This window comes from Emydura macquarii, unplaced genomic scaffold, assembly GCF_026122565.2.
Source record: "Emydura macquarii macquarii isolate MOO-44397 ecotype Brisbane River unplaced genomic scaffold, CSIRO-AGI_Emac_v2 contig_2205, whole genome shotgun sequence".
NCBI classification, from domain to species: Eukaryota; Metazoa; Chordata; order Testudines; family Chelidae; genus Emydura; species Emydura macquarii.
In genome coordinates this window covers 10707668-10996025 of record NW_027132342.1, presented here as the reverse complement: position 1 = coordinate 10996025, position 288358 = coordinate 10707668, and the positions used below count along the sequence as shown (strand labels likewise).

General features: G+C 43.1%; 2 protein-coding genes across 4 annotated transcripts; one reads left to right on the top strand and one right to left on the bottom strand.

Annotated features, from left to right (window-relative positions):
* The first annotated feature begins 22816 nt into the window (after positions 1-22816).
* LOC137160379 (uncharacterized protein T26G10.4-like) lies at positions 22817-23911 on the top strand. The gene has a single exon (XM_067558943.1). The coding sequence runs from the start codon at positions 22817-22819 to the stop codon at positions 23909-23911; it is 1095 nt and encodes a 364-aa protein (XP_067415044.1).
* Positions 23912-49154: 25243 nt separating this feature from the next.
* Positions 49155-204855, bottom strand: PRR5 (proline rich 5). Of its 3 annotated transcripts, XM_067559349.1 has the most exons (10): positions 204704-204855; positions 157338-157474; positions 126567-126680; positions 102830-102910; positions 94410-94458; positions 93385-93442; positions 90425-90516; positions 83793-83933; positions 54352-54490; positions 49155-50551 (listed from the first exon to the last, which is right to left on the bottom strand). In XM_067559349.1, the coding sequence occupies exons 3-10, from the start codon at positions 126668-126670 to the stop codon at positions 50016-50018; spliced, it is 1200 nt and encodes a 399-aa protein (XP_067415450.1). In that variant the 5' UTR covers positions 126671-126680; positions 157338-157474; positions 204704-204855; the 3' UTR covers positions 49155-50015. The 3 variants fall into 3 exon arrangements, with proteins under 3 accessions (XP_067415450.1, XP_067415451.1, XP_067415449.1); XM_067559350.1 differs by lacking the exon at positions 126567-126680; XM_067559348.1 differs by lacking the exons at positions 126567-126680; positions 157338-157474; positions 204704-204855 and adding an exon at positions 123049-123110.
* Between the last annotated feature and the right edge of the window lie 83503 nt (positions 204856-288358).

Here is a 288358-nt window from a genome sequence, read left to right as displayed (position 1 = left end):
TTAACGGGACTTCTTTTTCCTCCTCTCTTTTTCTTTCTTTTTTTCTCTCTCCCATCCAATGATAGCCTTCTGAACAAAGATAAAACAGAACTCATGTTTCATTTCCCTAAATGAGTTTATAAAACCCCCAGCACCCAAGCAGATGCTGATGTTTGAAGACTCCCACTTGGTTTTTTATTTTTCATTTTTTTCCATGAGCAGCTGTTGAACTATAGGGAAAATGGAAACTTTTTGAGAAAGGGCTTAATCCACCATCTGAAATTCAAAGAGGCATTAAGTTATTCAAATGAAAATCTGCTTTTACCCATTAACATATTTTCATCAACAAAAAGCAAGATGCTGATATGAGAAGAGATCTGTGCATTCCTATTTATATGAAATTGAATGGTCAGGGAGTTTGCCTGTTATTTTCCTAGGACATGGTATGTGTCAACTAAAACTATGTTTCAGCTACTGCTCTAATGGAACCTGGCATCATTAAGAAATCAATTATTCTGTGTAAGTCGTTATGGGGTGGGGGCAGCATCTAAAGTCAACCAATTTATGCAACCTACGTTGTTACATGATTGTCAGCTTTTGCTTTTCTTCAGACAAAGCAAAATTAATAATTCTTCTCAGTAACAAGTGACAAGGGAATTATTTCTGTCTATCAAAAGCATTGTTAATAGGAATAAGAATATTGCTCCTATATATCTGCATATTTCGAGAGTTCTTAGTAAAATGTGGGATGTTCTAATTCAGTGACTCATATTCTTTACCGTTGTCAATCAGGCTTCCTTTCAAGAGTGAAAATATTTTTAAAGGCCAGTGTACAACTGCAGTTCCCTTTTGTCTAAGTTTTTCCATAAGTCACTGTGCAGAAAAACTCAGCCTTCGTGTACAAAGGCAGAATTCCACTGAAGTGAATTGTGTTAGCTTAAGGCTGAATTTGATCCAAAAAGTCCAGCAGGCTGCACTGCAAATGCATCATTAGTAGAGATAATTGTGAGTGTTGAAGAAGCACACTGAGTACATATACCGCACTGATGTGGATGGCATTTGTTTAACATTCTAAATCCAGTCACTCAAGTTGAAGTTATTGCTTAATATGCAAGCCAAGGGATTCATTCATCACAGTTTTATGCGCACACATCTTCCTATTTATGCAAATTCTCCTGGGATTCTTCTCTCGATGCCCACCCATAATTTTCCTCTGTGGGGTCACTGCCAGATGGGTGCACTGTTTACATAGTTGAGAGGGCAGAGAAAACATATATTAATGTGGAGGGGAGTCTGGTAAAAGAAAGGTACAGTGCTTAATTATAATACTGGGCCTTACCTCGTTTTACAAATATTTCCTAGAGGAGAATATAGGACTTATACTCCTGGGAGTTTTGTCAGAGCAAAATCTGCAGGCTTAGGCCCCTACAAACAACCATCACGACATGATGGCACATGGTGGTATAAACTTTCATTGGCATGTGTTTGGGAAACTGCATTACTCAGAAGTGAAGTCAAGAGTAAGTTGTACAGGTCAGCTCAAACAATTACCCAGAAACCCTTTACACCACACCATACCATGCCTCACATTTCACAGAAAAGATAGGTTAGAAAAGTTTTTAAGTGAAATGGTACTGCAATATTTTACATAGCTATTTATCTGTAAAGTCAAGTTACGCTTTAGTATCAGTTACTGATCTTGGGTCATTACCTGCTGTGACCTGATGCAAGCTCATGCTATATTTAAGGGGAAAGGAAAACAGTTCAGTGGCAGCTTTTCATTTAAAATAGCTGAGAGATTTAAAACCACAAGAAGTGGTCATTGGTCCAGATTAATAAGTAGGCAGAGTCTAAGTGAGGTGGTCACAAGCGCAAAGAATATGGCATGTGTTTCATGGTTCTTCCTCAGCAAAGGAATTTATTCTGTACTTATGACTACACAGAATCGGAGAAACGTAGGCCTGGAAGGGACATTGAGAAGTCATGAAGTCCAGCCCCCTGCTCTGAGGCAGGACCAAGCATAGACAGTGGGTATAATAGGCTGGGGGAGGCTAAGCCTCCACAAGCAGACGCTGCCGGATGCTCCTGCCCCACCGCTCCACTCTGCCCATGCTCCACCCTAGACTTCAGCCCGGACCCCATCCGCGGCTCTGATCTCTTCCTAGCAGGAGCCAGCTTCTGTCCCACCTTGAGTGAAAATGGAGAGCAATTGATTGCAGCCCTGAACATATTTGAAGACTGTTATCAGGTCTCCCTTACATCATCTTTCAAAACTAAACATGCCTATTTTTTTTTAACCTTTACCCACTTATTGTCATCACAACCTTCCAAGAAATTCTGATGATACCCCGTGACAACAAGTACCCTTTAATGTTGATTAACAAAGTGTTCTATGGAAATCTTGGCACATTGGAGGTAGGATTTACAAAGGCACTTGAAGTCAATGGGAGTTTTATCATTCACTGTGCAGAAACCATAAACCAGATCATATAAGTTTCCCCAGTACGTGTGACTATGAAGACGGACTGTGTAACACACACTATTTCACTTTGTCATTAAAGCATCCCAGAGCTATATACTCTACAAGAGTCCTCTATACCTTTAATTTATTTCAGGGAGCATGCACTTATGTTTCCAATCAATATTATTCACAGATTCATAGACTTTAAGACCAGAAGGGACCATTGTGATCATCTAGTCTGACCTCCTGCAGATCAGAGGCCAGAGAACCTCCCCCCACCTCACCTTCCCCTCTCCACTCCTGTAATGCACCCATAACCTCTGGCTGAGTTACTGAAGTCCTCAGATAATGATTTTAAGACTTCAAGAATCCACCGTTTACTCTAGTTTAAACCTGCAAGTGACTCGTACCCTATGCTACAGCAGAAGGCAACCCCCCCACATACACAACGTCTCTGCCAATCTGACCTAGGAAAAAAATTCCTTCCCAGCTCCAAATATAGCAATTAGTTAGACACTAAGCATGCCAGCAAGACCCACCAGCCAGATGCCTCAGAAAGAATTTGCTGTAGTAACTCAGAGCCCTCCCTATCGAGGGTATGTCTATACTGTAATTAGACATGTGCATCTGGCCCATGCCAGCTGACTCAGGCTAAGGGATTGTTTAACTGCAGTGTGGATGTTTGGGCTCAGGATGCAGCCTGAGCTCAGGGACCCTCCCACCTTGCAGAGTCCTAATGTCTGGGCTGCAGCCCAGGCCCAATGACTACACTGGAATTAAACAGCCCCTTAGCCACAGCCCCACAAGCCAGAGTCAGCTGGCACAGGCCAGCTGTGGGTGTCTAATTGCAGTGTAGACACTTGCGTCCCCCTTGCGTCCATCTGCAGCCATGGGGGATGTTTGCTACCAGCAGTTGCAGATGGCACATCTGCCGTAGTAGGCAGTCTCATCATACCATCCCTTCCATGAACACGTCAAGCTTAGTCTTGAAACCAGTTGGGTTTTTTTCCGCCTCTTTCATAATATGATCCAATATTTAATCATGCCTTAGTTTAACTTTGATTCATAACTGGCTCCATTGCATGATCACCAAAGGTAGTTTCTTAAGTCATAGTGTGTCTTTAGTAAATTACTCTGTAAATCCATCAACCAGTGTCTAAACAGTCTGTTTCATAATTGTGGTGCTGGCACTCAGCAATATAGAATCAGAGACACCATAGAAATATAGGGCGGGAAGGGACCTGGAGAAGTCATCCAGGCCAGCCCCCTGCACAGAGGCAGGATCAAGTAAACCTAGACCATCCCTGACAGATATTTGTCCAGCCTGTTCCTAAAAAGCTCCAGTGATAGAGATTCCATAACTTCCCTGGGAAGCCTATTCCAGAATGTAGGTACCATTTTAGTTAGAAAGTTTTTCCTAATGTGCAACTTAAATCTCCCTTGCTGTAGATTAAGCCCATTATTTTGTGTCCTACAGTTCGTGGACATGGAGGAAAATTGGTCACCATCCTCTGTATAACAGCTGAAGACTTATCAACTCTTCATCCCTCTGTCGCTTAGTAGTCTCCAGACTAAACATACCTGTGGATTTTTTTTTAAAAACTTATTTATGAGGAGAGATTTTCTGAACCTTTTATCATTTTTGTTGCTCCTCTTTGGGCTCTCTCCAATTTGTCTACATATTTCCTAAAGTGTGGTGCTCAGAATTGGATCCAGTACTCCAGCTGAGGACTCATCATGGCCAAGCAGAGCGGGACAGTTACCTCCCATGTTTCAAATAGAAGACTTCTGTTAATATACCAGAATATTAGCCTCTTTCATAGTTGCATCACGTTGGTGAGTCCTATTCAATTTGTGATCCACTTAGAACTCCCCAATCTTTTTCAGCAGTACTGCCAGTTACCCAGAAATTCCCTGTTTTGTAGTTGTGCATTTGATTTTTCCTTCCTAAGGATAGTATTTTGCTCTTGTCTGTATTGAATTTCATCTTGTTGAATTCTGACCAATTCTCCAGTTTGTCAAGGTCATTTTGAACTCTAATCCTGGCCTCCAAAGTGCTTGCAACCCCAGCCAGCTTGATGTCACCTGCAAATTTTATAAGCATACTGTTCACTCCATTATCCAAGTCATTAATGAAATAATTGAATAGCACCTGACCCAGGACTGATTCCTGCAGGATCCCAGTTGATACACCCTCCCAGTTTGACAGTGGACCATTGATAACTAGTCTTCGAGTATGGTCTTTCAACCAGTTTTGCACCCACCTTATAGTAATTTCACTTAGACCACATTTCACTAGTTTGCTTATGAGAATAATTTAATATGATTAAAGACCCTGAAACCATCTGTACAGACACTGCAGTAGCTCACTTAACCCAATTCCTTATATTACCATTTTTGTTGCCAAAGAGTCATTATACTATAGGTCACCTGAGACAAAGATAACAGTAACTGGTAACTTGCCAAATTAAAGAGTCTGGTCAAAATCAATGAAGTTGCTTCCTTTACGGTGATTGCTACTATCCATGGCTGAAAATTATGATTGAAAAAAGCAGTGAAAGAACAGACCAAAAGCCTATTTAAGAAGCTCATCATCATCTATATTTAGACAAAAAGCACTCTCAGAATTCGTTCATCTTTCAAGCAATTTAGGCAACAGAGCAGAAAGGGGTCTGTAATTATTTAAAGCAGAAATGCACATTTCTTCATACTATACTTAGACTAGTGAAATTTTGGTTTTGTCGTGTTCACGTATGTTAAAACTTTATCAGTCGCTAAGACTTTGAAAGGACAAGACTCCATGTCTGTCTCTCAGTTTGTCTCTGTGTTTAGGAGGAAATGTGATTGTTGACAATACAGTTTGTAAGGAAGGACAGACAACTCAAGCTAAAATGAGCATTTGGCAATAGCAGAGTGCACTCCCATTGTCATTTAGTTTTATTATTTTCTAGCAACATACACAACTAGTTGAATGACCTGTCTAAGTATGTAAAACATTAATCTCTGTTCACACATTGGCATTCCAGGGATAATTGTGTTACAGACTCTATAAAGATAGTAGAATGAGCAGGATAGCAACATTACTCCAGAGCCACTTTATAAAACGGAGATTTCTTTGATCAGCTGAAAAAGTGAAAGTTACACTAGAATTCCTAGCATGACTGAATGATAGAAGGTTTTCAGTGAAGTATCAAATGTGTCTGGGAACTATTTGATAGGCTGTGCCTATATTTTGTATCAATTATAACAAAAAGTGTTTTTTAAATATTACGGGCCAGTTTCTATGCTGGTGTAAAGCCATGTAGCTTCACTGCAGTTAGTAGTCATGCTGATTTATACCATCTGAGAATATGACTCTAATACTCACCATTGCATTGTCTGAAAATGTTGCATGATTCAGTATATTTGCATTTTATTTGGTTTTCAGATTACTGTTTCAATCCTGCAAGATGCTGAGTACCCCTCAATTGCCATTGACTTCCCTGGCAGTTGATGATGCTCAGTACTTGTTAGGATCAAGTTCTATGCTGTTTGCTGTAAGCATAGATAGAATAAGGCAGGATTCTTGGAATCTGAGGTCTTGGGCTGGGGGATGTCTGAATACAGGTCATGATGCAACTGACAGCTTTTTTCTAGTGGCCAATCAGCTGCTGGAACAGGCTAGGCTAGTTTTGGAGGAGCCAAGACCGAGGATTTAGAAGTAGGAAAAAGACAAGTGGCAATCCAGGGAAGTTCAGAGGAAGAATTTAGGTGGAGGAGAAACTGAAGGGAGATCTCTGGAGTTGTGGTATAGAAAAGGCTTTGTTTAGTTATTCGGGAAGAACAAGTGGGAAAGTATTTGAAATCATGGTGTATTTATAATAAAATAAATAATAATAATAATAATTAATAATATTACAGAGCCACTCCATCTGTGAAAAACAGGCTATGAAGCTAGCATGGTTAATGACGAATTCAAGATCCTTTTTTTGCTGGCGAAAATAATTTTATGGATGCTTAGGGAGGAGGGGCACAACATGAAAGGAAAGCAAGGGTTTATTTCTTAACAAAGTGGAAAAAAGTGCATATCTGTACATATGTACAAAAATATATATAACAAATTTAAGTAACTTTGTGGCCTTATTGTAATTCTCATCCTGTTGTCCCTACTTTCTCCCAGTTGTTTGTCATTAATTTCACTTGTGTGCTCCACACCTACACAGATCCATAGATTGATTTCAGTGGGTCTGTGTAGGTGATCTGCCCATATAGAGCTCAATACAGATTTGGGTTGAAGGCCTGTTTGCACAAAAAAGCTGCTCCAGTTCAACAAGGGTGTGATTTTTAAACTGATTTAAAATTAATCTGATTTAACTAAAGGTGTGAATTTAAAGTGGTTCAGTTAAATTGCATTAAATCCCTGTGTGGACACTATCATCCAGAATTAAAGTAGTTTAAGTAAATTAAGATAAACCAAATTAATGCCACTTTAATTCTGAATGAATTAATGCCCACACAGAGGTTTAATGCAGTTTACCTAAGCCATTTATAATTCACACCTTTAGTTTACTCAGATTAATTTTCCTGAGTGTCCCTGTGTAGACAAACCCAAAATTAAACTGGTAAAAAATTCTATGAGGACACTCCATTTAAACTATCCTTATTTCAGTTTAACTGAAGTCAATTAGGAATCTGTTTGAGCTAAATCAAAATAAGCCACTCAAAATGAAATATGAATGTCCATAAAGGGATTTAATTAAATCAGTTTAAAAACGGATGTAAATTAAATTGGTGCAACTTTCTCCTCTATACAAGGCCTTAGACTGTAAGATCATTGGGGAAGGAGCTGTGTATGTTTTATTTGTCCATCTAAAAGCCAGATCTACGAAAGGTAGTAGTTACCTAAAGCCCAGATTTAGCAGTAGAAGTAGTTCCTTTCTGGATCTGTCTCAAAGTACCTAGCACACTATACACCTCATAAATATCAACAATAATTACTAAATACTATGCTGGGAAAGACCAGCTGGTGGCAGATTCATTGTTCTTCTCTGTCTGTCTCCTGAAAGTAAAATAACCTAAATGATTAACATTGATGGGTTACTGTTGTTGCATTATTTGCAAAGCTGAAGTCACTTTGAAATGCCTTTGAAACACCATACTTCATGGTGGTTTTGAGGAATTTCCCCACTGTGGACGTGCCCCTGGAATCGGGGAGCAGCGTCCGGGTCTGGCTCCCTCTCTGCGTCCTCCTCAGAGGGGGACCAGCCCTCCCGGCTACCTCCCACTGGGAGCCGTCTTGCGCCTTTCTCAAGGCAAGCAGTCTATAGCCAGGCCCTCAGGCAGGGCTGGCGAGGCAAACAGTCTATAGCCAGGCCCTCAGGCAGGGCTGGCGAGGCAAACAGTCTATAGCCAGGCCCTCAGGCAGGGCTGGCGAGGCAAACAGTCTATAGCCAGGCCCTCAGGCAGGGCTGGCGAGGCAAACAGTCTATAGCCAGGCCCTCAGGCAGGGCTGGCGAGGCAGCAGTTTATAGCCAGGCCCTCAAGCAGGGCTGGCTGGTGCAAGCCGCTCTCTGGAGCGGCACGGCGGGGAAGGCTTCTTCACGGAGGGTAGGGAAGGGGGGAGGGGGACGCAGGCCCACCCGTCTCCACTGCGTCCCAGCCCAGGGCCCTGATAGCGGCAACAGCGTTTGCCGCTGGGTTGGTGGGGCTCCAGCCGCAACACACCGCCCAGGTTGCCCCTGACTCAGCCACTATCGTGCGGCTATCCCTGGGCTTCTTCCTCCCCGAAACCCCCGGTACCTGTCTCCTCTGGGTCGCTGAGGTAGGGTAGACCGGCTAGGCCCTCATTGTCCACAGGCGGCAGATCGGGTAGCTCCATGGGCTCGTCTTCGGGGGTAGCTCCTCCAGGTCCTGTGGCCCCCAGGCCTCGGGCAGAGCCGGTAGATCCTCGGGGTCCCAGGCTCGGCACTGCTCTGGCAGGTCTGGTTCTGTCTCCCAAGCCCCAGGTGTCTCCGGGGGGTTCTCCTCCGGCTCGTAGTCCGCTGGGAGCCCCGACGGGCCTTCTTCCGGCTCCCAGGCCGAGGGGGTCTCTGGCGGTCCCTCCAACTCCCAGGCCGTAGGGTACCTGGGAGAAGCCTCAGTCGATCCCCAGGCTGGGTTTAAGGCCGGCCACTCCCTCTCAGCCCGGCTCCCCGGCCCGGCCTTGGCTAGGAGCTCCGGAGGAGATGCGTCCTTCCCCTTCGGCCGCCTCCTCCCAACTGAGCTCGCCGGCCGGGCTCTTAAAGGCTTAGCTCCGCCCCCCTGCTTCCGGTCAGGTGGGGCCACTGGGGCCTTTAAAGGCCTAGACCCGCCCCCTTGCTTCCGGTCAGGTGTTTCCCTGGGGCAGGCTTCTGTCAGCCAGGGTGGGTCTGTGTCCCTCTCTGGGTCCTCCTCAGAGGGGGACCAGCCCTCCCGGCTACACCCACCATTTTCATTTACCACCAGCAAAATATTATACACCATGTAGAAAAATTTCTCATACTATTTATACAATAATGCAAATACAGGAACAACATCTATTATTTTACTGAAATGTATCATTTTTGGCCACCAGAGTTGAATAGTGACATGTGATTTGAAAATGATTTCAAAAGAGTATTTCTGTGGAAAACAGGCTATGTCTACACTGATGGCGGCAAAGTCGCCGCCGTCAAATCGACTTATCTGGATCGACTGAGCGGTCAGTGAAGACCCGCTCAGTCAATCCAGAAGTCGACGCTATTAATCCACCCCCTCAAGTGGCGTAGCACTGCGTCAACGGGAATGCAGTTCCCGTGAGCACAGTGCAGTGAAGACGGTGCGCAGAAGAGAAGCACAGCAGTCGACAGGAGTTACGCAAGTTTTCTGCGTAGTTTGCGTAAGTCCCATCAACTGCCGCCGAATCGCTGGGGTAAGTGTAGACCAAGCCAGAGACTCTGGCAACTTCTGTTACAACAAGAAATAACTCTGTATTTCGCAGTACTATATGCTGAAGTGTCTTGGATAGAGAAGGCTCTTTAAAATAATTATGAAAAATTGCTAGTTAATTTGATTTCGCCCAATTTTAAAGCAATCTCTAAAGACACAAAAAACCCTTTACTACTTCGAGGTTCTTTCCTTCTTGTTTAATATCTAATATTCTCTACAGCATATGGGCCAACATCACATCCAAAATGTGTATTCAGCATTACTTTTTTCATACACTGAGTGCAGTTATTTTACCACATACTGTATAAAAGCATATGCCTTTACCAATTTCCTGTTTTTTGAGAGGAACAGTGAAAAAAACCAGACATTACTGAGGAGAGAGAGAACTGGAGTACAAGGTTTTGAACAGCATTGGTGCTATGATAAAAAAAATCCTAAAAGAAGTGCGATAAGTACGTCTAGAGATGCAAGATGAAAGCATACTTCTCTGCTTTGAAGATGAAAGGCAGACATATTTTAAGATGTTTTCTGGAGAGGAGAAGGTATATTAGAAAGGCTAAATATTTCTTTAAAAAAAAAAACCCACCAAAATGTTACTGTATTTAGAAGTAGAGATCAAAACCAGGACTGCTATTTAAAAATAACAGGAGGTCCAAACATGCAAGAGAAATGGAAACTTCATTTTTATGGAAATTTGTAGTATGTTCACATTAGCATCTGACGAATGATATGCAATTGCAAAGTGTGGTCTTTAGGCACTACTGTCATACAAACAAACAACAATAATTCCTCCAAAGTGTATGTGTCCTGAGCTTTGGTTTGAGTCCACTTCAGTTGCACAACTCAGCTTAATTTCTGTCCTTAAAGGTGGTATCCCAATGTTAGTGGTACTCCATTCATCACAAGTATTGTTGCTGAACAACACTAAAATAAACAAACAAACAGAACCTCATCCCCTGGAGAAACAGAGTTGACTGAATCTCCTCTTCTCTTCCTGGAAAGAGGGAGAATAGGTGGTAAATGAAGGAGAGAAATCAGGACGAAGAAGACATACCGTTTGGATTCCACATATAGGGCTATAGAATCACATATAAATCACTGATCAGACAAATTGTTTCATAAATAAAGCATCCCATTCTCCCATGGCAGGATACAATGTTAATGGGAGTTATTTCTATCCTAAGAAAAGGGAGGGGTCTGGCTCCTGTCTCTAAGATATATATGCATATGTGTTTGCATGCATGGGAACTGTATGTATGTATGTACAAACTGATCTATTAAAACAAATAGAGTTCAGAGGCAAATCCCACTAATAAATTAGTTTATTACAGACAAACCAGTCTGATAGCCATTCAGAAGGGTATAGTGAAAGTCGACCAGAAAGTAAGCACACAGTTGCCTTTTAGCCCATTTGACATGTCACATTTAGCAGCCTGTCAAGGGAACCTATAACATTCCCCCTCTGCTCCCTCCAGTGTGAGGATGCAGGATACAGAAACTTCCACCTCTTGTTTGTTACTGACTCAAATCTGGAAAATGGGACTGGTGCAGAGGCAAATGGTGTCAGTAGAAAGACTCCTATTTGCTTGAATGGTCTTTGGATCAGGCCCTGTGTCAGTAAGTAGTGTCTTGTTCCCATCTGACAATAGAGTTTATATGAAGTAGGTTTAATGGTCTCAGTCTAGTTCTAGTGGTTGGGTGCCTGCATCACAAAAATCATCACTACATTTAGTTTTAACATGCAGCTTAATTAGCAGTCTTGGCCCAGAGGTCTTGAACCAGCCTTGAGCCCGTACTCCCTGTCCACGTTAATGCTGAGGTACATTGGCAGGCACGTCCATTGTGCCCTGTGCTGCACTTGTTCTGTGTAGAGCGGATTTCAGTCTCCAAGGCTGTCCATTTTTTGCATCTCTATAGCACTAGAAATTTACTTTAAAAGATGAGAACGGAAATATATATATATTTCAGATAATAAATTGTCAGCATGTTCCTTGGGTCTGTTATTTCACTAATAATAAAACACTTAGTGAAAATCGTTCTCTTTCAGATCATTGTCAAAAGTCAATCCATCACTCAGCCATTTTTGTACCATCTTCCACCATTTGACAAAGGTCTGTGCACCAGGGACATAATCTTACAATGAGATGATCACAGTCTATGTTAATTTGCTGACAGAGTGATGAAGGGGGAAGAAAAGGTTATGCAGCACACTGCATGAGGAATAGCCATAAAGGAATCATGCTTAGATAATACCCCCCAAATCTGTTTCCATCATTGTCTCTTCTTGACAGTGTTATTTTATCTTCATACCACATTTCCCATTTTGTGGAGATGAATGCCAGAGACACACATTGGCGAGTCCAGTCATAAGGCACTAGTAATCATCATTTAACAGCTAGAGAGTTGCTTGCTTTGAACTGCAAAGTAATCATAATTTGATGCCCTGGCACTGTGTTGTGATTATGGTATCAAGAAACTGTGGTCATACTGCGTGATATTATGATTCCACATCAACACTTATTGATACAATGTAAATAGCTAGTCATCAGAGAAAGTCATATGCCAGAGAATGTAATATGTACCAATAATTAATACAAATAACAATAAGTGGTCAAACAAGGGAAAGCTCTCATCCAACTCAATGGCATTTCTCTGCCTGTCTGCAATGTGATAACTTTCGAATACCACATCTTATCTATTCCAGAATTTCAGGGCATGTTTTTAGGCACCAGTGGGCAGAACCCTACTGATTTTCATCAAAATCAGAAAACTGGAAGAGGGAAATGGGGGGCACATGGACCCCCTGCATCTTGTAAGGGAAGGGGTGGAAGTGGGGCTTCAGGGAGTCCCTGAAATAGAGGGGGAAGGGAGGGTTGTACACAGGGAGCTTGTGGAGGGAAAGAAGGGATTCAAGAAGTCCCTGATTTGTGCAATGAGCTCTGCCTTTGAAAGCAAAGTGTGCAACCCTCTAGTTATTATTGATACTTCAGTTATACCCAGAAACATGGCCCCACTATGCAAGATGCAGTACAACCCCCATTACTCTTCCCCTTCCCCCATACATGCATGCAGGGAAGACACTCAGTCCCTGCTCCCAAGGAATTTACAGTCTGCTTGGAAACAAGATGCTAAAATGGAGTGTAACAAAATGGGAGCATGTGGGGTGAGGACAAAGGTAACAGACAGACGATCCTATGGGCAGAAGATCCTAGGTTAGTCGCTGTGCAACATGGTAGTCCTATATCACTTCAAAGTGATTTCTGGTTTTGTTTGGGCCTTGTAGGAAGGTGCAGTGGCCTTCCTCTGAGCCGGGGCCCGAAGAAGGGCCACAACCGCAGGGCCAGACTGTAAAAAGGCCAGCTGCCCAGTATGCCCGGCAACCGGGAGGCCGGCTAGTGATAGGTCCTGCCGGCCGACCAGTCCGGCAACAGAGGAGCGGAACCTCAGCCAGGGCTCAGAGTATAAAAAGCAGGCCCCACAGCTCAGAGGGAGACAAGCTGCTGCCGGAGACAGATGTGCCATCCCGCCGGCTGCAGCAAAGGCCTAAACCGGGCTGGGCTGCTGCCCCAAGCGAGCGTCTCCCGGAGCAAAGACCGTGGGAGCGGCCCAAGCGACCACTTACTAAGGGTTGGATAGGGCCCCCGGGCCACTTAGACTGACCTCAGCCTACAGGCCCCCAGAACTGGGCCAGGCCCCTAGGTCCCAGTGACTGGAGCAAGTCCCCAAAGCCTGAGGGCTGGGAGATCCCCCCCAAGGCCAAACCCGACCTGGAAGAGCTGCCTGACGCCAAGCCCCCAGAGATGGGACAGGACCTGGAGGAGCTGCCGGAGGCCGAGCCATCCCCTGAGCCCTGTGACCTGGAGGAGTTGCCCCTCGCAGAGGAGCTCCCCGCCTTGCCGCCTGTGGATGAGGAGGGACTGGCGGGTCTACCCCGGGCTGTGTACCCCAGTGACCCTGAGGACCCAGTGGACACAGGTACCTGGGGATACGGGAGGAAGTGGCCCAGGGACAGCCATAGCTGTGGCTGAGATGGGGCACGCCCCATTGACATGTTGCAGCGGGAGCCCCGCCGACTCAGTGGTAACGCCTTTGCCGCTGCTAGGGCCCTGGGCTGGGATGCAGTGGAGTTGGGTGGGCCTGCGTCCCCCTCCCTGTCCCCCTTGTCCTCGACACCCAGGGAGTGATTACAGTCCCCTGCTCTACGGACCAGAGGACATGGCTTGCTTGCCCACCCTGCCTGAGGGCCGGGGCACCAGACTCATTACAGATGCTTACATTCCCCTTGTAGGAAGGTGCAGTGGCCTTCCTCCGAGACGGGGCCCGAAGAAGGGCCACAACCGCGGGGTTGGACCGGACCCCGTGCTACAGGCCTGCATTTTAAAAAACAAATAAAATCAGCTATGCATGGTTACAGATCAAGCGAGCCATGACTGTCTGGCTGATTTCTTCTAGACACTGTAGCAGAAGTGTGTCTTGAAGGAAGATTTGAAGGAGAAGAGGGTAGTGACTTTATGGATAAGTTCCAGGTGAGTGGACTAATTAAACCGTTTTCCATGAAGTCTCATCATTGTTTAAGGGTACCACAAAGAAGTGGTTGCAAGGGGACCCAAAGTATCAGGGATATTCAGAGAGTCACTGTGGCATAGCTATGGCATAGTCCTTGAAATGTAAGTGCTGGGCATTTAGGTACCACAGCAATACTTGCTCTAGAAATACACACTGAAGGTCAATATTTGTACCCTTTTCTGTAGGGATAGTATACACTGTTCTCAATATCCTGTGTCTACATTAGAGTTTTTAACTTAAGTAAATGGATTTCCAATTAGCTTGGGACAGCTAAGACATTTGGGCATGCTAGTCTGGACACTCCACAAATGTTTGTGGAGCATCCAGCCTTGTGTATAAAAATGTGTTAGCTAACTCAAATTAACTGGCAATCAATTTACTAAGGCAAAAACATCTATGTAGACCAACTCATTGCTAGTGCCACTTTGCTAAGGGATATGGAAGAGGTTGATCAAAGCATGGCCCCACCTATTCCGACCCCGTCTACTTAGGGTTTGTCTATACTGGTGCTTATGCTGGCAAAACTTTTGTCACTCGGGTGTGGAAAAAAAGCACTCGCTGACATAATAAAACCACCTAAAAGAGGGGCGGTAGCTATGTCAGCAGAAGAGCTCTTTCCAACCAACATAGCACTGTCTACACTTGCGCTTATGCTGACAAAACTTATGTCGCTCAGCGGGTGTTTTTTTCACACCACTGAGCAACAAAAATGTTTTGCCAGTATAAGTGCCAGTGTAGACAAGTCCCCAGGAACATCTAGCGCTTCTAGTTGTACTACGGCTCAGAAAGTGTTCACAATGGAATTCTGGCTGTTTTGGGTGCAAGTGCACAAAAAAAAAAAAAAAGAGAAAGGGCTCTTTGCAATTCTCCCTCCCCACAATTATTTAAGGCCTAATTCAAAACCCATTTAAGTCAATGGAAACACACCACCTGATTTCTATGGGTATTGGATTGGGCCCTCACACATGAGTAATCAGAATCTGGCTTCAAGTTTGTCACTCGATCCCCTATTACATTTTTTTTTTTGCTCAATTTTACTTTATTTTAAATGCATAGCAGAAATTAAACACTTGATGCCCACTAATCTTCTCTTTTTTAAAACCCTCCCATGGCTTCATTCAAATTATCACAGTGGTTTCATCTTTTATGGCATTTAAGATGTATTTAATGCAAGATTTCTAATTAAGGTGGGATTAGTGCTAGGCAGCAGAATCAGTGCCATTCCAATGTAATCCAGACAGCTCAACCAATTAATTTTAAAGAGTAAATGATCAGAGCACAATGGCTGCGTGAGATAAAGCATTAGGACTGCAAAGGTGAGACAACCTCTCGAGGACAAACAGATCAGGGAACACCACTAACACAAATGGACCAGTAGATTTTCATTCTCAGCTATCCAAGTCAGGATCTGCTGGTTTATCTGTGTGGAACCACTGGAGAAAGATTCTGGGTCTGTATCTTTTACATTAAGCAATAAACATTTTTATTTCTGTTTGAGATAAAACTTTAAATTGTATCATGATTTTCAAGAAACGTATTAAACTACATGAGCCACTAATCAAGCTATATTTCCTTTTTGATAGTGGTTGTTTAGGGAGAAGAACATGTAGATATTTTGATTTCAAGTTTTAATGGGCTACATCATCCCTGGTGTATCCCCAATGACATCATTGCATGTTAACTACAATGGCTTACACAAAAGATGAATTTGGCCTCACATGCTACATAAACTTATATTTTATTACATATTTTGTTTCCTGCTCTCTCTCTATGGATTTCTCTTATATTCCCTCTTGTGAACTGGTGGTAACCAATGGAGTTTGCTTATTTTATGGACAGAATTTAGGGATTTTCAAAGGCACTCAGAGTTTGGATACACACTGTGGCCTTGTCTTCATTAGGAAAAGAGCCATGTTCTTATGTTAGCTAACATATGATAACAGACATGAGGTAAATCCCAGTGAAGACAAAATGTTTTTGTAGTTTAAACATGTTAACAGATCCATCCTAACCGTAGGTTCCTCCATAGTCTTTTGACCTACTAACAAAGTGAAAGCTACAAACTGCCTTGTCTTCACTAGGATCTTACCTCGTGTTATCTAAGATGAGGTAAGAATGCCTTTTTTTTCCTAATAAAGAAAAGGTTACAGTGTGAGACTAACTTACAGGTAATTAAAAATCAGTGGAGGATATATATATATTAAACAAATGGGACACTGAAAGTAATGAATGAAAGTCAGAAGCTAAGAATTATAGAAAATTAATAGGAGAAGCGAAGGGACACAAGGAGAAACCTTTGGTCTGCAGAGTTAAGGGCAATAAGGAGTTTTTAAAAGTATATTAGGAACAAAAAGAATCCTAACATTGGTGCTGAATGATCAATAATAATGCAGAAAAGACAGAAGTGTTAAAATTATTTCTGTTCTGTACTGGGGGGGAAAGTCAAATGATGTAGTCATATCATATGATAATGACAGCAGTCCTCCCATCCCACTAGTGTCTCAGGAGCAACTAATGAAGTTAGACATTTTTAAATCAGCAGGTCCAGAGAACTTGCATCCAAGAGTTTTACAAGAGCTGGCTGAGGAGTTTGCTGTACCCTTAATGTTGATTTTCAGTAAGTCTTGGAACGTTGGGGAAGTTCCAGAAGACTGGAAGAAAGCTAATGTTGTGACAATATTTAAAAAAGGATGAATGGTACAACCTGGCTAATTATAGGTCTGTCAGTCGGACATTGATCCCAGACAACATAATGGAGCAGCTGAAGTGGGACTCTATTAATAGAAAATGAAAGAAGGGTAATATAATTAATGCCAATCAACATGGGTTTATGGAAAATAGATCCTGTCAAACTAACTTGATATCTTTTTAGGATTAGATTACAAATTTGGTTAATAAAGGTAATACTGTTGATATAATAGACTTCTATAAGACGTTTGATTTCACATTTTGATTAAACAACTAGAATGATAGAAAATTAACACAGCACATATTAAATGGATTAAAATCTGGCTAACTGATAGGTTTCAATAAGTAATTGTCAATGGAGAATCATCAACAAACTGTTTTTAGAGTAATCCTGCAGGAATCAGTTCTTGGCCCTATACTATTTAACATTTTCATCAATGATCTGGAAGTAAACATTAAAATCATCGCTGATAGTTTGCAGAGGACACAAAAATTGGGAGAATGGTAAATAACGAAGAGGACAGATCACTGATACAGAGCAATCTGGGTCGCTTGGTAAGCTTGGCGCAAGCCAACAATACTCATTTTAATACAGCTAAATGTAAATATCTAGGAACATATAGGCCATTCTTACAGGATGGGGGACTCTATCCTGGGAGGCAGTGACTGAAAATGATTTGGGGATCTTGGTGGATAATCAGCTGAATATGAGTTTTTAGTACAACACTATGGCCAAAGGTTAATGTGATCCTTGGGTGCATAAAAAGGGAAATCTTGAGTAGAAGTAGAGAGGTTATTTTACCTTTCTACTTGACATTGGTGGGATCACTGCTGGAATATCATGTCCAGTTCTGGTGCCCACAATTCTAGAAAGATATTGATAAATTGGAGAAGGTTCAGAGAAGAGCCACTAGAATGATGAAAGAATTAGAAAATGTGCTTTATAGTGATAGACGCAGTGAACTCAATCTGTTTAGCTTAACAAAGAGAAGGTTATGTGATGACTTGATTACAATCATTAAGTACCTACATAGGGAACAAATATTTGATAATGGCCTCTTCAATCTAGCAGTCAGAGACAATCCAATGGCTGGATGTTGAAGCTAGACAAATTCGGATGGGAAATAATGCATACATTTTCAACAGAGAGTGTACAAGAAAGACAAGAGAGATGACCCCAGCAACTGGAGACCCATCTCTCTGCTCCACCATCTACAAACTGTATGTCAGCTGCCTAGTGGCCAGGATCAGATTGGTCCGTGAACAGAGGAGCCATCAGTTCTGTTCAGAAGAGCTTCATGTCATGTGAAGGCTGCTATGAACACAACTTCATCCTCCAAACCATCATCCAAACAGCTAGGAGGGCATGGAGGCATTGCGCTGTGGCATAGAATCATAGAATATTAGAGTTGGAAGGGACCTCAGAGGTCATCTAGTCCAACCCCCTGCTCAAAGCAGGACTAACCTCAGCTATATCATCCCAGCCAGGGCTTTGTCAAGCCTCAGCTTAAAAACCTCTAAAGATGGAGATTCCACCACCTCCCTAGGTAACCCATTCCAGTGCTTCACCACCCTCCTAGTGAAAAACTTTTTCCTAATGTCCAACCTAGACCTCCCCAACTACAACTTGAGACCGTTGCTCCTTGTCCTGTCATCTGCCACCACCGAGAACAACCTAGCCCCATCCTACCTGGAACCCCTTTTCAGGTAGTTAAAGGCTGCTATCAAATCCCCCCTCATTCTTCTCTTTTGCAGACTAAACAAGCCCAGTTCCCTTAGCCTCTCCTCATAAGTCCTGTGCTCCATCCCCCTAACCATTTTTGTTGCCCTCCGCTGGACTCTCTCCAACTTGTCTACATCCTTTTTGTAGTGGGGGGCCCAAAACTGGACACAATACTCTGAATGCGGCCTCACCAATGCCAAATAGAGGGGAATAATCACTTCCCGTGACCTGCTGGCAATGCTCCTCCTAATGCAGCCCAACCAGGGCACACTGCTGACTCAGATCCAGCTTTTTATCCACTGTTACCCCCAGGTCCTTTTCTGCAGAGCTGCTGCCTAGCTCGTCGGTCCCCAGTCTATAGCTGTGCATGGGATTCTTCCTTTCTAAGTGGAGGACTCTGCACTTGTCCTTGTTGAACCTCATCAGATTTATTTTGGCCCAATCCTCCAGTTTGTTTAGGTCTTCCTGTATCCTATCCCTACCTTCCAGGGTATCTACCACTCTCCCCAGCTTAGTGTCATCCGCAAACTTGCTGAGGGTGCAATCTACCCCATCTTCCAGATCATTAATGAAGATGTTGAACAAAACCGGCCCCAGGACTGATCCCTGGGGCACTCCGCTTGTGACCGGTTGCCAGCTAGACATGGAGCCATTGATCACTACTCGTTGAGCCCTATACTCTAGCCAGTTCTCTATCAATTTTATAGTCCATTCATCCAACCCATACTTCTTTAACTTGCTGATAAGAATACTGTGAGAGACAGTATCAAAAGCTTTGCTAAAGTTAAGATATATCACATCTACCGCCTTCCCTACATCCACAGAGCCAGTCACCTCATCATAGAAAGCAATCAGGTTGATCAGGCATGACTTTCCCTTGGTGAATCCGTGTTGACTGTTCCTGATCACCCTCCACTCTTCCAAGTGCCTTAAAATGGATTCCTTAAGGACCTGCTCCATGATTTTTCCAGGGATTGAAGTGAGGCTGACTGGTCTGTAGTTCCCTGGATCCTCTTTCCTCCCTTTTTTGAAGAAGGGCACTATATTTGCTTTTTTCCAGTCCTCAGGGACCTCCCCCTGTTGCCACGAGCTTTCAAAGATAATAGGCAATGGCTCTGAAATCACCTCAGCCAATTCCCACAGCACCCTTGGGTGCATTGCATCCGGCCCCATGGACTTGTGTATGTCCAATCCTTCTAAATAGTCTTGGACCTGTTCCTTCAGCACTGTGGTATGTTCGCCTCCTTCCCGTTCTGTGCCACCCAGTACAGTAGTCTGGGAGCTGATCTTGTCTGTGAAGACCAGGCAAAAAAGGCATTGAGTACCTCAGCTTTCTCCACATCCTCCGTCACTAGGTCGCCTCCCTCATTCTCTAAGGGGCCCACACTTTCCCTAATCTTCTTCTTGCTGGCAACATACCTGTAGAAACCCTTCTTGTTCTCCTTCACATCCCTTGCTAGCTGCAACTCCAATTGTACTTTGGCCTTCCTGGTCTTAAGTTGCAGTTGGGGAGCAATGGTCTCAAGTTGCAGTTGGGGAGGTCTAGGTTGGACATTAGGAAAAAGTTTTTCACTAGTAGGGTGGTGAAGCACTGGAATGGGTTACTTAGGGAGGTGGTGGAAACTCCATCTTTAGAGGTTTTTAAGCTGAGGCTTGACAAAGCCCTGGCTGGGATTATTTAGCTGAGGTTAGTCCTGCTTTGAGCAGGGGGTTGGACTAGATGACCTCTGAGGTCCTTCCAACTCTAATATTCTATGATCCTATGGTTTCATTCCTGCATATTCGAGCAGTGTTTTTATAATTCTCCCTAGTCATCTGACCAAGCTTCCACTTCTTGTAAGCTTCTTTTTTGTGTTTAAGTTCGCCAAAGACTTCTTTGTTAAGCGAAGCTGGGCGCCTTCCATATTTGCTATTCTTTCTGCACATCGGGATGGTTTGCTCCTGTGCCCTCAATAAGGTTTCTTTAAAATACAGCCAGCTCTCTTGGATTCCTTTCCCCCTCATATTAGCCTCCCAGGGAATCCTGCCCATCAGTTCCCTGAGGGAGTCAAAGTCCGCTTTTCTGAAGTTCATGGTCCGTATCCTGCTGTTCTCCTTTCTTCCTTTTGTCAGGATCCTGAACTCGACCATCTCATGGTCACTGCTGCGTAGGTTGCCACCCACTTCTACTTCCCCTACCAAATCTTCCCTGTTTGTGAGCAGCAGGTCAAGAGAAGCACGGCCCCTAGTTGGTTGCTCCAGCACTTGCACCAGGAAATTGTCTGCGACACTCTCCAAAAACTTCCTGGATTGCTTGTGCTCTGCTGTATTGCTCTTCCAGCAGATGTCAGGGTGATTGAAGTCTCCCATGAGAATCAGGTCCTGTGAACTGCAAACTTTCCCTAGTTGAGTAAAGAAAGCCCCATCGTCCTGGTCTGGTGGTCTGTAACAGACACCCACCATGACATCACCCTTATTTTTCTTGCTTCTAAGCTTAACCCAGAGACACTCAACTGGCTTATCTCCAGTTTCATACTGGAGCTCAGAGCAATCATAGTGCTCTCTTACATACAGTGCAACTCCTCCACCCTTTCACCCCTGCCTGTCCTTCCTGAACAGTTTATACCCATCCATGACAGTGCTCCAGTCGTGTGAGTTACTCCACCAAGTCTCAGTTATTCCAATCATGTCGTAGTTTCTTGACTGTGCCAGGACTTCCAGTTCCTCCTGCTTGTTTCCCAGACTTCTTGCATTTGTGTACAGGCACTTGAGATAAGTAGCCGATTGGCCTACTTTCACAGTATGAATTGGGAGACCTCCCCTGCTGCACCCTCCTCCTTCTGCTTCCTTGTGGTGTCCCTCTTCCCCACTTACCTTCGGGCTTAGGTCTCTGTCCCCTGTCGAACCTAGTTTAAAGCCCTCCTCACTAAGTTAGCCAGCCTGTCTGCGAAGATACTCTTCCCTGTCTTTGTTAGATGAATCCCGTCTCTTCCTAGTAATCCTTCTTCCTGGAACAACATTCCATGATTGAAGAATCCAAATCCCTGTGTAACCACGCATTTACTTCCGCAATGCGACGGTCCCTATCTGGGCCTTTTCCCTGAACAGGGAGGATGGATGAGAACACCACTTGCGCTTCAAACTCCTTTATCTCTTTTCCCAGAGCCACATAGTCTGCAGTGATCCGCTCAAGATCATTCTTGGCAGTGTCATTGGTGCCCACGTGGAGAAGTAGGAAGGGGTAATGGTCTGAGGACTTGATAAGTTTTGGCATTCTCTCCGTCACATCCCTAATCCTAGCTCCAGGCAAGCAGCACACTTCTCTAGTTTCCCGGTCCGGATGGCAGATGGATGACTCTGTCCCCTTTAGGAGGGAGTCCCCGACCTCCATCACCCTTCTCTTCCTCTTGGGAATGGTGGTCGTGGAACCCCCGTCCCTAGGACAATGCATCCCTTGCCTTCTGATCAAACGGGTCTCCTTCTGGTCCATTCCCTCTGATGGGTCTTCCAAATCGTTCTCCGCCGTAGTACTTGTGCAGAGAAGATTAAAACGATTCCTTACTTCTATGTGCATGGTGGGCATATAGGTTCTCTTTCTTCGGGAGGTCACATGCTGCCAATTTTCTTCCCCCTTTCACCTGCTCGGCCTTCTCTGAATCTTCCTTACACCGTGCCGGTGCCCAATTGAGAAAGAATTTGTTTTCTTTAATGCAACGCAGGGTTGATATTTGGGCCTCTAGTTCTTTAACCTTCTCTTCCAATAAGGAAACCAGCCTGCACTTGGTACAGATGAAGTCATCTCTATCCTGTGGGAGGAAGACAAACATAGCACATCCAGTGCAGGTGACAACAACAGATCACCCACTCTCCATATCTTTCCTCTGAGAGCCTCTTCAGATGCTGTATTTCCTGCTCAGCACCATCAAAGCCAAAAACCCGCTGTGGGCTCTCTCCTCAGGTGAACTCCCAGGCAAACTCCCTCCTTCTGTTAGCCGCCCGTCTGTTTGCCGCTTAGCTGGTTCACAACTGTCTGCTTTTTATAAGGCTGGGGCAGTTGCCCCGCCCCTGCAATTAACCCCTCAAAGTCCCGCCTCTGCAATTAACCCCTCAAAGCCTACCTGGATCAAAGCACTCCCAATCAATCAATCAGACACACCCTCAACTGCCAAACGGTCCTGGCTAACGTCTTCGGGTCCGTGTCCCACCAACACATCTTCTCCATGCTCAAGGAATTTGGGATGCCCAGAGACTTCCTCCAGCTGCTCCAGGAGCTGTACAACGGGAGCACCACCATCATCTGCTCAACTGAGGGGGAGACCGCGGAGATCCCGATCTGGAGCGGGGTGAAGCAGAGCTGTCCCCTCAGTCCCATCATCTTCAACCTGACAATGGAGCCGCTCATCTGATCCATCTCCAATGGCCCAAGAGGGTTCGAGCTCCCCAGGGAGAGAGTAAACATTCTGGCCTACGCAGATGACCCTGAGAGCCTCTGAGGAATGCTCGACGCCACCAGCCAGGCTGCCAATTGGATGGGGCTGTGTTTCAATGCCAACAAATGTGCATACCTCCACAACAATGGCAGTAGGAGGGACTCGGTCCAGGCGACCTCGTTCCATATCCAGGGCGAGCCCATGATCTCCCTCGAGGAAGGTGAGGCGTACCAGCAGCTGGGCAAGCCGACAGGTTTCTGCATCTGGCAGACTCTTGAGGACACCATCAAGGAGATCCTACAGGACGCAACCAAGATTGAAACCTCTCTGTTGGTGCCCTGGCGAAAGATCAACGCCCTAAACACCTTCCTGATTCCCCGCATCTCGTTCGTCCTGCGGGGTTCAGCTGTGGCAAAGGTGCCCTTCAACAAGGTCAACAGCATCATCAGGCAGCTGGTGAAGAGGTGGCTGTTCCTCCCTCAGAGAGCCAGCAATGAGCTGACTTACATCGGGCACAGACAGGGAGGTGCCAACGTCCCCCGCATGGGCGACCTCTGCGACTTTGCGGTCATCACTCAGGCCTTCTGCCTGCTGACCTGCGCAGATGCCACCATGAAGAACATTGCGGCGAACGCCTTGGGAGAGGTCATCAAAAAGCGGATCAGCAGAATCCGCTCCAGGCAAGACATCGCCACCTGCTTCAGCAGCTCCCTGGATGGCGAATTTGAATGGGACGGGGGAGACATCGCCTCGCTCTGGACCCACGCTTGCAACATCACACGGCACCTGCGAAAACACATCGGCTGCCGCTGGACGTGGTGCGAGGAGCGCCAGGAGCTGTCAGTCCTGGTGCCCCGGATCAGAGCTACCGACCATACCATCATCACCCCTAGAGCCCAGGGCATACTGGAGAAGTCCCTGAAGGCTGCCATCAATGCACTGTACGTGGAAAACCTGAAGAAGAAACCTGACCAGGGAAAGGCCTTTGAATTCACCAGCAAGTGGGATGCCAGAAACCACTTTCTGCCATGGGGCAGTTTCACCCGATTTGCGGACTGGCGGTTCATCCACCAGGCCCAACTCAACTGCCTCCCGCTGAACAGGGCCATCTGCCACGGGAATCGGGACAAAGGCTGCAGGAAGTGCGGGTACAACAATTAAATCTTGCCCCACATCCTCTGCAGCTGCAAGCCCCACTCCAGAGCCTGGCAGCTGTGGCACAACGCGATCCAGAGCCGGCTCATGAAAGCCATCCTGCCTCACTTGGGAAAGGTCACCGTGAACTCTACCATTCCCGGATCCAACAGCCCACTGAGGCCGGACATCATTACCAACGAGGACCGGAAGAAGATTGTTATGGTAGATGTCATGGTCCCATTCGAAAACAGGACCCCAGCCTTTCACACAGCCTGATCTCATAAGGAGGAGAAGTATGTCCTCCTGGCTGACATCCTGAGCGCAAAGGGCTACGAGGTTCAGACCCATGCCCTGATTGTCAGAGCCCTGGGTGCTTGGGATCACTGCAACGAGTGTGTACTGCAGGCCTGCGGTGTCAGTCGGCGCTACGCCCGGCTGATGCGGCGCCTCGTGGTGTCTGTCACCATCCGGTGCTCGAGAGATATTTACATCAAACACATCACCAGGCACAGACAGTACCGGGACGAGTAAACTGGTGCGCCACCGTGAATCGGCGTCAAGAAGACTCAGAGACCTTCCTCTCCACCGACAGGAATTTATAGATTAAAGGACTATCTACACCACATCATTGACTCAATGAGGGACAATCCACTACTATGGACATATCTACTCCCCATTAACCGCATCCTCTGTAACCCCTGCAATAAGCGATGTTCCCGAATTATCAATCGCTTCTTATTTTTTTTCAAATCAAAACCCTTGACCCCTGTATTTGGGTTATTGCAGATGATGTATTCCTTGCACCTGTTAACTTCTAACCAAACTCTGCACTCGTCAATAATCTGTACACTGTACCCGCATGTCCAGCAACTTTGTGTAAAGTCTCTGAATTGTTTGTACTTTTAAACATTACCTTTAATAAAATTTATTAAATCCCCATACTGCAATGCACAGTTAGATCACTAAGTTAGCATTAAGCTAGCAGTATTTAAAAATATTCATATTTCTCACCCAAGGAAACCTGTCCCTTTTAGTAGTGTATTGGGTAGCAACTTTCATTGAACTTGAAGAGACGAGCACAGGCTGGAGGAGGGAAGAGGACAGAGGAGACACCAGAAATCAGTCTGTGTGCACATGGCTGGAATGCTAGCTGCAGTTTCAGCACTGCTGTAATTATTTCTCATATTAAAGATACAGTGTAGTTTTACAAGCCTGGAGCCATTTTATGTACCCCATGCTAGGTAATAACATGAAACACATTAAGGCTACAACAGAACAAAATACCTGTTAACAAAGAGAACATATTACTTTCTTCTTTGGCCATAGAAACAAATTAAGAGAATATTGAAGAGCTGTATCACATTGCTGCTTTAATTAATATGTGATTTCTAGAGATGGGCCCAGATCAGAAACCCAGATCCAAACACACTGAACTTGGGTGGGCTCAGATGTAAAAAAAAAAAAAAAAAAAAAATCAGAATCCAAGTTTTGCAGCTAGCTTCCAGCCCTTTCGTACGCTGTACAAAAACCCCATACCCAAACACCACCAGAGTTTGTGGGGCTGGAAAACCAGATCTGGAACAGAAGGTTGCTCCTCAAAGGCATCTCTAACAGATTCCTCACCACTGGAACACCAATAGCAATGAACACACAAAGAAGTTTATTCTCCTCTCCGTACCTGTACATAACTCCTCCCATTGACATTCCTGGGAGTAATGTGAGCATATAAAAAATGAGAATAAATCCCTAAGGATTTAGGTAGCGATTCTCTAAGGTACCCAACTGTAAGTCCCTGCAGGACTAGAAGCTTGCCTGTTTCAGCTTTAGCCCCTGCTTACAGAAGACCCTAGATTCTGGCTGCTGATGCTGGTTTGTCCTTGACTTTGCTATTTGCTTTCTGTCTATTACCTGGCACCTAATTACCTGGCACTTCCTGATATCCTGACCCAGCTCCGCCCCACCTCTTATTTGCCTGCAACTTTGTGCCTGACCCTAACTTCCTGGCATTACTGACCTGGCTCACCCCCAACTCTGCTACTTGTCTCCTGACCACAACTTAGCAGCTGACTGGTGTACAAAGGCTGCCTATGGTCTGGATCTCACACCAACTTCCGTTCAGTTCCAGAGGGATTTAGGCACCTTATTTCCTTTGGCTTCTTTGAAAATCCTAGCCTCAAGTGTGATCTTAGGCACACATCTTTTGGCTCACACCATGCATCTCTTCCATGGCCTTTGAGATGCTTACTTCTCACTGATACACCGTTCTTTTATAGTTCTGATGCACAGCTGCACAGAGGCATGTCAAAGGGTTGCAATTTCATACTGCTGACATGCTTATTATACATGGTCACAGAGGAAACACTACTCTTTTTCCTTGTTTGTTACAAATTCCTTACTGCCATTCACATTACCAAGGCAAAAAATTTAAAAAAAACCCAACAACCCTCTGTAGTGCAATTGACATTGCTAATTAGCCTGATGTTTATGGTCACCTAAAATCAGGTGAAAGAGGAGGCACAGCTACAAATACTCTCTAGAAACACAAATCTCTTAGGGTAAATTCCCCCAGAACTTTGCAGGCGCAGTGGTTTGCCCAGGATCACACAATGAGTCATTAGCGATCCAAGGAACGGATCTGTGTTCTGATCATGCTTCCTCTTCAATGACACATTTGGGGAAAACAGTTTTCCTCTTCCCCCCGCTCCCAAAAGGTTTTATTTTTGCTAATATTTATTCCATAATCAGATCCTTTCTTCCCCCATTTCTGTGGCTTACCATATCTTTTAATGTCTTGCCGCAGGATTTGTATTATTATCCTTGAACAAAATAAATCCCCAAATTAGTTTAAAATACAAATAATAGTGCGTAACTATATATGCTGGATGATTCCAATGCTGTCCTTGATTCATGTGCCATAATTTCTCTAAATAGCACTCACAGACAAAACAGCTGCAAAAGCAGTGTAGTCTAGTGCTCTGTGCATAGCACAGTGTCAAGAATGCTGGAGTCTGAATCCTGGCTGTGGCACAGATTCTTTTCATGGCAAGTCACTTAACCTCTCTCACTTTTGCTATCTGTAAAATGGGAATAACACATCTCACAGGGACATTTGGAGGATTAGTACTTTACAAACATTTAATTAAGTATTAATGTGTGAAGACTTCAAAATATGGTGTGAGTTGCCACCCTGGCTGATGTAAAAAGGGCAGGAGACCTTTGGTTTTCCCATCCCTCCTGGCCTCTCCCTCTCAAAGATTTCAGAAACAGAGAACATAGCTGACTCAGGTTCTATATAAAAATAAGACTCAGAACAGTGTCAGCATACTAAGTATTATATTTACTTTTAAAATGTGTGCAAAACAAAGCAGCTCCTATCTATATTAAAATATTGTAGCTCTGCTTAATGACATAAATAAAAGCCTCAAAACCCATTAGCCAACATGCAAAGATATATGCACTGAACACAATCATTCATCAGACATAAATGCTGTACACCATTATATCAGAGCCAGGAAGATCAGCATAGGCCTTTTGTCAACATAGGACTGTCACACGTCTTTGCAAGCATAATTGACAATAATCTGCTTTGTAAGCAGTGAGTGCGAGCCTAGAAAATAATTCTAATAGAGACCCAAAGAATGACTGAGCAGTCATAACAAATGGGCTGAATGAATCACGTATATTTGGCAAGTTGCAAGACTAAGTTATTTCCTCTCTATGACTAGCCTTTATTTCGTTTAGGATACATTTTAAAAATACAGATTTATTTTCTTAAATCAGTATATCATAATACGAACATCTTAGATAACAGCAGAAGTATGGTTGTGAAGCATAACTTTCGTATTTGCATAATATATTTATTTTGTAATGATATAAACTTTGCACCCCAATTTCTTCAGAAAAGAGCATCTGTTTGTTCTCTATACTGGGCTTAGTCCTGCATCCCTTGTGCATGCAGGCATCCCATTGACTTGCAAGGGAGCAAATTTCCTTTGATACAATATAGTAGTATATAATTGCTTTCTCAATATTTAGTTACCCTTCTTTTAAACTTGGGGGGAAGGGGTAAGTAAAGAACACAAAGTCCAGTAATCAGACCCATCAATATTAAGCTTTTACTTGGCTCTACAACATGTCTTTTATGCAATCCAGTCACAAAACACTTCATTCTGAAACTATATTATGTATAGTAACTCTGTAATGAAGGACTAGCAGTGGGAAGGAATAGGCAAGGGAGAAGGGCGACATTTTCAGCTGAATTATGAAATAAGGAACGTGGGTGAGGCAGAAAGAAACAGGAATGCAGTCCCAAATAGCAAGGCCTGCAAAGGAGAAGGCTCTTGTGCAAACAATGACCAAAAAACCCCAAAAGCCCCCAAACAAAAAACAGGAGGGAAGACCAGGTATCCCCCTGTGATTTATCTTCCTTCCTCAGGAGGGTCCTTCAAGATCCTCATTAACCCAAGGATTCCCCTAACTTTCCTCTTCTTCTTATCCACTCCCTCTCAGTTCCTTCTTGCTGGAACTCCGACAGAAGGGAAGGAGGGTGGGTCATAGAACGGACATGAGCAACACATCTCGAAGAACAAACAGTTACGGAAGGTTAGTAACCCTCTTTTCTTCTTTGAAGTGCTTGCTGATGGCCATTCCATGTCAGGTGATTCACAAGAAGTGCCTCTGGAAGTGGGCCAGGAGTTCACAGACGTGCCAATTGCAATACTGCCCTGCCACAGCCCATGTCATCCCGGGCCTGTTGCATGATGGCATGGGGATGTAAAGGTGTGAACTGAAGACCAAGTCATGGCCCTGCAAATGTCCTGTGTTGGAGCCTGGGCTAAGAAAGCCATTGACAAAGCCTGTGCTCTTGTCGAATGGGCTGTCAGAGTGGTAGGAGGTGTGACCTTTGCCTGCTCGTAACAAGTATGGATGCAGGCGGTGATCCAAGAGGAAATCCTCTGTGAGGAGACTGGCAGACCCTTCATTCACTCGGCAACCACGATGAAGAGCTGTGTGGATTTTTGGAAGGGCTTAGTTCTTTCAATGTAAAAAGCCAGCACTCACCTGACATACAAGGTGTGCAGGCATTCTCCTTGCTAGAGCTGTGTGGCTTTGGAAAAAGGACTGGCAGGAAAATGTCCTGGTTGACATGAAATTGTGATACCACCTTTGATAGAAATGCAGGGTGCGGGCGAGCTGAACCTTACCATTGTAAAACACAGTATAGAGAGGTTCCAATGTTAAAGCCTTGACTCCGCAGACTTGCCTAACTGAGGTAATTGCCACCAGAAAGGCAACTTTCCATGACAAGTGAAGAAAGGAACAGAATGACATGGGCTCAAAAGGAAACCCAGTGAGTCTGGAAAAAACTAGGTTGAGGTCCCATAGGGGAATCGGGTCTCTGACCTGCGAGAAGAGCCTTTCCAAGCCTTCCAGGAATATGGCCATCATCTCATGGGAGAAGATTGATCTACCCTGGATATGCGGATGAAAGGCTGAGATGACTGCCAGGTGTACCCTGATTGACAATAGCACCAGGCCTTGATGTTTCAAGTGGAGTAAGTATTCCAGAATGGAGTATAATGGTACCTGGGTTTTGTTCCATCACCCAGCAAGAGAAGAAGTGTTTCCACTTTGCCAGGTAAGTTGCTTTTGTAGAGTGTTTTCTACTTTTCAGCAGGACTATCTGAACCTGGGTGGAGCAAGCTTGCTCCTCAGGGCTTAACCATGCAGCATCCACACCTTCAGATGTAAGGAGGTGAGGTCCACATGTGACACCAACCATGAAATCAAGTTTCCCACTGGGAAATCAAGTCTGGAAGATCCAGGCATGTCCAAGGGGTTGCCACCACCAGGTCCAACAACATGATGAACTGCTGTTGGAGGGACCATGCCAAAGTGATCGTTATGACCCACACCTTGACTCTCTTGATCTTTATAAGGACCTTGTGGATGAGAGGGATTGGTGGAAAGGTGTACATCAGGCCTCTCGACCACTGCAGGAGGAAAGCAGCGGGAAGCGAGCTGTTGTCAGGTCCTTGTATGGAACAGAAATGGTGACATTTCCTGTACTGTTTGGTTGAGAACAGATCCACTTGGGGAATTCCCTACATCTGGAAGATAACCTTGACTACCTCTGGGTACAGGGACCACTCATGGTGAGAAGAGTTGGACCTGCTAAGGTGATCTGCCAAAGTGTTCTTGACCCCCAGGAGGTGTGAGACTTCAAGGTGGATCACATGATCCATGCAGAATCCCACAGATGGAGTGCCTCTAGGCACAGAGCTGAGGATCTCGCTCCCCCTTGCTTGTTGACATAATACATTGATGCTGTATTGTCTGTCAAACCGTTGCTATGTTGAGGGGGTTAGCTGTGACCTGGGTGATCAGGTTTGACATGTCTTGAAGTGTGGCTTGAGGTAGACATGCTCTGTCCAAGATAGAGTCGAGGACTGCCCCAATAAACTCTATCCTTTGCATGGGTACTAATGTAGACATCTGCTCGTTTACCAACAGGCCCAGTTCTTGGCAGGAGGAAAAGGATACTGTAGTTCTGTGATACTGTGCTGGATTGGAGCTTCCAAGTGACCCTTGGTGAGCCAGTTGTTGAGTTAATGGTAAATTTGTATTCCCAGACATCTGAGGTAGGCTGCAACTACCGCCATATGTTTTGTGAACACTCTTGGTCCGGTTGATAGGCCAAATGGGAGGACTGTGAATTGGTAGTGATTATCTCTCACTATGAACTGTAAGAAACACCTGTGGCCATGGAAAAATGGAAGTATGCATTCTTCAGGTCAAGGGTGGCATACCAGTCTCCTGGATGCAGGGAAGGGATGATGGAGGCCAGGGAGACCATATGGAACCTCAGCTTCTTGAGATATTTGTTGAGGTGATGTAGGTCCAATATGGACCGCAGGTCTCCCATGGCCTTCGGGATTAGAAAGTAATGGGAGTAAACCCCTTTTCCTTTCAGATGTAGGGGAACTTCCTGTATGGCCCCTACCAGTAGGAAGGCTTGCACCTCCTGGATGAGAAGTTGCTCATAAGAAGGGTTCCTGAAGAGGGATGGGAATGGGAAGGAGGAATCAAAATAAATTGAAGGGTGTACCCCACTGAAATGGTGCTGAGCATCCACTTATCTGACGTTATATCCCCTACCTTCCTGTGTGGGAGGAAATGGCAGTTTAAAGAGAAAGGGAGGGCTGGATTTTGGGTCAAGTGGCTCTCCACATAGAGACTGCCACTGTTCAGACTGCTGAGCCAGCTGCGTCAGAGACTGCCTGGAGGGAAGCTCGGGCCACTGATTTGCCCCCCTCCAGAATAGCCACAAACTCCTGCTTAGACTCCTGGGTAAGTCTCCCCAGTAGGGCTTGCTGGTTTGATATGTGAAGCTGGAGACTAGCAGTTGAATAAATCTTTCTACCAGAGAGATCCAGCTTCTTCACCTCTTTGTTTTGGTGGTTGAACTTGACTGCCTATCTCTCCCTTTTGTTGGCAGCTGACACCACCAGTGACCCCGGGGAGGGGTGAGAGTACAGATACTCAAACCCCTTGGCAGGCACCTAATATTTTTTCTTGGTCCTTTCAGATGTAGGGGGCAGAGAAGAGGCCAAGCTTGAAAACTCCCTTATGGATGGAAAGGGCCAGTCTAGAAAGGGCTGCTGCTGCTAGATTGTCAAAGAGTGCATCAGCAGGCTTCTTCAGCTCCTCTGCCTCCAGGCCCAAATTTGCGGTTACCCTACGGAGTAACTCGTGGTGTGTCTTAAAGTTGTCTTGCCGGACCATGGCAGAAAGACCCACTATCGCTTCATCAGGCAATGATGATGATGAAGCAGGTAAGGGAGCAGTCGGCGACCATTCCACCGTAGCCAGGGAACCATTAATGCCCCCACATCTTAGTCCGGTTCTTTGTCCAAGTCTGGGCGTGACCCTGTCATTGAGTGTCTCTCAGATGTTCCCGAGATTGAGTGCTGCAGCTGTGACCTTGGGACAGGGGAGAATCTCTATGGGTTCCGGAAATGCCATGGTCTGGACCATTGCATCAGTGGGCATAAACCCAGTGGTAGGTCAGGAGGGAAACTTGCAGCCATGACGGGGTTCACTTGACCCCTGGACAAAGTGATCTCCTCTCCCTCTGAATCCGAGGGGGTCCTCCTCTGGGGACCATGATGATTCCAAACTCATCTTCAGCCCTTTAGTGCACCAGTAGATGTGGAGTTCCGGTGCCGGGGCTCTGCCGATTGGTGCCGAGCATCTATAGGTTGATGATGGTACACCGGTGGTAGTGGTCCGGGGACCAATACCCTGGCTCTGGGGAGGTGTCCTACGTTGAGGCTCTGGGGATCAGTACCGAGAGTCTGGGGAGTAGCATTGGGAATCTGGCTGCTGGTGGCGGTGCTCTGGGGACTGGTGATAGGGTCCTGGCGACCGCTGTCAGGGCGTCAGTGAACGACAAGGGGGTCAGAGAGCAGTGTCAAGGCGTTGGGGACCTGCACAGGGCCCCTATCATGGGCTTGTCCCTGGACCCACTCTTGGCTGAGTGCCCCAGCATGGAGTCTCAGCATGGGGATCTATCTTCTTGAGGAGTAGGCGGCACCAGGAGGAAGAGCAAGTCTTTGGCCACTTGAAAGGCCTCAGGCGTGGATGGTACTGCAAGGTGCTTGGTCCATCCACTGCTGCCAGGAGTTGGAGGTGGGTCCTGGGGCGGACTGGAAGCTCTGATTGGTGAGGCCGTAGCTGACCCAAGTTCCAGAGAAGACGATTGGCCCAGTGTGAGGTCTGAGCTTGCCCGCTGCTCCCTGTTTGTCCTTTTTAGGGGCCGAGGTGTGCCCTCTCCTGGCGTGCAGCTTCTTGTGCCACTTTTTTGGCACTGGGGATGGTGACCAGTGCTGGGATGAACTCAGTGTTGGAGGGGGCACGTCGAGTAGATGCCGATGCAGTGGGAGCAGAATCCGAGCGCCTGGCTCGGGGTCCGGTCTGAGAGCAAACTCCATCAGGAGTGCTCTTAACCTGATGTCCCAGTCATTTTTAGTGCAGGGTTTAAAGTTCCTGCAGCTCCTACACTTGTCCCGAACGTGGGTCTCACACAGGCACTTTAAGCAGCTTTGGTGAGGATCATTCACAGGCATGGTCTTACAGGAAGCACATAGTTTGAAGCCTGGGGACCAGGGCATGCCCCATCCCTGGGGCTATGTCCCCGCAGACTAACTACTAATTCTAACTAATTAAACTTAACTAACAAACTATGTACACTAAATCTACAGATCATAGAATCATGGAAGATTAGGGTTGGAAGGGACCTCAGAAGATTGCTTACTTGGAAGAAGCAAATAGAACAGGCATCACATGTTCTCCTTCCCCCATTAAAGTATGTCAAAGAGAAGCAACATAATTAAGAGCCCTGCAGTTTTTGCTGAAAGGCCATTGGCTTGCAGTTGCTCACCATTCACTTCACGGGACCAGCGAGGTTATGGCACAGCCTGTGTCTAGGTCAGAAAAAGCTGCAGGAATGGGGTATTTGCAGGAAACCTGGCCCCAGCAATGCTGTTCCCCAGCCAGCTGTGCGGTGGGATCCCTCTCTAGCAATGGCAGCGCAGCCAACTTGCAGCCAAAGTGCCACTGGCTCTTGGCCAATGCCTGTATTGTGTAACCCTTGTGATGGGGCTCAGTGTAAGAGGAAAAAGTTTATGCTGCTGCAAGCCTCCGTTTTTAATGAGGCTAATGAAAAATTTAGGGATAGTGGCAGGGAGGCTAATGGGATTGAGAATATGGAGAAATTACCACATCCAAGGTAGAAGCCAAACTCGAACTGCTTAATGGGACTAAATCAGGTGGGCCTGGATAATCTCCATCCAATGATATTAAAGGAACTGGCACATGAAATTACAAACCCATTAGCAAGGATTTTTAATGAATCTGTAAACTCAGGGGCTGTACCATATGACTGGAGAATTGCTAACATAGTTCCTATTTTTAAGAAAGGGAAAAAAAGTGATCCCGATAACTACAGACCTGTTAGTTTGACCTCAGTAGTATGCAAGATGTTGGAAAAATTTTTGAAGGAGAAAGTAGTTAAGGAAATCAAGGTTAAAGATAATTGGAACAAAAATACAACATGGTTTTACAAAAGGTAGATTGTGCCAAACCAACCTGATCTCCTTTATTGAGAAGATAACAGATTTTTTAGACAAAGGGAATGCAGTGGATCTAATTTACCTAGATTTCAGTAAGGCATTTGATATGGTTCCACATGGGGAATTATTAGTGAAATTGGAAAAGATGAGGATTAATATGAAAACTGGAAGGTGGATAAGGAACTGATTAACGGGAAGACCACAAGGAGTAATAATGAAAGGTGAACTGTCAAGCTGGAGTGAGGTTACTAATAGAGTTCCTCAGGTATCGGTTTTGGGATGGATCTTATTTAACCTTTTTATTACTGACCTTGGCACAAAAAGTGGGAGTGTGCTAATAAAGTTTGCAGATGACACAGAGTTGGGAGGTCTAATACAGAGAAGGACCGGGATATCATACAACAAGATCTGGATGACCTTGTAAACTGGAACAAGAGAAATAGGATGAAATTTAATAGTGGAAAATGCAAGATCATGCAATTTGGGACTAGTAAAAAGAACATTTGCTATAAGCTGGGGATGCATCAGTTGGAAATGACAGAGGAAGAGAAGGCTGGGCATGTTGGTTGATCACAGGATGACAATGAGCTGACAATGTGACGTGCCCATGAAAAAAGCTAATGTGGTCCTAGGATGCATCCGGCGAGGTATAGGAGAGTAGAGATAGGGAGGTGTTAGTACCATTATACAAGGTGTTAGTCAGACCTCATCTGGAATACTGTGTGCAGTTCTGGTCTCCTATGTTTAAGAAAGATGAATTCAAACTGGAACAGATGCAGAGAAGGGCTATGATCCGAGGAATGGAAAACCTGCCTTATGAGAGGAGACTCAAAGAGTTTGGCTTGTTTAACCTAACCAAAAGAAAGCTGAGGGGAGATATGATTGCTCTCTATAAATAAATCAGAGGGATAAATAGCAGGGAGGGAGAGGAATTATTTAAGTTCAGCACCAATGTGGACACAAGAACAAATGGATATAAACTGGCCAACAGGAAGTTTAGACTTGAAATTAGATGAATGTTTCTAACCATCAGGGAGTGAAGTTCAGGAAAGCTTTCCAAAGGGAGCAGTAGGGGCAAGAAACCTAGCTGGCTTCAAGACTGAGCTTGATAGGTTTGTGGAGGGGATGTTATGATGGGACAGCCTAATTTGGCAATTGACTGATCTTTGACTACTAGCTGTAAATATGCCCAATGGCCTGTGAAGGGATGTTAGATGGGGTGGGTTCTGAGTTACTACAGAGAATTTTTTCTGGGTGTCTGGCTGGTGAGTCTTGCCCACATGCTCAGGGTTTAACTGATCACCATATTTGGAGTCAGGAAGGAATTTTCCACCACGGCAGATTGGCAAAGGCTCTGGGATTTTTCACCTTCCTCTGCAGCATGGGGCACGGCTCACTTGCTGGTGGAGTCTCTGTATCTTGAAGTCTTTAAATCATTATTTGAGGACTTCAATAACTCAGTCTTAGGTTAAGGGTCTATTACAGGAGTGGGTGGGTTAAGTTCTGGGGCCTGCGTTGTGCAGGAGGTCAGACTAGATGAGCATAATGTTCTCTTCTGACCTTATAGTCTATGAGACTCCACAGCAGTATGAAGGCCAAGGGGCCCCTGGAAATTAATTCCCAAGTTTGACAGGATAAGTCAATAGAACTTTTTTTGTCATAGTAAGATGGCAAGATTGCTAGGCAAGAAAGCAGCGCCAGCTGATCTCAGATTCTGGTTGGATTGTTGATAAAAAAGTTATAGCAGAAGGGGGTAATTGCACAGATACCATGAGTTACTGCTAGCTAATCCATTTAATAAATTCCCTGTTTCTAGTTCTTTCTCAGCTCTCAGGTATATATCTTGGAAATTAATAGTCAATGAAAAAGAGTTCTAGGCTGATTTCATGTACTAGGCAGCAACAAAAATGCTGTATGGAAGAAGGAAGGATGCAAAAACACCGCTATAATTTTCAGTTACTTAGTGTCACCAGGTTGCCCTCGCTGGCCTGGTTGCTGGGGTCCTCCCTTGGGCTGTCTCCGGGGGAGGCCACAGCGCCTTCCTACACAAGGGGAAACGGTTCACTTTCGGCGAGCAAGTAGTCAATTGCTCTAACCCTTAGGCAGGGTGGGCAAGCAGTTTAGCGCTCTGGCCCTCAGGCAGGGCGAGTGGGCAAGTAGTTGAGTGCTCTAATCCGTAGGCAGGGTGAGCAAGCAAGTCAGCAGTGGGTTCACTCTCTGGAGCAGAAGGGAGCAGGAGGCTCTCTTTGGGTTGGCTAGGAAAGTGGGGGGAGTGGAGGGGGACGCAGGCCCACCTGTCTCCACTGCATCCCAGCCCAGGACCCTAGCAGTGGCAAAAGCGGTTGCCACTGTGTTGGCGGGATTCCCGCCACAACACACCGACTAGGCCTCAGATTCAGCTACCAGCTATGGCTGCCCCTGGGCTACTTCCTCCCCATTGGCCCCAGTACCTGTCTCCTCGGTATTGTGGGGGTATTCCGTCTGGGGTTGGCCCGTTAGTCCCTCCTCATCCACGGGCGGCAATGCAGGGAGCTCCTCTTCGAGGGGCAGCTCCTCTAGGTCGTTTGGCGTGAGGAGGGGCTCGGCTTCCGGCAGCTCCTCCTGGTCCTGTCCAAACTCAGGGGGCTCAGTGGCTGGCAGCTCCTCCAGGTCCTGTCCGGCCTCGGGGGGGTACCCTCCACCCAGGTTGCTCTGGGGCCTCTGCCCAGTCCCGGGGCTCCAGTGACTCGGTCCAGTCCCGGGGTCCGGGTACCTCGGCCCAGTCTCTCTGGCCAGGTTGCCTGGTCCAGCTACGGGAAGGCCCTAGCCAGTCTCCAGGCCCGGATGGGGTCGGGGTTGGTTGGCAGCTCTACTCCAGCCTAGGCCTCTGCCGGCGGGGCAGCACGTCTGTCTCCAGCAGCAGTCTTTTTCTGACTGAGCTCTGGGGCCGTGCTTTTATACCGCCCCTTCCTGTGGGGGCTCTGCCCCGCTGCCGCTGATTGGGCTGGCTGGGTGATCCTATCGTGGTCCGGTTCCCTGGTTGCCAGGCAGACTTAGTGGCTGGGCCTGGTTTGGTCCACTCAGGCTGCTCGCGCCCTCCCTCGGGTTCTGTCTCCGGGGGAGGCCACAGAGCCTTCCTACACTTAGAAAAAATAAGGAAGATAAACCCTGTTGCTGCCAAATTTGGAAGCAGAAAGAGACTCTGGTTCTGAACATGCTGTGAGTTTGGATGTGCGGATCCAAACTTTACGGCTTGGACCCTTTATTAAAAAAAAAGTTGGAGGAAAAACTTTTTAAAGTTTCAAGAGCAAATCAGCATTGGAAAGCTGAAAAAATTTGACACATTAAAGCTACATTAAAGAACATGACACAATCCATCTAGCAGTAAATGAGATGTGCAGAGCTTTCCAAGTATTCCTATGCCTTGAACCAAGATTTGATACAGCTGGTATGTGTATTTGTTCTCATATGATTAAAATATTATTCCGTTTTTAACCATTGTAATTGGTTGATATAGGAAATCAACATGTAGAGACGTCCTCCCTTGTGCTAGTGAAACATGTTTAAGTAGGTTCTCCAGGTAGATGAATCATTAAGTGATTCTTGTTGACAGAAAGTTGGATTAACTGAATTGAGTCTGGTTAGTGACCAAGTACTTTTGGCTTCCATATTCCTCCCCACACTGACATGTAAAGTGTGAGGTTTCTGTGCCTGCAATATCCTCCTGGGGTTTTGTTCTGTTTACTCATCGTTTGTTAATGCCATACTAATAGGGACCAGATCCAGAGTGGCACCGAGTGCCTGTAGCTCCCATTGATTCCAAGAGGCAGTCAAATACTACTGAGATGAGCTCAGTTGAAATGCCTAGATACATCAGATCATTAGTGCCTTTCAGGACTTGGCCCAGGGTGAATCACTCCATAAGATATTAGAGCTGTTTATCACTAGTCTGCTATTATTTACTTACAGAAAGAAAAAAAATGTACGTATCTGAATGCTCGCATCCATATCTGGCTTTCAGATTTTGAAGCCAAATTCTCTTTGAATACCGTCATGGATCTCGGTACCTTAACACAAATCTGTGCATGCAGCCTAGGGCAGACCATATTCCTAGGCATTTATGAGCTGATTAATTTGGGGGAAGGGAGGGAATTTGGCAAATAACTATAAAGCTAGAAAGCCCAGTTTTCCAGGCACTATTTTTTGCACCACATATTCCAGGACACAATATTGTACCTCTCCCCCTCTTTACTCTGTGCAACACCAACCTGGAGTGTGAGAAGATTACATGCAGAAGAAAAATGTTTCCCTTCTTCTGTAATAATCGATCTTGCTTTTCATTCAGAACAGTCTTCCTGTTAACCACTTCAGTTTACCAGAGACATGGAGAAAAATGCACCTCCAGCACTGCCCTGTGTCTCAGTTATGTCACCTTTGTAGAAGAGCACAGAAGTGAAATGGTTAAATCCCAGTTTGCCAGACATGGTGAAATGAAATGCTTAAGCAGTAGTAAAATAGAGTATGATTTAAACCTAAACGACGTCTTAGCATAGCTGGCAATACAGAGATAGACGGGGTGAGGGTTGAAGCCTTCTTCTCCCCCAACTCCCAACTAGTATAAAATCCTTCAGTCAGACCACTTTCAATAGGTTTTGCTTTGGGTCATCTTCCTTCACCCCAAATGAGAAGTGTCCTGCTGCCAATGCCTATATAAATGCTCTCTTTAAGATAAGGATTTAAGCTTCTCTTTAGCATCCTTTACTATGAAAATCTCTGATTCACTGTGGTGCTTTAGAGCAGAGGACATTTTACCTCATATCTATTCTCATCTTTAAGTCCTTTCTTTCAGGAAGAAAAGTCATTATTGCCAACACTTGGGCCTGGTCTACACTGACCAGGAAATTTGGCGGCAGTCCACGGAAGTTACACAAACTACGTAGGGTAGCTTGCGTATCTCCCGTTGACTTCCTAATTTCTACTTACCGCGGCATTTTCACTTTGCTGCGCCAACGGGAAATGCTTTCCCATAGGCGCAGTGTTATTTTTTTCTGGAGGTGGTTTTATTAAATCAACTTCTAGATTGATTGAGAAGGACTTCACTTCCGCTCAAATCGAGCCTGAGAAATTGATCTGACGCCGGTGAATTTGTCGCCATCAGTGAAGACCTACCCTTAGTTGAAGTCCCATCTTAAGCCTTCCTGGTGCCCCCTACCCCAAGGCATCTGTGTATTTGTGAGGTCCTCATCCCACTAATATCTGAATCCCATATAATCAGTGATGGACTTTATCCTCACAAGCCCCCAGGAGGGTAGAGAAGTATTATCCCACTGTTACAGATGGGAAGCTGAGGTACAGAGAGACACAAAGTACGTCTACACTGCAAGCAGGATCCTATGGCAACGAGTCCCAGAGCTCAGGTCTACAGATTCAGGCTTACACTACAATGCTGAAAATAGCTGTGTAAACATTCAGACTTGGGCCGCAGCTCACATTCTGAAGCTGAGGCAGGAGGGTTGACTTCAGCACCTGAGTGTCTACACAGCTAGTTTTTAGCACCATAGTGTGAGCCTTACAACCCCAAGTCTGTAGACCCAGGCGCTGAGACTTGCTGTCATGTGATCCTGCTGGCTGTGTAGACGTTCCTTGAGGGACTTATCCAAAGTCACACAGGAAGTATCTGATATCCAACCCAGGTCTCTGAATCACAGGTGACTGACCTTTCTATTAGGCCATCTTTGCTCCTTAGATTAGTCTTTTGATAGATAGCCTAAAACAGACCTTTAAAATGACCCCTTTAGATGTTTAAAGGTACAATATGTGGATTTAGGGTTGGAATTTTCTATACATGCCACTTGAATGCTGATGAGGATCCTTTAATTACTGTCCTAGACATAAAAAGGAAAAACAAAACAGAACATGTTCCTGTTACCCATTCAGCCAGTGGATTTGGGCTGTATTATGTTTTCATTCACACTCTGATGGAATTAGTGCTCTCAGTTGACTCCAGTGGATTTATTCCAGATTTACACTGGTGTGACTGAGAGCAGAATTTGTTCCTTAGTGTATTCAGTAGGCACAAAATGTGAAATGAGGAGCTCTGAAGATACTTTACAAAACATAGTTTAAGATCAACTCTTCCATATCTTCCGCTATTATTATTTATATTGTGGTAGCAACAAGGGCCTCCAACTGAAACTGGGCCCCCTTCCTCGGGCCAGTTGCAGCCAACCAGAGACAGCCCCTATGCCAAAAAGTTTCCAGTGTAAGCAGAGCAAACAGACATTAGATGGGAGGAGAAACAGTGGCACAGAGAGGTCAAATTACTCACCGAAGGTTGATCAGTGGCAGAACTGGGAATAGAGACCTGGGGTAAGATCTTAGCACCATTGACTTCAGTGAGGCCAAGACTTCAACCAGGATCCCATCCGTGTCTCATCTACTGTCTGTCTCCAAAACCCATTCGAGATTGTCTTCTTTTCTTTGGATACAGAGCTTTGATTCTGAGTTTTCTTCCTCCATTTTACAACCTAAAAAAAAGTCCCTTCGAAGCTGTATCTATACAACAGTAATTTCTCCACACAAATTTAGTGTATTTCTTTCCCTGAGGCTATACAGTCAAGAATTCTGAAGGAGTTTAGGTATGAAGTGGTTGAGCTGCTTAGAAGAAAAATGCAGTTTTTATTAAAAACTATTATTGTTCTAGAAGACTGGAGAGCATAAATATTGGATCTATATTTTAAAAAGGCTCTGGGGGTGACCCAGGGAATTATAGTCAAGGAAGCCTTACATCTGTAGCTGTAAAAATAGTTGAAATTATTATTAAAAACAGAACAACAAAACATCTGGAAGATCATAGAATCATAGAAATGTAGGGCTGGAAGAGATCACAAGAGGTCATCAAGTCCATCCACCACTCTGAGGCAGGACCAAGCATACACAGATCACACCTAACAGGTGTTTGTCCTACCTGTTCTTAAAAACCTCCTAGGATGGGCATTCCACAACCTCCTTTGAAAGCCTATTCCAGAGCTTAATTAGCCTTATAGTTAGAAAGCTTTTCCTAATATCTAATCTAAATAATATGATAGGGTCTAATCCGCATGGTTTCTATAAAAGAACATGGTACCTTACAAACTTCGTAAAATTCTTTACATTTGTCAATAAAATATTGGATAAAGGAGAACCAGTTGAAAATTAATTGAGACTTCCCAAAGGCCCTTGACAAGGTCCCACATAAGAGGCTACTCAAGAGCTGAGTGGTCATTAGGAGAAAGGCAAAGTGTTGTCATAGATCAAAAACTGATAGGAGACAGAGAACAAAGAGTAGGATTAAATGTTCAGTTTTCATCATGGAAAATGTTAAGAGTGTAGTGTCTAAAGGTTCCATACTAGGTCCCATGTTGTTTAATATATTTATTAATCATCTGGAGAGGGAGCGAGTAGTGTGGTAGTCAAATTTGTAGATGACACAAAGTTATTTAGGTTAGTGAGGATCAGACATGTATGTGAGGAACTTCAGAAAGATCTAAACAAGCTGGTGGAATGGGCAACATGAAGGCAAATGAACTGGGTGTCAATAAATTCAAAGTAATGCACAATGGAAGAAAAAATTGTTAATACATCCTACAGGGGTCTAAATTAACTGTATCAACTGAGGAAAGGGACGTGGGTGTCACTGAAGCTATCTCAATGAAGCCTTCTATTCAATGTGGACCTAGATGCAAAAAAGCAAACATGGTGTTAGGGTGTATAAGAAATAGTATGGTGAGTAAGTCAGAAAATATTATCTGCCTATATATAAATATAAATCAAAGGCGTGGCCTCATCTGGAATTCTGTGGGCAGTTTTGGTCACCCCATTTGAAAAAAGGATACTACAGAATTTGAGAGAATCCAGATAAGACCAGTGAAAATGATTTAATGGCGTAAAAAGCGGCTTCTATGAAGAAAGATTGGATTAGATAAAGATTAGAAAGGGGATTGCTAAGGAAGAACAACTATATGGCTTTACATAGAAAAAAACCCATTAAAATAATGTTGCAAAGTCAAACACTCAAAAGTTATGGAATGCTTATGCATTATTCTTATATGTATGCATTAGAATACACCCTTTAATTACATGATCACACAGTATTTGTTTCGCTAAGTATTAGAAATTGGGATGAGATCTTGTGTGTGTATGTGTGTGTGTGGAGAGGCAAGGGGGACACATTATTGCAAATCTACCTACTGCAGCTTCTGAAGCATCTGGTGATGACCACTGTTGGAGACAGGATACTGGACTAGAGGGACCTCAGGTCTGAGCTAGTCTGGCAATTCCTAGGTTCCAAATAAGCATTGCTTCTCTGAGGTAGCCTAATGATCTTGGCTTTTCTGTATTAGTTGTCTTAGTTAGAGACTGTCAATCTGAAGCTCAATCTGCTTTTAAAAATAAGGCTTTAGATAATTTTGTATAATTAATTCTGCCTCATAACAAATATGATTCTTGGACAGTTTCATCTGTCACAAAACTGTAAACTCTTTAGGGCAACAACTTTTTCTTTCTACAAGACTAAATAGCCTAAAGTAGTACATTGTGGGCGCTATAGAAATTATTATCTGTATTATGATAGTACTGTAGCTAGAGGATACAAGTGAAATCAGGGCCCGATTTTGCTAGAACCTGTATAAATGTAGAGTAATAGACAGTCCATAACACAAAGAGCTCACAAATTAAATAGACAAGAAGGACAAAGAGTAGAAGAAATTGAAGTGTTATTATCTCTATTTCATAGTGGGGGACCTGAGGCACAGAAAGGTTAAGTTACTTTCCCAAGTCACATAGCAATAGGGCTGGTCGGAAAACAAGAATTCTATTTTGAGAAATATTGAGTGTTTGAAATGTATTTTCATTCCACATGGAACAAAACAGAGAGATTTTGAAATTTTTCATGAGTATTAGGAGAAAGCACCTGTACTACCTACCCTAGAATAGCCAATATCCCAGTGGTCAGGGCATGCACCTGGGTTGTGGGAGCATCAGAATCAAGTCCCTACTCTGCCTGATTCTGATGCTCTGGGCTATTTTCTTGCTTTCACTTTGACTAAAATTTCCATCCTGGACCTGAGAAGTCTTACTGAACGTTTCATTGAAACCAAGACACTTCCACTGAGTTTTGGTTTTGATGAACTGTCATCTTCTGACCAAAAAAGGAAAAAGTCATCAAAAAATTCCCAACCAGCTCTTCATAGGGAACTGTGGCAGGGCTATGAATTAAACCCAGCCCGCCTGCATCCCAGCTCAGTGACATTGACCACAACACCAATCTCCTAATAAAGACAGTAGTCATATTCTAAACATCCCCCTCTACTGATTTTCCCACTCAAAACTATTTTGAGTACTTAGGCACATAAAATATTTTTTAAAAGGGAAAGCATTCTGGACTCTAGTTAAAGAGTAAAGTATTTCCAGCTGGAGAGCAAACATTATAACACTGGGTTCCATTCCAGAATAAAATTTCTGGCAGAGTTAGAAATCCCTGGCATGGAAATGCTGACACAACTCTAACTATAATGATGTAAATATAGGCTCAAATACCTCACTTAGCAAAATTAAATAGCATAAACCTCTGGGAGTTTTGTTAGCCCTCTAAATACAGCAATTCCTCATTTGACTTATACATCTAGTCTTTATTTTTCTTTCCTCGGGCGCTGGCCAGCGCTACCTGAAAGAATCAATTTCAGGTAGGCCACTAGCTCTCATCCAATAATGCAAAACAGGACCTGAAGGGTGAACATTTATGAAAGACTAGGCTGTTTTCATTATTTAATTATTTGTCACATTACCTGTCTGAGGAATATTAAAATGCCCAAGTTACTGTGACAGTGAAATAGGTCAAATCTAAATCTTTATTGCAAATCTAGAGATATTATCTTTGAATAGCATGGGTTGGTATAACCTTCAACCTTAGTAACCAAAGGGTGGGATTTTTCAAGCGTGCTCAGCATTGGCCTGCTTCTGCTTTCATTGTAATAAATGGGAGTTTTACCATTAACTTTGGTGGGAGCAGAGTTAGGCCAGCACTGAATGCCCCTAAGGGCCCATGTCTCATTGTTCATCAGTCCTAAATTTCATTCAAAAGCCTCAAACTGGACACAAGATTTGAGACCCTCCAAAACTCTGCCACCCACTTCTTTTCTCCATAGCTCAGATTTCAGGAATTGAGTCATCTGATGCAGCCATAACACCCTGTTTGTTCCTAGTGATATCTATAAAGCCCTCCCTGGCACCAAATAGTGGCGCACAGTCCGTGTGTCATTACACTCCCCGTGCATGACTCAGGTGATGCAAAGGGACAGCAAACCACCTGCAAGGTCTTTGCTGGGGATTTCTCTGCTGTAGCGCAATCCCAGTGAGCAAAGAGTTGGCGTAACTGGCCTCCTTCCCCACAGCTCCCAATGCAGGGGGTGGGCTGGAGGAAAAGAGGTAGGAGCACACTGTTCTCCAGCTACACCCAGTTGATAAATGGACTTCTGAGGACCACAGACAGCTGGGGCAAATGAAGGCAAGCTGCTCTAACTCAGATGGGAGCTTTGACTCAGGCAACCATAACCACCTCCTTGACGTCCTCTCACCTTGTTCCCGGGCTCTAGCCCGACCTACTATGCAAGTATGTTAGCATCAGTGCTTTTCTCATTTCATTGGAGACTTACTTTTCCTGAAATTAGGCTGAAATAGGCAACTATAATTCTGCAGAGAGGAATAATACATCAGCCACACTGCCTTGCCTAGGGAAGCAGCATAGTCTAAAGGCTGGGGCTAGAACTGGGACTCGGAGACCTGGCTTCTAATCCCACCTCAGCCACTGACCTGCTTTTCACATCCCCGCTCTGCACTGCTCTCCTTTCTCCCACCCATTGTCTGTTTAGATTTAGAACATAACTCTGCAGGCCAGAGACCATCTCTACTAGGTGCTTCCACATGGCCCTGCACAATGGCATTCAGCCGGTTGCTACTCTAATACAAATAATAGCAGTACTTCCACTAATTGATTGCTTATTTGCTTTGGATGATTGCCTGCAGTTTCTTTTTTTCTCAGCCCAAGGTCTTTGGTAGATAAGAAAATATTTGGGGGAGTAGGAAGGCTAGGGTAAAATCAGGGTGAAAAGCTGGTAAATATGAAGCAAATGTATCCTAAAGGCTTAGAAATCAGAAAGCACATAAAGAGATCCCTACAGTTGTTAGTGTTTAAAAATCTCATTCATTTTAGGTCAATCTCCTGGTTCATGATTTTTGAATGTTTGGGGCTGGCAATACCATATTTACAAATTAGGTTTGCAGTAAGATGGGAAGCCACAACGGGCCCTGGGCATCCTCCTTGTAGCGTAGAGCGTTCTTTAAAGGAAGCACACAAGTTAGGACTTCTTATCCCCTGGGAGGGTAATTTGAACTTTCACCTTAAGCCTATGGCATTTTGGGAATTGTAGTGAGTAGCAGAGCGGCCATTTTGTGCAAGGCATGGTTCTTTATCTGTGAAGTTAGTAAGGAAATGTTTGTATATGTGACTTGTGATGAGTTATGGGATATGTTTGCAGCATAGGGGGCTTAATAGAGGGAGTTTCAAACATGGGAAATTTTCAACTTTTTTGGACTGGGGAGAAGCTGCTGTTAAATAAGCTTAGTTAAAAAACCAAGAGACGTCATGTCTAGCAGAGTTTAACCACCATTAGAGGTAACATGATCAGGCAGAAGCTTGAACCCAGTAGTAACCTGATGACAGGATTTTGAATACTCATTTGTGCTGTAAAGTAACAGGTAACTCCTTAAACTGAGTGATAGCTTTTCATTTTATTTTAGTGATTGGCCCTCTTTTTCTTTATTGCAAATAAGAAAATGACCTTTCCTGGTTCTTCAGGAATATTGTCCCAAGTTGAAAGGGCAATGCATGGAAGTTTGGAGTCAGCACTTTAGCAGGAAAACAGAGTTGTCCATCAGTTGTGCCTGGAGTAACTAGCTAAGGGCCTGTGTAAAGGTGTACTGCTGATGCATCACCAACTTATTTTTAGGCCTCTCCAGTGAATGCTCTTGTGTTAGTGACAGTGCTTATCCTAAAACTTCAACAGCTGCTGGCAGCTGGTTAAATAATGAAAATGGTTCTCAAGTTATTTGGTTTAAAAAAAAAACAAAAACAAAAAACCTACCTTATTTTAGATTGAACATTATTCAACCAGTTCTGATTGCACTAGAGGGCACTACCTAACATTACCACCTAGCCTAGCTTTGGTTCTCACGCTAGTTCTCACCAGTTCTTTTTGCTTGCGTGGGGTTTCACATCCTAACATTCTTCTACAGGTCAGCTAACATCACTGGGACTTTTAAATGGGTATCAGTGGCTTCAAATATCCCTTCCTGGACTGTTTTATATCTTGGGTATATGGTACCATTCGTCCTCTGAGACTTTTGTGCTTCCTTTGGGAGGGAGAGAGGGAGGTGATGCATAGAGAAGAGGGTGTATGAAATGCAAAGCTCAGAACAGAGAAAGCAGAGGGGGAAAGCATATTTTGCTGGTGAGTTGAAAGCATGTGTCAGAAGAATATTTTTGACCTAAGAGTGTGCAGTGCTACCGACCCTGTGCTATTGTAGCATTTACAAAGTTAGAAGCCATTTCATATCCTTTAGCAAGGTGGCACTTAGTTAGCTTCTGCCACTTTCTCCATCACCCACCTTCACTCTTTTCAAGATTCAGCTCAGCTTTTCTTTTTAATGAGTCTCTGATTTCCCTCCTTCCACCTCTACTAAGATAGCAGGGGCGGCGTGCGCTTTCTCTTTGAAATGGGTCTCTCAGTGGGAAGGAAGGAAAAGGTCATACTTAAGCTACCATCATCTCAAACTCAGTCAATTTACAAAGCATTTGGACTGGCCGCACATTAGAACATGGGTTCTTGATCACTCTGTGGGGCTCCAAGTGAAGGTTGGCTCAGTACTGATCCTGAAAGCCAGCATTCCCCTTCCCCTCACACATTTAGAGTGCAGTGGTCATCCTCATGTGACGCAGAGACACATGTGAATGTGCAAGTCCAAACTCCATACCACTCTACATGATTCAGCAAAAAGCACTCATTGCAGAGCTGCACCATTACCTCACCTTGGCCCTGCTGAGCTCAAGCACGTCATCCTAATGATCAAGCCCGCCAACAGGAATTCCAGGCCTCAGGGCAGAACAGTACCGCTTTGCCCACACAGACTATTTTCTGCGGCATCTCTCTCCTCCCCAAGGATGGATCCCCCTTCTCTCTTCTATACTCCCCTTTCCCTCAGAGGTCAAGCAACAGCTGAGGGGGCTGAATGGGGAAGGGAGGAGGAGGAACACGGTGAGCAGCAATGGGAGGGCGAGCGGGGGAGAAAAGGAGGGACACATGAGGTAAGCGATGGCTGGGGGGGCTGAGTAGGGCGGGAGGGAGGCCAAGTGGGGAAAGTGGGGTGTGGAAGAGAGGAGAGGGTCCAAACAGGGAGGAGGGCTGGTGGGGAGGGACACAGTGGTGAGCAGGACAGGGCCTAAAGTGGACCAGGGGGTGGACTGTGGGTGAGGGCCACAGGTGGAAGAGGCGGGATGGGGAGCTAGCCTCCCCTAGGGGAAGCTTTCACCCCACCACCACCCATGGCCCAGGCCCTTTTTAAAATCACCAGGCCACTGGGCAATTGCCCCCTTTGCCTCTCCCACCCATCGGCAGGCCTGTTTATGATACACTTAAGCCCCACTTCCTGGGTAGTGAAATTCCAGGAGAACCTTACCTTTAGAGAGTGATACAGCGCCCACTTCTCATATGTGACTAGCTTGGTCACTTTGATGCCCCAATTCCACATTTGAGCACCTGAGTGCCAATTTGCACTTCCTAATTTTGGAAATATCTGTGTATTTTGACCAGCACTGAACAAATTTAAACCATGATTCTATGCTGAGAAGTGTTTCTACTAAAACGGTACCACAGGGTTCCATGTTTACGGTATGTCAGCATTTTCCATAGCAAATGTACTCAGCTTGTAAGTAAACATAAATATGTTTTTAACTGCCAGCCCTGATAACAATGGGAGTTTAGTGTTAAGCTGGATTCTTTCATTATCATGCATCACCCACACTAATTAGTGAGTGTGCCCAGACCAAGTTTTGCTACTGTACATCAGTGGGACTAACTCATCAGCAAGTGCATCAAATCACACTCCCAAAAGCAGCAGGATTTCAGTCTCTCCAGAGTTGAGTCTTATTTCTCCATATCAAAACCAATTCAACATAAAGCAAACAAACCAGCTTTCTTCCTCTGAGCCAGCATTTCCTGCAAGAGCCTACGTACTCCCTGCATGTCTCACTCTCAAATCAGTGGCCTGCCAGCCTTTCATCTAGTCCTTTCAACTATCACTTGGTCTTAGGCCCATCACCTGGGAGGCAGCTAATTGGTCACAGGTGGGGCTAAACCTGACTACCTTAAAGAGGCATCCCATTCTGTGACAGCTAGTAACAGTTTTGTCTAGAAAAAAAATCCCCCTCTCCCCCTTTAAATAAATTTCATGCGATGGAAAAATTCTTTTTACTCACAGCACAATCTGGGTGGGCACTGCGAGGTTCTGGAGCACCTCCATTCACACATGCCTTACTCTTGCCAGACCATCCATAGCAGTAAGAGACTAAGCAAGCAGGCAGGTCTCTCCAAGGCCCCTCCTGAGCAGAACTAAAGCATGATGAAGAAGTCGTGTGATGGAAGCTTCCACACTTGTTGTCTGGACTACAGCTCATGTTCTGTGGCTAATTACAGAACTTCACTCCTTCAGGACAGATAACTGTTATGTGGTTACTTTAATGAGCTCTACATTTACTTTAACCTTAAGGTCAAAGAGCTAGGTGGCACTGGGACTTAACTGCACAGTTCACATTAATGTTATTGGATGTCATGTGGCTAAATTCCTTTGTACCATTCTGGGGGCTTGATCCTGAGATCATTTATACACATCTCATAACAGATTAAACTCCACTTACTCCAATGGGACTACAGATATGAGAAGGGATTATGCATACTCAGAAGGGCTGTAGGTTCATACTCTAAGTCTTTAAAGATCAATGCCTAATTACAATACCTGCAGCATAGTATTCCTTTAAGAACATCGATAAATAATGAAGATTTCCATTGAAAGCCAATAACTTTATTTACACAGGAAACAAGTAACTTGTGTTCTGCTGAAACCTCACCATAGAATGAAGAGTTGTCCAAGAGTTACCAGTGCACAAAATTCTTGGAAGTGTCACATTAGAAGCAAATTAACACAGTCCTAAAAGCCAGTTTTAGGACATCTCTCTCACCTAGACACTATATTGGCTGTGAAACAAAACACTGGATGCTGGGGACTGCATCACCTTTTTGTTGTTGTAGCACACTGTTGTTTATCTTACTTTTTTCTTAATAATCTTAACTCACTGTCATCAGAGGAGTGCATCCAAGACATATCAAGAAAAGAAAAAGGAGTCACTATAAATCATTGTATCCTGCTACATTTATGATCACATTTTTTGTTCTTTTTAAAAAAAATACTTTTTTTTTCTCCAGCCAAGATCGTATTGTTCAAAGAGCAACGTGCACTTTTACAGGAATCTTTCAAGACATCTAAAAATAAAGGTGAACGCAGCCATACAATGGACTATGCTAATAAATGCACAGACTCAGTTGCACTAAGAGCATTCGGTCTATTAGACTCTTTTCCATTCAGAAAACAAATAAACAAACATAGGCAATCCACAATCTTACAAAGACAGTAAGAAATCTTACTGCAGAATGGTGGGAAGAAAATAAGTTGGTGGCTCAAAAAGAAAATTAGGGGCCAGATCATGAGGTGGTGTAAGTCATAGTAGTTCCACTGATTTTTAATAGTGCTCAGATAATTTACACCAGCTGAGGAATTTGCCCTGGATGTATATCTATTCCCTGTTGTGTTGCTGAACATACCAGTTACTTGTATATAACAATAAAACCAAAGATTTTGTCTCCTGTCCATCACACGATGCTCTGTCTGCTCACGTCCACGTTGTATGCTGATGAATTTGAACAACCTCGGCCAAAATCTATGAAAATTCCTTCAGAATCAGAGTCAATTGACTCCAAAATCTGGTCCACTATATTCTCGGGGCTGGAAGAAGGGACTGGAATCAAGGCAGGGTCCCTGACCAGCCTATTTTGATCATCCATGGTGTGAAAGAGTCCTTGCTGTTGCTCAACTGCATTGAGTTTGCCGGAACATTGCACTGCACTGGGCCTTTCCTGTTCTCCTGAGAGTGAGTTCTTGGTAGTTGTCACAGAGCTTTTGGAACCATTGTCCATGATGGTTGTGAGGTTGGAGTATCCTTGTAGCTCCATGCATGAGGTCATTTCAGAAACGGAGTGCCTTCGGATGCCAGTGCCATTGGCTGCAATACCTTCTGTTTCATACTCAGCTACGGGGGTCAGCAATGGGTTATTGTAGCTTTTTGATCTCACCACAGGGTTCTTGGCCAGGATGTCACTTGATTTTGAACGTCTGAAGAACCGCTTCTCTGTAAACAGACACAAATCTCAATTAAAATCTCTGAAGTCTGAAGTTTGAACCCAAGCATTCAAAAATAATCAGTCTGGGTCTTAAAAATCATGAGATTGGCTTAAAATCCTGAGCTTTTGAAAAGAATAAATGTTGGGTTCTTTTTATTTACCTTCTGGTTTTTGAGCCATTAGGGATCATATCTTCTTTTTTCTGCACAACCAAGAGGACTAGAAACTTACTTAAAAAAATAAATCTGAGATTCTCTAATATTCACATAACTCCAAGCACTAAGGGTTTAAGAAAAATGCCAAATATTGTATTATATTTGTGATATAATATTATATTGCGATATAATTGCAAGAGTGAGTGACAGTTATGCATCAATCACCTGTCCTCTGCAAATCAGGCCAGTTTTAAGACACCCCAAATCCATAATCATTTTGGAATTCCTTGGTTTAAAAACTTAATTTGAGATTACATGTACTACCCTTGTGCTGTGTGGCCCAAAGTAATATCAGAACCTATCTCATTGGGTGAAGAAATCTGAACTCGATTTCACAGTATTCTACATTTTTATTGTACAGTTGCTAGAATTCAGTTAATTCACAGCTCCATTTTCAAAGAATGACCACTAGGTGGCAGCAATTTTGTATTTCTGATACAAAACAGTTCCTTTTGGAACTGATGCCAGTTTCATAAAACATTCATACAAGATTGAAATGATTATTAAACAACCTTTCAGAGGTTCCACTGTTCTCTTAGTTACAGTGTCAGATCCTGGCTACCACTCAGGATGTTTTGAGCAGGAACAATCATACAGCTAGTGGATATGGTCCTCAAAGGATTCCCCTGCTGCTCCTGTCACTTCACCATCCCAGTCCATGGGGATATGGCTGGGGAAAAGAGTGAAACTATGCTCTAGTGATTTCCCACCTACCAGAATAGCCCCAGGGGCTTTTGGCAGCTATGCATAAAGCTGAAGGCTGCTCTAATTTAGTACAGAGCCCTTAAACAAAGAGATCTGAGCCATAAAATGTTTGTCTATTAATCTGCTCAAATAGAGAAATCACATACTGCAAACAAACACGTTTCTACACCTAGGTTTACATTTTGAATTCCTCTCTGCTTAGACAATGAAAATCGATGGAGTCAGTTTCAATTTTGTTTGTAGTCAGTTTCACTTTCACATTCTTACATCTTATTCTACACTAGGGATTTTCCTCTGCCTGCCAGATGCTGGGACTCCAAGACAGGGATGGTTCATTTGATAATTGCCCTACTCTGTTCATTCCCTTTAAAGCACCTGGCATTGGCCACTGTTGGAAGACAGGATACTGAGCTAGATGGACCTTTGGTCTGACCTCGTATGGACATTCTTATCCATCAGTGGCCAGCCATTGGTATAGCAGCATTGGTGCAAAGCCCTATCTGTATGGTATAACATACCCCAATGTTTACACTTAGCCCTGGTCTACACTTACCTGGAGATTCGGCAGCAGTCGACGGGAGTTACGCAAACTACGCAGAGTAGCTTGCGTAACTCACGTTGACTGCTCTGCTTCCCTTCTGCATGCCGTCTACATTGCGCTGTGCCTGTTCCCATCGACACAGCGCTATGCTACTTGAGGGGGTGGTTTACCAGCATCGACTTCCTGATTGATTGAGTGGGTCTACACTGACCACTCAATTGACCCAGAAAGATCAATCTGGCAGCAGAGAATTTGCCGCCGTCAGTATAGACATGGCCTTGGTGTTGCACAGGTGCAGCTAGGGTGGCCAGATGTCCCAATTTTAAAGGGACAGTTCTGATATTTGGGGCTTTGTCTTATATAGGCATATATGACCCCTCTCCCCTGTCCCTATTCTTCATACTTGCTATTTGGTCACTCAAGGTGCAGCTGTAACCTATGGCCCAATTATGGCCAGCAGTGTAAGGGACCAGGTCCAGGTCTATTAGCTGGAAGGCAAGAGAGACTCATGCTTTTAAATCCATTGGACCTGGGTTCAGTTCTTGCTGAGCACCATCAGCTGAGGATGTAGAGGAGCATCACTACACTGCAACACTGCTGGCAAATCCCCAGTGTAAGGCCTTAATGCATGAGTGTTTGAGTGTCAAATAGAGCACAGAGTATTTATTTATTTTAAAACCTGTTTCATTGGAATGTTATTAATTTGTTGTGGGACTATTTCTATTGGCCTTGCATTTTGTCAAAGCTAGTTTTCAAAAAATGTCACATTTGGGCCACAGTGATGAATCTGCTAAGCGGGAGACTACAACTCCCATCAGCCCCTTACCCACTGCACATCCCCTTCCTCCAAGCCAGATAAGGGGAAAGGTCCTGAACCAGGAAGTAGTCCAGCTCTGATGGTAAGTGGCAGTGCATTGCTAGTGAGGAGCTCCAGGGAAGATGAAACAGCAGCAGCTGGGGAGGGAGCCTGTGCAGAGGGGCCCTCCGAGAGGCTAATGGAGCCTGGGCTGGAAACCTGCAAGTGCCTCTTTGCTTGAATAGAGCCAGAACTGGAAAGGATGCCCCAGACCCCCAGGCACTACAGTGGAAGAACCCTGACTCTCGGTTGGGCTGTCCTCAAGGCCCCAAATATTTACCGCTGTTGCTTACTCTGAACTGATTAAACCTCTGTATCTTGATATCTGCAACCTCTCCCTTTCCTGCCAGCCTTAGTAAAATACTCTTGCCCTTAGCCATGTGTCTGAGTGGTTATTGGGACCCACCAGACCAGGCTTAGCTGCTGAAGTGCCTATGTTGCTTCACTCCAAGTTACATTCATGGGACATGCTCCTTGGCACCCTAGGGCTTGGTGTCCTAAGCAGCCCTAATAATGACACTGTTTCATGTCCCTGTAATAGCAGCACTGAATACAAAACAGTTCTTTTTAAGCATTGTTTTCTGAAGATAATCAGCCTAGATTTACTCACATCACACTCATTTGTTTCTTTCAATGCCTGTTGCAATACAATCCACTTTCAATTCAGTTTCATATGAAAACCATGAGCTGACAACTCATATGAGAAAATGGATTAAATTGATTGCCCAGAAAATGCACAATTTAAAATATATCCAAGATGGGCAGCAAATTACTCATTTTTAAAACTATTGGTACAATTACTACTTTCCCATTCTGATTTGCAGTACCTGTGTATTTCTCTAGAGTTTCAACAGTATCAAGTATTCAAGTGGAATAACATTTGGTATTGGCCTAACTCCACCTCCATTGACATCAGCTGGAATCTTCTATGGAAGACATTGAGTGCTTCTGATCATCCTTCACCTTCACTTCCTGTCCTAAACAGTCAGATAAGATTGCTGGGTCCTGATAAAAGGGCATAATGCTCCACTCCAGAAATGGCTACATTTATGCAAAGTGATAGCTGCACGCCCTTTTTGTGTCTGCACATCCTCTCTCTTTCTACCACACATTGTCCATAAAGCATCCTGAGTTCAATTCTTCTCACTGAAAGTTGGTATAGCGATGTAAACTGATTTATCAATTTTAAGGTCAGAAGGGCCATTCTGATCATTTAGTCTGACTTCCTGCATAACCCAGGCCATAAAACGTCTAGCTTCTTTCATTACAAATTGTATTTCAGCATTTCAAAAGCTGGACGAGGCTTGGTCAGGCTTAGCTGTGATTTTGTGTGCCCACAGCACACCATAAAGGAAACGGAGTGTCTCTGTTCTACGGGCATCGACAATCACCTGTTTTATTGGCATCAGCCTGATGTATTTACAAAGGTTTTGCCTAGCCATCTGCACTGTGTCAAATCAATGACATTTTAAAGGCCCCTCTTATTCTTACCCAAAATACAAGAAGAGTGTGTGAAGGGTCCATCACTGGAATACAGACCATATGTGCCCAAGTAAGGGGAAACCACTTTCTGTATCAGGGACTCCAGTTTCAAATAGTCTTCAGTCACTCCTTTAGATTCGTGAACCCCCTGAAAGAAAGAGCAAACCTGAAGATTAATATTTTCTCCCAACATCTCAAGCTCAAGTTGCTCAGCAGAGCAGAGCGCCACACAGGCATTCTCATCACATTATATTCCAAAAGCACATCTACTGCGTTGCACTGGTTGATTATGGTTATTAATTATTTGTATTGCAGTAGTGTACGGGGAGCCCAATCATGAACCAAAGCCCCTTTGTGCTGGGCACTGTACAAATACATAACAAAACGACAGTCCTTGCCTCCAGAGCTTACAGTCTAAAGTATGTATGTCTACACTGCAGTTGGGAGGTGTGATTGCAGAACTTGAAGCAGCAGGAGTGGCTGCACAGACTAGCCCCACCCACCCAGGACGCTGGGTACATACTCGAGTGGCACCGTCTGTGCTGTCTAAGACCCTGTCTACACGTGCAGTGGCGTGTAGGGTATGTGTAGCTACATACTGCAACTGAAAGGCAGGCTGCATCCACACTTACTTCAGTGTGTAGCTATACCTGGCAGTGAAAGGCCTCCCCCTGCTGGAGCCTTCCCTGATGACAGAGATGGTCTCTGCAATGGGGAAAGGCTCTGGCAGCAAGAAGGCGGCGGGATGCTACATTGTTAAAAATAGCAGTGTAAATGAAGGAGACATGGCTTGGGAGTGTAGAGAGCCATGTAGGGTATATACCCTGGGGATCAGCAGTTCAGGGCACTCTACTCTGTTCACCTAAGCAGTGCCTCACTGCCATTTGTTCCTATGCCAGTTGGGTGTGCAATGTCTGTACTGTATACAGTAATGTAAGTGTAGACCCTATCTTAAGTGAACAAAGGTTTAGAGATTTTAAACTAGGGCCCAAGCCGACATGGTGCAGAGCATCTCATGAAAGGTGTCTGACGCTCTCAAAAATTCCTAACACTCACTGATAGCGTCACACACTGAAAATATTACACCAACATCGATACCTCAGGGTTTTGACAAACTACTAGCTGATGTATTTGTTACCTGGGCATTCTGACTCTACAGCCACTGACTTCAATGGGAGCTGCTCACATACTGCAGTTTGAGAATCAGTCCTGCAGTCTCTCAGCAACCAAAGCAGAAGAACATACACTGTAGCTCATGATTAAAACTGTCGCTGCATTTTTTTATTGTGACCCACGAACGCCATCTGGCTGAATGCTTAGTAAAGCTGTGGAGATGCTGCGTGAGTGGCCAGTTCCACAAGGTGTCACTGCCATCTAAAGCAATACAAACAGGACTGTGACATTTAAGAGAACAAAATAAAACATGGAACCTCTTAAAATACATAGACAAAGATATTTATGATTTTCATCAAAAATACCTGTAAGAAAGTGTTTTTTTCTAGTCCTCTGCCCCACCTACGTCCCGCTGGGAATCTTGTCACTGTTCAGCCAAGACTCCCATTTAAGTCAGTCAGTCAGGGTGAAATTCATTCCTGTGGCAGAGGATCTCTGCAGAAGGGTGAATTTCACCCTTAGTTCTTGACCTTGCAACTACATCTGTATGGTTGACTCTGACACCTGCCTAGTGGTCCCCTCCCTGACTTCACTGGTTTTCCACATGGGCATAGGATTGTGCCTACACAGACCTCATTGAAGGATCAAGACCTTATGGCATAAACTTTGAAGCCAATTGCCTGAGTCAAGACTTCAGTATTCAATCCAGCATTACACTGTGTATCTGTGGTGCAACTCCTAAATAAACATAAAAAGACCAATAAACAGTGTTCTCAAAAGAAAAGAAAGAAACAGAAACATTCAGATTACATTATTAACTCTGAGTAAATTACATAATGGATTTAGCCCTTTTTTCTGTTCATGAAATGATCCCCATTTTTGCAGATGTATTTGTTATCCATCAGTATTCACTAGCTTCTGAGAACAAATGTCAGCCTGTAAAATGTCTGCGAATGGTTCAATTCAATTCCTTGCTATTTGTACTGTGTGGTTAATAATCAAAGTCACATGGTATTACTTCTGCTCCCTAATTGGATGACAGAAAGTTTTAAAATGGAAAATAATAAATGATGACTAACAAAGAGCAAACAGGGCTTCATTCTTATTCAGTGGGTTTTTAAGAAAGCCCATAAAGAATAACAAACTTCTGAGATGAATTTCATGATGAATATTCACTTGGGCTTAAATTTTGTGAAGTTATCAGGATTCACAATCATTTTAATGACTACTACGGAGTCCACCAGCAATCTGAAAACTCATGTGACCTCATGAATAACATCAAAATAAACTCACCATGTATATTTGCAAATCTCTTTTTTACGCTATTCAACCAATTATAATGTGGATATCTGAGCAGACAGAAAATAATAGGAAAAACACTAAAAAGCTATAATGAGAGAGAGAGAGAAATTGATAGAGAGGAATAACAAAAACATTAGGTTAGACATTAGGAAAAACCTTCTAACCATAAGGACAGTTAAGCACTGGAACAGGAGGTGGTGGAATCCCCATCACTGGAGGTTTAAAGAACAGGTTGGACAAACATTGTCAGGGATGGTGTAGGTATACTTGGTTCTGCTTCAGCAGGGTGAGGGAACGGGATTAGATGGCCTCTTGAGGTCTCTTCTGGCCCTACATTTCTATGATTCTACAATAAAAGTAAACCCTCAGTAGAGTATGTTCCACAAATGATTCCAGATCAATTATAGGATGCATCTGAGAGTATTTCAAACACCAGGACAATGGTTCTCAACATCTTCCATACTGGGATCTTCTCCTGGGATTCCTCTCCCATCTAACTGAAATCTAATCAAGTCCCCCTCCAATATGGGAAGGGAAACATGGCTGCAACCCTCTGATTCCCCCAGTTGTGACCCCCTATGCTGAGAACCATGCATTAGTTCATAGGCTTCAGGTACCCATCCACATTATCAATTTAACCAGCTTCCCAAACTTCATCAATGGTCATTCTGGTGAAGGCAGATGACATTGCTAATTGCTTATGTCCAGACATTGTGTTTTTTTTTTTTTACTGTTTACAATTTTTTATAACACAGGTGAAAAAAGGTGGATAAATGAGACATGATTAATTAGTGCCAGGCTTCCAACAAAATTATTCCTCTCTCTAGCAGAACTGCAGCAGTAGGAGTGATAAATCTGGTCTTCTATTATGTCACCATAACACCACCAGCACCTATCTTGACCTCAAGCAACCATTACATGGTTGAAAGGGTTTTTACTTTCACATTTGATTTTGAACTTCTGGTCCCCCCTGCAATTCACTATTCCTTGATGACTGTTACCTTAGCCCTTCCTCAAAACCCACAGGAACATTCCAGAAAGGGCCACTACTCTCCCCGGGGATTGGAGGAGGGCTCTGCCTGCTGGTGTAAAAGGCACATGAAGAATATGATCAGTTCACTAGCACTATGAGATCTTCTCTGCTCCCAGAAGTTCTTTCACAACAGCAGATGCCAATTCAATTTCACCTCCAGTTCAGTCACAAAGTTCCTTCTTCCATGTCCAAGAACTATAATGACAGACACTAATCTCCATACCTCATTTTGACTTTGGCTTATTTGCATCCCCACGTTTCAAGCATGGAGACCTCAAAGGGCCATTTTATTTGAATGGGTTTAAATGTCCAGTTGTTAAAGAGGCAGCAATTAGTCTTAGCCTCAGCTCTGTATTCAGTCATCAGACATTTTTCAACATGTTTGGAAAAGCCATAGAGCACCTGGCTCTCTACGTAACTGTGATGACCTCTCTTTTATTTTGTCTCTTGGCACAAATAAATTGTAACCACCTGCTAGATCCTTCCTGCCCAAGCTATTGTTACAGATCTTCCTGAATTCACTGGGAGGGGATTGTGCTTTTAGAGATTCAACAGCACAATACATATACACTTTCAGTGATGCAATTTGTATGTAGCCTCTCTTAATACCAGAAGTGTGATAGCTTTCAGGCTAGATGATGAATTTGTAAAATTGTATTTATTTTTGGTGTGTGAATAAGTGCCAAATCAAATGGTCCAGAGCCCTGTATTTATCCAAAGAACAGGCACAGCACCTTGTATAAGCATGTGCCCTGCCACCCAATATATCTCTTCTATGGGAGAGGGAGTGATGTGGTATCTATGTGTGAGGTGACGAGTCAGCCCTGAACTAGAATTTGAGTAAGCCACATGTGGTGATGAGTCATTCTTGAGCTAGGCTCCAGCCAATCCACAAGCCAGAAACTGGTCTGGTGACTGTCAGGGCAGTTATATAAATCTCATAGGAGAAACAGCAATTCAGTCTGCCCAATATCACTTCATGACTTGGCACTCTCCCCTGCCTGACTGTGTGGATGGACTCCACAAGTTTTAGCCTGCTCTAGCCTAGCTCTCCACCCTACTCTTGCTTTCCTTCTCCTGCCTATAGCTCCAGTTCCTGGCCTAGCTGCCACTGCTCCAACCCTTAGGCCTGACCCTCTTTGTCTTGCTTTCTGTTACAGTGGTCCTTTCAGTCTGAGGCCTCTCTGAGTCTGCCAGTAAGGCTTGCAATTAGTGTCAGGTGGGTGAGGTAATATATTTTACTGTTGCATACAGCTGGTCAGATGACATTTGTCCACTGAAAACTGGATGGAGATGACTCAACTCATTTCATAAGGGTCACCTAAACAGCAGATGCTCAATCTTTCTCTGGCATGTGAGGAGGCCAGTGGCTCTGAGCCACGCCTGTGCTGATCCTTGTGGCTGCTGGGGGACAAACCTTCTGGAAAAACTGCAAAGGCCAACTCTTTCCTCTGTCTTTTGTGTTGGGCTAAAGGCTGGAAGGGTTTGGTTTATATTTAGTTGCATGTGGAGCAGTCCATATTGTATATTTTAATGGATGGATAGGTGCCCGCAGCATAGCTGTATAGTCACTGTGCTCTCAATTGATACATTGCCTGTTTCAGTGTATCCATTTGACTATGCCTGTTCTAATCATGGACTTTGAGCCATGTCTCAGGACCTTTATTTGCAGAGATGACAGTTATACTTTTCCTACAATTATATGTGGGGAAAAAGAAAATCCAGACACCTCACTAGTAGAATATTCAAGAGACAGAACCCAACAAAATGTGGAAGCCACCAGCTTAGGGCTCTGCAAAAACCTGCCTAAGAAGTGCCATTGCTGGTGACAGTGACTGTGAGGGAGGAGAGATGGTCTTGTAGTTGAAGCACCCAAACTAGGGCTCAGTTTCAATCCCTGGCTCTGCTACAGACTTCCTGTGTGACCTTGAGCAAATCATTGGATCTCTTGCTGCCTCGCTTGCTCATCTGTAAAATGGAATAATAATACTAACTTTCTCCCACCCTTTGTCTGTGTTGTTTATCTAGATTGCAAGTTCTTCACAACAGAGACTCTCTCACACTGTGTGTGTGTACTGTGCTTAGCACAACAGAACCAATTGTGGTTGGGATCTCTAAGCACTAATTAAATAAAAAGAATGAACAATATTAAATATCTAGTACAGCCTGATATCTCCAGCCTTCCAAGTGAAAACGTAGGAGATGAGGGCAGGGAGCTGGCAAAAAGGCACCTCACTAAAGTCATTTCTTTGAGATGAATGGAAATGTGTGAAGAACATTATCTTCTTTTAAATGAAGTGTGTACAGTACGGTTTATTTATGTTGTTTTATGCTGTTAATTCCAAGCTAAATAAAAACAGTCTTAACAGTATTGTCCAGCCCAAGCACTGAAAAATCACGAGTCTGACTCTCCCTACCCCCAATACCAAGAAATGAAAAAACTATGATTTTTAAGCCAAATAATATGTTTTGGATTCTTTTTCTTCATCTTATGGGTTTTTAGCTTTTAGCATACATTTGGGTCATATTTTCAGAAGGGCTAGAACCTTACTTTTTATATATATATGAAACCTGAGATTTTCATGTAATGACTTGACTCCAGGAGTTCAAGGTTCAAGAAACACACCAAACGTTACAGCACTCATGATAAAATCATGAGCTGGTAACCTGGTGATAATCTCCTATGTTTATATAGAGACATTTTCAGACAGCAAGATCTCAGAGTGCTCAAAGATTGCTAGATACTGGAATGGCTTCAGCCAGCACTGAAATGCAGCTGCCTCTGGGATGGAGAGCAGCAGCTGTGTAACAGCACAAAGCAACAATGGAGAACAGTTTAAGACAGAAAGTGAAGAAGAAGGAGACAGATCCTCTGCTGATATAAACTGCCATAGCTACAATTTACACCGATGGAGGATCAGCTCACAGGTATTTAATTGTAAATGGAGGGGGAATCTAGCTAGGCAAGATACAATGATCCAAATTGGGCTTTGGTTAGTACACTGCAGATTCACAATCTTTCTTTTGCAAAGGGTCTGTTTCTGTTGCAAACCACAATGGTCAGAAAAGCAGTTTTACATCTCACCTGACAGCCCAACTCTTATTTAAGTACTACCTAAACCTGCTTAGCTTGCGAGAGCTGACGAGATCACAGCCCAGCAGTGGTATAGCTGCAGGCATGTACTACAGCATGCAGTAGGCTAGTTTAAGACATAAGAAAAACTGGGGTGAGAGATCTTCCATAATCCCATTAACTCAGAAGTTGTCTCTGAACTCTGTTGTATTACTGAAATCTCAAGCAACTGCTGTGTTCCACTGTAAATGTCAGTGCACAATGATCTCTCAGCTTGGTTTACTATTCAACAAAATACCAAGGTATGTTATACTTTTCTGGTTCTTAAGAGTATGTACCTGATGGCATCTTTCAATTCTTCCAGCTACCATGTTATGCCATGCTGTGTATCACATCAATGCAGAAGAGTAAAACAAATGACAGATCCTGATGCTAAAAACTGGCCTGCTTTATTCAGTGGGCGGTAATATCACAGGCTACTTCTACTGTGCAAGAAGCCATGCATTCGGTCAGAAAATTTCTGACCAGTTCTAAACAGGACACACAAGCAGAGTTAACACAGTGATGGTTTCTGACTCCCATATTAGTGCCACAATACTTATTCTCATTTTGTTTTGGTGTTTTTCAGTCTTTTTGTTGGGGTTTTGTTGGGAAGGAATTAACTAAACAGAGAGAGAAAGCAGGGGAGAAGAGACACTGAAGGGGAAGAGGGAAAGCAAAAGAGTGTGGGAAGAAGGGGAGGATGGGTGGAGTCAGGGGAAGAGAAAATACTATGTGGGAGGGAGACAGAAGCGGGTTGGAGCAAACAGCCAGTTAGCACAGGGGAGAAAATGTCGAGAATAAGAATTGCAAAAAATGTCAGGCGCTGATGATATTGTCTACATGTCCCTGCACTTGAACACTCATATTATGAGATACAATTAACATTTTGATGCTGTGAGAAGAAAAAATTCAGATAGACAATGCATGCCACATGGTTAACTACACCGAAGGGAAATTGACATGCCTTGTGACAATAAAAACATGCAGAAGGAGAGAAACAAGTGTTATACTATAAGCATCTGAGGAAGTGGGTTTCTGCCCACGAAAACTTATGCCCAAATAAATTTGTTATTCCTTAAAGTGCCACAGGACCCTCACTGTTTTGCTAAAACTGACTAACACAGCTACCCCTCTGGAACTCATCAAATACTATACTGATATCCAATCTTCAGGGAGGATGGATTGAAGGCTGTATGTCCTCTACAGAAGAAAAGACGATTCATTGTGTCGAAGCATAGTATTAGCTGCTCTTGGTATGCGTGTCACAGTGGGTTTGATAGAGCCTTATGAAAATCTACAAGAATGCACTGATTCTGGAAGCCTTGCTGAGAACTGGGAATTGCTGCTGTAGCAGAGCACAAATGAGGTTGGAGGGCAAAACTTCATGTGTCTAGTAGAATAGTGATTTTCAATCTTTTTTCATTTGCAGACCCTTAAAAAGTTTTGAATGAAGGCATGGACCTCTTTGGAAATCTTAGACATAGTCTGTGGACTCTCAGGGTCCGAGGACCACAGATTGAAAACCACTGGTCTAGAACACAATTAAGCATGGCTAGTGTGGATGTGCTGAGCTATTTGTGAGTCAACTAGTATAAATCTAGTGGATTAACTACCAATCATTGAGTTTAAAAGAGTATATGAGGCCTTCATTTGCAAAACACAAAGAGGAAAGTAAATGCAAAGTCTTTCTTTGGTATGCACAACTCTGATCAAAATCACCAGGAACGATTCACAGGCAGAAGGGAGAAACTGATCTATTTTAAGGAATTGAAAAATTGACAAATGGATTTACCACCAGGACTGCATGATTAAGTAAAGCTGGAGAATATAATGCACAGATGTACTCAGAAGAGTGACTTAGGCTTTAAGGATTTATTATCCTTGATTTTAGATCTGTATGATGTTGCAACACAGTACCTGATATGTCCACCTCTCGCCCCCACCTAACCACCTGGTGCATCAGCAAAACCTCGACCTGACCTTATTAGGCCATTTCCTCGCCCCTCCTGAAACTGACCTTATTAGGCCATTTCCTCGCCCCTCCTGAAACTGACCAGGTGACCGAGAGCAGTTGCCTCATCACCCAGCCAAAGGTTTGTCCTGGTTCAAATATCTCCCCTCCAATCCGGAGCAACCTTGGCTACCTGAAGCCCCTAGTATAAAACTGGGGCACGCCCCAGGCTCCGGTTGAGAGAGCTCACTGTCCGCCAGACTGATCATCTGGCCTGTCCCTATCTCTCCCGCTCCCGACTGACTCCGAGTGCGTATCGAATCGTACAAGCCGTCTTTCTGTGTTTCTGCTGTTCAGCAAGCTTCTGGGTGTCATGTTGCAGCTCTTTCTGATACTGGTAAGACATTAACCCTTTCTCTCCTCTCTCCCTTTTAGCTTTCGTTTAAAACTTGCTCTAAAAGTAATAGCCATACCGCCCCCCCATCTAGTTTTTATATTACTGTTGTTTTAATAAACGCTTAATTTCCAACCGATTCATTATTGTCTCTTGGGGATCATTAACCTGTTGGATCGTATGACAGCTAAGTTCTGAAATGGTCACAATTACAGCTCCGATTCAGGAAGGCATGGAAGCATGTGCCTAAATTTGAATGTGAAGAAATGCTTACATACCTTCCTGAATTGGAGCCTAAGATTCTTCTGTGAATTTAGATTTTTTTGTGTCTAATACGATGAAGTGTGGGCTCTTTCAATGGTTTCAAACTACTATATGAATAGTATTAAGTAATTTAAAAAAATTAAACTATGCAGTATTCTTTTATGCTAATTTGTTTCATGCCTAGTTTGTAAAGGCCAGATTCTGATGCCTGGAATGACAACGGGTAGCACCTTACTCCTTGAGCAGTCCCATTGAAATCTGTGGCATTATGCATGGAGTAAGGTGATACTTAGCCTGAGTAAGGATGGCAGAATCTGACTGTGTAACTGTATTGTAATTTTTGTTTACCTCTCTATTCTCCATCCCATCCCTTCTCATTTCTTACTGAAAAAAACAAACTATTTCAATTAAGAAACAAAGAAATTTAAAAGGTGACCCAATAGCATTCCAGCTGCCAAAAGTGATGTGTTAGAAAAAAATGCGTGACAAGTTCTGAGCTCTGCACTAATTTCACTATTTCTAGACAAGACCAATGCGATAAATGACCAATAAACAGTGGGGTCCTGATCCACAGTTTGAGAACTGCTGGCCTAAGTATTTTCCCTGTGAGGAGAAGGCACTGGTATTGTAACCCTTCCCAGAGAGTTTAATAATAGAATGCAGCTCTAAGAGAACTGAGTGTTCCTGAGAAGTGGAGTTTGCTGTACCAGCCCCCATATGGTTGCTTTTTGTGAATTATTGCCTCAGGGAGCCATGGTGTTCCAAGCACCAGAATCCACAGTGTGGATCACCTCATTGCACAGTCCCCGTTTCACTCCCATTGGTCACTGTGCAATATTCCTCCCCAAAACACATCCCCGGACACCACATCTCCACCGAGCACAAAATCAAACCCTAGGCTCCATTCTCTCCTCACTACACATCTCCGCCCTGTGCCGCCATCATCAATCCCTGCTAAATTTGGGAATAATAATTTTTAACCAGGGTGCCTCAGTATGATTAATATGCTTTGCTGCTTTCTTTTGAATGACCCCATAATAACACACATCCTAAATGGGAAGCCACTCCCGATTGCTCTTCACGCCACATACATAACTCAGTTACATCGATCTAGGACAAAACAAGGGAGTATAAACAAGTGTCCCATCCCCTTAACACTTCCCACACAACTTATGTGGTGCTTTTTTTGGCCCAAACAATGGAGTGCAAAAGGTCCAAGCTTCCCTCAAATACTCCTCATAGGCATGGTATTGCCTGGGCAGATATATTGAAAGGAACGGTAAAGATCCTGATTTGCCTCGGTGGGTGCCTTCAGTGTTAACAGGATACACTGATCAGAAACTGATGGACCCTAAAAATTATGTGGCAGCCACCATCTTGGCTAAGAGCAGGGTCTGAACTGGGGACAGTCACAACTGAATGCACAGGTTGAACTAAACAGCCAGGCTCTCAAACTGAGAGCTGTAATATATCCATATCCTTTATAGCACTCCTGCGTGAGATGGATGACACAGACTGACCAGAGGGTTATATATGAAAATAATTTCTGCCTGCTCCTTTCCCTTGCTTCATCACACTGGTGCTCAGCTCTTATCCCCCACTCCTATCCCCCCATTTCTTGGGTCTCACCTTCCTGACCCCTGCCTGCTACTTCCTTGGTACCATCCCCAGACCCCTTGCTCGTCCCGGCTTCCTCACACCACGTCTTAGTTCCTGGCCTCCACTGACTTCCTGGCTTCTTCCCCAGGACTCAGGCTGCCTACGCAGCTGCTCTCTGGATCCTCCCCCCAATCGCCTCACCATGCTTATTAATGAAAATAGTAGTAAATCGCTTTTAAATTTCAAACTGTCATAGCTGCCAAATGATCAATAAGAGCTAACTTTTTGTCTTATATTTATAAAGAGGCATCATTTCCGAAAAGTTTCCTGTAATCTTGTATTCACATCCAGAAGCAGTTGCTCTCTCCCTGGCCTTTTAAACAAAAAGTATTAAATGACCATTTTAATCAGCTATTGTGCCAAGGGCCAGTAGCACTGGACTAAAGTTCTGCTATAACAGTATCCTCCAATCACTGGGCATAAATAGCCTGCAACTTTAGATGCACTGAAGTGTACATTGGTTAAGCATCTGTAGCACTCTTACTTTAACGTGTATGTTTTAGCTGACTACAGTGCTTTTACAAGAATACACCGGCAAAAGGAGATGGTCTCATATTTCAACATTGACAAACTGCCAGATAAATTTTTAATAAACCGTAAGAACATTTTTAGAACCTGCCTTTTAGCAGATCCAATTGGGTAAAGCAAGCAGGAATTCCAAAGGCAGGCTCTGAGTCTTGTCGCAGGAGGATGTGAAAGGAGGCTAAGAGATGCAGTGTATTTCCCAATGCTTTAAAGAATCCATCATCACAGGTGAAATGAAGCTGAAGCAGAGGAGAATCATATTCCAGGTGCCTGGCTACTGTGAACTAAACACAGAGAAACAACGGGAACAGAAGCCAGGTTTTCCATTATTAATTTACGTCCATATAGCAGTCATGGCTACTGGTGGACTTACAGCCCTGGAGAATGAAGTCCTCTGTCATAGAACAGGCAGTAGTAGTGCTTGGTTCACCTTCACAGTCCTATCAATATGACTCATCCTTGATCTGGAGGGGTTCCACGTCTAGTCATGAAAAGGTTACTCATCTTTTAGTCCCTGGCCTCCGTTCTGAACCTGCCACTGAGGGGTTCACTCCTACAAACTGTTGGAATTAATGGGACTATGTGCTAAAATACACTAATTAGTATCACTGGCTTTAACAGCTTCCAGTTTACAACCAACCTGCACTTGATTTCAGCCGTTGCCCAAATGTGACTAGTAACAGGATGCAGAAGTTATCTCCTGAGGTAGCAAGTCCCCTACCATGCCTTTTCTTAAACACCTATGAAAGGAGGTAAGGAAGATAACTCCTTCCTGTCTTACATAGGTTTTAAAGGCAGCAGATCCCGAGAGGGGGGAGAATTTAATGACTGCAAATTCTTAACAAAGCAGGCCAGTATGACTGACAGAAACTACAGAGATAACACACACACACATACTGAATGATTACCTGACAGACAGACACAGAATATTAATAACTGCTATTCAGTTATAAGAAAGATTGAAACTGAAAACGAGATAGAAGACAAACTGCAAGGCAGACCCAAAATAACATCTACAGTAAACATTTCTGTTATTCAGGCATGTTATTAACTTAGCACTGCTATGGTGATGCAAGCTGCCGTGTTCATTCTGGTGGCCACATAAATAACAAGATTGGCTGCTTATTTCAATAAAAGTGATAGGGATGGATTTGATTGTAAGAAAAGAGGAAGGCACTATAGTTAAAATGACATGCAGTATGACGTTCTAAAATTACACGGCTTGATTCACTGCTGCATTATCTCAATTTTGAGCATGTAACTTCACTGATTTCAACAGTTACACCAACATACAACTGGAATAACATAGCGGTGAATCAGACCCATAGAACTGTCCTTTTACAAATACTTTTTCCATTAGATAATTTTTAGATTGCCAATGAATATTATCTTTGAATACACTGTTGATGTTAGTGGGAATCATGAGGTTAAATCCCCAGGCAGGTCTCTGCATAGCTATGCAGTTTGTCATTGTATTTTCACTGTCCACTTGCTTTTGCACAAAGAATTTATTCTTATCTGAGTGAATTGATATCTACCTTCTCAATATAAATCTCTAATATAAAATCAAAAGCAAAGGAAATGTATCCCAGAATGATTAAAGGCCTGCTCCTGCAACCTTACTCACAAGAGTACTGCTATTAAGGCCATACTCTCATGGGTAAGGATTACTTGTGTGATTAAAGGTTGTAGGACTAGGTCCCAAATTTGAAGAGTAAGAACATTACCTATGCCGCAGAGTATATTACCAAATCTTTTGTGCCTCAACATACTCTGTATTCATACAGTGCTGAAATGTAAAAGACACAGAGGGCCTGACACAGTGCCCACTTCAATCAATTGAAAGGGTCTTATCCACATCAATGGGATTGGATCAGACCCTAAAAACTTATTAAATACATGCAATATTCCCTCTTCTAACCACTCATCCATTAAAGTTTAATGATAACAAACCTACAAAAATGAAACTTGTGATGATTGTGAAAATACAGACTTTTCAGGTGCTATTTGCGAGTGGTTTCACTACAACATGATATATTAAACAGATTCTTCTCTGCCTGTGTGATCTTTGAAACCAAGGACAACACCTGGCATATCCAATGCCTCAGTGACATACCTCTAGTGTTAACAGTTTCTCCTAGTAAATTAGTGTAATTATTTACCCATGCTGAATCTCTATTGGCGGGAGATCAACAACAGATGATAGGATGACTGGTTTCAGTGATAGGAAGGAGCTCAAGAACTGAACCCTCTTGATGGATGAGAGAATTAAGCTGTTAACTGCTTTCATATATGTAGCTGCCTGACAAATATACATGTACTGAGTAGGTGCAATACCAGATTCTCCAGTCATCCTAGAGATAAGGGGCCAAATCCTCAGCTGGTGTAAGTCAGCATAGCTCTGTTGAAGTCAGTGGAGCTATACCAATTTACATCAGCTGATGATCTGACCCAATGAGATCCAGGGGTGGAAACCTGGGGAGAACAAATCTTAAAGGGAATAATAATAGTTGGGTAAAATCCTGGCCCTATAGAAGTCAGTGGGTGTTTTGCCATTGACTTCAGTAGCATTCAGATTTCAACCAATGCCTTCCATCAAGGATCACAAGGTGTTAAAAAAACATAATGAATTAAACCTCATAACACATTTTAGGAGGAACTGTAAGAATAATTTGTACAGAAGGGAAAACTGAAATACAGAGGTAAAGGGATTTGCCTGTCATGTTGATCAGTAGCAGAGATGGATCTAGAAACTAGGAGTTCTGACTCCCAGTTCTCTCCTCTAACCATTCATTCATGTTCCCCAGCCTGGAGAGAAACCCTCAGTTACCTTCTTATGTTTTCTCTGCTGACTCATTTCCCTTTCATCCAAAGCAGATGACTCTGACATTTTTTATCTTTTAGGAACTAGAGCAACAAGAACAAAATAGCTCCAAGCAGAAAACTAAACTTTTGCTTCATCTCTGTAAGTGAGCTGAAGCTGATCCACTTAAATTGTGTGTTTTTCATCCGTGGGGGGTCTTTTGCAATGATCCAAAGGCAGAAAAAAATGGGCTTGACCTGGACAAAGCAGAGGAATACCTTTCCAGATAGGAACATGAAGGAAGAAAATAGTTTTCCCCTCTCTGCCAAAGACCTTAATCCATTGGAGGCTGATCATTCATTATAGGACAAATTACCAACAGGCCTCTAAGATTATGCCAATACATATTTGGGAGCACATATATTGGTACACAACCCCTCTTGCATGTGCAAAACAGGAATTACAGGACAGATTCTGAGCTGGTGTAAATCAATGTAGGTCCAAGTTAAGTCAAGGGGGCTACAATGATTTACACCATCTGAGGATCTGGCCCTACAAGTCTAACTACTTATTTGAAGGCACAAGTACCTTTTTTGCACATATAGACAGATGCATCCACAAATTCATTGGTCACATTTTTAGAAGCCCGCTAAAAATTTGACCCTACTCTTTCTCCTAAGTAACTAGCATCCTAGAAAAGGCTAGTATTTGAAGGGCTTAACCGTGTCTGTTTTAATCTCTGCCTCCCTCGTAGTGACAATGTATGAAGGGTTGACAGGTAGAGATGCTGGACATAGTGATATTGTCAGAAGTAAGTGCTTGAGATTCCTGCAACTGCCTCAGAAATAAAGATATTGTTGTCACTTTCACTTTACTTTCAGTGCAGTGCAGAGTTATGTCTATTTCAGTGTGTGCAGTGTTGTTGTAGCCGTGTTGGTCCCGGATATTAAAGTGACAAGGTGGGTAAGGCAAGATCTTTTATTGGACCAACTTCCGTTGGTGAGAGTGACAAGCTTGTGAGCTTATGCAGAGATCTTCTTCAGGTCTGGGAAAGGTACTCAGAGTGTCACAGCTAGAGTCGAATTGTAACAGATAGTTGGACAGATAGTTCAGCTATTGATTAATGGGCTACTTTACCTTGAATGGTCTCTTGAAATATGTGTTAACTGCTTATGCTAAACAATCTGTTCCACCTTGTAGTTAGCTATGACACTTTGAATACACTTCCCAGACCTGAAGAAGAGCTCTGAGTAATCATGAAAGCTTGTCTCTCTCACCAGCAGAAGCTGGTCCAATAAAATATATTACCTCACCCACCTTATCTCTTTAATATCCTGGGCTTGACATGGCTACAACTACACTGCATACAATATCTTGAAACGAAGTCATTGAACTTTGGAAGATATTAACAAAGACAGAAACTATCTTTGGCAACCATCACTAGACACACACGAGGGAACAGAGCTCTTATAAGCTGAGAAAGATGGGTCCTTCAACCAAGGGGGGATGTTGAAGTCTCTGGGAACTGAATATAGGTGAGAGACCTGCTTAGGCAAAGATCTTTCACCTAGGAAGATGAGGGATGCCTGCATCATGTACTTCTGTGGAAGGTCCTGACGGAGGAAAGTCAGCCACAGCTTACAAAAAGAATGACTGGTGACAGAAACCATGTTGAACAAAGCCTGTACGTTGCTAGTTTAAGATTTAGAATTTTAGATGCATGTTTTCACTTTTATTTGCTTGTAACCATTTCTAACTTTATTCCTTTTACTTAGCATCACTTAACCTATGTCCTATTAGTTAATAAATTTGTTTTATGTTTATTACAAACCAGCTCAGTGCTGTGTTTGAAAGGAAGGGTGTATTTACCCCAGTTAATAAGCTGTAATGTGCTTTTGTCTCTTTAAAGGAGCAACAGACCTTATTATTTCTTTGTACTGTTCAGGAGAGGGCTGGACGATGCAGAGCACATGGTTCCGGGGAAATTCGGGACTGGGAATGTATAGGGTCACCGTGCTGGTTGTAACAAAGGTTGGTGGAAGCCAGAATGGGGCTGTAGGGCTGTTGAAAGGCTGTTGGAGTCAGAGCTGCCACACCAGGTCTGTCTAGCACACAGACACACAGAGTATGACCTGCATACTGATAGGCTGTCTGTGAGTGTCCCAGGCTGGTTGCTACAGCAGCAGAGCACTGTGGGGCACCCAGGGTTGCAGGATAAGAGGTAACACATCCCCTTACTGGCCTGGATTGCGCCCCCAGACCGTGACAGAGGGTAAAGTTCATCATCTCTTTATAGGCTCCTCCCGAGGCTCTGGCTGATCCATACACATTATGCCTGTCTGCCCTTACTAGTGAATTGAAGCATTTTGAGTCTGCGCTCTGAAGTTTTTCACTCACTTTGGCTCAAAGGTCATTCTCCTTCAACACTAATTAAAGAAAACATATCTTGCATTTATTTTTGAGAAGGAGTCCAAAGAGGAGGGATGATTGCAGAGTTCTGACGGAAGAGTCCTCCCTCGGTGTATTTAGACCCTTTTGAAGAGATACCCAAAGCTGGGCTTTGGAAGAGCTGCAAATGCGACTGCTGTTAAGCACTTGTGAAAATTTCAGACTCATGCCTTCCACTCCTGTGCTTCTCTTTTAGAACATTGAGTATTTTATATTGATGGATTTCAGCCGTCAAAAGCAACCATCCTCCAAAAATAACTACATTTATCCCATTGATTTTCTTGCCCCTGGAAGTGTGGCTAAAAAGACTGTTCGGAGATCTGTATTTGGCCATCTAGATTTAATATTTTTGCCCATTTTGATAATTTCACAACTGAAATCATGATTCCCTCCAATAACCCACCCATGAGCAACGAAGGGGCATCCTCCAAATTACATACAAACCCTGACCCGAGTGGCTTATTAACACACCGTAATGTCATCCTGTTGCACACCTCTTCCACTCCTTATGCTCGCTTCCAGTGAGATACGGGTAAAACTTTTCAGAAGTATCTGATGATTTAGGGTTGGTCTACACTAGAGAGTTTTGTCAACCAAAGTCAGCTTTTTTTTTGGCAAAACAGTGCTGGTGTACACACTGCAATCACCCCACTCCCCTCCGGCCAACAAAACTGCCCTGTATTTTCGACAAAATAAAGCCACCTTGACGAGAGGCATAGAGCTTTTTTCGGCAAAGCGTTAAGTTTAGGCACTATCCTTGGTTATATAGCTGTAAATGGCCTCTGGATGTATCCCATAATGCCCCTCATGACTGCTCTGGTAAGCGGTTTGAACTCAGCTACTCTGCAGCCATCCGCCCCTCCCTTTTCAAAGCTCCAGGAAGTTTTCAAATAACTTACTGTGGAGAACTCACTCCAAAGTGGCAGCAAATGCAGTCCTGCCTACCCTAAATTACAGGGAGGGGTGTAACTCCTGATGTGCTGTGCAGAGCCAGGGAGGGAGGCACAGATTGTGTCCCCGCCCCCTTGCGGTGTACCAATCTCTACTAAACTGGGGTTGGCGGACACCAGCTGTCTATGCAGCAGCTTCTGCCTCAGGATTGTTTCCAGCCGCTGCTGTCTGAACTTAAAGAGACAGTGCACGGACATATTCACTGTCTCCCAACATACACACACACACTCTCTCTCTCTCTCACTCACACACACACTCTCCCTCCCCGCCCCACTTCTGTGGGCTTCTTGTGTTTATGTTCAGCAATGTCAGTTTGGCTAACGAGGCGGTTTAAAAGTGGCTGTCAAACTAGTAGGATGCCCATGGAACGATGGGATTCAGAAACCTTCATCATGTGACGCTGTGCCTGTCCCGTGAGGCATTGCAAACCCACCCCACAGCACCCTACATGCAAGTTGCACAGTGGGATAGCTACCCCCCGTGCACTGCTCCCTGTGTCGACAAAAGAGCTGATATAAATGCACTCCACTGACACAAGAAGACAGCGAAGACATGCAACAGAGGTTTAATTACAGCGGTGGCTGTATGCCGGCAAAACTTGTATCGACAAAACTTTCTAGTGTAGACTTAGAAAACTAAGTCTCAGTTTCAAAAGTGACGTAGGCAATTGGGCCCAGATACAAAAAGGTACTGAAGTGCAAAGATCTAACTGAAATCAAAGAGAGTTTGGTGCCTAAATACCTTTGTGAATCTGGGCCTTGGGAGTCTAAGTCCCAATGAGTCTCAGGGAGGCCTAGGTTCCTATGTACTTTTGAAAGTAACCTAAGTCACTTTTGAAAATGGATCATAGACACCTTTGAAAATTTTACCCTAGGCCAAAATAAGATAGGGAGAGAAACTGGGAAACAGAAGTGAAGCACTGAGGGAGGGAGAAGGAGTAATGAGGCTCCCCGTTCTCAGAGGGAATGTACCCCTACCAAATGGCCCTATCAACTGGGACAGTTACTTTTATAGAAAAATATTTATTAATTTTCTCCACTAAATCCCCGCCTCCCAAACTCTGTCCTACTCCAATATATTTCAGTAGCATTTGAGTAGAAGGTGTCGACTAGATCTGGCTGGAAAACAGTCTTTCCTGCCCACCAAAAAAAAAAAAAAGGCAAAAACTTTCATGAAAAATCTATTTTGGGAAAACTGAAATGGAATTTTTTGGTTTGGTCCCAGGCTGCACAGTCCCGTAGGGGAATCAAGCAGCCCATGGAGCTGGATGCCTGGTCAATTTGTGCAGCCCAGATACCAGTTGCCCAGTGAACCAGGGAGTCAGGTAGCCAAGAGAGCTGCTTGCCCAGGAAACTGGGAATCCCGAAGAGCCAGGTACCTGGAGAATCATGGAGCCAGCTGTCCGACTCTCAATAGTCCTTCTGGGGTGCCTAACTCCCAGAGAAGCCCCAGCTCCTAAGCTTCTTGTCAGGTGGGCTGCTACAGAGCCCAGGAGCCTAGAAGCTCTGGGATCCCTAGCCCTGTGGTAGCCCACCTGGTTTCCATCAATAATTTAATTGAAATTGACACATTTCCTCAGAACATTTTGATTTCGATGGATTGGCATTTTCCAACAGCAAAATGTTGCATCTGAAAATTTCTGACCAGCTCTAGTGTGGACACTTTTTCCTGAATGTCCCTTTCAAACGTAAGCCTGTGTGGGGAAAAAGGGAAGAGGAAGCAGTTTTCTATCATTATCTATGAATCCTAGATCCCATCTGCCTTAGAAAGAAAAGAAAACCAAGTTAATTTACAACCAAACTACATATTGCCCCCAAAATGTAAATACTATATGTAATAAGGGTGCATATGAATGTGTGGTGATAAGAGATTGATCCTTATTTCCTGGCTGCAGTCACCTGACAGGGATGAAGGTTACAAAAGGTCATATAGCAAGGATCAGTAGCTACTGCTACACTGCACATATTGGGTCAGATCCTGTAAGGTTACCATAAATATAGCTCATTCTATTATTTTTGAGACAAAACTATTGGTCCAGATTCTCTCCTGGTGGGAACTGGTGACTTCAGTAGAACTGCACCAGTTCAGACGAGTGCGGTCTGGCCCCTTTGTGATTCAGAAATGTTGAAAAACACTGGAAATTCCCCACTACTTAATAGAGTTTCTTGCTCTCTTGAGCTACATAATGAGAAGCCACATCTAGGGCAGATGAGTGTATACAGGAGTCTATCTTGAGCTATCTAAGGTGACATGTCTATTTTTTTCTTTTAGGAACCCATCAAGGACCCCACGGTACCAAGATGGTCATGTGTCACTAGAATTGTCACTGCATTATTTATTTGTCACAAAATCAATTCTGTTGTTTTTGTTGCCTTGTTTCCTTGTACTCCCTCGTCAGTCTCTCTGTATCCACAAGTTGTCTCTTGTGTTATACTTAGACTGCAAGCTCTTTGGGGGAGGGACTGTCTTTTTGTTATATATATACAGTGCCTAGCACAATGGGGTCTTGGACCATGACAGCAGGAAGGCAAGCCTCAAGAGAAAAGGAGGTTCTTGAAAGATCACTCAGAACTCCAAAGTCTTGAGATGATCCTGACTTTAAGCAAAAATAAATGCTTTCCTGCCACTATGCCCCACCCCCACCCCCTATTAGCCTAGGTAAAATCCAGGAAATTTGACAGTCCTTAAGTGAAACATACCTGGAGACTAACTACTGTAGTCTGCTGAGCGTTAAGCTAATAGAGAGGATGATTTCATTGGGTTTGCTTTTTTCCAGACTTGTATCTGGATTAGGAACTAGATCTAGTTTTAAAGGTTACTGCTAAGCCCTATAGTTAAGAGCTCTCAGTTCCACTACAACTCATTACATTATGAGAAAGGTAATTCAAATTCTTTTTCTTTTGCTAAGTCACTCCCTTCTTGGTTTCTTTGTTACCACTCCCATCCTGTTATTGAAGAGATCGTCATTCTCAGGTTGATTCTCTACCATAAAAACCTCTGTGGTGGCATGCCAGTTAGCCAGCTGCAATCAATTTTAAAGGTGGTTAAAAACCACTACAGGATGTTTTGCTGAAACTGCATGCTAACTAAACTGGAAACAATGGAAAAGCAAGCAGTCTCACTTCTGGTAATGATTTAATTCAAAGAACACCCACATAAGCACTGTTCAGTCACATGGTTAACTGTTTATCTTTTAATTGCCTGTAATGATCAGGTAGTGGCAAGGTAATGAATTACACAGTAAGTTTCACATATCACAGAGTGGCATGTGCTTGTTACTTTTGCACCTATGGAGCGAAGGGCAAGAATATGCAATTACTACTGAGTTAAGGGTTAACCCTACACACCCACTGTGTAAGAAAAGATTACTTACACAGAATGATATATATAATATATCACTTCTAGGCCCTTTACTGATCACCATATAAGTGCAGTGGAGCCTTCTCTAGAAAAATAAAATGATAATTCACAGTATTGCTTCTTTCTGGACATAACTGTCATGCCCACAGCCAGCTCTAGTTGGTTGGGCTGGATGCTGGGCAGATACACAGGGGGCAAACAGGGGAACATAAGAATGGCCATACTCAGTGAGACCAATGGTCCATCTAGACCAGTATCCTGTCTTCCAACAGTGGCCAGTACTAGATGCTTCAAAGGGAATGAATAGAACACAACAATCATCAAATGGTCATCTCCAGTTGTCCAGTCCCAGCACCTGGCAGTCAGAGATCTAGGGACACCCACAGCATGGGGTTGCATCCCTGACCATCATGGCTAATAGCCATTGATAGACCTCTCCTCCATGAGTTATCTAATTCTTTTTTGAATCCAGTTATAGTTTTGGCTTTCACAACATCCCTTGGCAATGGGTTCCACAGGTTGACTGGGCACTGTGTGAAGAAGTACATCCCTTTTTTTTGTTTTAAACCTGCTGCCTCTTAATTTCATTGAGTGATCCCTGTGCTATGTGTTCTTATGCTATGTGAAGGGTAAATAACACTTCCTTATTCACTTTCTTCACACCAGTCATGATTTTATAGAACTCTCCCTCCAGACTTGTAGAACCATTCAACAGAGGCTACTTCTACCAGACTACTGGCTGAAATAGCCCTCCATCCACACTCCTTATGCGCTCTCATTATGGGGCAGGGGACAGGAGAATCCAAACTGTGGTGGAACCTTTGTCCTCAAGCCTTTCCAGTTCCATGTCAGTGGCCTGTGGGCTCCCTGCCTGATAACATGGGGGGGGGGGGGGGGGAAGGAGACCTGGGACAAACAATAGATAGGGTTATGAAGGGAGTGCACATCCTATCTACTTTTCTTCCTCAAATCCTGTTCCTATGGATAGTCAAGGAGAATTGCCCTGTAGAATTTTTGAACCATGCAATAGAACTGAATAATTTTATCCCTACTATAAAATTATATAAGGTGGTTCAAGAAACATAGAGAGAAGATTTCATTCTTGATATAATTTTAGAGACATTTGCAGAGACCCTAACAGATTTCTCTAGGAGCCTATTGATTTCATTCCTCTGAAATTGTACAGGATTTTGCCCTAAGATTGCCACTCTCAGAGCAGTGCAGGCAAACCACACATGAACTGCAGCTGGGGGACAACCCCTTCCCTGGCCAGGGAGGCTGGAATTGCCCCTCTAAGCAGAGTCATCTAACTAGAACTGCACCTGACCCTCTGCCATGCGTTAAAACAATCTGGGACTCTCATTTTTATACACTGTAAAGGGGTTTTTATTATATCCAAGCTCACTATCTATAATCGGGTTCCACTGTAATTTGCTTATGTCACTCCTGACTCTGTGAGGCTTCAGCAGTTACAGGTATTATTGAAAAAGTCTTTTCAACCACAGCAGCCCGATGGAACTAACTGCAGCCTGTGTACTCAGCTCCCATTCCATGCAAGCGGGAGCTGTGCAGAGAACCTCTACCGGGCCCTGACCCAGTTTACAGACATGTTTAAAGAAAAAGAGAGAGAAAAAATAGACAGGGATCAGAGAAAGAGCAGCCTGCAGAGAAGCACTGCTTTCAACCATCCTGCATTTGACACGCCATCATGCTTTCGGCTGCTTTCCGGTCTGCATCTGCCCTTACTGCCTATGGGGTATGTGGGAGGAAGGGGGAGGGAGAAAGAGAAGAGGAAAAGAACAACATAGAAGAGAATTTAAGGGAAAGGATCAGAGAAGGGAGAAGGTACATGGAGGAGAAGGAAGGGACAATGGCAGGAGGTGGGTGGAGGTGGAAGGATGGCCAACATTGGATCCCAGAGCTCAAAGCTAGTGCAGTAGCATCACTCATTTTTGAATCTGTAATGTTTCATAGATTCACAGACAGACAAGATCCCTGTGATCATCTAGTCTGACCTCCTGAATAACACAGGCCATAAAACTTCCCTGATTTAACTCCTATTTGAACTATAACATCTCTTTTAGAAAAACATCAACCTGGATTTAAAAACATAATGTTACTCATTCTACACAGTAGCAATGGGAGATTGAGAGGTATTAGGAGAAAAAAAAAATGATGAGCTGAGATGAGCTGCCCCCAGAAAAATCTTGTTGGTCAAAGTTATCTTGTTTTATGCTGAACTGAAAAGTATTAAGCAGTGCACTGCCTTGTTGCCCCTACAGTGTGAGGTCAGTGTCTGCTCAAGGAGATGTAAAGGACTGTTTCTGCATACAGCTGGGGTTGAAAGCAGGTCTCACTGCAACTCTATGGGATTCCTTTCAGAAATTCTAGGAGAATTTGAATTATATAGTGTGAAAATTTAAAAAAACCCACAAAGAGCATGAGCCTGCATTTCTATTGCTGCAAACATGGGTTTTGCTATTACTATTCTTCATGTCAGGTGAATGGTACCACGTGATTGGAGTTGCCCTAGAATGGGATGTATCTGAGTGCAATGAACAGTAAATAGTGAACTCAGCCAGTATTTTCAATTAATTTGGCTATTACCTCAAAATAATTCAGCTGTCCCGATTCCCTTCTGGGTCAGAGCATTACTATCCCCACCCCCAACACCTCAAAAGAGTCTCACTCTTTTCTGGCATCTGTTTTATTCTTCAAACCATAACCTGTCCATGTGATATGATCTTGGTTAAATTAGGGTTTTTCAGTGGCCCAAGCCTCTATACTATTTCTGATGCCACTCTTGGTACACAGAAGGCGACTACACAACACAAGAAATTTCTACATGGCACATTTGTACCAAATGACTCAACTGGTCAAAAAACAATTTAGTTAAACTTGAGCAGTGCCCTTGGGCAGACACTCTTGTTTTAGTTTCAGAGTGGTTTTTATTGATTTAGCGTAAACTGATTTTTTTTTACCTACTTTGCACTTGTCTACACACACATTTACACTGGTTTAATTAAATCAGTTTAGTTAAACTGGTGCAAACTCCTGTTTTGGTTTAAGTGTGGCATGTTTTGGTTCAGGTTAAACAAGTTCCTAATTGACTTTAGCTAATTCACAATAAGCCACTCTTTCTCCGCTCTTACTAAGAGCCTTTTGCACTGGTTTAACTAAATCAGTTTATGTTCATACCTTTAGTTAAACCAGTGCAACTGTCTGTGCAGGTAACCACATACGCTAAACTGATTTAAGATATTCTTCAAGAGAAATAAGAAGGGCCGCACAAGAGACACTTACACTGATTTAAATTAGTTTCTAAACCAACTTAATTAAATTGAAGCTACTTTCTCATGTAAACAAGGCCCAAGTTCAATTCTCTTGAACTAGTCACTAGGCCACACTGCTCTTCTTTCACTAATAGAACAGGGAAGATGCAGAGTTAAAATATGATGGCACAACATATTTGAGGCACATGTGACTCAGCTGCCTGCAAAACAAAGAGCAGAGGACAATCTGTATTCTTTTCCTCTTTCCGTTCTGATTAAGGCAAAGAATAAAGATAACCGACTGTGTTGTCGTATGTGCTGCTTGCTAATTTTCAATGAAGGCCCAATTTAAAAAAGAAAATAAACCTACCCATGTTGTGAGTGAATTTCATTGACCCGGGTTTAAGCAGAGTCCACATGAATAGAACAGGCTTGGTTCTCTTCGTGTTTGTCACAGGAATTTTCGCTCAGGTTGAATTATCACTGAGAAATTATTTGGGTTTTTTCATTGAAGCTTGTAGAATGGTTAACAGTAACCACAGTTTTTCCCCTACCCCAGTGCCTAGGGGCATAGCATTGACTCAGCTGTGATAATTCCTGAAATAAGAAATTCTTCTTCTCAAAGCCTTGTGAAAACAGAGCTAAATATATACCAAGGAAAAAATGCTTCTGATGTGGTTACCCTCCTTAAATATAAAACTACAGCTTGCAAGCAGAAAATTGCTAGCCACCCACTGTCATTAAGTCAGATCTTCAACAGTTCGAGGGCCTGATCCTGATCTCATATACACCAATGTCATTCCATTAACTTCATTGGAATTACTCCGAATGTAACTGAAAGCAGAACTTGGCTCGAGGGACCAATTGCTTAGAACCAGCACTTCATTGTCTGGCACAGCTCAGGAGAGAGGGAGGATTGCCTACTAGATAGGGCAGTAGACTGGGACTCTGGAGACCTGCTCTATCCCCAGGTCTGCCACTGGCCTGCTTGGTGACCTTGGGCAAGTCACTTTACCTCTCTGTGCTTCAGTTTCCACATCTGTAAAATGGGGATAATGGTACTGAACTCCTTTTGTAAAGTGCTTTGAGATCTACTGCTGTATATGAGCTAGGTATTATTATTTAAGTCACATTTATGCTTCCCTGAGGTTGGGGCCCCTGGGTGACAATTCAGCCCTGAAGCACAACTTGGAGCAGCCTCTGTGTTACTCCAAGTTGTACTCTCAGTACTGTCAGATCAATATTTTTTGCACTCTCTGTCCAAGTCACAGCTTTTTCTTTTGCATTTATACATGAAGCACTCCTGGCTTGAACTGTGAAGGATCAAGTTCATATATAATAAGCTGTAAATGAAACAATGCCAGTATCACAAGGTCACTTCTAATTCCGAGTGAAAAAAATTCTCAGCAATGGAAATCTAGCAAATTAATTAAAAAAATATAGCCTTAAAGATGAAAAAACAAAGGCAAGGAGAAATAATACATTCTGCAGGGAGAAAAAAAATTACATTTCTCTTTGAAAAAATTCTCTCTCTGCAAAGACCCAAACAGTCCCATGGCAACATATGATCCATCTCAGGGCATGAAACAATGCCATACCTACCGTGACACATCTGTCTTCACTAACAGAGACAATAAAACATTACACTGGACACAGTTCACTAGTGCACGTGGTTTTAACGTACAAACACTTCCAAAGTGGAAATTTGTGGGCCATAGTTTCAGCTCATGTAAATCAACTGAAGTCAGTGGAGTTGGAACCAATGGAGGCAACTGGAAGTGATGCCACTTTAAACCAGCTATGGATCTGGCTGTGATAGTTCTTACATGGGTAGCAATCACTGCCATATTTATCTTTGGGACTGATGGGCAAAAGCCCAGGGCAACAGACAGAGATTTCCTTTGTGGGGAGGGAGGAGAGGATCATATTTCCAAGAGGGCAGGGAAAAGGTACTCTTTAAGAAATGCTAATTTTTTTAGGCCCTGTGGTGTAATTGTATGTACCAATTTTTCATAGCCTTAAAATACCAGAGGTTCTCTATTTCAAAAACAGCCAAAGAAAAGTTAAAAACATCTTGGTAGACCAAACCACCTGCCACCCTGACCTGCCCATAACCTGCCTGTCTCCTGTGCTCCAGTCTAAGACTCAGCAAGGCTACCCTGGACAAAAGACTGCCAAACTATAAACTTCCAGGCCATAATAAACTAGCCCTAAAGGATACCTCCTTCAGTGTTAGATAGAAAATCTTGAGTTCCAAAGAACAGTCCCTGCCATGCTCAGAGAGTGCAGGTCATTTTGTTCTCTAACTGCTACATTGCCATTGGTTTGCTTTGCTGCTGCCCAGATGGAAAAAAGGCACTCTTTGTATTTGATTTCAGCTTTTGAAATGACCTTTGCACCCATCTGAAATGAGATGGGAAACAGAGAACATTTAGACATGTTACAGAGACAATAAATAGGTCCCACTGGGCAGATGTATTTATTTATTTTGTCTGCTTTTACAGGAAGATGACAGCCCCAAGAGTTCAAATGAAGCTCAGAGAAGCCACACATGACACCACAGGGTTTTATTTTTCCATTTGGACCTGCTGTGTAAAGAGACCTCTTCCCCCAATGCAAGAGATATGTACTTCATATTCTATATCTTTTTAAATAGCTTGGGCTGCCCGGAGAGGTTTGTTTGTTTTTTTAAAAAACCCTTTGTATAGATTCCATATTATCCTTATGTCAAATGAAAGATGTTCAGCTAAATATTCTCTTGTCCTTGTATGCAGACTTTCTCAGGCCTGAACAAGGACACTTAGCGATAAGATGTTCCAGGCACAGTGGCAAACAAAGTACCTCCGTATCACATTTTTCAAAATAAGTCAGATTGTTTAGTCCTCTGTACAAATGCCTTCTGGGAATCACACAGGGAGAGTTCTGTTCCATTTTGTCTCCATTGTTTTGTGGGCTGTTCTCTGTGCTTTTCACCCCCATTTTCCTGCTTCCTTTCTCACTCATTCTCCTGCTTTCTAATTCCACACAAGGGGACCGAGAGTGCAGGTTAAGAGTGCCCAGGTCGGCTGACTCTGGCTCGCAGGATCCAGGGCTGAGAAACTGAAAAAGACATTCGGAGCCCAAGCTCTGTGACCCTCCCACCCCGCAGGGTCCTAGAGCCTAGGCTTCAGCCCGAACCCAGACATCTACATAGCAATGAAACAGCCCTGCAGCCTGAGCCCCGTGACCCCAAGTCAGCAGGCATGGGCCAGCTGCAGGTTTTTCTTTGCTGTGCAGATCTACCCTTAGAGGCCCAGATCTAGAAACAGTGACTAGATGCTGCCCAGTCCCAGCTGGCTTGGAAACATGAAGGTTGAGTCCAATTACGACAGACTTGTGACCCTCCATGAGGGTGATTCAGACAGGTCTGTAACTCTCTCTATTGTTCTGGGAAATCAGAGCATAACACGTCACCACATGCTTTGTAATCTAGCAGACAACCAGACAGTTGCATTGCTATCCCTGCCCCGCCTCTACCTACAACAGGATTTAATCTTACTCGACAAGCTTAAAACATTGCACTGTTACCCTCTAAATGTGCAAAAATTAGCTTTTGTTTACTCTGATGTTTGGGTTTGAGAAAGATTCTTCCTTCTGAACTGACTATGAGCTCTTAAAAATGTAAACAGAGAAACTGACCCATTCCCTGATCCTCTTTGCCACTTTGGTTTGGTTTGCTTTGGTTTGGTTTCACCTAGATTTTAAACCACAAGCCAGGCAAATATTGGCAAAGGACAATTTTTGTCACTAGCTTCCTCCTGTACGAGTGCAAGTGAGAGATTTATATGAATAAACATTCTGGGATTAATACATCCCCATGTAATTATTGCTTTCAATCAGTGGAGTTGCACAGGGAATGAATTCAGCTTTTTTACTGTAAATAAATAAATAAAAAAGCTTAATATCCTGTTAATGTTGCTGGCTGGTGGACAAGACAGGTGTGCAATAAACTGTTCCCTGAATCACTGTTCATGGCAGATTACTCCATCACCTCCTTCTCTGACCTTTCTAATATATGATGTTATCCAGCTCCTATTGAAGTCAATTACTTCAATGGGAGCAGGATCCTGGAAGCGGATAATATCTGATTCTTAAAGAGGAAGGTGAAAAAACTGAAAACCGGTGTTTAAAATAGTCTAAAAAAAACCTGAAGGGTGTATCATAATCTGGCAGTGCCAATTTTGGTACAGCTTAAAACGTCCCTCTCAATGACCCATCTTAATTTTTGTTTTTTGCCAATCTGCGACTTCCGCCACTTTAAGTCCTGCTGATAAGGTACCGAGACAACTGTCCAATATGGTACTGAAGCTAAATACCAGTTCTTGATCCAGCAGTGATCATGAAGCATGGGATTTGGTTACAGTTATCTCAGTATGTATAATAGAGTAATATATGTAGTATCATTGGATGTCAAATTATGTAGCCCTTTAACTACAAAATCAGCTACAGTATTTGACTCAATGACCTCAAACAGCAGTGAAAAAGTATTTCTTTTGATTGGTTTTAAATTCATCTATATTTAAAAATGTACTAACCACAATATCTCAATTGCCCTAGATTTTAAGAAATGCCCCCTTTCTCTCACACACACACCCCAGTGGGATTTTTTCTTCAATTACTTTGAACTTACACATTCCTTGAATTTTTTTCAAACTAGATGCCACTTTTCTTTCTGGATCTCTTATTCTTCTTTTGACTGTTTCCCTAGTTTAATTTATATGTATCTATGTAGTTTTCTTCTTCTCCCTAATTTGTGGACCAAGGACTTGATAAATATTTAAAGAAAACACCAATGCCTAGAATCTTAAATCTGTGAATATAAAGGAATCTTGACAGAATTTGTTGACATGATCAAATCCATACTAAGCATTATGATGAAACCACCAATCTCCAGAAATGCCAGGGCATTTGACAATAACACCCCTTGTACGCTGTGTTACTGCCACAAGTATGAACCTGTTACCAACACTTCGTGCTTTTAGGCTCAATTTTCAAAAGTGGCCTCTTTGAGGTCCCTTAATTTTTGGTTTGAATAATTTGGAGTCTCCTTGAATCCCACTTTCAATGATGTTGAGAACTACAGCTCCATGAACTTTGCCTGGATTGGTGGATGCTCAGTGCCTTTAAAATCCAGTGTCAAGATGTCTCAAGCTGGACACCCAAAAACCAGTTGCCACTTTTGAAAATGCTGCCAATCCAGCATAGAAAGATAGATCTTTACCTGGAGTATTAGCAGCATCTGAATAATTGAAGGCGGAACCCGGGCTCTGGAACGTGACAGGGCATCTTCTAATTTAATGTTGAGGGTTATAATATTTCTAAAGTGCAGGAGAGCCAGCTGACGAACCGAGGGCTCCTTCCCCTAGGAACAGAATCATCATAATAAGGATGGTGAGCCATTTAAAAACAACTGTCAAAATCCCAAGTATAAATGCTTTTCTTAAATCTTAAGGAGCAGCAAGAATGGTAAATTCAATACAAATTCAAAGGAAATATTTGGGATGGTCAGAAAACGAACCAATCTGTAGATCCATAATCTGTACGTGGGCTCGCATGATACTTTGGTATGACCTGTCTATCATTGCCATGGACTGGATCATTTAGTCTGCAATCCGCAAATGCGTACAAGACCTGGTGTCACAGGGAGACACTGGCCCTTTAGCAGGGAGCAGGGCCAGTGTGCCTGTGCCTTATCAGCATACTCCAGTTTGGACAATTAATTGGGTTTACAAGAGAGCAATTATTGGGCCGAGGGGAGGAGAGACTTGATGAGTCAGGGCCTGGGTCAGTCAGGGGAGGGGTTGGAGGTTCTCTCAGAGCCAGGCGACTTTATGTGGTTCCTGGGAGAAGGCTGAAGGGAAGAGAGCAGCAAGATGGCTTTGCTAGCTAGTGTCCCCAAGACAGAGTGTCAGGGCTGGATGGTTGGAGAGGGGATGAAGCTCAAGGAGCAGCAGAGGCTGTTGCCTGCTGGCTCTAAGCCAAACAGCCAGAGCTGAGGGCTGGAGAAGGCTGAAGGCCGGGGAGCTGCAGAAGAGCTTACCTGCTGACTTCTCCAAGGCCAGAGAGCTGGACCCAGAGGAGCAGTGAGAGGGCCAGGAGAGTGAGGGACGCTCCCAGGAGAGAGGCTGTGGAGGTTCTCTCAGGGAAGAGCTGGGTTGCATTCCAGCTGGAAGGGCTGGGGTGGCTGTCCAGGGCCAGAGGGACAGAAAAGGACTGTCAGAGTCCAGGCGATGGACAATGGGGGAAACTGAGGCAAAAGTTGCTGCAGCACCATAGCCAACCAGGAAGGAGTGTGTTAGGGTGGCAACTTTGCCACATCTGGATACACATACAATTAGGAATCTTTCCTGAATTTACACCCTGTAAGAATATTTTGGAACCCTAAATGCAGTATAAAATTTTAAGAGTATTTTAACAAAGGCAATGTTTGAATTTCTGTTTATTTCTCCCTATTTGGGTGCAGGATGGGATTTCACATTTTGTCTAGATGGCTCCCTCTCTCTTTAAAATGCAGGGAACCCTCAGCACAGTGGCAGAGCTAATAAGGGGGTGACCAGCTCCCCCCCGGTGGCCTTTAGGGGAGTGTGTGGCACCTTTTCAAGTCAATAGGTATAACTGCAGGTGGGTATCACCAAAGGCCCTTTGCCAACCCTGGCTCTGCCACTGCTCAAAACTTGGCTGTTCTACTGCCTCAGCATATAAGGCGGAAGCAGAGCTGATGCTTCACATCATGATTCCAGGCAGCTACTTTTTCTTCAGGGAAAACCTCATCTCACTAAAGATATGTTCTTTGGGCAGGAGCTAATTCTAGATGTTTAGCAACAGTAGCAACCTCTAGCTTTGTCTGAACTAGGGATTAGCACCCATTTCCTTGTCTACACTATGGTTTGCACTAGAGTAGTTACTCCAGTTGTTGACATCAGGGATCATCCCGAGGACATACAAATCCTCAGATGCACATTCAGGTTCCTTTGATAATCTCAGTCACAAGTCCCACAGAAAGAGAATGAGACTTGTGTTCCTAACTCACTTAGGGGCAGATTTTCAAAGAAAGGCCTTGTCTACACTAGAAAATTTTGTCGACGCAAGTTACAGCGATGATCAAAAAGCGTTGTAATTACAACGCTTGTGCCTGTTCACACAGCACTCACTGTGTCACCGAAGCTCATCCACAATTGGAGCTCTAGCATTGATGATGACAGCAGTGCACTGTGGGCAGCTATCCCACTGTGCAACTCGCCACCTTGTGCTATTAGGAGTTGTGGGAAGGCAGACTGGATCACAGCGCATCATGGGTGCGGGCTCAACGTTCCATGATGCAGTGATTTCTGTCCCATCATTCCACTGCATTTTGCGGCATTTTTCTATGGTCCCAGTTCCTGTGCACCAGCCCTCTCTATCTGAAAGGATGGATCCTGCACGGCTCTCCACTGTTGCTGTCAGGGTTCTGAACATATCACAGCTGGTCACGCAGTATATCATGAGCTCCCAATTGGAACTGGAGTGCGAGGCATCTGACCTGCTGTGTGCCATGCACACAGACAACGCCGGATTACTTGTTTGCATTCACGGAGTATCTGCACATGGTGAACCGCTGCTTTTGGGCACGTGAGACAAGCACTGAGTGGTGGGATCACATTGTTATGCAGATCTGGGATGATGAGCAGTGGCTGCAGAACTTTTGAATGTGCAAAGCCACCTACATGGAACTCTTGCAGAGTTGGCACCTGCCCTGCAGCGCAAGGACACCAGAATGAGAGCTGCCCTCTCATTGGAGAAGCGTGTGGTGATCACCATGTGGAAGCCGGCAACTCCAGATTGCTACCGGTCGGTCGCTAATCAGTTTGGAGTCTGGAAATCCACCCATGGAGATGTGTTACTGCAAGTGTGTATGGCCATTAATCGCATTCTGCTATGAAGGACTGAGAGTCTTGGAAATGTGCATGAAATAGCGGATGGCTTTTCAGCAATAGGAATCCCTAATTGTGGTGAAGCAATACATGACACACATATCCCAGTTTTGGCCTTGGATCATCTTGCAATGGAGTACATCAATAGAAAGGGGTACTTCTCTATGGTAATGCAGGTGCATGTGGATCACCATGGGTATTTCACTGACATCAATGCGGATTGGTCAGGGAAGGTGCATGACGCATGCATCTTCAGGAACACTGGCTGCAAGCAGAGACTTTCTTTCCAGACCAAAAGATTCCAGTGGGGGATTTTGAAATACTCATAGTGATCAGCCTACCTCTTAATGCTATGGCTTATGAAGCCTTATACGGTCAACTTGGATAGCAGCAAGGAGCATGTTGATAACAGGCTGAACAGGTGCCGAATGACCGTTGAACGTGCGTTTGGCAGATTAAAAGCTTGCTGGAGATGCCTTTAAGGTAGGTTAGACCTAAATGAGGAAAATATTTCCATGGTTCTAGGCACCAGCTGCGTTCCATATTTGTGAAGCTAAGGGTAAAAAGTTTCCCCCTTGGTAGAGTGCAGAGGCATATTGCCTTGTGACTGAATATGAACAATGAGATGTCAGAGCTATAAGAGGGGCCATTCAAATCAGGAAGGCCTTGAGGAACTATTTTGACAATGGGCACCAACAAGGTGTCTTTGTAAATAGCACTGTGGCATGCTATGATTCCTATCCAGCTGGCACTGTGTATCAATGTGAGGTACAACAATCATGTGCAAGAAACAAATAAAGATTGCTTATTCTGCACAGAGTATGTCTTTATTAAATAGCAATTATTCACAACACACACGAAAAGCTGGGCTGGAGGGGAGAAAGCAGTGCGGGGCAGCTGGGTGTAAGTCCAGGTATCATTCTGGAAGCTGTCTGAAGAGGTGCAATGAATGAGATACTGAGATGGGCTGGGAGTTTGGTAGGAATGTGTGGGTGAGGTTTGGGGAGGGCATGGAAAGCAGTTCTGTATTGGCTGCAAGGGGAGGGTCAAGCATGCATGAATTCAGACTGGAGCATTATGAGTGACTTTAGCAGCTCCATTTGGTCCTCCATGACTTTTATCGTGCGCTCGTGACCAGCTATCACTCGCTCCTAGTTTTCCCTTCTCTCCTGCCTAAACATTTTCTGATTTTCAGACACAGTGCATCTCCATGCCCTTTTTTCTTCTTTTTCAGCCTCAGAGGACTAGAAGAGTTCTTGGAACATCTCCTCTTTGCTTCTCTGTGGTCGTTTTCTTATCAGCCACAGGCACTTGGCAGATGTGGAGGGGTTTCCCCTCAAGGGCACATCTACAGATGCACAATAAATAATGAATTATTGTGAATGCAATAACACCACTGATGCATTACTGATGCATCCCCTGGGAAATGCACAGCTTGACGATCAACTAGGGCATGGTTAGTTGTGCCCAGGAAGTGGAGGCTCTCAAGCTGGGGAAAAGGTTCTGGGTGGTTGTTTGGGATATTGATTCAGGGACAAAATTTCAAATTGTGCCACCATTTTCCATAGGTGGGGGCCATAGAAACTGATATCTCACTCCTGAGAGTAAGGAGGGATGCTAGGGTGCATCTCCTCCATGCAAGCAGCTTCAAAACCTGGGTCCCTATGCTGTTTGCCTGTATGTTGCTTTGGTCCCTGCACAAGTGATTGCTGACTGGCACTGGAAATTTCCCTACAACAGGGGAAGAAACAGTGCAGCTCTGCCAAGGAATCTCCAGCAGAGGATTAGCGAGTACCTCCAGGAAAGTTTCCGAGAGATCTCTCTGGAAGATTCCCATGAAATCTCAGTGTGCATTAACACACTTTTCCACAGCACTGCCTAGCTGCACAAGGGAATGGGAAGCATATGGAAACATAGCTATCTTGTGCATTTCTATCCCTTCAATCAGCTCTATAATGCTACAAAGCAAAGGACAGCTGTACCTCATGTAACCGAGCAGCATCAGCTCAAAAAAAAAAATCACTTACCTGAGCTCCCCTATCCTGCACGCCAGAGCTGTAGGGCTGGGACTGGCTCAAACCCTCATGGGTAGAGAAGAGGTCCTGGCTCCCCATATCAGCAAATGACCCAGTCCCCTGCTTCGCATAATTCCCCAACTCAACCTCCTCTTCCACAACTTCTTTGTCGGGGTTGAGTCTGGTGTCCACTGCCACCAGGCCCGTGGAGGTATCCACGGGTCTCTTGGCAGTGCACGGAGGGTCGCCACTGATAATTTCCAACTCCTTATCGAAGCAGCAGGTCTTTTGCTCTGCACCAGAGTGATGTTTTGACTCCCTAGCCTTCTGACCATAGATATCATAGTTCCTTCGGCTGGAGCGGAGCTGGGACTACACAGCCTCCTCTCCCCAAATACCAATCAGATCCAGAAGCTCTGATGTGTTCCAATAGGAAGAGCGTTTGGTGCATGGAACTGCCATGGTCAGCTGGGAAGATGCAATGTGAGATCTCCACGCCGACCAGGCAGGAAGTGGAATTTCAAAAATTCCTAGGACTTAAAAGGGGAGGGGCGGATGGCTGCAGGGCAGCGGAGTTCAAACTGATGGCCACAGTGGTCAGAATGACCATTGTAGGACACTTCCTGGAGTCCATTTACCGCTACATAACCAAGTGCTGTGTCTACACTGATGCTTTGTTGCTAAAAGTATGGTGCAAATAGCTCTACGCCTCTCGTCGAGGAAGGTTTTATTTTGTTGCAAAATCAGGGGAGTTGGGTCAGTGGAAGAATGATTGCAGTGTGTACACCACCATTTTGGCACAAAAAGATGACTTTGGGCGACAAAAGTCTCCAGTGTAGACCAGGCCAAAATTAGGCACCTAAAGATATAAGTAGGTACCTAGTGGGATTCTTAGAAGCACCTAAGTGAGTTCAGTGACTAACTCCTATTGATTTGAAAGGGACATAGGCAACTCACTCACCTGGGAGCTTTTGAAGATCCCACTAGGTGCCTATCTGCACCTTTAGGAGCCTAAATACTTTTGAAAATCCCACCCAATATTCTGATTTGTTGATGATTTACACCCACATTGTACTGGTTTAAATGGCTACATGTGGCCCAAGTCACTGGACCGTGTGCTTTACATATTTCAAGACATTTTTCAGATGTTTCCTTTACTCACAGAAAAAATATATTTATAAAGTTTTAACTTTTCCATAGAATTAGGATTTTGTGCCTGCCTGTGCAAATGATAATACTGATAGTATTTAGATACTTAATTAATTGATTTATCAATTCATTGTAGGTGTAAAATTAACTCTGCAAAATAGGAGGATGTTTCTGAAAACCAGACCTTTATTCCCTACATGGAGGTCAAGTTCCTTAAGCATGTTTAAAATGATTTTGGGGTAAAATGCTCTGCTGGTGTGAATTGGTGCAACTCTACTCACTTCAATGCATCTGTGTCAATTTCCACCAGCAAAGAATTTGACCTATGGTTTCAAAATAACAAAATTGGAAGTGTTTGAAAATGACTTACAGAGTATATAATTTTCCATTACATTTTTAACAGTGTACCAAGTGCAGACACTTCAGCTATAAACATGCGCGTGGCATACCTGGACATGCACATGCTGAAGTCAACACAGCTATACTTGCTTCATTGATTGCCTGTCTTCATTTTACTATTCGTATCCTTTTGCTCTAGTGTGAGCTGACATAAAAACTAAATATCTTGCATGCATTTCCTCTTTTCAAAGTTCCCCCTTCATGTTTTTCACATGAGTGCTTCACCATTCATGCAAATGACTTGATTCTACAGAACAGCTGCACCAACAGACTGGCCCCTTGGGGATAATTTGACAGTTGTGCCAATTTGTTGATCAACTCCTAAAGCGGTCTTTTCTGGTTTTTTTTCTGGATTCTAAAGTAACAAAGTAATTTTTCACCTGCACAGGATAGAAGATAGCCTGAAGCATGGGCAGGACGTCACTGAAAAAGAAATCCCAGGTTTCAGCTAACGTATCCAGCAGCTTCTGTCCTGTAAAAACATAAACATTTCACTAGCTTGTTTTATGTTGTGAATAGTCAGTCAATGGCACTAACTGAGCAATACAGGAAATGATGTAATATACTAGTTCCTGCAGAATGAAGGTGAATCACTGACAATTATTTTTAACACTTGAATGCTGCGGAAGTATCGCCCCTGCCTGTGTATAGGATCAGTCAGTATTTATGACTTTTGGATCACACAATTAAACACTCTTTTTGAACTTAGGAATTTCTAGCATGAAGCTTAGTCAAAGAGATCCTGTTCAGAATATAACAGAGCCAGACTCATCCTGCAATAAAACCCACTGGAGGGAACCTAGGGGATTAAATCTCTGAAGATCCCCGCATGGAGATTCCACAACATTGTTCCACCCCTGCCCCAGCAAGGAATAAGTCACAGTGGTGAGAGATGGTCTGAAAATTCCAGGATCTGCAGGAGGCACTGCAATGCTGTTCATATGGACTTGCTGTGCATCCACAGCAGCTCTGTGTCCCTGCTGCTCCCAATAGTGCTGCACTTCCAGTGTCTCGCCATGGTAACTGCTGCCCTGTGCACCCTCCTTTAAAGAGCAATCCCCAAAATGGCTGGGGCCCTGTGGAGCTCCAGGCTGTACTGTTTCCTTGTCATTTCCACTGACTGCACAGGGGGCAATCTACGTTCTCCTCTGCCTGACACCAGCCCTACCCTATCTTTAACCCTTCCCCTCCTCAGTGGTGTGTGAATCTCCAGAGGGAAGGGGTAGACCCTCACACAGGGGTGCAGGACACGATCGCCTCGCCATTATTAATAACCACAAAAACCTTACATTTATTTTACACCTTTTGTTCACTAGGGCCCCAAAACATTTTGCAAGCCTGGGCCAAATGCTTCAGTTTGATTTTGTTACCAAGACACACATAATATCTCTCTCAGAACACTTTTAAAAACTAGAGGTGGTTGGCATGAATGAGAGGTGGGGAGTGAGAGGAAGGATGTCTTAGAGGCTGGTTTCAAGTCTCTGCTCCATTTTCAGAAGAACTCAACATATTAGTTGGCCATAAGTGTCACAATGGGTGCTGATGGGAGCTGAGCTCTGTTGAAAATCTGGTCCCAAATATGAGTGCTAAGCAGTTGAATACCTGGCCCTAAGCTCTTTTAAAAATTTGATCCTAAAAATCTATGAACTGAAGCTATCCTGTTGGGATAACTATGTCTTCACTTTAGCTAATCTCCCGTATTTTGTGGGCAGTTGGCTCAGCACTGTCTACTTTGTAAAGCAATGAATTTCAATGCATCAACAACAGTGACTCAGAACAGCTGCTCCTCTATCTGCACAGCAAACTGCATTTTCCCAGACAGGCCTTTTGCTGTGGAATGTGGAAGAATGCTTAGAATCAATTGGTGATTAGCATATTTCACACAAAAGAATTTGACTTTCATGTCCTCTGAGAATGTGTTTGTGGTACTGTCAAACAAAGGTCTTTGAATTTCCTACAGTATTTGCAGGGATAAAGGAAACTCAGCTCATGTAAACAGAGGCCTGAGGTGGTCATTCTTGTATGAAACACACAGATAATATTTTCCATGGTCCCACTTATATTTTTACACCACACACATTTTAATGATTTGTTTTGAGTAAACTATATATGGCAATAAATCAAATTAGCAATTGAGCCTAAGAGTTTGCTGACATTTTACATGTGCAGCTTTTATCTCTGGTAACTGAAATGAAACTCAGAAACCTTGCATTTCAATGTTTGTTTCTCAATTTTGCATCTTAAATATAATTTATATCAATCTAATTTAACTTTTTTTAAATTTACCTGTACAATGTAATTAAAAAATGGACTGGTTTCTTGTTTCGATTTACCAATTTGGGATTGAAAAATCTGATTTATAATTTGCAAGCAAGATGCAAAAACCTTGAAATCCAGTTGTCTTGTGTTTTGTAGGTGTTATGTTAAATAATTCAAGCACTTTATGTTCAGCTCTAGAGGAGTTTGAGGAATTCAGTGTGAAATTTGTTTTCTGTTTGCTCTGGTCAGGGGAATTGTCTTTTCATTAACAGATTTGGGCTCAATAACAGTCTTAATCCAATCAAACAAGCAGACAGCAATGAAAGGTCACATTTAAGATTCAGAGATAGCTGGAAGTAATGGAAATGGCTTTCTCCAGGAAACTGATCAAATGGTGTACTTAGGCTAAGAGGCTTTTTGACATTGTGGGGCAGATGAAAGAAAGCTGGTGTACATAAGAGGAGAATCTGGCCAATATTCTGAATTTTTGTTCCTTCCCTCTGCATTTATTTATACTTTAATACTTGGATTGATTCTTTCAAATATAAAAGAAATCTCATAATAGTTGCCTCTGTTAGGTGACCTTTATAACCACTTTAACTGCAGGCAGGCAGACAGACAAATGGAGCCATGACAACACAACGGACCAGCTTCTGAGCTCATTTATACCAGTGTAAACCCAGAGTAACTCTACTAAAGGCAACCGAATTACTCAGGATTTACACAGGTGTAAATGAGATCAGAGTGTGTTGCTATGACTTTTCAGTTAATTGGGATTGCAGGGTTTACACTGTCATTTAATAAAATATAGCATTCTGTTTTTCACAGTTATTTAATCTTAAACAGGTTATATAACTGGATGAAAAGGTAAATTCCCAACAGGAGGTTTGATTAGCTGATGTGCTAGACAAACATTTCTGCTTGGTGGAAGCCAATGGGAACATGAAACTAAAAGTGACTTTGGAACAATTTGCTGTTATGGGATTTTATCCAAAGTCCATTGAAGTGAATGAAAGGAATCTCATTGATTTCAGTGTGCTTTGATTAAGCCCATTGAACAGATTGCTGAAGTCTCAGTTACCTTCATAAAACCGGATCTTGTCCCTCAGTATTACCATGCCTTTTGTAAGCAGTTGATTCTGTAAATAAAATGCACACACCTTTTATTTCTACAACTCCATATTTCTTTGAAGCCAGGGCAGAATTTTTTTTTTTTTTAAATAAGAAAGCTGTTTTAATGGCCGCTGCTCTTTATTGGAGTTTTACTTCTATGTAGGAGGACACTTGTAAAATTATTTTAATAATCATATTCTTAACCCTTCCAGCATATTGCACCTTCCATCTGAGGATATCCAAGTTCTCTACAAACATTAGCATAAGACATACAACATTTAATCAGCAAGGGAGGTGGAAAATTGTATTTTAAAAGTAAGATAATGTATACTTATTAATAAATAGCTTCCTGCTTAATTATACCACAAGAAATTTGATGAATCCCACAAAATTTTCACCTAAATTAAATATTTGGACCCTATCGAAAGGGGTCAGTTTAATAAAAGTAGGAAGTATGCTGAGATTTATTATATCAGATTTGGGCTTTCGCTACAAATGAAATATTAAAACTAAATCTCATCAGTCAATAAATGCTCATAACAGGGCCTGATCCAAAGCCCAACGAAGTCAATTAGAGTCTTTCCACAGACTTCAGAGAGCTTTGGAACAGGATCATAGATCCTGTCAGAATACTGGATCAAACAATATTTATAGGAATCCCACTGTCTCAGCTAGGGGCAAATCTTGTCCATTCTGCAGCCATGATCATGAACCCTTCCTTAATAAGTGACCCCAATAAAGTTCCTTAATATTGTCCTCAAAGGACACACGGTACAAAGACATCTGCTCAAGTATTTCAATATTGGACCTGGTATGAAATTTCAAGCAATGTGATATGAAAATTGATAGAAAGGGAACAAATCCTATTTTCCCCCCTTAAATTTAAGGTAATAGGAAGACAACCAGTTTGCCTAATGCTTGTTCAGCCAAACAATTTTACTCAGCAGCACTGACAAATGTAAGAAACTAAATGAAAATGAAAACCACACAAACCTGTAGATATTCAGTAAAAAAGGATCCCAGCTCAGTTTTCAATAGTTGCCTATAGTAGAGAATAAAGAGAATAAAAAAAGAATGTATACAACCAACAAATCATACCAGCTGTGCATTATGTGTAAGAGAGGACGAGTTCTGATCTTACGAAGTGTTTAAAGTTGCATATTTTTTTTCCAAAAATGTTTAAACAGAAGCATAACAAACGGAGAACATACTATAATAAACCTTTACACCAACATCTCTAAATGCTCACAAATAGTCACTGTAGGAGGTATAGATCTGTTAATGAATATAGCTATGGTACAAATACATGTATGTTTAGAGTGATTTTCTTAACTAAAAGGAGAGAGGCTGAATTCTGCTTTCAGGTGCACTGGTGTAAATTTGGTGTCACACCACTGAAGTCACTGGAGTTACTCAGTTATACCAATGTAACTGAGATTGGAATTTCACTTCACTTGCACTCAGGGGTGAGCACAGGAATAAAAATTGGGCCACTCTTGGAGGAGCACTTTCTGTGCCCCTCCCGGCTGGAGGAGCTGGCCCTTCCCCCACTCCACTCCACTCCACTCCACACTCTCCCCCCCCCCCCCCCCGCCGGCTGCAGCCCCATGGCTGGCTCTCAACCCCTCCTCCCTGGGACCGGTCCCCGTGGCCATGGTCCGGAAAAGCTGTCATCTCCAGCCCCAGCCCTGGGCAGGAGGAGCTCGCTCTCCTCACCTTAGCCCTGGCACAGTTCTGTACTCCCACCAATGGGGGGGCCTAGGCCCCTGCTTGCTCCCCTTTACACACGCCCATGCTTGCACTTCAAAAGTAGAAGAATATGAAAACTCTTAGCATTTTCTGATGGTATGTGGCTCTGAGCAATCTGGCTGATTTAGAAATGATGTAACTTCAAAGGAATGAGAGTTTGTCTTGCCTTAATGCTGTGTGTGGTCTGAGTTCTTAGAGTTCTGTACTGCAGGTTTGAGCCCTAAATGACTTTAATAACAGAGTTCTGCAAAGTGTTCATAGAGAAACCTGAAAGTGGGTGAAGCTCTCTGGGCTTTGTGACAAGCTTGAAACTCAGCCAAGTATCATGAACCGCAAAGGTGAATCTGGGCTAGTCAAATTAAAACTCCGAGTTTCACACGGCTTCAGTGCAAAATCATGTTAAAATGCAGCATGTCACTTTGAATTCGGGGACTTCTTTGAATGAAAATCTCTAAGCAAAACTGCGGGAGTGCCAACCTGCATGAAATAAAATTCCCATAAGCCACCATCAAATGAAACAACTGAATTCCACTAGCAGTAATGGTAGAATCAATGTATTCTATGTGAAATTCGTCCCTGTGTAGAGAACCAGCACAAGGCTATGCATCAGTTATGTCCCACTTTATGCATGTTGGGTGCTGAGCTCTTTAGAAAATCTAGTCCTAGCTGTGATTGCTGTACACTTGAAAATCTGGCCTCATGTGACTACTTTAAAGAATACTGAAGGAGCTCAGTGCAACTGTATGTGAAATTTGGTTAAAGAACCAACTCAGTTAAAGATTTTGGCCCCTGCTATGATTACACAAGACAAGTTTCACTGTATTTGAATGCAGACAACTTTGTTGTATGTGGTCACCTTTCCTTTCCCTTTGTTTCCTTCTTCTGGCCATGAAAAATAATTATTACATGATTTTAAAGAATACATGCCCTATTTCATTCGTCTCCATAACCCCCCACCAAAAAAACCCAAAACACCCCACAGGAGGTGAAAACTTACTTGAGGAAGACCACAACATTCAGTACATTCTCCCCTGAAGTGTGCAGGGATGACTACCATTGCAAGGAGCACGTCAACATCTAGCATGGGGCTGTGTGTATTATTTCTTTCTTTATATTTATAAGAATATGCCCATCCTGACCCTGATGCACGCTGTGCAGACATTTTAGGAACATATGAAATTAAAAAATAAAAACAAGGAGTAGGACTTTCAAGAGAGCCCAAGTGGCTTAATATCACAAGGCCCTCTGAAAAGCCAAGGGGACTCATGCAAAAATGACTTTGAAAATCCCACCCAACCAGACAAAACTAAGCATGACATGAACTCTCCCCTAAAAACTCAACCCATTCAAACATACTCCTTTCAGTAAACGTCTAGCGTTGAAATGTTCAAAGCTCATTAAGGGATTTAGTTGTGCAATTCACATTGCAATTAATGTGAATTGCACATACAAATATGGGAATGTTCAAATCCCCTAGCTAGCTTTCAAAAGCTCAACATAGGTGAGTAAATAAACCTTGAATAGTGCTCTGAAGGTCAACAGACCCAGGCTTTGTTGGATGAACAAGGGAAGTGAATCCTGGAGCTGAGAACCCTCTACTGAACACATTCTCCCTACAGCACCTTGACACTCAAATCTAGAGGTTGTTCACAAAAATCCCAGTTGATCTCAACTGCTGAAATGGTGCATGATGCCAGATTCTGCCATGCTTATTCCTGGCAATAGCAACTTTCTTCTCAAGCCATCCCATTGATTTCAGTGGGGCATGTCATGGAACAAGGCACTACTCAGTATGAATAAGGTTGGATGAATCTAGTCTATAATGAAGGGGCAGTACATTTCCACAGAGATATGAAAGCGATACCTCCACTCCAGACCTCTCTCTGCAATATAACCTTGGTATCAAAGCTCAGAAAAAGAATATTGGGGGACATTTCCATATAACAATCTCTTTCTTTATTTCCACCTTCCCTTCAAGTTATTGGTTCTTCAAAATCCAGTCTCAGCTTCCTTGTTGGCTCTACTAGGTGGTTTGTAAATAGCTACTACATAGGTGGCATCATACCTTAGTTAGATATGATGGCTAATTACTGAAGTTCCAAATGTTGATTATAAAATGGTGTTCTCTTGATTAGAAAACTAACCCTCTGATGAACCAAAATACTGGCACTTAGCAGTAGTTCAAATGAGAAAGAAATAAAGCTAAAAAGTACACAGCTTACATGAGCAGTGAAATGCAGCATGCAATGCAGCATTATGGATGCATTAGCATTCTCTGCTTACAGGGCAGAGGCAGAACTGACTGCACTGAGTGCTTCCTTCTCTTTTAATCCCTAATAATATAAGTATTTTATTGCTGACTTCAATTAAATATCACTGAAATGATGAAATCCTTGGGCTGCATCACAACATTAATGTTTGATGTCCTCAGTACCTAGAATTACTAGGAAGTGATCCAAAGCAGAACCGGACCCAACAAAATAGTTTGCAAAATTTTCTTTTTCTTTCTTTCTTTCAACAAAATATATTGTATCAATCCATCAGCCCATGGGCAATGGTCACTACTGAATAGCTATGTCTGATTACACATACTTCTGTCATGGAGTCCAGGTAAAAATACTGGTTAAATTAAAATGAGATTTCTGATCAGATATGAGACCTAATATTTAAACAGCTTTCATTTTACCGAGAGCCATTTTGCACTCATGTGAGGCTTGTATCTTTTTGGCTCTAAATCTACATTGCCTGTTTAAAGACTTCACAAATTAAGATGCTAATATAAACTCACATAAAATGCATTTTTATATCTTCCTGTTGCTTCTTTGGTTGATTTTAAAATTAACTCCTAAATGCTACTCAGAATGAAAAAACCTCTAGTACTTTATTATAGCTGACCTTTATTTTATTAGCTATTAAATTATGAAAGAAGTGAAGAAAGTGTTTCTTTTATCAGGTACAAAATCTTTCAGCAACTGAGAAAATGCTGCTGAAATTTGCATTTTTTGTATCCAGTTAGCATCCTGAAGTTCAGAGGAGAGGCAGCTAACTATAAATATACATCTTTAGTACTGGATATCCTGTTTCCTCACCGTTTCCTCTTTCTTCCAGTTCTTCCTTACTTTTTGAGCAGCGTAAATAATGACATCCAACAAAAGGCATAATAAAAGAGAACTCCCACAGATCTCCACTATATGGAGATATCCATAACTCCATTATATCACACAGTCACAAACAGAGAAGAGTTAAGCAGAGAGAATCTACATATTGTTTTTTTTAATGATTCTTTATTTTGACTTTTTTTTTTAATTGGCTGAAAATTAAGGTGAAGACAACCCTTATGAGACATTACCTTAAGCCTTTTCTCAGCCAAATCCCATTCAACCAACCAATAGGGACTGAATAAAAGCTGTGTTAAGGAGTACAGGATGTAAGTCAATTATACTTTGGGGCTACTTCTTCCTCCACTGGCTTTAGTACAGTTACTCCTGATTTACAGCAGTGCAAGTCAGAATAAAATCAGTCCCTTTGGGCCTGGTTCTCACAAACAACAAGGTCCTAAATGTAATTTACTCCCTCTTTGAGGCATCTTTTTACACGTCCACAGTGGTGTATAGGAGCTTTGGTGTAAATGAGGCCAAGCCTTCTATGTCTGTTCTTTAATAGCAATATTCAGAGTACTGAGAGTATTCAAAGTACAGAAAACTAGTGGGTTTGATTATTATTTTCTTGGAATGTATTTGCACTTATAGCTACAACTACTTAACTTGGGGACCCATCCTTCCTCCCGTTGCTTCTCTGCTTTGTGCAGCTGGGCTCAAAACAAAACCTCCCAGATCAGAAGGGGGGAAGTTTGGAGCTGGGGGAGGGGGAGAGGAGAGGAGAGGAAGAACAGCCATCGGATCTACCCAGTTCTTCCCATATTGCTGAATAGGATGGGGAGTCCCAGAGTGGACCTAGCACAGAAAAGGGGGTCAGAATGTGCAAAAGGTTGAGAAACAAGGGTTACAATGTATGACCTGGGATTAGGAGACCTGGATTCCAGTTCTGGTTCTGCTAGTGACTCGCTGCATGGTCTGCCAAGATTGCCAACCCAGAGACCAATAAGTGTGAAATGTAGTGGTGACTTTGGTGAGGGAAAATCTGCAAATCACGGAGAACAGAAATTTTACATACCAAACTAAAAGGAAAATACTTCCATGTTGGTATGCAAGATCTAAAGCTGCACAGATATATCTTACTCAAATTGTATTAATGACAAGCCCTAATGCTGCAGAGAAGACCTGTATCTTATTACAACTGTATGTCGTATTTATTAAAAAATCAATTTGATACATTGTGTAGTTTAGTTCTGTTTTCTGCATCTTTCCTGAGGAAGGAGGAGAAAGAAAAGGGCAGGTGGGAAAGAAAGAAGAAGAAGAAGAAGGAAGAACAGTTTATCCAATGACACTTGGGTCAAATTTTCAAACATGAAGTGGCACCCATACATTTTATGAGCCAGATCCTCATCTGGTGTAAATTAGTGTAGCTCCCCTAAAGGAAATGGTCCTACACTGAACACGGGATTTGGAGTCAAGGAGAAGATGCACAAATGTTGCAGGTGTAACTTATTTACCCATTTGTTAATATTTGTCCTATGAGGTGACTCCATTTTTTTCACAATTTGATTGCAATAATTGCCAATAGAACTGCACTAATTAAAGCTGGAAAATAACTTCTCTTACTAGTCTTTAACTATGAAGAAAAAACAGCATTTGAGATGAAATTTTCCAGGCTCGGTCTTTGCCAAAAGGTAACATTTTTTGTGTTTGTCTGTGGGGAAAAAAATGCAGCCATGTCTCAGTTATGAGACAGCGATTACATTTGTCCCACTTCAGAATAATATCAACGTCAATTTTTTGGACACAGCTACAGCAATAATGTCTGAAGTATGAACTTTGAACCGAGGCATGCCAATAATCCTCAATGAGCTTAACTAAATTTGAAAAAACAAAAAGTTCTGATTTTAAAAAGTTATGAGGATTCAAAAACTGCATATTCACCGTGTGCAGTAGAAGAATGTAGTTCACTTGGAAAGTGTGCAGTTCAGGAGAGAGAGCTGCTGCTGCTATGTGCACAAAAGTGTTCTAAGCTGCTTAAGAGACTGTCTAGCTAGCAGTTGGCATTTGCAAAACGCCTCCTCTTGATATAGATCTTCATGATCCCTGAACAACCCTCCATGCCACTTATACACCCAACACAGCAGGGCTACTGGGGATACAAGGAGCTTGGTAAAAAACAATTCCCTGGTAGTCACTGAAAAGGAGGATTGCTGTTAGAGGATGGTCAACCTAATTTGGAGCCTAAGAGGAAGAAAAGCTCTAAATAAGACTGGGAAGACTAGTTGGGTTTAACCCAGCCATGGCTTTTTAATCTGTTTATGTAAAAAGGTGGGTTAGAAAACAGCTTCCCTTCACGTTTTCTGACAAGCAAAGCCTGTAGGAAAGCTCTCGCACTGCAAGACTAAATTGGACTAGGCCTGGTGACTCTGCAGTTCCATGTAGCAGAGTGTGCATGTACACTGGATGGATGTGCAGTGAGTCTCCCATTCTCTTCCTTCCCCACCCTCTCCTGCAATGGCCGGGCTCAACCTTGCACTTACTCATACTCATGGATTATGCAAGGATAATCCCGCTAGTCACTTTAAGGGATGCATGCAGAGGGTGGCACTACGCCTGACCCTCTTGTACCAGCCAGTATACACTATATCCTCTTAAGGGGTGGCACAATGGCCAGCTTGCTCTGTGTAATTCCTGGAGCTCCCACTGGTCTCCACAAACCCCCAACACAAGTTAGTGCCTTAAAGACACAATACAGCCTCATAAAGGAAAGGTTGACACATTTCCTGAAACTGATGATAATTTTGGATTGTGCTTCGCTGCAGCCATGGGAACAATTTCCAAATGGTCAGAAGCCTACCATGACTGGAATTTCCAACCTCTAAGCAACAGTATGCAAAAGTTTTGCACTGCTGATCTGTTGTTTATGACAGAAGCTTTTGGTCTAGATTTCGTAATGTGCCCTCAATCAGCTCAGATATGAATCATCAGCAATTGTTCTCCCCTAACACAGCAAAAGTGAATGATCAATTGAGCTAAGTAGGAAGCAGATTTATCATTAAACTAATTAAAAGAAATAGCCAGACTCATCATGCAAGAGTTAAACAATCTGAAGAAAAAAACCTTTATTAATAGCCAATCTGCTGAAAAGCCAGGTAAAAGAAAACCGAGAACCCAATTCTGTTCTCACGTAAATAGGAGTATATCAAGAATAAGTCCACTAAGGTCAACACTGTTGCTCTGGATTTATGCCCTAGTTTTCTAAATGACATCTATACTGCTACAAACTGGGTTGAGAGAGGACTGTATTTGTTTCCAGGACACAGGCAGGTCATTACATTTAGATTTTCCTCTGCTCTACAGCCAAGAGTCCTGCAGTGAATACAGCTGACCAAGAAGTTTTAACCTTGGACTACAATTCTCTGACACTGAGGCCTGGTCTACACTTAGCAGTAAATTCGGCGGCAGTCAACAGGAGACAGGCAAACTACTCTACATAGCTTGCAAATCTTCGGTCAACTTCCTAAAGTCTTTCTGCACGCTGTCTCCACTATGCTACGCCGATGGGAAATGTGTTTTTCCATGGGTGGATTTATGAAGTTGATTTATGGATCAATTGAGCAGGTCTCCACTTCCACTCAATCAATCCTGATAAATCAATCTGACGCCGTCAGTGCAGACATAGCCTGAGATAAAGCTGGAACATCTTCACTGGCTTGCAATAGTACATTGTTCCACTAATCAACTATTGCACTGATTACTAACTCAAAACAACTGATGGCGTCTGCCAATTGACAGCTTCTACTGAAAGGCTATGTTCTTGTACCTGACATTTCCCCACAATTGGAGAATAAATCTGTTGTAACACAAAGCAGATAATGGTCTAAATCCCATTTGCCTTGGCATCAATAGAAATATCTGAGTGAGTAAGGGAAGCAGGACTGGGCCCAACAGACAGAGTGTTATAGAGCTGTGCTGCAGACTTTGATACTATGCTTGGTGCCAGAGTGACATGAGGATGTAAAGCAGACCTATGTACAGTATTAGCTTGTCTTGTGCAGGATTGTTTCCTACAGTTCTTTCCTGAAAGGGTTGTTTGGACCAGTTTCTAAATGACTCAAGCAATGGAGCTTCCATCATGTCTCTTGGGGAACCATTCCGCAGACTTGTAGACCTCACTGTACAGAGTTTTTTGTTTCTGATATTCAGTCTGTTGCCAGACCCTGAGCAGTGGCTGAAGAGCATTAAGTACGGCTCGGCAGGGGATGGGTGCAAACGTGGCTTTTTAAGCTACCTTGCTGGCCTGGTCTAAGTTACGACAACTGCCACTGGCCTCAAGGGGCCATTCTATCAACTGGCGAGCAGCTGGGCATACGGGAGCCCCAACCAGGTGTACCTTCCCCAGCCATGCCCCCTGCATTGGGGGCTGCGAGGTGTAGGTCCAGCAACAAGGGCTCTGTAACACCCAGGGATTCCTGTACTCTCAGTGTTAGGTAAATCTGCTGGCCAACAACATCAGTTTCCTAAAAACTGTGTCACACTGCATGTATCTCTGATTGTGTTACTCACCTAACGCCTTCGTTGAGGTTGTAAAGTTCATGGTCTGGGAGCCCTTTACGTTGGAACACTGCTATTACTCCATTATGGATACTGCAAGCAGAAATTAGGAAAGGAGTCATTACTCTCGGATGTTGGAATGTAGCCACTTGCATGATAAGCTGCACGTCAGTTTCCAGAGACCTCATGGCCTACGTGGTCAAAACTGACCAGTGATGTTTGGTACCCAACTTGAGACACTTTAAAGGGGCTTGATTTCCAGAGGTGGATGGCCTTTCTGAAAATCAGGGCTCTTTAAGATGTCTCAGTTTGACCACCCAAAAACTGAGGCACCCAAAATCACTAGATCTATACATTTTAATCAGAAGAATAAAGGCCCCATCAAAGAGGAAAATTAATAACTCTACCATAAGTTCAGTGACAATATTCTGTGCATTAATGATATATGTATTTTTTAAACTATGGTAATTTGATACCTTTACCAATAATCAGCATTTCAAGATTAAACACTAAATGAAGTTGAGACCATAAATAAATGCTATTTCACTCAAATATATTTACACAAGTCACAAAAATGCTTAGAGCTTTCAAAGACTTTCAAAGAAAAAAATATGGACACACCTCTCTTCTATGCTGAGTCTTTGACTAATTTTACTAGACATCTCTCATTTCATTTTCGTAAGAAAAATAACAGTACCACGACAGAAAAGCATCAGTAACATAGACTAATTCATTTCTACTTCCCGCCCCTCCAAGATTTATGCCCCTGCCTTAGGTTGAGGAAAAGCAAGACTTAGCTGAAAAAATTAGGTGATATTTAATGTTTATGAAAATCAACCCTCAATAGAGGTAGTGACGAACCAGGGATAGGTATAATGGAGATCAATTCCAACCATAAGTTCTGCTAATGTACCGTCCTTCTCAACACCCACTTTGAATTCCACTTCTCTTGTATGCAAAGGCTGTTTAGAGACCGTTAATTTTGCCTATGTGTTTCTGCTGTGATCAACATTGACTGCGCAAAAAGCAGAAGCCCCTAAATTCACTAAGCTCTGTCTAGAAGTTTAAGTCAGGTACTTAACATTAACTCACACTGCTTAAAGCTGCCACCCATCATCATTTTCATGACTGGCCAAATTTTGAAGGGCTGTTCTGAAAATCTGCAGAACACTCTGGGCCTTATCTTGCAGCCCTTACTCCCACTAGTGATGCTTAGCACTCCCACTGACTTTAAGAGGACTCCACACATAAGGGTTACTCAGGACAGATCTACACTACAGAATTACTTCAGTATAACTACGTAGCTCAGGGATGTGAAAAATCCACACCGAGCAATGGAATTAAACTGAACTAAGCACTGGTGTAGACAGTGTTATGTTGATGGGAGAGCTTCTCCCGCCGACATAACTACAGCCTCCCATGGAGATAGATTAATTGTGCCGACGGGAGAGCGCTCTCCCGTCAGTGTAGATAGAGCGTTTTCATTAAAGCGCTACTGCAGTGCAGCTCTGTGCTGATGCAGTGTTTAGGAGTAGACCTGCCCTCAGATGAATACGGGTTGCAGGATCAGACTCCAATGCAGTCCTGAAATACATAAACACATGCAATGAGGCATGCATCATGACTTTCAAAGAATTTGTTTCTGAGGACAAAACTAAAAAGTTAACTCAAATGGTATGTGTCTACCCTTCGAGCTGGAGCTGTAACTTCCAACTTGGGTAGACATACCTGTGCTAATTCTGACTGAGCTAGCGCAGTAAAAATAGAGCATAACCGTGGCAGCTCAAGCAACAGGAGGGGATAGCCACCTGAGAACGTACCTAATGTCTCAGACAGGATCGTAGGTGGGGCTAGCCCCTCCTGTCGCTCATGCCACTGCAGCTACACTTCTAATTCTAGCACGCAGCTAGATCAGAGCTAGCACAGGGATGCCCACTCGAGCTGGGCACTACACCTCCAGCTCAAAATGTAGATGTTCTTTATGTCTATCATCTATCCCTCCAGTTGTTTTGCCACATGATTCCACGACAGTTTTACACCATTTTCCCCTAATAGATTCATTCTTACTATGGTGTCCATTTGAGCTGTCCAAAGAAGACTCTCCTTATCAGTTTAAAATGGAGAGGAGAACAGCTCTTCACTCATGAAAATATTCTAATAAATGTATGTTGGTCCTGCCTGTGGCATTTACATCTCTGTGCGAAGCGGCATTACCCCAAGAGGAATACTGGAGAGACTGTACCTCAGTCAGACAGTCCCTTATGGGGAATCTCTGCACAGTGGGGGTGTGTGTGTGTACCATATGCTCCATCCTAGAGAGAAGATTGCTTGCCCACCCCCAGCACCCAAGTCTTGCTTTATGCATTAGTTCGGGTGAAGGGGAGTCATGAGAGGGGCAGATTGGGAGACTGACTCGTCTCCAGCATTCCCTGTTCTTTTTTTTGAATTTTGCAACCCAAACATGGCAGCACTGTACTAGAGCAAGAGAGCCACAAACTGGAAGTGACTAGAAACTAAAGGTTGAATTAAAAATGAAAGTGACTAAGTTAGTTTAATGCTCCAGATGCATACAAATGCACAATATAAACAATTACGATTAATGGCAAAATGTTAAAGAGATTTTTACAATTTAATAATCAAAGTAACACAAGTAAAGAAATATAAAATTCAAAATTGATGTAAAGTGGCATAGCTCCATGATCAGACCCATGGTTTTAAATTCAACTGCATCTCTTTCAGCTTATCTTTAAAAATGAAAAATATACCAAGAGTGATCACTTCCAACACAGACAGAGAAATATGCATATCCATTAGTGTTACCCTGACAGAAACAAACATGTCTGAAGAGCTTAGTTCCCTTTGTGGGGAGGAAAAAGGAAAAGTTTTAGTAGTACACCATCCTATTCTCCTTTCAGAAGTATTCTGATCCAGAGGATAGGACATTTAACTGAGAATCACAAGATCTGGATTCTATTTCTGGCTTTACTACTGTGTGGCTTTGGCCAGCATCGGTGCTTCGGTTTCCCCATATTTAAAGTGGGGGTAATGATACTTGCTCACCTCCATAAAGTGCTTTAAGATCAGTGGATGTAAAATGCAATGTAAGAACAGAGTATTAGTATTATTAGTATGTGATTATTGTGGTTATGGAACAGGAGAAGAACAGACAGGCCTGTAACCAGAGCTGATCCAGAGAACAGAAAGGTGTTCTGTCTGCCCGGTGCTAAGACATGGGATGTGGACCTGAGGCAGAAAAGAATTCTAACGGGTGCAGGAAAGAATCCACTGATTGTCCTTCATGTGGGTACAACAAATGATACAGCTAGATTCTCACTGGAACGTATCAAAGGAGACTAGACCAGGCTGGGGAAAACTCTTAAGGAAATCGAGGCTCAGGTGATCTTCAGTGGGATTCTGCTTGTTCCGAGAGGAGGACAACAAAGGCGTTACAAGATTATGATGATCAACAGATGGCTTAGGCAGTGGTGCTATAAGGAGAGCTTTCATGGACAGAGGACTGTTCTCTTGGGATGAAATTCACCTAAGTAGGGAGGGAAATGCATTTCTAGGATGGAGGCTGGCACAACTGATTAAGAGAGCTTTAAACTAGGAAGTTGGGGGAGATGGTTGGGAGATGCCCAGGTAATCTCCATGTGTGATTTTAACACTGAGAGTGAGGAAAATGAAGTAAGAAAGAACACAGCAGTGAGTATGAGAATGGACAGTAAGAGGAAGCGTAATGTAGATACCAGTTAAATAGGCGATACTGGCGGTAGAATGACTGTGCCACATCAGGTAAGGAACGTGAAGAAAGCCAAACAGCAAAAATTAAGATGTTTGTATACCAATGCGAGGAGCCTGGGTAACAAAATGGAGGAACTAGAGCTACTGGTGGAGGAACTGAACCCAGATATTATAAAGATAACAGAAACATGGTGGAATAGTAGTCACGACTGGAGTACAGGTACTGATGGGTATGTGCTGTTTAGGAAAGACAGAAAAAAAGGCAGAGGTGGTGGAGTAGCATTGTATATCAATGATGAGATAGACTGTAAAGAAATTGGAAGTGATGGAATAGATAAGACAGAGTCTGTCTGGGCAAAAAATCACATTGGGGAAGAAAACTACTAGAATTTCCCCTGAGATAGTGCTTGGGGTGTGCTACAGACCACCAGAATCTGATTTGGACACGGATAGAGACCTCTTTAATGTTTTTAATTAAGTAAATACTGCTGGGAATTTTGTGATTATGAGAGACTTTAACTTTGCAGATATAGACTAGTTGCAATAATAGGGCCTAGCTTTTCCTGGATGTAATAGCTGACGGATTCCTTCACCAAATAGTTACTAAACTAACAAGAGGGGATGCCATTTTAGATTTGGTATTGGTGAGAAGTGAGGCCCTCACAGAACAACTGGTTGTAGGGGATAACCTTGGATCGAGCAACCATGAGATAATTCAGTTCAAACTAAATGCAAGGCCAAACAAAAATAGATCTGTGACAAGGGTCTTTGACTTCAAAAGGGCTAACTTTAAAAAATTAAGGGAATTAGTTGGGGAAGTGGACTGGACTGAAGAACTCATGGATCTAAAGGCAGAGAAGGCTTGGAATTACTTCAAGTCAAAGTTGCAGGAATTATCTGAAGCCTGCATCCCAAGGAAGGGGAAAAAATTCATAGGCAAGAGTTGTAGACGAAGCTGGGTGAGCAAGCATCTCAGACAGGTGATTAAGAGAAAACAGAAAGCTTACAAGGAGTGGAAGATGGAAGTGATCAGCAAGGTAAGCTACCTCTTGGAGGTCAGAACATGTAGGGATAAAGTGAGAAAGGCCAAAAGCCAAGAGAGTTTGGACCTTGCAAAGGGAATTAAAACCAATAGTAAAAGGTTCTATAGCCATATAAATAGGAAGAAAACAAAGGAAGAAGAAGTGGAACCGCTAAGCACTGAGGATGGAGTGGAAGTTAAGGATAATCTAGGCATGGCCAAATATCTAAACAAATACTTTGCCTCCATTTTAATGAGGCTAATGAACAGCTTGGGGATAGTGGCAGGGTGGCTAATGGGAATGAGGATATGAAGGTAGAAATTACCACATCTGAGCTAGGAGCCAAATTTGAACAGCTTAATGGGACTAACTTGGGGGGCCCGAATAATCTCCATCCAGAATATTAAAGCAACTGGCACATGAAATTGCAAGCCCATTAGCAAGTATTTTTACTGAATCTGTGAACTCAGGGGTTATACCATACAACTGGAGAATGGCTAACATAGTTCCTTTTTTTAAGAAAGGGGAAAAAAGTGATCCAGTTAATTACAGGCCTGTTAGTTAGACCTCAGTAGTATGTTAGGGCTTGGAAAAAATTTTGAAAGAGAAAGTAGTTAAGGACATCGAGGATGGGTGAGGTTCTGTGGCCTGCATTGTGCAGGAGGTCTGACTAGATGATCATATTGATCCCTTTTGACCTTAAAGTCTCGGAGTCTATGAGACTCTTCCAAATTATCACTGCGTCACTTTTCTTCTCTCCTAACCCTCTTACCTGTCTTCCAAACACAAAAGGAATTACTAACTACAAAGTGCAGCTTTTCCTCTTTGATCTTGCACCTGGAAAAAAGCCTCACAGTTTGTTTGAAAATGCAGGGCTGAATCTCCTCTCTAACCTGCAGAGTGGATCTCTGTCTACATGCCAAACTCCCACTGACTTTCTATTTGCAAAGTAGGGTGGGTGGGCGGGCGTGAGCCCGCTCCCACTGACTTTCTGCAGAAACAATGTACAGAACAGCAATAGAAATCCACAGAGGTGCTAACAGAGCAACACTGTGGGTCACAGAGTTGAATTTCACCCTAAGACTACCTGATGGAAAAGAGCTTTAGGAAATTGAAAACAACGCCACACACACACCTCCACCTGTGTTCCTGGTTTTACCACCGACTTAGCAAGGACTCTTTTTCAGAGCTCTGCAGTGGGATCACACTATAGTGTAATCTGCTGTAACGGAAAAATGACAAGTTTCTAGAATGTAAAGTTGGGACCAAATCTGCCTATCCTAAGTATGCTAGTTTGTGTTTGACAATCTAGTAAAGAAGGAAGATCATTGCCTTGTGAAGCAGAGAGGGATGTGGGCTACACTCAAAGTTCCTATGAGAGAAATACAGACGTCAAAAACCTGGTCCAAGCCAGCAGTAAACCTTATCTGGACTTTCGGATGGGTTCAATAATATTTTTTCCAGAGTTAGAACCATATTTGAAGCCATCTCCCTAGAAAGGCGTAATTACTATCCAGTCCTTTCATAACTTAGTTTCAATTTTATACTACATGGAAAAAAAAACCTGGTTACCAGAAAAATGAGTCCTGTTTGATAAGAGGCATCAAACTCAGGTTTGGGGATATCTTCTCTCCTCCCAAATTGGTGTTGAAAATGGTTGCTCCACTGGTGTGGACACAGCCAACAGAGTTCAATACCTGTTGTAGCAAGAGAAAGATATACCTACTACTGGAAAAAGTCTAGATAATATCTAAGATGTTTTGCTCTAATGGGTGTTAAGCATGGTTGACCCTATGCAGAGTCAGGTCCACAGCAAGACAAACACGTGGAGCTGAGGTGAAGCCCTGGAAGGAAAGAGATTTGGCATCCGTTCACAAATTCTGGTTCATTTTCATAGCAGAGAGACAGCCACAATGTTTAACAGTGAAGGAACCTACAGCTAACTTGCTCTGGCCTCATACGCATGAGGAAAGGAAAATAAAAGTGATGTGTTAGGGATAGTGAGCATAGGATCCAGCCAGGCAGAAATGCATACACAAACAAACAGCAAACATCACCCTCTCTCTCCATCTCTTGTTCATTTGATGACATTTTCAAGGTATTAAGTGCCCTTTTCTTGTTTGAATCCGCCTCGCACATACGCATTAATAATCCAATACGGTTGATTTTGGCTGGGTTGAACAGACACACTCAATTTACAACCATTTGAAAATTGGCAGCTAAACGTCCCTGGTACAGAGTGGAAGCCACTTGGCCATGTTTAATATTATGAGTAATATGTGAGATGCAATTAATGTAGTGAATAAAACAAGTACTCTTTACACATTCTTCTAGTTCGGAAATGACATCCTCTTGTAAAGCAAAATGACTGAGTATCTGTTACAGCTACAGCTCTCTCTCTCCTCCTTTGGAGATCCTTTGTGAAGGAGGGGGAGGGTTTTCTACCCAGAATTTCAACATGTCTGTTACTCCACAGAGGAGGCTCTCTCAAATGGAGCAAGATTCTCAACAAATGTTCACAGGGATTGATTGTGGCTTTTAAGCTGGTGCCCTGGATAGGAGGCTTTGCAGAGCAGCGCCACCCCAGCCAAAGCACCAGAGACAGTCTGCCAGGGCTCTTCCTTGAACTGAAGGGAGTACAACCTGCTCCATCCATTAGAGGGAGCAGACTGAGCCCCCTGGGCTACTGGACGTGCTCTGTGAGTTTGGTAGGGGGCTTGCCTCCTTTTTTATAGTCCTGTTCCCTAAGCAACCGTCCCAGAAAGCAGGGAGCCCAGGGACTTCTACTGTGAGTGGCCCCTGTACAGTTGCTCAAGGGACAAGGGAGAAGATTTTTGTTTGCCTTTGAGTGGCAAGGAAGACAATATGGATCACAGCTGTTGTGAACTGCACAGGATGTGCCACATTTGTCTTACTCTCAGAGGATAGAAGGGACTTCTCCTGTATGAAGTGCAAGCTGGTCTCCATATTGGAAAAGAAGGTTAAAGGACTGGAGACCCAAATATCAACCCTGCATTGCATCTGAGAAAATGAAGACTTTCTGGATAGAAGTCAGGATTTGGTACTGCAGGCACAGCATGCTAAAGAATCAGAGAGGGCAGTGCAGGGGGGGACAGAAGAATGGGGAAGAAAATTGTCAGCATGTGACCTCCAGAAGAAGAAATAGGAGAACCCATATATCCCCAATGCAGATAGAGGTAAGCAACCGTTTTCAGGCTCTCTGCACAGGTACTACTGTGGAGAATGGTTTGGAAGAGTCATCTGAGGGAAGGGATCAAAAAGAGACCCCACTGATCGGAAGGCATGGGATGCATTGTCTTAGGGATGGGGGTTCCAAGACCACCACTCCAAGAGGAGGAGACAGGTGGTAATGATGACTGGGGACTCCCTCCTAAAGGGGATGGAGTCATCCATCTGCCATACAGACCTGGAAACTTGAGAAGTGTGCTGCTTGCCTGGAGCTAGAATTCAGGATGTGACGGAGAGTCTGCTGAGACTCATGAAGCCCTCAGACCACTATCCCTTCCTACTTCTCCACGTAGGCACCAAAGACACTGCCAAGAATGACCTTAAGCAGATCACTGCAGACTATGTGGCTCTGGGAAGAAGGAGAAGAGAGGTTGAGGCGCAAGGGGTTTTCTTGTCCATCCTCCCTGTTGAAGGAAAAGGCCCAGGTAGGGACCATTGAATTGTTAAAGTAAATGTGTGATCATGCAGGTGGTGTCAGAGAGAGGGCTTTGGTTTCTTTGACCATAGGATGTTGTTCCAAGAAGGATTGCTAGGAAGTATCGGGATCCACCTAACGAAGAGAGGGAAGAGCATCTTCACAGACAGACTTTCTAACCTAGTGAGGAGGGCTTTAAACTAGGTTTGCTGGTGGGTGGAGACCTGAATCCAGAGATAAGTGGGAAAGTGGGATACCAGGAGGAAGCACAAGGAGTAGAGTGCAGCAGGGGAGCCTCCTGATTTGTACTGAGAAAGTAGGGTAATCGGCTAGTTTCCTTAGGTGCCTGTACATGAACACAAGAAGCCTGGGAAACATGCAGGAAGAATTGGAAGTCATGGCATGGTCAAAGAACTGTGATGTGACTGGAATAACAGAAACTTGGTGGGGTAACTCACATGACTAGAGCATTCTCATGGATGGGTATAAACTGGTTCAGGAACGACAGGCAGGACAGACAAGGTGGAGAAGTTGTACTGTATGTTAGAGAGCATTATGATTGCTCAGAGCTCCAGTATGAAACTTGAGAAAAGCCTGTTGAGAGTCTCTGTGTTAACTTTAGAGGCGAGAGCAACAAGGGTGATGTTGTGGTGGCCATTTGCTATAGACCACTGGACTAGGAGAATGAGGTAGACCAGTATTTCTCAACCTTTTAAGTAGCAAGTACCCCCTAACTTCTGAAAATTTTAATAAGTACCCCAACACTTAATTTTCCATTCTAGGAGCTGGGACCAGGCGGGAAGCAGGCAGCTGCCGCCTGCCTCCCTTCACTGGATTTTTCACCGCGTATCCCCTGCCTGTGTCTTGCGTTTCCCCAGGGGTACGTGTACCACAGGTTGAGAAACTATGAGGTAAACAAGGCTTTCTTCAGACAACTAATGGAAGTTTCCAGATCACAGGCCTTGGTTCTCAAGGGGGGCTTCAATCACTCTGACATCTGCTGGGAGAGCAGTACAGCACTGCACAGACAATCCAGGTAGTTTTTGGAGAGTGTTGGGAACAACTTCCTGGTGCAAGTGCTGGAGGAACCAACTAAGGGCCAAGCTCTTCTTGACCTGCTGCTCACAAACAGAGTAGAATTGGTAGGGGAAGTAGAAGTGTGTGGCAACCTGGGCAGCAGTGACCATGAGATGGGTGAGTTCAGGATCCTGACAAAAGGAGGAAAGGAGAGCACCAGAATATGGACCCTGGACTTCAGAAAAGCAGACTTTGACTCCCTCAGGGAACTGATGGGCAGGATCCCCTGGGAGGCTAATATGAGGGGGGAAAGGAATCGAGGAGGGCTGGCTGTATTTCAAAGAAAACTCATTGAGGGCACAGGAACAAACTGTCCTTATGTGCAGAAAGAATAGCAAATATGGCAGGCGACCAACTTGGCTTAACAGAAAAATATTTGGTGAGCTTAAATATAAAAAGGAAGCTTACGAGAAGTGGAAGCTTGAACAGATAACTAGGGAGGAGTAGAAAAATACTGCTCGAGCATGCAGGGGTGAAATCAGGAAGGCCAAAGCTAGCAAGAGAATTGCAGCTAGCAAGAGATGTGAAGTGTTACAAGAAAGGTTTCTACAGATATGTTAGCAACAAGAAGAAGGTCATGGAAAGTGTGGGCCTCTTACTGAATGGGGGAGGCAACCTAGTGAGAGATGATGTGGAAAAAGCTGAAGTACTCAAATGTTTTTTTTTGCTTCTGTCTTCACAGACAAGGTCAGCTCCCAGACTACTGCATTGGGCAGTAGAGTATGGGGAGGAGATGAGCAGCCCTCAGTGGTGAAAGAACAGGTTCAGGACTATTTAGAAAAGCTGGACATGCACAAGTCTATGGGGTGGGATGCAATGCATCTGAGGGTGCTGAGGGAGTTGGCTGATGTGACTGCAGAGCCATTGGCCATTATCTTTGAAAACTTGTGATCGGGGATCCCGGATGATTGGAAAAAGGCAAATACAGTGTCCATTTTTTAAAAATGGAAAAAGGAGGAGCCAGGGAACTACAGAGCAGCCAGCCTCACCTCAGTTCCCGAAAAAATCATGGAGCATGTCCTCAAGGAATCCATTTTGAAGCACTTGGAGGAGAGGAAGGTGATCAGGAACAGTCAGCATGGATTCACCCAGGGCAAGTCATGCCTGATGAACCTGATTGCCTTCTATGATGAGATGACTGGCTCCGTGGATGTGGGGAAAATGGTGGACATGTTATACCTTGACTTTAGCAAAGCTTTTGATATTGTCTCCCACAGTATTCTTGCCAGCGAGTTAAGGAAGTATGGGTTGGTTGGATTAATGGACTATAAGGTGGACAGAAAGCTGGCTGGATCATTGGGCTCACCAGCTCGATGTCTAGCTGGCAGCCTGTAATAAGCGGAGTGCCCCAGCGGTTGGTCCTGGGACCAGTTTTGTTCAACATCTTCATTAACGATCTGGATGATGGGGTGGATTGCACTCTCAGCAAGTTCGTGGATGACACTAGACTGGGGGGAGTGGTAGATACACTGGAGGCTAGGGATAGGACACAGAGTGACCTAGACAAATTGAAGGACTGGGCCAAAAGAAATCTGATGAGGTTCAACAAGGACAAGTGCAGAGTCCTGTATTTAGGATGGAAGAATCCCATGCACTGCTACAGACTGGGGACCGACTGACTAAGCTGCAGTTCTGCAGAAAATGACCTGGGAGTTACAGTGAAGAAGAAGCTGGATATGAGTCAATAGTGTGCCCTTGTTGCCAAGAAGGCTAACGGCATATTGGGCTACATTAGTAGGAACATTGCTAGCAGATCAAGTGAAGTGATTATTCCCCTCTATTCGACACTGGTGAGGCCATATCTGAAGTATTGTATCCACTTTTGGCCCGCCACTACAGGAAGGATGTGGACAAACTGGAGATAGTTCAGCGGAGGGCAACAAAAATGATTAGGGGGTTAAGGACATGATTTATGAGGAGAGGCTGAGGTAACTGAGCTTATTTAGTCTGCAGAAGAGAAGAGTGAGGGGGGATTTGATAGCAGCCTTCAGCTACCTGAAGGGTGGTTCCAGGGAGGATGGAGATAGGCTGTTCTCTGTGGTGGCAGATGACAGAACAGGGAACAATGGTCTCAAGTTGCAGTGGCAGAGATCTAGGTTGGATATTAGGAAAAACTTTTTCTTTAGGAGGGTGGTGAAGCACTGGAATGGGTTACCTAGGGAGGTAGTGGAACCTCCATCCTTAGAGGTTTTTAAGGCCCGGCTTGACAAAGCCCTGCTGGGATGATTTAGTTGGGGTTGGTCCTGCTTTGAGCAGGGGGTTGGACTAGATGACTTCCAGGGGTCCCTTCCAACCCTAATATTCTATGTTTCTATGCGCTCTGAGTATGAAAGCAACTATATGAAGCAGGCACAACAAAACCTCAATGTTCCTATTATTTGTACATGCTACTACTGGCTATTTTTCCCCAAGAGGATTAGCCTGATGGAAGCAGCCTGAACTATCTGGAATTGGATTCCCTTTATTTCATTTTGGGCACTCAGTAACTACAATGAGATTTAGGGCTTGTCTACACTGGGAGATTGATCATCATAGTTATAGCAGAATAACTAAAACAGGAATAATTACTCTGGAACACTTTTATTTAGAATGCCGTGTCCAAACAGGGGAGTTATACCGGCATAGCTAGAACGCAGCTTTAGAATATTTAGGAATATGGAATTTATTCCGCTTAAGATATGCCGGTCAATTTCTAGCTCTTGCCAGACAAGCCCTTAGGCTCCTAAATGACTAAATCACCTTTTAAAATAAGACTTAGGCACTTTTGAAAGCCTTACCCCTAGTCAGTACGTAAACTTGGGTGGGGAGGATATTCAATGTATTTTTGTCATCATTTTCTCCTGTTATTATATTAATCTTTTTAACCTCTTCATTTCTCTTCTACAAGTTATGGAAGCTCTAATTAATAACACTGAACATATTACTTAGGCCTTGTCTACATGAGAAAGTCACACCAGTTTAACTAAAGGTGTGATTTTAAACCAATTTATTTAAATAGGTGAAAAAGGCTGTGGGGGCATTCATGTCAGTTTAAGAGCAGCTCACTTGTGTTTGTGGCAATTTGTGTTCCTAACTGACTTAAACTAACCTGAAATAAACCTGGTTTAAATCAAAATATGAAAGTCTAAACAGGGGGTTGCACTGGTTTTCTAAATTAGTTTAAATCACACTTAGTTAAACTGGCTCAACCTTTTCCTGTAGAGAAAAGATACTGTTTCTACTCGGAGAGACCCTGATCTTACAAGCTGTTCCACTTGGGTGGACCCTGGTGCCCAGGCAGATGCTGCATGGGGTTTTATTTTGTAATCTATATAATTCAGTTCATATGAAATGTCGCTATACTGGGGCAACCTGAGCTCACGTTTTAATAATTCAACTTAAACTGGAAATGCTTTATAAAAAAGTATCCCATAATCCCTTTTATAACATACCCATTTATATGCATATATTCACTGATATTGCACTGAGCATCTTGCACATACATCACAAAATTTAAATTTAAGAAAAATAAATCAACATTCCCTGCCCCAGGTTCCTGCAGTGACTGTGGTAAAGGTAAAGCACCATTACAATAGGAGGAGTCTGGTGAAGAGAAGACAGAGAGGACATGATAATAGTTTTCAAATACATAAAAGGTTGTTACAAGGAGGAGGGAGAAAAATTGTTCTTGTTAACCTCTGAAGATAGGACAAGAGGCAATGGGCTTAAATTGCAGCAAGGGCGGTTTAGGTTGGACATTTGGAAAAACTTCCTCAGAGTAGTTAAGCCCTGGAATAAATTGCCTAGCAAGGCTGTGGAATCTCCATCTTTGGAGATTTTTAAGAGAAGGTTGAACATCTGTCCTGTCAAGGATGGTCTAGATAATGCTTGGTCCTGCCTTGAGTGCAAGGGACTAGACTAAGTCTAGGTCTCTTCCAGTCTTACAATTCTATGATAGCGCAATCACTGTAAAGCGGAAAATGCTGAGTTTTTAACATTGCCCATCCTCTGCTAACTGTCAGTACTTATTGTTATTACAGGGTAAAGTTCAGCCCGCGTAAAAGAGAAGCACAAGGACTGTGCACCTCCTGGGCTATATTTTGCTAGCTTAGGTGGAACTTCAGTAGTGCATAGCCCTCTGCACAGGGGAGAATCTGTAGGGTTCTATTGTTGAAGCTGATCGTGGTGTCCAGGAAGTTGAAGTTAGGTGGAAGTGTTCCAGAGAGAGTTTAGTGCTGGGTGGTAGTTGTTGAAGTTGTGCTGGAAATCTAAAAGGGAGTTTAAGCTCCCTGTCAAGATGATGAAAATACTGTCGACATATCTTGGGTATCTCCGTGGTTTCATGGCACGTTTATCCTCATCCCCAAAGGAAACCTGCACAAATCTTTCAAAAGACACGCCTTGGAGCTTAAGTTCATTATTTTGCTACACTCTAAAAATCATGGACTGAACACTGGATTTATGGCTTATTGCAAGTCTCTAACCCACTAACCCCCATTTTTGTCCTATAACTGCAGAGGTGTTAAAACAGGCACTCTATCTGGAATGGTCCCTTAGAATATGTGCTAACAACTTATGCTAAACAATCTGTTCATTCTTGTATTTAGCAGTGACGCCCAGACCTGAAGAAGGGCTCTGTGTGGCTTGAAAGCTTCTCTCTCTCACCAACAGAAGTTGGTCCCATAAAAGACATTACCTCACCCCCACCTTCTCTCTCTAATATCCTCAGACTGACATGGCTACAACTACACTGCATATACAGGTGATTGAAAGTTATGCTAATTGAATGGTATTATGCTTTTTCCACAATTCTGTTCACTTATATCAAGAGATATGTATCTCACAATCCCTTGCAAAGCTGAAGTCAGCTTTGGCACTGGAAAATACAAAGCCCATCAAAGACAAGGTATGTGAATATTCTGCACTGGTACAAGCTTGGGAGGTACTGTCACAGGCTAATAATACCAGGAAAAAAACAAGAGATAAGCAAAGGTACTGGACTAGTACAAATTGGTGTGTTAGAACTCAGTAATGTACACAGAAAGCCCTCTAACTTGTAAACAAGTCTGATATGAAAAGAGAGGTTTTTGAATGCATATTTCAAAGCACATCTTCTGTGCAAGCTGAACTGCGTGGTGTGAAAAACAAGCTTCCCAGACGGACTGGTATGGTATTAACTCATTCCTTTCTGTATAGCTCTGCTTTGACTTTACACAATACATTTGGCTATGCTTGGTTGTTTGGTCTTTTACATATTTCTAATACCGAATGCAAGTGTTGTTAAGCAATTGGCTATACTGTTAGCAATAATATGAAATTCATTAAAAATACAAAACACAGGCAAACCGCACAGATCAGGGGTTTGGTAATGGGATACATACAAAGCCAGACAGGCCCAGGAGCCATTGGCGCAAGGGCACATAAGATCCTCTTTGGTTCTAGCAAATGACCTTCATGGTCGTCTGCTATCTCATTTTTGAAACATGACTGCCATCTTCACAAGTTAATGCTGAATGTTATTATCCATAGGACAGTACACAATGCTGCACTCAATTTCCATTTTTGGTACTCTTTTTAAGCAATTACCATGTCTTTTCATGCACTAAAATGGTATATATGATATACATATTATAGATATAATATTTTGAGACAGTAAATAAATATTTATAAGAGCTAAGCAGAGTAAGAAATCAAATCACAGTCTCAAAAGAGGACTGTTTCTTGAATCATCTGTGCACTTGTTGTGTACAGATAAGCTCCCCAATACTGAATAATGCTGCAAGCTTCAGGCAAGGTAAGAACCCACTTGTTTCTACTACTGTATGAACAAGGACAACACTGTTTTAGTCTGCTGATCTAACATACACATTAAATGTGGAGATAAAAAGATATATATGTCTTTTTCTCTCTCAGACATCACAACCTCTCAGGGTCTGATTCTTCTCCTTCAGAATCTGAACAATTCCCACTGACTTCCATGTGGCTTCATTGGTCATGCAGTGGGAGAATGGGGTGCAAGGAAGGTGCGTTGTGTGTGTTTGTGCGCATGTACAGACACAGACACATGTGAGTGTATCTGAGCAGCACACAAATGAAATAAAAAAATCCAACCAGTTTCAGACTGCAGGAGGTTGCACATATTTGGAAAGACTGCATGTACAGTAGAACCTCAGAGTTATGAACACCAGAGTTATGCACTGTGTTAAACGTAAACTACTAAAAAAATAACGGGAAACTTTAAAAAAAGATTTGGCAAGTGAAGGAAACTCTTTCTGTGTTTGTTTCATTTAAATTAAGATGGTTAAAAGCAGCATTTTTCTTCTGCATAGTAAAGTTTCAAAGCTGTAGTAAGTCAATGTTCAGTTGTAAACTTTTGAAAGAACAACCATAATGTTTTGTTCAGAGTTACGAACATTTCAGAGTTATGAACAATCTCCATCCCTGAGGTGTTCATAATTCTGAAATTCTACTGTATGTATGAATTGATGGGACAGTTCCCCAGGCTGGTAATGACTAAGTCTTTATAATCTGATAGCTGTTTGGTGACCTATGTGATATAAGTTGATGGCTTCAGTTCAGTTCGTAATGGACAAAAATACACACAACATCACAAAAGAGCAGGAGTTGGGAAGTCTAAACTGGCTCCTCGTCCTCCCCCATGCAAGGTGGGTGAGCCCTGGCTAGTTTAAGCAGATCAGCACTCTCCCTGCATAGCCATTTGATCTCTCTCATGCTTCTAAAAAGACAGCCGATTCATTGGGTGACCTTCTCATCATCCAGTCCCCCACCTGACACTCCTATGCCATGACAGCTGGGATGGAAGGCCAGGTTCCCACCCTCTGAGGAGTACTGGTTGTGGGCAGAGGGCACAGAATACAGGAACAGTGATGTGTCCAGAACTGTGTGAGTGGTTGTGGGGGGAGTTAGAGTATTGGTGGACTGAGGTATCCGGTAATCTAAGAGAAGAGTAGAAATTTTAATGTGCCCAAGTGAAACTACTGCTGCAATAGAGGAGGAGACATCTTGAGTCCCTAAAACGCTGAAGCTATTTTCACAAGAGGGCTGAATTGGCAGCAAGCAGCTAGTTTTTCACAAGACGCAGCACTGCAGCAAGAACTGAAAATATCCCAGTATTACATGTGGGGCTCAGTAAATTAGTGCGGTAGCACTGTCTAATCTGGGTCGGACAGGAGGACTGCATTCTCTTTGTCTTCAACTGCTAACAGGCTTCTGTGAAGTACCAGACTAATCAGCCTAAATCACTGTTTCCTCAAACTGTGAGTCATAAGCCACCATGGTTTGAAGAGCCTGTCCTATATCTGCAGAATCACACAGTTTGAGAATCCAGAGAGAGAGGACTGAGAAAAATAGTAAGTCATTAAGCAGGGCTCTTTTTTAGGACAAGACTATACTTAAAAATTAGCTGGCTTGGACACAGCTTTGGAACTCAGGATTTGAAAAATTCACACTCCTAGCCACCACAGCTATGCTGACCGGGCCCCTGGTGGAGACATGGCTAGGTTGATAATGTTTCCGTCAACCTAACCGCTGTCACTTGGAGAGGCGGATTACCTACAGCAACGGAAAAACCCTTCCTATGGTGCTACAGAGGCTTAGCTACGGAGCCGTAGCTGTGTTACTATAGCACCTATAGTGTAGACACAGTCACACAAAATTAATGAAAAAGCTGGAAAACACCTACTCGAGGTCACTCATTGGGTTTAATAGGTGGATATGCAATGCAGGTAAGGATGCAAGTAACAAGATAGAAAATTATCTGTTAGTGGTTTCCCTGTAGTTTTGAAATTACATTCTATGTTGAAAACACAAATATTTTCCCTAATTCCATGGCCTTTGTTAGTGTATAAAAAACACAATCTGAAGCTGACATACACACAAGTATGTATATGTGTAAAAGAATACTGTAGTATAAGAAATGCAACATGAACAAAGATGGCAGTAAAGATCATGTAATATGGTTAACATGGTTCTCCAGAGTAGTCCATCTGTCACTTTTTTCAAGATAAGCTCTTGTGACAATTTAAAATTATTTGTATCCAAAACAAAAATCTAATCAAGCATTTCCTGAGGATTAACACAGTCAAATACACCATGGCAGTGAAGGCATATCACAAAAGGCAAAGAAACAGCATAGCTGTGAGCTGCTGAAGATAGGAATGTTTCTGACAGGAAGCCCATGCTGGCCTGTTTGGGACACTTGCCAAAGGCTACACTAATCTCTCATATTTATACATCCCACAGTTACCACAGACTGCAGTAGGATGTCAAAGGAACACACTAACTGAAAGGGAGTATGAACTCACAAGGATGAAAAATAGAAGAGCGGTGAAATCAGCTGAGCCTGAGTGGACATTCCACCTCACACCTGGAGAGCACATACATTCTAGTGTTTGCCCAATCTTTTTCCTCAGAAAGGCAAAGATATGGCACTCGGTATTCTATAACTAGGGATGTACTAATCTCTTTATTAAACAAGAACAGGGATGGCTCCTGCAACAATATGCTTTAAAGTGAAGGGACCCCAAAGAGGTTAAGAGTATCATTCAGTCTTTATAGGCTATTCAGTGTTTGATTCTTTCTGCCGACACTCCCAACCAGCATTATAATTAGTGCCAAGGCAGAAAGAATGTTTTTTTAATAAGATATGGACTCCTGGCCACTGTGTAACTAGCCTGAGGTTGCCAAACAAACTCACTTCACATGGGCTGCTGAATAGCTATCAGACAGTAAAGGATTCATTTCAGAGTTGTTGAGTACCCTCAGCTGCCCATTAATTCAATGGATGTTATGGGTGGTCAGCAAATCTGAAAATATCATCCTAAAATTATCATTTGCATTTTTTGAAAAATGGATGTAGTTAAAATTAAATACCTCTCTTTCCAATGGGCAAAAGTTGTATGTCAAGTTGGGGAAGTGGGCTCAAAAACAGAGCTAGTCTGGAATTTTTCTACAAATTATGTTTTTGTTGAAAAATGCTAATTTGTCACAAGTGAAACTGCAAAGCGGGACTGGGTTTACTGAGTTTTCTGACCCCAAAAAGGTCGAGAAAAAAATTTCAAACTTGTCAAAACTCATTTTCAAAATGAAAATGTCTGGCTTAACAAACTTTTTGTTTCAAAATTTTAACTTATTAGTCTGAAAAAAGGTGAAACAAAGAAAAAAGGTCAAACTCAAAATGAAATATTTAGAAATTATCAAAACAAAATGTTTTGATTCACCCAAAATAAAAATAAAAATAAAACTGGGTTTTCAGGTTGTGAATATTTTCAAGATTTTGAGTTTTCATCCTGATTTGCTATAGGAAAAAATGTCAAACTCTTAAAAATAGTCACGGCTGGGAAAACTGTTTCCCATCCAGCTCTGTTGATGAACGTTAGTCTGAATTTTGACCACCTGTTAATTTCGACCATCAAACTTTTTACTTGATATTGCCAAACGAAGTTGAGTTTTTGTGCAAATTTTTAGGTAATTGTTAGTCTGTAAATAAATACCCATATTCACATGCAAAAAAGGGTATGTGAGAGTACACCCGAGTATTCCTTAATAGCTATTTGTAATTCTCCTGTTCAAAAAGTTCCAGTCAAACATTGAACAGAAACAATACCATGTGATTCTCACTATAAGTCAAGGGAACTTAAGCTTCTAAAGTGCCTAAATCACTTTTGAGCTTTTATGTCACTTTGGTACTTCTGAAAATTTTGCCCAAAGTAAACAATTTGCAAACATCCGTAGACTGAAATTAAGCTGTTTCTCAAACATTTAATGAAAATAAATGAATTTATTAAACACAAAGTCTTCAAAGTGCTTTACAACCATTCATTCATTAACTGCATCAACTGTAAACACACTTGTGAGGGAGATGAAAATTATTATCCCTATATTGCAGACGGGGAAATTGAGGCACCGACATTAAGTGGTTTCCCTGAAGTGTCACAAAAAAGTTAGCGTCGGAGTCAGGAATAGAACTAAGGAGTTTTTGGCTCCCATATGTTCCTGTGTTCAAACCAAACTCTCTCTTAAAAGGAGATCCCATTGAGAATATCTGGGAAGAAAGAGCCAAGTCAATACAAATACCGTATCTTCGAATAATTAACCAGTGTGGGAAGGGAAAAAATGTCCTAACAAAAGTGAAAGCTCAGTACTTTCAGTTTGATACATTTGAAAGTTTCTTCCATTAGGAAAACCTTGCTGTAATCTGAAAAGACATGGATTTTTAATTAAAGATGAAACACTGTGCTTGCCCTCCACTGAGCACTACTTAATGGCAAGTTATTGTGCATGCCATATTCTTGCAAAAACTAATTCAGATTGTTCCGCATCATGTTTCTCAGCTTAGATTCACTGTCCATTTCATTATTGTAAGAAATATCTCCTCCTCCTTATATTTTGGCTTATTTTATTCACTACCTCCTACTCCTTCAACTTGTCACCATTTTACCTTTTTTTCCCCCTTCTAATGCCAAGGAGAATGTACAAACGTTTCACATGCTTTTCCACAACAGAACTCAGCCAGTATTAACCGCGGATTAGGCAGTCTGTGCCAGCTCGGTCATAAAGAAAACCTCTCTCTGAGTTTTCTTTGCCCTCAGAGGGCACCCCCCGCCCCCCAGCTATCAGGCTAAAGATTATAACCTTGGGTTTCTCAGTCAATTGGTTAGTCGGTGACTCAGCATTCAGCCCTCAGTTTACTCCTGCAGCAGAAAACAAGCAGTTGAAAACAATACCTGCAAAAGAATCTAAATTATTTTAATCCAGTGCAGATTTTGTGAGCTCTAATGAAGCTGCTGCTAGTTGTTAGTTAACATGCGTTGGCTGGTGAGTTGGTACACACTGCTTTTGGGGTTCATGGGAAAGCAGGCACAGAAGAAGCTGTGCAACGAAGTCTAATTTGCATAGTAGTAGGCAGAAGCTCAGCAGTGACTTACTTCACTTTGATTTGACAATTTCATGCTGTGTTACTGTTCCTTAGCTGTGGAGATGAAGGAAAATCCCTGCAGAGGAAGAAGCCTTGCTAGGAATGCAATGTGCAAGCGGTGAACTGGGCAGTGATAGAAATGGAACCTTGTCTCCTGTAATTTGCCCTCACCTAGCTACCAAGGGCAGAATTCATCCTGTTATTAACACAATCGCAAGGGCTTAAGCTGGTATCCACGAAGAAGACTTAGTGAAGGAAACTTCACCAGGCAGCTACATTTTGGCACATGAAGTAGCCACAACTCTACTGCTGGAGTGGGCAGCAGCGCCTCAAAAGTGGATGACACAGCCAAAAAAATGTGTGTAGTGAGGGTGACTAGAGAAAGCACTGACTTGAGTTGTTCTTTTCTGAAGCTCCTATTGGCAAAACCTATTGGGAACCCAGGGAAAAATTAACTGTGGCCCCTCCACAGTACGTTGACATGGGGCCGAAACAGGTTCATTGCCTGTCCTCCCAAAAGGTGAGTCTCCTCTCATGAGCAGTGGGCTTGACTGGGGCAGAGGCATTCTGCATTCTGTATTTCACATCTCCCTGCATCAGCTTTACTGAATCAGGATCAAAGCCTCTCTCAAATATCCTGCCCCCTCCCACACACATCCCCTCCCATGCCCAGCTGCTAAAATTAAGGGGAAAAAATGGCAACTAATGTTATAGTACGTTCTGGTTTGATGAGAATGGAAAGCCCTTCTGGTGCTTCTTATCACTCCTCTAATTAGCAAGAATGTTTAATATTTCACTGCTTGAAATAGCAGCAGTCCTTCTCTTATCGGGAAGGAATTACATTTCCGTAAGCCAAAGGATAACATCTGAGGATAGTACTTAGAAATGTTTGTTAAACAAGCCACTTTTGTTTTACAGAAAACAACCAAACCAGTCCCAACCAACCAAACAAAACCAATTAAAAAAAAAAAAACCACGCCTGGAAAATGTTTGCAAAAGTGACCAGTGATTTTGGATGACTCAGTGTGGGTGCTCAACTGGAGACACCTCAGAAAAGTTCCTGAGTCCTGCATTTCAGAGAGTGCTGTACGCTCACTCTCTGAAAATCAGGCCCCTTTTTAAAGTGTCTCAGGTTGGGTATCTAAACTTTGAGTCACCCCAAATCACTGGACACTTTTGAAAACATTGCATGTGCCCCCCTTTCTTCCTCCCCCCCTCCCCCCCGTTCACTTCTGAAAATCTTGACCAGTTTTTAGATCATTCTGTCAAAGTATGACTAAGTATACCATGATTTAAGCCTCAATCATCTTGAGATGAAAAGATGAAGGTGAATTTTACAGAGTGTCGAGTATCTGCTAAGATACCAAGATCCTTAAAGCCAAGATGGGATATGAGCTGCATTATGTTGCAAGAAAGAGCTATATTGATCTCCTTGTTTTGCTGCAGAGAAGGCCTTCTATTATTTAATATGAAATGCAGGGCCTGCATTTCTACTGCAGTCTCTAAAATCAGTTATGTTTTGTAATATTTATCACAACTTCAGAGCACCCTGGCACACCTACACTAATGCTCACTCTGTCTTCAAAATTAAGTAGTGTGGGGGTCTCGTATAATAAGGTAGCAGCTCCGCTGGCTTCTCCAGAGGGATTTCAGAGATGTGCATGCTGTGGAACTGTAGGGTGCCAGTGTATTCACAGCGAAGGGTAAGATGACATCATGGCAAACGGGAAAGGTTGGTCTCCAAGTTCACAAACCAGTAAAGAGATTACTCACATATGCCTGGTTTAAACAATATGTGATGCGTGATGGATTAAATGCACAGGAAATCTAACAAGACTCCCATACACAGATGGCAAATACCCATTGGTCAAAACTACCCATCTTTTTCAATTTCAAAAATAAGTAAATAAATAAAACCCACTTATCTTGGACTGTGTTTTGCACCAACAGCAGAGACGGCTAATGTGAACAGATTTAACTTTTTGCTCATGCAGCACCACAAGGCCCTTTCCACACCATCCCCTAAACTCTCCCTATCTCACTATGCCAGGCATCCACCCTCTCTCCATTTAAATCCATCCTGACAACTCACTTCTCCCACAAGGCCCATAAATGCTAATCCCGGCCCATGAAAGCTGTCAGCACACCATCATGAAAAAGCTCCAAGGACCATATTCTGTTACCCTTACTCACACCGCGTAGTATTTTACTCTGAGAGCAGTCTTACTGATTCCTGTGGGACAATTGGCCATGTGACATGCTACTGAATTAGATCTTTAATTAACACCATCATCTGCATCTCCCTGTGCATCCTTCTGTTATTTAAGCTGCAAACTTCTCAGGTCTGGGGCATTGTCTCCTTTGTGTCTTATATTATTACAATGCCTAACAAGCTGTTAGTACTTACAAAGAATTGATAATAAACCCATGAATAAATAACTAATAGTGTGGTTATAGTGACAGAAGATGTGATTTTTTAAAATCTTTTTTGCACGACACAATTCTATTAAGAAATTTGTTCTCCTTGTTGCTCCAGTGATTTCGATCTTGCTGTAAATATATCTCAATGCTTTTTAAAAATACCTACCAGAATAATTTTCCAAAGCACCTAAGTCCCACTTTTAAAAAAAATTGACTTAAGGCCAGCTTTTTAAAAGGTGTTTTGGCACCTGGATTTTAATGGGAGTTAGGCACCTAAACACCTTTAAAAATCTGAGCCTTAGGCACTTCAATTAACATCAGTGGGACTTAGGGTCTTAAATGCCTAAGTTATTCACTTTGAAAAATGTTCCTCTGTCTTTTTTCACAAATAGTAATAGAAGAAGAATTCATACACAGAAAAAAGTAAGCTTGGTGGATTATTTTTTCCCCTTCCAAAACATACAGAAAGGACAGCAAAGAAGAAAATATATATACACACACTTTTTTAAAAAAAAAACTACATCAATCCTGAACTAAAATGTCTGGCAAGGACATATTTTGTATGTTGGTGCTCTGAGAAAAGCTCCTGCCTATCAGAATGAAGCATAGGCCGAACCATCTTCAGGAGGGCAAATCTATTTTTTCTGTTAGCATTCAGAAAAAGGTTAACAGCAGTCTCAAAGAGTTGCTCCTGTCTGCTATTAAATGTGTCTCCTGGTTACACGTAACACATTAAGGCAGAAGCCAATGTGTTGTTACATTCCTGGAACAATGTATTGTTAAGAACAAACTATCCCAAACTGCTAAACAGAGAGACACAGACAATAATTGTGGAATGAATCATGCTGGCTGCTGTGGGAATCCTTAGAGGCTCCAGGTGAGGAAGTGCATCGAACAAGACCTTACCTGTTCCAAGTAGCGTTGGAGCAGGCCCGTCGCTGCTGAGTCCCCCGCTCATCCAAGGCTGCCTGCTCTCTCTTGCCCAGATCACTGAGGCTGGGCGAACTCATGAACTTCAACCTGCGAAGAGTCCTCATGGTCAAATGTGTGTTTGCGCGTGGCAGCTACAGATACACCATCCTTTTACACACACACACACGCAGCTGGAGCAGCAGCAGCAGCAATGCGAGCAGTTCTCTCCGTTTGCTGTTCAAAAAAGAAACTTAAAAAAAAAAGAAGAGAGAACCAGTCTCTACAGAGCACACCTCTGCCAGCAAGAAAACAAACCTTTAATCAGATCAAGTGTGATGTCATAAACTGTGGTTAATAATTTCTCCAGTCCTTTTAAAATATAAAAGCCAAACTTCTTTCTGCTGCTTTAACAGTTCTCTGGGGCCCCTTTTAACTAGCAGCTGACCAAAGTGGAAAGATTTCCCCTTCCTCCTGCCCCTGTGCACCAAAAATGAAGAGTATCATTCAACATGCTGCATGTTCCACCAGTCCTGGGAATAGCTCCTTTCTTCAGCCAACTGGTTTTTTGAGTTTTTTTCCCCACCCCTCTCTCCTCACTCATAACTGGAAATGAAATCAGAAGACAACGGAAGAAAAAAAACCCAACCAATACTGACGCACTGAGACTTTATTGGAAAGTTTCATAACTGCCTATGCCCTGTCACATTATGATACATACATACATTCGCACTCGCGCACACACTGGCACAAATCTCCTGTTTGCCTCAGAGGCTGTTTAAACTGAAAGCGTCTGATAAGCCACAAGAGTGAGAGTATTTAAAAAAAAAAAAAAAAAGAAAAATGAATACAGACCAAAAAGTGGAAGCTGGTGCTTTCATTTTGAGACACTTCAGAGGTTAAATAGAATGAACAAGAGGGTTAACTATTTGAGTTTTTTTTTTAATTGAAATAACAGCTTCACAATCTGGGGCATGTATACTCTCAACAAAAGCCCCAACTCAGTTATCTTCAAAGGGAAGAGCATCCTGCTCTCCTGAGACTGCAATATTCGTGAAAATGATCTGCTGGTGGAAGATTCTACCCAATTTGACTTCTTGTTGTGCCAAGTTTTTGTTTCAAATCAAAAGTATTTTCCTTATCAGATAAGTACTGACCTACCTTTGTAACAAGTTTTCTAAAACCAGAATGGCTTGTAATATAGCATCAGGTTGGACATGCATCAGGTGAGCATGAGACAACACTTTGGGCCAGATTCATGTTAGTAATAGATTACTCTGCAAACAGCCCAACTGAAACCAAAAAGACTACTCGCAGAGTAAGATACTATTCAGCATAAGAGTATCAGAATTTGGACCTCCTTTTGGGATAAAATTTCACAGAACATTTATAATTTTTTGTTTCATTTGTTTTCCTTGTATATGAATGTCAGCTGCCTAGATCTGTGAATCCATTTTGAGTATATGTAGGCTTGGAAGGATTCTATTTTTATTAGTAAATGTCAGTAAACATCAATTTCACTGTACACAGGCAAATTGATGAAAAAATATTTCCATTAATACTAATCAAAATGTATGGAGTCAGAAAAATGCTACTTGAGAACTTTAAAATTAGAGTTTGATTTAAGGATATTTACTTTATATATTTTGACATGTGATGTTGACAATCTGTGTTTTAATGGTTACATGAAAACTGATTTTGAAATGCACAGATGCCTTATCTGAATCGGTAATTTGTAAGCATTGTCAAAATCTGATTTATTTATTCCCTCACTTCCCAAAATTGAGCTCAGCTCTTTGCATATTGTCTGGGGGGGTTGGTCAGATCACACAGGGAAAAAAACATTTTATCTTGGGTTAATACTAATGGTCAAGCCAAGACAGTTTACTTTTCTGTCAGCTGCCTCCTCCCACCCAAATATCTTGGCGTATGGGAGATGTATGAAATAGAAAAAATCATTTTTAAGATTACCGTTCTAAATCTAACCTACCTTTGTACAAAGTCTTGGTTATTTCTACTCTGTTCCAGATGGTTAAACCCCTCAAACAAACAAACAATCCACTATATACAAGGCATCAAAAGGAAAACAAACACAACAGAGTATCACTGTATTCTAAGCAATGAGATGGCTTCTACAGCATACAAATCAGTGACTTAAAACAGATATAGTAGAACCCTGTTTGTTCAAATAGGATGAAGGACACTGAATTTATCTGGATGAACAAAGGAGGAAATTGGAGAACATAACAATTTGTAGTAGAGTTTTCTGGTGAGGTGGTTCAGCTAAGCAAGGATCTACTCTGTTTAATGAAATGACTATCTGATAAACTGGTTAATTTGTGATAATGAAATTCTGCCTTGTTTTGGTTTCTATTCTCCTTTGGAGGCAAACATTTACTGCTTCTCACCTGCTGTGAGTCTTATAGGTTTTACAAAATGTGTATTAAATATTTCTTGGAATTTTAGTTCCTTCTCCTTTCTTGACAGCACAGGAAAGCTTCCAAGCTGCACATTAGTTATGCCTGCATATTAGATATTAGCAATTCTCTTAATGCAATGATAATTTATAAACTCCTCTCTTAATTGCTCATCTTCTCTTTCTTCCTTTGAATGCTCCACTTGCTCACTTGAGTAATCTCAGTGCTTGTGATATGTTTTCAACTGCCTATAGGAAATGAGACTGCAAAAAGCAATACTAGCCTTCACCTCACAGCAAGTTTCCACAGTTTAGTATCTAACAGAAGGAAAACAAACTCTCTCATTCTATAACTTCAAATTCCACATCAATAGCTGAACTGCATTAACTTCTATCCATCAGTCTCAATAACTGGCCTCTGCTTTTGAATACTAGATTCAAAGCAATGATGTATTTGGGGGGGGGGGCGGCGGACCAGGCCCCTGGGTGCTGGGGGAGTGGTCGCTGGACCAGCCCTTCATGATGTGCAGCGGTATGGGGGCGCAGGAGGCTCTGAGCTGCCCAAGAGCCTCCTGCACCTTCCACCCCCTGCAGATGGTGAAGGCTGGCCTGGGCCCCCCAGGCTGGGGGTGAGGCCGCCCTGTCCAAGCCAGCGCCGGGCTGCAGGGCTGCAGCGGGAGAGGAGGGTGCTGCGTGGCGGGTAAGTGCGGGGGGGCGGCGGAACCAAATCTGCATTTGTGCCCCCCCCCCAGGCTTGATGTCTCCCCACAGATACAAACAACCCCACCTTCCCCCGGGACAGCTGGGGGGGCGACACCTGGACCCCCCTGCCCTGTGCAAGTCGTGAGGCTTGGGAAGGGGGTGGCAAATGCAGGCTTGGCCCCCGAGTGCTGGAGACCCATGGTATGCCACACAAACCACAGGGGATGAGAATCATTTCCACTTCAGTTTTCTCTGTTCAGTAGAAGTGGGCAGCCTTTGTTTACACTCCTTCTCCCTCCCACTAATGTGGAACCTATGCTTCCACCTGATCAAATATTGATTTACACATAAGCTACTTTGCCTACATTCATAATAACAGAATCACAGCTCAATCACTTTATAAGCATTAACTTGTCTACCTGGTGAAAAAGCCCAAAGTCACTAGTATGCTTTAAATTAGCCTTCTAGTTTACTTCTCTCTATCAGACCCATGTAGAAAGACAAGTTCTAATTCAGCCTGAAAGCCACTGGGAATTAGGTAAAAATTTATTATTCTCATTTATCGTTTCAAATGAAGCACAGTGAGCCAGGGCAGAGTTGTAAACAGGAGCCAAGAGTTCTAACTCCCAGGCCCAGACTCTAACCACTGGATGCTAGGCCTTCGTTCTGCATGCTAGGAAGAGCACAATGCTGCCTGGTGTAAGGGTATGGTGACCACATAGCAAGTGTGAAAAATCGGGATAGAAAGTGGGGAGGTAATAGGTGCATCTAGCCCTGAATATCAGGACTGTGATAAAATCGGGAATTCTGGTCACCCTAAGTAAGGGACAGAGAGAAAGGGAGGGATGGTTAGGGAACAGGGGAGGAGCAACAGTGCTCCCTGACTGACTTTGGCTGAGTCTACAACACTTACGGTGGTGTGTAGACTACAGGGACTACACATGTAGCTTGCAAGGATCTGGCAGCGGGGAAAGGGTCCGGCAGTGGGGAAACGCTTTGGCAGTGGGGAAAGGTTCCAGCAGTGGGGAGGCAGCGGGGAAAGTCTCAGGGAGCTGCTGCCAGAGCCCTTCCCTGCCACTGGAGCCTTTCCCCACTGCCCCCTCCCTGCCAGTGCCTTTCCTCATTGCTGGATCCTTTCTCTGTGGTGCGGAAAGGTTCTCGCAGCAGGATGCTACACTGCTAAAAATAGCAGTATAGACATGGGAGGCACTGCCTGATGTGTAGAGAGCCACGTTGGAGCTCTGGACATTCAGGTGTGTAGGACACGTTACTTGCCTAAGCTGTGCCTCACCATTTACACTATTTACGCACATGCTAGCTGGGTTTGCAGTGTCTGCACACTACACACTGTCACAAGTGTAGACGTAGCCTTTGAGCTATAAAAGGGTTGGGATGCTGCCATTGCTCTGCAACCTCTTACTAAAAGAGCAGCCCCTATACACCATTTACTTCGGAATAAAGGGGGGACTTTCTGAAGGTTTAAGCATTGCACAAGAGGAGGGATGAGAGCATCCCAAACAAGTAGTCACACAGGAAAGAGAGGAGAGTTGCCATTTGTTGGCTTCATAACGAATAATCATTGCATCTTAAAAACAAATAATACCTGGTATTTATATAGAGCCAAGCCTCCAAAGTCCTTTACAGACATTAATTCAATCCTAGCACAAAACCATGAAGCAGATAAACATTATTGTACTTTTAACTCATCTGGGACCTGTAGCCCAACGGTTAAGTGACTTGACCAATGCCACACAGCAAGATGGTGGCAGAGTGGGAACAAAACATTGGAGTCCAATGTCCCAGTTCTCTGTCCTAACCACTAAACACAACACTGCCGCCACTCCGCCATCCTTCTTGGTCTGATATTCAGAAACCTATTCTTCCCTCCATGAGGACCCAATACTACATGGAATTGTGTATGGGCGGACCCTACAGCCTGCACAAAACCCTAATGAAGTCAGTGGGACTTGGCATGGCTGCAGGGGTCTGTTCACGATGAATCACTTGCAGGACCAGGGTGTAAAAAAACCCACAACTTTGATAAAGAATAACAAGAGTTATGTGAGTTATATTGATGGGAGACTAGTCTCCCAGTCCAGCTGGACAGTCCTAGATGACATGCACTGTTGCTGCAGCCCAACGCCAGTGCCGTGTGTAGAAAACACAGTTTAAAAAAAATCAATAAAGTGCAACCTAAAGTGTATCTATTCTTAGTAGAAGATGTTTCTTTGCAATTGAATGCTGCATTTTAATGATTATAGTATTGCCAATGACAAAGATTCAAAAATCTTGAGTCAGGCTTCCACATCCCAAATAATGAGATTCGTTTAAAAATAATAAATATTGGGTTCTTTTTATTTGCCTTCTGGCTTTTGAGCTTTTCTGTAGAGTTTTCAAGCTTTTCTGAATAACTAAGAGGGCCAGAAACTTACTTGAAAAGAAAAGAAAAGAAAAACAAGGTTACTTACCAGTAACTGTTGTTCTTCGAGATGTGTTGCTCATATCCATTCCAATGTAGGTGTGTGCGCGCCCCGTGCACAGATTCCCGGAACTTTTTCCCTAGCAAGCCCCGCATGGCCAGCTCAGGCGCCCCCTGGAGTGCCGCGCTCATATCGCGGTATAAAGGGCGCTGCTGGCACCGCGGGTCCCAGTCCCTTCTTTCTGCCAACTCCGACAGTGGGGACGGGGGGTGGGTTTGGAATGGATATGAGCAACACATCTCGAAGAACAACAGTTACTGGTAAGTAACCTTGTTTTCTATCTTCGAGTGATTGCTCATATGCATTCCAATGTAGGTGATTGAGTAGCCATACCTTGGAGGAGGGTAGGAGTTATCGGTGACCTGCTCTAGACAGCACGGCCCTGCTGAACCCTGCGTCTTCCCTCGCTTGTTCCACGATGGCGTAATGCGATGTGAACGTATGGACTGACGACCAGGTCGCTGCCCTGCAGATGTCCTGCAGGGGAACCCTTTCTAGAAAGGCTGCGGAAGAGGCCTGGGCCCTAGTGGAGTGTGCTCTCACCGGCCCTGGGAGGGGTACTCTTGCCTGCTCATAGCATGCTTTAATGCAGGCAGTAATCCATTTGGAGATGCGCTGGGTGGAGACAGGCAAGTCCTTCATCCTATCCGCCACAGCTACGAAGAGCTGTGTCGACTTCCGGAAAGACTTGGTCCTCTCGAGATAGAAGGCCAAGGCTCGCCTGACGTCCAGCGAATGCCCCCTCCTTTCCTCCTCCGACCCGTGGGGTTATGGAAAGAACACAGGAAGGAAAATGTCCTGGTTACAGTGGAACTGAGACACCACCTTAGGCATAAAAGCCGGGTGAGGCCTCAGCTGGACCTTATCCTTATAAAAAACCGTGTAGGGGGGCTCCGAGGTTAACGCCCTCAGTTCGGAGACCCTTCTGGCCGAGGTGATAGCCACTAGGAAGGCCACCTTCCATGACAAAAGTAGAAGGGAGCATGTAGCCAAGGGCTCGAATGGACCATCAGCCCGTTAAGGACCAAGTTGAGGTCCCAGGGTGGCACCGGGTCCCGCACCTGAGGGAAAGTCCTCTTCACCCCTTTAAGGAACCTCACCGACATAGGGTGAGAAAACAGGGAGCGGCCCTCCATGGGTTGGTGGAAGGCCGAGATGGCTGCTAGGTGGACCTTGAGGGAGGCCAAAGCCAGGCCCTGCAGTTTAAGCTGCAGTAAGTACTCCAAGATGGCCTGTATAGGTGAGATGCTAGGGTGTAACCCTCTCGCTTCTGCCCACCCCGAAAACCTCCGCCACTTAGCTTTATATGTTACTTGCGTGGACGGCTTCCTGCTGCCCAGGAGGACCTGTTGAACCTGCATGGAACAGGCTCTCTCTCCCTCCGTCAGCCACAAAGTCTCCAGGCGGTGAGGTGGAGGGAGTCCAGGTCGGGGTGCAACAAGCTCCCATGGTCCTGGGAGATCAGGTCGCACCGTCTGGGTAGCGGAATCGGTTCGGTGATGGAGAGGTCGAGCAGCATGCTGTACCAATGCTGTCTCGGCCACGCTGGGGCAATCAGGATAATGTCCGCCCTGTCCCTCTTGATTTTGAGGAGGACTTGGGGCAGGAGCGGGACGGGGAAAAGCATACATTAAATCCCCTGTCCAGGGAATCAAAAAGGCATCGGACAGAGAGCCCGGCTCGCGACCCCTGAGCGAGCAAAACCTCGGGCATTTCCTGTTCTCCGCTGTAGCGAACAGGTCCAGATGGGGAGTACCCCACCGTTGGAAGAGGCAAGCCACTATGTCCTGGTGTAAGGACCATTCGTGGCGGGGAGAAAAAAATCTGCTGAGGCGGTCTGCCTCGCTGTTCCGTACCCCCGGGAGGTGAGAGGCAGATAAATGAAACCCGTGCCTCACCGCGAAGTCCCAGAGGTGAATGGCTTCCTGGCAGAGTGCCGAGGAACGTGCCCCCCTTGCCTGTTCATGTAGAACATGGCTGCCGTATTGTCCGTAAGGACTCGGACCACTCTGCCCCTGAGGAAGTGGAGGAAGGCCTTGCAGGCCAATCGGACCGCTCTGAGCTCGCGCACGTTGATGTGCAGAGCTCTCTCCTCCAGTGACCACAGCCCTTGGGTGCCCTGATCGTGAGAAATGTGGGCTCCCCATCCCCGATCGGATGCGTCTGTGATGAGCGTCACAGATGGGATGAGCTCTCTGAAGGGGACGCCCAACATCACTTCCCTCGGGTCCCTCCACCAATCGAGGGATGACAGCACCTGTGGGGGAACCAGGACCATTCTAGTTAGAGAATGCCGGTGTGGTACATACACCGAAGCCAGCCACGCCTGGAGAGGTCTAAGCCTCAATCGTGCCAGTCTCACCACATATGTAGAAGCCGCCATATGTCCCAACAGCTGCAAGCAGTGCCTGGCTGTCGTCATGGGGGACAAGTGGAGATCAGATATGATGGCTGCCATCGCCTCAAATCTTGCTTGAGGGAGGAAGGCTCTGGCTTGTACCGCATCTAGCCTGGCTCCAATAAACTCAATACATTGTACCGGAGTGAGTGTGGACTTTTGCTCATTGATAAGCAGCCCCAGTCTAGTGCACAATTCGCGTGTGAGGAACAGACTATGTCTCACATGGGAACTCGACCTCCCCGATTAACCAGTCATCCAGGTAGGGGAAGATTTGAACACCTTTACGGCGCAGGTGGGCTACCACCACAGCCATACACTTAGTAAAGACCCTAGGTGCTGAGGAGAGCCCAAAGGGTAGGGACCGAAACTGATAATGGCGTCCCGCTACCACAAACCTCAAAAACCGCCTATGGGCCGGTAATATCGAGATGTGAAAGTATGCATCCTTTAGGTCAAGGGCGGCATACCAATCCCCTGGGTCAAGGACCGGAATGATTGTGGCGAGGGAGACCATACGAAACTTAACCCGCCTAATATACCTATTTAGGCCACGGAGGTCCAGAATGGGCCTAAGGCCTCCCTTCGCCTTGGGGATTAAGAAATACTTAGAATAAAAGCCCCTGCCCTCTTCGGCCAGTGGGACTTCCTCCACTGCCCCCAACGTGAGGAGCGACCCAATCTCCTGCACAAGGAGTTGAACCGAGGCCAGATCCCCAATGGGGGACAGCCGCGGAGGGGTGTTGGGGGGAAAAGCTGTGAGCTGGAGGGAGTACCCCTTAGCAATCACCTCCAGGACCCACCGGTCCGTAGTAATGGCTTCCCAATCCGCAAGGAAAGGGCGAAGCCTATCTGCGAACGGCCGGCCAAGATCCCAGAGAGAAGGAAGAGTACCACCCTCCGGTTCTGGGTCAAAAACGTTTATTCGGATTACCCCCTTTCGAAGGCCCCTGCTGGCCCCCTGCAGAGGACCCTTGGCGGCCTCCTCTGCTGGGACCGCGGTAGCGCTCACGACCCCTCCTCTGCTGGGCGGGGCGAGGAGCCGGCCTGGGCGGGGGTGGTGGTTGCCTCTGGGCTTGAGGCCTGGACTGCTGTTTGGAGGCCTGAGGGGTATACAACCCAAGTGACTTCAGGGTGGCCCGAGAGTCCTTGAGTGCGTGGAGTTTGTCGTCTGTCTTCTCCGAGAACAGACCCAGGCCATCAAACGGTAAGTCCTGAATGGCCTGCTGTACCTCCTGGGTGAGGCCAGAAGCCTGAAGCCATGAACAGCGGCGCATCACTATCGCCGAGGCCATAGCCCTGCTGGCTGTGTCCGCCGCGTCACTAGCCGACTGCAGCGCAGCGGTGGCCACAGCAGCCCCTTCCTGGAGGATAGTGGAAAAGTCTGCCTCCTGGTCCGGGGGCAGCTGGGAGGCAAACCTCTGCATAGAGGCCCACAAGTTTTTATTATATTTCCCAAACAGGGCCTGATGGTTCGCTACTCTAAACTGCAGCGCCGCAGTAGAGTAAACCTTCCTCCCAAATAAGTCCATCTTGCGACCCTCCTTGTCCTTGGGCATGTTACCCCTGGTTCCCCTGGCGGTCCCTCTGGTTGGCCGCATCGACCACCAGGGAGCAAGGTGCCGGGTGGTTGTAGAGGAACTCAAATGGTTCCTTGGGGACATAATACTTGCGTTCCACCCCCTTGGACGTAGAGGGCAGAGAGGACGGGGTCTTCCAGAGTTTCCTGGCTATCTTCATGACATTGTCATGTACTGGCAAGGTGGCCCGTGAGGGTCCCAGAGAGCTCGAGGGCCCAAAAAGGGGGTCCTCCTCCTCGGACATGAGCTTAAACTCCATGCCTAAGTTTTCAGCCGCTCTCTTTAGGAGGTCTTGATGAGCCCTAAAGTCAAACAGGGGCCCCTTACGATCCCTGGCTGCTGCCTCATCAGGCGATGAGGAGGAAGAGAAGGGTAGGGGCGCAGTGGAGGGTCCCTCCCCTGGGTCCGAATCCTCCGACCCTTGCTCCTGAACCTTAGGTGCGGGAGGTACGGGGGGAGCCACCGCCGACTGCAGCGACACTGAGCCCTGGGGCATAGTGGCATTCCAGGGCCCCCAGTACGGCCACTGCCAAGGCCCTTGGGTCCACCCTGGGGCCTGCAGGGAAGGCTGCTGCAGCTGCACAGCCTTCCTGTCCCCAGAGCCCGCCGTGCGTCGTCTATGTCGCCGACGCGTGGAGCGGTCGGGCGAGGACAACGCGGACCGGTGCCGACGTCGGCGGTGCCGGCGATACGAGGAAGTCGAGGATGATGACGACGACGTAGCCGACCGGCCTCTGCGGTGAGAGGACTTGCGGTACCGCTTCCCTCCCCGGGACCAAGAGCGGTACCGATGACAGCGACGTAGAGGAGAGTCCCGTCGCCCCGATGTCGGCGTCGGGCCAACCGGTGCCGGGCCCATCATCGGTGCGGCCCCCATCGGTGCCGGGCCTAACGGTGCCTGGACCATCGGTGCCGGAGCCATCGGTGCCGGAGCCATCGGTGCCGGAGCCATCGGTGTCTCTGGGCCTTTCGAGACCGACGGTGACCGGGAGCGGTGCCGAGACGGGCTCCGTGCCGAAGAGTGCGAGCCCGAGTTTCGGTCCCTGCTGGCATTGGAGCTGGACACACGGCTCCAGCGACGGACTCGGGACCGCCCACGGTGCCGCGGTGCCGAGTCGCTCGACGACCTAGAGTCGGAGCTCGGAGGGGAGCCGACGCTCTCCACCCTCCGTGACCGTCTGGAAGGAGACTTGGATTGGGAACGTCTCCAACCACCGAGACCACCCAGCGCGGGTTTGCCTCGAGACGCAAGTCCCTTGTCCCTCGGCCGAGGGGGGGACGGAGGCATAGGCATGGCCATAAGGGCCCGTGCCGCGGTAAATGCCTCCGGCGTCGACGGCCCTTGCGGGTGCACTCCCCCACCCCCAGGAGTCGGGGGAGGCAACCCGCGCGGAGACCCCGGGGCCGGAGTAACCTCTACGGCCCGTGACTGGGGCGTCTCCGTGCTCCCGCCGCCCTGCAAGGGCCGGGGGGAGATCTCCGGTGCGGCCGAGGGCCGTGCCGACTTCTTGGGACCCTTGGAGGCCTTCTGCGGTGCTGAAAGCGGTGCCGGTGGGGGGGCGCTCCGCACCGACGACACACTCGGTGCTGACGGAGACCGGGACGGTTCAGAGGCTGGACGGAGCGCCGACTCCATAAGTATTGCCTTTAGCCTCGCGTTCCTCTCCTTTTGGGTGCGAGGCTTAAAGGACTTGCAGATTCTGCACTTGTCTCGACTGTGTTCTTCCCCAAGGCACCGGAGACAACGGTCATGCGGGTCACTGATCGGAAAGGCTTTGGTGCACAAGACACAGTTCTTAAAGCCAGTGGAGCCCGGCATGATTCCAGAAGGAGGAACCCCGTCCGGGGTTCAGACTTAACACTAAACTATAAACTAACTAACTCTATAAACACTATAAACAACAACTTTGAAAAACAGTCAAACAACTAGGGAATGAGCTACTTGCACGCAGCAAGAGGCGATAGTTCCAGCAACCGTCACAGGCGGAAAGAAGGAACTGGGGACCCGCGGTGCCAGCAGCGCCCTTTATACCGCGATATGAGCGCGGCACTCCAGGGGGCGCCTGAGCTGGCCATGCGGGGCTTGCTAGGGAAAAAGTTCCGGGAATCTGTGCACGGGGCGCGCACACACCTACATTGGAATGCATATGAGCAATCACTCGAAGATAGAAGTTGAGATTTTCACGTTATTCACATGACCTCAGGAGCTGGGGCTTTCATAATCACTCCAAATATCAGGAGACTCACAATGAAATAATGCAGGCTGGTGACTGTGATTATTATGGGCCAAATTCTCCCCACAGTTCCACGCATGCCACCACACTGACAACATAACACAGCAGTGATATTGATGCATATGGGAACGTAACACAGAATTTGCCCAGTCGGTTTTGTTCATTAGAGATTTGCAGGGTCTTTTTAATTAAATATTGGCTCTGGACAAAGATATATTCTTAATTCATAAAAAACAAAAACAAAAAACTAATTCCTTTAATTTTCCCCACATTTGGGGGGTCTGAAGGGGAATTGCCCTGGAAATGCTGATTATTCTTTTGTGTACAACTAACAACCAGAAAATTGAACTCCAGCTCTTCACAGAACATAGTTAAAAACCCCATTAGATGAGTGTGCTTTTAGATTGTATAAACCACACAGCCAAACTGAGGACAGGCCTCAACATATGCCAAAGCTGAGGAATTAGGTTTGTGGAAAACCACACTTCTTAAAGTCACAGAGCATCTTGTTCCACCAGCAGCAAGCAGATGAAAGGGGAAAGAAAGCTCTGCTTGGCAGGCAGAAGGGGGACTGGAAGGGAGAGGCAGGAGGGAAAGTACTATAACTCTGAACTCATCAATTCTTTTGTGATAATCTCCCCTTAATGCTCCCTTTTCAGCAGGAAACCAAGAATGGTTGAGAGTAAAGAAAGTATAAAACCAAACTTGCCACTAGTCAATGATAAAGAACCTGGAAATAAAGGCAGCTCACGAGGGCAGTTCCTGCTGTCATTTACTACGGTTAGTCCTAGGACAGCAAAAGGTTCTACTGGCGAGTGTGGCCAGTCCTGATTCATCACTTGCTAACCCTTTCTCTATTCCCAAAACTCCATGGAGCTCTTTGCAGAACCCCACAAGAAGGGCTTTTGCCGAGTTATGGTGCCTGTGAGGGTGGGGAGGGAGGGAGAGACTTTGCTGCACAGATGGTGGCATCCCCATTCCAGCCACGTAGGAGGAAATGAACCTGTGAAAGATCCCTTCCACTGATGTCAATAAACAGGACAATCTGGGCCATGCTGCCATTTTGCAGTAAAGTCTCTAACTGCAGCCCCTCTTTACAAATATTAGACGTGTTCTCCAGCTCCATTGATTTCCACGGGGCTAGATCAGTTTAGCCCACATCAGGATCTGGCTCAATGTACCTGGTTTTGTTAGTGTCTGTGAGAAAATGTATTGGGGCACTACCAAGTATTGTACACACATATATGAATACGTTCGGTGAGCGGTAAAGCAGAGAGATGTGGGCTAGCACAATAATTGGAGCATAGAATTTAAAAGCCAGGGATTCTCAGATTCAGCTCTGGACTCTCTCTAGGGCTTTGGGTTCTCACTTAATCTTTCTGCCTCAGTTTCTCCATCAGTAAAATGAGATGATAATACATGTCAGCTGAAAGGATTGAGGCCCTGATCCTGCATTGCCAACTGCACAGTTGCTAGATGGAGCAGCCTTTGACCTGGGGCTCTGCATGGCCGCAGGGTTCCACCCTCTTAATTCTTACTGCTACATTGGAGCCCCCTGATCTGGTTTGTGCTATCACCCTCAATTCCCAGATGGGGAAACTGAGGCAGAATGTTTAAGTTAATGTTTGTAATGTGGTTTGAAAATGAGACGGTCTCCATAATATTATTATTAGCAGTAATAACAAAAAGAACAACCCAAAATATTATTTGTCTTACTTTAATATTTCAAACATCCTGAAATTAAAGGTGTTATAAAAAGGAAAAAGTATGTTATAATTTCACTGTTTCAAAATATGTAAGACAGAGTCTGGAAAGAGCCTGCTATAAATGCATGATTTTTCTTTTTAAAGCACTGAATTGTTGAATCCCTTAGAAATCAAGTCTTTGTCAAACAACAGTAGCCATGGGCTTGATCCTACACTTGTTGAAGTCAACAGCAATGCTCCAATTGACTTTGGTGCAAGATGAGGGTCTATGAGAGATATATTTCATTAATAAGGTCAAATTTAACATTCTATATCAATAGGAGAAAATTCACAATTTGTAATATAAAGAGCAAGTTAGTTGCAACTATTGATTGCTGTTAGGTGTTGTCTTTAAGATACTAACAGAGACTAACAGCCAGCGGGAACACAGACAAACTGATGCTCACAGTGATGATGTCATTAGGATCTGACTGCTTTTTGTTTTAGCTTTGGTCATTCTCTCCCGTGTGCTGAGGGACTGATTGCTCCAGCCTGCCCTATCATCCTTCCCTCCCTCCATTTTCCTTTCCCCTATTCCCTTACTCACTTCCCTTCCATGTGTCCTCTCTGCTCCTCTGTCTCTCCCTTTAGCTTATCCCTCCGCCCTCCCCACCTCACCAAAAATGGTGGCACTCACTAACATGACATTTGTAAACCATCACTCAGCTCACTCTGACTGTATGTTGTATCCTCTCCTCCTCCTCCTTCTCCCCTCCCCCTTGTCTGTTTACAGTATAAACACTTCAGGGCAGAGACTCCCTCTCACTCTATTTGTACAATGCTAGCACAATGAGGTCTTGATCTCAGATGAGGTCCCTACACACAACCATAATATAATACCAATAAAATAAATAAATAAGTAATGTCTGTAAAACATCCATATCTAAAATTTCCATAAAATCCCTTTAAATTCCCCCAAATTGCAGTTTTGGACTGATATTTAAAGTATGCAACACATACTATCCAGTACTCGTTTACTGTATATTACTAATTCTCTTCTGCCACCCATTCATCCCCAGGAAATATTTTGACTGAATAAGAACCAGGCCAAGTTCCTGAAGCTATTGCCTGTTATGATGCAATCAAAACTGCCAAGTGTTTCCATCAAACGGCAATGCCAGCAGCCTTTCTATTTGCTCATTATCTCCTTATAGGGTTTGGGAATTAAAGTGAGAGTTGTAATTAGAAGGAACATGGTGGAATGTTACATGAGGAAGAGGAAGTGAAGATCAGTGCCTTAGTCTGCATCACCTATATCGTTTGTCATTCTTCTTATCACCCTTCACTTTAATAACCTACAGGGGCTTTTCTTTATCAGTACTGTAAGGCTTGAGACTGTTTTCAGCTAACAAGTTGGTCATTAAAACTCATGTAAATGTCTAATCCTCAAGGACAATGGCTCGTGCAAACATCCGATGACCCAGGTAGCCAGATGTCCTCTTAGTGATTTTAATTTCGATAAGAACAACTCATTTGCTTTTAGAATTTCTGTCTGTCTGCCACCTATCTGTAAAGATCTCCCCCCTTCTCCCTCCACCCTACCCCCCCACCGAGTGTAACCCTAGCATCCTTGATGTAAGTAAAGTGATTAAAAGTATCTCTGCGTGTATATAACGACCATTATCACTGTTGTCTCTCCGGATGGGACAATGTCTGTATTTGTAGGTGAATAGATAAAGAATTTAAACGTACTATGTAATCGATAAGAAAGGGAATATAACTGACCACTGTAACATCATGAAGCTGAAGCTGATTTCTCAGACTTCCCGGTATTGTGAATAAACATCTCCAGTATTGTCTATGCTGCCTGATTCTTGGAGAAAGAATCCTTCATGCTTTACAGTACTAAGAGTGCTGCGCTGCAGCAATTCAAGGTCTCGGTGCTACCCACTCACCCAAGCCATTGGAATATAACCCATTCTAAACAACGTTAATGGTATAAATGCCAAACCAACCACATCTTTGTTACTAAATTGAATATAAACTGATACATAATAAATTGATGTTTCAAAATTCTGTTCAACAAGTAACTCCATTATTTAAAATGCTTTTTATCTGTTTTTACAGAAACATGGTATAGTAGAAAAATCACTTAAAAAGCAATTAAACTAATAATGTTTCTGACTTTTTCCAAATGCTGTGTGAATTCTTTCATAAATTGCTTACCAGGCATGCTATTAATAGGATCTCTGAATGTTATGACCTTGATGTAGCAGTTTGTGTACCATTCTTCTATCTTCCTCAGTTATATATGGTACAGTGCCTTCCAAATCTATGAATCCTGGGAGATCAGAGCTGTGAGCTATGCTGCACGGCCCTTTTTACATCCAAACAGTTCTTATTCAAGATCTTCCAAGAAGGCTCTGATTGTCTTGGAAGATAAAGAGCCCACTTTGGTAAACAGCTGAGTTTCAAATATGTTGCAGTGGTAACCAGTTGTTAATAGCACAGGACAGCCTAGCTCTACTGTTAATGTGTACATGTGAGAGGTCCTGGAAACATGAGCCCTGCCTTAGAATTACTGCCAATCCCCAGGAGAAAGTCATATAGGTCAGCACAGTATTGACAAATGCGAGTCGGACCTCTTCATATTGTTTGTATCAAAGTATAAAGGATAATTTGAGCTTCTTTCTCTGAGTCCCGTAGTGCTTTTCCTTAAATGTACTTTAGCTTTCGAACACAGCACAGAGTCCTGCAAGAGCTACAAAAGCATGGCCATCAATTTGGATTAGCTCTTTAGAAGCTACATCATTTCCCTTTAGCCTTGGAAAGATTAATTTTTCAAAAGCAAAGCTAAATTTGAGCATAGCCCATGTGAAGGTTGGCCTCTGAGGAAAGCACAGCTTCTACTGAATTCTCTCTTACAAATGAAACCAAACATTTTAAAACTTGCCAAAGAAGTCTTGCCTCTTGAAGAGAGCAACTCCAAAATGGCAGCCACAAGCAATGTGGTGAGATTTTGCAGCTCCTGAGATGCAGGATGTGGTACGCCACATTTTAAACTGATGACCTTGTACTGTTGTACAAATGATGCTTGACACCCACATGATTTTACCCTAACTTACAACACTTCTACATATGTTAAACAATAACTATAGAATAAAATACTGGTGCTTGAAATAGCTAGAGAAGGAAAGGTAGTCACCACATAACAGATTTTAAACTCATATATTTTAATCTTTCACGTTCCCTGATGTCACAAGATCAGCAGGTCTCATTTTCTCTGGCATCCCAGCATGAACTGTGCTGATAATGTCACGACCACCCTGGAAGCCAATAAAAGCCCACATCTCATTTAGAGAAGGTCGGATAAGCGCTGGAATTTTAGAAAACACTCTGGCAAGGTTTATCAGAATTCTTAACACTTCTGGATGCATTTGTCAATTTACACAACTATCTGATCCCTCCTTCTCACCCCATATGCCCAGGCTCAAGCTCCAATCATGTGTCGCAGTGCTGACGGTGTAATGCATACATGGTCAGTATCATGCATACTGGGTTGTCATTCAGAGCGGAAGCCAGTGTCAACATCAGGGCACATGAAGAAGGAGAAAAAAAGCCGGGAAGAAAAACTGCATCTCCATATGTCACAGTACTGCACTTTTATCAAGGGAGCAGAGCTGCCCCTCCCATGAAGAAACCCAAGGGAGGAGGTTGGGGGAGGTGAAGCTTTCTCTCCCAGAGATCGACCTAGATTGTTCAGTCAGGCAGAGTGTTTTCCTCCCAGTAAAAAGACAACTGGCCTAGGTCCTTCTGCCCTCTATAAAATGAACATAAAAATCATGCGGTCAGACTCTTAAGGGATGTGACAAAGGCACAAAGCCATCTATGCTGAAGTCCTGCGCACCTGCACCAGGTTGGGACCTCCTTTCTACCACTCCCATAGAGCTGTGTTTCTAGGGCTCTTTGTCCACAGGATAAAAGTGAGGTTTTTTGCCGTGCACAGGCCTCAGGCTACAATAACTTTCTGGTGCATTTACTGGTGGTTGTGAGGGACAGGAGGAGATTCATAGCCTCCAGAACCAGATAATCCCTTCTTTCAGGCCTGAGACCAGGAAGAGGCAGTAACCCCACATCTTTCTGTGCAGGACAGGGGATAGCAAAGCATGGACATGTCCATGGTTCTTGGGAAGGGGAAATTTCTCCCCAAAAGGTTATTTTTCCTCTCCCACTCATAAGTTACTGGTAAGGGCCAGATTCTGATACCCTTATTCATGTTGCATAGCATCTTCTTCCCTGAAGAGTCCATTGAAATCAGTGGGTATATTTATGGAGGAAAATACTACTCACCATGAGTAAGGGGATCAGAATCTAGCCCTTAATTTGGTAAACACACTTGGGTGTTCCGTCTTTACAGACGTTGTCAAGTATTTTGGTAACAAACTTAACTGACCTTTACATTTTCAAATGGAGATATTTAAGTCACTATGGGTGGGAAGCATTCTTCAACCCTGAGAAATTTGTGGTTTTTGCCAATCTCTAAAGCAAAACCAGACAAACCAATTTGAATTAGTTTACATGTTTAAAAATGCAGCTGGGCTGAGTGCCAAGTTTCAGTCTGATATTTGAAGTGGCTAAGATATTAAATGACAAACAAAGCGCCAGATAGGAGGGTTTAGGAGAAGAAGGCTAGCAGATCCTAACCTACAGCAATGTTACTGGGCACCACTATACTATTTCATACACCATATGACAGGATGTGCAGTAAGTAATAAAAAAACCACACAAGACACAGGATTGTAGCACCTGAAAATTAGAGCAGGAGGTTTTAAAGACCTCAGACCCTGCCATTAGCTCTTCTTCTTATAAAACAATAATTTAGAGAGACACCTCCAAGTATCTTTTTTTTCAAATGCGTTTTAACTTTTTATTTGCCTCCCTACTGTTTATCGAATCTACTGAGAAGTTTTAAAATAGTATTTTTTCCTGGCCTATTTTGTCCTCTTTCTTCTGGAAGAGATTTTTCTTGCCCACTTTTTTTCTTCTTTATAGACTGTGAACTAACAGATTATCAATCACATGGCGTCTTTGTTGACCAGTGCTCCGTCTGCTGGCTGGATGACTCTGCAGGCCACGTGCACTCAGGGCTTGTCTACACAATGGGATAATGTGCACTACGGGGCTGTGATTTCTAAAGTACACTAATGTGTTGCACATTAATTGGTCCGTGTAAACCCCATTGGTGTGCACTAAAGGTTCCCTAGCAGCATTTTCTAACGTAGCAATTTAGAAACCACATACTCTGCAGTGCGTGTTACTCCACTGTGTAGATGAACCCTTAGAGTGGTTAATGGTTTTGCTTTTTAATTTCTTGGTACCAATGTAGTATATTTAAGAAAATGACAGTTAGGGTGGGATTTTCAAAAGTGCTCCCACTGACATCAATGTAAAACTTGCTTTGGCTTCAGTGGAGTATAGCGAGGCCAATGCAGAGCACTTTTGAAAATCTTGCACCTCAGTCCATAGGACATGAAAGAAAGGCTAATCTTGTAGTTCACACACTGGGATGGGACTCAGGGGACTTTATTTGTGAGCTTGGGCTTTGAGATCTCCCTATGCATCAGTTCAACATCTGTAAAATGGAAAGATAATGCTTACCAGTCAGGTGAGATGCACAGAAGTCACAGTGGACAATTACACAAAAAACAAATTCATCACCAAATAATTTCAAGACAGACCTAAATTTGACACCTAACGTCCACAAAAGCCCATGGAGCCCCACAGGTGATGATTTCAGCCTGAGCTGTTCTAGTAAATGAAACACTGAATATATTACATCAGACCAATGATTTAGTTCTGTTGCAGATATTTATATGTTTTGGAAACAACTGGTCTTTTATTTGCTTTTTAATAATTGCCGTTATCATTTTATTTTTTTAAATGCATTGACATTTAAGGACCAACCTAAAAGCCTATGATGGATCCTAAAAAACCAGCTCCCTCAGTCAAAGTGACCTAATGGCGTGGGGAAGAGAAGGCTCAAGAGTCAAAGCACAGCTTTTCCTTCTAGAGGAGCAAGTGGCTCACGTTTCAAACTCTCCAGCCATTTGGGTGTCAAAGGAGTGCTGTGCTCGGAAAGTCCTCTGTATGCTCTGCTCAGACTGTGATTCTGGATGCAGTGAAGAGAGTCATGGCTATGTGCTTGAGGTTCAGCACAAAATACGTGGCGAGTGCATGGGACACAAGCTCAGCCCCACTTCCCTCCTGCTCAGCCAGAATAGCTGGCCAGATGAATAGGGAGAAATAAGCTACTCCAAAAAGTGGGGTGGAGGGATTTCCCATCCGATCAGAGCCAGAAGGGAGTGGAGGAGGAATAGAGCAGGTCTGAGTCAACATTCATTCTCTGCTATGCTCCTGAGGTGATGCAACAGCAGGTTAGCCTCTACCCAGAGCAGATTAAAACGTTTTATTAGGAAATGTTTAAGCACAAAACAATAAAGCGATAGTCAAGGTTCAAAAAGCATAGCAATACAGCATCCGGGGATGACACGCAGTGGGGGGGAATGGGAGGTGTTCGAGGATGAGTTGTGGCCCGTGGGAGGGGCTGGAGGTGTGGGGCTTGAGGGTTGCAGGAGGATATGGGGGGGGGGGGGAACGCTATCCAGCGTGGAGGGAGCGTCTCTGGGAGGCATTGCCAGGGAAGGCGAGTGAGTCCATGCGTAGGGGTGGAGGTCTGGGGAGTACAGTGGCGTACGGGGGATATGTGGGTTGGGGGATGCTATCCATGGTGGAGGGGATCCCTGGGAGGTTGAGGAGGGAGGGTCCCTGGGGGGCATTTGCTAGGGAAGGCAAGTGAGTCCGTGTGTGGGGGTGGAGGTCTGGGGGTACAGTGGCGTGCCACCACGAGGGGGGGTCCCTGGGAGGCGTTTGCTAGGGAGGACAAGTGAGTCCCTGTGTGGGGTTGAGAGTGGAGGTCAGGGGAGAGGCGATAGGAGATACATATGTGGGCATGAGGGCACATTTCAATGCAATGCATAGTAAAGTCATTGCACTCTAACCCCGTACAAGCACCTGATGATTCCCAGCCAACATTCACCACCTTTTAGGAAGTGCTTTAAACATCACTTAGCAGGACATTCCTGTGCCTCACTGAAAAGCAAGCATGTTTGTCAAACCTCCTTTCATGTCATTTCATTTTATTGCTGCATCCATTGGGGGAGAGGGGAGGGGCAATAAAAGCATTATTCTTAAATTCTGGTTTTCTTATTTAAGCTTCTTCAGCCACTTCAAACGGTTGGGTAGATGAGTCAGCGCAGCTAGATGAATTTTAACCAATTTCCTAAAGCTGCAACAGGCTTCAGACTAGAGAAGCCAAACATCAAAAGGTTCAGAGAGCCTCGTCAAATAAGCCTCGAGAAATTCCCAAAGCTTATCTGAAAATTATCTCAGGCCCGTGATCTTTACTTAGCCCTGGTCTACACTTACCTGGAGATTCGGGGGCAGTCACGCAAACTACGCAGAGTTTGCTTCCCTTGTGCTTCCCTTCTGCGCGCCGACAGAAACTGTGTTCCTGTCGACACAGTGCTACGCTACTTGAGGGGGTGGTTTTACTCAGTCAACTTCCTGATCGATTGGGCGGGTCTACACTGACCACTCAATTGATCCAGAAAGATCAATCTGGCAGTGGCAACTTTGCCGCTGTCAGTATAGACATACCCTTAGTCAAAACTCCCACTGAAATCAACGAGAGTTTTGCTTGAGTAAGGACTGTCGGAATAGATCTTTGATACTGGAATTCACATGAAGTCAGAATTCTGGCAAGATTTTCAGTTCTTCCTGATTTTGTCCAGGGCAGACATACCGAAACAGCAGTCCTTCTTGTGACATTTTGGTTTCTCTGTTTCTAGGCCAGGAAAAGAGGAAACAGCACCAATAAAAAGAAGAAAAGTAAAAGGGAAAAGAAAAAGGGAGGCAACCACATTTTTCCAAACCTAAAGAGGTCATGTTTCGGTTTGATTTTAGTTCAGTGCAGTGGTTTGGCTTAGTTTGTGTTTATCCCAAGTGAGCTCAGTCAATTTCTGCTTTAGACTAAAAAAGTCTTGCAGCCATAAAATTCTTACTGTTCTGCTGGGGATATTACTTGCAAGATACATTCTACTGAATTATGCTGAGTTCCTGTTCCATTCCTCCCAGATAGGTGGGACTATAATTAGAACTGTAATTATAGCTGAATGTAAACATATTAAGGGTGGTTAAGACTCTGGAGGAGACTATAGCTTGCAGCAGCCTTTAGGAAACCTCTTTAGTCAGACTGACCAGTATAGCTGGTAAAAATAAAATGTTGCCATTCCTGTAAAAGAATCACTTCTCCCATTCTGCATCTTTTGTATCTAGTCAACACAATGAGCCAGCACAGCCTGAAGAGAAGATGAAGAGATGACTTAGAAAGTGAAATAAATCTAAAGGCAACATGCAACACCCCCTCAAATAATCCTCCAAATGTTGAAGTCTTTAGAGATCATGTTTATCTGATTAGTCACATATTTTAGAGATTGGCTCAAACAGAAACACTCCAAGTTTGCTCTGAATTTATGGCTTAGTCTGTTATAAAACCTAAGGGGCCATTTGCAGAATTCAATTATATGATTTCAAGTGTAGATTTCAGTTGCTCACTTACTCAAAACTCAGATTCAGGCTTTTGATTCATGCTCCTCTGTTTGATTTTCTTTGTTTTTAGTACAAGAATTTATCATGCCATTTAAATGTGAAATACAAGTCCCAAATCAAACCAGCAAACTTATTCTATGTGAATAAAGTTGAAAACTGAAACATTTGATTTACCATAACAACACCTCTTCTGACCACACGCTTTTAACAGAAACACTCCCATTTCAAACTTTTTAGCATTTTAAAACATTTCAGAACTAGCTGACTCAATTTTTGTGTGACCATCTTTAAAGACCTTAAAGTGTCCTTAATTTTTTAAAGATGGGTGCTCAATACTTTACAGATATTCAGCCCACTTGAAGTTACCAGGTGGTAGGCACCTAAAAACTCAGACATCCAAAATCACTAGTATCTTTTGGAAATCTTAGTCAAGAGATTTTTCACACTATGAACTGACTCCCTCAAATGTCATGTTTGTTTATCTATTTATTTTAAGTTTTAAAAAATTGTTCACTTTCAGAAAGTACTGTCCTATGACAATGAGCCATGATTCCTGGGTGACGGTCCCAATTGTATCACTGATTCAGTCTCCCCAGCTTTTATGCTTTCATCCTGAGTCTCATGATATTTGGCATTACACTCAAAGTTCCAGCTCCCGGAGTCCTCTGATTACTTGAGAATCTTATCATCCAAAAAAAGAAAGAAAGAAAGAAAGAAAGAAAGTTTCTAGCCTTCCTGCTTACGGAGAAAAGCTTGGAAAGTGTTCCTTAAAGGATGAAAAACCAGAAGGCAAATTAAAAGAACTCAATTTTTTCATCTTTTTTTTTTGGTAAGGTGTTGTGATTATCAAACCAATCTCATGACTTTTTGAGCCCCTTTATGATTTTGAAGGTTGGTGTTAGCATTACTGATGACTCATTCTTTTTACTTCAGGCAAATTATTTAACCCTTCTGTGCCTAAATCCCTAGCTCTATAAAAGTTTCTTCAACAGACCCCGTTTGAATCTGGAGAAAAAACTGGAAATCATACAATTTTTCTTCCCTTGCTTGTAGTTAGTATATGAGAGAAAATTAATGAGGTAAATTGAGAAAAATTGGAATGATGTTGAAGAACGCTCTTTATCTCCCCATTCCTGCTGGATACACAGCACCTCAGGGTACCTCTACTCTGCGGCCAGGTATGTAATTTCTGGCTTGGGCAGACATACCCATTCTAGCTTTGATCACGCTAGTGTGCTAATAGCTAATAGCAATGTTGCCATCACTAAATGGGCAGCAGCACAGACTAGCCACCTGAGTACAGGGGGCTGGGTGGGATTATACTTGGGCAGCTAACCTGTGCTGTTGCCCATGTAGCCATAACTACACTTTTAACTATGCTATTTTTAGTGCACTAGCTCAATCAAAGCTAGCGCAGGTAGCCAGAAACAGCGTAGACCAGTGTTTCTCAATTGGTGTTCCGCAGGAACACTGTTAGGGTTCCGAGAGCAGCTGTTCTCTGCGCTGCCGAGAGCAGCTGTACTCTGCGCCGCTGAAAAAGGGAAGATGTCTCGGATTTTCCAGCGGAGAGTATCCAGTATAAGTGTAATTTAAGTAAGAAATGCTGACCTTTGCTTATTTCGACATTTGAAGACCGTTAAGAGTTTGGGGGGTTCTGCAATTATTTATGGAGTTCAAAAGGGTTCCATGGCCAAATTTAATTGAGAAACACTGGCGTAGACATACCAAAAGAGTTCTAAGGAGACAAGAGTTTGTCTGGGAGGCTGCAGAATGGAATAGCAATTCAGTACAATGACATTAGATGCCAATTTTGAAAGAAATTCTTGTATTCTCATATCTTTACCTGATGTGGCATGCACACAGTTAATGATACGCATCATTTTCTGATGCAATTGTTCCAACCTTAGCTGAACACTGTTTTTGTCTTTGGAGCATTTTTTGCTTAACAAGTTGAACTGGTATTTCAAGTAGGTAGATATTTTAGTAGCTATTTCAAGAGATTGAGCAGCAGTGATTTGCCAGCAGCACAAAGGGATCAAGAGAGAGGGACTAGCTGAATTTCCCTGGCCCTCATCCACATTGTGGATTCAGGGCACTGGGAGCACATGGCTCTACAGCCGCCAGCAAGGAGCATTGTGTGGGTTGAACCCCTCAATGGAATTTCCTGGGGGAGAGGTGATTGGGTGTAATCTATGTAGAAGACAGGGAAACACATAACAAAATAAAAAATAAGCAGTAAGCCAAGAGTCACTTTTTCTGGTGAGGGGAGAGGAGCAATGTTAAGTGAGCACAAGGGGTTATGATTTGATAAGGAATTTTAAAGATATTAATTAATAAGAGATTAAATGATGTCATCATCCAACTGTGTACTGTGTTAGCATATATAAATCAACCGTATGATTTATTATTGTTACACACATCCTTCTTCCCACCTGTCCTCCCTTTATGAATGGGACAAACATGTTGCAGTCCTCTTTCTAATTAGTCCTGTGCTGTGAAGACCTGTGCACGTGCCTGACCTTAAGCATGTGACAGTCCCACTGAGGAAAATGGGATGGCTCACTTGCTTAAAGCTGAGTACTACGCATAAGCCTTTGTAATGGTCAGGGCCTTAGAATAGAAGTTAATGGGAACAGAGACCAGGTTCTCATTAGGATAGCCACTCATGCATTGGATATTCTGGTACTTCTGGGAATGGCATGGGTCCGCACCCGACTACATGACTCTACTGGTTTTGCTGGTGGATTCTCTGTACCTTGAAGTCTTTAAATCATTATTTGAAAACTTCAATAACTCAGTCTTAGGTTAGAGGTCTATTATAGGAGTGGGTGGGTGAAGTTCTGTGGCATGCGTTGTGCAAGAGGTCAGACTAGATAATCATAATGATCCCTTATGACCTCATAGTCTATGAGTCTACTGGCATGACTTTGCACATATGCTAGCAGGGGTGCGGCAGCACGCTCTTCAAAATGGTGTCCCCCCATCTGATACCATTCAAAACCACATACAGTTTTGTTTCACTACTGGATGGAGGACAAACCTTAGAAAGCAGGACTGTCGGGCTTAAAACTGGATGAATGGCCTGCCTGGTTCAGATATGTGTTTTGTATAATGCCTAGCACAATGGGACCCTATTCATGATTGCGACTTTGAAGCCCTACCATGCTGCAATATAAATTAATAATAATAAAGATAACTATGAAAATATGTACAGGGATAGGAAATAAGACCTTACTATAATGCTGCACAGAATACCACAAATATTGGAGCACTGTCATGGATGGGTATAAACTGTTCATGAAGGACAGGCAGGGGCGAAAGGGTGGAGGAGTTGCACTGTATGTAAGAGAGCACTATGATTGCTCTGAGCTCCAGTATGAAACTGGAGATAAGTCAGTTGAGTGTCTCTAGGTTAAGCTTAGAAGCAAGAACAATAAGGGTGATGTCGTGCTGGGTGTCTGTTATAGACCACCAGACCAGGAGGATGAGGTAGATGAGGCTTTTACTCAACTAGGAAAAGTTTCCAGTTCACAGGACCTGATTCTCATGAGGGACTTCAATCACCCTGACATCTGCTGGAAGAGCAATACAGCAGAGCACAAACAATCCAGGAAGTTTTTGGAGAGTGTCGCAGACAATTTCCTGGTGCAAGTGCTGGAGCAACCAACTAGGGGCCATGCTTCTCTTGATCTGCTGTTCACAAACAGGGAAGATTTGGTAGGGGAAGTAGAAGTGGGTGGCAACCTAGGCAGCAGTGACCATGAGATGGTCGAGTTCAGGATCCTGACAAAAGGGAGAAAGGAGAACAGCAGGATACGGACCATGGACTTCAGAAAAGCGGACTTTGACTCCCTCAGGAAACTGATGGGCAGGATTCCCTGGGAGGCTAATATGAGGGGAAAGGAATCCAAGAGAGCTGGCTGTATTTTAAAGAACCCTTATTGAGGGCACAGGAGTAAACCATCCTGATGTGCAGAAAGAATAGCAAATATGGTAGGCGCCCAGCTTCGCTTAACAAAGAAGTCTTTGGCGAACTTAAACACAAAAAAGAAGCTTACAAGAAGTGGAAGCTTGGTCAGACGACTACGGAGGATTATAAAAATACTGCTCGAACATGCAGGAATGAAATCAGGAAGGCCAAAGCACAATTGGAGTTGCAGCTAGCAAGGGTTTCTACAGGTACGTTACCAACAAGAGGAAGATTAGGGAGAGTGTGGGCCCCTTACAGAATGAGGGAGGCGACCTAGTGACAGAGGATGTGGAGAAAGCTGAGGTACTCAATGCCTTTTTTGCCTCTGTCTTCACAGACAAGATCAGCTCCCAGACTACTGTATTGGGTGGCACAGAATGGGAAGGACGCGAACATCCCGCAGTGCTGAAGGAACAGGTCCAAGACTATTTAGAAGGATTGGACATACACAAGTCCATGGGGCCGGATGCAATGCACTCGAGGGTGCTGAGGGAATTGGCTGAGGTGATTTCAGAGCCATTGGCTATTATCTTTGAAAGCTCGTGGCAACAGGGGGAGGTCCCTGAGGACTGGAAAAAAGCAAATGTAGTGCCTGTCTTCAAAAAAGGGAGGAAAGAGGATCCAGGGAACTACAGACCGGTCAGTCTTACTTCAATCCCTGGAAAAATCATGGAGCAGGTTATTAAGAAATCTATTTTAAGGCACTTGGAAGAGAGGAAGGTGATCAGGAACAGTCAACATGGATTCACCAAGGGAAAGTCATGCCTGACCAACCTGATTGCTTTCTATGATGAGGTGACTGGCTCTGTGGATGTAGGGAAGGCAGTGGATGTGATATACCTTGACTTTAGCAAAGTTTTTGATACTGTCTCTCACAGTATTCTTATCAGCAAGTTAAAGAAGTATGGGTTGGATGAATAGACTATAAAATGGATAGAGAACTGGCTAGAGCATTGAGTAGTGATCAATGGCTCCATGTCTAGCTGGCAACCGGTCACAAGCGGAGTGCCCCAGGGGTCGGTCCTGGGGCCGGTTTTGTTCAACATCTTCATTAATGATCTGGAGGATGGGGTAGATTGCACCCTCAGCAAGTTTGCGGATGACACTAAGCTGGGGGGAGTGGTAGATACCCTGCAAGGTAGGGATAGGATACAGAAGTACCTAAACAAACTGGAGGATTGGGCCAAAATAAATCTGATGAGATTCAACAAGGACAAGTGCAGAGTCCTCCACTTAGGAAGGAAGAATCCCATGCACAGCTATAGACTGGGGACCGACGAGCTAGGCAGCAGCTCTTCAGAAAATGACCTGGGGGTAACAGTGGATAAAAAGCTGGATATGAGTCAGCAGTGTGCCCTGGTTGTCAAGAAGGCTAATAGCATATTGGGCTGCATTAGGAGGGGCATTGCCAGCAGGTGGCGGGAAGTGATTATTCCCCTCTATTCGGCATTGGTGAGGCCGCATTTAGAATATTGTGTCCAGTTTTGGGCCCCCCACTACAAAAAGGATGTGGACAAGTTGGAGAGAGTACAGCGGAGGGCAACAAAAATGATTAGGGGGCTGGAGCACAGGACTTATGAGGAGAGGCTAAGGGAACTGGGCTTGTTTAGTCTGCAAAAGAGAAGAATGAGGGGGGATTTGATAGCCTGAAAGGGGTTTCCAGGGAGGATGGGGCTAGGCTGTTCTCGGTGGTGGCAGATGACAGAACAAGGAGCAACGGTCTCAAGTTGCAGTGGGGGAGGTCTAGGTTGGACATTAGGAAAAAGTTTTTCACTAGGAGGGTGGTGAAGCACTGGAATGGGTTACCTAGGGAGGTGGTGGAATCTCCATCTTTAGAGGTTTTTAAGCTGCGGCTTGACAAAACCCTCGCTGGGATTATTTAGCTGAGATTAGTTCTGCTCTGAGCAGGGGGTTGGACTAGATGACCTCCTGAGGTCCCTTCCAACTCTAATATTCTATGATTTTATGATTCTATGAAATATCGCTTAATGTCTGAGCCTATTATTATATTGCTAGCAAGTGAGAAATTAAAGTCTTTGGGATGAAGAAAACAACTGATTGTAAACTCCTGGATTCACAGGAGGCAGTCCGTATTTTCATCAATTCTTGGTACATCTACTAGACAAACACATTGGCAGCGTGCTCATAATTTACTTAACACACACTGTTAAACACTGTCCCGCTTTAACAGGGCTTCCTTTTGATAGTCCATCACTGTAATGTTTTTGTGAACCATGCTAAACTAACTAGTTTCATGCATGCTATGGTAGAGACAGATGGCATTTATATACCAGTTTGTTTACTGTGAGATTCACAGTTAATCATGAAAGAACAATTTTAAATGCCACAAGTTTCAAAACAAAACAATGAAAAGACAGTCTGTTCATAGTAAAACCATTCAAAAGGAGATCGCTGCTAGACAGTGGGTAAGTACAAGACTAGGTCAATATTTAGTCCACCCCGTAATGACTGAGTTCTTGTAACTGCAATATCTGCTTTTACTTAAACTTTACAGTGAATATTAGCTTTGGAGAACGTTGCAAGACTAGCAGACATGGAAATGATAGTTCTCTCTAGTTTCCCCCAGAACAGGATCAGCATTGACAGCACAAGTACAACTTTCCCCATAATGGCTTGTCAGTACAGTCCCACAACTGTTATTAGGAGGAATCACCTCTAAGAGTGAGAGATTTTATGCCCATTCTTTCCTTGACCTGAGTCTACCAATAAACACCAGCTCTGATATGAACCTCTGGCTGCTGATTGGTCTGCTACTCACAGTGTAAATTCATTTCACATGGGGCCATCTGCTGGCAGTAGCCTTGAAATCCTCACATGAAAAGTGCAACACGAGTGCAAAGTATTACAATTACTCCGAGAAATCTGAGTTAGATAGTCAGGCCCTAGGGGCTAAATTCTGGCCTTAAGCCACATCCCTGTATTGGGCATGGGGGAAATCTGCAGGGCCTCAATGGGGTCTCCAGAAGGCACTGCGATTCAGTAAAGCATGGCTGCTGTGCCACTCCTTAAGGAGCTGCAAAGCACGTTCTCCTCCTCATTTAGCAAGCTGGGTCTGCTGTCATTTGAGAGTGGGGGCATCACTCTGCCTTTACCCGCGAAGCCAGAACTGCTGTTGACACTAACAAGAAGTAATCCTTTAGTCAGGCACACACAAGGACTATAGCACAGGGTGCACAAGAAGGGAAGGCTCTCTGAGTGCTCCCACCGCACAGGGGCCAGACACAATGAGGACCTTCGACATTTTCTTCTGAGTGCAGGGACTGTGATTGTGCTTAGTACTCAGGGGAAATGCACAAGAGATTGAGGAGGCTCCTACTTGGAACAGCTGCAGTCACAAGCTGCCCTAAATTATTTAATTGAACATAACAACGTAAGTCTCAATTTGCCATCCTGATGTTGAGTAGCACTTACACCCGTAAACAGCCCCCACTGAGACGTGGTCAGATTTATATTTGGAAATCCAACCCTCACCATTGGACTTAATTAACATGGTGAGCGAATACAATCTGGGTGAGAAATATCACCAGCAATGCCCCAGCATTTATTGTCTGGTATAAATTCAGAATAAAGCATCACACATGGGGTTGTGTATTACAAGAAAATGTTTGAATATTTTTACAGTGAGAACTTTCAGAGAAGTCACCCACATTATTTTTTTAAAATGAACCCACGGCAAAATTTAGATCTTATGATTTATTGATGAAGTTCAATAAAATCAGTGAGATAAACTTTCTTTAAGGTCTGCTTAGGGATGAGAAAATCTCTTACTTAGATGATCTGAGAAGAAAAATCATTTGAAAGTGGTTAGTGGAAAGCTTTTGCCTGAGCAATATTTAATTGCCTAGAAAAATCAGGATTACTGAATGTGGTAACATTGTTAAAAGAAATAACAGGACGAAAAGGATAGGTAGGGCACCACAGCATATTTCTCTCCATCACACACACACACACTCTCTCTCTCTCTCTCTCTATCTCCCTTTCCCCTACCCACCAGCCCAGCGATTGGTGTTTTCTGGAAATTATTTCAAGAAATCCATAAAATACCCTACTTCCTGAAAACCCTAATCCCACATGTCAATCCCTTAGACTCAATTTTAGCAATGCACATGATGAACTGTGTATTGGTGAACAGTGTCTGAAATCTTTAATCCAAATCAAGATTGGCTTTATGGTCTACAGGGCCTCTGGTAATAACTGATCCTTTGTACCTCCCTCTCCAGCTCAATGTTATAGCTGAATGAGCTGAATTTATGCAGAGGTCCCCCTAAAGTGCATGGCCTCAACCAATCACTTATGTTGCTTTTTCAAAGTTAGCTCTAATCCAGCTGCAAATGGATTCATAATTGGAAGGTTACTGGTGCAATTTTTAATTACTAGAAGGCTAGAAAGATATAGATTGACATGCGTTGACTTCTAACATCACAAGTTTGCCAAGTCATGCACTAATTCTTCAGTGACAGATAACACAATGGGAGTGGCTGTGGGACATCGTGCAATACAGAAGTTAACTAGAGTCTGCTCTTCACTTCATGAAAGTCGAGCCCTCTGCAGGGATGTTTGAGGAGTGGAAACTTTTTAACAGTGAGTAACTGGTGTTGCAATGACAGTAGCTTACCTGATAAAGAGTGCAGAACACAGGACTGAATAGCAGATGTCAAACACCTCTGCAATATATTCCCAAGTGTCACAGGAAAATTCCAAGAGGTGATAAAATTTGGTTGGAAAGATTAGCAACTTGCAACAAAGGCAGCTCTGCAAAAGACAATGAAAAGAATCTATTACACATTTTCTAAGCTGTGATTTATATCTCAACAATATGAATAAAGGCTGATATCCAATGTGCAGAGGACTGAAGTAAGTGAAGGATAGCTGGAAGTTGAAGACAGACAAATTCAGACTAGAAATAAAGCATGCATTTTTAATAGTGAGAGTAATTAACTGCAAGGCTTGAGGTTGTTTTCAGCTAACAAGTTGTAGGTCGAAACTCATTAAATAGTTAACGAAAATACCTGAGCCTGAAGGACAATGGCTAGTGTAAGCATCCGATGGCTCAGGAAGCCAGATGTCCTTTTAGTGATTCTAATTCCAATGAGAACAGCACATTTGCTTTTAGAATTTCTCTCATCTGCCACCTATCTGTAAGGATCCCCCCTTCTTCCTCCACTCTACCTCCATCCCGAGTGTAGCCCTAGCATCTTTGATGTAAGTAGAGTGATTAAAGTGTCTCTGCATGTATGTAATGACCATTATCACTGTTGTTCTCTCTGAATGGGACAATGTCTGTATTTGTAAGTGAATAGATAAAGAATTTAAAACGTACTATGTATTCGATAAGAAAGCATATATAATTGACCACTGTAACACCATGAAGTTGAAGCTGATTTCTCAGACTTCCCGGTATCGTGAATAAACCTCTTCAGTATTGTCTGTGCTGCCTGATTCCTGGAGAAAAAATCATTTGTGTTTTACATAACCATTAGAACAATTTACCAAGGGTCACAGTGGATTCTCCATCACTGACAATTTTTAAATCAAGATTGGATGTTTTTCTAAAAAATATGCTCTAGGAATTATTTTGGGGAAGTGCTATGGTCTCTATTATACAGGAGGTCAGATGAGATGATCACAGTGGTCCCCTTCTGACCCTGGAATCTGTGAGTAAGTCACTCAATGCTCTAACACTTCATCACTAAGCTTGGAAGTTTTAGTGTTATTGGTAAATGTCAGTCAACATCTATTTCAGCAGACACACACAAACTGACAAAAATATATTTTCGTCAATAATATTCAAAATTGACAGACAGAAAGTAAGAAAAATGTTTTTTGAGAACTTAGAGTCAAAATCCAGTTATTTAAAATGTTAGCCTTATTACAAGTGGACTGACAAATAAATAGTATTAAAAGGTATGATGTGTTGATATAAGGACATTACTTTGTATATTTTGACATGTGATGTTGACAGTTTGTTTTTAAAGCTCTAACTTTTTGAATCTCAATATTTACCATCATTAAACTATTGTCTAATCCCCCACCCAATTTCCAGCCACTGTAGATATTTAAATCAATAAAAAAATTAACAAAAAATGTTTAAAACCCAAGAATTTGTGCTACTTTGAAAATTTAAATTGATAAAAATCCGAAAAATGATTGAAAATAAACAATTATATTATCCATCAAAATATAAAATAATATCAAATTCTTCCAACCGTATTTAACACTGATACAAATGCTTTCTCCATATGCTTTTTCATTTCTTGTTTTGTCTTCTTTAATGGAGGTTGGTTCATTAACACCAATGCTGATAGCTACACTCACAGGTAGAGAGAAGAGTCCAGAGTTTCCATTAGCACACACATTAGAAATAATATATGTTCCAAAAATAAAGAGGTGGCAGAAGCACGGTTTAAAACAGACTAGATTGTATGGGATCACAGGCCCAGATCAAAAATCCAAAGTAGACCTTTGGGGTGGGTCTGATTGTTGAGAAGGCATCATAAATGTGTTTTTAAAAGCATTTTGAAATTCTATCAGCAATGTCTGACACAGCATTCTGAGCTCTGCCTCTCTTGGGTAGGTTTTACAGTCTCCTTTGAGATTGCTATTAACAAAATCCACGGTCCCAGTCTGGATTTCCCTTCCTCTATTTTATCTATAAAAACGGAAGCCCGTCACCTTTTGAGACTCCAGCATGAAAGATTTTTGTTTTTTTAATGACCTCTCTTACGCCTGTCATTGGCAGCTGCTTATTAATATACATATATATATATATATATATATATATTTTTTTTTTAAATTTCTGAGCCTGATTTCTCCATTGCCTTGACCTTTGCTTAGTCATTTACATTGGTGCAAAGTGGGTGTCAAATGCTACTAAGGGTATGTCTACACTGCAGGCTGAAGTCTATTTACTTTAAATCGACTTTCACCTGCCGAATTTTAGAAGTCGCAGGAGCATGATCACACCACGCTCCTTGCGCTGGGCTCTTGCGTCCCCACTCGCCACGCTTGGGTCGACATTCAAAGCAGTGCACCATGGGTAGCTATCCCACAGTGCAACTAGCCACAGAGGCTTTTGGGAAGCTTGTCATCCTCCCATGATGCAATGTGCTCCCTCCCCCTCCCTTCTTGTCCCAAACAAACTGCAAACGCTTTTTCGCGCCGTTTTTCTCTGCCGCATGTTGCAGACAGGTAAAGGGATTCCCTGATTACCAAGCACCACGCTGAGAAAACAGTTTCTGAAGTATTTACAAGTTTATTTGGGGCAAAGGGGATGTGGGGTTTTACAAGGGGAAAAAGGAACAATACATATAACAGAACTATCTACTTTCCTTAACAGGGGGATTTAAGCAGATTAGAAGGAGAACAAGACACAGAGTACACTAGATAACGATTATATGTGTTTCAAAGGTATAATCAAATTAATGTTACTAATACCCGAAAACTATGACGAGAATACTATTTAAAATCTTACCACCACGAGGAACAGGGTCATGACGCCTGACCAATGGGGGACACGAGAAAAGCTCGGGTTCAAAACTCGGACCGGTTACACTCGACTTGACTCTCGCCCAGCAGAGGACTCGGGGGCGGGAAGAGGTAGCAGCTCCAGGGGATCAGTCTGGCGGGCCGACAGCTCTTCTGCCAGGCCCGCCGAAATGCAGCAGTTATTATGCACTCGGGCTATGCTTGGTACATGAGTGGTGTGCAATATTCGTAACAGCCGATGGCTGCCCCTGTTCGTGAGAGGTGTGCAGTATTCATAACAGCCGATGGCTGCCCCTGGGCTTTTTGCAACGTCCCATTGTTTGCCATTTCAGACGTGCTATCTTAGGTGTGTCAGTAAAGGTCCCGATAAGGTCAGGTCTCAGGTCTCCTGTAATTGCCGAGTGGGAGGGGGTGAGCGGGGGCGAGTGCCGGTCACTAGATATTATACTGTCGCCACACCACACACACACCGTTGCCGGAGAGGGATGGAGCCCACTCACCTCTGTACTAACATTGTGAGCATCACAAATACCTCATGGCTTATCCTGCAGTATTTTCAAAGGCAAGAGACAAGACGCAGCACGGAAAATAGTGATGTTACTGAGGCTGCCCTGCTACAAGCCATAGAGCAGAACAATTCCTGTTTGCTGCAGGCTGTCACGCATCATCTTCAGTCCTTGGAGCGCGGGTTCTCATCCCGGGAAACAAGCACTGATTGGTGGGATCGCATCATTATGAAGTTGTGGGATGATGAGCAGTGGTTGCAGAACTTGCGTATGCGAAAGGCCACTTTCTTTGAACTTTGCACAGAGTTCTCCCCAGCCTTGAAGCATGTGAATACTCACCTGAGACCAGCTCTGACAGTGGAGAAGCGAGTGGCCATTGATCTGTGCAAGCTGGCAACCCCAGACTGCTATCGGTCAGTTGGGAATCAATTCAGAGTCAGTAAATCCACCATAGGAGCTTCTGCAATGCAAGTGTGCAGGGCCATCAATAGGCTTCTGCTAAGAAAGATAGTGACTTTGGGAAACGTGCAGGACATAGTGGACAGATTTGCTGCAATGGAGTTCCTAAACTGTGTGGGGGGGAGACAATAGATGGCATGCATATCCCTATCCTAGCACCTGACTACCTTGCCACAGACTACATAACTGGAAGGGATACTTCTTAATCAGGTTGCAGGCCCTTGTGGATCACAGGGGACGTTTCACCAACATCAGTGTGGGGTGGTCTGGAAAGTACATGATGCATGCATCTTTAGGAACTCGGGTCTGTTCAATAAGATGCAGGTGGGCACTTTCCTCCCTGACAAAAAATTAACATTGGGGATGTGGAAATGCCAATAGTGATCCTGGGGGATCCTGCCTACCACATGCTCCCTTGGCTAATGAAGCCCTACACCAGGCAGAAGGAGTGTTTCAATAACAGGCTGAGCAAGTGCAGAATGGTGGTGGAATGTGCATTTGACCGTTTAAAAACCAGATGGAGATGTCTGCTTACTAGGTTTGACATCAGTGGAAAGAACATCCCATCAGTTATATCTGCATGCTATGTGCTCCATAATTTGTGTGAAACAAAGGGGGAAAGCTCACCCAGGGTTGGGCCGTGGAGGCTGATAGGCTGGCTGCAAATTTTGAGCAGCCAGATTCCAGCGCTATGCGTGGAGCCAACTGTGGAGCGCTTCGACTTCGAGAAGCAATGAAAAACCGGTTTTGCAATGAACTGCAGTAATGTATGTCTGTGCTGTGCCTTTATTTCCCATCCCCCACCCACGCTCCAGCGGCCCCCCCTTCCTCTCTCTCCCCACCCAAGCTATGAATGAATAAAGGCAGATGTTTTTTAATGATAGAAAGTTTTATTTTAAAGGGGGGAAAGGAGAATAACTTAAGGTTGTGAAGTATCACTGTGCAAGCAACTATGGTTGTGTGCAGTTCTCAAAGGGGCCGTCGTGTCCTTCTGCTCTCCTCCACCAGTGTGGAATGCAGCACGTACTAAACCCTGCTCAGTTTCCTCTAGACCACTTGGGGGTGTGGGCTAATAACAAAACAGTAGGCAGCGGAGTGTTTTGGAGGGGCTGCAGAGGGAGTCTGTCCTGCCGCTGCTCTTTCTGGAGCCTTACTAGACGCCTCAGCATGTTGGACTGATCCCTCATAATACACAACATCTCCTGCTGCATATCACACTCCTGCTCCTGTGCAGATCTTCTGTGTTCCGTGTCCATGTTTTGTTTTTCAGACAAGGACATCCTCCAGGCTCTGAGCTCTGTGTCAGCAGCTGCGGAGGCATTCATTAGTTCGCTGAACATGTCATCCCGTGTTTTTTTTTCCGCTTTCTAATCTGGGAAAGCCTTTCAGCTGGAGCTCGGCAAGGGGGGGCCGAAGGCCGAGGTGTCTACTGTAGGATAAGCAAAGCACAAAGTTGCCATTGTTAGCTGATCCAAAATAGTAAAGGAAATGTTACAATGTAAAAAGTACTCCCCTTCATGTTCACAAGGCTTAGCCAGACCCGCATTCCATTCTGTACATCTCGGAAGGGTCGAACTGGTGTTACAGACATGGTAAGCAAGGGGCCCTTGCATCTGTTATAGAGAGGCTTCATTACCATTAAAATCCACAATCCACAGTTGAGCAAGGAGAAGGATCACCAGGCTCCTCTGTAACATGCCAAGGACCGGTTTGGGAGGAGGTGGTCAGAACAGATTAGAGGACACTGCAGGTGAATTGTAGTGGCAGAAAACATAGGACAACCAGCGTCCCTTGCAACGGTACTAGGAATAGTCTTGGGGAGGTGCCTAGGGACCTCGTACACAGCAGAGGAATAAAATGGAGTGATTGTATTGGTCAGGTACTTTAAACTTGCGCCATCATCCCTAGGTTACCATGTGTGATATCAGTCTCCTGAGGGTAATGCAGGCGGAAAGGGAAGATTTGCTGCAAGCATCGAGGTACAGTCCTGACCCTTATGCTGCTATGCTGTGTTCCCCGATGATGCCTGCTCATTTAATAGCAGAAAGATGGGGAAAAATATCCTACCAGGGCAGAAGAAATAAGGCTGCCTCCCCAGAAACCTTCTGCAAAGGTTAACAGATTACCTACATGAAAGTTTCCTTGAGATATCCAGAGGTTTCTCGGAGCATACTTCTGCACATAAATAGTCTGTTCCGGGAGTAACCCTCCACTGAAGTTTGCCATCACCCAGTAAGACCCTCCCCTCAAAAACACAAACTCCTTTTAAGAAGCTGGACTGGGGACATAACCGCAAAAACAGTCACCAGATGTACCTTCCCCTGCATCTCGATCAGCCCTGCTGTCTTGTTTGTGGCTGGACTGCTCTGGGATAATGAACAGGTCCTGGCTCTCAGGGAGAATGGATACCCCACTCTCCTGCATCCTGCTCTCCTCATCCTCATCCTCCTCGTCCACAGAGTCCTCCTCATTCATCCTGGACTGGGATTCTTTGGAGGTATCGATGCTGTGTGGTGTCACACTGGTGTGGTCACCACCGAGAATTGCACGCAGCTCCTTGTAAAAGTGGCATGTTTTGGGTGAGGAGCCAGAATGACTGTTAGCTTCCCTAGTTTTCTGATAAGCCTGCCTCAGCTCTTTGATCTTAATGCGGCACTGCTGAGAGTCAGTGTTGTGCACCTTCTTCAACATGTCATGAGATATCTTCTCGTATATTTGTAAATTTCTTTTGCCTGTTTGGAGCTGAGCCAGAACAGACTTTTCGCCCCACAGACCAATGAGATCCAAGACCTCTGGTCGACTCCAACCTGGAGTGTGTTTGGGCCATGCAGTTGCCATGAGCAGTTCAGCTACAAAGCTCTCTCCACGCTGTCTAAATCAGAAATGGACATTCAAAATTTCCCGGGGCTTGAGGGGAGAAGCCATTTCCTGTTTATGTGGCCATGTTACAGCAGAGTGTGAATATTCAGAGCGGTCACAATAGGGCATTATGGGATACCTCCCGGAGGCCAATGGCGTTGATTTACTTTGCGCTCTGCCTACACTGACACAAATTCGATCCATGGAATTCGAATTCAGCACTAAGCCATTTGCAGAGATGGTTTTATTAGGTTGACTTTTACTGCACTTTAAATCGATGGAATTTACTTGCCAGTGGACACGCATACTTCAGGGGGTCGACGTAAGCAGCGTTACCTCGACCTCCATTGCCAGTGTAGACCTGGCCTAAGTCAGAATGATAGTATTTTACACCCAGGATAAAGTGAATGCAAAAGTAGTTGCAAAACACCGTCAGCTGGCATTTAGTAGCCTTTGACACCCCCTATGCACTATGTCTATGACTACACAAGATGCAAGCAGGCCCATAACATTTATATATTTAATAACAAGTATATTTATTCTGCAGACCTAGTTCTTTCTTAAGCAACCACTGAAGGATGTGGTTGCATTTTTGTTTTATATTAAAACGGAATTTAGACACATTTGATTTTCTTCAATCATGAAACACATTTTTTCAAAAGACATAGCTTCTTTAAAAAATAATTTGCACTTCCCAAGTTATGAGATGAAAATTTGCCTCCCAAAGTTCTTCCCTCCTCTGTAATATCAATTAAACAGACACAATGCTGTCTTGGGCATTTTAGAGAGGTCTGTTAAGGATGATCCCAGTGAGACTGTTTTTGAATTTGCTGCGATAGAAGAAATAGGATGTTCACAACAGGTTTGGGAAACTGTATTTGCTATTTTTATAACACTTTTTAAATGTAATATATTTTTAAGGGGCACTTATTTCATTACTTATTTTTCATGTGCAATGGAGCTAAAGGGGTGTAATTTCATGTCTCTGTTAAGTTGTGTGCTGGTTTCCTGACAGTGAGACAGCTCTCTTTTGTTTACTATTAAAGAAACCCCTCAGATATGAGTCCATTTTAGGCCCCTATACAGGAAAAGACAAACATCTGCTTCAGATTAAGCATGTGAGTAGTCCCAGTGAAGTCAATGGGACTAATCAGGTGCTTAAAGTCAGGTCCATGCTTACGTACCTTCCTGCTTTGCTTAAGCAGGAAAAGCAAAGAGAAGTCATGACAACTGCTATTATTTTAAAAGAGGTTATGGACAGAAAAGTATGCAAGAATGGCTGTTTCACAAAAGATTGGCTTCTTGTGTGTTAAACACCACAGCTTGGCTTACAGAGCTTAGCTTCAGTGCTGGCATTTAGAAAAAACCTCCGTTTTACATATTTCTGAGAAAATTTGAAATGGTGTCAAAGCAAGATAATAAACATATAAAGGCACAGTGTCAATTTAGTCACTTTTCAGAATAGAACAGAACATCACTTTTGTTTTTAATTTAAATTAAGCAAACAACTTTCATTATCAAAGCTCAACAATTCCTTCAACATATTTATGAATTATCAGAATTTTCTTCACTTGTGAGTTAAATGTGCCATTGCAGTTCTTTTCATCTTCTATCCTGTACATCTCCAAGGTGTGTATGTGTGAAGGGAGAAAGAGAGAGAGAAAGAATGAACGAATATGATGCTGTGGTATAAGTGTTATAGGGACATAAACTGGAATTAAGCACATTTGAAAAAGTTGCAAGGCAATTAGTGTATTACTCAGGTCATATCAAAAAAGAATCCATAAAGCCTTTTTCAGCCCATCATATATATTCTTTTGTTCCTTATAGTTTAGAGAAATTTTGTAGAAATATTGTAAAACATTTTAAAATTGTGCTGATACTATTTATGTATCCTTCTACCTTAAAACCAAACTTCTTAAGTACCAGGAGGAGTCCAATGGTATAAAGGAGTGCAAAATGAGAACTAATGCGTTTTTACAAACTGCTCAAAATCATCTAAAATACCTTTTTCAGGCATAGCCAGGTTGTGGATTTAAGGCCTAATATCTCATGACCAACTAAGGAAAGAAACAAGTACTCCAGATCAGATGTAGTGAATCCCCAGCTCTTCAACAATATAAAGAACACATTTCCAGCCCTGGTGGTTCAAAAGCTACTGGACCTTAGAACGGTCAGAGGTCCACGACTGAACACAGGCCATCCTCCAGCCAGAGGGTAATTCTAGGGTAATTGCACCATTTGGGACAAAGAACAAAATATCTAATGACAGGTGATTTTTCTTTAAATTGCATTTATTTGAAAGTTGCTTAAATTCAGAATGCAAGAAGTAGTTCCAGCAGAGAGAGATTAGTGGGCAGAGTAGAGATGAGGCATTCAAAATTACAATATATGATATATGAACATGGTTCAGTATCTTATAACATATGTTTATACATATACACACACACACACACACGTATGCAATAATACATACATATAAAATCAGTATGTCTATGTTTGAAAATCAACTAGAATGCATAATATTTTTTGGACTGTGGTTGAACCACGCTTACTCTTTCAGTATGAACCAATTCAGTCTTGGCTGATTATCAATCCCTGCCCAGGACTAGAACAAGCAAGAAATGTTTTAAATCAGGATTGGGCTGAATTGACAGTGCTTCCCACACTATGCCTATTGCCTATGTCTATACTAGTATGTTTGTCAATAAAACTTTTGTCGATCAGGGGTGTAAAAAAAACCAAACAAATCCTACGCGACATAAATTTTCCTGACAGAAGTGCCAGTGTGGACAGCGCTATGTTGGCAGCAGACACTCTCCTGTTGACATAGCTACTGCCACTTGTTGGGGGTGGCTTAATTAGCTCTCCCGTTGGCATACAGCAGCTACACAGGAGCACAGATGTGCTGCTGTAAGGTCTCTAGTGTACACAGAGCCCAAGTCAGAGCAATGTCATCTGGTGGTAGTCATCTGTGATGTTCAATCTGTCATCTGGTGGTAGTGCATATGTGATGTTCAATCCAACAAGGAGTGAACACTGCACAAGCTCTTCCATTTCAGTGGCTGTGATATAAAAGAATCCAAGCAGAGAATTAACGTGCCAAACAGACATGGTAACTGAAATTAAATTACAATAAACCTAACAGTCTGGAGTGGCCAACGTCTGCTGCATAGACTCATAGACTCTCAGGTCAGAAGGGATCAATATAATCATCTAGTCTGACCTCCTGCACAACGCAGGCCACAGAACCTCAGCCACCCACTCCTGTAATAAACCTCTAACCTATGACTGAGTTATTAAAGTCCTCAACTCATTGTTTAAAGACTTTAAGGTACAGAGAATCCATCAACAAGTGAGCTGTGCCCCGTGCTATGTGTGCAGCAGCAACACCACACACCTGTTTCTAGTGGAGATTTTACTGCCTTTCAGTGCATCCCCCAATTAACATTGAGATTAAGTGCTATTATGAGTTAAATTTAGATTTGGTCTACTCTAGAAGGTTTCACCTTTATATCTATATTGGTTAGCAGTATGAAAAAAATCACAGTTATGCCAGCAAAAGCCCTAGTGTAGATGTAGCTATACCAGCAATCAAGTCCTTTTGCTGACATAGCTTATTGTGTTTGGGAACTGGTGCAAGCGATATGGCAAAAGAACTCTTTTGCTAGTATATGCTGTGTCTCCACCAATAGGGTTTTTCTGGTACATCCCTACCAGCAAATGTGTTCTAGTATAGACAAGGCCATAAATTATTAATGTGCGGGGAAAGGGTGGAATGCAAGCACAGAGCATACTAGCTGTGCTCTCCACTTTGGTCCGTTGAGTCCAGACCAGGGATCCACAAACTAAATCCCCGCGGGCCACACATTTTGACTGGCCCGGTGAGTCCAGTGGCATTACAATAACATAACGCAGGGGTCGGCAACCGTTCACAAATGGTGTGCCAACTCTTCATTCCCCCCTCCCGGCCCTTCCGCTTCCCCTCTCCTACATGATGTGGGCCCAGTGCCCTGGCCAGGAGGAGCTGTTCCGGCACACTATAAGAGCAAGACTGAGTGATGTGGCCCTGGCAACTAAAAGTATGGGGACCATATGAACACAGATTCTACTTCGTAGAAGGCATCTGAATATTCCCACTTGTGGGGTGTGCCTCTTGTTGCTGCTGACCTTCAGAAGCCTTCTAAAAAGCTAGTGCACATTGCACCCAGATGAGCACCTTGTTGTGGCATCAGAGCCAACGTTATAAAAAGTCAAGTGTGGCCCTCAATCTTTCCAGTTCAGTCCTTTCCTAGACTCCCATTGACATTATTGAAATTATTGAAATTGAAATTATTGAAATGTCCCATTCAATGTCCCATTGAAATTATTGATGACAACCAAGACCATCTCTCTCTGAGCTCCTTTTCTGCTGTTGTAGTGAATATAAATGGCTTCTGGAGCTTGAATGTTGTAAACAGCATTAATCTAGTCCATTGTTAGGGCAGAGGCAAAGGATCCTCCCAGGCACCTTGGTTTACCTCTTTCTCTGAATGCCAAGCTCAATTAATTCCTCTCCTCAGCTAAGGTCTCCTCTTATCCCACTCCCCACAGTCTCTTTCTTAGACCGGAAGGAATAATCAACACAGAACAGACAAATACAGACTCACTAAGGATAGATCTTCACTGAAGAGTTAGCCTGAACTCTTACTTGGGTGTTGTTTGTAACTAGAGCCCTGCAAATCTGTGGATATCCGCATCCACGGACCACGTTTGCAGTTTGCAGATACAAATTTTTTATCTGCATAGGGCTCTACCTGCGACTCCCTCCAAATGTCCACACACAAAACTCTCTGACCCAAGTTTATTCATCTGGAGCTGTAGGCTAAAGCCCAGATGCTGCTATGCTCAGGCTAGTAACCCACTCACTTTGCACTGAGGGCACAGGCTAAGTAACTCAAATGCTGGTAGTCCTACAATGCCTTCCCACAATTCCTTCCGTATATCCAGAAGGACAGACAATTTCTCCCACAATTCATTGGGAAAGAATCATAAAGCAACTCAGCTTACTGCAACACAAAGAACCAATGGACATGCCCCCTGAAGTCCTAGTGACACACAAGTGAGTACAACAGCAGTGAGGACACTAGTTCAAGTGTGGCTTTGCAATGTGATTGCTCGCACCCGGGTTAGGCTACCCACCTACTCAGATGTGGCTGCCGTCTGACTCTGCAGTGAAGACATACCCTTAGAGAGATGTGTCAAACTTCTGGCCACTGGGCTGAGCAACTCATCTCAATGTGTTTTTTTGGTTCATAGGGGACATAGTTGGATGAGAATCTGAATTTCTATTTAAAACAAAATCTTTCTTCTCTTCTGCCCACAGCAGAACACAGGTGTGTCAGGATCACCACTGGGACATGGGTGGTCTTGCCTAATGGTCGGAGCCAGGGGAGTGGCAGGTCTGGAGAATAGAGTGGAGCCGAGCTGGAATCAAGAATCAGGAGCCCGGGATACCTGGTTCTAGAGTCTGTTTTGAAACGTCGGCCTCCACTTTAGACAACAGTAAAATAACCTATTGACTTCAATGGGCTCAGAGGTAGGCCAACACTCAGCAGTTTTCAAAATCCGCTGATAATGGGCATATTCTAATTTAGCTCAAAACATATTTGCTATTGTAGGGCCTGGTTTTGCAGTCAGCCTGTGCATGGAATTCACAATAAAGTCAACGGCCCAAAGTGGCTTCAATGAGAGAATCAAACTTCAAACCACTCATGGAGAGGCGAGAGTACAGGACCCTAAAAGGGATTATAATGAAACACTAAAGGTTTCCTTTGAATATTCTGTCAGCTATTTAGAGAAGAGGCAAAAAAGGCCTCTGCTCTGCATCCATCTGAGGAACTAAAACTGATGAATTTCAGTCAGAGCATGTTAACAATTTTGCCGGCAAATGAGGCAGCTCACAGCTGACAGTAAACGAAAGGAAAGTCTGCATCTTGGAAAAAAATTGTTGGAATACCTGCTGAGCCTCTTCTGCCGCCTCAAGGTGCAATGACAGTATTATTGACAAAGATTGTCAGCTGAGTTACCCCTGCAGCTGAGAGCTCCGGCTATTTAGAATTTTTTCCACAACAGTCCAACAACACACATACAAAGAAAACGACATATATGGTTATTCAGAGGCTGAACATAAATTGCACTGGGGTGGATTTGCTAAAAAGAGAACGGTGAGAGACTTTCCATTTTGAATGTCTTTCCTTTTTAGTGAATTACAGGCATTCCTATTCCTTATTAACCTCCTTTCTAGTTTCCATGATTAGTTTTGAGAAGGAAGGATATAATGGAACTGTTTGATACCTCAGATAGGTCTTCTTAACCTATTGTGCCTTCTCAACCTAGCAGTGACCTGCCCACTACTGTCATCACCATAGCACAGTGGTTCCCAACCTGTGGCCCGCAGGGCCTTTCAAAGTGGCCCGCTGCTCCCCTCCCTCTGGTTGCAGAAGGGAGCAGCCGCCTAAGGACCCAGGCGGAGCAGGTTTTCGCGGGGCTACAAGACCGGTGCAGGCTCCTTGCTGCAGCCTAAGGGATGGGAGATCAGTGCTCCTCTCCCCTGACTGTAGCAAGGAGCATGGCAAAGTGCTCTGCCTGGGTCCCTAGGTGCTGGGGTCCCTGATGGAGTCAGAAGGAGGGGAGCACTGATTTTCTCACTAAAATCCTTCTCTCTGTCCGCAGTGGGGCAGGAGGCTGCTGACAAAGACTGGTGGTCCTTCAGGGTTGTAAAAATTATATCTGTGGCCCTCGAGCCAAAAAATTTGGGAACCACTGCCAGAGCAGTTCTCTAAAAGATCCGTGGAACCCAGTGCCCAGCTTTTGTTCACAGAGGTGTCAGACCACATTCCAGGGAGATTCTTTCAAAGCTTGACATACGCCACTAACAGGAGCTTTCTGTCAAGAACATAAGCAACCCTTAATGCTAACTTTATGGAGAAATTAAAGGTTCAGTGGATTAGAAATAATTGAAAAACTCAGTTGCAATTAAAGAACCAAATTGCCCCATCCTCATCCAATCTGCCATTCCCTGGACTGCTGGGAATTAGCAAACACTAGAGAAAATAAGAGACGGAGAGAAAGATAGTATCTTATGGAAACAAGGGGCCAAAACTGGTGCTCTAAAACAGAGAGAATATCACTTTTGCAATGCTGAGTAAATGTGAGAATTGACCACCAGTGATTTGATCCTACAAATCTCCTTGAAACAGCTCCACTTCCTCTCTTCCTGGGAAGCAAGGGATCTAGTTGAAGGTACTCTAAAGGCCTGATTCAAAGCCCACTGACATCAATGAGTGTCTTTCTAGAGATGTCAGTGAGTTTCTGGATCAGGTCCTCACTGATCTAGGGGTTGTGTGCGCTAACTTGTAGGCTTGTGCAATAACAAAAAGCACGCACATTTCACTGCCGGCTGTGGATGCTTTAAACCTTTTTCACAACTTCCATTCGATCTGAGGAACGGTTTGGTTCTGTCCAGGTAATACTTTATAGCCATTAAATATTAATTATTTATTATTATTTATTATTAAATCACCCAGAATATACTAAGCACTTCAGGGCAGGAATTATAGCTTTGAATGTTTTATGAAGAGTCTACACTGTAAAACACAACAAGCTAAGGTAACAAACAGACACAAGACACGATCGACAAAACCATGATACTAAGAGCACTCAGATATATAGTGAGGCAAGTATATATCTTGCTGGTTCTGTTCCTGTTTTGTTTTGATTTTTTTAATTGCCTTTTTGTGGTTTGTTTGTTTGTTTTTTGTTTTGGTTTCCTCCTCTACTTCTTGTTTGGCAAGATGGTAGAGACATGAGTTTTTAGGAGGGATATGAGGCAAAGGAGGTGGCTTAGTAAAGTAAGTAAGGGGCATTAGTAAAGGGCATTAGAAAAGGGCATGTCCAGCATAACAGGTTGCATTGGAGAAAGCACCAATGCATGAATGAATGAAATTAAAGGGGCAGCAAGGCTGGCGTCACTGGTAGAGTAGAAAGGAGCAAGGGGTGCAAAAAAGACACCAGGTTAGAGATGCATGCAAGCACTGCATGTTGCAGGGTTGTACAAGTAAAGATGCCCTTATAACAATCAGACAATCAAGGCAAACTTCAATAGGACAGCGTGGATTAGGGAAAATGGGAAAGGAAGCATCCTGTGAAAGGCTGAGTTCACCCACTAATAAATACTCCAGGCCTATTCTAAATTTTGTTCAGGAAGACTGTGTAGGAAAGGCCCCTTATTGGATATAGGACTCCATATGCACATATTTGTGAGCAGAGGTAATGGCCAGCTGCTTTTAATGGCAAGAAAAAAACAAAACAAAACAATGAGCAGCTTCTCATCTGCTTAAATAGATGTAGGACAAAAAGTTTCCAGATTAAGTTTCTAACTATGTATGGGATAGCAGTAGGCTGGTTTGAGCCTCTTGATTGCATGAAGAAATCCAGAAATACCAGGATAACCAGCCAGGACTTGCTCCCCCTTAGAGATTTTTAAAGCATCTAATGTTGCCACCTGAATCCTTAAGTAGCTGAAATTCAACCCTTTTGAAACCAGATAAAAGAAAATAAAGAAAATCCTGGTATCCTCCTTTGGTAGCTTACAAAATTTTGGTCAGGAGAATACTCAATGGAGTACACCTGCCTACAAATGTAGAACAAACAGAGTGTAAAATCTTGATTACAGAACATCACCTAGGATTCACATTCTCTACCAGATGTCTCGAGTAGCCAAAGTGAAGGCTAAAATGAACAAGGTGCTTAGGTTTGTTTGCCTGACTTAGGTCAGGAGATCCTGGACTCCATGAATTTTTTAGAATTGCCTCCATGAGGTCAGCCATGGGAAGGACTTTGCAGCAATTCCAGGACTGGATACAGTAATAGAGGAAGAATTACGATTTATTTGGAAAATAAAGAGGAACTATTAATACAACACCGACAGTTAGGTAGATCTAGCAGCAACGCCCTACGTCCAACCCAATCCTGTCCTCATTTTCCCTCTGCCACCAAGGGATAAAAGCAACACAGAGCTAACATTAAAGGTTTGTAGTGCTTTGTGTCACATTCAGTTATCACCAAAAGGGCACTTATGGGCCCTAAACAGCATTAAACTAAGCAACCACAACTGAGGGGCAACACATTTCCTGGGGATTAATGACTGCCTAGGAGGAGTAGATGGCCTTTGGAGCAGCAGGGGGCCATTTACTCCATGTCAATCATCAATCCCTGACAAATGCTCTGCGCTAAACTCGTTTTACAAAGTAAAAATCAAAATTAGCAAAGGTATCTGGATTTTTTAAATGGGTAGATGGGAGATTTTCCATTGGCTTCAATGGGTGCTAGATCAGGCCTTAAGCCAATAGAAAAATGAGACCTCTCAGAGGATGCCGGGGCCCCTCCCAATGGACAGGCAGGGAAAGAAGGATTGCATAGATCTTTTCACGCGGTCCCTGGTGTATACCCCTCCATTTTCCATATCTCAACCCTGCAAACCCCAATCGTTCACAAGTAGGGTGACCAGATAACAAGTGTGAAAAATCAGTACGTGGGTGGGAGGTAATAGGTGCCTATATAGAAAAAGCTCCAATTATCGGACTGTCCCTATAAAATCTGGACATCTGGTCACCCAATTCAGAAGTGATGAGTCAGGTCCCAAAAATCATGAGATTGGGTTAAATATAATACATAAGTCATTTTATTTTCTCTATGGTATTTGAGATTTTATGGTTCACATTTTTTAGCTATTCTCCGCAACCATAAGGGCGAAAAACTTACTCTTTTTAAAAATGAAAGCTAAGATTCTCTCACATTCACAGGATTCCAGGAGCTGGAGCTATCAGAAAAACCACAGAATATTAGATGATTCGTGATAAAATTGTGAGAGTTGGCAATTCTGGCTAGTAGATTTAGGCCCTGATCCTGCACAGCACTAAATCAGGTGCTTAACTTTAAGCATGCAAGCAGTCCCACTGTGTGTCCTGTGCAGCTCATAGCTCTTTGACTAGTTGGTGTCAGTTTAATTTTTCAAAACCAAGCACTGTAGATGTAAAGGTATAGGACTTGATCCCGGAAGCTTATGTGCGCTGAAACCTTATTTGGCTTCCAGGCTTAAGGAAAACAAATCACAGAGAAAACTTTCAAGGTTTTAGAGCACTTAGTAGGTTCTGTCCCAAATTCTACTTTATTTTGACAGGACTGTTTGCTAATATTAATCTGCACTGGTTTATGGTCACCATCCTGTTCATTTGACTGCCTCAGCTGGTCTGAGAAACATCAGCCTGTCACTAACAGAGCAGCTGCATAGTTTTATGTGGCCAGATGGTGAAGTTCAGCTAGACATTTTCTTTCTTTCCTTTGTGTGTTTATTTATTTATTTATTTGCCACCACTTAGGCCTTGACATGCACAGAGAGCAAATTAAATTCTCCTTATAATTACCTCCTGAATTTGTGTATTAGCAATCTTTCCTCAGCCAGACAGATGGCCACTGCTGCTGCACAGCTGTTCTGGTGGTGGCAAGCATGACAGATGAGCGACAGGCAGGTGCAAGGGTGCTTTGGATTGCCAACTAAAACTGAAAAACAAAAAACCAAAAAAACCCGCAAGCCAACCAACCAGCTGAGGGTAGTAGTATCAGGAAGTTGTTACCATCTGATGGCTGTTGAGTGGCCTATGAAAAACAAGTTTGGTGGTCTCAGTCTACTTCCTAGTTGACAAGCATCCATTTCAGCAGACACCAGTATTATCCCAGTAAAGATGCTAACAAATCAACGGGTTTGGAATCTCAACTAACCTCTTACCCCTAGAGATGATTATCTCAAACCCAGGGATGAGTGAGGCAGGGGATAGCTATGAGGAAGCCTGCAACATCACTGCCTATGCTGTATTTATTCTGTGGCTAAATAGAGGACTTTAAGCTGCCTGCTGTGGAGCTCACAACCTTCATAAGCACGAAAATTCATTTTAGAGGGTGGGGTGAGGCAGGGGGGAGGGAGGACAGGGACATGAATAAATAAGCAGCACCAAGGAAAGGCAACACTGAAAGAAGGAAGTTCATTCCAAGAACTCTAATTATATGGTGTCTCTTTTACAGTGAACTGTTTTCCCACAGGTTCCTCTCCATGATCACAACTGTAGGCATGACCACCTTCAATCCAACTAAGAACAACCAGATGGGGCTATTTTCAAAGCTAGTCTTCGCTCAGCCACTCTGCTCAAATCCCCTCTTGCTCCCAGGGTCTAAATAGGCTGGCTAACCAGCAGTCATACCACCTGACAGTCTGGGGAACAGAGACCTGATGGAAATGAATTCATGTCTCTCACTGGCAAGAGTAAACTCCAGACTGGTTACATTTCATTTACTTAGATTGTAAAGCTCATTGGGGCATAGACGATCATTTTGTTCTGTGTTTGTATAGTGCCCAGCATAATGGAGCCTTGATTCAAGACAGGGATACCTAGGCACTACAAACGGACAGCCAAACAGACAAGACAGACAGATTAGATAGATTGCTTTTTAACTCTTGAAATGCCATGCCCTTTAAAGACAACCATGACTGCATTATTTTGCTCCAACCCATTATTGTGAGGGTAGCAGCAGCAGCATCAGATGGAGGCAGAGGTCAGCACAGGGGAGCCCCAGAATCCAGGGGCAGCAAGATGTATAAAAGCCTCTCTCAGTTGGATTGGAAGATCTGGTCCATCAAGAAATACTTGAATAATTAAAAAAAAAAAAAGCAATTAATTAATGCGGACTTAGCAGCTTGATTCCCTGGATGGCCCAAGTTTTACACCAACTTTTTAGATCAAGATTTTGTCATACAAGATATTTTTCACATTGTTTTTTAAGAATTGCAGGTGGATAACCTTCCTTCCCCCCACCCTAACTTGCCACAGAGATGGATTCTGTGATTTTCATGTCTTTTTCCCTTCCTTCCTGTCTATCAAAATTTCCAGTGACTTCTGATATTTTTGCATGTGAGTGAATTGCTGAGTAAAGCAGCAAGTGAACAGTTAGGGCTTGATCCTGCCAATGACAGTATATAGGCAAGCATCTGCTTCCACACAAAGCTGTGCTGACTTCAGGAGGTGAAGAACTGAGGCCTTAAACTCGGTTGAGAGTCTAAAGAGAGCATGTGATAGGACTGCACAGGACTGTATAACACAACATGGGATCAACAACACTGCAGACACAAAAACTAAGCAGACTAAACTCACAAAGGAAGTCCCAAGTGCTAGACCTCCAGACAGTTCGGTAAGGAAAAGAGGTGGTGGGGAGGCAACATGTAGAAGTTTAAAGGTGTCCTGAAGGCAAAATAAACAAATTTAATTCCTTTCAGCAGTATGTGCTAAATAACCCCACTACTCGAGCCATTAGGAATATTCAAGGTTTGCCTACACAAGGAAGTTGTAGCAGTATAACTTAAGGTGTGATTTTAAACTGATTTAGATAAACCAATGCAAACCCCTTTGGGGGGCTATTTTGGTTTATCTTAAGTTTGGGAACAGTTTAAGCTAAACCAAAATCAACCACCCTTAACTAAAATTAAGAATATCTACACAGCAGGTTTGTATCTACATATCTAAATTGGTTTAACAACTGCTTTATATTAAAATGGTCCAAGTTCTGATTTTGGGGGGACCTGACTAATGATTTTACAATTTTAGAATGGGAAATTTCAAAAAGAAATTTCAAAAATGTTGTTTAATTTTGAATTGCATTTTTTTGGTTTCATTTCAGTTTTTAAAAACTGACAAAACCAGATTTTTTATTTGAACTGAATCAAAATGAAGATTATTGACTGAATTGAAATGAAAACATTTGCTTTAACATTTCTAGGAAAAGAAAATCAGAAAACTGAACAAAAATCTTTGACTGAAACTTTTCATTCAAAATCTTCACAGGAAAAAATAAAAGAGTTTATCAAACAGCTCTAATAACAGGTGAAGAAAGAAACATACAAACACTTTGTATGAGATTCAAAACAGAGCCCAAAACTGGGATGGAAGGGGAATATGGTAAAAAAATTAGATTATAATAAAAGTTGGACCTACTGATCAGATGCTCTTTGAAACCCTTGAGAAATTCTTCTGGGAAAAACAAAATATAGTATACAGTGACAGAACACAACCTTGGGGATTTGATTTGAATTTTTAAATACTGTGACACATCGCACCCCATGTACACCCTTATGGTGTCATTGCGTATCATGAGTGTTCACCCTAATAGTGTAACTGTGTATTGTTTAAATGCATAGTATGTCATGTAAAGTGTTTTTGGAATGCTCATGACATACTGAACATTACTGTTATGGTAGGATAAACAACGAGAGTTCTGTGGCACTTTAAAGACTAACAAATTTAATTTTTGTAGGCATAAGTTTTTGTGAGACTCAGCTCACTTCGTCAGATGCAGAGGTAGAATGATACAGTAAATAAGAAACATAGATATACACATGCATAGAGAACAATGGGGGAGGTGGATGAAAGACAGGTACTTGAGGGCTAAAGACAATCATTGAATAGGAAGGAGGTGAGAATGGGTGAGCAAAGCAATTTACCTCTTGAAATATCATATGTATGATTATGGAGCTCCGCTATGTAATATTCCCAAATATGCGTCTCACGTTTTGAAGCAGATCCAGCAAACACTAAAAGCAGGGAGGTAGTTCATGCTTCCCTAAGGCATGCATAAAACAGCCCAGCTCTTCCAGGGACAATGGACTGGCCAAAGCATCTGATAAGGGGATGCTCATTGACTCAGGACATGGAGAAAACCAGGCACGGATACTTTTGTTAACTGACCCTGAAAGGGGAGGGGTGAGGCCCCAGAGGGGGGTGTAGGGACATGTTAAAAGAAGAGACATTTTTTTCTCTCTCTCTCTCCCTTGCAACGCAGGAATAACATCAAGCAACTTGTTCCAGAGGGATAGCCATGTTAGTCTGTATACAGCAAAAACAACCAGAGTCCTGTAGCACCTTAAAGACTAACAAATTTCTGCGGGCATAAGCTTTCGTGGGCTGCAATCCACTTCGTCAGATGCAGGAAGTGGAAATCACATATATATATACCTCCTATCTGTGATTTCCACTTCCTGCATAAAAGCTTATGCCCGCAGAAATTTGTTAGTCTTTAAGGTGCTACAGGACTCTTGTTGATCAAGCACCTGAAGCATTGACCACAGGGAAAGCCTAGTTGCAGGTAGTTACACAGAAGGCTGAGCATCTCCCTGCATTGTCTAGTTGGAGGCTGAACAACCAGCCTGTGCTGAGAACCATCTAAGACTATAAGGCTACTGAAAATGTTAAGTTTAGTTTAGAATGCAATTTATTTCATCCTGATCAAATCTGATTTATATTACTGTCTTATAATGACTTAAAATCTTTCTGTACTTAATAAACATATTCGTTTGTTTCATCTAAAGCAGTGCCTGTGGTTTGGGGGGGTGTAAAGACTTCATTTAGAGTGACAGCTGGTGCATATCAATTTCTTTGATAAACTGACAGACTAACTAATATGAGCTTGCAGGGTGCAGTGGGTAGCACTGAACATTGCAAAACGGAAGTTCCTAGGGTTGCACCTGGGACTGGGGGTCAATTCTATTGCATAATCCCATGAGTGGCTGGCCAAAAGCACTCACTCACTGAGCTAAGGGCCCACTAGCTTACAGGAGGCTGTGCATGGGCTGACCCAGGAGTGGGGGTATACAGAGCAGGGCAAGTGCAAGACGAGCTCCAAGAGTGAGGGATTGGGGTGACACAGCAATACATCAGTCCAGATTGCAGAGGGGAACATCGCAAATACATATGAAATTGAACTTCTGGGAATAAACTAGAAGCTCTGAATTAATATATTAGTGGGTGTGCAATATTGATAGAGAAAGGGAATTTAATGTAAAGGCCGCTGATGGAGCAGGTCAAATTTATCTTGGTGGATAATATCAGTTAGCATTTGCTTGTATATCCAATGAGCAGTTTGCCTGTAGTGGTATTGCTTGTCTGTTATGTGTAATATAGATATAAAACCATGTAGTATTTGCTTATAAAAATAGGGACCACGTTTTACCAATGCCTCAATTATCTGCACTGGAGCATAAATTATTCCACTTGGGTAAGGAAATGGAATTTGGTGAAACAGAAGTGAGAACATGAACCATGGCCAGATTTGGCATCGCTTATCATCAGTGAGTAAAAATCAAGAAAGGAAAAGAATGAAAACCACACACATGCGACAGCATGGCTGAGTGTGATCTTATCTTCAAACAGTATTGTTAACCTTTACAAATTTTATCACTACATCGATGCTGAATTAGCACCGACATAGAGAACACTACTAACACCTTGCAGTACACTTTCATAGTACTTAAAAAAAACAAAGCTGGAAAGTGGCCAAGTGTTAACATGCAAAGTCAATTAGAAAAAAAACTAAAATCTGTTAATAGACTGCATAATTATTTATCCTGAGTAAGGATCAACTCTTGAGTCTTTACTCAGGCAAATCTCTATATTGAAGTCAATGGCAGTTTTGCCTTAATAAGAACCTAGTAAAACTGAGCAAAGAACCTTAGGACTTGGCCCACAGCCTTACCAAGTGGTGTTAAGCATCAAGGGAGGACCAGAAATTGCTTTTACATATGTAGTTAGATTTCTATTACATTATTATTTCTTATTTTTATTATTGTAGTGCCTAGGAGCACCAGTCAAGGACCCCATCATGCAACGCACTGCGCAAACACACTAAAACAAAAGCATTTCTTCATGTGCTGCAGGCACTCCTGATGTAACTTAAAAATACAACAAAATTAACACCCAAACATAACTAAAGTGTAGCAGTAAAGTTGTTGCAAACCAGACAACCCAAAATCTCAAATCAACCTTTTTCCACCCTTCCAATTTCCCTCCTTTTTCAAAAGTCTGTTGGGGAAATGGCTTAATAGCATGCCCTCATCATGTCATCAGATTAGGGTTATTTCAGAACAAGGGGGAAGAAAATTCTGAAGCCTTGAGGCCCTCACAAAAACCATCTAGCCAGCAGCTCTTTCCTAGATATAGCAGTAGGGGTTTCCAGAGAGGATAGACCAGTAGTTAGGGCTCTAAGTCTAGGACTCAGGAGACTTACGTTCAAGTCCCTGATCTGCCACAAGCTTCCTGGGTGACCTTGGGCAAGTCACTTAGCTCCTCTCTACCTCAGTTCCCTATCTGTCAAATGGGGAATAAAGCTTCCCTACTTCATCAGGGGTATTGTGATAATAAATACATTAAAGTTTGTGAGGCCATCAGATACTATAGTAAGAGGAGCCATATCAGATATAGCTTGTGTCTGATTTGGTATGCATGAGGAAAGAAGCAGCCCTTGTCTACACTAGAAAGTTTTGTCAACGTGCATTAGAGTGGTGAGTGCTTGCACCCATCCACACAGCACTCATGTCACCAAAGCACATCCACACTTGGTGCTCTAGCATTGAGAGTGAGAGCAGTACGCTGTGAGCAGCTATCCCACTGTGCACCTTGCCACTTTGTGCCGCTAGGAGGTGGAGAGGATCACAGCGCATCATGGGTGCAGGCTCAACGTTCCATGTTTGCATTAAGTTCTGTCCCGTCATTCGTTGCATTCCTGACTGCATTTTCGTGGCATTTTTCAATAGCCCCATTTCCTCAGCACCCCTATCTCTACCTGCAAGGATGGATCCTGAACTGCTCTCCACTGTTGCTGTCAGTGTTCTGAACACATCACAACTGGTCATGCAGTATATCATAAGCTCCCAAGCCGACCTGGAATCCAAGGCGCCTGACCAGCTGTGTGCCATGCAAACAAACAGCAGCAGATTACTGTTTGCATTCATGGAGCATCTGTGCACAATGCACCACTGCTTTTGGGCATGTGAGATGAGCACTGAGTGGTGGGATCACATTGTTATGGAGATCTGGGATGATGAGCAATGGCTGCAGAACTTTCAAATGTGCAAAGCCACCTTCATGGAGCTCTGTATGGAGCTTGCCCCTGCCCTATGACGCAAGGACACACAAATGAGAGCTGCCCTCTCAGTGGAGAAGCACGTGGCAATCACCATGTGGAAGGTGGCAACTCCAGACTGCTACCGGTCGTCACTAATCAGTTTGAAGTTGAGAAGTCCACTGTTGGAGCTGTGTTATCGCAAGTGGGCAGGGCCATTAATTGCATTCTGCTATGAAGGACTGAGAGTTTTGGAAATGTGTGTGAAATAGTGAATGGCTTTGCAGCAATTCCCTAACTGTGGTGGAGCAATAGATAGATAGATGGCACGCATACCCCAGTTTTGACTCCAGACCATCTTCCAACGGAATACATCAATAGAAAGGGGTGCTTCTCTATGGCACTGCAGGTGCTTGTGGATCACCATGGGTGTTTCACTGACATCAACGTGGATTGGTCAGGGAAGGTGCATGACCCACACCTCTTCCAGAACACTGGCCTGTACAGACAGCTGCAAGCAGGGACTTTCTTTCCAGATCAAAAGATTCCAATGGGGGATGTTGAGATGCCGATAGGGATCCTGGGAGACCCAGCCTATCCCTTACTGCCATAGCTCATAAAGCCTTATACGGACAACCTGGATAGCAGCCAGGAGAGCTTCAATAACAGGCTGAGCAAGTGCTGAATGACAAGTGAACGGTTGTTTGACAGATTAAAGGCTCACTGGAGATGTCTTTATGGCAGGTTAGACCTAAATAAGGACAATATTCCCATGGTTATCACCGGCTCCATAATTTATGTGAAGCTAAGGGGAAAACAGTGCCTCGGGGTGGATCACAGAGGCAGAGCACCTGGAATCTGAATATGAACAGCCAGATGCTAGGAGTATTAGAGGAGCACAAAAGGGGGCCATTCAGATTAGGGAGGCATTTAGGGCCCATTTTGAGAATGAGAACCAAATAAGGTGTTTTTGTGAACAGCGCTGTGCCATGCTATGACTGCTATCCAGCTTGAGCTGTGTATCAATGACAGGTGAAAGTACCATTTGCAACACAGAAATAAAGAGTGCTTATTGTTCTCACAGTTTGTCTTTATTAAACGAAAACATTGACAACACAAACAAAACACCAGGCTGGAGGGGAAAAAGCAGGGAGAGGTAGTGAGAGCTATGACAGTTGGATGAAGGGGTGGAGCGAAAGGGGTAGTAAGATGGGCCAAGGGTTTGGTAGGAATGTTGGGGGAGAAGTTTGGGCAGTGCATGGAAAGCAGCTCTGTAGTGGCTGCAAGTTAGGGGCGAGCACTCATGAATTCTGCAGTGTCATGATTGTCTTTAGCAGCTCTGTCTGCTCCTCCATGGCCTTATCATGTGTTCATGACTTGCTAGCACTCAGTCATGATTTTCCCTCCTTTCCTGTCTATCAATTTTCTGACAGATTGTCTCCATGCCCTTTCTTCTCTTTTTGCTGCCTCAGAGAACAGGAGTTCTTGGAACATCTCCTCTTCGCTTCTCTAAGGTTGCTTCCTTATCAGCTGGCGGCGCGTGCTGTGAACGCCACATCTATAGAAGCACAAGAAACAATGAACGGAAGCATTATTGTGGGTGCCCTAACACTATAGATGCAGTACTGTTAAAAAAAACACCTCTTTCTCACTCTCCCCTGGGAAGAGCACAGCTCTGTGATCAACCTAGGCATGGTGAGTTTTGCCAATGGGTTGGGGGGTGGAGGGGTCATTATACTGGGGAAGAGATTCTGGGTGAGTGGTTGTTTGGGGCATAAATGCAGGTACATGGGGACAAAATTTCAAATTGTGCAACCATTTTCCACAGGCAGGGGTCATAGAAGCTGATATCTCACTCCTGCGAATAAACAAGATGCTAGGGTGCATCTCCTCCATGCAAGCAGCTTCAAACCAGGTCCCTATGCTGCTTGCCTGTGTGCCGCTTCCATCCCTGCACAAGTGATCGCTGAATGGCACGGGAAAGTGTCCTACAACTGTGGAAGAAACAAAGCTGCTCTGCTGAGGAATCTGAGGCAGAGGATTGGCCAGCATCTCCAGGAAAGTTTCCAAAGATCTCACCAGAAGATACCCATGAAATCTCAGTGTGCATTAACATGCTTCTCAGCCGCGCTGCTTAGCTGCACAAGGGAATGGGAAGCACATGGAAACGCAGCTACTCTTGTACATTTCTATCCCTTCAACTGCCTCTGTCATTTAGCAAAACAAAGGACCCCTCTGGCTCCTGTAAACAAGTGGCATCAGCTCCGGAAAACACTTACCTGAGCTCCGCTCTCCTGCATCCTGCACGCCAGAGCTGCAGGGTTGGGAGTGGCTGAAACCCTTCAGGTTGCAAAGAGATCCTGACTCCCCATGTCACCAAATGACTCAGTCCCCAGCTCTGCTTCCTCATCCAACTCCACCTCCTCGTCAACGACTTCTTCCTCAGGGTTGAGTCTGATGTCCGCTGCCCCAGGGCATGCAGAGGTATCCACGGGTGTGTTGGGATGGAGCTGGGGTCGCTGCTGAGGATGGCTTCCAACTCCTTATAGAAGCACCAGGTGTTTGGCTCTGCATCAGAGCAACTGTTTGCCTCCCTGGCCTTTTGGTAACCCTGCTGTAGCTCCTTGATTTTCACTTGGCACTCCAACGTACCCAGTTCATAGCTCTTCTCCATCAAGGCATGAGAAATCTGGCCATAGGTATCAAAGTTCCTATGGCTAGTGCGGAGCTGGGACTGCGCAGCCTCCTCTCCCCAAATGCCGATGAAATCCAGAAGCTCTGGTGTGCTCCAACCAGGACAGCATTTGATGCATGGAGCTTCCATGGTCAGCTGGGAAGAATAAATGCAAGCTATCCACGCTATCTACCCCAACCAAGCCAGAAGTGGAATTTCAAAAATTCCTGGGACTTTAAAGGGGGAGCAGCGGGTGGCTGCAGAGCAGTGGAGTTCAAACTGATGGCCAGAACCGTTAGGAGGAGCATTGTGGTACTTCTGGAGGCCGTTTACCGTGACATAACCAACCGCAGCGTCTACACTGACACTTTGCCGATTTAAGTTGTGCAAAAAAAGCTCTACACCTCTCGCTGAGGTGGTTTTATTTTGTTGAATAAAACAGGACCGTTTTGTTGGCAGGGGGAGGGTGTGGGGTGATTGCAGTGTGTACACCAGCACTGTTTTGTCAAAAAAAAGCTGACTTTGGTCGACAAAAAACAGTCTAGTGTAGACCAGGCCACAGCCAGTCAGGTATGTAGGGCTTAAAGACACCTGAGACTCTATACGGTGAAAACTGAAACTTGAAATATCTACTGGAAACTCACAATACACAACCAAATTAATAACTCCTGTATATAAAACAAAGGTTCTTGGACATAAAAATCATCCATCATCACTGATATTATTATTTACGTAGGCCAAATGCAGCATTTTCACCCATTCACTCTTCAGCATTCTTTGATGGTGACCTACAAATGGCTGCATAAGAACATAAGTTTGCATCTTATAATGTATAAAAATAACCGAAAGATGGATTATTTATTTAACTAATTAATTTATAGGCTCTACTTAACTTGGGATATTACGGAAATTGCAGATTCTGACAACAGAAGCCCTGCCGTGTGTGGGGCTGACAGTGGGAGCCTGGGGGAGCTGACAGCGGAAAATAATGGAAAAGTAATAACGGACTTTATTACCACAAATAAGACCATTCATACTTTTCTGCAATTTTCCATGGCTTGTCTGCAACTCAGCTGCAATTTGACAATCATCCTGCAATTCAAGCAGGGCTTCAATTATTGTTTCTTCTCTTCTGCCTATTTTTTTTTTTTTTAAACTTTAAAATGATCAGGAATGTCAGCTCTTGTCTTGGTTTTGCTGGAGAATTAATTGGATGAATTCTAGAAGCTTTCATGACTTAACTAAAAGACAAGGATTCTGAATCTTTAACAAAGATGCCTTCTCCAAAATGTTATTTTGTCTTTGAAGTTAAATAAGAGTTGACCGGTGCAAAATACAAGCAAGCCAGGAAAAAAAAAATAAAAAAAAATCAGGTGTTGAAATTGATGAAAGCTGCAGTGTGGACAAGGCCAGAATAATTTTTGCCACAATTTTGAGCAGAATAGCAACTCCACTGACTTTAGTAGGGTTACATAGTTTTCAAGGTGGCATAGAATTTGGCCAACAGTATGCAAAACAGCAAGATTAACTAAAGCAGTGTTTAAAAAGGCTGTCATCTGAAGGAATCTTGCATACACTGTAGCTCACGCTGGCTTAGACAGGTCCTGAATTTCACAGGTAAAAACACAAGCAGAAAAAAACAAAACTAAATTTTTTCAGGTCTTCACTATATATCTTAAGAAAAAAGAACAGCATGCACATGAGTCTACTTCATTTCCTTTGTTGGTCACCTTTAAAGTCTAAAAATTGAAGCAAATATTGATCATACATATTTGTTCCCCCTTTTTACTTAATTTGATTTTCTTCCTGGGAAAATCTGACACAAAATGAGCAGATTTGGGGGGTTGAACAGAATTGTTGAGTCCTCTGGTAAAATATGAGATTAAAAAAAAGAGATTGTATTCACAAAAAACATTTAATTAAATGTGACAATAGAGAGAACAGTCAAGGATCCATGAGAGCATAGTAAATCAGATACTGCAACAGTCAGCCAGCTAGCATACTGGAAACATGCATTTTGAATATAGTGAAAAAGCCAACTTGATTCTGTCTGAATAAGAAATTTTCTGCTTCTGTCTGAATAAGAAATTTTCTCTTGAGCTAGGCACACTATCTCCAGAATCCAGTATCCCTAGCTAACAAGAGGAATGCTATTTCCCCAAGAACATATTAGCCAGACTGCCTCATCCAAGTAAATGGATGGAATGCACCCTTGGTGTTTGGACAGAAAAGATTTTTGATGGATGAGTCATTGAAATTAACACCAGAACTCTGCTCCCTCCCACTTCCAATTTTTTCTTTCAAATATTCGCAGCTTCTAGAAATGGCAATTTTGCAGACTTACCTGTAAATACTGTCTTAAGATAAATCTCCATCTGCATGCTTGCAAGTCAGTTTTACAGAAAGAGCCTGATCCTTTTCCCAATGTGTTGGAACCAATGGGAATTTTTTCCATTTTGACCCTTCATTTCAACAGGCAATAACATCCAAGTAGCGGAAGAGGGGATAATTATTCAGTTTGGTCCCCATGTCGCGAAATGAGCATAACAGTAGTAATACTCATAATTACCAAAAATTGCTTCTGTTGTGTTATCATCAGTCAGAAAATATTGTACACTCCTCCACTGTGTGTTTTGGGGGCCGGAGGGGGGGGAGGAAGGAGGGGGAAGAAGGTAGAGGAGTTTGAATTGAATGTAGGAGAAAGGAAAACAGAGCAATAATGTATCAGTTAAATTAATTAGTCATTAATCTGGTTTCTCCTAGACCTTTAGCTTTCAGCTTTGTTTTCCCATCATTTATTTTCATGAATAATTTTTCAAGCAAAGTTTAAATGGAAAAGACCCATCTCCAGATTTAGGACCAAAGATCCGCAACCAAACCAAAACAAGAAAAAATGGAGGGTGACAAGGTTACTGTGAACTCTTGGCTCAGTTAGGTGGAAGGATTAGAATAGATCTGTCATATGATGGCCCAAAGACGCAAAATTTGGATCATGGCCCCATCTGTCAGTAAGACTTAGTGGGGCTGATCCACTAAAATGGTGTAAAACTGAAATAATGTAATAGTGAAACACACTGGTGTTAAACAGGAGAAAAGTAGTGATGAATCAAGCCCACTGAGGGTGCATCCTGCACATTACTGCAGTCATTATATGACACATGGGCAGCAGACCGCAGGTCTATTGGTTGCAGCCCCCCCCCCCCCCCCGCCCAAAAAAAAGCCTTTCCTTTAGCCAAACAAATATTATTATTATTTCTTATTTGTATAACAGTATCACTAGATTTCCCAAGGAGGGCTCAAGGCCTGACTGTACTAGCTGTTGTACAAAAACAGAATAAAACATGGTCCCTGCCTTACAGAGCTAAGTGTGCATTAAACTTGAACTGGAATTTTCAGTCTCTTACTGACCATCTTCTAAGGTACCAACGTGACCATAGGTATCTTAATGAGAGCAATGTCTAAAAGCTAGCAATCCAAGCTGGTTGCTAGGAGGTCATAAAATACAATGTATGTTATACTCTTCCTTCCCAGAGCCTGAGGTCATTGCCCCAACTTCTTGGGGCTTAAGACTCGTCCTCATTGAAGAAGAGATCTTATAGCTCAAAAGCTTGTACCTTCCACTAACAGAAGTTGATCCAATAAAAGATATTACCTCACCTACCTGGCCTCTCTTTTTGTCTTCACTAGACGTTTGTATCTTGTATTAACGGATTACCAATTAACTCAATGTAGTTATCACTACATTTGGTCAGAACATTTTTTATCAAAAAACAAGGTTACTTACCAGTAACTGTTGTTCTTCGAGATGTGTTGCTCATATCCATTCCAATGCAGGTGTGTGCGTGCCCAGTGCACAGATTCCCGGAACCTTTTTCCCTAGCAAGCCCCGCAGGGCCAGCTCAGGGGCCCCCTGGAGTGCCGCGCTCATATCGCGGTATAAAGGGAGCTGCTGGCTCCGCGGGTCCCCAGTCCCTTCTTTCTGCCAAATCCGACAGTGGGGACGGGGGGTGGGTTTGGAATGGATATGAGCAACACATCTCGAAGAACAACAGTTACTGGTAAGTAACCTTGTTTTCTATCTTCGAGTGATTGCTCATATGCATTCCAATGTAGGTGATTAAGTAGCCATACCTTGGAGGAGGGTAGGAGTTATTGGTGACCTGCTCTTGACAGCACGGCTCTGCCGAACCCCGCATCTTCTCTCGCCTGTTCCACGATGGCGTAGTGCGACATGAACGTATGGACTGACGACCAGGTCGCTGCTCTGCAGATGTCCTGAAGGGGAACCCGCTCCAGAAAGGCTGCGGAAGAGGCCTGGGCCCTAGTGGAGTGTGCTCTTACCGCACCTGGGAGGGGTACCCCTGCCTGCTCATAGCATGCTCTAATGCAGGCAGTAATCCAGTTGGAGATTCGCTGGGTGGAGAAAGGCGAGCCCTTCATCCTATCCGCCACAGCTACAAATAGCTGTGTCGACTTCCGGAAGGGCTTGGTCCGCTCGATATAGAAGGCCAGGGCTCGCCTGACATCCAGCGAATGTCCCCTCCTCTCCTCCTCCGACCCGTGGGGTTTCGGAAAGAACACAGGAAGGAAAATGTCCTGGTTACAGTGGAACTGAGATACCACCTTAGGCATAAAAGCCGGGTGAGGTCTCAGCCGGACCTTATCCTTATAAAAAACCGTGCAGGGGGGCTCCGAGGTCAACGCCCTCAGTTCGGAGACCCTTCTGGCCGAGGTGATAGCCACCAGGAAGGCTACCTTCCACGATAAAAGGAGAAGGAAGCATGTGGCCAGGGGCTCAAAGGGGTGACCCATTAGTCCGTTGAGGACCAAGTTGAGGTCCCAGGGTGGCACCGGGTCCCGCACCTGAGGGAAAGTCCTCTCCACCCCTTTAAGGAACCTCACCGACATGGGGTGAGAGAATAGGGAGCGGCCTTCCATCGGCTGGTGGAAGGCCGAAATGGCTGCTAGGTGTACCTTGAGGGAGGCCAAAGCCAGGCCTTGCAGTTTAAGCTGCAGTAGGTACTCTAAGATAGCCTGTATAGGTGAGAAGCTTGGGTGTAACCCTCTCGATACTGCCCACCCCGAAAACCTCCGCCACTTAGCTTTATATGTTACTTGCGTGGACGGCTTCCTGCTGCCCAGGAGGACCTGTTGAACCTGTATGGAACAGGCCCTCTCTCCCTCCATCAGCCACAGAGTCTCCAGGCGGTGAGGTGGAGGGAGTCCAGGTTGGGGTGTAACAATCTCCCGTGGTCCTGGGAGATCAGGTCGCATCGTCTGGGTAGCGGAATCGGTTCGGTGATGGAGATGTCGAGCAGCATGCTGTACCAGTGCTGTCTCGGCCACGCTGGGGCGATCAGGATGATGTTCGCCCTGTCCCTCGATTTTGAGAAGGACTTGGGGCAGGAGCAGGATGGGGGGGAACGCATACATCAAGTCCCCTGTCCAGGCTATTAAGAAGGCATCGGACAGTGAGCCCGGCTCGCGACCCCTGAGCGAGCAAAACCTCAGGCATTTCCTGTTCCCGGCTGTAGCGAACAGGTCTAGACGGGGAGTACCCCACCGTTGGAAGATGAAAGCCACTATGTCCCGGTGTAAGGACCATTCGTGGCGGGGAGAAAAGGATCTGCTGAAGCGGTCCGCCTTGCTGTTTCGTACCCCCGGGAGGTGAGAGGCAGATAAATGAAAATCGTGCCTCACCGCAAAGTCCCACAGGCGAATAGCTTCTTGGCAGAGCGCTGAGGAACGTGCCCCCCCCCCTGCCTGTTCACATAGAACATGGCTGCCGTATTGTCTGTGAGGACTTGGACTACCCTGCCCTTCAGGAACTGAAGGAAGGCCTTGCAGGCCAACCGGACCGCTCTGAGCTCGCGTACGTTGATGTGCAGAACTCTCTCCTCCGGTGACCAAAGCCCTTGGGTGCCCTGGTTGTGACAAATGTGGGCTCCCCATCCCCGATCGGATGCGTCTGTGATGAGCGTCACAGATGGGATAAACTCTCTGAAGGGAACGCCCGTCATCACTTCCCTCGGGTCCCTCCACCAATTGAGGGATGACAGCACCTGTGGGGGAACCAGGACCACTCTAGTTAGAGAATGCTTGTGCGGTACGTACACCGAAGCCAACCACGACTGGAGAGGTCTAAGCCTCAATCGTGCCAGCCTTACTACGTACGTAGAAGCTGCCATATGTCCCAACAGCTGCAGACAATGCCTGGCTGTCGTCATGGGGGACAGGTGGAGATTAGATATAATGGCCGCCATTGCCTCAAACCTCGTTTGAGGGAGGAAGGCTCTGGCTTGTACCGCATCCAACTTAGCTCCAATAAACTCTATACATTGTACCGGAGTGAGTGTGGACTTTTGCTCATTAATAAGCAACCCCAGTCTGGTGCATAACTCGCGTGTGAGGAGCAGACTATGTCTCACATGAGAACTTGACTTCCCCCTGATCAACCAATCATCTAAGTAAGGGAAGATTTGAACACCGCTGCGGCGCAGGTGGGCTACCACCACAGCCATGCATTTAGTAAAAACCCTGGGTGCTGAGGAGAGCCCAAAGGGTAAGGACCGAAATTGATAATGTCGCCCCGCTACCATAAACCTTAAGAACCGCCTATGGGCAGGCAATATAGAAATGTGAAAGTATGCGTCCTTTAAATCAAGGGCGGCATACCAATCCCCCGGGTCAAGGACCGGAATGATCGTGGCGAGGGAGACCATACGAAACTTAATACGCCTAATATACTTGTTTAGGCGACGTAGGTCCAGAATGGGTCTAAGGCCTCCCTTCGCCTTGGGGATTAAGAAATATCTGGAGTAAAATCCCCGACCCTCTTCAGCCACTGGGACTTCCTCCACCGCCCCCAGCATGAGGAGCGACTCAATCTCCTGTACTAGGAGTTGAACCAAGGCCGGGTCCCCAATGGGGGACAGCCTAGGAGGGGCGTTGGGGGGGAAGGCCGTGAGTTGGAGGGTATACCCCTTGGCAATCACCTCCAGGACCCACCGGTCCATAGTAATGGCTTCCCACTCTGTAAGAAAGGGGCGAAGCCTATCTGCAAATGGCCGGTCAAGATCCCAGATAGAAGGAAGAGTACTACCCTCCTGCTCTGGGTCAAAAACGTTTATTGGCATTACCCCCTTTAGCTGGCCCCTGTTGGCCCGCCGCAGAGGACCCTTGACGGCCTCCTCTGCTTGGACCGCGGTAGCGCTCACGACCTCTCCTCTGCTGGGCAGGTCGAGGAGCCGGCCTGGGCAGGGGTGGTGGTTGCCTCTGGGCCTGTGGTCTGGACTGCTGTCTGGAGGCCTGGGGGGTATATAACCCAAGGGACTTCAGGGTGGCCCGAGAGTCCTTAAGCGCATGCAGTTTGTCATCTGTCTTTTCTGAAAACAGACCCAGACCATCGAAGGGTAAGTCTTGTATGGCCTGTTGAACCTCCTGGGTGAGGCCAGACGCCTGAAGCCACGAACAGCGGCGCATCACGACCGCCGAGGCCATCGCTCTAGTAGCGGTGTCCGCCGCATCGCTAGCAGACTGTAGCGCAGCGGTTGCCACTGCGGCCCCCTCCTGGAGTATCGTGGAGAAGTCTGCCTCCTGGTCAGGGGGTAGCTGGGATGCGAACCTCTGCATTGAGGCCCACAGATTCTTATTATATTTCCCAAAGAGGGCCTGGTGGTTAGCTACTCTAAACTGCAGCGCCGCAGTAGAGTAGATCTTTCTCCCGAATAAGTCCAGCTTACGGCCCTCCTTATCCTTGGGAGTGTTCCCCTGGTTCCCCTGACGGTCCCTCTGGTTGGCCACATCGACCACTAGGGAGCTTGGCGTGGGGTGGTTATAGAGGAACTCGAAAGGTTCCTTGGGGACGTAATACTTCCTCTCCACCCCCTTGGAGGTGGAAGGCAGAGAGGAAGGGGTCTGCCAGAGCTTTCTTGCAATCTTCATGACATTGTCATGCACCGGCAAGGTCGCCCGTGATGGCCCCACAGAACTCGAGGGCCCAAAGAGGGGGTCCTCCTCCTCAGACATGAGCCTGAACTCCATGCCCAAGTTCTCAGCAGCCCTTTTTAAAAGGTCCTGGTGGGCACGGAAATCAAACAGGGGGCCCCTGCGATCTCTGGCTGCTGCCTCGTCTGGTGACGAGGAGGAAGATAGGGGTAAGGGTCCAGTGGAGGGTCCCTCCCCTGGGTCCGAATCGTCCTCCGAACCCTGCCCTTGAGTCTTAGGGAGAGGGGGCACTGGGGGGGCCACCGCAGATTGTATTGATACGGAACCCTGGGGCATAGGAGCATTCCAGGGTCCCCAATACGGCCACTGCCAAGGCGCCTGGGTCCACCCAGGGGCTTGCAGGGTAGGCGGTTGCAGCCTCACGGCCCTCTTGTCACCGGAGCCTCCCGTACGTCGCTTATTTCGCCGATGTGTGGATCGGTCCGAAGAGGATGACGTGGACCGGTGCCGACATCTGCGGTGCCGGCGATACGAGGAGGTCGGGGACGACGACGATGTAGCGGACCTGCCCCGGCGGCGAGATGACTTGCGGTGCCGCTTACCCCCTCGGGATCGAGAGCGGTGCCTACGATGGCGACGCTGAGGGGACTCCAGTCGCCCAGCCATCGGTGCCGGGCCCATCGGTGCCGCCGGGTGCGAGCCGCTGACTCTCGACACGGCCGACAGTGACCGGGATCGGTGCCGGGACGGGCTCCGCACTGACAATTGCGAGCCTGAATTCCGGTCCCTGCTCAGGTCAGAGCTGGACCTGCGGCTCCGATGATGGACTCGGGACCGCCCACGGTGCCGCGGTGCCGAGTCGCTCGACGACCTAGAGTCGGAGCTCGGAGGGGAGCCGACGCTCTCCACCCTCCGTGACCGTCTGGAAGGAGACTTGGATTGAGAGCGTCTCCAACCACCGGGACCACCCAGCGCGGGTTTGCCCCGAGACGCAGGTCCCTTGTCCCTCGGCCGAGGGGGGGACGGAGGCGTAGGCATGGCCATAAGGGCTCGTGCCGCAGTAAACGCCTCCGGCGTCGACGGCCCTTGCGGGTGCACTCCCCCACCCCCAGGAGTCGGGGGAGGCAACCCGCGCGGAGACCCCGGGGCCGGAGTAGTCTCTATGGCCCGTGGCTGGGGTGTCTCCGTACTCCCTCCGCCCTGCGAGGGCCGGGGGGAGTCCTTAGGTGCGGCCAGGGGCCGTGCCGTCTTCTTTGGCCCCTTCGAGGCCCGCTGCGGTGCCGAAAGCGATGCCGGTGGTGGGGCGCTCCGCACCGACGACACACTCGGTGCCGACAGAGACCGGGATGGCTCGGAAGCTGGTCGGAGCGCCGACTCCATTAGAATTGCCTTTAGCCGCGCGTCCCTTTTTTTTTTTTTTTTTTTTTTTTTTGAGTCCGAGGCTTAAAGGATTTGCAAATTCTGCATTTGTCTCGACGGTGTTCTTCGCCAAGGCACCGGAGACAGCGGTCATGTGGGTCACTGATCGGGAAGGCTTTAGCGCACAGATCACAGTTTTTAAAGCCTGTAGAACCCGGCATGACTCCCAGTAGAAGAAACCTCGTCCGGGGTTCCGGGAATCTGTGCACTGGGCGCGCACACACCTACATTGGAATGCATATGAGCAATCACTCGAAGATAGAACAGTTTTTTGACAAAAAGTGCTATTTTCATCTCAGCCAAAGCATTTCAAAACATGTCAATTTTGACAAAAGTTTGTTCAGAAAAAAACAAAGCAAAAAGGTTTCCATAATGTCAAAATGGAGCGGTTTTATTTTTTGTTTCAAAACGACTTTTCGAAATTAAATTAATTGTTTTGTGTTTATATATATTTTTTTGTTTTGTTTTAAATTTAAAATTGTTGAAATCGGAATGAAATGCTTCCCTTGACCAAAAGCTGAGTTTTCAGAATTTCCTTTTGTGGGACATTTTAACTTTTTTTTCCTGTTTCAGAACGTAAAATTGTTTGGAGTTGCAGAATTTCCTGTGAAATAAAAAATCCAGTTCCCACCCAGCTCCTGTCACCTGTTTGTAAACACTAGTTTGGACACTCTCCACATGTTTCATCAAGGCTACAAAAGTTTGTTCTTTACCCCTGGGATCAGCATAGGTCCAGATAAAGAACAAACCTTTGAAGTCTGGATCAAACAGGTGGGCAGTCCAGAGTGGCCTTTACAAACAAGCTAACTATCTTGAGGTGCAAAAATCTAGTGAAGACAAGCCCTAACAAAACACCCGAGGCTGACCAGACATCGTAATTCACATAGTATTATCATTTATATTGCTACGCCGTCGCACCTCCATAAAATTGACAACAGATAAGTATAGCCAAAAAGGATATAAGATTACTAGAGTCATCTACAATTCTGTAATGGAAAAACGTGAATTATTAGGAAATAAAACACAGATCAACTGCAGCAACCAGTGCGTGTGGCATCAACACCAGCACCAGGAAGTAGTATTTCCAGTATAAGTAACCAAAAAGAGAGAGCACACAGTTCTGCTTATGGTCTCAGAAAAACAAAACACAAAAAACGAACAATATAAAACTGAAGAATGCAATTAGATATTCTAGATACAGAGACAATGCTCTAGAGAGTCAAAATCTAATGCTTCACAGCATTTATTCAGATTACCCCAACTCCAGTGCTTTCTCAGCACCCATACAATTCAGTACTTGTATCCCTCAGCCCATTAAAATCTTTCTTAGCAGCTACGGAATCAAACTACATGCATCTCCAGCATCATTAGCAATGCAGAGCCAAATCAACAATTCACAGAGGCTGTATGCCAACACCCTCAGAACTATAAATTCATTCTTGTTAATAAGCAAGGGGAATAAATGAAAAATTAAACTGACTGCTGTTCTGAAGTCTCTCCAAGGAACCTGTGTCACTACTATGCTGAAGGCTTTTTACTTTGTTTCCAAAGCAGGAAAATATGGGCTTTGTTACTGAGTCAGCAAAACATAGGGTTGCTTGTTAAAGCTCAACCAAGTGATTATCTCTAGGATTTCTTTAAAAGTTCTCCCAGACTTTTTATAGCATGACAGGTTGACCAGTCACATTAGGCTTTCACCTTGCTTTCTATACAACATACTTTACCTAACACGTCATCATTTTCTCCAAAATACACTTATTCCATTGTATTTCCTGTTCTTCACTCTGCCAGGTTAACAACGTTCACTATGTTACTGCCCTACTCGTGGAAGCAGATAGGGGCGTGTTCAAAACACAGCTTGTCAGATGTGGTGTAGTTAAACATCACACCTAAACTAAAGGTGTGTCACTTGCTTACATGTAGGCATGTGATTTGGGTGCCCAGGAACAAGGTAAAAATAATTAGAGCCAGTTGCAGCACAAACAGGTGTTGTGAAGGCACCCCACATACAATACCTAGCTCTTATATAGTGCTTGTCATCAGTAGATTTTAAAGAAACTTATAGAGGAGCTGAGTATCATTAACCCCATTTTACAGATGGGGCAACTGAGGCACAGAGAGGTGAAGTGACTTACCCAAGGTCACCCAGCAAGTCAGTGGCAGAGTGAGAATAGAACCCAGGTCTCCTGAGTCCCAGCCCACTAGGCTACACTGCCTAAAAGTACACATGCATACCACAGATACACACGACACATACAAAACTCTAACAGTGAACCTTGGTTCTCCCAACCCGCAACACCCCTGTAGTTCCAATATAGGATTTTTCCTGGAACACCAGCTGCCACTTTTATATGAACAAATGTCCCCACCCCTCAAGAACCTAAACTAAAGCCACATTAGCTCATGGCTCTTTGCTATCTAAGTGTGAGTTTGCATAGACAATCCTAGGGTGGAAGGCTGTATTAGCACACTAGACCATGCAGCCCCGTTCTGTCTGCATATCACCGAGCAGTGAAAAGGAGCGAAAAGCCCATTCTCAGCTTACCAGATTTCCAAGATGTGTCACTGCCTTTTGGCATTGCCTATGGGCCAAATCCTTCCCTGGTAAATCCAGTGAGGACCAGCAGGACCTGTACTACATGTGTTCACTGCTCTGAGGATCCTGAAAGACTGGGCAGAATGTACTAGATGTGCAGTGAGGTGCATTTCACAACTGTTATGAAAAGGAGTAGTGTATGCCCCATTTAGCATATGCTAGTAATGGCGGCACCCACACTAGCTGGCTGGGTCCTCGGGAGCTGCCAGTGCATGGATCAGCAGAGTAGCAGACCCCCCTCCTCACTCTTCCCACTAAATACACCAGCACAGCACAGGCAACATTTAGCCATAAAGCATGTTTTGCACTGATTTAAATTCCATGCAATTCCACTGATGTCAATAGGATTATCTGGGGTGCAAGGCAGCACAGAATTTGGTCAAGAGCATGCAAAATGCTTACTGGGTTCCTCTACTATTAGAGCCCTGCAAATCTGCAGATTACCCTCTTTATATCCATATATCCTCATCCATGGATGCAGATGTGGATATCTGTGGACCACGCTTGTGGATCGGATGCAGATACAAATTTTATATCCTCGCAGGGCTCTGTCTATTGTCCTTTTTTAAAGGACATGCTAATACTAACTGAAGGGAAAAAAATCTCAATGGAACCACCATTCTCACTCTATAATAAAAGAGTATCTATAATGCAAAATTGTAAAACAAATAAGTGTGGAGTGATTAGAAGAGGACCTGGGTTCAAGTATCTGTGTTTCCACACCTGAAACTGAGACTCTGAAACTCATCTGAATAAGGAAATCATAATCCACACAGTAGCCCCCAGTGATTGGATACAAAATGCTCCATACATCTTGCAGATCTATAGAATTAGTAGATCTATATAATTGTTTGTGCCTTCATAGATTCGTATGACTATTAAGATCTTCTAGCTGGACCTTCTACATAATTCAGGCCATGGAATCTCCTCAGTCCTTCACAAGAATAAATTTTATAGTGATAAGGAGAAAATCACTAGCATACCCACAGACCTCTATAAAATTTGATACGCCTTTAACTACAGAAACCATTTAAAAACAAAGCAGTCATGGTAGACCACAGTAGGGGAATATTTATGACTAAGCATTCACTAGCTAGTCACTGGGATGAGAGAAAGAAAATATGTGAGAATAAGTATCTTATCATAACCTAAGCAGACAGATGAAAGGTAAGCCTTGTCTGTTTAGATTCTTTTGAATTTCAAATGTTCATGGGAAATGAGATCTGTTTTTGTAAATGTGTAGCATTGGTGTGCAATTTATTTAGATGTTATAATATGATCTCTCTCTAAATTGGATGATTACTCCCCTTCCATTCCTAGAGACCTGTATATGTCTTCCTTAGCTAAGAGCCCTGAGATTCTTAACAAATAAGCAGCAAAGAAGGAATCCACTTTGCATGTATTGTCTGTTTAATTATATAAGGGGAAAGTATTAGATATTAATGCAGACAGAATATTACAAAAGGGACAGGAGAAGGAGTAATTATGCCATGAAAAGAGAAGAATACTTAGCTCTTTACATTATTAAAGTGCTGTGCATTGATTAATCCTAAAGAACTCCTGTCAGGTAGGAAAATTGTATTCTGTGTTTTATCCATGCTGATCCCAGCATATTAGAGAGACAAGGTAAGTGACATAATACTATCTTTTATTGGACCAACTGAAGGTGGGGCAGAGATGTTAAGGGCCAGATTCTGATATTCTTACTCATGTTGAATAGCTTCTCACTTCTCAGTTGGTCTCACTGAAGTGAAAGGGACCACTTGTGAAGTAAAGTGCTATCCAACATGAGTAGGGTATCAGACTCTCATGTCACACAGTAAATCCGTGACAGAGATGAGATTAGAACTCATGAGTATAAGAAATTGTCACAAGACCTAACAAAATGGGAGCCACTTAACCTCAGCGTACGGGGGAGAATAAGTGCTACCAAGGTGATATTTCCACAACTCAACCACCTCTCCCAAGTTGTTGAATACTCACAAGAAAGGAAGCTGAATCCACTTGACTCAATAAACGTAGACAGTGACAATGCAGATAACAGCATATTGCCAATGACAAAACATTGCCTCTAAAATAGCAAAAGAAACAGGAATATACAGGTTGCTTTATGAAATGAGACGAATATAAGTCTGGTATCCTGCCTCTGGCCGGGGTCAATTCTGAGACCAGAGAAATTTTTAAAAACCTACAATGCATCCAACAAGTTGTGCAATGCCATACACTAAATGGAAAATCTCCTTCATGACCCCAATCATTTTACACTCTGAAATAATACACTCCGATTACCCTTAGCTTGTTATTTTGTATGCATAACTGCAAACAATATATATGGTCATAAAGTTACTCAGGTGCAGAATGAAACAAAGCCTACATAAGACATGCAAAAAAGAGATACAGCAAAGTCTATTATAAAACAAAGTCAAATACAAACAAACGGTTAAGAGCATGTCAAGCAGGGTCATTAATTGATTATGATAAAAAGACAAGTTGTGCAGTGGAAAACAGAATCACAGTGGAATTATATAAATTGGAGAATTTATTTCAGAAGCATAATGTAAAGCCAAATTTGATTCATATACACAAAGCTCAAAAAGACTGGATTCAACCTTTGGATTCATAGCTGACTTTTCCAAACCTCTTAGTTATTTAAAACTGAGGTGGACATTTTATGAGAATAGGCTGTCAGACAAAATTTCTAGTACTTCTTATTTTTAGAGGAGCAAGAAATGCCACAATAATTTTTTCCCCAGGCATTTTGTATAGTATTGATTTAGGCCTCAATCCAACTCCCATTGATAGTATATGGGTGCGGGAATGGGACTTTATTTAGGAATATAAGATTTGCCATATCAGACTGGGACAATAATCCATCAAGTCCAATATCCTGCTGAACATGGCCTGTGCCTGATATGTAAAAGAAAATGACACCGCCACATAATGCACCTGGTTTCATGTAAAATACTATATAGGAAATAATTCCTCCATGACCTCATAGTCACCATAATATTCAGGGAAGCAATCATAAGTGAATAATGAGCTGCCTGTATATTTTATTATGTCATAATAAATAAAACCCCTAGTAATTAATAAAACAAATTCACACACACACAAATTCACACTAATGCAAACACTAGGTGTTCCATTTAAATGGACTACAGTAAGTGATCCATTAATCCACTCACCAGAATAACTGAAATTCATTGCATTGACTCTGTTCTCTGGTATTTATCTCAATCAACATATATGTGGTTTATCAGAAGAATCATTCAATTAATTATACTGTATAACAATTTTAAGGTAGGTCAAACTGGGACAATAAACAAGTGATCAAAATACCCTTAAAGAAGGAAATGCAGAAGGGACATTTCTCTACAATGCAAAATTAATCAAACAATTGATTTAATGATAAATAGAAAACCAGAAGTACAGACCTATAGAAGGTCTGGAACTGAAGACACAAATTGGACTCTCTCAATCTTAGCCAAAATGTTTAACTTTCTTGCTACCCTTCACTTTCCCAATAAGGTCAATTAAAATAAGAATTCTGATTCTATCTGGCCAGGAAATTTGGAGACCCATACTCCATTTAATTTAAGGAGAGTCTTTCCTAAACTGGTATGTAAAATGTAGTCATTTATTTCTTTACCTGGCATAAACCATTAGCCCTAAAGACAGACTGACAGTCTCCAATCTCTATACCATCCACATTGAATAAAAGTAAAGATAACTCTAAATAGCTGCAACATACCATACTGGATACTTATAGCCCCACCTGTCCTGTATTAAGGGCATGTCTAATTTTTACATAAACTCAGTGTTATTCAGTGATATTAACCACGCAGAGCATGAAATCCCGGGCAGGAGAGGAGAAATTTTAAGGCTCCAGACTGTCTGTCTAATCCACAGAGAGTTCAGCATCATACAAATAGGCTATCCAGCTTTAACCAACTTTTATTGACCCTGCAACTTGAGATAGAGGCTAATGAATGGAGTCCCTTATATGGTAGCATTGTGCTAACTAACATGCCTTTTAGTGACAATCTACCTACATGCGGAACAAATATTTAATAATAGCCTCTTCAATCTAGCAGAGAAAGATATAACATGATCCAATGGCTGGAGATTAAAGCTAGACAAATTCAGACTGGAAATAAAATGTAAAATATTTTAACAGTGAAAGTAATTAACCGTTAGAACAATTTGCAAGGGTCATGGAGGATTCTGTCACTGACTATTTTTTAATCAAGATTGGAAGTTTTTCCAAAAGATACATTCAAGGAATTATTTCAGGAAAGTTCTGTGGCCTGTGTTATACAGGAGATCAAACTAGCAAATGATAGTGATCACATCTGGCCCTAGAATCTCTGAATCTATTGAAGTTGCTTCTCAAGTTACAGTAGGAAAGCAAAGATTAATTTGTAAACGAATCAATAAAGGACAAAGTAACTATCATCCGATTGTATCACTCAGCTCCTTTGGCCACTACTGGCTGGAACTTGAAGGAGTAAGATGTTCAAGAAACAGTTACTTTCTACATTTTCTTCAGGCGGTAAAATTCTACTTGGGGCAAAGGGTACAATAAAATCTTTATGTATCCCTATCCTGACCTCCAATGACCACTCATTGTATAGCATCTTCTCTTTCCCTTTTCTCCCACCCATGTAAACCAACCAGGGACACATGATGAGGCAGTATCTGTTATACGGAATAATGACACCCATTTCAATTGCAAACATTCATTTGTTGAGTCATAGGACCATAAGAGTTAGATATAGAAAATATCTATTTGTTCATCCCCTCCATCTCCCTCCCTGTGCAAGTGTAGCACATACTAGCACATTACATCATAGTGTCCCTGACTAGACCACCTACTGATGTCTAAGTCTACAACTCCCTCTCAATTAATGGATCTGGCCATTTAGCTCAAGCAGTAGAGGCTTATGCTTTTAGATACAGAATCCCTAGCTCAGTCCCCAAAGATGACTTAGCCAGGAGTGTTGTTATATAGAATCCTATTATTACCTACAGTAAATTTTCAAGAGTTCTATGCCATTTACTTTTAAATGTCCCAAGCAATGATGCTACCACCATTGTCCTCGGAAGACTATTCCACAGCTAAATAATTCCCAGTGTCAGGAAGCTTTGCTGATATTCAAATTAAATTTTTTTTAGCTCATTAATCCTAATTATGCCCTCTTATACAATGCTAAATAATTTCTCTCTATTTAGAGTATCTCTACCCAGAACTGTAGACTGTCATAGCCCTGCCTCCATTCAATCATCTCTTAGCCAATCTATGCAGTTTCATCTCTTTTAATCTAGCCTCACAAATCAATCCCTTCAGTCCCCTAACCAGTGTTACTGATCTTTTTTCAAATGCCTTCAATTTGCTAGTATCTATAGATGTTCTGAATGTAATATGGCATCCCAAATGCATCCACTCAAAACCCATAGAGCCCTTTGTCCCCCTGGTTCGTAATGATGATGTGATGGACAATTGCATTGGCCTGTTTTGCCGCCATATTGTATTGCAGACGCATGTTAATTTGTTCTCCATTATAGCCCTCAGGACTCTTTCAGTACTATTACTTCCCAAACTACTCCCTCACATTAAGTATGTGTGTTAATTTTCTTCAACTGTTATTTTTGTGCCTTTATTTCTACTCTTGAGCTTGCTTCAAGTCCTTCTGTGTTGTTTCTCAGTGGAAATATCTGTAGACTAAACTGACCCATGCTTTTTTCTCTCCTTTTCATTGTCACTATCTTGACTTTTTGCATAATGGTAGCAATACTGCAAAGAAAGGTTATTCTTATCTAGGAGCTGCATCACCAAATTTCCCATAAAATCTGCTGCTTCATTTGTGCTCACATACAGAGTAAGAGATTTTATGCAGTGACATATAATCTCTCTCTCTAATAAAAAATAAGCTTCAAATCACCTTTCAGTCTCACAGACAGACAATTTCAGACTGATCAACAGAAAGGAGTGCATTGTGGCTGCCTGCACTATATGACTGACTGATGATCAAAGATGGGACTTCATTTCTACAACCCTTGTGAATCCTCCACATCTCAGAAGGCAATAAATAAATAAAATGATAGCACTTATACATTGAGATCTACTGATGAAAAGCAATGTGCTTTGTCATAGAGGTCAGTATCATTATCCTCATTTGACAGTCAGGAAAGGTAGCAAGGATGTAAACACCTTCGACGTGGAGAAAGATTTTTAAAAGAGTAAAATTCAAGCCTCATTTTTTCCACCTGCCATTGTTTTGAACTAGCTTTAACCAGGATTATAGTCACTCCTAGCAAAATTTTTCAACCAGATTATTCTAGTAAGAGAATGCCCTCATTATGTGGCATGTTCTGATTTAGCTGTCAGGTTTCATTTAGCATTCAGTATTTTTGGCTTGCCTGAAAATTTTAAATGCAAATGTATTTGCATGGTGGTTTAAAGGAACAATGACAGAACCTTACCTTACACCACAATTCCCCCTTTCAGCTCCATTCTACCCCCCCCCCCCCCCCCGACTCCCACCCATACAAATTCCAAAAGCACCAGATGGTTTAGAAACAAGCTGGATCTTATTGTCTGTTCTGTGAAGGACCTCAACTGGCCACCCTGCTCTTACACACTTGAATACACAATTTAAACATCCTTTAAAAATCATCTATACTATAGCCTGAATGTTAAACTCAGATCTTCAAACTAGTGAATGCACAACCAGTTTCCCTTAATAAAAACTAATAACAGTAATTCTGAATTATAGTTACCCTCATGTTACATTTTTCATCTTCAAAGAGCTATATAAGCATTAGCTAATTAATCTTCATGCCAAACTTTCCTTCTTTTTCTAACAAGTCATAGAAAATGCAAACACTCCACAGAAGACGTACTTTCAGCATGCAATAAGCAATTTTAATTTCTATTCTTTGTGCATAGTGTCAGTGAGTTCTGATTAATTACTGGACCACAGATGTAGGCAGATAATTACCACTTCTCATCATTTGCAAACATTAATACAACCTTAAAAATAAAGAGAGTACAATTGCTCAAGTCATTGTGACCAGGACTTCTGAACTAATTCCTGATCTTACTTATATTGATTTAACCAGAAGAAACTTGCCTGAAGATAATGGTGTTAAGTCAGTTTAAAACTGGTGTCAATGAGATCAAAATAAGGCCCAATAGCTTTACTTCTAATGTAACTATGCTAGTTCTCCATCCGAAGGGCTGGGTTCTGAGCTCGCTCACACTGGTATAAATGTAGAGTAACTTCACAGGAGAGTTCACTGTGATTTTACAGGGGGATACGTGAGATCAGAATCTGTTCCACAATTTCTAAAGCTTTCCCATTCCATGAGTTCCTACTCAAGCATACAGATCTTACTCACGTGAATAAAGATTACAGGAGTTGACCCATTGAAGATAATTTTATAGTCAAATCCAAATAGAAGAATTGATGTTATAGGGACAAAACTACTATGTTTTTAATCAGCCTCAGTTATGCTATCTTTTAGATATGTATCTATGATGTGAAAGAAGGTGACTGCAGATACATTAATTCTATATTCATAGGACATGTAAAAACCATGTTTGTGAGTGAATATGAGGGATAAATATCAATCCAGTATTGACAGAAACTTATTGGGTAAACAGCTATTAAAATACATTTTACTATGCATTATAGAATGTACAAAAATATTAACCACAAATCTTGCTAAATATCTCTAAGACAATGTTAGTTAATGTACAAAGGTTTTTCAATCTAACTTAAAACTCCTTACTTAGTATACTTACTATTAAAAAGCCACCAAAATGGGAATGTTAAAATAGATGAAAATTGATATGAAATGGACAAGTTACAAGTTTCACAATGCTATTGCTTTATTTTATATTGCACAATTTGTTTCAAATACTTAAATATTGTCAATAAACATGTTAGAGATACCACCATCATTGAACCACTGGACTATGTATTAGTGTCTAAGCACAGTTCAGAATAACCTAGGAATCCACTCTACATTTCAGCTAAAATGTAGTTTCCACTTGAAAAAAAAAGTTCTCTTCTGATTTTCTGTAGCAACACATCATCCAGAAAGGGGAAAAAACAAAAACAACAACAACAACAACAAAAAAATCAAAACTACTTTTTCCTCCCCAATACCCAAATTTTTCTCAGTGAACAACCAGATAGTCCCCTTGCCTAAAGTCCTACTAACTTTGCTACAATTAGGTGATTTACAAGTATTTAACAAGGATGCATAAATTGCACCTGTATGTATTTGCCTTCAATGGGTTTCTGGAGTTTGGGGGAAAAAATCAAATACATCTCCCTAGATACCATTTTTGACGGCACCAAAACATTTCCTTGTTGAAACGAGATCGTTTTATTTTATCGTATCAAGGTTCCCTCAGCCTGTAGCCTCACGTCTATATAATCATATGAACCTGGTACCAATGAGAAATGACCAGGAACTCAGGATAACTCCACCCAGAGAAATCAGAGGACCACGTTAACTGCGGGTCTTGGGGTGGGGCTGGAGCAGGCTGCTGTCACTCAAAGGTGCATGGTGTCGATGTGGTGACCTGCGTGTTATAAGTCATGCAGCAGCATTTTCTTTTAATATCCCTACAGAGCAGGATCGCTCCCCCCTCTGCTTGCCCATTCAGGCAATTTTCGTTTACACTCTGCACCTACTACTTCACCCCCGCAGAGTAGCTACAAGTCAAAGCCAGGACAAAAAAACCACCTACCAGCAGCGCTTCGAAATCCAGAGCCCTCAAGTTGCAGGCCTGGCACCCCTGCTTTGCTTCTCATGCCTTGGGAGGCTGGGCGTGGGTCTCCTCCTTCCGGATCCTAATTGCCTGGCCTCCCTCTAAGCAATGGGGGGATGGTGGGGGAGGCATCGCCTAGGCAGCTCCCCTGCCATTCGCAGCCACGCGGAGCTCGGCCCCACGCAGCCGCGCCAAGGCCGCTCTGCACAGGAACGGGCCAGCTCCGGAGACAGGAGCAGAGACCCCCCGCCCGCCCCCGCGCTTCACTCACCGCGTGCACTTGCTCACACAAGCCCGGGCGGGTGCCGCGCTGTGTCTCTACGTGCAGAGGCAAAGGGTGGGAGGCAGCAAGAACAGAGGCAGTCAGTCGGTCCACCAGAGCCCCTGCCTGCCGATCACACCCCGCCGGGGCTTTGGCGGATGTGGCACCTCACTGCCATTTTAGTCTCCCCTTTGGATTGATTTGGTGACACCACCTTCTCTTCCTCCCGCGCCGCCGCCTGCTGCTGCGCGCACTGGAAGGTGCAGGCAGTCAGTCACCAGAGGGGAGTAGTTGAGATGCACAACGTGCTGCTGCGCCTGCACTGGGAGCCCTGCCAGGAACCGGGGTGGAGAGAGCAGACTGGAAAGCAGCATCCGCTTCGCAGAGAGCAATAAAAAGCAAACACACACACATATACACACAAGTTTGTCCCAAGATGCCACAAGGAGCAGGAGACGATTGGGAAGCCTCGATCAGCTTCTCCTTTTGTTCTACTGCTTGCTGACCCCATTTAAAGCAACCACCGTGTGGTTGTTCAGATCCGCCTGCTAGATCCGGCATGACAACAGGCAAACGGAGTCCCTCTGCTCCCCGTGCCGGGGAAAAGCTCAGAAGTTCCATTCTGCGCGGAATTCCGACATCCCCAATTTTCCCTTCGTCCCAATTCGGAGCAAAAAGTCCAAAGTTCGAAATTTCCTAAAAAAACAAAATTTCTAGGGGAAAAAAATAGTTTTGGAAATATGGAAACAGCTGTTTAGAAGCGCTTTACGTATATATCGTTTGGAAATATAAAACCAGCCATATTGAAGCATTTCATATATATAAACATCAAAATGATAAAGTTGAAATGAAGTTCGTCAACCTTATCAAAATGAAATTTTTCAAATACTTCTTGGTTGAAAATTTCCACTAAATCGATAAATTCCCCATGAATCGTTTCAATTGCATCATCAGCATTTAATGCCAGAAACCTGTTCCACTGGAAAATTTTCCACCAGCTCTTAATTTTAACTCCCTTTCTCAAGCATTAAATGTTAGGGTCTGTTTTGTTTCATGAATTAGGTCAGCGCTTTATTAGAGGTGCTGATACAGACACTGGGACACAATACTGCATTGAAAAGAGTGGATGCTGAGTGGGTGCTTTGGAACAGCTGGAGCTAACAGTGAATCCTGTGTGTGTCCGGGTGCATTTTGGTACAGGGGTGGTTACTTTGTTTTGGTTATTCATTGATGACCTTGTTTGTTCAACTAGTAAGTTAGTTTGCAGAACAATTCCAGAGATCAAGCATGGTGATTAGACTGCTTTCTGCTCTGCTGAACTGTTACTGCTGGGGGAAAAAATGGCAATATCACAAGGACACTAAGTCGGATATTAAATCTTAAAAGAAAGGCATGAGTTTAGCCAGAAGCTTGCTAGAGCTAGGAATGCAGGCGAACAAGCTTATCCATGTTCACCACATAGATTTGACTGATAGGGTTGGTTCTGTTGCAATTTTGAATGTACTTTGCATCAGTTCTGTAGTGGTAATTTCACACATGAAAACATTGTAAGTAATAATGTATAACACATTGGAGAAACAACTGATGAATGCAAAACTTTTGTTATGAAACTCAAAGTCATGCAAAACTCACTTAAATTTGGGTTTCACTAGACATTTAATATCAAGGACAAAATAACTGAAAGATTTGCTAAGGCTTAATTGTGAGTAGTCCTAAACAGATTTCCAGCTGTGCATTAGGGTTTCACTTTATCTTAATGAGAAACTAAGCTAATGATTTTGTTTTGAGTTGTTGGATTCATCAGACCCCAAATTCAAAATAAATCTAAAGAAAGGTTTATGAAAAGCAAATCCACCACAAATCTTGGTGACCTCAAATTATAGGTGATTTGGGAGAGGGGTGGGGGTTTGTTGTGTGTTATAATTAGGTTTCTGACCTTTTCTAAATGGTTCTGAGCAAAGGAATGATTAGGTCATGAAGCCATGTGAAACTTTTGCAGCATTTGTAATTTTGGGTGTTAAAGTACATCATCATGTTCCAACATCACAAGCCTCAAAATGAAGGCACTTCAGCAGTTTTACAAGCTATAGTTATTTCACCTGATCCTGCAATGTGTTACACACTTGCTTCTCAATTCCCATTGATTCCAGTGGAAGTTGAAGGACATCAGTACCTTATTGGAGTGGGGTTCCAGCCTTATTTATTAATAATAATTTCTGTAATAGCATCATATAAAGCTAAAAAAGAACAGCCATAAACAAACAAGAAAAGCTAGGATTACACAAAGACAGAGAGAGTCCTCTCTTTAAAGCCAGATTCTTCCCTCTAAACTACTGAGAGCAGCACACATTTATCTGGTTCTTAAAGAAGAGCAAAGAAAAGGATGCACTATAGAGTACAGATCACAAACCTCATGCTGCAATCCTTATACCCTCAGAACTCCCACTGACTTAGATAAACATTTTACATGAGTGAGGGCTGCAGTACTGAGCCTGATAACATTTAACTCAGTGACCCAATAATCAAATAAAAGCAGTTTATTTCCTGATATAAAGGTGTATTATACTAATTAGCTTAGTTAACCACAGAAGTCAGAGGGGAAAAGGAAAATTCTGTCTTAATGAGTATGAGGTGCACTAGGCTGGGTTGGAAGGACAGCCAAGATGAGGGTCTGTGTGGGGCCTAGAAGGGTAAGCAACACTACATATCTGTGCTAATAAATAGAGCTGTTTGAAAAAAAGCTCATTTTTGGATGATTTTTTTCCCCAATTCCCACTCATTTTCCAACTAGGTTAAAAGCCAACTGGAAAAATGTTGTCAAAATATTTCTGATTTAGGGTCAGATTCTCAGCTGCACCCAATTTCAATATAATCTGCAAAAATTTATTTCCCTCCCTCCCCCTCATACAAATGTTGGGCCTGATCCTACTCCCACTGAAGATACTGGGGATTTTGCCATCAATTTCAATGGAAAAAGGAGCAAACCTTTGACAGAGAAAATAAAATGCAACACTTTCCATCCTAAACTGTTGGTAATTTTTTTTTAATATCATCAGTTTTTCTTTGATAGATCACCAAGACAAATTAAAAACCTTAGAAAGTTTGTTTGCTGCACTGCCTGTTTTTGTTCTTGTTACGTTATCGTTAGAAATTCTTTTTAAAAAATGTTAAAAGCAGAGTTAGTGTGGCTACAAAAGAATTAGAATTAATATATCCAATTTTGCTTCTTTGATCTAAAGATCCTATAGGACTTTCTAAAGATGCGGTACATTTCTCCTCTATCCAAGACTTCTCAAATTAAAAAATATTAGGTTGTTTAACTAAATCCATAATATGTAATTTACATTCCCTGTGGAAGTTCTCTGAAGCTTCCATTCTTTTGCTTAGAAACTGTATTTTGCTTAGCAAACACAAGAGTTCTTTACAATTAATTTTAATTATGTTTTAGGTCTCAATCTTGCAATTGGATTTATGTGGCACACATATCAGAGCCCTATTGATTTCAATAAGGCCCTGCATGGGTGCAGAAACCCACTCTCAGGATCCAGCCACAGGATTGGGACCTTATTTTGTACTGCTAATTTGAAACTGCTTCCCATTAGGGGGTGATATCATCCAGATGTTGTAACTTGGAGTCATAATATTGAATCTTCACAACAGAAAAATAAAATACCAGTAGATTAAAAATAATCCCAGGACCAGTTGGAGTTACCCCAGTCAAAGTTTTCTCAGAATCCTCTGCTAATAGTAGGATATACAGGTATGCCTCAGGACCTTTTCAGAAGAGGAATGTCTAAGACATGGTCTACACTTAAAAACTTTACTGGTGTAACTATGTCAGTTGGGTGTGATTTTTTTACAATATGGTTATACCAGTAAAAGCCATAGTGTGGACACAGTTATACAGGTATAAAGGTAATTTATACTGGTATCGTTATTCTCCATTTTTATACCACTGTAACTGCATTCACATTAGGAGGGTTGTACAACTTTAGCTATACCCGTATAGTTAAAACAGTACAACTTTTTTGGGTAGACGAGGCCTAAGAGAGTGGTTCGTAACTGAGGTTGCTTAATTTTTTCTGGTGTTCCCTTTCCCCCTTTTCTCTTTACTATCACAGCCAAGAGAACGAAAACCATCTTAAATAAGAAAAATTTTGAAATTATCAAATGCCTGTGATACCAATAATATGGCCTCCCAAGGATAAAATATGTCCACAGAAAGAACAAAGCTAAAACAATAGGCAAACAGGCTCTGTACTCCAAGGTTATATCTGCCCAGCAAAAGCTGTGCATAGCTAGCCTTCCCAAGTGCAGCAAGGAGGCGTGGCCTTGCTCAGAGAGTGACAGGGAGCAACCACCATCGACCCTCCCTGTGGGTGGAGCAGGAAGACCATGCCCACCTCACTGGAAACAGAGGGGCGGAACAGGAAGTACAAATGGCTTCCTATTGGCTACTGGAGTCAGAAGAAGACTTCTGCTATCCTGAGGATCCACCTGAGCTGCCAGATGCTGAGGAGCTGCTGGGACTACCACTGGCGATGTACCCCACAGAAACGAATGACTACCTCAGAATCCAGATGCACCCTGAGGGGGGTGGGTAGAAAGTAGCCCAGGGACAGCTGACTACAGTCTGGCTGCATTGCTGCCTGAACACAGCGGAGTGGAGACGATCCAGAGAGTGACAGGGGGAAGAGGAGTGAGCAATGGGGCTGGGGCCTTGGTAGGAAGAGGTGGGGCCTTGGAGGAAAAGGTGGAGAAGGGGGTGGGGCTTCAAGGGAAGAGGCAGGGCAGGGCCTCGGGGATCCTGTTACCAGCAATTAGAAAGGTGACAACCCTACTCTAGGTCAGTGTTGAACCAACACCACATTTGGGCCTAGGTACTTTGTGTTGCAGGAGTTATCAGGACAGATTTTTTTAAAAACAATTTACACCAGCATGAAACTTATACCACTCTTTGAATCATTACTGAATCTGGTCCAATATTCTTCACTTCTCCCCCTAACCTAAAGTGTGTATAAGTGTTGCAGCTGTGCTACTAAACAGTTGCTACATTTTAATTCAGAGCTGGCTGCATTTCAGTGATAGTTAAAGTGATTCCTGTATCTAATAATGTAATAGTCTGTAAAATGCTTAGGATCCCTGTTGACTAAAAGATGTTATATAAAGATAAGATCATTATCAAATTTTCCAAAGCAGTGGAACATTAGCAGTCCAGTACTTAAAATGGCACAGATACATCATAAGAAACACCTTAGGATAAAAAAAAATTGAAATATATTATTATGATAATTTGGAAATTGTATGGATGAAAGAGATTTTAACATTAAAATACCTTACTTCTCATTTTCCTATTTGCCTTACTAAGATTGAGATGATATTTGGTATGTTTCTCTTTAAAATAATTCTCTTTTTTACGTACTGTTTGTCATGACAACACACAGTGCAAACCTGCAGTGATAGCAAGCAGATCATAAATATTAATAATATCCCTCTCATGCCTTAAAAATGAATCATAGCTTTTAAAAATTCACACACAACAACTACTTAATAAAATCCTCTTAAGTATCTGATGCTACTCAATACAAGTCAGGAAATTAAGACTGACATTCACCCTTTTAGACCTACTTACTAAAACTATTATTTTAAAAAAAATTGTGATGACCACACATAGATCTGATATCCTTATAATATAACAGTATATCATTTGCAAGTGCACAATGGCTGCTGCTTCTAAATTAAAAAAATATTTGATTTTCAGCTCTCCTCTCCAGATGAATTATCAACCATATTCGCCTGGAAACTTTGGGCCAACTCTTTTCCATTTTACTGGCTAACCCCATTGACCTCAATTGGGTTACACCAATATAACTGATTTGGCACTCTCTAAGAGCACAAAACCAAAGAAACTCGACTCTTGATAATCCTGGATCAGGAAAAATTAGGAGTGTCATTGAGGTGACACCTGTGGCCTCTTTGGCTATTTAGGGAGTGAGAGTAGCTCCACAGAGACCTTTATCCTTCCAATTGGGGAAGATTGGGTCAGATTAAGGATCTTTAGGATCTGGGACTAGTATTTGAACTGGCCTGATAGTGAGTCAGTGAGAAAACGAGTTTATTTTATCAGGGTGAAGAGAGATAAGAGAAAGAGGGGAAAAAATCTATCAATAGATATGCAAGAAGTGTTCTGTTTATGGGAATGGGATCTGTTTGGGGTGGTAAGGAAAAGGAAAATAAAATCAAAGAGTCAGGTGAGGGAACAGATGTTGAGCATAATGTTTTCAATGAATCTGGTGCCCATTTAATTTCAATCCACCTGTGATGGGAAGGTATACTAATACAATGGGGAGAGGGGATGTTTAAAGATGGAAAGAAAGGATTAAATAAAGAAAATCTGATACTATTTCCTAATGTTTTAGGGCCAGTCACTCTCTTAAATCCACAAGCAAGAAAATCCCATTTATGTCAGTGGGAGATACACACTGGAACTGAGGGCAGGGGCTAGGCCGGTGATCAAATTTTGAGAGGCAAATTTATCCCTTGTGAAACCCCTCTGATTTCAGTAGAGTTACACCAGTGATGGACTTGTCTGATTGTGTTTTGGTTCTTTGTGATGTATGAGAGATGCCAAGTCACATCCCAAAGCATTTAGCCCACAGTCTTTCAACGAGCTCTGTGCAGGTGGTCCCCCAGGGTAGCATGGACCCTTGTGGACTTTAAACTGATTCTACAGGGGCACAGCGTTCCACCCCTATAGCGCCAGTTGCAGGTTCATGACCCTATCATGCACATCTCCACTGCAATCACAGGGGAAATTGAGCTAGCTTGGGTACCAGAGCCGTGAAGCCATAGCAACACATTCTTAAGAGAAGTTTTTTGGAGGAGGTACTGATATGAGGGAGATGCTAATTTATTTTATTTATTTATTTTTAAGGGATCCACTCATAGGAAGACAATCCTAAGAAAATCTTGTTTTGGTGGGATGAACACTCACCGATATGTTCTTCATGGAGTTACCCTCAAGATACAGTAGTTTTTCAAGCAAACCCAAAAGAGAAAAAAGTTTGTTAATGGGGAAGGAAAGCTGCCTATGTAGTTGAATTCATTTGGAGAGCTTCTTAGAATCTTAGACTATTTAATGGGTCATTATCAGGGTGTATAGGGTGTACAAGGATTAAATAATACTTTCCACTTGGATCCAACTTCCAAGGAAATGGCAGGAGGCCGGTTGCTTAGAATATTTAAAATCTACCTGGAAAAAGGAACAGAAGAGTACACCATGAGGAATGATCTAGAAGGATTGAAGGCAGTTTTAAGATATTTTGGCAGAAGTGAGTCAGTGGGGAAAACCTCCCTGTGCCCCTGAAGCAAAAAAAGCTTAAACTGATGCAGCCATTCCAAAACTGATGATAAAAGTATTGATAATTACAGGAAGAATGTTAGTTACCCTGTAAAGAAAAGAAAGATGTGTTGCAAAAGAACTGTTAAGGCATTGTTTTGCTACAGATGTTATCTGTATGTCATTTGCTGCAGTTTCTGCCCTAATAAATACTTTGTGTAATGAATAATTTAAAGCAAGATTCTCTGATGTAAAAAACTGGTTAGATCTGCCACAAAACCATGCAAAAGCTTCAGAGTGATATTTTCTCACATTTTTCAGTCACAGTTGCATAGACTGTGCTGTTTTTCATGATGAATACAAGGTACCTGTTTTCCTTGTGACTGTGCTTCCCACTTGGAAAGTACAGCTTGGACTGCACAGCAGGACATATTTATTGTAGATAATGTTTGTGAATGCAGAGCAGGGGAGCACCTTATTTTTTTCTCTTCCCTTTAAGGGCTAAATGGTGGCTTTAAGTCTAAACCTGAGTGGGGGGCAGTGTGGAGCCACATTGCTTCAACAGGCACCCCAATGGCTTTGAACCAGCTCCTCAGCTGGTGTGAAGCGGTTTCATTCACATGACTTTCATGGAATTACACCAATTTACACCAGCTGAGGATCTGACCTATGGTATTTTACGCAGGTACTGTTTCTTCTAGAGCACAGAGGAGTGCAGCCTTTGAAACAGTGCAACATATGCTTCTCTTGCATAGAGATCACTTAGCTGGGCAGCATATAGAGGAGGGACTTCCTGACACTGACTTCCCCTTGCCACTTTGGGGAGCCTAGAACAGCTGATGGTGTTAGACTGCCCCTCTGAGCTGAGGTGAGCACAATGACTATGACTGTACCCAGTCCGTGTTGAGGGTTCCAGAGATTGGGACCTGCTTTCAATCAATCATTCTGCTATGAACAGAGGTCCAGTGTCACCTCACGCTGTGTGTTACATTTTTTCTGGGTTGTTTTATTATTGTTACAGTAATATCAAGAGGCCTAAACCAAGATAAGGCCCCATAGTGCTATACACGGTACAAACATGTAATAAAAGAAGGTCCACTGACCCTAAAAGCTTTCCATCTAAGTAGATAAGATGGTCAGAGTGGGAGGGGACACAGAGGGTCACTGTTGTGCCTGAGGTCACACAGAAAGTCATTGACAGAGCCAGGAATAGAACCTAGCATTCCCATCTTCTAGTCCACCAACCTACACTGCCTCCCAGAGCCCCCTTCCTCACTTTTGTATTTACTGACAGGCTGGAAACTAAAGTATCCACCTTTATGCAAGGATTAGATACAGAACAAACAGTGGCAGTGTAAGTTTCCCCTTTCACCATACAGTACATCTCCAATCTCATCTGAGGAAATCAGACACAGGAGTAGAAAGGTAACTCAAGGCTTGTCTACATGGACCAGTAATGAGCACTATGGCCAGGGTGTGTATGTGTAATTTTTAAAAGTGTACCAATGTGTTATGCTCTAATTGGTCCATGCAGACCAGGCTGATGTGCACCAAAAGTTTGCTAGTGTGTTTTAATACAGCACTGTTTCAAACAGCGCATGCCAAAGTGCATTAGGGAACTTTTAATGCATACCAGCAGCATCTATGTGGACCAGTTCATGTGCAGCAAATTAGTGCACTTTAGTGTACCCCTGCCCCCAGCATACAGTGCTGCTCCATGTAGAAAAGCCCTTCATCTTCATGACAATCCAGTTCTTGGCCTGTCTAATGCCAGCATCAATAATAAAGCCAACTAGTGCCCATGGCAACTTGATTCCATTAAGAACTGGACAGACCACCAGCTCATTTTATAAAGGCCATCAGATGGTAACAACTATCTGCCATCAGGCAACAATGAGCATTTGACACTACTGGACTGGACTTTACTAAGGGGGTGGCTTGAATTAGTGACAGAAGTTCTTGGACATATTTCAGTGCACAGAACGGGTAATGCACTTCTCACTTCCAGCTCTCAATAGAGCCAGCAGCTGCTAAAAATATAAGAACGAACTACAGTGATGAAAAATACTTCACAGTGAATCAGCTGCCTTGACTGGGACAGAAACAGCTGATAAAAAATAAAAGTATCTCCTCTAGTGTAATTGGCTCCTCCCTGAAGCAAGGCTTTTCGTAGGTTTAGAGGAGGAACTGTCACACTCTGCTAAATTTGGAAAGAACATTTACGTGAAAAGCAGTGTACTTTGTCAGTGTTTTATGGTTCTGGATAAACCTCCTAGTGTTCCGACTCAGAAGTTGAATTTGGAGATGCATTCACAGAGATACATTTATTTTAGCTTGGAACTCATACTGAATATCCCAGAAGAACAGACTCTTGTGAAATTGTTAGTACATCCGGTTTTGGTCACATTGCAGTTATCAAGGGAATAATCTCTAACATGACATGACCACTTCTGGTCCCATTGAAAATAATGGCAAATAGAAAATTAAATAAATAAATGCTTATAAAATAAATAAATACATTAATATAAAAACAAATACATACTTCATATGATGGACAGCCAGCCTGAAGGATTCATTAATACAGTAGGTTAGAGGCAAGTACTGGGTTTGAATTTGTTTAAAAAGAGTTGTGTAATTTTATGGCTAATTATTATATTTGTGTTATGCAGGCTGAAATTGATATAAACTAAGTTCATTGTCTCCAGGAATCAGGAAGATATCCTCTCTCTCATATACAGTATATGTATTATCTCTCTCAGACAGTTCTTTTGTTCTGCCAACAATGCCAATCTTTATAACCTGTTAGATAAGTGAACTAAAGCATTTTCACATTTTCCCCGTGTGTATGGGAAAAAAATTCTCCATCCAATTTTGTAAAGCCACCCCCTTTTCCTACTTCAGATCTCTCCATAAAATGTACCAGTCACGCTGTCTATAGAGCACTGCCATCTGAGAATTGCTAAGCAAGTACTCAGCTCAGACTACTGCTTATTATGCAAAAACATGCTGATTTTACTGTTATTGCATCCTCTCCCCACTTTCTATTTTCCTGTTAATTGCACCTGTAAGAAACCTTGATTGTGAGCTCTCTGTAAGGTATCTAGTATGATAGGGCCCTCCTAATTGATCAGAGCCACTATAATGCAGAATAAGACATTTTTAAAAAAATTAACTTTTTCCTTCACCTTTGCAACATGTAGTAACCATTGCCGGGGCGGAATACTAGTTTTAACAGCTCAATAGCTTGAACTGTTATGGCAATTCCTATGTTTCAAAATTAGGAAAGAGAGAAGCATGACAAGTATTTTTAAAGTTAAACTTTTCTGAACTTAAACAAAAACCCTACTTTTTTTTTTGTTTTAGTTGCCTAGTAAGTTTGGCTATCCAGGTAATTTATGGTTCTTCCTTTGTGTAACTACAGAAGATTCATTGCTGAATAGGATTGTTCTAAATCTCAGTCTGGATTAGTTTTTCATTTGATCCCATAATGAAGTCACAATCCTTTGTTTAACATCACAACCAACTGCTATGAAAATGTTTGATGTCTTACAAATTCAGCATTATGGGATAATCAGACTGCTCAGATATAGTGCCTTTCAACCCTAGTGAAAATCTAGCCTCAGTTGGCACAGACTGAAGGTCATTGCCATCTAATGGCTGATTAATGGCTTATGTGAAATTAAGTTAGCGGTGAGATTATTGGTTTCAGTTCACTTCTGAGTGGAAAAGCATCCACATAAAAAAAAAAAATCCACTTCCATGAGGAATTGTTATTATTGTTGATACTATACTAAACACATTTTCCAAAAAAGGAGGACACACTCAGTGATGCCGACAGCACAATGGCCCCGATTCTGCCCACATTTATGCATGTGTTTCACTAAAATGAATGGAACTACATGCAGTAGAGTTAAAGTGCACTTGGTAATAAAGTTAAGTATCTATGCAAATGTTTGCAGGATCAGGACCTGTTTAGGTAGAAAAGCCAATGATTCAATGGGTATAGGGACTAAACTATCATCCCATCCTTAGTCCTGTTTATATGCCTCAGCTCTGGTCTGATCTATGAGGGTCAAATTTGTGCACTGGCTTTCCCACGATCTACCCACTTGTACCTCTTTTATTGACAGAGGACTTAAAAGTTTTAGTATCCTAGATTAATTTAAAGCAAATTAAGAAATTGTGCATTATGACTTCATTGCAGGATTAAGAGAGGGTCAAAGCTGAAAACACTTATTTCAACAATTATCAGCAAAAAGACAAGGAAAACAAAAAACAGAATATTCACTTTTTACATTGAAGTATGATGTATTTGAAAGTTTCCCTAATATGAAAGTTCTTTAAAAATAAATCCCTTCAAAACACTATTTCAGAGTAAATGTATAACATCTATTAATTTTCACAATATTGAAATACAATCACTTTTATAAGGCACAATTACAGATTTTGCAGAAAGTGACATCAAGTTTAAGTCAATGAGTTACAGATTCTGTTTACAGAAATACTGGCCTCAGTTCTAATATTCAAATTCAGTTCTATATATCAGGTGACAAGACTGCAGGGCATGAAGATCACACTTTAGGAATCTCTGCAGTAGATCTCAGACATACCCAGTGTCATTGGAAAATCTGGCAGAAGAAGATCATGTGTTTGAAAGCTCATTTTATCTTACCATTCTTGTAATATAATTTGTGGATTCTGGATGTATGTGTGTTCAGACAAATGAATGCATGAATAGCTGGTTCCTTACTCCAAGTAAGGCCATTTTATAGTGCTCTAGCAGTGTAAAAGGGCCTTAAAGCAGGAATAAATTATATTTGCATGGATTTTGCTATGCTAGTGAAAGCCTTAGTGTAAATGAGATTCAGGCCCATACACTTCCTAGGCTACTAAGGTCATACCATATGCTATTTCAAAAGTAATTGAAAGAATTCCCCTACATGCATAATAAGGTATTGGATTTCACCTGTGGGCCTCAATGTCATGGTAATTTGACATTCTTAAAATGCCCTTTCCTCTAATGAGTATCTCTACTATTGAAGTGTGGGTATATAAATAAAATAAAACTTTTAAGTGAAACCTGATCTGAATCTTTAGTCTTTGTTTAAGACTTAATTGATGTTTTGCTTAATTGGAGTATTCTTTCATTTTGGATGCTTCTTTTTCAAATGAAAAAGCTAAGGGCTTCAAAGGATCATTTCAATCATCCCTCCAGAAAGAGAAAATTGCTCACAGAGAGATTAGATGGGTTGGAGAGGGAGAAAGCACAGACAGCTAGACTGAGACTTCAGAACAGAATGTCTGGCAAAGGCCTGGCCCTACCCCTACTGAATAAATCTGTGTGCAGAGGCAATGAGGTTGGTCAGGGAATATGATTCATGCAGCAGAATAGCAGTTCACAAATTTGGTTGTTTTGCACTATTAATGGGACCAATATTGGGTGCTGCAAAGGGGGAGGACAGGCACTGAGCAGGTGTAGGTGGTGGTTTGTGTCAAAAAAAAGAAGCATGACTAGAGCACCTCTGTTCTCTGGCTATACCTGGCTGCTAGAATGGCCTTTGAAGATGCACTAACTTGTACTGGGGACCCCCCAAAAGGGGAAAGGTGATTAAAATCCACTTTTGCACCCCCAGCCCTTTCTGTTCTTGCATCCAGCTGAACTTGCCTGCATCAGGCCCAGGCTTTAAATCACGGCACAAACTTGCCTTTTTTAACCATGGCACACACAAATCTTAACATTTAATGATAAAACTTTATATTACACTTTTTGTAATCCTCTCAAAATTTTAGGTTGCAGCTCCACCTTTAAAAGAGAACCATGTGCATGAAAGTAATCAGTTGTCAAGAGCACCCTAGGGCTCAGTCCAGATAAGAACAAAATCCATCTACAGATTTATATGCACATGTACACAACTATACAGTAGAATTGTGTCATATATTGGCATATGTACTTCAACAATTCTAGCCAGAGCCCTGAACCTTTAAAGGGATCCCCTAGACTTCACCATCGACTTCAGTGGGACTCTGCCTGGGAATAAGTGTCTTCACGTCCAGGATCAGGCCCTTTGTAATGAATACAGAGAAAAAGCAATGCATTGAGGGCAGTATTGTTTTCCCCAATACCCATCATCTTCCAGTCTTTAGAAAATGATATTCACAGTTGTTACAATCACCTAATATTATAGAGTCTCAAAGCATAAGTCTACATTATGTCAAATAGAGATGGGCAAAACTAAGAACCAACGATAGTTCAGGTGTAGGTTTGGCTTTATCCAAATTCCCAGTCTGGTGTGGTAAGGATGAAAAATCATTACTCAGAACTCATCCTCTCTTATAAGTCAGCAGAGCACGTGCCAGTGTCTGTGCTTAACCAAGAATGATTTGAGGTCTGAAAAACATGCCTTATAGTGAGAGAGTTAAGAAACTCCATCTATTTAATTTATCTAAGAGAAGGTTAATAGGTGACAATCACTGTCTGTAAGAACCTATATAGGGAGAAGATTTCTGATGGTGAAAGGCTCTTTTATCTAACAGAAAAAAGGCATAACAAGATCTAATGGTTGGAAGCTGTAACTAGACAAATTCAGACTAGAAATAAGGCCCAGATTTTTTTTAACATTAATATATTAATTACCTTCAATCTTACTTATGTGGTAGATTCTTTATCACCTGCAATCTTTACATCAAGATCAGATATCTTTCTTAAAATGATATGCTGTAGCTCAACCAGGTTTAGATGCAAGAATTACTAGGTGAAATTCTGTGGGCTGTGCAATGCAGAAGGTCTGTCTTAACATAATGGTCCCTTCTGGCCCCCAAAAAACCAAAACCTATGCACCTGTGGCTTCCAGCTACTTGGAATATGCACTCATGACTCCATTATACATGCCTGTGCATCTTAGCAATGTTGTCCTCTCCAAGTCAAGAGAGTTCATCCTTCGCTCCTTAGCAGGACTCCTCAATTTCTGATGCCATGGCTGTTCTCCAATGTGTGCAGGAGGCCTTTGTCCTCCGAGTCTTTTTGCCCTCCGTTAGTGGGGTCCCTTTTTCTACTCCTTCTACATTAACAGAGCAACCAAAGAAGGAGAGGCATACTATCATGTGAAACAGACATGGAAAGGGAGGTACCTCATTCTACTTATCCCTATGAGAGGATAGATTAGTAGATTCCAAGGCCAGAAAGGACCACTGTGATCATCTAGTTTGGTCTCTTGTAAAATGGAGGCTATAGATGAGGGAGGGAGCCTCACGAGACAGGGAGAGAGAAAAAAAAAAGTATAGGGGACTGCAACAAAAGAAACTGACCATCATTGTTCAGAATCAGAGATGGGGGTAAGCTCAATGTCAGCACAACCCATTTGTGTTCAAGTTTCTGATTTACATTCCAGTGAGTTCTATTACAATTTCAGAAGTGGATAGGATAAATGGTTCTTAGTTAGGCCCATCATTAGCTGAATGTTTATCAGCAAACTCCTCCTGGGTGTAGGTGTTTACAGATGTTCCCAAAGTAGTCTCAGCCATATTTTATGCATGCTGAGAAATTAACAAAGAAAGGTCCATAATACTCTTAACATGCAGCGATGCTAAACTCAGGATAAGCACTCCAAAATACAATTGAACTGATACCAAGGAAAACAGCCTGATTGCTCAATCTTTTCTTGGATCTATAATTCAAAACGAAACTAAACATGTAACAAAAATAGCTATAGTTCTCCATTTTACTTCTTATTATGCAGAACTGGGCTAAATGTTGCCTTGACCAGAATGTTGGAATTGTGCTTTGCTTTGACTAGCCTAGGTTCTGTCTCATCTGAAATGCTTTCAAGTGACACTTGCATATTTTCCCGAGTTAAACCAAAAGGGATGTTGCAGACAAGTATCCTTTGCAGAGGCTATCCAGGAAAAGTAATTAGATTTAATTAGGCTCACAGTGGAAGAAAGCCCTCCCCAACTAGAACAAAGAAAACATGGAAACCATATCAGAATAATTAGGGGAGGGAAATTCAATAGATTTAGAAGGTCTTTACTAATTGGACAGTGCAGTAAAGCCCAGGCTCATTCAGAGATATTCTTAGGGTGAATTGTGACAGGATATGACCCAGAAGCCACATCTTTAGCTATTCCGTAAATTTTAAACAGAGATTGAAGACAGATTCCTGGCTGGGATTCATTCTGCCGATCTAATCTCTAAATCCTTTCCACTTGGCTCTAAGAAAGTATTGCACTGAAAGTACAAGGATAGTTCTGCCAAATTTCAGTTGATTTCCTTGCTTTGTGCATGCTGTACCTCTCAGAGGTCTGCAAAAGTGATCAAGGTGAAGTTTTGTATCTCAGTAGTAGTAATGGAGTAAATATATGAAAGCTTTTTGACCTTACCCCAATGGCTGCAAGACTTGGCATGCCACACTTTCTTGGCTGTGAGTGAGTCTTGAAACCAACTACAACCAGAGTGGAAACTCTAATATGTCTAAATCAGTGCATCATTATTTGCTCTATAGTTACTTACATTCATTTCTGTTAAGAATGGAGACAAGTAATCAATGAGGCAATGGGATTCATAAATCATTTTCTGAAAAAAATTCTACACAATTGAAAACGCAAATGAACCAGAAGACCTGAAAAGAATGTATTCCTTCTTGAGAAAATACACTGTTCACAAAGAAGTACTTTTTTTATGCAGTATTTTTTCACTGGACTCATATGTATGTTTGTGATGGGTTTGTACAACTCACCACCAGTCTAGCGCTTCCTGCTGGGGAATAGGTCCAAGCTGACACCCGCATTTGCAGTCTGCACCCCATTACTCTCCCTGCGGTTGGACTGTAGTCTTTCCCACATCTGTCCAAAACTGCAGCGTCCCCTTCCTGACTCAGCCCTCAGGCTAAGTCACAATCTGTGTTCCCCTTCTGGGGGAGGTTTTGGCATCTCAGTAGTCTGGCTACTTTCCCAGTGGCCACTGCAGTTTCTCATTCCACCACTTCCTCATGGGTGCCTGTGGTCACTTATCCTGCCACTTCCCAGTGGCAAGTAGAGGGAGGGGGAGAAACCCACGCCCACCGACTGCTCCAGGTCCCAGCCCAGGGACTCTGAATTGCAGCTTTTTGCTGCACCCCTAGTTCCTCTTCTTGCTGCTATCTCTCTGGGCCACTTCCCCTCAGTCTTACCACCTACTTCGCCCTTTCTCAGGGCCTGCCACTATCCACTTTCAAAAGTCCACCGGGAGCTCCTCTGATACATACCAGCAGTAGCTCTGCCTGAAGTGCTACAGGTATCTCAGCCTGTAAAAACCACAACCTTCCCTCCTCAGGCTCCAGGCCATGGCTGCTCTGGTCTGGTCTAGCCTGCAGCTCCTTTTATATGGGCCTGCTGATCTTTGATGGGCTGTTCCTCCCAGCCTCTCTCCTACTGGCTGCCTCCCTAGGGCTGTTTTTAATCCTTCAAGTGCCAGTGTGGGGCAGACACACCATCACAGTGTTCAACCAGTCCATGGAATTTATCTGTCTTTTTCTTTCCAGTTCTTTTCTTACACAATTTTCTCCCTCGTCCTATGTATCAGATGACCATCCTCCCTTCACACAAATCCCTCCTTAAAACACACTTCTTCCCAAAAAGTTTCAATACTAATCCAGTAATGAATACAACATATGTATTAGGGTATCTGCATCACTTTAAGCTTGGCCCCTCGAAGTCTCTGTCCTTCAGTGCATTGTCTATCTGAACTACATGTCACTAAAGCTGGTCAAACAAAATAAAAAGTGATTTGGAAATATGTTCATCAATAGAAATAGTGAGCTTGGTTCGCTGTCATTTGCAAGGTCATATTATTCATTGTTAATGACTATTTAGCTGACTGACTTCTAGCTATTAATAAAAATACTCCTGAATCTGAAAAATTTTAAAAATTTTAACAGAAGTGATTATTTGTTTAGAAAATTTGTATCTGAAGTGTTTTACTTTATATATTTTATCTTCCACATCCTTATAAAAGGAGATGTTACATACCTTTTCCTACCCTGTTTATCTTTCCATTTGATGTTTAGTTTGTAAGGTCTTAAGAGCAAGGTTCTTTGCATTCTGTTATTTGCAAAGCACCCTTGTGGGCGCTACTGTAAACAAATAAACATTCCTCACTCATTGTTCACTATTCACTTTTTGCCATTGTAAATAATAACTTTGATTAAAAGGGTTTAATAAAGAACATCGGATACAGGTAAAGAGTAACAAAAAAAAACCTACGTTTTATTTTTTAACAGGTTTGCAAAGCTGGGCACAACTCCAGAACAAAAATCTATTCTGTAAGGAGCGCACCCCCCTTTCTTTGTTTAACAGTTTATATTCCCTATCCCGGCCGAGAAAATCCCTTCCTTCGTTCCCCATTGGCTGGGTAATAAAAGGTTTACAACTTTCGCAACCGCCTATTACATACATTTTCTTCCACATACAACATATATAGATCCATGTTCATGCTAATAAGCGAATTTTCTATGCAAGGTGTGTGCTAATATTCTATTACCTTATTACGCATGCGCCTTTTAAATTTACCTCTTGCCCTCTGTCTAATGGTTTTCTTCAAGCTGACATTCTTTCACTTATCAGATAAGAAAACTTTCCCTCCCTTTTACCCCTGTCTGATGAAATTCCTGAAGCCAGAATTTATGACTAGATAAGTGCTTCTTCCTTCAGCAGAGGGTGAGAGAAAAACTCCCTTTCTTTATCAGAGGGTGAAAGAAAGACAGACTCCCTTTCCTTATCAGAGGGCGAAAGAAAGACAGACTCCCTTTCTTTAGCAGAGGGTTTACCCATTGTTCTCCTAAACTAATTTCCTAATATTGGAACCATGAATTCCTTTTCTATTACTACAACTATTTTATTTCTTTTAGACTCTTAACTCTTTCACCATGGCTTAGTCTCCAGTTTAAAAAGTTTTAGGCCCCAGTCTGGCAAAGCAGTTTACTTTAAGCACATGACTTCAATGGAACTACTCACATGCAGAAAGTTAAGCATCTGCTAAAGTGCTTTGCTGGTTGGGGCCTAAGTTATCCAATTAGGGAGCATAAAAATAACATGTGACTTAAGTAACCAAATCACACACTACAGGTAGATAGATCAGTGTATGCACAATGTGCCCAGCCATTTGATGGTGTCATCATCAGGCAGGTGGAGAGGTAGGTAGCCTGCCAGTGACATAAGCCAGTGGATACTTGTCAAGGATATGCAACATAGTCTGAAATTGACCGCAGCTGCATCGCGGATCATTAGAAAAACCCTATTTAAAGAGAGTAGCTGCACAGTTGCCCTGTCCTGTTCGAAACCAGTTCAGGGATGACCATAGGCGCCTTAGCAGATCAAAACTTGGTAGACAGATGGTCGGGTCAATGACAAGAGAGGAATTAATGATTGTCATCACTGACCACTCATTGCACCAAGCAGATTCCACCATCATGTCCTGTGGTAGCATAAATGTCCATAAAGGGCATGTAGAAGACAGGTGAGCTGCAGAGGGGGGGACGGTGTTGAAGAGGCCTGCCTACAAAGGCAGGTTGCTAGTCTCATGGATCTTAGCCAGCAGCATGACAGAGGCCTTCTCAGGGTGAATATGGGGCGGTGTTATATTACTAAGTATCGGTAGTCAGGGCAACGGAGTTGCCCATAAAATTCCGGTAACAATATGCATAGCTTTGTTAAGGCCTACAACATCGACCAGCCTCAGGTGAGATGAGCAACAACAGACAGGAGCACAGTACTCTGCTGTTGAATAGCAGAAGGCAAGGGCTGATGTTCTGAGTGTCTGGGCGCTCGCTACGCACTACAAAGAGTAAATAGCAACAATTATGAGCTTGATAGGAATAAAGTTGTTTGCATAGATTATCTTGCAAACATTTATGAACAACAGACATTTTTAGGAATCAGGATCCCTCTGTGAACAATTTGGGGGGGAAAAAAGAGAGACTCAATTTGGGATTCAATTAATAATTTGACCAGCTATAGTTGTCAATGTTTTAGACTGAGATAGACTCCTTGTGATAGGTAATATGTCTAGCCTTATGTACTGCAGAGCAATTTTAGTACCACTAGCTTTCAACAATTCCATCGTGATGAGTGAGGAATTAGAACCTTAACAGACTATTATAGAAATAAAATAAAATAATGAATAATAAGAATGTTTTTTTTTTTTTGTCATGGCTTTGTCGTGGAAAAAATGCAAAAGTCCTAATTATAGTTTAAAAAAGGATATTCATGGCACAGAATATTTTAATTAGTTATGTTGCAGAGATTATGAAAAATGTCAAATAAATGTACGTTAATCTATAATAGAATTATTTAAAACCATTTAATATTGAACTACTAGCAGCTTAGTCCTACAATGTGTGGAGCATTCATAAGAACATGAGAACGACCATACTGGGTCAGACCAATGGTCCATCTAACCCAGTGTCGTGTCTTCTGTGGGCAATGCCAGGTACTTCAGAGGGAATGAACAGAACAGGTGATCCATCCCATTGCCCATTCCCAGTTTCTGGCAAACAGCAATCCTTCCCTATCCTGGCTAATAGCCATTGATGGACCTAGCCTCCATGAACTTATCTAGTTCTTTTTTGAACCCCGTTATAGTCTTGGCCTGAGGCCCCTGAAAGCGGGGGCAGGGAATTGCCTAGGAGCTTGGTGATTTTAAGGAGTTCTGATGATTTTAAAAGGGGCCCAGGCCATGGGTGGCAGGGTGAAAGCTTCCCCTCGGGGATGTTAGCTCCTTATCCTGTCTCTTCTGCTCGTGGCCCCTGCCCACAGTCCATCCCTGCTCCACCCCTGGCCCCATCCCTCCCCACCAGTCCACCACCTCGCTGGGTCCCCTCCTTTCTGCCATACCCATCTTTCCCCGCTTGGCCTCCATGCAGCTGCATTGTCCCTGCCCCCCACTCAGCTCTTTCTGCTGTCACTCGCTGCATGCATCTGTCCTCTCCTCCACTGCCGCTGCTTGCTGTGTCCCTGTGCCCCCTCCCTGCTCAGCCCCTCCAGCTGTTGTTCGCTGCCGGGGGAAGAGGGAGTGTGGAAGAGAGGAGGGGGACCAAGTGATGTGTGGGGGAGAGACTCGGTGGCTGAGCGGGGGAGCGGATGGGTCTGTGGGTGAAAAGGGTGGGGCCGCAGGTGGAAGGTGCGGGGTGGGACTGTTCTGACCTGGGGGTCCAGAATTCCTGTTGGCTGACCTGCTTGGCCTTCACAACGGCCTCTAGCAAGGAGTTCCACAGGTTGACTGCATGTTGTGTGAAGAAATACTTTCTTTTGTTCGTTTTAAACCTGCTGCCTATTAATTTCATTTGGTGACCACTAGTTCTTGTGTTATGCGAAGGAGTAAATAACACTTCTTTATTTACTTTCTCCACACCAGTCATGATTTTATAGATGTCTATCATATCCCCCCTTCATTGTCTCTTTTCCAAGCTGAAAAGTCCTATTCAGTTCTCAGTAAGAGAGATCCATGGGTCTGGATCTATGGGGGTTCTATCCTGCTGATTGCCACTGGAGGTTTAGGCTGGACTCCTATGGTGGTATCCTATGAGATTGGACTCAGCAGGAAGTACCGCCTAGAAGTACCTGAGTGGCAGCCTCTCACAGCCTACTGATTGGCTGGTACCAGTACTTAAACCAGGAAGCCATGTTGGGAATCTGTCTGAGCAACAATGCAGACTGCCTGCCTGTCTCTGCTCCAGACCCTGCTTGCGATAGACCCTAAACTCCAATACCAACCATGGTTTGTCCTTGGTTTTGCTCCTTGACCGCTATCTGTAACCTGGCTCCTGACCATGATCTCCTGGTAACCTGACCCTGCCTGCTTTCTGACTCTTGGTTTGCCCTCTGACCTACCTCAGACTCTGACCTCCTGGTATCTGACTTGGCCTGACTCCTAACTTCTGCTCTGATCACTAGGTCTGACCACCCTTATCCCATTCGTGCCACTCAGGCTGCAAGGAATTGAGGCCCCAATTCAGCATGGGATTTAAGCATGTGTCTAAGTGCTTTACTGAATAGGGATGTGTTTAAATTTAAGCATTTGCCTGAGTGATTTGTTAAACTGGGGCAGGAGTGTGCTCAACACCTCACAGGAGTGTTCGGCATCTTTGCAAGACTGAATCCTCAGCATCTGATTACACTAGCAAAGACCATGACTTTTTATGAAAAATTCCTAGATATCCTGATTTTTTTTCCACAGAAGTCATGACTCTGATAAACACCCAACATTAATAATTATATCCTCCCCTCATGCATAGACCAATTACAAGGAATATTTTGTGATTGATTAATGCCAAGCAGAAGAGATCTTTGCTGATGTGATCAGGAAGCAAGGATTCTTGAACACCAAAATGAAAGGGATCAGATAGCAAAGAAAGCTTGTCTGTCTTCCAGAGCAAGTGAACTGAGTGCCTAATTGTATCAGGGTTTGGAGCCATCCAGGATAATTCAGGTCTAGAACTTGAGGCTATAATTTAAAGGGTGTTCTGCATGGGTGGTTCCCTGTACCTGCATGGAATTCCACTGGAGTCAATGGGGTTCTGCCCATGTGGAGCTGTTACCTAGCAGCTCTGTGTTCTTGGGGAACCAGGGCGCAAAACCCCAACTCTCTCTCTCTGGCTCACCTGAATTACCCCCCCACACCAGCCCATGCTTGAACCAGAAACCAAAGGCTGCTTGAACCAGAAACCAAAGGCATTTCAATATGAAAAGGCGGGGGACACAACTGAAACCCTCCCATCAAGGGTGAGACAACTCCCCATGCTTCATACAAGAGACACAATTGGAACCCTCCCATCAAAGGTGAGACAACTCCCCATGCCTCATACAAGAGACACACTGGGAACCCTCCCATCAAGGGTGAGACAACTCCCCATGCCTCATAAGCATCTCAGTTAGCACATGAATGAAGAACAGAAGCCTCATCTACATCGAAGATGGAACACGCACTGAACTCTGGGATTGCTGAAGCAGGGAAGCCCTGCATTTTCGGAAATCTCTGCTCTCGATGTAACTGAACTCACACCTGTGCACACCCAGCTCCGCAGTTATCAGACCATTCTAGTTATTGGTATGCAAAACACTGAAACCTGGTTGCATTGTGGCTCTCTCTCAAGAAAGGACGCCCTTCCGGGAATGATCAGCTCCTTTTGTCCAGACATTGTTTATCCATAAACAAACCTGGCATCTACAAATCCCCTATCAAAGCTCAAACCTCTGTTCTGATGCTTGGATCCAAACTCTGCATCAGTTCCACTGTAACCTGTCTTCTCTTCCTGACTGATCGTGTTGGGGGCTCTGCCAGACTCAAAGCCCTCCAGACCCTGAACTGACAAGCCTCTTCCTGGGAACCTCTGAACTGCATGGAGTGGTGAGATCAACCCCCCTCCTTCTTCCCCCAACACAACTTATCTCTCCCTCTCTTAGTCCAGGTATAACTTTCTACTTTTGTAATCAAACCTGGGATAGCTTTCTCCAATACCCCCGACTGTAATTGTGTAGTACTGTAAGTGTTTGATTGTTTTTCTCTCCTGGTATGGTATTACTATTAGTATTGTAAGTTTTATATACCTAGCAATAAATAACTGTTATAATCAAGCTGGTTGCCACTTTCTCTCTCTATCTCTCCAAACTTTATTTTCTTTCTTGTGTCCTTAGTCCCTATCTTGCTCTGTAGTAACGCTTCTCTTACCTAAGCCAAAGATCTCAGGAGTGCCCAAAAATCCTGTGGGGTTTGCTCATCAAGGGGGTTACTGCTTCACAATTGTGGTGTAAAGGGGCATATGAAGGGGACAGCCAGGAAGTGCTACTCTGCCTAGCCTATGGAGTCCAGGGGCAAATGAGGGTGCAGCTCAAGTGCTGTTTGACCCAGCCTGATTGAATCCAAGGGGCAATTAAGGGGAGTAGCCAAAAAGGTGCTATTTGGACCCAACCTGCTCTATTCTGGTGTGTTGCACAGGGGTATATAAGGGTAGCCATTGAGAGTGTGGTGTCACCCAGCCTGCTGAGTTCAGGGACATATAAGGGGTCAGCTGAGAGTGCTGATAGCCCGGTCCGCTCAGACGCACTAAGTTGAGCTGAACTGTGTATATGTGTGTGTATCTGTGGGGGGTTTATTTGAATCTGGTGCTGGAGGAACCCAGCCCTGAAAACCTTAGGTCCTGCAGGATAACTCCATTGGGAGAGGGCTTGTAGCCCTATAAACACATAAGTAACACAAGCAGTACATTAGTAGAATCACACCCCTAGAATCACACCCCCCTTCCAGGAAGGTAACCCTAATAAATGAGCATACCCCAAGGTGAAGGGCAAATCTGGTAACAGAGCAGTTTGCAGAATTAGAGTCTTAGGCCTTGTTCACACAGGGAATTTTCTGGTATATGCTAAACTGATACTATTATACCAGAATAACACCCCAGCCCCTCCCCAGTCTTATTCTATTGCGAGTAGCTTTTTAAAATTTAGTTTATATCATTTGGGGAAGGGTTTAAGTCAATGTAGAACAGGGGTTCTCGAACATTTTTTCCATGACCCCCTGTGAAAATATTTCAGGCTGTGATGACCCACCCAAAAAAGTGACAACCCCCCTCCCCAGGTCATGCCACTCTTACTTCTGCGCTGCTGCTGGGGGATAGCGCTGCCTTCAGAGCACCCGCTCAGCAGCCACTGCTCTCCGACCACTGAGTGCTGAAGGGCTCAGGCTCTTAGCCATGCACGGGCCTGACAGTCGCAGCCCGGCATGTGCAGGGGCTGACAGCTCGTGAACCCCCCTCCAAAATAACCTTGTGACCCCTTGAGGGGTCTTGACCCTCAGTTTGAGAGCCCCTGATCTAGAAAGAAGCTACTCTTAGGCCTAGTCTACACTTCAAAATTTTGCTGGCATTGCTCTGTTAGCTAATAGTGTGAAAAGATTACAGCCCCTAGCTGTCATAGAAATGTCCGCAAAATCCCCAGTGTAGATGCATCTATGTTGATTAAAGAGTGATTCTGTCAGCTTAGCTAACGTCATTCAGGAGGTAGTGTAGCTAAGTTAACAGAAGAACACCTTTTGTCAGCTGATGTTGTATCTCCACTATTCCAGCTAAGGCTCTGTAGTGTAGACATGACCTTATACTGGAATAACAGTGTCCACACAGGGTATTATATCAGTATAACTATGCCTGAATGACTATATTGGTACAACTGGTAAAGGTTTCCCATGTAGACAAGCCTTTGGGTCTCTCTCATATGCTAAGGTCGCTTCACACTTCCATGGCAGGGTAAAGGAGCCTTAAAGAGGGTATAAATTACATTTACATCCACTTTAAGGCCTTTTACAGCACCAAAACAGCATGAAGTGAACTTAGTATAAATAAGAATCAGGCCGTATGGTGCCTTTCTGTGACTAGATGCTGCACAATTGACTGAAGACATTTATTTTATCTTAATGATTTTCCATGGCTTCTGAATAGAAGGGGATCTGGATGAAAATTTTAGTGGTGTGGACTGAGAGAAAAAGGCCAGAACTTAGAGATATTATAGAGGAAGAGTGGCAAGATTTGGACACTGCCTTGATGTGCACATTTAAAGAGAGGCAGAGTCAAATGCGATACCTAAATTATGAACATGAGTGATGGGTAGGAAGGTGGTGTTAACCATGACAAAGAAAGTGAGGCGTGGGAGTGTTTGGGAAGGAAATAAGACAAGCAGTTCGATTTTGGCCATGTTAAATTTAAGTTGACAGACATCCAAGAGGAACTGTCAGAGACCTGAACCATTCTGCTCCCAAATTTAGAATTCCCTGTGGTAGCACAGGCAGTGGCACTATAGCACTGGTTTAACCCATACACTTGTTTTAAGTGTAGTTGTCTGTGCTTATACCATATTGTTTCCTTTTTGTGTGTGTTTTTATCCCCTGATAATCAAAACCCTCCCATTTCAGGCTGGAGTGTTCTGTTTTACTGAGGATGCCTCTGCTAGTCATTTCCTTCCAAAATGCATGGATCCTAAAACAAACATTTGGTTAAATGTCAAATTTGATGCTTGTCATCATTAAAATAGTGCAGGGGCTGTTTAACTGCTTTTCTTGTGTTTTTTATATACTTTCCCTTGATGTCTTGGCTGACCTTTACCAGACACCTCATTCTGTGGCTTACAAAAATACAGTGGATTTACTTCATCCTTCAGAACACATACTGTTATTTGGAATGTCAAAATAAAAGGCAATGATGGGAAAAAACATCTGCATTTGTATGGCAACATCATTAACAGTAATAATACTTGCATTGACAGAACATATGGAGATAAATATATTTGCATTGTATCCACATTAATAACAATTTTAGTACCCCATAATTACTGTGAAATATTTAACCAGAATGAGTGTCTGTGAATCACACCAATTAGAGTTAGACAGCGATACACAGCAGTGAATTGTCTGTAGCACCTACATGCATGGGGAAGGGAAGCCAGATCAAGCCAGAGCAGTGAAAACATCCTGACAAATGCATGAATCAGCCGTTTCACACTTTTACTTTAATGAGTTCACATGAAACATGTTAGCAAACAGTAAAACAAGCCCACTGAAGTCTCAGTTGACCCACAGTTAGCTTTCATCAAACCATTAGAGCTCTGTGTGCTATAAAGAGTCAACCTTCAGCAGGAAGTTTAAAGTTGCCACATATCTTACAGCAGGGGTGTGTGCAGAAATTTAACTTTTACCCCTTTTGGAAGGGCAAGTTCTGTGCCCCCCTCCCGGAGGTGCACTCTCTTCCCTCCCCTGGCTCCAGCAGGAGCTCACTTTCCCCCCACCCCAGCCACTGTGCCCCAGAATGATTGGGGGGGCGGGCCCCTGCTGGGCCCCCTTGTGCACACCCCTGTCTTTTAGGACAGGTCACACTTCATGCTGACTTTCCAAGGCACACACTCAGACAGGAACCAGCTGTAGAGAGACGGAAAATACAGCCAAGGTAGACTATAGTAGCATCAGTACTGAGCTTCCTTTATAAATTGTTTCTTCTTGTTAGTGAAGGGGGAGACTTTCAAAGACATTAACGGGAGTCAGGTGTCCAACTTCCATGGGAGAGCAATGAGCTTAGGGCACCCAACTGTCCTGAGTGCCTTTGAAAGTCTCCCCTCCCCCCAACATTAAGCAGGCACTGTCATGCAAGCAAGTAACAGACTGAAAGGGTGTCGATAACATCTTAATTACACTCAGCTTTAAAACCCCCGCAGTCACTTCTAATAAACATGTTTCAGGTCAGTTATTACAGTGTGATATACAGTGATGATAAAAGTGGAATGTCACAGGGTGCATGTTGCTCACTGCTGGAGCGCCTCTTTCTGGCCACATCTGGGGGTTAGCTCTGCCAGGCTGATGGCCTTTGCTGAGGGTGCACTCCATCACACTCTCTTTGTTTTGCTCTCTTTGGACTCTAATGCTCCCGCTTCATGGGTTGGCCCTCTGAGCAGGTCACTGTGGTTTCCCCTTTCTGGGGGAGCGGGGTCAAGGATGGATGCATTCTCAAAGTCTCTCAGGACCCACTGTCCCAGGCAATCTTCTCTTTCACTGCTCCCTTAACAGTGCCACTTCTCCAGTAGCTGGTAGGGGAACCCAGGCTCACCCTCTACAGTGGGTTCCTGCCCAGCAACCCTACGACAATTAGTCAGTCAAGGTTTGCACAGTCCTAAACCTTATGCTGTATCCCTGGGCTACTTCCTATCATCCTGAGAGTGACTGCAGCCCCCTTCAACTCTCAGCTACTGGGTTTTATACAGGCCCCTCCTGTTTCTGTCCAGCTCTTTAATTAAACACTCACTACTCTCTGGCTCCTCCTCCTGGTGCAGCCTAGCCTCCTTAACCCCTTCAGGCCTTGTGTGGGCTGGACACCCCCATCAGAGGGAGAAATCGTCATTTTGAAACAAGATCAGTAAAAATAAAATGTTGCAATGTGAACGCAGAGAAGTGATAAAGTACAGCAAGCTATAATAATGTGTTAAGTGGTACCAGGACACCATCAGGCAGTATAAACTACGGCATCCTAAATGCAAAGCTGAAACCTGAATCCCAAATGTATATTTCTTCCTGTATATAATTATGCTCAAGTTGCCTGTGGTTTCCTGAGCTCAATTTAAAGGGCCAGATCCTCAGCAGGTGTAAATCAGCATAGCTCCACTGAAGTCAATGGAATTGTGTCAGTTTTCAGCAGCTGAGGGTCTGGCCTGGATTCTTTAAAAGCTGGTAAAATGTGATATTACATTTTAAAGGTGAAATAACTGTGAAAAACAAATGTTTTTGCCCTTTATTGCTCCTTTGTGATATACTGAGATGGCCTCATTAAGTAGGTTTGCTTTTGAAACAGTCATGAGGTTTTTTCCCCTTGTTTTTTCCCCTGGAAATGTCAGGATTTCATGGCCTGAATTCCCTCTCTCACTAGAGGATTTTGGCAATATTTGGAGGGCCTGGAATGTGACATAATGGGAAGTGAAGCCTGAGCTACAGTTTTCCCAGCCACCAACAGAGAGAGAGAAGGGGAGATGTGGAGCTTAGGAATCCTGAGACTCAGTATCCTTTTCCCCCCAATGCTCCTAGGGTGGGAGTGTGGCATTCATGTTTGTTTCCTTTGTTGTCATGTTACAGTCCCCCAGTATTGCCACTGTCCTCTGATAAAAGAGGGAATTCAGGACCTGATCTTTCTAATATAAAAATTAACAGAAAAAAAGTGTTGGGGGGGGGGGGGGGAATTTGAGGCTGCTATAGAGGGAAAAACGTGTGTGAGCGTGCGCACACTTAGCCTTTAATATGTGTGACTATGCAGCTGCAGCAGGAAGTTGTGTTTATGATTAAGCAAACTGAAATTTTGCATTTTCAGCAGTCACCACAATCCAGCATGGGGTGATAGGGTACATGGTGTTGCAAGAGATCCTGACTTTCAGATGAGACATAAAATGAACGTTTTGATGGTTTGTGGTCAGTAAGGATTCTAAGGCACTTTCTGCAAGAGTATAGGCATGAACGGTACTACTTTGGCCCCATGCCCCATTGGATAATTATATTCTTATTTTTCTAAATTTCTTCAGTTTCAATTGGATAGTATGTTGTCTTCATTCTCTAAACTTTTATAGTTTTTTTTCTGCACTGATAAGCATCTGCCATGTTCCTTCCTTTTTCATGGAGAGTAAAGAGATTTCAGTATTTAGGCCCCAATCCTGCAACTGAATGTGCATAGGCACACCCCTGCATCCACATGGAAGCCCGCTTCAGAGGGGTTCCCCATATGTTCAGGGATGCACCTGCAGGCTGTGAGTTGCAGGCTCAGGGCCATAGCTTTTAACATGCTTCTGGATCCTTTGGAAGGAAAGGCATAGATCTTATATATCAGTAATGTTATCCCACAAGAATAATATAGGTTACTAAATAAATGGTGTTCCGAGGTAAAAATGAAACATCAAGGACAAAGCAAAAAGTGACTGTATTTGGCTCTAAACTATACAAAGTCTAGAGCTTTTCTATACTTACATCAGGACTCTCAGAAATGTGTCTTATCACCCAGATCTGGATGGACTCACCTAATGCTCACATTACAAAATTGGAAGGGAAGCTACTTGAAGGTCTGATGTGTTAAGATTAGGCTTTGAAGAATTAGATTTTAATCGGTATATCTAGGTAACATTGACTTCCGTGAACAAACAGAAATTTACAGAAATTTACAAATTTACAAACAGAAATTTACAAATAGGCAAAGTAAGAAAAATGCTGCTTGAGAACTTCTTAGAGTTTGATTTAAAGATATTTTCTTTGTATATTTTGACATGAGATGTTGATGATTTGTGTTTTAATAGCTATACAGTTTTAGCTTTTTGATTCTCAACATCTACTGTCATTAAATAATTTCCTGACTCCCCTATAATTTCCCACAACTGTGAAAATGTAATTAGAAAAAAATAAAAAAATGCTTAAAAATAAACAAACAGATATTTCCTGTCGGCATTATAAAAAAACATTCTGCCAATCCTAGTTATGATATGGATGTGTGAGAGGCAGGAGAGGTATAAAACATTAAAATGCATTGTCATTCATTCGTACAAACGTACACAAAATACTCTGAAGTGAGAGCTAAAGTGAACAGCAGAGCTAAGCAAAGAGTTCAGATTTCCCCCAAAATTGTCCCATATTTTCCATCAGTTTTGAATTTCAGAATGATTGTAAACATTTTAAATTCTGACTCCTTTTTTATAAACCAAAATTTCAACAAAAATTTCATCAGCATTTCAATCTCTGACATTTTTCATCATGCTCTTGTCAAGAGGAAGGTTGTAAGCAGTGATGGACTTTACATCTGACTTGGTTTAGGTCAGGTAAAATGAAAACCTGTTATATAGGTTATCCAAGTGTATGCAAATCTTTTGAAGTCTCCCTTCTCTGAAGCTGATCTTTCTTTCCCCTTGATTCCCAATTGCTCATATTTGACTAGAGATTCTGACATCCTAAAATTGCCTTTCCTCGATCTGACCCAGCCTCCTACTTATCATGATATCTCACTGGGAAGGGTTCCTTGTTTCTAGCATTGTGGGGAGAATTCTGATCTCAATTGTACTAGAGTAAATAGGATCATAATCTGGCCCTAATTCTCCTGGGTTCTGGCTAGCTTCATCTCTCTTGTGACTGGCACATCCCTGTAGTAGAAGCACCACATAAAACATAGTGTTCCCTTCTCTAACCCTATGGAATTCCTAAGCCTTGTGAGACTTGAAAACATCTGCTGGACTAGCAGATTTCCAAATCTGTTGAGACCCCAAGATGGATCTCAGCAAAACTAAAAGATTTGCTGCAGGTGGGAAATTGGAGGGAGGGAACTTTGCCTTATAATTTTTGAAAGGGTCTGCTGTGAGGAAGCTTAAGGTTTAGGTTCAGATTTTGTACAGTTTTTAATTTGGCCAAATTGGTTCAGCCATCCTTTGCTTTAAAGATGAGGCTTCAAAGTGAGGAAGAGACTCAGACTGAGCAAGGAAGAGAGTTCCACATAGTTGGGGAAACACACGTGAAAGAGAAGCCCCAAACTGTGGGGAGTCTTGAGGAGGGAACAATGAGGAGGCCATGATGGAAGCCACAGAGCAATTGTTTAGGTAGATATGTGGTCAGTGAGGTAGAGAGTTACACACTCTAGGGAGAGTGAAAACCAGGAAGACAAAATATATTTCAGTTAAGGAAAAATCAGTTCAGGACTGATTTCCGTTTTACTATGATCTGAAAAGTAGACGTGGTGTGGGTTGGCCCCAAAGCTAATTAGGAAGGCGAAAGTGGCCTGCTTCCACCATTGCAAGAGATGTGACAAATTATGATGAGCAGAGGTGGAAAAAATTAGCTGTGAATCCACTGGAGAGGAAGCAGCCTTCTTCCTAGAAACATTACACATACATGAAAGAGGGTTTTTGATGCAGAGAAGGACACAGAGCTCAATTCATTCACTAAACAAACTTGACAAACCAATCACTATGAATCTACCACTCCACTGAAATGCTTAATAGGGTTTTTAGGGGAATAATAAGGATTTCCAGGGAATGGTAGAACAATCCATTAATGGGCATAGAAATGGCTTCAGTCCAGATGGAGAAATATAAAAATAGTGATGAAGGAAACAGAAAGCTTTATTGAATACAAAAGAAGTCTGAGAGTCAAGCCCTATTTTCCTTCATATTAAATAATTAGAAGGAAAGTGTCTAGATGTGAATGGATAATTTTAAGTTTGTAGAGCATGATAAGTCATTTACACTGGTACCAATCTGAAAGGAAATGAAGTGGAATATGGAAAATTGGGAACAATTTGGCTTCTACTCTGACATTTTTCCATTTTGTATAACAAGTTAGAGATCCTGGGAATAATTAAGTGCCTATTGGCATTGGACTGGGATTCAAGAGACAAAGGGTATGCACAGGGCCGTCCCTAGGGTTGTGCGGGACCTGGGGTGGAGGAGGCTGCCGCCGGATTGGGACCCTGGGGTCAGGCGGCTGCCGCCTGGCTCTGAGCCAGGTCATGGGCAGCTGCCACCCAGCTGCAAGCCTGGCTCGCGGCATGTGAGAGGCTGCTGCCGGGCTCCCAGCCAGGGTGCAGAAGGCTGCTGTCCAGCTTCCCGGGATGCAGGTGGCTGCCACCCTTTTCCCAGCTTGGAGCTGGGATCCGGCAGGATGTGGGCAGCTGCCTCCCAGAACACGAAGGCTTGTGGGACTGGGGGACCAGTGCCAGACCCCCAAAGCATAGGGCCCGGGGCAGTCATCCTGTTTCACCCTACCCTAGAGGCGGCTTGCAGAACCCAACTACACTGAAAAAAAAAAAGAAAAAAAAAAAGGCACCACAGTAGTCAGCCTCAGAGCCTGTTCAGCTGACTCAGGCTCATGCTATGGCGCTAAAAAGAGCAGGGGAGCTGTTCCTGATGGGATGGGAGCTTGGGTTCTGAAACCTGGTGAGAGGGGCGGGTCTCACAGCCCAAGTGGGAACTCCTACACTGCTATTTTAGCCCCATTTCACAAGCCTGAATCAGTTGACCCAGGCTCTGAGACTTGTTGATGTGATGTGTGGTTTGGGTTGGTTTTTTTTTCTTCTCCCCTCCCCCCCCCCAGTGTAGATGTACTCTTAGGTCCATTTCCAGCACTCAGCTAAGGACCTTCTGTGTGAACTTGGGCAAGTCACTTCGCCTCTCTTTGACTCTGTTTCCCTTCCCACTTTTGTCTAAGCTTTTTGATGTAGGGGTCTCTCACTGTGCTTGTACATTTCCCAGAACAACAGGGGGCTTATTTCTGTTAAAGCCTGTAGATACTACTATAATACAAATAAAGATTTTCAGTCACTTTCACCAATCTGACACTGGTGAAACTATGGATTTCAGTGGAATTTCTCCTTTACGCTGTTGTGAAAAGAGAATCCAGACCTACATCACTAGGTTGTCCAGCTGAAGTTGGATCCTGAAATCAAAAGAGTAGTTAGGAAAATAGAAAAGAATACCTGCTGTATATCTTATTATAATTTTAAAATATTTCCTAACATGTAGAGTCTTATCAGGGTGTGCAAGTTGCTAGAGAGCTACTCTCAGGTGCAGAACGGCCACCCCCTACTCCCTCCCCCAAAACAGTAGGGTCAAAAACAGGAAAAAATTCACATTTTTTTTTTATGCATACCTCATCAAAGATGGTGAAGAGTAGTGGCTTCATAATAAATTCACAAGGGACTGTACTTTTTTTTTTTAAAGGAAACTAAAGACAGCACAAGTACAAAGTGTCATCTAAGATAAGGGCAACTGAAGAAAGTGAGAACAAAACAACTTCAGATTCTGAAAGGAGATGCTAAATCATTGTAATATCTTGTTTAGCATGGTGTCCCTGTCTATATCATACCAAATATCACACAATAATACTGCTTCAAGTTAGGAATGTGAGGGGAGAAAAGTGGAGAATATTAAATCCATTCTAACACCATGGATTTCATGCAGAGAGTTAGAGTCACTTAACCTCTCTCTATCTCAGGGTAGTCCTCTGAAAAATAATTATATTTCACACTTAGTTAGTTAATGGGGATAATACTCCCAGGGATGCTGTGAGGAAAGTTCATAGTCTATCAAAGCACTTTTAAATATTTGGCCTTCCAGCAAATAAAGCCATCAGGAAGAAGAGCAGTGTCTATCCATGATCTGTGGATAACGTTAGTGTGGACATTTGCATCTACATCAGTGCCGCAGTCCAGCATGTGACACTGCCATCATCACAAGAGAAGCCAAGAACTTGTCATGGGGCAGGTAGAAGAGCAGAAGAATAGCTAGGAAAGCAATGTCACACTGTGTAAATGATAAAAGAGAATTGCTTCAGCGTCTCTTCAGAAGCAGAAAATGAGAGAGAGGAAGTTTGAGGTTTATCTTGAAAGGGAACTGCTAAAAATTAACATTGGGCCAAATCCAGCTAGTTTACGGCAGCAAGTAGCTCCATTATGACACTGGAGCTTCTCACAGGAAGGATTTGACCCATCTGTCAGAACTAAAGTCTTTCAAATGAAGGTAGACCATGCTACCAAAACCATGTTTTATTTCTGTATTAAAAAATGGCTAAATTTCTATTCCTAGTTCTAAATAGTTTTGAATTAAACATCACTAAGTAAAGTTTGCGCCTGTAAAAAAACAAAACAAAACACCTCCCAATTTAATTCTGTAGATGACTTTTCCAGTGCACACTAATTTGCATAAGAAGATACTGCGTGACAAATCATTAATAGTGCTCTAGATATTTACACCTTTGATCTCACTGCTTTGTTGACACCTCTAATGATAAAATGTGTATAGAAACAGATAAATACAGAAGACAGATATGAAGCAATTCTCTACATGCTGTCTTGGATGCAGCTTGCAGTGCAAACTCCTGGTGTACAGAGGTCTTGCAATTCATTATATCATGGCAATACAGGGAATAGTCCTACAGATGATAGCCTTTGGAGTTAACTGATGAGTGCTAGCAAGGTTGGCCTTTGAATAAATTCGATGTATGATTTCTGTCCTGGCACATTGCCAATAAGTATGGGAAGAACAGGAAGGAAGAATCTTCCTGGGTGCAGGACTGGGAAGAAGAAGAGTCAATGTGTTGGGTGGGAGAGGAAGAATGTGTGAATGTGTGAACTGGAAGGAAGAATCTGTGTAGGGAGGATGTTTATTCTGGAGGATTCCTGAAGGTTTAGTAGATCCAGATTCTATCCAGTCTTATCTCCTGATAGGATATTGCTTTGCATTTCTATAGAATCTTTTATCCAAGGGCACCAAAGAACTTTATAAACAACAGTGAATTCAGCCTGTGGGTATGATCTTCATTTTAACTATATGTTAAATGTTATTACTATTTTACAGAGAGGCATACTGAGGTATAGAGGGGTCCTTACTCTAACAACTAGTCAAACTGTCTTCCACAGGGATTCACACATCGGAACTCACACCATGCAAGTTGTGCCAATATATTAAATTGTGAAAATGCCTGATCAACTCCATATACGTATGATAGTGTCTAGGATAAATCATTGACAGCACAGAGCCAGTGGAGAAAGGATCTCGGTTAAGTACTGTCTGGCACTGTCCTTTAACATTTTTAGAAATCCTGTCCATCATTGGAGGAGAAAAGGCAGCTGCTGGACCAGATAACTGATGCTGTTGAATAAAAAGCCATAGAGTAGTAACACACAGGAAGCACACTCAAAGCTTGCTGCAGAGAGGAAGAAAACAGGCATGACAGCCACTGGAGAACAACTGTCATATTTGAACAAATTGAAGCTTATCTGAGGGCTAAAGACACGAAGAGTTCAACATCAGTCATTAACAAAGAAAAATAAAACAACTGAACCAATCTTCTCTGCAGAGGCGCAAAGGAGTGACCTGTTCCAATCTGCAGGCAGCAAGCCAGCCCCTAAATTTCAATTCAAAGCGAGCCACTTTTTATGAGCTTCTGATGCTTTTTTACCAAGGTGAGTATGCTAATACTTGCCAAATTTCTCCCCTCTTTTCTGCCTCCCAGCACCAAGACTGACTTCCTCTGTGGTTTCTTAGTCATGTGGTACAGATCTTAAAATGGGTCTGTGCTGATTGTTTCCTTGAATACAACTTGCCCACCTGCTGTTCCATAAAAAAACCTTTTTAAAGCATGGGGAGCCCAATCCAGCAAGGTTCCATGTCTTTCCTGAGCACCCTTAATTCCCATTGTTTTCAGCTTTCCACAGTAGGTTCTTAGCATCTTTTAGTATAAAGCCCTTGGCAATATGACTAGGTAGAGAATTACACTGCTAACTAACATCTAAACAATGAGGCAGCTAATGCTTAGGGGAATTTTTTTTCCCAGTATTAACTGTCATATAATTACTGCTGTGGTATGTAACTGTAGTCCTTGTTTTGGTATCCCCTGCCTCAGGCTTTATTTTTAAAGGTGCAGGAGTATTGAAAACAAGCTGTCATCCTGTCCTTTCGATATAGGCTGCCTTTTGAATTTCAGACAAATAATATAAAGCTCCTACACTGAAGCTGGGGCTAGAAAGACACAGATGTTTCCTTAATTGGCAGGAGACAGCTACGCTGAGGAACTATGCTCAGATCAAATTTAGGCCATAACGGGCTGATGTCAAGGCACATTGTCTAGTGAAGTGGGATTTATGCATTGGAACAGTTTAACTTTGGAAGACTGCAGGTTCTGTCTAAATGCATCATCATCGCAAAAGCTGTGGTTGGCCTTTCACATTAAAGATAAAAGAAACCCATCTGAGCCCCCTTTGCCAAATTTCTCTTATTCTGAGTTGGTGCAGCTCAACAGCCTGGTGTGACTGATTATCTCCAGTGAGAAAGAGACTAATTAAGCAGTCCTGTGTGTTAACTATTTTTATTCTGTGTTAATGTGGGCCAGGTTACACATTATAAGCAAAGTGAGCCATAGAATAAAATGGCACAACTCCTTTTATTTCAGGGGAGTCACACCTGCTTATACTGAGGCTAAACTTGACACCAGGTATTCATGTGTTATTCAGAGAGGCAACATATACCAAATTCACAGATTAAACAAAATTTACCTAGCTCTGACAGGAAAAGTTTGGGTCTCTTCCACTTGTGGACACAAAACATGCTTTTTGATGGTAAAATAAGTCACTCTTAGTAACCAAGAATAACCTTAATAAACTATTTCTTTGTGGCTGTGAACATCTGATGCATTTTTTTAAAAAGAAAAAAAATACTTATAGCTCTGTACAAAGTGTACATTTATGTACCTACTTTGTAATATGAACAACTTATTTTACAACATGTGCAAAGATGGAGTATATCCATGTATGGTTGAGTCATGCTGAATTTCAGGCTGATTTTTGCAGTTTTATTTATTTATTTAGTAAATTTATTTACCTTTTGAGGCCATTGTTGTTTAATCATTTGGGGCCTGATCATGCAAACCCTTAGTCATAGGAACAGTGTTTAGTCACACACACAGTCCCACTGAAGTCAAGGGGACTATTCTTATGAAGGTTTATGGGATCATATGCCTATATTTTAGGGAATTATAGGGATATGTCAGGTGTCCAAACACTGTGGTGATAAAAGTCGTATAAATAACTAGATATTTGTGAAGGAATAAGGGACACCATCTCTCTGGGGTCAGAGGCCAGCAGCTGGCTGGCTGATTAGCCCTACCTGCTCTACCTGAGCAAAGAGCTGGAACTTATAAAAAAGGGCAGCAGGAAGTAGAGGGAGGAGACTGCAATACCCTCTAAAAAGCTGAGAGGCCAGAGGTAGGTTTGCCACCTTTCTAACTGCCGGTAACCGGGCCCTGAGTCCTCACACCTCTTCCCGCAAGACCTCGCTCCCGCTCCTCCTCTTTCCTTTAGTCCCTTCCCCTTCTCTGTCTCTTCCCCCAAGGCCCTGTCCCGTCACGCATTCCTCTCCCCGCACTGCTCGCTGTCCACTCCCACCTCTCGCCAGCTGGCCTCCCTTTGCTCTGGGGCTGGGACGGGAGCTGCTGCAGCCTGACAAGGAGCCTACCGACAGGAGGTGGCCCTGGCTGAGCAGGGGCTGGCACAGGTTAATGACCCAACACCTCCCTTTAGCCTGTTGTAACTGCACATTTGTACTGACGGGACATTGCCAAGTCCCCTTTTTGACTGGATTTTCCAGTCAAAAACTGGGCATTTGCCAACCGTAGCCAGGGGCTGTGCTCCCAAAGGACTACTACTGGAGCTACTGCAGAGAGGAATTGCTCCAGAAACCAAAAGGACAGAAGGGAGACTGTGTGAAGTCCTCTATTACTATGGCAAAAGCCAGGAATTTTGTGTTACTGATGTGAGGGACAGACTTGGAGAAGTGTCTACTTGGCCTGCACAGACTTTTTGAGTGATGAGTTTGAGGTTTTGATTGTGAAGAAGGCTTCAAATAAAACAGCTAACCCTGCTGGAAATGGCTATTCTGGATTCTGAGAGAGATCTCAGACCAGAATTACTGCTGGGAAAGAGCTGATAGGAGGAGGGTGCTATAAGACAGGCATCAACCTTGCTACTATACTGTAAAAAGGCCAAATTGGTCAATGTTTTTTCCATCAAAACTGCTTTTTGATGGAAAAAGGCTTTCAACTAAAAGTTTTTCATGAAGCATCTGCTTTCCATGGACAATTTAGATATTTCATTATAAAAAACTAATGCTCCCAAATCATCTCCCAAGATGCAGCATGGCTAAGGACTCCTTTGGTTCCCCTTCTCCTCCTACCAAGATAGGAGAAAGTGGCTCATCATGGGAGATGTAGTCTGGCCAGAGAACATGACCTATAGAGGAGAATGGGAGCATAAGGCACATAAACTACAACTCCAATGGGGCACAGTAGAGATGTTTTGAATCAAAATATTTTGGGTTTGAGCCATAATATTTTGGGTTTGATATTTTGCCAAAAAGAGTCAACATTTTCTATGGACAATCCCCTTATTTTCTGACCAGCTCTATACAACAAGGTGCAAGATGGTGCAAAACAGGGAGAAAAAGGTATGAGGTCTCAAGGATCAGCAGACACTAGTGTCCAATGAATGCAGATTCAAATTTCTCACTGACATATTCATCCAGCCCTATATTTACCAGTTCAAAGCACATTACACATGGGATGGACTGAGTACTACATAGATGTGACTCAGCTCCACCATCTACTTCAATTAAAGATTTATTAAGGTGTCAGCTCTACTTTCAAAACAGCATAGCTTTAACAAATTAAGCTCTTTTCCTTTGCTCTAAGGAAAAAACTCCAGCTGTTAATGCTTACAAGATAGTTATTCTGCCTTTGCTAAAGTTTGGGCCAATTTAGTCTACTTGCATGGAAAAAGTCCAAATGTGAATTTGAGCCCTACATGTATTCAGAGTTTGAACTGGTGGTTAATATAGTGTAAACAAGATGTGGGACACTGATTATCTCCTGCTGCAATCCCCAAAAAGATGTAACTAGCATCTGTGTCCTGTTTACACAGACTGCAATTTTATTTAAAAAAATAAAGCAATTTTCAAGTTCGAGCCAACTCTTAAAGATGAATAAAATGAAAATACTTAGGGCCTGATTCTCATTTTACTCTGCCAATTTTGTGTAAGGATTTAGCATAAATGAGCATCAGGGCCTTCTTACGCAGTCTCTCTCTCTTTCTGGCTTTCTCTTCCCCAGTGAAAAGGCAGTGGTTCCAGTTCAGTGTGGGGAGATTCATAGAACCATAGAAATTATAAGTAATAATTAACTACATTTTGTCTAGCATTTTTCCTACCACACATACATAAATCTTACCACAATATTAGATAGAATTTTTATCCTTCCATTTTATATAGAGATTACTTCAAATACTGTTGTAATATTAATTATATACACGAGGTCATTTTAACCTTAACCTCATACAGTGATATCAGAAAATGTTTTACCAGGTTTCATAAAAGAGGTAGAGAATTAAAGAATATAAAGGTATATGAACTCCATATTCATCTAGCAGGCAGCACAGAGGGAAGAGAAGTAGGCTAGGGAGAGACATGTAGACAAAGAGAAAGGTCAATAGAGTAATCTACATGAAAATGATTACATATCCCAGAGTCCATGTTATCACAATGGCAGTATTTGGGAATTGCCATTAATACAGTGCTTGGGCTATGTTATAAAAAGTAATTCCCAGGAAATTAACCTTCTCCTCCATGCTCAATGGATGTCACAAATCAAAACCAACATCTGTGTTACTGAATTGTTAGTATAACTGGATTTTCCAGTCTTATATAGCCTCCATTATTTTTATTTAATTGTTTTATGGTAGCATCCTAAGGCCTCTATTGGGATTGGGTCCCATTGTGTTAGTTATTGTTCAAACATACAAAAAAAGCAATTCCCCACCCAGAACAGTCTACAACAGTGGTTCCCTACCCATGGCCCACAGGGGCTTTCAAAGTAGCCCACCATTCCCTTCCCGCTGGCTGCAGAAGGGAGCTGCTGCCTAAGGACCCAGGTGGAGCGGGTTGCCGTGGGGCAGGACCAGTGCAGGCTTCTTGCTGCAGTCAAGGGGATGGGAGATCAGCGCTCCCCTCCCCCTGGCTGTAGCAGGGAGCACGGCAAAGCGGTCTGCTTGGGGTCCCTGTTGGAGCCAGAGGGTGGGAAACACTGATCTCCCGTCCCCTTGACTGCAGAAGGGCTGCATCTGGCTGCAGAAGGGAGCCACTGCCTAAGGACCCAGGTGGAGCGTAGGGGCTACAGGACGCGTGCAGTTTCTCTGCTTTTTCCTCCATGCAATCCTCACTGCCAAGTGTCAAGTAGACACTTGGCAGTGAGGGTAGCAGGGATGCTAAGGTATTGTTTGTTTTTCTTAACAAATTATAGGACACAAGTAAGCAGATAAAAAGCTAGTATGAATGTCTCTCTAAAGTAGATCAAGATAAATGGAGTTAACTAATCTGGAATAAGGCATTCTTGTTTGGGAACAAGGATGTCCACACATGCAGTTAATCAGTAATAATTAATCAGCTCACACAGGCAGAGTAGTACTTTACTCCATTATTACTGTCATTGAAATTAATGGGAGTGTGTGACAAGATGCTACAGCTTGTGAAGGGTTAAAAGGAGAGAATGGAACTTTCCGTAAACATCCACAAGCTACTTCATTTTCCTACTCCATCTCTCTTCTTTTTCATGATGCCTACAAAAAACTTGACAACTGGTGTGCTTAGACCACTGCCTAACATACTAACTAATACGCTTCGTGGTCTCCTTGTGCTCCCCCATCTGTTGTAACCACCAGTCATCTCTCATACTTAAAAATAGTTAGCTCTTTGGGGCAGGGATTGCCTTTTTCTTTTGTGTTTGTACGGTGCTTAGCATATTGGAGTCCTGATTCCTGACTAGAGCTCTGCAATACAAGTAATACATCATAATAGGTCCTGGTTGTTGCTTTGGGATTTATTTCAGTTTCCTGGCTGGTGAAATAGCTCACCAGCTTACAGTGTGCTTGTACAGTATGATATTACTTAGCATAAGTAAGAGCGGCAGAAGCAGTCCCTCAATTTGTTGAGCTTCAAGGAACTATGTAGATCTATACAAGCTGAGGCTCTGGCTAGGTCTATTACCTATAATGACTATCATTAGTACCTATGGCCTTAAATAGCTCTAGGAAATACTAGAAAATATAAATATCTTTACTGTCTTGGGAGAAGAGTTTTTCAGGTGGAAAAATCAATATCTTCCCTTCAAGAAAGATAATAAAACAAAGAATGAGTGCCCATCTCTATGGTCACAGCCATCTATTTTATTCACAGTAATGTTGCATTGCACAGACAGGTAGACAATTTGGAAAACAGTTTAAAATATTTCAAATTTGACTAACTTCTCAATACAGTATTTCTCTTCTGAGCATTGAATCATAATTCTTGCCTTAAAATATTCAATAAATACAATCTCAAACATTTTTCTGCCCCATTCTCTTTATCACGCAAAAAAAGATGTTCCCCATATCAGAGGGAAGTTGCTACCCAGAAGGCTGATTCCCAACTAGAATCTGTAACTGATTCCCAGAGGAAAAAACAAAAGACAGTTCTAAAACTGGGTAGAAATTACTTCTTTAAATCTGTATGTGTGTGACGAGTTATTTTTATATTCTATGTTAAGAAAAATAGGACAGGATCATGCTGTTTGCATTCCTCCTGTCAATAAGGGATATTCCCAGGGCAAAATGCCTATGGAGGCTGCACGGGTGGCAACTGCATCAGAGAGGCCCAGTACCTCCCAGGTTCCGCAGGTATTCAGAGCAGAAGAGAGAGGGGGCAATTATGGGGTTTGTTATTAATAACAGTGATGTTAATAATTAATAATCTGCTCTGCTGACACATGGATAAGTGGAGGCTGAGCTACAGCTCCATTTACTCCTCATCCAGTTGCTCCCACAGGGAAGTATCTGAGGCGCAGGCCCTGTGTTTCCTTAATCATCAGAACTGTGAAGAGGAAAGCTCTAACGCAGACCTCCCTGGTATGGTCCCTCCTTACTCCCTCCCAGGCTTGTGCACAGCGGTGCTGAGTCAGAGCACAATCTAGCCGGAAACAAGTTCAAGGGCAGTACAACCGTCAAATGCAAAGAAACAACAATTCATCCTTAATGAATGGAAACAATATATAACTCACTGACACATTAGATATGCCGACTGTATCCATTGGTGTTATTTGGTGAACAATGAAAGACACTTTAGGAAGAAATATAGAGGGGTTGGAAAGTTTATGATGGAACAGTTTTCTGTCAGGAAAATGCTTTCTAACAAAACCTGGTTTCCTGTCAACTCACCTGCCCCCATCTCCACAGTAGGCCACCACCAGATGGGTTGCCTGGGAGCCAGGTCTACCAGGCTCAAAGCTCCTTGACACTCCACCTGGAGGTTTGCTGGAGAACTAGGGCTCCCAGGTTCTGGTGCTGCCATGCGGCCTGCCCATCCACCAGGTGAGCAGCTGGCAAGTTGGTAATACCATTTTGGTTCCCCCAACACGGAATTTTTCTGGAAATCCTTTCCTGCAATAAACAAACAAACAAAAATGGTAGTTTAGACTTTTCATCCCAATTCAGGATGATTTTTTGTTTCCTCAAAAATGTGAACTTTTTTGCAGTAAAGGGTTTCCATTTGCTGACCACTTCTTGGAATAAGTAAGAGGGTATTTCCATCTATAACACCATTTTTATATCAATTCATAATTATTGTGTCTATTGTTGTTCTTTGTTTTTATTACACTAGTGTCTGCAGGTTAGGGCTTCATTGTACTATAGACTGTGTAAACATAAGAAAGAAACCAGAATGACTCTGCCTCTCTTTCAAAACTAAATCAGATATTCCTGTTTGGAAACCTACTTATTTAAATTCATTTTTTGTTGTAGATCATGGGCCAGACCGTCAGCTGATGTAAATCAGCTCCACTGACTTCAAACTAACTATGCTGATTTACGCTAGCTGAGAGTCTTGGTACCTGATTTATCTTACCAACATTGATTATCTTTTAAAGGAACATTAAATGTTTGTTTTTCTAGTTATGCCACAGTCTATATATTTAATCAAGCATTTTATTTCACTGCTTCTTGAACATAGGTTATTCAACAGAACTTACATGTTTCTCTATCTATTTTAGGTAGGAATATGGCACCCATTACCATAGTATGTGAGGGCCTCACAATCTTTAATGTATTTATCCTTACTGTACCTCTGTGAAGTAGGAAAAATTCTATTATCCCCATTTTATAGATAGGGAACTGAGGCAAAGTTGCCCAAGCTCACTCGGGAAGTCTGTGGCAGAGCAGGGAATTGAACCCGAGTCTCTCAATTCTTAGGCTGGGGCCCCGACCACTGATCAGTCCTTCCAATAGCTGTGATAAAATTTAGCTGCATGTAAGAATGAGTCCACACTTTTTATTTATTCATTTATTTTTATGACTGTGGTATATTCTAATGAAAATTAAAAAGAACAAAACCCAATAACATTAGTTATGTTTCTTTGAATGATTTGGAAACAGATATGGTCAAATATCCAAAAGAATAAATATGAAAGAAAATAATGAGAGCAGTGTCATTTATTATTTTTGCTATATAATCAGTGATAAGACTGAATTATTACTGGCTGTTTGAATTATAGGGCTGCATACTGTATTTTTCTTTATTCCTCTCTTTTTGTAAATTTTGGAGGACTTTATCTTGGTATATGCATGTTGTGATGTTGTGGAATTGAAATATAACCCATGTATAACATTAATGCTTCCACTGTTATACAATTGCAACAAAACTTATGCAAAGTATGTCATGTAAGGTGTCAATGAAAAAGTTAGGATTTGCTAAGTATAGTTATCCTGTTTATATGCATATATCATTTTGTATCTGAAATATTGATTTCATATCTGAAGTTATAGATGTCTTTGACTATAGATGTTATTGACTATAGAAGTTATAGATAGTTATTGACTATGACTGGCATCCTGCCTATATGCTGCATTCCTGAGTAACACCTACCAGGTAAAATCTACATTGAAGCCAGACAGCCCATTGTGAATGGACTGTGCAAGTTAATGGCCCATTAAAGGATGTTTGGCTCACACAATAGGCTGTAGAAGAAGCCTCTCCCCATCCGTGAGCCTTCCTGACCTTTTAGCCAGAAAATGGGCAATGGCTGATCCCATGACTCATCAAAGCATGCCAGGGCATGTGACTTGCTCATGTGACCCTGGATTCCATTTTAGACTTGTAATTTTCCACAAACTGAAATTGAAAACATCCACCCACATGGAAGAAGGTACATAAGACCCTGTAAACATCTCCATTTTGCCTTCATCTCCTGCTTCATTTCTCTGGACTGGATTTCTAATGAGAAAGCTTTAAACAAAGACTGATGACTCCTAAGCTGTTTGGGTAATTTCCAGAGACTTTGCAAATTGGCAGTTTATTTCACCACTGCCACAAACCTGATTCAAGAACTTTGGAATGTTTGTATGTATGTAATTCTTTCATCATTTTCTCTCTCTTTTCTTTCTTTTTTCCTATGAATAAACCTTTAGATATTAGATACTAAAAGACTGGCAGCAACTTGATTATTGGGTAAGATCTGAGTTATATATTGACTCGGCTGTAGGCCTGATCTCTTGGAATTGGAAGAACTCCTTGTTTGATTAAATTGGTTTTAAATAACCACTCATCATAAAGTCTAGTGTCTGAGTGGTGAAACAAGGGTTGGGATATGGGTTGAGGCTGCTTTTCTGACTTCTTGTCAACCAGTGTGGTGAGACAAAAGTTTATTTTTATTGATGGCTTGGTATATCTTATGAAGAATAATCATCAGTCTGAGATGGGTCTGCCCCATTTCTCAACAGTTGGTCCCGAGGCCCAGTGCAGCCCACTGAGGGCATGGTGACACATGTCTACTATGAAAGAGTAATATCCTAAGATAAGTATGTATTCAATTATTGTTTTTGATTTTTATTTTGTAAAATCAATTGAAAAATTGAATTCCAAATGTGGCTCCTTATAGTATAATTGCTTTGGGTAAGTGTAGGGTCAGGATATTCACAAGATTTTGTTCATTCATTTATTTTATTTTTAATTGCCTATTATGTAGATAGTAAATCAGTGGTGGTTACATGCAAAAAAATTTCACTGCAATGGCATGGAGAACATGGGAAAATAGGATGTTTAGTGCATCGAGCATACACTGGATAAGCATTATAAGTTTATTGGCCATAATTTCAAACATGGATACCTAAAGTTATACTCCTAAACACCTATTTCTTGGAGCTGGTTGGGAACCAGAATGTCTGTTCCACAGCAGATTGACGTTTTGAAAAGAAATTCATTCCAAACCAGAATGAAAAGCCAAAATGTCTAAATTTCCTGCCAAATGTTTCATTTTGATAGTGTCAAAACATTTCATTTCAACTTTTTCATTTTGATTAATTTGATTAATTTCATGACTTTGATTCTATTAAAATATTATTTCCATATACAAATAAAACATAATATAAAAAATAGTATTAAATATTTTAGTACCATATAAAGTTCAAAACAAAATGAAATAAAACAGATATTTTTCACATGAAAAAGCTAAAATGTTTTGTTTCAGAAAGGCTTCTCTGCAGAATGTTTTGACTTTGACAAAACTGCATTTTCAAGTAGCCCTCATGTTTAGGCAGCAAATAAATGGCTTGATTTTCAAAAGCATAGAGCAGCCAGTAGCTCACATTTATTTCAGTGGGAGCAGGTGCTGGCTCAGCACTTCTAAAAATAAAGTAATTATTATTTAAGTGCCTAAATAAGGAGGTGGGAGACTAATTTGCACCATTGATTTTTTAAAAATCTTGATGTTTATTTTTAGTAACGGCATCCTCCGCTTATGTGCACATTCAGAGGGGGACTCTGTGGACAGTAGGCTCCAGAACAAAGATTTTCCTTTCCCTGTCATTTGAAATAGCGGTCATTGTAGCTTTAATAGTGGTAACACGGCTTGTTGAGACATGTCAGTTTCCCCTCCACCCCCATTTACGTTTCTCATTTTCAGGATTTTCTTTATTTCATCTCCCCCTCCCAATCCACTGCCTTCTGATCGGTGGGGGTTTAAGTATCATTACAATAGTACAATTTTATTTTAGTCCAGGATGTACTGTAGATTTCTTTATAAACACAATTTCTATCTGTCTACATAAAAAGGTTTATTAGTTTTAGGTAATCAGACCCAAACACATTTGCCCACCAAATGAATCAAGTACAAAGGAATGATAACTACATTTATGACTGCAGCTAAGGCTGATCATGGAATCATCTAATGTGGCTGAAAGCAGACTAAGAAATAGATGAAGAAAAAGGGTGAAAAGAAAGCTGAGTAAGCAGCCCTGTATTACATTTAAGCAGAAGGAAGAGCAGCGTCGACAAGAGATCCTGAGAAGGAAAGTGAGCTTGGAACACAATGTGAATGTCTAACAGTAACACACAGGAGAGGGAGGAGGTTAGACCAGAGAGAAAGGTGTGAGGTCATAGGTAAAAGCCACAGCCACAAGAGAAAGCCCTGCCAGTCCAAAAGTGGTCTAGCAAAGGAAAAAGGCCGTTTGTAAAAGGTGAGGAATGGAAGGGGTGGAGGCAGAACACAATTTAGAAGCAGAGAGAAATAAAGAAAACAAGCATAGCAAAATCTTGACATCAGTGATTCATGTACACCTCCTATTGAAGTCAGTGGAAAACTTATGAGAAACCATAATCCTGGCTAAACTAGAAAAATAGGTCAAAATGTATGTGTTATTTTTTTTTAAAACACAACTTTACACCTAGCACAGCGGGTGAGATAATATCTTTTATTGTACCACCAACAAACCTGTAGGGGTAGTTATGAAATTAAAAAATTGAAGTTAGCTTAAGTCTGGTTAAGAAAATGTCTTTTTTTATGGTTGGTGGCTAGTAAGGAAAAGGGTCCAATTAGCAAGTAAAAGAAGGCCATGAGAATAAGTGGTATTACTTGGCTGTGAGGGAAGGATGTATGGTTCAAAAAGTAACTAATAAAATGAAGAGCTGCAGTAACAAGACAACGATAAAGAAACCAGCACAACCCTATTCACTGTTCTGTTGGTCAGCAAGAAGGAGGAGAGGAGATAGGGAAGAAAAGCCTTGGGAAGAAAGGAGGTTGTAAATCTTATCTGGATTGAGACTGGAAATAGAAGTGAATTGTCTCAAATTGGTTTTTAGTTGAAATCAATAATTGGCAATGACATCATTTGTTTGTTAAAGGATATAAAATATAAACTCTGATATCTGCTTGACCATATTGGTGCTGACCAATATGGGCATAAGCACTTCTGGGTTTAGTCCATTTGTAAATACCTTGATCAAATCCCTATAAATGTTTTACTACTGTTTCGGTGTAGTGACTGATTATTTTTAGGCTGTTAGAGCAACTATATAAAATACCATTTGACCTTTTGGATTTAAAGATATTTATGGTTAAAATTGGTATCTGGTGGTTTCCCATATTAATAATGTGAATATTAATTCCAATAATCCACTATCATAACACTCACATAGCTTCACATTTTCAAACAGCCCTACGAAACATGATTTTCACTTCCACTGGCCATGCCCAGTCATTTCTGCTAGACTCTTTCCACATTATTTCTACCTTCCTGCTGGCCCTTGAAATAGAACAGACAATGCAGCTGAATGGTTACAATACAGCTAAAAGTGTTAATTCTTAATGTCTTAAAATGGTACAGCTGAAATACAGAAAGCTGTGGTAATTTCTAAGTTCATGTTAGTGGCTAGTTAAAGCTTATGTGAGACAACCACAATCATCCTTCATGGAGGCTGACCTGGATGCACTAGAACTACTGCTGCCCCAGCTCAGTAAGTAACAGACACAGTCCTGAACAATAAAGCTATTGAATTTACCATTTGATCACTTTATCCTGCCCCCTTGAGGTAGTTTTGGTAAAAGGAAATGCACAAACAAAAGGGACAAGAAAAACATTGTTTTGTTGTTACTTCAAGAAACAATTTAAATAAATAAAAATAGATTCTTCCCAACCATGGGTGTGATCCAGTGACATAAATGGGAGTCTTTCCATCCATTTCAAAATCATTTGAAAACTCATACTTCACTGGTCAATAATGTCCTGATAAAATGTGTGTGGCAACATTGTATGTAAAGTTATAAGATTCCACTGTGTGGTGTTATTAACACATGGTCCAAACCACAGCCCTGCCCAAATAGAAGTTGGCAAACAGGTCTGTCTCAGACAAAAGAATGTGTGCTCTGCTTAATTTCCATTTATGCAGTAAACAGTCATCAAGCACAAAGGGCGTTCCAACAGGTGGGAAAACCAGCAGGAGATATCCCTCCTTGTAGACTTTTTGTCTCCTGAATCTCATCTGGAAATGTTTTCAAAGGGAGGGATTGGCACAATAAAAATGAGGGACAAACACCCCAAGACACCTTTTCTCCTTCTCGCTCACTCTTTGTCTATTTGACTGCATCAGAAGCAACAAAGGAAGCAGCATAGAAGAAGGAGTCCTGGCCTAGAAGTTTGGCCAGTAAGGCTATTTCATGTGGTGAGAGAAATTTTGCTTTGAATTTAACATAGTTTGTTAATTTAGGCATTAGTTGTGTTATATCTTTATTTCTCTTGTAACATTTCTGACTTTTATGCCTCATTACTTGTACTCACTTAAAATCTCTCTATTTGTAGTTGATAAAGTTATTTTATTGTTTTATCTAAACCAATGTGTTTGAATTGAAGTGTTTGGGAAACTACATTAGGACTAAAAGGATTTTTGTGTATCATTTCTATTAATAAAATGAAAGACTTTATATGAGCTTGTATGGTTCAGAAGAGGGCTGGGCACTACAAGACATACATTTCTGGGGAAAAGTATGGGACTGGGAATGTGCTGGGGTCACCCCACAGTGCAATTCAGGCTTGTGAAAGCCTGAGTGTGACTGGCAGGTTGCAAGCACACACAGACATCGCTGGAAGTGACTTACATGCTAGAGACTGTGTGTGAGCAGTCCAGGAGTGGAGGTCAAAACAGCAAAGCAGTGTAAAGGACATGCCAGGTTAGAGGGCAGGCGTTACACAACTATTCACTAATCTAGATTGTACTCTGGGATTGTATTCTGAGTACTTCAGCACCAGAGAGAAGTTTGTCTACTTAAGGTAACAGTAAAGGTAATTCAGGCTCTAGATAGATTATTTTATAAGGAAGGGTTAAAAGAATATAAAGAAAATAATATGTGTAGCGTGGCTCAGATTGTGATGGGGGTGCAGCTGGATGATGATGATAACCATTTATGAGTATTTGAAAGATGTAAACACAAAGGGTGAACCCCTAGCCCTACTGACGTCAATGGGAGTTTTGCCATCCACTTCAACAAAGCCAAGATTTCAATCCAAGGATGGAACATAATTTAGTTTTGTACAAAGGGGAATAACAAGATAAGAATAATGGGATGAACTGAGAAATGCTACATTTATATCAGGCAAAACTTCCTGCCAGTAATATCTAAAAGATGGTTGAGTGGTCTATCAAAGGAAATGTTGAGGACAATAAAAACTAGAGTGGACTAAGAACTAGAAAATATATTGTATTGATTAATCCTGCCCTAGGAGGAGAATGGACTATATGATTTAACAAGTCTTTTTCTTTTCTAATATCTTTGGCCAAGATTTTAAAAAATGGTTGTCTAAAATTGGTCTCCTAAATCTGTATTTAAACACCAAAAGAAGTAGTCTGATTTTCAAAAGTGACTTCAATTGCAGCTGTTTGGTGCTCAGCACTTTTGAAAATCAGGCCTAAATAGTAGTCTTGGCATCCTAATTTAAAACATGCATTTTTGAAACTCTTGGCCTATGATTTTCAGACTCTACAACTTGCTGAAGATTTTGCAGAGAGGCAATGGCAAAGGTAAGTAGAATTTGGTGACCTGGCTCTAACTTCTTGAACTCTCCATGGGTTTGTACGTGAAGATGTTATGCATGCATGCTTAAAAGTTAGGCATTGAAGCATTGGGACAGTTGAGGAACATGAAGAATCCCTGGCCAGAAAACTAGTGTTGGAATAAAATAATTTCATATTACACTTCCTTTGAAACATGGTGAAATGTGTGGGACTTCTTGTTTTTTGTTTTGGGGGTGAAGAGAGGGGACAGGAAAAACAATTACTACCCCCTCTCACCGCCCAAAAAATATGAACTTTCCACTAAAACCTAAATTATGAAATGGACAAAATCCTCTCTCATTTATATAAGATTTGGGGAAGAATCCTTACAAAATGAGTTACACAGATTTAAAACACCTTTAAAGCATTTGAAAGAATCAGATAGGAAACAAAGATCGTAAAACATCTGACTATTTTAAGTTGAGATGTGTGTGTTTGGCTGTAGGATTTTTTTTTACTGGGGGAGAGAGGGACTTCAATCTCAGTGTTAGTCAATGGCAATTTTGACTGAGCAGAATTAAGTAAAAATTCCAAATGGGGCCTCTAATATTTTAGACATGACAGTAGTTGATCTAGTTTTAAGAAATTATATAATTAATACATCACACTGCATAATAATAGTTTCAACCATTACCAGCTATAACTGCATTCAATAATATTTCATTGGCCTCAAAAGCTATATAAGTATTGCCAAAGTGTATAAACAGATAGAAATTTGGACCTCTGTCAGAGAAGGATACAATACATCTGACGTTTGTCCAGGCTAAGGTTTCAAAATGTGCTAAGTGTTTAACTCCATGAACACTTGTCATTTTTGTTTCTTTCTGATCTGGTGGCAGATCTCTAGAGAGAGCATTGCTCTTCACAATCCACATTCTTCTTCTTAATGCGCTAATGAAGCTAGTGATGGTAAAAATCTAAGAAACTGGAATGTTGATGTTATTTAAAAGAACCTGGTAGGCAGGAGAATCTGAAATGTGATATAAGTAATAACAACCCCTGACCTCAGGAACAAATATGGTAATTGGGCCTAGCCTTGTTACATTCCATACAGAATAAAATACGACCTGACAACTTCATGATGAATGATCTTTAGGAAGGTCATCCCTCCTCTTTCCTGTCCCCTCATATGCACAACTGAGTGAGAGACACCACTTTCCTTTTCCCCCATGACTAGATCTACTATAAAAAATATATTGTGTGAATGAAACCCAGCTACTTTAAAAACTCGAGCAAGCAATATGATATTTCAGTGCCAGTGTGTTTTCTCAGGCTAGACAGATGTATCTCATTACATACAGCTTCTTTCATCCCAAGTATTTGTGTCCAAATGCTCTATTAGTCAAATTAGAAAAACAAAGAATGCAGTCCTGAAAGCATTCATTATAGTTTCCTGCTTTCTCCATTCTGCAAAATCTTTCTGTTTCTATGGGCTGTTTTCTGAGACAGACAGAAATAATGTTTTATTATGCTTGCTGCTAGCTGCATGCTACCAAAAAGTAAGATACATTTAGTGTGTAATTTGAGTGAAAATTTCATGCTCAGATAATTAGGCAGTGCATATATTGGCAGACAGCACTGGTATAAATTGATATGGGATGTTCGCTAATCAGTTCTGAAAATCATTTAGTATAGGATTGAACTGAAGACTGAACCAAAGTCCAGAGCCCATTAAAGTCAGTGGGTACCTTTCCATTGACTACATTGGGTATCTGAGCAGCCCCCTGATTCTCTGGTGACATTGGCTCAGAATGAAACCCAAGAAAACAGGAATTGAATTTCCGTAAGGACCTATTACTGAGTGATTAACTTTTGCTGGTAGGATTCAGCATCAGAATTAATAGAAGGCCCTGAAGTAACTTGAAGCCATCTCACCAGAAAACCTCCAGAACTAGTCGTTATAAGATTACAGATTTCAGGGGCAACATTTTCTTCTCATAGGGTAGCAATACTGTACCTAAGGGCCTGAACCTGTTCCCTTTTAAATCAAAGGCAAAACTCCTACCTCAGTGGTGCAGGGTCAGTTCAAATGAACAGAACTCAGCCTTAAAAGCATATGATTCTATCAGTACTACTTAGAGAGGAAAACAGGAAGGATGTTTTCAAAATTGCATGACACACCTGCTTTCAGTCTTCCTCTGCAATATTCTTAGTCTTTACTTTTTGTCCTCCTGAAAAATTAAGCAAGTGCGGAGGTCAGGAAAAAAAAGCATTTCTAAACTTTTTCAAACTTTAAAAAAGTGATCAGTGAGTTTGGTTCAAGTTTCAAATTAAGACTTCGATAAAAATTTTAATCTTCTCTGAACTCTTTCCTCATTCCTTCGATTTATATTAGCCTGAATTTATGAAGAATGGGATTTTCAAAAGAACTCGATGTTAGCCTAACTCTACTGACTGACTGATTGACCAACTTCAGTGGGGGCAGAGTTAGGTCAACATCAAGAATCTTTGAAAATCCGACTTGCACAGTATACCTTAGAGCAGTTGTTTTCAACTAGTGGTACGCGTACCTCTTGAGGTATGCAGAGGTCTTCCAGGGGGTACATCAACTCATCTAGATATTTGCCTAGTTTTACAACTGGCTATGTTAAAAGCACTAGCGAAGTCAGTACAAACTAAAATGTCATACCGACAATGACTTGTTTATACTACCTTGAAATATAAACACAATATTTATATTTCAGTTGATTTATTTAATGGTAAAAATGAGAAAATAAGCAATGTTTCAATAATAGTGTGCTGTGACTCTTTTTTGTATTTTTATGTCTGATTTTGTAAGCAAGTAGTTTTAAAGTGAGGTGAAAGCTGGGGTACGCAAGACAAATCAGACTCCTGGAAGGGGTACTGTAGTCTGAAAAGGTTGAGAGCCACTGTCTTACAGGAACAGATGATCTGTATTAACCCTTCACCCCTACAAATAAGTGAGTTTGAATGAGACTTTCTGGCAGGTTACATGCAAATTAAGGGCCAGATTTCTGATATTCTCATGCTGGGTGAATAGGCTCTCACTCATTAGTGCCATTGATGTCACAGGGAGTAAGGGCAGCAGAATTTACCCCTAACTTAGCTGGGTTTCATTCTTCCCAGTTTTTAGTGTAAAGTTCCCCATTCCTCTGCATATACAGAAATAATCCTTTCCTTTAAATGGGATTGAAAACAAAATTCTAACAGAACTGCAGTTAAAATTGTAGCAAATAATGGCCAAAGAGTGAAACACACTTTATGGGATTTCGAAAGATACCAAGCATATGCAAACAAATAAAAAGCATAATATTTGTTTGATAGCAAACAATAAATAGTAGTTAAGATTGCAAAATATTTTAAACTTATAACCTCATGTTTCATTTGCTCAGAACTTTCAGGGAAAATTAGTCTCAGAGGGAAGATTTTAAGTTTGAGGAAAAGTTGATAATTCAATATTTGAACACATGATATTTTAACGTTACCTGAAGGTGAAAATATACTATTTTTCTAGTTCTAAAAATGATTGTTGAACTTGTCCCTCTTAAAGACTGATAACTAATAATAATTTATAATAATAATAAATAATTTACCAAACTTTGAAACTGGGCAGGTAAATTGTATTTATTTTTTTTAGCATTTACATGCCATAGGGGCTGATTTTAAGTGCCACTTCTGAGGTGCTGAGCACTCACATATCCCATTAAAGTCAATTGGAGTGGGGCATTCAATAAACTTATAGGATCAAACTGCAGCTTTGGCAGAGGGATCATACAGGGTCTGACTATATCCTCTATGGGAAAACCCACAGGAATATGCTCCGGAGAAAGAATTCTTTATAAGCTTTTCTTCTTAGAGTATGTCTACACTGGAGCTGGAAGTGCAATTTCAAGCTCCAGTAGACATACCTGCGCTAGCCCGGATCAAGCTAGCATGCTAAAAATAGAGGTATAGCCTTAGCAGAGCGAGTGGCAGAATGGGGCTAGCCACCCTGAGTACAGTCCCATCTGAGACACTAAACGTGTAATCGGATGGCATCCTGATGTTCACGCTGCCACGGCTAAACATGTGCATCTATAGCATAGAGTCATAGAATCATAGAATATTAGAGTTGGAAGGGAACTCAGGAGGTCATCTAGTCCAACCCCCTGCTCAAAGCAGGACTAACCTCAGCTATATCATCCCAGTGAGGGTTTTGTCAAGCCGCAGCTTAAAAACCTCTAGAGAAGGAGATTCCACCACCTCCCTAGTTAACCCATTCCAGTGCTTCACCACCCTCCTAGTGAAAAACTTTTTCCTAATGTCCAACCTAGACTTCCCCCACTGCAACTTGAGACAGTTGCTCCTTGTTCTGTCATCTGCCATCACTGAGAACAGCCTAGCTCCATCCTCCCTGGAAACCCCTTTCAGGTAGTTAAAGGTTGCTATCAAATCCCCCCTCATTCTTCTCTTCTGCAGACTAAACAAGCCCAGTTCCTTCAGCCTCTCCTCATAAGTTTTGTGCTCCAGCCCCCTAATCATTTTTGTTGCCCTCTGCTGGACTCTCTCCAACTTGTCCACATCCTTTTTGTAGTGGAGGGCCCAAAACTGGACACAATATTCTAAATGCGGCCTCACCAATGCCGAATAGAGGGGAATAATCACTTCCCGTGACCTGCTGACAATGCCCCTCCTAATGCAGCCCAATATGCTATTAGCCTTCTTGACAACCAGGGCACACTGCTGACTCATATCCAGCTTTTTATCCACTATTACCCCCAGGTCCTTTTCTGCAGAGCTGCTGCCTAGCTCGTCGGTCCCCAGTCTATAGCTGTGCATGGGATTCTTCCTTCCTAAGGACTCTGCACTTTTCTTTGTTGAATCTCATTAGATTTCTTTTGGCCCAATCCTCCAGTTTGTTTAGGTCCTTCTGTATCCTATCCCTACCTTGCAGGGTATCTACCACTCCCCCCAGCTTAGTGTCATCCGCAAACCTGCTGAGGGTGCAATCTACCCCATCCTCCAGATCATTGATGAAGATGTTGAACAAAACCGGCCCCAGGACCGACTGCTGGGGCACTCCACTTGTGACCGGCTGCCAGCTAGACATGGAGCCATTGATCACTACTCGTTGAGCCTGTAAGCGTGTTGGCTCCGTGGGAGGCCACAGCGGCTTCCTACAAACAGGGAATAGCTCGCGCTTGGCGAGTGATTAGTCCTAATAGTCCACCCTTAGGCAGGGTGAGCAGCAGTTACTCGCTCAGGCCCTCAGTCGGGGCGAGCGAGCAAAGAGTCAGTTGCTCCAACCCCTAGGCAGGGTGAGCAGCAGTTAGTGGCTCAGGCCCTCGGTCAGGGCGAGCGAGTACAGAGTCAATTGCTCCAACCCCTAGGCAGGGTGAGCAGAAGCGGATCGCTCAGGCCCTCAGGCAGGGCGAGCGAACAGGAGTCTATGTTCTAACCCTTAGGCAGGGTCAGCAGAGGAGGTAACGGCTTCAGGCGGGATCAGGAGAGCAATTCTCCTGGGGTGGCTAGGGAAAAGGGGAAGGGGAGGGGGACGCAGGCCCACCCGTCTCCACTGCGTCCCAGCCCAGGGCCCTAGAAGTGGCAGAAGCGGCTGCCACTGTGTCGGCGGGGCTCCCGCCACAACACACCGACTATAAGGCGGCTTCAGCCACAGGCCGTGGCTGTCCCTGGGCTACTTCCTCCCCACTGACCCTAGTACCTGCCTCCTCCGTGCCGCGAGGATAGTCCACCTGGGGTAGCGCCGTTAGTCCTTCCTCATCGACCGGAGGTAAGGCAGGAAGCTCCTCTTCAGGGGGCAGCTCCTCAAGGTCGTTGTATGTTGGGAGGGGCTCGGCCTCGGGCAGCTCCTCCAAGTCCTGCCCCGCTGCAGGGAGGGGCTCGGCGGCTGACAGTTCCTCCAGTTCCGGCCCGGCCTCCAGGGGTGCCCGCCACTCGGGCTGCTCTGGGGTCTCGGCCCAGTCTGGCGGTTCCAGAGCACGGCCCCGGGCTCAGGGTCGGAGTAACTCGGCCCAGTCGTCCTGGCCGGGTTGCCTAGTCCAGCTTCTCGAGGGCCTTATCCAATCCCCGGGCCCAGGTGGGGCTGGGGTTCATCGTTGGCGGCTAGGCTCTGGCCTAGGCCTCTGCTGGCGGGGCAGCACGTCTGCCTCTGGTGGCAGTCTGGGCCCTACTTAGCTCAGGGGCCAGGCTTTTGTACTTCCCCTTCCTGTTGGGGCTCCGCCCCGCAGCTGCCAATTGGCCTGGCCGGGTGGCCCTATCACGGCCCGGGTCCCTTGTTGCCGCACAGACTCTGGGGCAGGATGTGAGTTGGGCCAATCAGAGTGCTCGTGTCCTTCCTCAAGCTCTGGCTCCGTGGGATGCCACAGCGGCTTCCTACAAGCCCTATGCTCTAGCCAGTTCTCTATCCATTTTATAGTCCATTCATCCAACCCATACTTCTTTAACTTGCTGATAAGAATACTGTGAGAGACAGTATCAAAAGCTTCGCTAAAGTCAAGGTATATCACATCCACCGCCTTCCCTACATCCACAGAGCCAGTCACCTCATCATAGAAAGCAATCAGGTTGGTCAGGCATGACTTTCCCTTGACTGTTCCTGATCACCTTCCTCTCTTCCAAGTGCCTTAAAATGGATTTCTTAAGAACCTGCTCCATGATTTATCCAGGGATTGAAGTGAGGCTGACCGGTCTGTAGTTCCCTGGATCCTCTTTCCTCCCTTTTTTGAAGATGGGCACTATATTTGCTTTTTTCCAGTCCTCAGGGACCTCCCCCTGTTGCCACGAGCTTTCAAAGATAATAGGCAATGGCTCTGAAATCACCTCAGCCAATTCCCTCAGCACCCTCGGGTGCATTGCATCCGGCCCCATGGACTTGTGTATGTCCAATCCTTCTAAATAGTCTTGGACCTGTTCCTTCAGCACTGCGGGATGGTCGCCTCCTTCCCATTCTGTGCCACCCAGTACGGCAGTCTGGGAGCTGATCTTGTCTGTGAAGACAGAGGCAAAAAAGGCATTGAGTACCTCAGCTTTCTCCACATCCTCTGTCACTGGGTTGCCTCACTCATTCTGTAAGGGGCCCACACTTTCCCTAATCTTCCTCTTGTTGGCAACATACCCGTAGAAACCCTTCTTGTTCCCCTTCATGTCCCTTGCTAGCTGCAGCTCCAATTGGGCTTTGGCCTTCCTGATTTCATTCCTGCATGTTCGAGCAGTGTTTTTATAATCCTCCCTAGTCATCTGACCAAGCTTCCACTTGTAAGCTTTTTTGTATTTAAGTTCACCAAAGACTTCTTTGTTAAGCCAAGCTGGACGCCTACCATATTTGCTATTCTTTCTGCACATCGGGATGGTTTGCTCGTGTGCCCTCAATAAGGTCTCTTTAAAATACAGCCAGCTATCTTGGATTCCTTTCCCCCTCATATTAGCCTCCCAGGGAATCCTGCCCATCAGTTCCCTGAGGGAGTCAAAGTCCGCTTTTCTGAAGTCCATGGTCCGTATCCTGCTGTTCTCCTTTCTCCCTTTTGTCAGGATCCTGAACTCGACCATCTCATGGTCACTGCTGCCTAGGTTGCCACCCACTTCTACTTCCCCTACCAAATCTTCCCTGTTTGTGAACAGCAGATCAAGAGAAGCATGGCCCCTAGTTGGTTGCTCCAGCACTTGCACCAGGAAATTGTCTGCGACACTCTCCAAAAACTTCCTGGATTGTTTGTGCTCTGCTGTATTGCTCTTCCAGCAGATGTCAGGGTGATTGAAGTCCCTCATGAGAATCAGGTCCTGTGAACTGCAAACTTTCCCTAGTTGAGTAAAGAAAGCCTCATCTACCTCATCCTCCTGGTCTGGTGGTCTATAACAGACACACACCACGACATCACCCTTATTGTTCTTGCTTCTAAGCTTAACCCAGAGACACTCAACTGACTCATCTCCAGTTTCATACTGGAGCTCAGAGCAATCATAGTGCTCTCTTACATACAGTGCAACTCCTCCACCCCTTCGCCCCTGCCTGTCCTTCCTGAACAGTTTATACCCATCCATGACAGTGCTCCAGTCATGTGAGTTACTCCACCAAGTCTCAATTATTCCAATCATGTCGTAGTTTCTTGACTGTGCCAGGACTTCCAGTTCCTCCTGCTTGTTTCCCAGACTTCTTGCATTTGTGTACAGGCACTTGAGATAAGTAGCCAATTGGCCTACTTTCACAGTATGAATCGGGAGGCCTCCCCTGCTGCACCCTCCTCCTTCTGCTTCCTTGTGGTGTCCCTCTTCCACACTTACCTTCGGGCTTAGGTCTCCGTCCCCCGTCGAACCTAGTTTAAAGCCCTCCTCACTAGGTTAGCCAGCCTGTCCGTGAAGATACTCTTCCCTGTCTTTGTTAGATGAATCCCGTCTCTTCCTAGTAATCCTTCTTCCTGGAACAACATTCCATGATTGAAGAATCCAAATCCCTCTCTTCGACACCACCTGTGTAACCACGCATTTACTTCCGCAATGCGACGGTCCCTACCTGGGCCTTTTCCCTGAACAGGGAGGATGGATGAGAACACCACTTACGCTTCAAACTCCTTTATCTCTTTTCCCAGAGCCACATAGTCCGCAGTGATCCGCTCAAGATCATTCTTGGCAGTGTCATTGGTGCCCACGTGGAGAAGTAGGAAGGGGTAGCGATCTGAGGACTTGATGAGTCTTGGCAGTCTCTCCATCACATCCTGAATCCTAGCTCCAGGCAAGCAGCACACTTCTCTAGTTTCCCGGTCCGGACGGCAGATGAATGACTCCGTCCCCCTTAGGAGGGAGTCCCCGACCACCATCAGAGCTAGCATTGGTATGTTTACAAGAATTGGAAACAACACCTTCCAGCTCTGCTGTAGACAACTCTTAGTTGCCACCCAAACCAAACTGGCTGTGTATTCAGTCATAAATACGTATGGAGCTGAGGAACACATAATTAGCCTCAGTTTGCATGCTGTTACAATAGATAGCTTCTCAACAACGGCATTATAGTATGATGGTATGACTACACATAGTATAGTTTCTAGGAACTTAAAGAACTCTGCTTTCAGGAAGTGTGTGATGAGAGAGGATAACATATGTGGAGGAAGGAATAAAGTCTGTCTTGGCTCTCTCTCTCTGTGACTATTGAATGGTGTTAGAAGTGAGTGAGCTCCTGAGGTACATGGAATAAAAAACTACAAATATTGCAAGTCCAACAACACACAAATAAACAAAAAGGAAGAAAGAAAAAGAAAACAAATAGTCATGGCAGCATACCTAATTCCTGTCCCCAAGCAGGTGGACACAATAGGGCATGTGTTCAGCCATCTGATATTCTTTAGATCACAATGGGAAAACTATGAAATGCAATGGGACTGGATAAAAAAGACAAAATAAGCACAACAATCCTATTAGCTGCAAAGGCTGGCACATGTTTCAACAGCATCGAGTTAGGTCAACTGCAGACTGGGAGGACCCATCCAGAAATTCTAGAACCATTTTAAAAGCATTTTCAACACACAGAAAATACGCAAAAGTGTAATGAAGAATCTGGAGAAATAATGCATTGCCATGCTGCACGAAATGGCTGACTCATGATTTGACCTTAAACGATGAACTTATTTGAAATAGATCAGTAATAAGGACGAAAGATGAAGGAGCTCAAATCAGGATGCCCCAAGCCCACACTAATTCCATCAAGAACTATAGACATGTGCATAACCAGTAAACAAACTCAAATCCAAACACAGGGTATAAGTGAAGCAGACTAAGAGATCATTTATTAAAACACACAAGGAAGACATGACAATATAAGGGAAAATACACAACATTTGTGCTAAACAAATGCACAAACAAAAAGCAGAGGAGATAAATAAAATGCAAAGAAGACCTGTTGGTACTGTAGAGAAAAACAAATGGAAAATGCCCTGCATATGGATCATATGCTAGAATTGTGGCAAAAAAATTATGCTAAAGTATGCAGATAAGAAAAACTAAAGACAAAAATGCACTATGTTGAGGAAGTGAACAGTGACTCAGAGGATGACATTTTGCACATATATAAAATTAATGAAGTGAAAATAGCAAAAATAAATAATTTGTAAATCTCAGACTAGCAGTAGATGCAAAGACAAGGCAGCAGCATATAAGCAAACATGAAATTGAATGTCAAATGGACAGTGGGACTTCAGTGAATGTGCTAGGATACAAAGAATTCCCTGGCATTATGCAAGAGAAGAAAATGAAATTGCAACCAAGCAAAGCCAAATTCAAATGATAAAATAACATGATCAGAATACCATTAGGACAATGTAAATTACAGCCATCAAACACAGCAAGGGGCTTGTGACCAGCTAACCCATCCTGAAATACAGTATTTAGTGATATTGGATGTTTGAAAGGTGATCTAGTACAAATAACCATAAAAGACAATGCTAGACCATATAGTGTATCATACACCTCACAGGATTCCTATTCCATAAAGTGGAAAATGAGTTAAAGAGAATGGAACAGATTGGCATACCCAGGAAACTCTCTGAGCCAACAGCATGGTGTACCCAATGATATCTGTTCTAAAGAAAAATGGTAAAATACAGATCTGTGTGGCTCTTAAAGACTTAGGCCTGGTCTGCACTGGTGACGGAGGTCGACATAACGTCACTTACGTCGATCTCTGAAAGCCTGCATCTACACTGATACGGCAGTTCCGTTGACTCTAACCGCGGCAAAAGTTGACATAATAAAACCACCTTTGCAAGTGGCGTAGCGCCTAAACTGATTTTATTGGGTTGATTTTGCGTCAGTGTAGCGAGAGCGTAACATAATTCGACGTTAATGGCCTCTGGGAGGTATCCCACAATGCCCTGTTGTGACTGATCTGGACATTCGCACTCAGCTGTTGCGTGCTCACACTACCTGGAAATGGCTCCTCCCCACGTGCCCCGGGAAAATTGGAATTTTCATTTCCTGTTCAGCTAGCATGGAGAGAGCTTTGTCGCTGGACTCCTCATGGCTACTGCAAGGTCCAAACGCGCTCCAGCATGGAGTCGACCAGAGGTCTTAGATCTCATCAGTCTGTTCTGGCTCAGCTCAGATCCAGCAAAAGGAATCTGGACATTTACGGAAAGATATCCCAGGGCATGCTAGAGAAGGGACACAACAGGGACATGCAGCAGTCATATCAGACGTTCTGGCTCCTCGCCAAAAACATGCCGCTTCTACGAGGAGCTGCATGCAATTCTTGGTGGCAACCTCACCATGGTACTGCCCCACAGCATCGATACCTCCACTAGATCACAGTCCATGGACAATGATGAGGACTCTGTGGACGAGGAGGAGGAGGCTGAGGAGAGCAGGGTGCAGGAGAGTGGGGTGTCCGTTCTCCCAGACAGTCAGGACCTATTCCTGACCCCAGAGCAGTCCAGCAGCACACAGGACAGCAATTGTGATCCCGGGGAAGGCACATCTGGTGAGTTTTTTTTTCTTTTTAGCAGTTCTGTCCTTTTAAAATGGGGGGGGGGGAAGGGGATTTCGGGCGTTTAGCTGACTTTATTGGGGGGTTACCCATGGAACAAATTATTTATGTGCAGAGATATGCTCCGAGAATCATCAGTTGATATCTCACGGAAACTTTCATGTAGGTAATCTGTTATCCTTCGCAAAAGGTTTCTGGGGAGGGCTGCCTTGTTCCTACTTTGCTGCGCCACACTGCAATCAAGGGAAGCGGCATCATGGCAGAACACAGCCTAACAGCAAAAGGGCCAGGTTGGTACCCCGCTGAATGCAGCAAATCTTCCCTTTCCTCATGTATTACCCTGAGGAGACTGATATCTCTCATAGGGAAGATGGCGCATGTTTAAAATACCCGAGCTATACAGCAGATGCCCTGTACCTCTATTTCCCATTGTAGTGTCCTACCAAGTCACTTTAATTATTTTGATTTGGTTTCAGAAGAGACTATAAACTGCCCCGCACTGTCCACAGATCCCCTGTGGACGCCTCGTGACAAAACATTCATCCAAATTAAACAATGTTACCCAGGCACCCCTCTAACACAGGGCATTTGAAATGAGCTTTCAAAAATCATTAATTCTCTCTATAGCACAGTGAGGTGCCCCTGGCTTACCATCTCTAACGGCACAGCGAGCCGACCCTTCTAGGATGTTAGGTTTGCCTTGTGCACTGCAAGGGGAGTATTTTATACATTGTTGCAGTTGTTTCAGTTTCTAACAATGGCAGCCTTGTGCATTCCTTTTCATTCTGTAGACACCTCGGCCTTGGCCCAACCCTCTAGAAATACTGCAGAAAGACTGTTGCAGATTAGAAAGGAAAAAAAAAAAAAATCAAGCGACGACATGTTTGGTGAGCTCATGAATGCCTCCGCGGCCGCAGAGACAAAGCTCATGGCTTATGGCTTTGCTATCCTGCTGCTCCCCCACCCCCAAGAGATCTCGGAGGAGAATGGTCAGGCTGTAGTATGTGATGCACTACACCACGGTGGAGGTGAGCAGAAAGCAGTGGCGGCCCCACTGACAGCTGGCCTGCAAGAAATCACGCTACCCCTTGAGACTGAATGAACACTCCCCCTCCTCCCATGACTTGTTCATAAATAAAAGTTTGCATCATTTCAACAAGTTTCTTTAGTAAATCATATGTTGTTTGGGAGGGATTTGGAGGATACTGATATCAATGGTGGAAGGGATGTTGAGCAAAGGCAAATAACAGAGAGGAACAGAAATCAGTCCTGCATCTCATTGCAGAACCTGGTTTTCAATGCTTCCCTAATGCAAAGCACTCTGTGGTTAGCTCTCAGCGTATTGCTGGCATCGGGCTGCTCATAATTGGCAGCCAGTCTTTCTGCCTCCACAGCCCAACCCTGAGGGAACCTCTCCCCCTTCGCTTCACACACATTATGAAGAACACAGCATGCAGATATCACTGACGGGAGGTTCTTTTCACTCATGTCCAGCATAGTGAGAAGACTCCTCCATCTGGCCTTTAAACGCCCAAACGCACATTCAACAACCATTCTGCAAGTGCTTAACCTGTTATTAAAACACTCCTTGTCGCTGTCAAAGTGCCCGGTTTTTCGGCTTCATTAGCCAAGGGAGCGAGGGGTAAGCAGGATCCCCCAGGATCACTATTGGCATTTCCACACCCCCAATGTGAATATTTTGGTCAGGGAAAAAAGTGCCCGCCCGCATGTTAGAGAACAGCCCCGAATTCCAAAATACGTACGTGTCATGCACCTTCCCAGACCACCCCACATAGATGTTGGTGAAACGACTCCTGTGATCCACAAGGCCCTGCAGGACCATGGAAAAGTACCCCTTGCGGTTTATGTACTCGGTTGCTAGGTGGACAGGCACTAAGATAGGGATGTGCATCCCATCAATGGCCCCCCCGCAGTTTGGGAACCCCATCGCGGCAAACCTGTCCACTATGTCCTGTACATTTCCCAAAGTCACTACCTTTCGGAGCAGAAGTCTATTGATGGCTCTGCACACTTGAATCGCGGTGGTGCCCACTGTAGATTTACTGACTTTGAATTGATTCCCAATGAAGCGGTAACAATTGGGGATTGCCAGCTTTCACAGAGTGATGGCAACTCTCTTTTCCATCATCAGAGTTTGTCTCAAGCAAGTATTCATGTGCTTCAGGGAAAGTGCCAGCTCTGAGAAAAGTTCAAGGAAAATGGTATTTCGCATACGAAAGTTTTGCAGCCACTGGTCATCATCCCACAGCTGCACAACGATGCGGTCCCACCAGTCTGTGCTTGTTTCCAGGGACCAGAACTGGCACTCCACAGACTGCAGATGATGCGTTACAGCCTGCAGCAATCGGGAATTGTTCCGCCTGATGGCTTGTAGCAGGGCAGCCTTGGTGGCATTGCAGTTGCCTGCGCCTTGGCTTCTTGCTCTACTTCGAAAATACTTGATGATAAGCTGCGATGTATTTGTGATGCTCACAAAATAGTGCACAGCTAAGCTGTCTCCATGTCTCTGCAGCAATGGCGAGTGCGTGGCATAAATAAACAGTGTGAAAATTGATTTCCTGTTTGTTTGGGGGAAGAAAGGAAGGGGAAGGAGCGTTGCATCATGGGACAATGAAACTCGCCCCAACAGCCACCGTGGCTAGTTGCACTATGGGATAGCAACCCACAGTGCACTGCTTTGAATGTTGACACAAGCGTGGCGAGTGTGGACGCACAAGCCCGGGGCAAAGAGCATGGTGTGTACACGCTCCAGTTATGTCTAAAAATCGGTGGGTGAAAGTCGACTTTAAGTAAGTTGACTTCACTCTGCAGTGTAGACATGCCCTTAGTGAAATAGTTGTGAGAGAAAAATATATCCTCCCAACACTGCCTTCCCAATGTGAATAACTCCCAATCCTCCCAATGACTGCCTCCCCAAAGTGAAAGGAAATACAATATTCTCTGAGCTGGATGCCTCATGTGGATTCTGGCAAATTCCTTTAGCCAAAGAAAGTGCTAAATTGACTACATTTATCACACCCTTTGGGAGATTTTGCTTTCAAAGATTACCTTTGGGGATTACCAGTTTACTTGAAATTTTCCAAAGAAAGATGGAAGAATTGTTAACAAACACAAATGGAGTTGTAATTTTCATGGACAATATTCTGATATATTAGTCTTTAATGGAAGTACATAACAAAACCACAACGAAGTCCTTAGCCTAACAGTCAGTCTGGACTGAAGCTAAACAAGTAAAAATGCTTTTTCCATCTACCCCAAACTGAGTTTTTGAAACAGACACTAGACAAAGATGGAATCAGTACTAGCCTGGAGAAAACAGAAAACATTTAGAGGATTGAATGCATCAACTTATGTATCAAAACTGAGACATACTGGGAATGGTAAATTACCTTGGTCGATACCTAAAAGACTTTTCTACAGTAGCAAAACCACTGAATTGTAAAAGTCCAACACACCTTGGCTATGAGGGCCAAATCAAGAAATTGCCTTAAAAAAGGTAAAAGAAATTATATCAACAGCTCCAGTTCTCAAATGCTATGATGTGAACAGATCTACAGTGGTCAGTGCAGATGCAAGCAGCTATGGCCTAGGTGGTGCATTGTTCCATGGATCTGAGTGGAAGCCAGTTGCATTTTGCTCTTGCACGCCCACCGAAGGGGAAAAATGAGATGCATAGACTGAAAAGGAGTGTCTGGCAAGCCTATAGGCATGCAAGACTTTTTACAGATATCTGTGTGGGCTGGATTCATTTATACAGATACAGACCATAAACTACTTGTAACCTCATGAATGGAAAAAACTTGGATCAAGTATTGCTGACATGCTACGGTCTACTGATAAAATTAATGCAATTTAATCCAATTGCTAAATACATTCCTGGGAAAGATCTGATAGTACACGGTCACAGAGTCCATTAACTCACACAGCTACTCATGAGTTTGAAGATGACATAAAGACATATGTGGATGCTGCAGATGCAGACAGACCACTGTCAGAAAAAAAAAAGACTACATCAGCTACAAAAAGCAACCTCCAGACACATGCAATTTCAGGAAGTTCTAAGTTACATTAGGGCTGGCTGGCCCAAGTATCTAAAGGACACTAAGGGAGTGATAAGAGACTACTTTGTAGGGCATGGACAATTAAAGCCAGTGAAATGGACTCATGATTAAAGGCAACTGCATCTTAATTCCAAACAAAATAAGAGGAGAAATCCTAAACCTCATCCACGAAGGACACCAGGCCAACTGGTCAGTGTGGTCATTGGCTGAGCATAAAGAATAAAGTATCTGCATGTGAACATTGCAGAACTAACAGACCAACACAACACAAAGAGCCTTTAATAACAACACTTCTACCAGAGAGAACTTGAAAGAGACTAGCTGCAGACTTATGCAAATTCACAAGACATCATTACCTGGCCATAGTGGACTATTTTTCCAAGTATACAGAATCAGCGTACTTGAAAGACATAACAAGTCACATGTTATTGAGAAACTGAAGTGCACCTTTGCTCACTTTGGTATTCCAGAACAGCTAGTGACAAATAACAGACCACAATTCACTGCAGCAGAATTTAAATAATTCTGAACGAAATATGATATTGATTATATTACTAACAGAACATATTACCCACAAGTGAATGGAGAGGCTGAGAGAGCGCTGAACAGACAGCCAAGAAAATCCTAGCAGGAAGATCTATTCCTTGCTCTTCTGAGTTACAGATCAACAGCAATAGCAGCTACTGGATAAAGTCCGGCACAATTCCTGATGGGAAGACAACTCAGAGCCATTGTTCCAACTATGGAAAAGAATCTCTCTCTGAAGTGGTCAGAAATGAAGAGAGTAGCCAATGGGATAAAAAGGCTAAAAGAGCTTATGAACACTTTTACAACAGACATCACTCAGTTAAAGAAATGTCGGACTAGAACCTGGTGAATTTGGATGGAGACAAAGGATGGACAATTCCAGCTGTCATACACAAAAAGAATTCAGCACCCAGATCATATGTGATTGAGACTGACAGTTGAGAGTTCAACAGAAACAGTCAACATGTACAATTTGTTTCTCAGAAAGAACAATCAACAGAAAATTCTACAGATGGCGGATGAAGAACAAAACGATAACTACTCAAGGACTCTAGATCGACCACAGCCAGTTGTTGTAGCTAATGGACCGCCAGATGACCAAGTTGTTATGCATTCTCATTGTGTAATTAGAAACAAGTACAACAGAGAGACACTTAAACTGATATGTACTGAACTTCAAAAACGGAGTGACAGAACAAATATTATAAATGGCAGGAATGTAGAACTTAAAGGGGGAGATGTAATGTAAAGCTAAACTATATTATACAGTTCAGTCACTAGGTGACTGAATAAATACCTTATTTAAACTAACCTCAGCCATACCTGGCAGAGCATTAATGGATTTTATGATGAACACATCTGGTGTGTGTCTCGCTAAGAAGAAAGCTCTGTAGCCAGTCTATATCCGACACAGGAACATGACAGTATTCATGTTTAATTCTACTATCTCAAACCTGACAAAAGGGATGTTCTGAGAGATAGCTTCCCAAGAGGGGCTTTATAGTACGATACAATGCTTATGTATAGAGTAACATCTAGGAATGTAGCGAACTCTGCTTTCAGGAGATGCTTGACGACAAAGAAGAGCATATAGGGAGAAAGTGCAACACTCAGGTTTTATTCCTATCTTGGCTCTCTCTTTTATGCTTGAACACTGAACTAGCTGTTACAAGGAGGAGCAGCTTCCTACAGTAAGTGAGTTTTGCGAGCAGTAGCTCTGAGTAGCTTGCAGGCTTCAAGTAGGAATGAACATAACATAAGAATGGCCATAGTGGGTCAGATCAATGGTCCATCTAGCCCAGTGTCCTGTCTGATAACAGTGGCCAATGCCAAGTGCTTCAGAGGGAATGAATAGAACAGGTAATCATCAAGTGATCCATCCCATCGGCCATTCCCAGCCTCTGGCAAACAGAAATCTCTATCTTGGTTAATAGCCATTGATGGACCTATCCTCCATGAACTTATCTATTTCTTTTGGAACCGCATTATAGTCTTGGCCTTCACAACATCCTCTGGCAAGGAGTTCCACAGGTTGACTGTGTTGTGTGAAGAAATACTTCCTTTTGTTCGTTTTAAACCTGCTGCCTATTAATTTCATTTGGTGACTTCTAGTTTTTGTGTTATGAGGAGTAAATAACACTTCCTTTTTTTTTTTTTCTTTTTTTACTTTCTCTACACCAGTCTATCATATATCCCCTTACACATCTCTTTTCCAAGCTGAAAAGTCCCAGTCTTATTAATCTCTCCTCAGATGGAAACTTTTCCATACCCCTAATCATTTTAGTTACCCTTTTATTTATCTTCTCCAATTCCAACATATCTTTTTTGAAATGGGGCAACGAGATCTGCACGCAGTATTCAAGATATGGGAATACCATATATTTATAAAGAAGCAATATGACATCTATCTATCTCTTATCTATCCCTTTTCTAATGATTCCCAACATTCTGTTAGCTTTTTTGACTGCCGCTGCATATGAAGTGGATGTTTTCAGAGAACTATCCACAGTGACTTCAAGATCTCTTTCTTGAGTGGTAACAGTTAATTTAGACCCCATAATTTTATATGTATAGTTGGGATTCTGTTTTCCAATGTGCATTACTTTGCATTTATCAACTCTGAATTCCATCTGCCATTTTGTTGCCCAGTCACCCAGTTTTGTGAGATCCCTTTGTAACTCTTCACAGTCTGATTTGGACTTAACTATCTTGAGTAGTTTTATATCATCTGCAAATTTTGCCACCTCATTGTTTACCCCTTTTTCCAGATCATTTATGAATATGTTTACCTCTCTCCATGCTGAAAACTGACCATTTATTCCTACCCTTTGTTTCCTATCTTTTAACCTGTTACTGATCCAGGAGAGGACCTTCCCTCTTATCCCATGACCGCTTACTTTGTTTAAGAGCCTTAGGGGACCTTATCAAAGGGTTTCTGAAAATCTAAGTACACTATATCCACTGGATCACCCATTGTCCACATCTAGTAGATTGGTGAGGCATGATTTCCCTTCACAAAAACCATGTTGACTTTTCCCCAACTAATTGTGTTTATCTATGTGTCTGATAATTTTGTTCTTTACTATAGTTTCAATCAAATTGCCTGGTACTGAAGTTAGGCTTACCGGCCTGTAATTACTGGCATTGCCTCTAGAGCCTTGTTTAAAAAATGATGTCACATTAGCTATCCTCCAGTCATCCGGTACAGACTGATTTAAATGATAGGTTACATACCACAGTTAGTAATTCTGCAATTTCACATTTGAGTTCCTTCAGAACTCTTGGGTGGATACCATCTGGTCCTGGTGACATATTACTGTTTAATTTATCAATTTGTTCCAAAACTTCCTCTGACACATCAATCTGAAACAGTTCCTTAGATTTGTCACCTAAAAAGAATGTCTTAAGTTTGGGAATCTCCCTCACATCCTCAGCCATGAAGACTGATGCAAATAATTCATTTAGTTTCTCCGAAATAGCCTTATCTTCCTTGAATGCTCCTTTAGTATCTTGATTATCCAGTGGTTGTTTAGCAGGCTTCCTGCCTCTCATGAACTTAATTTTTTTTTTTTGCTGTTACTTTTTGAATCTTTGGCTAGCTGTTCTTCAAATTCTTTTTTGGTAATATTTTTAGACTTCACTTGCCAGAGTCTATGCTCCTTTCTTTTTCCTCAATAGGATTTCACTTCCATTTTTTAAAGGATGCCTTTTTGCCTCTAATTGCTTCTTTTACTTTGTTGTTTAGCCACAGTGGCACTTTTTTGGTCCTCTTACTATGTTTTTTAATTTGGGGTATACATTTAAATTGAGCCTCTATTATGGTGTCTGTAAAAAGTTTCCATGCAGCCTTTAGGGATTTCATTTTGGCACTATACCTTTTAATTTCCGTTTAATTAACTTCTTCATTTTTGTATAGTTCCCCTTTCTAAAATTAAATGCTACCATGGTGAGCTGCTTTGGTGTTTCCCTCTTTCACAGGAATGTTAAATTTTATTATGTTATGGTCACTATTACCAAGTGGTTCAGCTATATTCACATCTTGAACCAGATCCTGTGCTCCACTTAGGACTAAATCTTGAAATGCCTCTCCTCTTGTGGGTTCTAGGATAAGCTGCTCCAAGAAGCAGTCATTTAAGAGGTCAAGAAACTTTATCTCTGCATTGCGTCCTGAGGTGACATGTACCCAGTCAATATGAAGATAGTTGAAATCCCCCATTATTACTGAGTTTTTAATTTTTATAGCCCCTCTAATCTCCCTGAGAATTTCACAGTCACTCTCAATCTCCTGGTCAGGTGGTCAGTAGTATATCCCTACTGATATATTCTTATTATTTAAGCATGGAATTACTATCCATAGAGATCCAATAGCACAATTTGGTTAATTTAAGATTTTTATTTCATTTGACTCTATGCTTTCTTTCACATATAGTGCCACTCCCCCACCAGTATGACTTATTCATATAATCATAGAATATTAGGGTTGGAAGGGACCTCAGGAGGACATCTAGTCCAACCCCCTGCTCAAAGCAGGACCAACCCCAATTAAATCATCCCAGCCAGGGCTCTGTCAAAGCGCAGCTTAAAAACCTCTAAGGATGGAGATTCCACCACCTTCCTAGGTAACCCATTCCAGTGCTTCACCCCCCCCCCCAGTGAAAAGGTTTTTCCTAATATCCAATCTAGATCTCCCCCACTGCAACTTGATACCATTGCTCCTAGTTCTGTCATCTACTACCACTGACAACAGCCTAGCTCTAGCCTCCCTGGAACCCTTTTTCAGGTAGTTAAAGGCTGATATCAACACCCCCCCCCCCATTCTTCTCTTTTGCAGACTAAATAAGCCTCGTTCCCTCAGCTTTTCCTCATAAGTCATGTGCTCCAGCCCCCTAAGTATTTTTGTTGTCCTCCTCTGGACTCTCTCCAATTTGTCCACAATTTCTGTAGTGAGGGGCCCAAAACTGGACACAATACTTGAAATGTGGCCTCACCAGTGCTGAATAGAGGAGAATAATAACTTCCCTCGATCAGCTGGCAATGCAGTCCAATATGCCATTAGCCTTCTTGCAATAAGGGCAGACTATTGGCTCATATGCAGCTTCTTGTGCACTGTAACCCCCAGGTCCTTTTCTGCAGAACTGCTGCCCAGCCAGTTGGTCCCCAGTCTGTAGCAGTGCATGGGATTCTTCTGTCCGAAGTGCAGAACTCTGTACTTGTCCTTGTTGAATCTCATTAAATTTTTTTTTGGCCCAATCCTCCAATTTGTCTAGGTCACTCTGTATCCTATCCCTACCTTCCACAGTATCTACCACTCCCCCCTAGCTTAGTGTCATCTGAAAACTTGCTGAGGGTGAAATCTACCCCATCCTCCAGATCATTAATGAAGATGTTGAACAAAACCAGCCCCAGCACCGACTCCTGATGCACTCCGCTTATTACCAGCTGCCAACTAGACATTGAGCTGTTGACCACTACCAGTTGAGCCCAATGATCTAGCCAGCTTTCTATCCATCGTATAGTCCATTCATCAACCCATACTTCTTTAATTTGCTGATAAGAATACTGTGGGAGACCATGTCAAAAGCTTTGCTAAAATCAAGGTATATCATGTCCACCGCTTTCCACATCCACAGAACCAGTCATCTCATCATAGAAGGCAATCAGATTCTGTCTTTCCGATATATTTTGTACCCTGGTATTACTGTGTCCCATTGATTATCCTCATTCCACCAAGTTTCTGTGATGCCTATTATATCAATATCCTCATGTAATACGAGGCACTCAGATTCACCCATCTTAATATTTAGACTTCTAGCATTTGTATATAAGCACTTAAAAATTGTCACTTTTTAGCTGTCTGCTATTATGTGATGTAATTGAATAGAACTCTTTTCATTTGACTGTTTCTCATCATCCTAGTCATACCTGTTCCATCCTCTCCTCCTTACTAGGATATAGAGAATCTCCATTAATAGATCCTCCCCTAAGGGATGTCTCTGTCAGAACAACATGTTCCTCCGCACCTGTCAGCTCTCCCCCAGCCCTTTGTTTAAATACTGCTCTATGACCTTTTTAATTTTATGTGCCAGCAATCCAGTTCCATTTTGGTATAGGTGGAGCCCATGCTTCCTGTATAGGCTCACCCTTTCTTAAAAGGTTCCCCAGTTCCTAATAAATCTAACCGCCTCCTCCCTCCACCATCATCTCATCCATGCAGTGAGACCCTGCGGTCTGCCTGTTTAACTGATCCTCTGTGTGGAACTGAAAGCATTTCAGAGAATGCTACCATGGAGGTCCTGGACTTCAATCTCTTATGTAGCAGCCTAAATTTGGCCTCCAGGACCTCTCTCCTATCCTTCCCTATGTCACTGGTACTTACTTGTACCATGATCACCGGCTCCTCCCCGGTACTATACATAAGTCTGTCTAGATGTCTCGAGAGATCCACAACCTTCACATCTGGCAGGCAAGTCACCAGGACTGTAGAAACCTCATTGCGGAGGACAGCAATGTTTCATGGGGGTTTTAAAGAGTGGTTAGGAAGAGGAGAAGGTAACATGATGGACAACAAGTGTGATGCTGAAAAGAGGAATGAAGGTGACAGTGGGGAAAATAAAGAGAGGATTGGGAGGAGTGTAGGAGGAAATGATGGCATAGAGATGTAAATGGTGGGAAGGAGTGGAAAGAGAAGTGCCTCCAATAAGAAGATAAAGAACTGGAATCAGTGGCGTTCCATGACAGTTTTAGTAAGGCACGCCACAATTCACATGCCTTAGGTGGTCCAAAATGGCATCCTTCATGCAGTGCGACCTTTACACATACAGTGTGTGTGCGGTCAGGCTGTGCAAAAGATGCTATTTTGTTATACTAAATGGCATCCTCCTTGGGGACTGGATGGAATCATCCCACAGGCCGGACCCAGCTTGTGGGCTGCCAGTTGGACAACGCGCAGCCAGTTAGGTATGCAGGGCATGAAATGCATGACTGCACACATAGATGGCATGCCACTGATTGGACTATAATGATATGAAAGAAACCAGGTTGGAGGTGATCAAGGAGAGAGTTAGCAAAGAATAACAGCTTGTCTATGCACAGCAGTTGCAGTGGTTTAATTTAAATTTGTTTAATTAAATCTGTTCAATTTTTGTGTATGGACAGGCACAAGCAAAACTCGTATAAATCCACGTTTAAACCAATATGAAAGAATCCACACACAAAGTTGCAGCCATTTAACTAAATTGCTATTTTTTAAAAAAAATCACACCTTTTATCCATACAACTCTGTGTGCAGACCAGACCTCAGTTAAACAGGTAGGGATAGAGAGCAAATGAAAGGATTCTGGAGACAGAGAGGAAGAAATTTAGGACAGTAAATGGACTGGCAGGTGGAGTCTAAGGAAGGATTTTATTTTATCAAGATAGGGAATCCAGATAATATTTGTACAGGGGAGAGAAAGCAGATACAAATATTGGAAGAGAAGTGTAGTAAAATTAGTCATGTGCAATCACCTGAGGGCCTCCCATTATAAGGGGTCTTTCACACAGGCGCACTGAGGGTCTGTTTGCTCAGAGTGCCAGTTTAGTATGTATTTAATAGAGAATTGTGGTTTTAATTTTATATCCCTAGTTTCATTCTGAGTTTATGGAGTACAGAGGCTGCAGCATACTCACAAGAAGATCCTCTCGGCTGCCTGACCACACTAGAAAGCATGACATGGTGCCAGAAATGGCCACATTCTGCATAAAGCAAGAAGTGACTGATTTTGTGAGGAGCACATTGAATCAATAAATGGGGCAAAGTACTACACACAGGCAAGAAATAGCAATCCACAGACCAACAGGAACCAAACAGAAGGTATCAAGTATGAAAACACAATGAGAAGACAAAAGTGACACCAAAAGTAAAGCAGTATAAACTAGGAAACAGTATTACCCACCACACCTCTCAAAAAAACCAAACTGAACATTGAGTGTTGCAAGCCATCTCCATATCTTTCCTTAGTAATCTTGATAAGAATTGGAAGAGATGGGAATAACACTTCCCCATCTATATGAAAGCCTGAGGAGCAGATATAAAAGTAGCCATTTTACTACATGTGGTGAGAGAGGCGGCTCGGAAGTTTATAAACACGTTCTTATGGCAGACAACTGAAAATGCTCCCACTTTGAATGAGGTCTCAACAATGCTTAGGAACTACCGTAGTCCTAAAGAAGTATTGTGTTTGAATGACACCAGTTCTGGTCTCACCCAAAACTAGGAGAAGAGCAGATAGACAAGTATGTCACAGAGCAGAGGCAAAACCCCCAAGAAATGCTGAGTTTGCAAGTACTGAAAATGGCATGCTCAGAGGCAAAATTGGGCTCAATGTCAAAAGGACTAAAGGAAAGGCTATTGAGAGAGCCCGATTTGGACTTCTAAATAGACGTTTGAAGAGCCTCAGACGCCATGTAAACACAAATAGAGATCATATCTGGGCCACATGCTGACAAGTTCATACAGGCTCTTGCACAAAAGAGTACCCAGAGCAGCATGGGCAGGGCCCAGTCACTCTGTGCAGAGCAATAAACATACCAAAAGACAAAGCCACAAATCTCTGCCTGAAGTAGAATGTAAGCAATCTCTTCTTGTAGATACAGTCTCACAGGGTAATAGAAATCATATCGCGCACTCAGCAGAACCTTGGTATTCTACATTGTATATGAGGAGTATACCTATAAAGTTCAAGCGTGATACTGCTGCTGAAGCTAATGTTTTACCAATTCACCTTTTGAAAAAGATACCAGGTCCCATCCAGATAAAATAGTGTAATGTTGCACTTATAGCATATGGCAGTTCCAGAAAAGACTCTGAAGGAGAAGTCACCATAACAGCACCAGTGACCAAGGCTAAGATCAGTCTTCAGTTCTTCATCCTTAAGGCATCTATAACACCACTGTCAGGCAGAGATGCTTGCTCACAGCTAAACCTAAAATGTTGAGTAGGTACGCTGTACAGGAAGGCACTTTTGTGATGAATGGACCTAAAATTTTACCCCAAGCAACTGTGAAAAGTATGTGAAAGTTCATAAGATGTCACAATAACCTATTACCTTTTGCCTGCTGAGAATTAATCACGGAAAACATGTCACGTTATTTACAATAAATAAATGTTATGATTTCGTGCAAAAAAACAGACAAAAAAATTTAATAAATCCAAACAAAAATGGCCTACTGATACAAGACAATGACTTTGGTAAGATCATACTCGGTAAACAAGAAAAAATGGGAACAAAGTTACCTATGTTAAGTTTGGCCTTATGGAAATGGGTTTAATTGATGGACAAAATAATGAGGATAAAATATGTCACCCACTTTTACCTCTTTTTGGGGGTTCTTAAAAACAGACTTTGAAAAAAAGAAGGATCCTGTTTCCCCCAGTTCATCCCCTGACTTGTCAGCATTGCAACTCATCTTGATTCATTTCAGCTTCCTCAACTTCAAGTCAGAAGGAACAGACCAGGCTAAGGGACTTTCTTCGCAAGAGGAAGGCTGGCTGGACTTGCTCCTGTTTGAGGAATGGGGTTTTTCACCTGTGAGTGCTGAAAGTCATCATATTATCATGATAGCCAGTCTTCAGCCCATTAGTGGGGATCTCCAAGAGCCCGCACTGCAGAGTCACGTAAAATCCTGTATTGTTTTCCCTTCCCTTGTTGTGTGTGGTGCTTTCTGCCTCCCCCTTCCTCCTGCCTATCTCTCATTTCTCAGCTTTTCACTGAATCCCGAAATCAATTATGCTGCATTCCTCTCAGCCTGTCTAAAGAGAAAGGATCCAATCATATAACATCCCCGACCAGTATGTGAACCAGGGTCCAAGCAGCTGGCCTTGTGGTCAGCTTTCCAGCCAAAGCATCCACTCAAAACTAACCAGCAGTCCAGTGTTCCAAAAAAACACCAGCAAAAGTGTATTTCACCCATCTTTTCTGTCCTGTCTTTCCTCCACCTTGTGTCTGTCCATTTGTTAAAAGCAGGATAAATGAATGCCCTCTACTCATTAGGTCCGAGAGTAAAATTAACCCTTTCCTTTTCATCAAAGAAAGATTATTAATAAAAAATAAGAGACTGATATTTTAACTCCAGAAAGAGTGATTTTGATAGCGTTTGACTAAATTTGCTTTGCATAATCACTCAACCACTATTTCAGTATAAAGATGTGTTTTAATTCCGTGTGTGCATGCGCGGCGCGTAAAACGAATAAACTTTCAATCAAGGCCTCTATAGAAAATAATCCCAAACCTATCTATAATTGTTTTATGTTGGACAATGAGAAAGTTTATAAACACTAACTTTTCAGGCCTTTGAGATTAATATCAATAGAACAGCATCCAGCACTAAAGAAGAATTGATTGCACAATACCCGGAAGTCTTCACGAGACTACGCGACTTCTACTGGAAGCATCACATATATATGGACCCATCAGTCACCCATTATACACAGCTTCAGAAATATACCCTTTGCTGTGACAAACAGACTCAGAGAGGCACTCAGGCAGTTAAAAAAAGAAAGAATCATAGCTAAAATGAACACTCCCACTCCATGGGTTAACCTTTGGACATAACTGAGAAGAAAAATGGCATGATTAGGATTCGTTTGGATCCCACAGACCTTAATAAGGCTAAACTGAAGCAGCATTATTCTATTCCCACACCAGCAGATGTCCAGGACTGACTAGATGGTAAAAGCATATTCACTATTTTCATTGAGGAGTCATCTGAACCGTGCATTTTCAATACACCCTGGGGCAGATACAAATTTCTCCATCTACCTTTTGGATTAAAGTCAACTAGTAAAGTGTTTCAACAAAAGAATAACGAATCATTTGGAGATACGGCAGGCATCCATATAGTAGCAGACAACATGATAATTGCAGCATCAGCTCAGGCAGAACATGATCAGATAATGAAGAAAGTGATGCAAGGGCCCAAGCAGAGAATATAAAGTTCAACCCAATTAAAATCCAGTTCATGGTAAAAAAGTCAAATATCTGGGACACATTCTCTCATCACATGGAATCACGCCAGATGAAAGTGAGGTTGAAGTCATAGCTACCATGAAAGCTCCACAGGGCAAGATAACTTTACATAGAATCATGGGGATGATTAGATTCATTGCACAATACATCTCAGGTGAAGCATCTTTCACTGCTCCACTGAGACAGTTGCTACGTGAGAACATATCTTGGCAATGGTCATGGGAACACGACAAGGCTAACTAAAGACAGTACTCTAAAATGCACCAGTACTTAGCTTCTGTGATCCCAATCAGCTAGTCACTATTCAAGCAGATGCATCCATAGGTGGCTTAAGGGCTAGTCTACTGCAAACAATGTATAGATCAGTGGTTCCCAACCCATGGCCTGTGGGCCAAAAGTGGCCTGCAGAGTCTTTCAAAGTGGCCCGCTGCTCCCCTCCCACTGGCAGCAGAAGGGAGCCACTGCCTAAAGACCCACATGGAGCGCGTTGCCGCGGGGCTACAAGGTCGGTGCAGGCTCCTTGCTGCAGCCAAGGGGACGGGAAATCAGTGCTCCCTTCCCTCTGGCTGTAGCAGGGAGCATGGCAAAGCACTCTACCTGGGTCCCTAGATGCTGGGGTCCCTGCTGGAGCCAGAGGGAGGGGAGCACTGATCTCCTGTCCCCCTGGCTGCAGCAGGGAAACCGCATGCGTCCTGTAGCTTTCCATCTGGCTGCAATGTGGGAGGAGATGCTGCTGGCAGAAACTGGTGGTCCTTCAGGGTTGTAAAAATTATATCTGTGGCTCTCGAGCCAAAAATGTTGGGAACCACTGATATAGATAGTCCATGCCCAGAAAGCTCATAGTTTATATTTACAGAATATGCAACATGTGAACAAACAGATTAAGGTTGATGGGGTTAGGAGGGGAAGGTAACATTAGAAAAGATGCATGTCTATAAATTAGTAGTTAGAGCTCTCAATAGTCACAGGTAGTCACCAGCCAAACCAATGTCAGACAGTTCCATATGATGTTCTAGTTATATCATGATTTAGTATATTTCTGTTTATTAGAACTGGTAAAAAAACAGAGGGGAAGAAAAAAATCGAAGACTTTTATGACTCCCTCCCCTTTTTTTGGTTGAAATGTTAATGAAAATGTATGTTAATTTAAAAATTTCAACAAACCTGACTGTTTCAAAATGTAGAAATGGTCAAAAATTTTCAAATTGTCAGTGAATTTTCTCCTATCAGAGCTAGTAAAATGCAAAAAAAACCCAACAAAACAGGATGTACAACAGATATCTGTAGTGTCTTTCCTCCAAGGATCTCAAAGCACTTTTCACAAACATTAATTAATAATATACTCACAGTATCCCAGTGAAATAGGTAACAGGTAATTAGAAATCTCCTCACATTCTGTACCACTAAATGCAGCCATTTCTGGATGGAATACATCAGCATTTTTTTTATTTTTTTTTTAACAATGTTCAGCAACATTACCTGACTTCTTGATGATAGGAAGAGAAGAATACTGTACCCAGTTGAAACACAAAAGGAAGTTTAAATTGTATTTACCAAAACTATTCTGTGGGTAGGACACCAAGGTTAACATCCCTGATATTAATAAAATTACTGTGGAATTGCTAATGACCACAAATAGTCAAGATCTTAGTTTTATTTTCACTTGAAAGATGGCATCTCAAGCAACACCGTGACTCCTGGCACCATAATGAGACATTGACACAAAGGAGAGAGTGCTACCTACTGAATCACCATCACCACTTGCTGGCATGCATACAAATTCCTTGGAGGTCACCCATCCAACCTAACTCGGCTTTGTGTGAGAGAATTCTAATGGATCATAGCCCAACATGCTATGTGTGACTAATAAATTTACCATGTCCTTTATCAGGAAACTTGGTTCTGGTAATAAGAAAACATCTTTATTTCTAGGATTTATCGCATAAATAAGAATACTCCAAATGCCTCCACCAAGATTGCTTTCATCACCTAACTGTGTTCAGCCCATTCTCCAAAATGAACAGTACCTTCCTTTGATCATTGGCAAAGAGGGGATGGAATATATTACACTGGAGAAAACATGTGCCTTAAGGCCCAGTCAGTGGCAGCTGACCTTTACAACTGTGAACACACCAAAGTGGTGGCTCACCACACAGATGGAAGCTATTGATCACCTCTCCATCTTCAGCCGAGAAAGCTCAATGTAGCAGTGAATTCCAGCTGGGCGTGAAATAGAGATAAATTTCCATGCCTTGCTTCTCACTGTATGTGGGCATTCTCACATCCAGGGGCAAATAAGGTGAATGGAGTAAAGTGAGACTTTGCTTTGCTCCAGTCATGTGTAAAACATGGGTTTTAGCAGAAATTATTATATATTATAATATTTATAATATTATACCCATTAGCTATTATAATGTTGTAGGTATATGAATATTGCTAAAATTGGTGAAGCTAAACTAGTATTAGCAACCATGGAAAATTTTGCAAAGTTTCTCTGGTGGAGTGGAAACTTCAGAGTGCAGTTCTACTCTGAAAAATGATTTCAGTAGGAGCATGGTGGTGTAGAGAGGATCTTGTCCAACCTCTCTATATTGGAGTGAATTTCACCTTCAACAATATGTAATATATGTATGGCTAACATATTAGGAGCTACAAGAAATTCACTAAATGAGTTTATGTATTGGTACTGTATGTGCATAAAGCATCTCATCCTGTTCTTTATATTGGGCACTTGAACTGTGATGCATATTAAATCAGGATGCTATTGCTGTCTCCAGGAGCCTGGCATTTATGAGATGACATAGTATTCTTTTTTATGCTATAAATCCTTACAACTCATGAAAAGTGTAGCCCCAAGTAGATGAGGCCATCCTGACAAGTGCAGATAAATTTCAAATCCTTATTCTATTTATTAGTCAAACATGTTATTTTCACATCTACTTAGAATGAAACCTGTCCTAAAACCATTAATGTACCTGCTATTGTAAATGTTGTGAGGAGTTGACACTTAGACCTGAAGAAGAGGTGTGTGTAAGCTCAAAAGCTTGTTTCTCTCAACAGAAGTTAGTTCAATAAAATTATTACCTCATCGATCCTGTCTCTCTAATATCGTGGGACCAACATGGCTACAACACTAATATCCTATAATTTTTAATACTGTGGTATAGCATTTGTTATCATAAGTTCTAATGAAGAATGAGCAAGACTATAATTTATTAAATGGGACCCATTTGATCTGCCCTATCCTTCTAAGGTCACAAAACTCCCATCGATCTCACTAGAGTCAGGATTTCATCTCCAACCAGTGCCTGAGAGAGCTGAAGTTTTAGGATAAATGGAACCATGGCCAACAGCAAATGACAATATCTTATGATAGGAAGCTAACAGGGATTCCCAGCAACCACAGGAAAAAGTGTTTAAAAGTTCATCTTTATATTAATTGTTTTTTTAGGAATAAAATTTTATCTTAATTTAAACTGAAAGCAAAGAATAAAATTCTCTGGTAAGCACAAGGCAGTGGGAGACAGAAGGGAAACTTTCGCCAAGAAGAATCTTCTTAGTGTGCCCCTCTGTCTAATTTCAGGGACTAAAGAATTGGTTAAAGTAGCATGCAAAGTTTTGAAAATATTTTTTCATAAGGATAAAAGTTGTTTTGTTTTTTGATGTCTTAACTTCTATTTCATACTTTGCAGACAACACATTGGGGAAAATATAAATAATTGTTTTCAATTTGACTAAGGAGAATGTGATAAAAACAAAGATAGCTACGTTTAAAAAATTTCTCAGTTTTTTTTTTTAAATGGAAATTTTCTTCATTCAATACATTTTTTTAAACTAAAAAAGTATCATTCCTTAAAAACAAAAAAACAAAACCAACCAACCCAGAAAAATGAAAACTAAGACTTTTTCTGTGTTTGTTTTTTGATGAAATGTAGAAATTTTCCACTGGGGGAACTCCCCAAACTAATTTTCTGACCAGCTTTAATTTGAGGTGTGAAATATCACACCTTTTTAATGGTATCCAATGTCGAACATTGCCATTATCTACTGTATGATTCATTTGTTATAATTTCTTTACCTCCTCAACAGAAACATCAGTTTAATGCAAACAAAATGTTTACACTAATGTAACACGTTTTATTAATGGGACCATTTGACTACTTGCATTCCATTGTTTCAGCTCTTGTTAAATTCAGATGTTGCCATCATACCTTAAGAAATGAATCTTTCGACTCACACTGAACACTGCAGTTCCTAATGAGAATATAGCAAGTTGTTTCAGTACTTCTGATATCTTCAGTATGGTTTGTAATTACTGTAAGTGTACTTCATCAGTGTTGTGGAATCTAAAGATTTTCAGATTTACAAGATGTTTGATTAATCTACCTCATAATCTTCATGTCTTTCTAAACAGATTGTGGCATTCAAGATATTTATCAACCACTTCCAATTTTTTAAATACTGTAAGGACGGGCTCCTGCCCGGTCCAGTCCTGGCGGCCCTTCCGCGGGCCCAGGCTCAGAGGAAGGCCACTGCGCCTTCCTACTTGACAGGGGAATGTTAGTTTTACAGTCTTTCGCCCCGGCCCCCAGGCAGGGCGGGCGAGCCAGGGGTCTTTCGCCCCGGCCCCCAGGCAGGGCGGGTGAGCCAGGGGTCTTTCGCCCCGGCCCCCAGGCAGGGCGGGCGAGCCAGGGGTCTTTCGCCCCGGCCCCCAGGCAGGGCGGGCGAGCCAGGGGCAGTGAGCTCGAGTTCAGCGGGCGGTAGAGGCGATTTCCCTTTTGGGGGTTGGCAAGGATCAGGGGGGAGGGGAGGGGGACACAGGCCCACCCAACTCCACTGCGTCCCAGCCCAGGGCCCTAGCAGTGGCACGGGTGTTGCCACTCAGTCGGCGGGGCTCCTGCTGCAACACGCCGACGGGGCGTTACCCCTAGTACAGCCACGCCTCTGGCTGTCCCTGGGCTCCTTCCTCCCTGGGTTCCCCGGTACCTATGTCCGTCGGTTCCTCTGGGTCATCGGGGTACACCGCACGGGGTAGGCCAGTCAGTCCTTCTGCGTCCACGGGGGGTAGGTTGGGAAGCTCCTCAGCGAGGGGCAGCTCCTCCAGATCACAGGGCTAGGGGTACGGTTCAGCCTCTGGCAACTCCTCCAGGTCGGATCCTACCTCCAGGGGTTGGGTGTCTGGCAGCTCCTCCAGGTCCAGACCGGCTTCTGGGTGGAACTCCCAGCTCTCCGGTTCAGGGGGCTCGTCCCAGCCGATGCGGGCCTGAGGCTGGGCCCAGCGCTTCGGGCCTGTAGGCCTCGGCCAGTCCAGGGAGCCCGGAGGCCCAACCCAGGCCTTAGAGGCGGGTCGCCGGGGTCGCCCTGGGGACCGCAAGGCCGGGAGAGGGTTACCTGAGGCGGAGGTCTGGCATGGTTCGGCCCTTTGCTGCAGCCGGCGACGCAGTGCGTCTGTCTCCGCCGGCAGCCTTTTTCCTTCTGAGCTGCAGGGCCTGCTCTTTATGGCTGCCGCCCTCCCTAAGGCTCCGCCCCCCTGCTGTTGGGTTGGCCGCCCGGCAGGACCTATCGGGGCCCAGCGGCCTGGTTGCCGGGCAGACTGGGCTGCCGGCAAGTCTAGAGTCTGATTGGGTGCCTGCGGCCCTTCCGCGGGCCCAGGCTCAGAGGAAGGCCACTGCGCCTTCCTACAAATACACATTTGCAGTATTTGGAAAGACCAAACCAATTTTATGATTTAAACAAAAGTGATGCATTGGCAAAACAGTTCCAGTATATAATATGGTATGTTTCAATACTGCTGCAACTAAATGTGATATGAAGATCATTTAATCTAGTACAAAGATATGTGAAGAAGTACAATGCATTTACATTATGACTGGAATGTTCAAAACCGTTCAGCATAGGCCTAATTCTGCTCATATTGAAGCCAATGAGAGTTTTATCATTGACTTCAGAGGGAGCAGAATGTGGCTGATTTGAGTGCACTTGAAAATCTCCTTCTGCCTGTGTAGGTTAGAGATGTGCACATGGCCAATAAGAATTCTTTTAGAGAAGATCAATTGTGTACCAATAAAATGTACAGGATTTGGATCATTGACCTAAATTCAAATGGTATTTAACTGTGGTGATGTACTGTGCATTTAAAGCAAAAGATCAAAAGTTTCTTCCACAGAAATTAATTTCTGTAACTAACTGAGTGAGATTCTGTGCTGTGCCTCTTAGAGATGTGGCATAGAACTCACAGACCAGAATAAGTGGGGGCTTAAAAGTGCAGCAAAGAACCCAAAGAACAGGATAAATGAGGGCTTTGCCTCTCTCCCATTCCCCCAATTCTGGTCTGGAGAAATATCTGGCATAATTTAGACAGCCTTGGAGACCTGTCTAAATTATGGCAGCCTCCTTGGGCTTCCCTATATGCCAGAGCAGTTTTTAGAATCCCTGAAGTGTGGCATGCTGCAGGCCAGTGGCATGAGTAACAATAAACATTTGATTGCTTTTGGAAGGGCACATTCTGTGGCCCCACTGGGGCCAGAGGCACTTGCTCTCCCTCTACACTCTTCCCTCTCTTCTGGAGGAGTTGGCTGTCCCCCTATGACTCCGGGGCCTGCTCAGTCAGCTCTCCCCCCGTGACCCCAGGGCCCGTTCTCAACCTGTGGCCGGATGAGCTGTTAGCTCCCACCCTGGCTCCGGTGCTGGAGGAGTTCTGTGCCCCTGCTGACTATTGGGAGGGCTGTGTCCCTGCTTGGCCACCCTTGTGCATGCCCCTGCTGCAGGCTTGCCCCTACAATTCCCTTGATGTCCTCAGCTCCATCTCAGCATGCTTCCTACAGCTGGTCTTATAATGGTGTCTTCAGCAGATAGCCTTATGGGTGTCTTTCACCAGGCCTGCACCTGGTAATCCTTCTCTGGCTAGATTCAGGGCTTTGAGGTGCCTATTACACAGAGTAAAGGGGCTGGAGTGATGGTGAGGAGGTCACCCAAAATGTCCATAACTGCACAATATGGTATTTGGCATGTTGGTCTTTTTCTAAGGGGAAAGGGTAAATGGAAAAGTGAACTCTTTGTTATTGCTATGGTATCACAGATTACATTTACACCAAGTTGGTGTCATGTTTAGAAATACTGTGCATAAATCACACAAAGACTTGAAAATTAAACAAAAAAAAATTATACGAATAACTGAGAACAGAAGAAAATAAATAATATAAGCAATGTCAGACTATATTATCTGTAGATGTAGAAAAAGATTACCATCACATACAGTTAAAAAAGACTGATTTCATCAAGGGGAAGGTAACACATGCAAAGTGTGTTTGCTGATATTAAACAGAAATGGCAGGTGCAAGGAAGTACAAAGAATATTAAAATTTTAAAAGTTACTGTGTTCTGGTTAGACAGACAAAATGGGTGAGATAATATCTTTTATTCGACCAACTTTTGTTGGTGAGAGAAATAAGCTTTGGATCTTACACAGAGCTCTTCTTCAGATCTGGGAAAGGAACTCCCAGCCTCACAGCAAAATGCAAGGTGGAACAGATTGTTTAGTGTAGGTAGTTAGAACAAATTCTAAGGGACCATTCAAAGTAGAGTGGTTCGTTAACACCTCTTCAGTCATAGAACCAAAAAAGGGGGTTAGTGGATTACAGATCGTTGTAATAGGTCATAAATCTCTGTTTAGTCCATGATTTCTGGTGTTTAGCAGAGGTATGAATTTAAGCTCTCAAGCTCGACTTTTGAAAGTGTTGTGCAGGTTTCCTTCGAGGACAAGGACTGAGAAGTTAGATATAGAGTGATCACTTTGTGACAAGTGTTCAACCACAGGTGAAAGGGTGT

Coding starts and splice junctions, on each gene's coding strand:
- PRR5 (XM_067559349.1), bottom strand. CDS start 126,670: ATGAGTTCGCCCAGCCTCAGTGATCTGGGCAAGAGAGAGCAGGCAGCC. Junction 93,443..94,409: donor TTTTTACTGAATATCTACAG/GTTTGTGTGGTT, acceptor TTTTATTTACAG/AATCAACTGCTTACAAAAGG. Junction 50,552..54,351: donor ACACTCTTCTTGTATTTTGG/GTAAGAATAAGA, acceptor GTCTGTTTACAG/AGAAGCGGTTCTTCAGACGT.
- LOC137160379 (XM_067558943.1), top strand. CDS start 22,817: ATGCTCGACGCCACCAGCCAGGCTGCCAATTGGATGGGGCTGTGTTTC.